The sequence below is a fragment of the Thunnus maccoyii genome, chromosome 17 (assembly GCF_910596095.1).
Source record: "Thunnus maccoyii chromosome 17, fThuMac1.1, whole genome shotgun sequence".
NCBI classification, from domain to species: Eukaryota; Metazoa; Chordata; class Actinopteri; order Scombriformes; family Scombridae; genus Thunnus; species Thunnus maccoyii.
The window spans coordinates 12,772,583-13,056,957 of NC_056549.1; the positions used below are offsets into that span (position 1 = coordinate 12,772,583).

Genomic DNA, 284,375 nt, shown 5'->3' on the forward strand with positions numbered 1-284,375 from the left:
AAAAAAAAAAGACTGAGCGAGAGGAAAAAATGGCATGGCTTTGTTTGTGACATTTTGGAATCGACTCAAACAGACTCCAGTTCTGAGCTATAATGATCCTGAATGATTAGAAGACGATGTCATCCACATTAGTGTGTGAAATACTGCCACAAAAAGCACACTGTGAGACAGGAAGGGGACTTCTCGCTTTGACTTTGGCTGATTCAAGCCAGAGTCAGCACTATGGGACTGCAGACGATGGTCTGCTGCCACACACGACTTATTTACACTTTTTCATTTTGGCTGTGACATACTGCACCACTTTTCCACTGCAAGCCTTGCAAATCCTGCTCACGTATCACAAATCAATGACGGACATTATGATGATGGAAAATGATGGACATTAGTTTCCAGAGTTTCTATGTTTGAATCTCCATTGGCAGATTGGCTTATAATACTATTCTAGTTTTTTTGGGGTTTTTTTTTTTTTTTTTTTTTAAGTATTACTGCAGCAAACAGATTTATATACAATTAATAAACAAACTATCAATCTTTTTGTCATGCCAGCTCTCCAGGGGACATGCATTGCTTGAATTAAGTCAAAATACACAGCGCCATCCATGCACTTAATTGAATTTGTCCTCGGAGAAATACCCTAAACTCCACAGAATCCCTCAAGCTATGTGCAGAATAAAGATCTGTGCAGTACATGGTTTGAGAGGCACAGATAAGAATGCTGCAAAACAAGATCCCACATGCAGGACAAGAGATAAGTAGAGTGTCCGTACGCTGTGTGGGACTGTAACAGAACAGATAATAAGGAAAGTACCCTGACACTGATCTATGATCAATCAGATAGAAATGACATAGTGAGCCTCATATGAGACGCAGTGTGCAAGTTGGTGCAGGATGGCAGCTGTGATGTTGAAACTGCGGCTGGAAGAAGGAAGAAACAGGGAAAAAAGGTGTGGAGTGACGCAAAGATGGGAGCTTGTAATGATAAATGTGTGTGGGTCTACCTAACTGAGATGATCACTTTGTCTCATAACACGTAATTATTGTTAATTTATTCACATTTATCATACATTCACTGATATTCCATAATGATTTTCCCTTCTATAAAAGCTATGAATGAATGTTGTTTTCTCCAATAGATCATAATAAAAATGGAAGTCAGGGTAGTTTTATTTTCCTATATCATAAATTCAAAAGAGAGAGTTCCAAAGTCAAAAAATGTTGGGATTAAATTTGAATTTAATCTAATTTAAAGGATTACAATGACAAACTGCACACTGGCACACACGTGTTACAAGGACAAAGCACCTTTTATTCAGTGTCCAGAGTTCCTGTTTCCTGTATAAAAACACAATGTATTTCTGTATAAAAAGTTGAATAGTGCATAATGAAAATATATGGAGCTTCTGAGCCTCAGCTTTATCTTGATTTTGATCTATTGAGGAAAGAAATACATAGACGTTCAAGTTAAAGCAAGGCTTAAGAATTTAATTTATTTTCAAAGATTAATATCCACATAAAAAAAAAAGCAGTGTAAGTCTGTGGAGTTCAAATGACATCACCTCTCCATTGAAACCCTCCAGCTCATTTCTAAGGAAACTGCACTTCAGTGACATTCATCACACAACCCCCGGTGGTTACAGGTTTGTTTGATCTCCCCTGATACAATTCCCATTCATTTGAGTCACCGAGTTACCCATGAACATGAGGCGTGTAGGTCTCAACAGCTCCAAAAGTTTTGGCTCCTCTTAAACGTTTCCCAGAACACTCAAGGAAACGCGCGTTTACCTCTGCATACATAACTCTGACATCATGAAACTGGCAAAGTATTTCTCACACAGCTGGATCATTTTTGAGATAAGTGAGCAACTTAATCAGCAAATACAGCTAACCCACTAAGGTACAGACAGAAACAAGGCCGAAGACTGACGTGCCATTCATCTACATGGGCCAATAATCATCACATTTTCATGTATTTCCTTTAGTGTTAGAGATGATGTGTCTTCATCTTCTGCAGGCAAGCTGAATAAATTTATTGCTCATTTGTCCCCACTACAGTATACATCATTGTTTTAAACATACAACATTATGACTTCAATTCCTGAGTGACATGAGGTGAATTGGATATAATTGACGTTTGCCTTGCCCAGATGGCTGTGTGTGTGTGACTGGGTGTGTATGAGAGGCCATGTGTTCCACTGTATGATGTAGGGACTGTGTTTCTCCCACCAAATCAAACTCTGGCCAATGTCACTCTTCTGCCTCGGGGAGTAAATATCCTTGGGAACCGAGCCCCCGATGAGAAAACCTCCACAGCCGAACCCACATATGTATAAACACCTCCAAATCCCTGCACCGAATGTCACAGAAGACAATAACAACTGGGTTAGGAGATCAATCGGAGGAGGTCCAATCCTCGCCTCGTCTGAAATTAAGACAATACAAAGCATCAGATGTAGAGGTGAATGCTTAAAAGCCAGGGTAACCATCTTGACTCCTAATCAGCTTGCATTGAAACCTGATCCAGAAACATCTCTATGAGCACAATTAGCAGTCACTGTGACATTTGTTGTTGTCCCAGTTGGGTATACTGCCCAGCTTGAAATTAGACTTATTTTTAACTTAGGCCCTCTCAGGATCTGAAGATCACTTGGGACTTGAGAGAAAGGGGGAGGGTTCATTCACAGAGAGACCATTAAGGGCACATGCCATTTACCAAACAAATGGCATCAAACCGTTGCCCATTAAAAAGGAAATTGCTCGAAAATTACCCCTAAGTCAATTAGGCTCATTATTTTTTCTTCAGCTTTGGGGGGGGGGGTTACCATAAGGGACCAAGCCACCTTTAACAGTTACTTGTTTCAGATGGTGTCACAGGAGGTCAAAGAAGGAGGAGGTGGGGGGTTTCAAACACCTGCTAGATAACAACATGGATGCCGCTGTGGAAAATGCCAGAAAACAGGCCAGTTTACAAGAAAGAGGCAACCTGCTTGTTGTCGTGCACGACATCCGTGTTGTTGATGAGAAACAGAAAGCAACATGGCCAATTCAAGCGACGTTTCTGATTGTTGACAAAGCTCAGGGCTGCTGTGATTGCAGTGGGAGATTTTCTGAGTCTTCGTTACAAACCAGACTTTAGTGACAACATCAGAATCTATCTAGATGTGATAAGGCTCTGCTCGGGCTCTGCTCTAAACATGCAGTACTGTCATGTCTGTTATCTACTACAACAGGCTGTCTGGGGACAGTATTATAATACTGCATTATATTCATGTACATGTACAGTACCTGTATTGTACATGTGATAAATGCCCTTTCATTTTTAAAAGGCTGGGAATCTCTCAAGTCTAGATTGCACAACTTCAGTGAAAGGAAAAATGAAGATTGAGTTGCACAGTTGCACTGTAAATAATGGATTAGTTTGACATTTTGGCAGGGGAAATCAGCTCGCTTGGTTTTGTCAGTTTTCTTGACCAAAAAAGGGTATTTCCAAAATGTTGAACGATTCCTTTAAACTGAAACCATTCTGTGCAAATATATGATACAATTTAAGAAATGTGGTTTCTAAAATGCAATGGTGCAATGTAATGTGTAATTACAGTACTTTTAGCTGTGTGGACACAATATTATAAGCTGTTATATGTTATAAGCTATATGAAGATTCCTTCATATAGCTTACAACTTACTGTTTACTTAGCTTTGAGCTAAATTACTACATAAATGTGTTACATATTCTCATATGGAGCAAAATGCATTTACATACATGAAAATATATATTGAAAATATATTAACATTTAAAAATATAAATATTTCAACATCTATTTTGCAATATGTGCCAATATATTATTTATAATGTATTGTTAATTCTCCTTCAAGGATTGATTTAAAAACAAATCTGTTCACTTATCACCTACATCACTGTAAATCACTGTAAATCACTGAATTCAGATTGACAATATATGGTAAATATTTAAAAAAAAAAAAAAAAAAAAAAAAAATTAATTAGTATGCTTGCAACATACACTACACTATGTTTTCAAGTTGTTGATGTAAGATGTAAAAATATTGTTTGGTTTATAATGTACAGGGTATCCTGGTGGCTGAAGGGGTCTAAGATGCTGACTGTATAATCTAAATGTCCCCGGTCCAGCTGGGTATCCCTGTTATATGTTGTCTCACCCCTACCTGCCCTGATTTCTAGTCACCACCTTACTATCTTGCTGTAAAATAAAGGCTGAAATGCTCAAAAAGTACTTACTAGGACTAGACGTCTACAGCCATATTAGTGCATCAGTGAGGCTGCACTATATATCAGTATATACATTTTGCATATGTGTATAAATTCAGTATATTTCTGCTGCATCAACCATTATCGGTTGGCAATTTCAATGAGTGATATCCTTGTCAACAAAGCCTTGAGTCACACGTGCTGCAACTAATTCACTTCAAGTCTTATACTTATAAGGGTAATATAAACATAGAAAATGTGCCAGTATTTGATCAATACACACAAGAAATTAACATTCACACATCGTTAAAGGGAGAGACAAGGTTGAAGGCACTTTAGACTATTGAAAAGCACTCTGCAGTTCCCAAATATAGATCCTGCTGTCTTCCTTAAGTGCAATGACAGAGTGCTATTCAGACTGCATTCTTTACAGGCACCATACCATTAGACTGACTGAAAAAAAAGGGAGAGGGCACGCTGTGTCACACACAAAAGTAATTGAATCACTTCCTTTAAGCCATATTCGATTACTGCCACTCATAAATTCACTTAGGTTAGCTGCCCTTTGGGTCCATTTATCAAGTCAGAGCAGCAGTCAGGATGCTCTTAAGGAATAACAGTTGGAATAATTTAGCAATGTGGGATTGTCACTGAACAGTTATTGTCAAAATACAGTGTCACAGTGGCTTTTTATACATTGCTAGTTGGTGAAGGGGGAGGTATTTGTCCTTGCCTGGACAAGGACAGTGAAGAAAAAAGTGCTTTTTCAACCAAATTATTATTACTGTCTGCTTCCTCACATCTGCACCTCTCTCCTCTGACCTTGACGTTAACACGGTGTCTGTTTCAAGCTACAGAGCCTGCTTGGAAAGTATGCATCACAAAGGGCCTGAAGCTCTTTGAACAACTCAAATGTAAGAGAACATGAAGGCAGAGGTTACTGTGTAAAGTAAACAGCTGATGTAGCCACTGTAGAATTCAGTTTTTTAAGTTTGTTCCACAAAAGAAACTTCAGTACCTGCAACCGATTGCTCTCCAAGGAAAAGGAGTGAGTTTGCAGTCATTTGCATAATTTAAGTGTTCTCGAGCAACTACAAGGAAGTGTTAACTGTACTCTTTGCCCAAACGAACAAAAGTAAAAGGATCCTCATAATGAAAGAGAATTTCATTATGAGGATCAATAATGTATGGCATTGCTAAGCAGACAATCCTCCTGTTTCTGCAGGAAACACCAGCAAACAAGTACCTAATTGTGTCTGATGGTTGGAGGTTGGAAGGAGGAGGAAAGGGTAAGTTGGAGGAGGTCTTCTGTTTGCTGTTTCTGTGCTCCCGCCATCATTTAATTCCCCAAATGATCTGTGCAGTAACCCAGCTGTTCTGGTCCTGGGCTTGGATCAGAGAATACAGTAGGCCGCCTTTGAAGGGATCAAGGAAAAGACTCCTGCTGGTGAACAAACAGAGTTCAAAACCTTGCTGGCTGGAGGTTAAAAAACAGGGTAAGTTTGCTGTAAGCAGAACTAATTTAAAGAACTGTGGTGGCTTTCATGGCGGGACCGATACAATGACAAGACAGAGACACAGACAGAAAGAAAGAATAGAGAAAAGAGGCTGAGAAACAGCGCACATGGTGAATGACACAACAGATTTACAAGAAAGAGTGTGAAGGAAAGATTGCACTCACTCGCTTCATCAGAGACATGCTTACAACTGCATTTGCAATTTTAGAAATTTGTTTCAAACGAAAAGAAACAAGAAAAATTCTTGTTAGATGGTCCAGAAGACTTTCAAAAATCATTACATGGCCTATGGGAAACGATTCTCCACAGGATCAGAAAGGCATAATAACAAGCCAGCGGGATAGACCTCAAGGGTAATCAACAGACGGATGGGAAGAGGAGATGAGTGTCCTGTTTACCAGGTGAAGACAGGACAGACTTTGATGGAGGTTGTAAAGATTCAGCGACTCAAGGGTCAAGGAAGTCTCTGCTGTGTCTTAAGTGGGTTTTAAAGTGACTGTAGTGGGAGAAAATTTATATTCTTGTCATACAGTTTGCCTAAGATCATCATAAGAAACACAAATTCAGAAAATATGGGCATATGTGGGGACCAGTAATTTATAAAATTGTGTATATTATATCAGTTTAATGTAGAAATCAATTGTATATTCAAACCATTTTGTTGAATTTGTTTTCAAACAATAAAAAATTCTGGGTTTAGCTTATGTAACAGTTTCAAATTTTTTGAAGGATGAATGAAAAAAAGCCTCTGGGCTGTAACATTGGGCCTTGGAAGAAGTGTGAGGGAGGCAACAAACCTCTAAAGATCAATGAACACCAGCAAAGGAACAGGAGGAGCTAACATCAACCAATCCCAGCAGGCCTTGGGGAGCAGCATCTGACGCAAACCAGGAAGCCACCTGATGTGAGAGGGGTCAGATAAACGCAACAGAACTGACGGTCACACGGGACAGGTGCTTCCTTAATGATACACATCACACTCGCACATACACAAATACACAAACCCACACACACACAGTTGCAAACTATATTAGGCCTGTTGCTCATCTCCTCAGCTGTGTCAGAGGCTTTCCCAGACATCCAGCCCACGCACACACACACACACACACACACACACACACACACACACACGCATCCTCAGACAGGAGGGGAGGGGGAGGACAAGCAGGCCAAGGAGGACGGAGGACAGGGCACGCACGCAGACAAGCCTGACAACAGGCAGGAAACTCTAGAGAGCAGCCGTGGCTATTTTCTCTCCTCCTCAATACTCTCAGTTTCCATTTTGAACAAAACAGGTAGGAAAAAAAACACAGTCATGAAAAAAAAAACCAAAAGGTAAACAGGGAGCATGTTAAAAAAAAAAAAAAAGTCAAATAAACCTTCAAGAATGGATTAAAAGGAAACTGAGCACCAAAATAGGAATGCCTCCTGTTTTACGCATGAGAGGGATTTGGATGGCTCATCCTTCCTATCATGTTTCCTCCTTGGAGTCTGCAGGAAAGAATACATCGAATACAGTGTTAGGGACTCCTGCCAGTATCAGCCCCATACAGTGAATGAAGTATGATAAGGTAGGGAAGAATGTGACTCATGAGGTGTCCATACGTGCAGATCACATAGGAGAATAAAACAATGGGACCATCACAGCTCTCGAGGGGGTCGTGAGACGGGACGGCTGGGGTTAGGGATGAGAATAGAGAGGAGGGGGGTTACTTTGACTCAGTGCCGAGAGGTGCACGTATGCAAGGCTGCGTCCCCTATTAAATACACAGAGCACATATGCACACCCAGACACACATTTGGAACTTATTAAACTTCTGACCTGAGGAGGTTTGCAACCAAAGACGGGGCAACTGCTCATTCCGACCTAAACTGTGCTAGACGTCTCACTGGCTTCGCTAAAACTCTGGGGAAGCCTGAAAAAAGAAACCCGATGCTGCAATGTACCAAATCATAGGAAATAACTAATTATATATGTTAACAGAAATGCATCCTTTTGTCAGTGTATCATCCCCAACAATTTTAATAGTAGCTTTGCTGTTGACAGAAATAGGGCTCATGGGTTATGGTAATGTCTCTAAGATATGATTACAACCACTAGTTTGGCTCTCACGGGACTATTTATGGTAAAATGAGGCAAAAATGGGTTTGGTCACAAGTCAAAGGGGCCAGCACCAAAAATATGAAGATGCTCTGGAAAGCTTCATTTATATATGCTTTTACACACTCCCATGCATGCACAAACTCTCTAAACTTAATAAAAAATGTACCCAAAGGAACAATTTGAATAGACACAGATGAATTTTTATGAGAATGTGGGTGACAGGAAAAATGAAAAACTCATGATGAAGGGAGCAGCAACCATTTTTTTATGACAAGAATGTTTCATTGTTTTTATAACAAAACAGATTATGCTGAGACCCAGGCGGGCAGGCTAACAGCAGGCTGTTCAGGCCCACTTAGAGTGATATAATGTCAGCCCGGCGTTTGTTTGAGTGAGTGTCAGTTGGGCACAGTGGGATCTTTTTTTTTTCCCCCTTTGTTTGTTTTCAATGGCCCATAAACAGTCTGGATAAACCAACAGAACAGAAAAAAAAGGGCCCTCTTTCTCCTCCTCTTTTAATTTAATTTTTCTGCATCTCCCGCTCCCTCTGTTTCGCTTGTTCTCTGGCCTGCGTTGCTGTACCTCGTACCCACAAACACTCTGGGATTGTTTTGAGCTGTCTGGCGGAGGAAGGAAAGCGGTGTGAGAAAGTGGCTGTTTTTTTGGAGCGAACAGGAATTGGCCTCACGGCGCACGGTTCCTCTCCTCGCAGCGGGAACAATGCCGTGGCGTCACACCCCTGCGCTGACCCTCGCTGTTTCACATGGAAAAATGTTCCCAGAATTCCGCTCCCAGGCTTGGTGGTATAAGGCCGAGAGCAGGGAGGGAGAGAGAGAGAGAGAGAGAGGGAGAGAGAGAGAGAGAGAGAGAGGGATGTCAGGGAAGGTAAGAGGGGAGAGGAAACCTATGCTACTAGGAGCTTTTGCAGCCATGGCGACCTACAGTAAGCTACAACTCTTGAAGCTGATTAGTTAGACGGAGGAGGAGGCGTGCCTTCAAAATCAGGCGTCCCAACAGCCAGTCACATCAACCAGCTGGGAGTAAAGACAGGGCACTCAGTCTGCCAGGTGAACTGTAGTAAACTACAGCTTCGACTTCTTGCATTGTCACAGGGCCGCCCCCCTAACTGCCGTCCACAGTCCGTTTCACTTCATTCCCCTGCTCATTACTACATTGTTGCCCCTTCCCGCTCTTTGTATACAAATTAATCAGACTAATCAGCTGTTGTAATAGAAGATGTGGTATTGGCACGCAATGCTTTACTTCCCTAAAGCGACCTTAAAAGAGCAATAGCAAAGTCGTCAGCTGCTGTTCTACTGGTTGGCAGAAATCAGCAAACCCCAGCAGGGAGGGACCAGGGCGGCCTCCAGGAAAACTGTTGGCTACTGACGTTCAAACAGTAAGGATTTGAAAATGAGTGATTAAAATAGGTTTTGATACTGATTTCTTCTCTTTTAAGCTTATTTGGAAGAGAAAAACAAAGGCGAACAATAAAGTCATTGGCCAAACTCTACACAACATCCATCATAGTTAAAAGACACTTGATGTGATCACATTTGGTTTTAGTAATCATTAAGATGATCTGACTAAACTCTTGGCTTTCGCTGATTGTCTGACCCAGTGTTTTTCATGCCCTGTCAGACTTTATTAGAGCAGTCTTGCCATATTCCCAGATCTCAGCAATAATGGTAGAATTGGTGAGTACAATCACAAGTTGTGATAAACCATCATTGTTAAGTGACTCAAAATTAAATTAACTGACTAATTGGTCTGATAGATTTTACAATACCATATTTGGTGTTTCTTTGGAAACTTTAAGAATACCAGTGACTATACAAGCAATACTAAATATGTTGTATATTATGCAAAAATGATTAGATCAGTAAGAGCAGGTTCATTGCAGGTTTTACTTTAATGTTAGATTGCGTTTAATCATGTATGCATTCCATTATTTTATAGAAACTATACAAGAAGCCACATCACCTTATGGTCCAACATTTCAGAAGGCACTTGAGGCCAATGTTATCTGAATTTATTGACCCCTTATCTCCGGTTAAGCTAATTCATTTTAATAAAGATCTGGTGAAACCCAGCAACTGAACCACGTCAAACCACAGAGTAGGATGGTAAAAAGCATTAGGCAATAAGCAATATGCTATTGTACTGCTTTAATAGCCTTGCCAGTAACATTATACCTCTAGTGTAGCATATGCTGCTTGCTTCACACAATAGCCATTTTATATGCCCTTGTGTACCTGGAGTGTTTGCATAAAACAACAGTACAATCTGTGGTGATCTTGTAGAAAGATCATAAAGAATACAAAGAAACCGTGGCGCTGTGGGTTCATGGCTCTCTCAGGGAGGATTTGGCACCCTAACATGCATTGGAGACATAGATATAAATGATGATCTGATGACATTTGGAGTGATTTACTTTTCCACAGTGAGAGTGACCTGAACAACAGGCAGAGAACAGGCTCTGTGAGTTTGGCGGCCATCGCATGAAAGCTACGCTTCAGGGGCAGACAACGAAACATGCTGATTAGGACAATAATATGGGTAATGAGGGTGGCACGGTCAAGAAATGCGAGAGGGTGACATGATATTTTGATTTGTTGAACATTAAATCTTTAAATTCAAGGATGACTGATATTAAAAGGGCAGCTCTGCTGAGGTAATAAAACAGCATTAGCCCATCACCGCATAAAAATATAACCACATTCTCATCCAGAACAAATCTTCCAAAGATCAATTAGCCAGCTAAAGAGGGATTTGTTGTTCCTCCTCGCACATTACACACAGACGTCAGGGTGAACAGTAGAGGTGGATGGGATCAGGACGAGGCAAGAGATGAAAGAGGAGGCTGGCTGCGATCTTAAAGGAAATGGGGTGAGGAATGAAAGCAGGACATCGAAGGAGGAACAGGAGGAGGAGGAGGATAATAGGGGGCTGCCTGCACCCCACTCCTCTGTTTTGTTTTAACAGGAGTTGGCAGCACATTGCCCGACCTGATTGGCACTGAAGCAGCAAACGGTCTCCACCCTGCACTGTGACTCACTCTGCTGGAGCCTCAGAATTAACGCTGCCCTGCCAAACTTTCTCTCATTACTGTCTCTTTTCTCTCCCGCACTCCACTGTCATCCTATATTCAGCTGTGTTGGCTTTCCTTTCTATTTGCAATCAAACATTTTGTCTTTTTTTTATCTAATCATTTAACTGCTGATTCAGTATTATCGCATATCAGAGACCGATTTATCTGCCATGTTTTGAAGAACAGTTCAAAATTTCTTGCTGAGAGCTTGATGATAAAATCGATACTATTTCCACATCTGCACAATAAATATGACGTTATGACCAGCAGCTGGTTAGCTTAGCTTAGCACAAACACTGGGAACAGGGGAACAGTGGGCTCAGATCTATCCAAAGGTAACAAAATCCACCCACCAGCTCCTCTCAAGCTCACTAATTAACCGATTATATCTTCTTTGTTTAAACAGTACAAAACCTAAACTGTAAAAACAGCATGTTGTGGTTTTACTGGGGGTTTTGTGCTGCATTGCTGCCAAGCAGCCATCAATGATTCCAAGAAGTTAATGCACCCAGCCAAGAAATAGTCCAGCACATATCCCCCCATAAAACCACAAAATGTTGTTAAAACGAGATATAACATGTTAATTGGTGAGCTTGGGTGGATTTTGTTACCTATGGACTTTTTTCTATTCTTTGTGCTAAGCTATGAGCTGGCAGTAGCTTCATATTTACCATACAGGCATGAGAGTGGTGTCAACCTTCTCATCTGACTCAGCAAGAAAAGAATAAATGCATTTCCCACAGTTTCACTATTCCTTTAAGTTGGTTAATTGCACTAAAAATTCAACATGACAGTTTAAATGATCAATTATATTTCTCTTTGGATGGGCAGCTAGTTGTAGACGTACATGTATGTTTGTGTCCTGACACACTTGAGCTGTAAAATTGCTTCCACCTCCCTCTGCATTTTTGAAGAACACTTACACAGATTCCAGGGTCTGAAGTGACCGACCCCTATCAAAATACTATTTACAAGCTGGGTTTTACAGTGACTAGTGGGCTTCTTATGCAAAGTGTCAGCTTTCAACTTTATAACTTATGTAGCTTTCAATTTTAGAGCTGTAGATACGATAGAAAATTAGATATGATAGAAAATATAGTAAATATGTCATCACCTAATGTGGTCAAAAGGTCTATAAACTACTTAAGTGTGCTAAGTAGGCAAGCTAATTGTTTATATGTTGCACTTAAGTTTACGAGCGGGTTGCAGACACCAGACAGAGACATTGTCTGAACAGGATTCAGACATGTAAAATATGTTGCTCTGGGACATTTTCGTAAAATTTACTATGTTCCCGAAATTCAACAGATTGACATGCCGTCACTTGGCTGCAAGTTGAAGAAAGGCATGAATGAATAAACGGAACAAACTATTTGTTTTAGTCATTGTTTTCTGATCCAAAGAGAAACAGGTTAAAGGCCGACAAGTGTTTAAATCTACTGCTACTGTATGCTGGGATGAGGAGTGCACTCATAAAAACATATCCGCTGAATATATGCTTTTCCTCTCCCACAGCCCCCATTCAATATAAAAAAATACTACAGTTGACTTTTATAAGGTCAGAGGTTAAGAGATGGCTTCACACTCCTGGTAAATATAGCTTACCTTGGTTCCCACACCGTAAACAACCTTGTGATGTCAGTGATGATCCCGGGGCCAGGATGAGGGCAATAAACAGGAAGTGGCTCAGCAGCAAGCTGCATCCCATAATAATCAAGACAAAAACACAGACAAACAATCCGAAATCACAGCAAGACACAAAGTGACAGATAACACGGACGAGCGACCCTGCACCGCAGCACAAACTTGCAACAACCCAAGTACACGCACAACCTCGCAGCTTGAAAAACAGAATGTCAAATGCACCAATTTACCAAATCAAAGACATGCAAACCCAAACAACCCAGCAAACAGAGAGACAGACATGTAGAAATAACTGGAGATGTATGCAGAGAAGGATACACAAAGGCATAAACACAGGAGAGTGTGACAAACATGGTAGAACCAATTTGATAACATCATGTCTTTCACACATTGGACTTGTGTTCCTTTACGTATTAGATCAGAACCCAACAAATCACACTGGAGCATCGCATTTCTATACTGGCAGCAGTGAGGACAGCTGTTTCTCCTTCATTTCAACAGCAGAACTCCCTCTCTGGCCACCCGATCTGTCTTAAGGCCCATAAATCCATTTTGAACCTCTCGCTCTGCCTGTAAACAGCTGGAGTCGATGTTTTAATGCACTACAAGCACACACAGATAGTCGAGTCGAGTCAAAATTTATTTATAAAGCACATTTAAAAACAACAACAGCTGACCAAAGTGCTGTACAATCAAAATAGCAAACGCCATAAAACAACAAAATAAAAACTCAAAAACCAGTTTAACAGACAAAAAAGACAAAGAAAAGCATCTCTCATACTGAGATAAAAGCCGAGGAATAAAGATGTGTTTTAAGACGCGACTTAAAAACAGGCATCATGGGGGCCAGCCTAATATGCAGAGGCACCTCATTCAGAGTTTGCAGGCTACAACTGCAAAGGCACGGTCTCCCGTCTGCTTCAAAAGGATAGGAAAATACTGCAGGAATTCCCTGGTTTGCTTCGCCCCTTGTGTCGAAAGCATGCTGGAGGTGCACTGAAACTAATGGACTGTAGATTATGCCAAGTCTGACTGTACTGTATACAGCCAAAAACAGCCTTTTTATATGGTTACTTAATCGCCTGCTGTGTAGGGGCAATTAGCATTTATTTGCAAAGTCTACTGCCAGATATTAAGTAAATGAGAACTTTTCCAGCTCAAAAGACAGAAAACAGACACCAAATATGAAGCCAGAGCTGAGAAACAGTTAGCGTAGCTTAGCATACAGACCGCAAACAGGGGGAAATGGTTGGCCTGATACTGTCCAAAGGCAACAAACCTCTAAAACTCACTTGATATTGAGCTAAGCTAATCATGCGCCTCTTGTGGCTTATTGAACAGACCAATTTAGTTGAGGTATCATTGTTCCCAACTAACTCTTGACAAGAAAGTGAAGCATATTTGGCAAAAAAGTCAAACTAAAAAACACGTCTATATTCCTCAAGGCAATGTATTTAAGAAATGTCTGCTTTGGTATCTGTAGCAAAATTCAGATATCGCTTTGGTAATTGTAGAATTCAAACAATTTTCAGGGCACATTTTGTGTCTTTATCAGACAGCGGACAGTAGAGAGAGGTGGCAGGAAATGAGGGGACAGAGATGGGGAATGATTTGCAACAAAAGGTCCTCGGCTGGAAGCGGACCGTGTATTTTGCTGTTCCTGACGTACGACTTAATCTCTTAGGTTCCCAGTCGTCCAAAATTGAAAGATTTCTAATGATACTCTGGCATATAAGTCACATGAGACCCAAATGAGATAAGTACATTCAAGGAGGAAGACAAAATACACTAAGAGCCATGAAACATCATTAAGGATTTCATTTAGAAATGCTTGTCTTGGATCTTTCTAATATATGATCAAGTCTTCAAGGCCCAATGATGATTCTTTATGGTCAGTTCTTTCATTTTTCTCCAAAATGACATCATTCAGGACTCTTCTGCTTCAGCAGACAAAGTCCTAGGATGAACTCTGGTTATGATACGGTTCACCGGAGTAGACGTTTGTCTGGAGCAGCTCATAGTCCTTCCTTCATCTGAGGCCGACAGACTCACCGGGCCTGTGCAGCTGTTAATCCTGTCCCCTCCCAACTCAGACTACTGACCACAGTCACAGGAGGAAGGAGAACTTGAAAGGCAACCTCGGTGACTGTACTTCACACCTATTTCTCTGCCTTACACACAAGAGCGCTTACACACATGGATGCACACACACACACACTCCTTCTGTCTCCCCTCTCTCTCTCTCTCACTCACACACACACACACACACACACACACATACAGACAAACACGCAGCTGCCTGGACGCTGAAGATAAGGAGCTGGAGCTGTGAGAGAGAAGGAGGGGGGTCGCTGGGATGAAGTATGTGTGCATGTTTGTGTCTGTTTGTGTGTGTTTTTCTTTTTCGGAGGAGGGGGAAGGGGAGGCTACTCTACAGGACGTCCTGAGAATGGTGAGCTTCTGAAACGGGGGGGGGGGGGGGACGAGCTGTGCACCACGTCAAGTCATATACATACAGAAACAGAGAAAACAACAGCTCACATACAATACAAATGATCATAAAACCCCCAAAGGCTAACATAACAGCATGACAGCTGATGAGAAAATGAAAGGGAAAATGTCCCATCTATCAAAAAAGACATTAAATATCAATAAGGTAACGACCAGGGAGTTGTTACAGTTAAATCTCCATCTGGCAGCTTTTCAAAAAGCAGCTGTTTATGTTAATGAGGGGGAAATATATCTATATACTGCAGTTGATGCTTTAGCCATGATCACTGGTTGGGAAAGCAGCAGCTAAACAGTGTCGGAGGGCCTAGCAGCAGGAGTACGCAGATGGAACTGCCTCTCCATTTCCCTAACGACTGCACCATAGGAAGAGAAACAAGGTCTTCAGCATTGATTTTCCTCCTGGGTCCATGGTGTGTGTGTGTGTGTGTGTGTGCTCACCAGAGTGTGTTTGTGTGTAAGAAGTCTCAGCAGCAGTAGCCTTTCTAATGGGATGTGTTGTATACGGAGGGGGGGGGGGTATCTGGGAAACAACAGTGTAACCAAAGGGAAGAGCAGAAGGAAAACAAGGACCCCTCCCTGTCCGAGTATGGGACAAACATGTTTGACACACACACATTAACACACATGCTTCCTCACTCTCCTTTCAGGCAGATCTGGAGGGGAGCCAAGTTCCTTTTGGACACCTTTCTCTTAGTGTGCTTAGTTGGCTAAGTCTCATATTTGAAGAATATGTTTTGATGTCACATCAGACACGCGGTGCAGCTCAGCTCGTGCGTCCTGAGCCTCTAGTTTCAGATTAAGAGGAGTATGAGGGCCACGTCTATCTCTGTGTACACTTGCTTTTCATCTTGTTTATTGGCCAACATGCCCTGTGGTCCTGAGAACTGCCAGCCAATGACAGGCCCGGGATGGGAGCTGGCACGGTGCCCCACTGGAGCAGGTGCAGCCAGAATAGGAGATAAGGAGAATATGCTGACAGATCTGCCGATCAACTTAAAACACTGATTGAGATGGCTGATGCAAGGCTACTTTTGGCTGAGGGGACACTGCTGTATTACACCCATGTGGGTGTGGGTGGCCCTGTTTGTGTGGGATTAGAGGTAGGATGGGGGTGGGGAAGGAGTAAATTAATGTGTGTGTGTGTGTGTGTGTGCGTGCGTGTGTGTGTTCTAGTGCCAGGGCTCCTGTGCGACATCGTGGAAAATCCTCCTCAGCGGTTTCCTGTGGGTCTCCATTATCAGGCCTCGTTGATAGACCAGCTTTTCCCCCCTACTTCCTGCCTCTCTTCCTCCCCTTCCACCCCACTTCCCCTCCCACACTCTTCTCAATCACATGAATCACCGCTGCCACAGAGAGGGCGAGGGGCTGGCAGCAGCTATAAACTACACTCCTAACTCACATATGGTCAAATTACTCAGTATGGTTTCCACTGAACAATGAGCTAATTTCTCCCCCTTGATTCTATGTAAAGCAATGTTAATCACATGCATCACCGCATCATTCGGGGACATTATTTCATAGTGTATTGCTTGAGACAAAATGTTGAGTCATTTCAGCGTGAGGTCATTTCTCCTCAAGATGCCAGTCAGCATGGAGCTTGTCCTGCTCGTACAACGTTGGCAAAGCCCTCGCGGTTTGCGTCTCACACAGAATCTGCCAGAATTTCAAAAAAGACAGCTCATGGATAATCTGCCATTTGAGCTTGAGTGATGACAAAGTTCATTTTAGCCTTGGCCTGTGCAACCTCGAAAATCATGCACCAAAATATTGCAAGTCGAGTGTTGCTTCAGTTTCTTCAAATTATAGGGAGTTTGGATACTTTCTGTGTCAAATCTTCTATGATAACACAAATTGTTTTAGAGTTGTGGGCGTTTTAAAACACAAAACTTTGTGGGTCTTGCTCTTTGTCAGCAGCGGTCAGACCACTCTTGGCAACCCGTGTTGTTACCAAGACAACATCGACGAACACAGTCCTACCTGATGATGATGAGGGCTGAAAGATGGCTGCTGGTCAATAAACACATAGATTGAGTTGGAATGAGAGTGAGCTTCAAATGCTTCAAATCTATACAACAATTTCGTCCAGGGCTCGTGGGGGGATGGGAAAGCAGGAAAGAAAGAATGTGTCTGTATGTCTGAACGACAGAGAAAAAGGTGGAGAGTGAGCCAGCGCATGAAGATGGAGGGGGGGGGGGGGGGGGGGGGGGGTTAAAACATGACGAATCTTGCTGTCTTCCAAAAAACGTCCACAGTAAATCTTTCTCCAAGTTTCCCATCAGTGCTGTACACATGTAGAGGATTGATCTATGGCAGCGATCACCGTGCCTTCCAGGGAAGGTATAGGGGTGTTGTTCGCTACAGGACGTGACACAGAGCATGTGTGGGGGGCCTGATAGAGAGGCAGAGGCCGATGAGAAAAGGAAAGAAAATAAAGAGAGGGAGGAAAGGGAAGCACTTAGGTGTGCTTGATATCCTATCAGCACCCAATACCCATCTCAGGCATGGAAAAACACCATGAGTAGTATGAATGGGATTCGCTATTCAGTTAAAAATGAGAGAGCTTGGACTGTGGATGGGAGCGGAGATCAAATGGTGGATGGATAAAAGCTTGGAAACAATACGCAGTTCCCCGTGTGTCTGAGAGCCAAATATGCAGCGGCAATATGAGTTCCTTTTTGTTCTTGAAAATGCTTCTCAGATGTTTGACGCAAGACCAAGAGTCGGGGGGGGAGGGAGACAAAACAAACAGCAATTAAGGTGGTTTGTGAATCTGTTTGAAACGCTTCATGATCCATCCTTTAGGAAATATCTGCCACATTGATGTATGAGTCCAGGAAGAGACAAATTCCTTCTATCCCTGTAAAACAAACCTTAGATGTAGTGAGTTGCCTAATTATCCTCGCCTAACCTGACAGTGTCACTCTGGCCTTCATGCACATTTACATACATTAAAGCGTACACAAACACACACGTACACAAGGTCTGTTTTTTGCAACACTCCGAAATATATCCCTCATAAACATTTGTAGTCTAAACACAGATAACACCACCCCTATCACTATGCTTTCAGCTGCAAATTCCAGACAACCGTCCGATAGGGAAAAAGGATAAGAATACATCATTTGAAGCAGAAAATTCTTGCCTGTCTAGGGAAGAAACATTTTTCATAATCCCCAGAAAATGCTACAGTGTCTATCTCCCGTCTAGATATAACTGGAATGAGAAAGAATTCAAGCGTCTCTGCTGTCGGTCCAAATATCCCTGAAAAGTCCCTGAGAGGAAGCAGACAAAGCAAATATAAGAGTTACAGTGCGAGATATATGGGAAAGATACAAACAATAGTTTTACAAATTCACCGTACCCTTTCCTGTACAGGAAAGCCAAATGATCATAAAAAGCAGAGGTGGGGAAACACCACTGTACTGTTTATCAGACATACAACAACACTAGTCTTCAGGGAAATCATCCTTTCTGGAAGTGCTGGAAAGATTCATCAAACTATAAATCCGATAAATACACATAAAACACTCAGTGCAGTTTAGAGAGATAAGAAAAATAAATGGAATACCCCTGCAAGAGACACAACCCTAACAGAGTAGCTCCACACACACCTTGTGTGAGTGTGCTCATGTGCATGTCTGTACATTTACATCCTATGAAACAACTAAACGTGGTTATTACACTAAAAACTGCAGACAGAGGAAAAATCCAATATGGCGGTGGTTTAGGTGACTTGTTGTGCAATAAACAGAGGAGCAAGCTGCAGTGTGCCTCTGTTTTTATATCAACACTGAGCTGTTCATCCAGAGGACCAAAGGACACACACACACACACACACACACGACTTTCTGTCTTTCCCCTTTGACCTACTACGTAACCTACTCCAAAAGCGGTTCACGCGAGTAGAAATTATTTCATTTTAAATGTGATGAAGCTTATAAAACCTACTAATCATAAAATAGAAAACTTGGATTTGAAAGAACAAAAGATAAAGCACAGCATGACTGAGCTCACACAAACAATCGCAGATTAACAAAAATTAATTCGTTCTGACTACAAGTTCGATTGTGGAATGAATGCGCCTACATGTCAGATTTATGTCCCTGAAACTCAGATAAAAATCACTTGTACTTTGTCCTGCGTTACGTACAATATGAGTCATGTATGGTTAAGCTGTGCGATGGGAGAAATACTTGTTTATTGTTCTTTCTGGACTGATACTGAAGAATCCCCAACAAGCCAACAGCTGTGGACCAGAAATGTGTTTCTGCGAACAACTTTGACAGATCTTTTTAAGTGTTTACAACACTGAGCAATCAAGATCCAAGGTCACACAGCAATGACTGTATGAGCTATAGAAATTAGATGTGTAAAAATGTTCAATTTTTTGGTTCTTTAATCTTACAGCCAAATATATTCACCTTCCTTTTTTTTCTCCTTGGGCCTTCCTCTCCAAGAGTGCAGAGTTTATAAGCTAATAAAAAGCATGAAATGAAGACATCAGCTGATAAGACGCGAGTCCAACAACCTTGTTTCGAAATGTCAAATGAAATGCTTGACAAAGATTAATGTTGCATCAGCACGTGTGATTGCATGGCAACCGAATAGCAACAAAACCAATGCAGCATGTTGTTTATGTGATGTTCGCTGCTTCCCATGCAACCACATGAAATATGTGCAAAGCAAATATCAGGGTGCTTAAATGCAGTTCCAGAAAATTTACTTTGATAATATATAACTCTTGCAGCTCTCTGCTCGTTAAGATAAAAGTGAGTTAATTTACAGGGAAAGATGCAGAGTAATTTGGCCTGCAGCAGGACCGTACAGTTAGATCAGCAGCCAGACTCAGACAAACACTGGCCAAAGCAAAGATCCATCTGTCTGTTCCGTGCTGAGAGGAGCGTGTAGGGCATAGAGTGCACCACACACACACACGCGCGCACACACTCACAACACACACACACCTCCCATCGCCAGCTGGATCGGAGAAAGCAGCACTTGGGGAACAGTTGACACGCTGATCTCTTTAATGGTTACATCCTCCACACCCAACACCCGAAACACTCAAACACACAAGCTTTCATTACTTTAAACCGAGTGACAGAAAAAATACATATTGCAACATTCCTTCCTCCAGATTCTCAGCGCACACGCACAAGCTCCCTCCTGCTCTCACACACATATACACACACATACGCTATCCTGTTAACCACCCCCACCTCCATGCAATCAGAGGCTCAGAATAGGAAGGAGGGAGAGGAAGCGGTGCTGCATTCACAGGCTGGGAACAAGGAGAAGGAAAAACAGCCGGAACCTGGAATTTACGGAGGAAAAAACAGCGGCCATCCAAAAATACCTCAGGACCATCTCCGCAGATAAACAGAAATATCATTACTCTCATCCTCTAACTCAAGACAGTTTTCCTTACATACTTCCTTCATATCATCCTCTCCTCCTCAACCCTGCTGTTAGTTACTCAACATCGAGGAAACTTTTTTTTTTTTTTTTAACATTTGCCCACTGTGATTTTTCCTCAGATCTTTCTCTCCAGTCTTCCTCAGTCAGGAAAGTAATGCAGAAGGTCTAACTATGAACTTCATCAGGCCCTGAGCTAATCAGCGCTAAGCAGGGCTGCTGAGTCCTTCAACAGCAGACCAGTCACCCCAGCCCCTGCCAGTGGGGGAACACTTACATGTTTTACCCTTTTTTCCATTCTACTATAAGGGTTCGCATTGCACCATGGTCACACTAGCAGGCAGCTCAAGGTTGAGAGCCACAATCTGATGCTCCTTCTGTGTGTCAGCATGCAAGTAATGTATTTATGGAAAAAAGAGTGATATGTGGGTTGTTAGGATTCATTAGGAAGGCTGGGCCATCTTTTATCCTCTAAATGAAAGTTAATATGAGCTTTTCATTAAGATCCGCTTCTTTCAGCTGATATAAGTTAACAAGATTGTCTGATCCAGTGGACACCACCATGACAGAGTCCTTCCTGTGGCTAGAGGTCACTGACCCTGAGGTCATTTCCTCTGACCTCTTCTTCCTAATTGATTCAATTTTCCGAGCCATTGGTCTCCTATTAGGATGTTCTAATAGATGCAAATACAATATCCCCCTTCCTTTGAAAAAAGGGACACATTTTCATGCTCTCCACTTGGGAGAACTCGTTTAGCTTTGTCATCCTGTCCACATGTGATGTCAGTAACGCACAACTCTAAAAATGCCCGTAACCTTTAAATGACATAATTAACCTTTCAATGATGTCATGTGTTGAGCTCAAGCAGAACGCAGTAGATGTGGGACAGCAAATGGAAACAAGTGATGATTGCGTCATCTCCAGTTTACCTGAGCTTAATGACAACACACAATAACAGCGGTTGTGTTCACATCTGAAAGTGTTGATTTCCACAGTAAAATTCACACCAAAGAACAAGAGCAGCCACAGCCAACGTGTTTGTTTACATCATATATATCTTACTAGTGGTGGTCATTGTCAGGAGTGTAATACTAAAATATTTGTCTGCTATTCTGCTCATAATCTGCCACTTAATTGTGACTGTTAAACCTCCTTGAGTCTAAATTAATTATAGAGAAGATAGAAGTTAAATAGGTAATTTACTTCATTTATAGACTTGTATTAGTTGTGATATCAAAAACATGTTTTTGAATCATTAAGAAGTTAAATGATCTTATTTTTTCCAGTATGTAATGGATTCCATCAGAGATTTCTTATGCGATTAGATTACTGTAAATTTACATTTGATCATTTACCCACCAAACCCGTGTCATAGGTTGCAGTAAGTTCAGTGACAGGCCCCATGTCACCACTATTTTGCCTTCAGGCGATGCCTGTCTGCGGCTCCAGGCTGACTGCCGCACAAAACAGGCACCGGGTAAATAACAGCACTGTCTCTTCAGTCACATGTATACGTGGTTACTGTTCAACACTGTTCACATATCTCATTAATGATACTTCATTTCCTGATTGTGAAAAACTTGTGAACATGCGTGTTTTCATTATTCAATATGCTGAGACAGGCATGCACGTTATCCTTTCAGTCATTGGTTTTCATGTCCTGCAGTGGATCAGTTTCCATGATGAAGATCAACAATACAGTATATAAAGGAAACATGTCAGATGGGTTTCAACATCCATCAACAGCTCAACCCATGTCAGACCCGTTTCTGTGTGCATGTAAACACAATATGACATCAGGGTAATTAAACTAGTTATGGGGACTCCAGATTGGGCTCCTTCTGGTTATTCTTATGTCTGTTTACTCATTCTTTTACTTTGTACATTTGTTTTTGTGCAGCCACTGATAGAATTTGATGAAACCTTTGATGGGAATAATAACATCTCAGCACTGCACCGCAGACTTTCACCAAATGGCCTGAAGGCATTTTGCATTTACAAGTTGTTGTGACTGAAACAACATGTATTGATTGGTCACAGCAGAAGTTATCTCAGGGAACTTTTCACACAAAGCAGGTCTAGACCATAATATTTAATTTACAGAAACCCAACAATCCCCTATGAGCAAGCACTTGGCAACAGCGGCAAGGGAAAACTCCCTTTTAACGGGAAGAAACCTTAAGCAGAACCAGGCCCTAGGTGGGCGGCCATCTGCCTTGACCGGTTGGGTTAAGAGAGAAGGAGGGAGGAGAGGGGGAGAGGGGAGAGAGAGACACAGAGAAGCACAATAACAACAAGAAGAAGAATAATAACAATAAAAATAATAATAATAGAAATATGTCTAATAATAACAATAGCAGGCGTAGGTGTGTAGCGTGGTAGCAGGCGGTCCGTGACCATGATTCATAGAAACCTTCGAGATGGGAAAGCATTAATAAAAGACTGCAGATAGTCCCCATGATAATTGCAGAGAAAAGGCCTCATCAGAAAAATATGTCCATTGTGCAACTGTTTGACAAAAACTGCCGACCACACTGTTGCCAAAAATAAACAAGAACTTTAATTTGCTTGTTCTTTCTTTCTCTTACATTATTTGGCGCTCAGCCTAAGGTGGAAAAATAATTTCTGGGTTTTGTGGCAATTAAAGTTCAGAGGTTGTTTCATAAAAAAAACGAAAGTCTCATGTTTGCCTAGATAAACGGTACAAATATTTATAGGATTGTCGAAGAAAAAAAAAATCTGTAATATCAAGTAAGCCACGACCAGTTGCTGATGCAGCGATTCCTCTGATTGTGCTGTCCCACTCTTGTTCTCACTATGTGGCGTCTTCATCCGCAGCAGTTTCTGTTTATTAGTTTTAGTGTTTGACATTTTCCCAACACAACGTCTTATTTAAACAAGCCTGCTCCGAGCACGCTGCTTTAATCACAAACTCCTCTTTTAAGATAAATACAACTGGATAGCCTGTCACATAGGCATTTCACAAAACTAGGTTTGTGGTTGTTAGGTATGGCATTTCAGATGTATATGTGCACATGCGACGTGCATATGTTCATACGATTGTGTGTGTGTGTATGTGTGTGTGTGTGTTAGCCCCACCGAGAGCGTTATTACAAAGAGCCAATAGGAGCGAAGGACCACACTCTAGCACATCCTGTTTGACTTGACCTCAGAGGATATTCTCCTTTCCCAAGCAAACAAACCGCTGGGCTTTTGGATCGTACCAACGTCGGAGGGGAAGGGAGGGGACAGGAGCCAGGGGATGTCTCTGGTGGGGAATCAGTGGGTAGAGCAGAGATTTTTGCAACACAGAGAGGCAAAAGAGCAGTGCACTTTTAATCTCTGAAAAAAAAAAAACAGATAGGTGTGTTTCCAAGTTGTGGGTCACCAACGCTGGCTGAAGCTGAAAGCATTTTTCATGAGCAGAAAATCTAGAAACGATCCAATAATAATATACAGTATTATATAATAAAGTTACAAAGAGACGGAGCAGATGACAGAGATCAATATAAAGGGAAAATGATGTAATCGTATGGACAAAATCTTTTAAAAAACATCTCGACACCATCATTTCTGGGTGTTCACTGTGTTTGTGTCAAGGGGATTCGCTAAGCCTATTTTAAGGTCGTACCCCTAAAAACTGGACCTAATTAAAAACCAGCACTTTACCAGACCTTCCTCCCTGATATCATCTGACATTATTGTATCAGTGACATCCCCACATTTGTTTTGCTTTACATATTATGCAAAAAGACATCTCCTCCTCTAGCTGTATCTGATTAATCCATTATTAAATCGCTACAGCCCATTCCCTTCAGTCTCCCTGTGGTGTTTTACTCGGCCTACGGTGGGCCCTGTGCTGCTGGGAGACTATTGGGATTAATGCTGCCGACTGACACTAATCTCATTGTGGTTAAGGCTTTGGAGAGACTGTGGACACCCACTTCACTCTCACTCCCAAACACTCGTATTTGTGGCACCAATCCACTGGGACATTTATGCCCGAGGAGGGATTTGTGTAGTGGATTCTCTCACTGCTCATCTTATGGGTGGTTTGATTTGGTTTTTCAATGTCTGTGATGCGTGTACTCTTGAAAGACTACCATGTGAGCTAAACACTATACAAATAAACACACATGAATTTGCTTTAGACATGCCGAAATGAATCATATCACTGCCTAATGATGTTATTTTTTATCACTTCCAGAAAGGATGATTTCCTTGAAGACCAGTGTAGTTTCCAACAAACTATGGTTGAGTTTGGTATTGACGTAGGTAACCTATTATTTTATTTTATTTTCTCTCACTAATCCATGGTTTTGATGCTGGACATGTTTTATAAATTCATTCTAAAGCGTTCATTATCAGAGAGTGGTGTGAGTCCTTCCACTCATCTGAATGAATAACGAAGGCTCTCTGTTCACAGTGAATGATAGTCAATGCTTTTACTAACTTCGGGGAGCTGCTGTCACTATATTTAGCCTATATAGCCTGTGTTTCCATGGCTACAACAGTCAAAGTGTGGTGAAGGCAGCAAATGTATACAATCTATATACTCTGAGATCATGTCAGTAAATAACAGTATGAGACATGAATCTTTTCAACCTGGGTTTCGTAATACATTCCCACCCAAATACCATTAACTTGCCCACATACTGCATTCAATTTGAAGGGGTTTTCCAACTCACTCACTCAGCCCACTTCGACCAATTTTCAGAGAAGTCTTTTTTTCTTTTTTTTTTAGTTTTTTTCCATGTAGTTTTAAGTCTTATTTAAAATCCCCAAATGGGGAAAGTCAATTTAATATTCTCTAAAATCATAAGTGCTGAGTTTTTGGTTTGATTTTCACTAAGAGTGGACTGAATGAGTTCTGCAAAGCCCCTCTTTAGTTACACTCAAATCCAATCCATTATAGTCAGCCAAAACTAAGCCTCAACTAAGACAGATTTAATTCTTACCTAACCCTTATGATGCTTTATATGATCAAACTACAAGATAACTTCAATATTTAAAAAAAATAATTTGCAACCCTCATGAATAAAGTTGACCCTGACCCCCTGCTACAGATCACGGTGTTCTCAGAAAAGGTGAGGTTTGATGACGATGACGACGACAACAACACCACCACCTTCCCCTGCAGTTTGTAGGACAGCACAACAGCCTCATTGGTTCATGTTGCCAGTGTACTCGTCAAAAGGCCAGGTCAGTACTGGTACACTGCTGTTTGTAGTAAACATCAAAAAGTCAGAGAAAGGAAAAGAAGTTCCAAAACAGAACATGAGGGAAAACATGATCGAGGCAGACAGATGAGATTTAAGGGGCGTTATGCTCCGGTGAAGCCGAAATGTCATAAAGAAATGAATAAACTTGTAAATTCTTCTACGCTATTGTATGTAGGACGTCATTTTACTCATGCATTAGTGGTTATAATTGTTTGGCAGCATGTATTGAAATTAAAATATTTACTTTTGTATCTGTATTTTCATTAATTTGTGGATTTGTATACACTATATTCCAGTTTCTTAAATTCAAAGGGTCGTATTTTTGTTCACTTTGGTCCCAATGACAGAAAACTAGAAACATGTTTTTCAAAGATCAAACACAGAATGAAGGACTTAAGATTTTGGAATGCTTTACAATATTTAACTTACACATACATTCATTCTTTCATCAAAGAGACCGACAAATTTTAACTGCTTGACCTCTTTGGGTCATTTCCTTCACCTGCAACTGGAACAAATGAGAAACGCAGAGAGACTCAAATCTGATGACTGATTTTCCCCTGACTTTCTTTTATGTAAGTCACTTCCTTGAGGGAGCTCTTTCAGGTGTGGCTCCGAGGGATCCAGCGTACAGCCGGGAACTGAACCTGTAGCTCTGAAGAGCGGGTCGTAAATCTACTTTCCTCCTCTGGTCTTACTGCCGACGTCACTGTCAATCTGCTGCAACATATTGGCCTCCCTCCTTAAATCAAGCTTTATAATACTTTTACGATAAAGTCCAGCTGGACTTCAAACACAAGCTGCATTGAGCAGTGACAGAGGAGAGCAAATATGGCCGGGGCCTCCTGATCAATATAACAGGTGGCCCATCAGTCAGCTTAACGGGATCAGATAAATGTGACTGACCGCAAAGACATATATTATATAGCACCAACAAAATCTGCTGTCATATATGCACAATGTGAAGTCTAAATCTGTTTCACCTGATGTACTCCTGTAACTGTTACTTTTCTCTAACATGCATCCCAGTCATATCCGCAGTTAAGACATGTGAAAAGTGTCAAAGCTTTAAATGAATCCATGTGTTATCTGTTCTTTTCTTTTCCTCACTGTCTGCAGTCTGAAAGCCTTAAAACCGATTTGGCTTTGTGAAAAAGAGTTTGATTATGTCTGGAGAAATAAATTTGGATTATGTATGTATCATCAACAAAGAGTTATACAAACATTTGCTTAAATGAATATACTAAAACTTTTTGACAAATAAGCTCTTTGATTTCATTTTGCTATGAGGACACTAGATGTAGTTTGATCTCTTTGTAATGAAGTGTTTCGTGTCACATTGCTGATAAAGATACAAACAAAGTCATGTTTACGTTCACTGGCTCTCACCAAAATGCACTGTATGAATCTTTGAGACCTGACAGATGTGCTCAATGTATTTCCTTCCTCCTAACATTTGTAAAGCTGATTTTTGAAGTGGGAACGCGCTGTAAGTTTAAATTAGTTGAACTTTGACCCAAGCTGCCCTGACCTTGTGAGCCAAGCCGTAGGCTGAAGCTTGCACTGCATTTAAAGATGAAAGGCATTATTATATTGAGACTGAACCAAAAATGTTGCTGGTTGAAAAATCCTCCTTCAGATTTGTTACAAGGTGTGTTAAAAAAAACACAGTTTGGGTTTGTATCGTGATCTAACTACTGTTAACAATCTTTATATTGTAGCCAGCAGGTCTTTGAAAAGGTCAGCTGGTAATCAGAACAGATCAGGAGAAATTGCAAAGTAGATGGACCAGAGTTGAGATTGATATTGACGAGATTATGAGAAAGCATACTTGTCTACAAGTTGTCTAAAATGTTATAAATTTGAAGTTACAATTTAGTTGTGTTAATTCATACAGAAGCTCTTTGTTTTCAAGTAACTCATAAAAAACAGGTGATAAAAGAAGAAGCTGACGTCATGGCGGCATTCTTGCTTCATATTTAATACAGCAGCATTCTCCACATTCCATCGACAACAATAGATATTCTCGCGTCCGCTCTCTGACCAATCAACCTGTTTACACTTCCTTGTCAGAAGATCACAGTTTATTCATGTGAACTGGCCAGAATGGTGAGAACAGGAACTGTGGGACACAGCGTCCCTCAAAGCCACAAACAACTGGAAAAGCATCTGTCAAACAGACAGAACAATCTAAAGTGGACCTGCGAACCCATGGGTTTGCTCTCTGAAGAGCAGAAGTCGACGGGGGGAAGCAGAGGAGATATGAGGATAGATGCTTTCTTCGTCTTCCATGACACCCACATACATAGCTTGTACTCACACACACATGCAAACATCAAAGCTTTTAGATGAAGGCTCGAGCATGAACTTAAGTCTGGTCAGTCAGACCCTGCTGTGTTGCTGGAAAGCAGAGACCTTTGATGCAACATCTTAATGTATGCAGGGTCCCAGCTTGTGGTTTAGTGAATGGGTCCAAATAGCCTCGGTATGAGCTGTACCAGAGCAGTTGGTTTGTTGTAGGCTCCAGTTGCTGCCTGGCATTGCATAAGAGTGTAATAATACAATGCGTTTTCAGTGAGGGATGTTATAAATAAAACCACAGAAAGCATTCGTTGACAGCAGCTCAGCTCTCCCTCAGCTCCTCTATTGGACATGTTTGAGACTATAGACATCATGCGACATGGGTTTAAATTTTTATAAATTGTGCTTTTATTGCTTTTGATTCTCATCTACTCAACCCTAAACCATCTATATTTATTTTTGACAGAGCACACAGTTTACAAAGAACAAGCGGTTAAGTCAATATGCAGTATAATAAAAGCCCATCTGACATTGACAGCATTATGATGAATTATAGCCAGCATGTATGGTCGGTTTCAGCTGCATGGAACAGAACATACAGCTCACATGTTGTTCACTTTCACTTCGTAGCGGAGAGACTTTTGTGTATTATCAGCTGCGTTCAACCTACTATAAACTGCACTTGTCACACTTTTTATGGCAGTTTCATGTTAGCAGGACTGGGGACATATGGCTATAAAGGGAGATAAGACGGGTAATATTCACCATTAGATACCATTATTGGCAAGAACGGCAATACAATAATCAGGACAAACTTGGAATCGCAGCTTAGTTCAACCATCCAGAAAAAAAACCAAACAGATTAAGTGCAGATGAATAAAACACATGTGAGCACATAAAACAGCTATTACTACTAGGTTGTCGATGATCCCATCTTCGTAATGCACTTTTAACAACACCCGAAGATTGTTTTATAATTTTGCAAGGAATCATCAACACTTTAATGTCAACGAGTAACAGAATTAGCAGCTGAGAGTGTATAGACAGGAAAAAAAAGGGCCACATGGCATACAGCCTCACTGAGCCAGAGCCATTGTGTCTCTGTGGACTCACTGGAGACACAACAGGTGTGTCAATATGACAAGCATTCAACCAATCCACCATGTCTGCCTCATATAAACACTGAATAAATATAGATGCTCTCCATTTTCACTCTCAGCAACGCACAGCTACCATAGAAAAACAGAAGATGAAATGCAAACATTGAGAGATCATGTAGAGTTCAAGTGACAAAAAAGGCGTAATAACCTGTTGTCCCTTCAGAAACAATAATTTATAGCTTTATAAGCATGAAGTCATCTATTAATTTATGGCTCGCCATGAGTGGGGAAAGAGTTTGTAATCTTGTTGAAACCTCTGGTTTCTGTTAGGAGCACTTTTTTTATTCTAAGGAAAGCCATGTGAGCTGACAAACTCAATTTCACTCTAATCACAATGTAGCTATCAAAATTGAAACCGCAAATTAGTCAATGACACAATAACAATGTAAGTGGCAAATAAAATAAATGGTTGTTTTCATTCTTTCACTTGGATGGAATAGTGATGTTTGTGTGTATGATGAAAATTTAATCTCCCTAGGAGGATAGCTTCAAATCATTTTATGCTACTTTACTCTCATTGGAAATATAAATTAGATTCACATTTGCCCAGTTCAACAGCTGCAAACTAATAAAAATTACAGTAATATTCGCTTCATTCGCTTCATTATATTTTATGATGCTGTGTCCTGCGGCGTAAAGGGCAACTGTTTTTGTGATACTGCCATAGTGTCTACAACATGGGAAATAACACACCCCTCTAAATGTTATTACAGCATTACTGTAGTTCCCTTTCACAAATGCACAACCGATGCCAGACAGAATTTAGATGAACAGGTTGGAGAAAATTGGCCAGTCCTTTCCATGAACAGACGACAGAAAACGGTGCGTCGGGCTGCCAGTCTCCCACCAGATGGTAAATGAGAGACACAGGGATGGAATAACAAATACAACCAATCAGATGATCAAAAACAACCCAAGTATACTAGAAAACACAGAGGAAATGCAATTCTTTGCCAGATATTCATGCAATTCAACAGTTATTTAATTTGGCTATGTGAATTTCTGTAATTGTGTTCACTTTATTTGCTTTATGAACTATTTACTTTTGGGCTATACAGATATTCATTGTGAGTAAGCTAAAAATCAATTTATTCAAGAAGGTATCATATATAGAGGGACTTAATTTAGGCTATTAATCATTTTTGTATATAGTAGCTGCAACAACAGCATCCTCTTGTTATTAGAGTGTGTAAAGTTATTTTTCAGAGAGGGAGAAGTGATCAGTTTATTAGTCTCGCGCATCATCACTGTCATTAATTAAATCTTTTATCCCGATCCTGGGAACCTCGCTGAGCACGGGTCCTGTGTCATTCCTATTAGCTGTTAAAGGCCACGAGGAAGAATAAACCAATTTTACGGATGCAGGTGATAATGCACGCGTCTCTCTCTCACACACACACACTCATACACACACACACACACACACAGAGAGAGAGAGAGAGAGAGAGAGAGAGAGAGAGAGAGAGAGAGAGAGAGAGAGAGAGAGAGAGAGAGAAGGAGAGGGAGAGCTCATTTGCATACAGCTGAATAGTTATGTCTCCCGTCCCGCACATTACACCCGCATGAGGGCGAGAGAGGGACACGCGCCTCAACAATAGGAGGCACGCTGCCACTAAACCGTAAAACGCATGGGTGGGCATGAAGGAGCACACGCCACCAACCAGATGAAACACACCCAAAATAACACGTTTAGTGGGGAAAAAACGGAAAGGGAGTAGCTCTGTGTATGTATGCATGACTACAAGTAAATGCATGTATTTATATGAGTGTTAAGAATTTAATAAGATATAAATGTAGAATATAATGTATTTTATAATGTAAAAATACATATTCTGTTGGTATATTTGCTCTGTAGATTAGGTAGGTGGTGGTAAATGCTCTGGATCCGTTTTGCTTCTAAATGCTTTTTTTAATAATAAAAAAAAAAGAAAAAAAAGAAAAGAAACAGCGAGGAAAAAGGAAATCCAGCATTAACAGCAATAAAACAAATATTCGTCATTTATCCTTTAATTCTAATTTCACTGTTTGTGATACAACCCGAGGGAGAGACACATCTGACCTCACAGAGAGTGAGGGGGTCTGAAAGGAAATAGTGCGCCCCGCTCCAAGCTGTAGGGCTAATTAAGCGAGCAATTGAGCGGAAACAAGGGCAAAAGGGGTGCATGGAGTAAGACAGTAATTGAATTCTATCTTTCTATTCTCAAACTTTCGGCTCTCCTTCATTGTCCTTACCCAATGTCCACAATGTGTAAATGTGCGTCCGGCGTATTGTGCGCTAAAAATAAGTCAACAGATGTTGGGGCTTGTTAATAATCGCCCAGTATCCATGGTGGTCAGTTCGCACAGTGCCAGTGGGTATTAAATCTGGATAATTGTTGTTGGGCTGGAAGGGAAGGGGGTTGAATATGTAAAGTGGGCGGTGTCAGTGGAGTGATTGGCAGTTTATGTAATGAGCAGCGCAGTGCAAGTCTATATATCTGGGAGGAGACACACTACGGTTCATTCACTAGTAATAAGACGAGTGATGAACATCCGAGGCGCACTGACGCACCAAGTTCAGCACCAAAACAAGCTCTGAGCCGCGCACACACAGCGAAGTGACCATTGTGGAGTACAGTACCTTGCAAGGAGGGGACGCCTGCTGACAGAAAGAAGCAGGGCTTGGATATTGGTCTTCCCTCGCCTTTGGATAACTTGGGAGATTGGGAACGCTTTCTCTGGACGCTTTTTTGACGCACACCTACAAGGAGCTACGGAGAACTCCCTGGGAGTGAAGAAGGATTTATACATGTTTTAGAGATTTTTTTCTCTCTCTCTCTCTCTCACTCTCTGTGTCTCTCCATTTGTTTACCTTGGTGTAAATACTTTGGAATAGCAAGGCTTTGCTGCTTTATTGGCTGGTGACGCGGCTGCCCTGGAGAAGCGAGAAGGATGGCAGCCTGGTTCACCTTTACCATCGCATTCAGCACCACGTTGATAACACAGGTATGAAGGAGGATATTACATCTGCCCCGGTGGTCCTGAGACAAATGGAAAGCCACTTGTTTCATGTTTTTTTTTTTCTTTTTAAGAATAACCTATATGTAACCACAGCGACGTTTTCTTAAATCATATTTCCTTCTCTTTTAGGTATTTGGATCCGGTGTTTTTGAGCTTGATCTCCACGAATTTAAAAATCACAAGGGTTTGCTGGCAAATGGGAACGCGTGCAAACCCAACTGTAGGACTTATTTCAGAATTTGCTTGAAGAACTATCAGGCTGTGGTCTCGCCAGGTGACTGCATCTTTGGAACTACAATGACACCAGTGCTGGGGACAAACTCTTTCAGCGCCAAGGACAGTGGCACTTTACCTAGACCGATTCAAATACCGTTCAACTTTGGATGGCCGGTAAGAGCGTGGAGCACCACATCCACTTTATTTGTTTTTATTACAGCGACCCGCTATTATGTTGTTTTCACAGAGGTGCTATGCATTTTGGGAGCGCACCGGTTATTGGTCAGCTCATCTAATCCATATCATTAGGTAATACCCTGGCGTCAAACAGATTGGACTGCTACAACGTCGTTCATTTCAAAATCCAGAGGGCCACGCAGTGATCACTTTATATTTCTTCATGAAGCATTTAGTGTAATTGCAGTAGCTGTTTACCACAGTAGTCAGCAGCCTATCAAATACAGCAGAGAAAAGAAAATAGCTATGTTTTACACATTAAATGATGAGCTCTGTAAAAAAAAAAAAAAAAGTCTTCTGGATGTTAATTAAATGCATGTGTCTTCTCTTTAGGGGTCGTTTTCTTTAATAATTGAAGCCTGGCATTCACCTTATGGAAATCTACCTGTAGGTAAGTGCAACATTTCTTTACCACAGGAGGGAGCTCTGCCTGTACATTTAACACATGAGGCTCTCCTACTAGTTTACCATTTTGCACAATTACATGCAGAAAACAGCAAAGATTGAGCTATCAAATGCAGCTTAGTCACGCAACATGTTCCTTTCCACCTCTTGTTAATTGTTCATAATTTCACACATTTTCACGCCTATTCACCTCTTTGTTATGAACTTCAGAACACCTTTTTCATTCTTATACCCAATACAATTGAACTTCCTCTGGTTTATTTTTGGCGTGGGAAAGAGCTGTGGGCTTTGGTGAGAATACACAGTGCCTGCCAAAAACCCCTGACTACATCTTCCTGTATTTTACACCTTACTCTGTTCCGCCCTTTGGAAGAGGGGACTGGGCCTGGGAATGTTTTTGCTGACGGAAAGAAAGAGGAAATTTCAACCTGAGTTTATCTTTCATCTAAGCTGTATGGGATTTGATAAGGGATGCAGCTTGTTACTGGGCAGATTATTAAAGTGAAAGCAGATGACTTTTGAACCTGCAACCATTCATGACACAGTTCTTGACATAAAACCTTAATAATCCTAGAGTACAAATAGGTTGTAAGCTTACATATCCCACATTAATTCTGACTTCTTCCTCCTTCTGTCCCCCTCTTTTCCTCTTTCAGATACCAACAACTCAGAACTTTTGATTAGCTTTTTTGCCATCCAAAGACAGCTGGGTGTAGGGACTGATTGGTCTCAGGATACACAGTCCGGGAAGCAGACGGAGCTTAAGTATTCTTACCGGTTCATCTGCAATGAAAGTTACTACGGAGAAAGTTGTTCCAAAAAATGCACGCCCAGGGACGACCGTTTTGGCCACTACACCTGCACTCGAGAAGGGCAGTTGTCCTGTCTGCCTGGATGGAAGGGGAAATACTGCGAAGAACGTAAGCAATCAATCCTCCACTATTCACACCTGGCTGATTCAATGTCTATCAGTAGTTCCTGCTCTTTATAGCATGTTGGCCTCAATGTCTGTCTGTTGAAACTGGAGTTTTGTTGTACTGTGGTTCCTATGAGCGTATGGTTGTGTGTTTTTTTGAACATGAGAGGGTGATACAGATTATTGGTGCGATAACAATCCTTGGTAGGATTTGGTGACCAGTGCTTACTTATCAGAGGCTCTGATGATTCTGTCTCCTCATGGTGTGTGACCTTTGCCCTTCATCATTATGATTTATTGCTAAAAACAGAAAACATTTGTGAGCATTAACTAGTTACAGATATCAGTAATATGTCAAATCTAATCTGAAAGCCACAAGATGTTAAGCATGATAACCAGACATGATGTAATGATATCTGGGGATATGCAATTTTGGTGCAGAATGAATTTTCCGGGACATTTTCGTTATTGGATTTAATCATATAATTCTGGTGCGTAATTGGTTGTGGGTTGGTGAACCATCATTGCATATTGGTTGAGGGACAGACGTCTTAGCATGACAACAGGCACATTATACTTGTGCAAATCCACTTGGCCAAAATCGTAGACCAACACTCCCATGTTTTGGAAAGCTCTGAATGGGCCTATGAGGAGGCCCGATGCCATTTGGCTCCACAATACCAAAGGGCCCTTTTCACCAAAACAAATTAATCAAAGAGTAGATTGGAATGAGGCACCATGAGAGTAATAGTTACCATGTGCTGAATATGTGACCACATGGGTGACAACGGATCTGTCATCCATGTCACACGGTGGTGAAAGAGAAATTGGCATGTGCTATTTTGACAGTGGCGCCAAATTCTAACCAGATGGGCTCACGTGTTGCAATTACAGAAGCATCAATCGACAGTGACTACAGAAAATATACACAAGAAAGATAGATTGGGCATCTTTCACACACCATAATTACCCCCCTCTCTCTCACGCTCCCATACATCAGTTTAAACAAGCCTGGTCATATGGGCCTTACATTTAAGAAGGTTGTAGGAAGCACATTGCAGCCACACATTGTACATTTCTGATAAACATAGTCTTGTAATAGTAAAATGAATATTAAAGTGGGAATGGCTCAGCTGTAAAGGATGAATGACGAATGCCTTTAGCTTGTCAATATTCAAATTAGTTCACACAGGTGTGCATGCACCTGGTATTTTTGTCCTATTTGTGTCCAAATGGAGTCACAATATATAATGTTCATTTGACAAAACCATATTTTTATACCTTCAGAAAGTACTGTACCGCGCGTGCTCGGTATCATAATCTGCAGGCGTGGAGAGGGGGGGTGGGGGGGGTGCGCGTGCACTCATAGGAGGAGCCCGAGCGACTGCACGCGCCAAGGTTAATCGCGGCATTATTATCCGCCACGCGCCACCGATGTTTAGTCCCTTCCATTGTTGGGCGCGCGGTAGTAGCAGCTGCAAATATGGTTCTGGCAGACCATAAACAACAATAGTGACAGCTGTCTGCTATTGAGAGCAAGCATCTGTTCTGGACTAAACCGGCCGCTTACCGTCAGCCGCCTGATATGTTGTTCTGCGAATCAGAGACATGCAAGACCGGTACACTTAAAACAGGACAAACAAACCCTCAACCGATCCCCCCACCACCCTCCCTCGCGTGGCAGCTGGGGGTGTGGTGGACAGGTTTAGATCAGATGAAGGCTTCTGAGGAAAGTTGAGACAGATTGAGGGTTCAGTTACCTCAACCTATAGGTCCACAGTTTCTGTACCTATGATTCTGCTGTTGCTCATCCAGTATTATTTATAGACTTAATTTTTAACAGACTTAATTAGGCCTATATGTTGCATGTGGCTCTGAAATGTTCTTTTTGTAACACTTTCAAGGTTGTGAAACTGTAACTTATTAATATTCAGTGTCAGTCATGCTGAAACACCTGTGAGGGAGCACCAGCAAAAGAGCAGCGCACTTATATTTGTGTTTTCTATTCTTATTTTAGCTATCTGTCTGGAGGGTTGCAGCGAGAGGAACGGAAACTGCTCCAAACCTGGCGAGTGTGTGTAAGTATTCAAATTTATGAAGTGAAATAGTTCATTGTTGGTTTAACATCACCAAATGATGATGTGTGTATACAGCTAATCAGAGGGCGATATTTCATCATTAGAAGATTCACATCAGCTATTCTTGCATCCATATCATTCATTAAGAGAGGGTGAAGTTCACAAAATCAACAAAAGTCTCATTCCGTTCCCTTTTCTCGTCTCCCTGCGTCACTCTCTGGCTTCTCTGCTTCCCATGTCCCCTTCTTGTCACTAGCCTGTCTCATTCTCCTTCACTCACTCACTCACTCACCAGAGAGGATCATTCACATACACACACACACACACACGCTCGCTGGGAGAAATTCCTCCTGAATCCTATTTTGCCCTCTTTTTCAGACACAAATCCATCATTCCCACCACTAGAAATGACCCAAATTGAGGTTAAACCCTTCAGATACCCAACACTAACGCTGCTCCCATGTCTCTGCTCACTCAGCAAAAAAAAAAAAATGTTGGAACCTTAAAAGTACATCTTAAGTCCAACAATCTCACGGATTGACAAGGTTGCTGCACACTGCGCTGAGAAATGGATATTCATGGGAAGCATAAGAAAAGAAAAAAAGTCTCAGCAGTTGGTTTGCTGCCAAAACATCTTTAAAGCAATATTTCACATTTGTATTATTATATTATCATTATTTATATTTATATTGTGCATACGGCCTTGTACATAAATCCCTTTCTGTAAAAACTGCATTCTCATTATTTGTAATGTAGGCAGTGCCATTATTTAACATGGTTTTCTGCAATAACGAACATGTAATGATGTAATAAGTTTGGGGGAAAACACATAATTGACAGTGTTTGCATGATTTTACATTGCATGTATCATATGTGCCCTTTTTCAAAATAAATTACCATCGTGACATATAATTCTTAGCCCCACATGTAGCCGACTTTGTAATTCTTCAGATTTCTGTGATGGATTTATATGAGCATTTAATTATCGCATCCCACTGTGAGGCCACTATTAATGTCTAGTTGGATGATTGATGACTGATTTCTTTATATAGTAGCCAGCAAATCCCTGACGGGGCTACAAAGCATATTTGTCTTCCATGTCAGTACTGATTGCATGTTTAATAGAAATGAAACTGAACTGGAAATAAAACAGCTTTTGGTGCAAGTTCAATATGTGATATGTAATGGAAATTACAAGACGTACAATATGAGGAGTAAGTGATTAATCAAAGAATATATTTTGTCACTTTTCTAGGTGCAGAGACGGCTGGCAGGGCACATTCTGTGATGAGTGTAAGAAGTACCCGGCCTGCAAGCACGGTACCTGCCAGCTGCCATGGCAGTGTAACTGTCAAGAGGGCTGGGGAGGCCTATTATGTGACCAAGGTACACCAGACAACTTGGACCACTGCTGCTGTTCCTTTTTAAATGACGTTCTCGTATTACTTGTACAGTGTTTTCATTTGAATTAACTTGAAAGCATTAGTAAATTAGGTTTCCTCTGAAGTGTTCCATTCATAGCTTTATACACATCCGGGACAGATAGCTTTTTTTTTCCCCTGCAGACTCCTTGTAAACAAACACTCTTCTCTCCCCCCCCAGACCTGAACTTCTGCACCCATCACCATCCCTGCGTGAATGGCGCCACCTGTATGAACACAGGCCAGGGCAGTTATACGTGTACATGCCTGCCAGGTTTCACAGGGGTCAACTGTGAGCTGGAGATGCAGGAGTGTGACAGCAATCCCTGCAGGAATGGCGGGATATGCACAGTAAGTTGGAAATAGGTTATTATAGGTGTTATATTTAAATATTCTTAGGTTATGACTGTACAACTAACTTCCTCTCTATCCATTTCCCCCAGAATCTAGAGAGCGGCTACACGTGCTCATGTCCCCAGGGTTTCGAGGGTTCCCACTGTGAGCACAGCCTGCTGACGTGTGCCGATTCCCCCTGCTTCCACAAAGGCAAATGCTGGGAGAAGGACAATGGCCGCAGCTACATGTGCGAGTGTCCCCGCGGCTACACTGGACTCAACTGCGAGAAGAGAGTGGACAAGTGCACGTCGCTTCCCTGTGCTAATGGTACAGTCTTCCTCCCCTCTTTGCCCCCCTTTCTGAACTTCCCCCCTCAAATTCCTGCAACTGGAAGCAGTGTGGAACAACAGGAATTGGTGGGAACTTGGTGTCTATTGTCCTCCATATAAACACTCGGCAGCTCAGAGCAGCGGCTTGTAAATGTCACCACAGCTCACTGCGGTTGTTGATGAAAGGGGACAAATATCCAGCGTAGCTCGATTTCTGTCTTCTTGTAAACATTCAGGGCTCTGGGATTGTTCTATGTTGAGAGAACAATACACAGTGTTGTGGTCACACTCGATTTGATGGAGATGTGTGAACTGAGGGGGGCCTCATGGGAACGTCTATCGAGATCATGTTCGTTCTGATATTGAAATGCCTTGATTGTTGAAATGCCTCATTCTGGATGCTAACGTTAGCTTTTCTGCTTATGCTGATACTAACTGTCCTCATCTCTTCTTCTGTAGGTGGTCTGTGCCTGATCCATGGCGGCATGCGTGTGTGCAGCTGCCGCGCAGGATTTACCGGCCAGCGCTGCGAGATCAACATCAATGAGTGCGCCGGCAACCCGTGCATCAACGGAGGCACCTGCCTAGACCGAATCAACGACTACACCTGCGCCTGTCCCACAGGCTACGGTGGACGCAACTGCGACAGAGTCCTGGACGAGTGCTCCCTGCATCCCTGCCTCAATGGAGGTCTTTGCTCTGGTGGCGGTGGGCCAGGCAATCCCCCAGCCACCTGTATCTGCCCTTCTGGCTTCGCCGGGCAGAACTGCGAGTTCTTCGCCGCCGTGACTTCACCAGTGGGAGAGATTCAAGATGGCTTCCAGTGGGCGGCAGTTTCTCTGGCTGTGGGGCTGGTGGCGTTGCTCATGCTGCTGTGTATGGTGGGCTTGGCTTTGAGGCACATCCACAGGCAGGCCCAGAGAGAGAGGGGAGACACAGAGACTATGAACAACTTGTCCAACGTTCAGAGGGATAACCTGATCCCAGCGTCCCAGCTGAAAAACACCAATCAGAAAATTGGCCTGGAGGTAGACTGTGATTCAGAGAAATCAAACTTTATCCATAAAAACTATCACTTGGACTCTTACAACTCTAAATCAAAGGAGTTCAAGGATGAGAAGTCACAAGAAGACAAAAGTCTTATTTACGACAAGTGTTTAGAAGACAAAATGCCCTTGAGTAGAGTGTACAGGTAAGACGAACCATATTCACAATGTATTTCAGTTTACTTTGGATCATGCTAATCTAACCCCCTGCTTATGCTACTAAAATATAATTTGAATATAATGTTTGTTAAAATTACTAGGACATTTTCATAGTTCACTATTTATTGTGCTCATACAGTAGTGTATATGGAGCCCTGCTGAGTGGAAATCACTATTAATGGATGTCCTCAATCACGCACTGCCTCAGTTGAGTTGTTTTAACCAAACGATGAGCCCCATTTGTTTTTTCAACCTTGGAAACCAGACATTGTTCTTCACTAATGCAGAGTTTACATATATTTGACAATTGCTTTGCTACACCCCCCCCCCCCCCCCCCCCCCCATCCTCTCTGCTGCCTCAATGTATACTGCGTGCAATGCATAGCTCTGCCATGTGCTTCTAGTTTGTGTTAACACAAAGTGTGATTTGTGTTTGCAGTGAAAAGCCAGAGTGTAGGATATCAACGATATGTTCCTCAAGAGACTCCATGTACCAGTCGGTATTTGTTATAGGGGAGGAGAGGAGGGAATGCGTCATAGCGACTGAGGTAAGCCAAAAAAAAATCACATCTTCATCAGCATTTCCATAGATCCCCTCTTTTTAAATGCATCATGCCGTCCCAAGCGTGCAATCCCTCACCACTGCACCAACATTTATGACAGGGAATAGTGCTATTTGTAGAAAGACTGCATTCTGGTATTTGGACTTGAGCTGGGGATAGCCCAATCAAGTGCATTATTGGTTTCTGTAAATTACGCTGGCTATTCTTTATCTTGGCCATGTGATGACCTAAAGACTGAACTTGTACTGATTCCTCACACATGTTTGGCTCAGTTTGGTCTCAGAGGTGCTATGTTTTACTGCTGTGGCATTTAGTGGAATTTCTCAGATGTTTATTTCCAAGCAAAATATGATGGTGATACTGTAGCATATGAGGTGTAACACATCAAGCAGCACTGCAGAAACACTTAAGAGAGTTTTTAGCCTCGGGGTAATTGTGTTATTTTAATTTGTTTTGTTTTTTAATTCCAATTTTTCCTCTCCTGTTCCCACAGGTATAAACTGTGAGGGGTCTGAAAGTGATGGAACGAGGAAAAAGACACAATCGAGGCAGAATATAATATTCTGGATTGTTTACAAATACTGAGAAGAGACTGGAGATTGTTTTAGATGTCCACTGCTGCTCTGGAACACTTGAGAACTGGAGAGGGCAGAACTTCTGCTCTGCAAAAAGAACAGAACTGAGAAACTTTATGTTGACCGAGTGTTTGTATGCAAAACATGTACAGTGAAGGACCTCTCTCAGTTGTGACAATGGTTAAACGGACTGGCGAAAAGACTGACTACACAAGGTGTGGAGACTGACAGAGCATCGGCAAAATATTAATTTGTAATCTCAGCCATCCTGGACAGTAAAAGGAGGTGAAGGTGGATCATTGCCCCTCGTTTCTGACCTGGCCTTGTGTGATAATCATGATGACTTTGACAGCCAACCAATCACTAAAAAAGGTGCCTAAGATTTGACCCCCTCCAAATCCCCCTTACACTCACTCCTGCCAGCTTCGCCTGCTATGCAAGACTCAGGGTCGAGACGAGTGAACTCACCCACCGTCAAAATCCAACCTCACAAACACTGAGAGTTATGAATGTCTAAAAAATAATCTTCAACTGTCAATCACGTGAAAATGACTGGTTGGACTTTTCCATGCAACGGTGAAGATTGTATGCAGCCCAAATTCACTAGAAGCCTTAAAAGTGGGGGTTTTGAATGCTAAATTTGTGCCCTTGTCTGTTCTTGGATCATTTGCACTACAAAAAAAAAAAAAAAAAACAGCGGGGAAAATACTTTTTAATCAACTGGGATTTGAAGAGAAAACCACAGGAGCGCAATAGTCAGTGCTGTGCCAGCAAGATCCAAGAGAAAGGAAAAGTGTGCATAGAAAAGTGTTTTTATGCAACCCAACTGAGGAAAACAAAGAGACTCGAGACAAGGAGGAAAGACTGTCATACCACTGCCTGCCTATAATAAATTTCAAAACTACAGAACCAATAATGTAATTTTTTTAAAATGATTATTTCCAGAGTTTAATTTAAATATGACACATTGTTCTTTATATGTTTTATAATATTATTTTGTATATAATGCATATTTATAAGGACCAAACTTCTGAAGAATAAAACTTCCTTGAAAACAGTTTTTACTTTGCTGTCAGTGAATGGGAAAGGAAATTATTTTTTAGGTGTTTTAAAAAGTCTGTGTAAAGCAATAATAAATATTTGTTCTGAATTTTTCACACCACAGAAAAATTTGTTATTAACCACCCGGCCAAATTTGACTGATTAAAAAACATTGCCAGGTATATAAAGTTAGGTTTCAAAGTCGTAGAAAAACAAGCAATATTCTGAGCCCTGAAATGCTGGGGGCATGTCCGCTGAAACCGTGCCCCCAACTGAACAGCCTCTGAGCCTCTCAACTTAACAATGCTCATGCCAGACTCCCTTAAAAAAATATACAATTTAAAATAGGCCTTGTTTGTAGGTGTAAGACAAGCAACATTGATGATATTTCAGAAATACAGTAACACTAGGAGCTACTGTTTAATTTGGCACCTATTTTGAAGGTAAATGTGGACTTTTTTCAGTAAAAATGTAACTTAAATGAGTAGTTAACAAGCAATCCATCACCAATCATGTTATGTTAAATTGTCATTTTTTTCAATGGAGTTCGGTGTCAACATTACTTGCTCTACTCTTTGAAAAGTGCTGGCGAGGGGCTGGATGTAGTAGCCGCAGGAGTATGTCTGTAGTAACAGTGAAGGCACCTGAGGAGCATCCACAACACAGCCTGAGGCAGCGAGAGTCGCTACACAGGTGCGGCTCCCACAGCAGTGCTGCACGAGCAGCGTGATATGGAGATATCCTCTTGGTGGACCGGAGCCTTAACACCGACTCTACCTGTAGACGGATGCTTCAGCTGGGTTTGAAATAACTCCTTGAGCGCTACCGTTGACCGAAAACGGCCCCATTCACCAGTTACAGTTAATACTATGACATCGGTGTCTAAGCTGAGGCTAACTCCTCAACGGCTATCTCAATCTAGTATTTTCCTCGCCAACGCATGGTCTCTGGTGGACAATATAGATGAACTGCAACTGCAGATCACCACTCATGAAGGGATTATGGACTACATCTTCATGATTTTTACAAAAACATGGCTTAACAGCAGCGTCCCCGATAGTGCCATCAAGCTACCGGGGTGCTACATACTCAGGGCAGATACCAGAGGGGCGTGGGAGACTGTGCATTTATATTTGCAAAGCTTGGTGCATGGGCAGTGCCGTTATCAAGAGACACGTTAGTCACCTCTCTACGTCATGGTGCAGCCGTTTTAGCCACGCCCAGCAAATCCTGAACACAAAAATGGTGAAAAACAGTTTGACAGTCTAACTCCCCAATTCAGTACTTCATAGTTCACAGTCTTCTCACATGTTTTCAGCAATTTTCCAACACGTATAATGTGTTTCAAAAGAAATCTCTGATTTTCCTTTACACAGACTTTAAACAATGAAACTGAGTACAAATGATGATCAGATGTGTCTTGTATTCATTTGTTTATTTGTTTTAAAATCTAGGCTCAATTTAAAAGTGAGTGTTGAGGCTTAAACTGTAAACCCATATTGCATAAATAGATCAATTAAATTGTGACCAAGCTTCTGAATATGAAATCCAGCTGCTCTCCTACATTCACACATCACATGTAATGTTTTGGACATTAGGTAGAAATATAAAGCCCCTCGACTACAGCATCACTACTTTGAGTAATTCCTGGAAACGCCTTTGGCTCCCACCCCACTCACCCGCCCCTCGCTCTCTCTCTCTCTCTGGCCCTAAATTGGCTTGAAATTCAAATCCGTTTCCACAGATACCACCCCCTCAAGCTGGAAATGGCGAAACAAAGCCAGGCACAGGGCAAAGGGGAACGCCCCCCCCCAACCACCACCACCACCCCTCATAATGCTCGCACACACCCGACCACGCACACACACAGCCCAACCAAACAGATGCCGTGGGGGAGCAAGGAGTGAGTCTGTAGTGCCATAAAAACAACAGCATATGCCAGGCCTCTCACCCGTGTGCATGACACAGAGTGCACAGACCTCCTCCCATAAAAACACACATGCACACTCGAGCACTTACAGGCTCCCCAACTGCCTGCCTCCCCTTCAGGGTTAAGAGCAATATTTCAATGCCCAGTTCTGTACCACCCACTCCTGCAAACAAAGCTAGGGAGAGGGCCTGGCACCGGAGGGGAGGGGAAACCAGATGGGAGCCAGCGGATCTGCTATGAATCCACATAAATAAAAAGATGTCTATTTTACAAAAGTTGACTTGTCAGAGCAATCTGGTCAGTCTTACTGCCCTTTGCCCTTCTTGTCTTTTGGAAATTGTTCCATACAGTTTCCTCCTAATACACTCTGATCAGTCTTAGACTTTGCAATTGTGTGTTTGCAAATCCATTTTTTTTTTTCATCTAGCCAATGTGTCATCCACATTATCAAAACCTCTCCTGACTCCAATTAACAGAAATCCTGCAACAGTCAACACCCCCTAATCAGCAGCAATCAACACTCAGCAGAGAATCTGGATGGCTTTTCCCTCACACACATCCTGTTAGCCTGTTGACCTAGGCATCCTCATCTAAGGGCTAGTATGTGTGTGTGTGTGGGTGCGTGCGTGTACGTAAAATACGTTGGCCCTAGGAGCAGCACAGCTTCCGGTCTGGCTCAAGAAAAACATACTTGTTATGACAACAGTTAATCATCAAGTTAAAGCCCCCCCCCCTCAGCTTTGGTCTGTTACCTGACCCTCCCTGATAGCACTTGAAGTTTCTTCCCACCATGATCATACTCACACCTATAAGCAGACACACACCCTCATTCACACTTGATCACACATGCTAAGGGCTCCGCTCTTTGGCCTCTGGGTCCCCATAGCATGGCCAGGCATTTTCATTGTGTTATAATCACAGCATCCTGTTTGTGACCCAGTGACATCAGTTCCTGTTTCCTCTCTGATTAAAAAATTCAGAACATGCCGGCGCAGGCCAACTGGTTTTCTCACACATCGTTTTCTTCTGTCTGCACTTGCTCACGCAGATGACTTTGAGTTTTCAGGAAACCACCTCAAAACACGTGAGAGAGCAGACAAACACTCCAATCAGCACCATTTATTGTCAAGTAGGAAAAGGAAAAATCTGTGAAATGATGTCATAAGAAGAGAATCAAGAAGCAGATTTGAAATTCCAATCTTTTTATCACTTTATGCAAATGAGGAGTTCCTCGACAAAACAAGAGTCTAAAACTGCTACTTTGCTCTGGCTCCGGCTTTCTTTCACGTCTTCATACATATTTTGTAAAGCTTAATTTGGCTCTTGACCACGCATGATTTTGGACATATATGTGTATTCAGGTTATACTGATACATGGTGTGATGCTGTTATGCAGTGTTGTGTAAGCTTGCCTCCTCCTGGGCTTTTAGCCGTCTCATTAATTAACACTAGGTGTCAGTAAGAAACCCACACACAGGACATAAGTGGCCAGTACATGCCAAAATTACACCTCAGGCACACTCAAGTCTAGAGCTACATAATTAGACAACTTTATTGAGATTTAAAATATGCAAACATGCTTATTCTGATTAATATGATGTTGCATTCATCCATAAATTTTAAAAAATCATTAAACATCCAATTATTCAGACAAACCTACTGGAACAATTTGAGACATTTCTAAAAGATCTGTGTGCAGTTGTATTCTGTAGGATCTTAATGTTTATTTCGTCATCATACTTATAGGACAACCCCCACCCCTCACTGCTGCAGGAATGTTACAGTAAACATGCCAGTATCTTGTTTTTCTGGATATACTTCATGTCTTCTGAGCTGGAACACTGGGAATGCACTGTAGGGTAAATTCCACACAAGTGAAGGTTGTGGCCTTGAAATGACCTATTTCGAATACATCTGTTAGACTGCAAAGACAAATAGACAGGTGGGTCATTCATAAATTCACAAGTGAAGAAGCAGTGCACTAGCTAACAGGCAGTGCTGGCAGTGAGGCCTTTAGTGGCCCTGTGATACTGTAGCTGCAGGCTTGAGGAATGGATGGACATCAAAGGCCAAAGCATGATGGGATGGGAGCTTGTGCATGACACGGGGTTGCCCGAAAGGCCAGCATTGTATGGTGCTTTAGCTTTATGAAGAGCTGATACAGTTGTCTGCCCTCTTATCAAGGCAGATAATGCCAGCTATTTATAGATAATCTATTAATTGAGCACAGATGAGCCTCTGCTATCATATCGGATCCACCAATCTTGATCATCTTCCTGTGTGTTTGTTGGGTCTCCACTGCGGTTAGCGTTTTGGCGGTTTTGATTCACAAATGCACGTGGGTTGTTCACGATCTAAACCTGGTGTCGAGGCTCCAGGGGCCTTGAAAGCTCCGTGCTTATCTGTCAACGGGCTTGTGGTAAAACAATAAACCTTGTTGGAGATACGCACTACTAAAGCACCATATCAACCTCTGTCTTAAAACAATAGTCACGTGTCCAAATGACAGTGACACATGTTTTTTCTTGCTGTAATCATTCCTCCTGGCCAATGAAAGATCCCTTCATGATGCACTTACAACGAAAGTGATCAGGGCCAAAATCCACAAGCCTCCTTCTGTGTAAAATATGTATTTAAAAGTTTATCTGAAGCTTCATATTAGCTTCAGATAAACTTTAAAACGCCATCCAAATTAGTCAAATCAAATAGATATCTTTAAGCGTTACAGTGCGCTCCTTGATCTTGAGGCCCTGTCATGAAGAGGGGAGTATCGGACCTTCAAGAATGTAAGAATGCTATACACATTGCGCGAGGGAGTGGAAGGAACAGGGACCAGCAGACCACGTCTGCCCCGTGCTATCCCGAGAGAAAGACAGAAATCCTGCGTTCCTTTTATTAACCTTGATTTGGCTGTCCAAGTAGGATGCTTGTTGAGTACAGTATATAAAAAGGCACTGCCATGTGTGGTTACAAAGGTGGATTTAGTTTTAGATTTGAAATGATAGCTGACCCAGTGGTGACCATCATATGTGGCCTGTCAAAGTTACCCTTCCTGCTGTAGGTATAAAAACATTACAATGTCCAACCTGTATTTGTACATTATAAAGAATAAATTTGACAGTAAAAATAACTGGAGGAAATGATTTAGGAGTGAAGTGAGGGATCCTCAGTGGTAGGTGACCTTTGTCTTGGTATTTGATCTTTGAGCTACGTCACTAGATTAAAGCCCTCTCAATCCCTGGCTCATGTAAACATCCATGTAGGGTGCTAATCAACAGACTCACATTTCATGACTGTGTTTGGTCATTTAATTTATTTTGAGTTTAACTTAAATATAATTTTGACACATATTATACACACACATCTGACACCGTCCTATTTAGGACCCTGCCCTGTATCCCATCTGATGCAACGTCTTGGTTTGTTGCCCTGTTGCAGCTGCTCTGTAATGCTGTGGGAAGTTGCATCAGCCAGAACAGTGAACCACATTGAAATATCTTCGGAGAATGACAACACGGGCGACCAATCATAAATTGAGTCAATTGAAGTGACAGTTCATCGGCCAATCCTGTTAGGGTAGGAGTGTGCGGCTCACATAAAATTTTAGCCAATAGTGTAACGAGTTTGGCTTGAAAGTCCTGCCTTATTCAGCGCACCAACATCTTATTGGGTAAAAAAACGTACCTTAATTCCTATTGGTCAAAAATACAGAAGTGGATACGCCCAATTGCCCTGGCTGTATAAATAGATGAGCACAGCTTCGCCATGTTATCGAGGAAACACTTCAAATCACTGCCGCTTGAGGACAAAGGCCGGGCTAACAGTAAGGTGTTTGAAACGCTAAAATTATCTGATCAGGCCTCGATCGTTTCATTCGTTAGTCTTAAAGTCGAGTTTTCACTGGCTGGCGGAGCAGCTGGCCAAAGCGGTTTTTGACATTTTTAATTGATCTGAAAGCCAAGGCGGCTGCCATGGATTTTTAAGGCATAATGCGGCACCACTAATGCAATGGCAATGCATCGTGCACAGAAAAATCAACCGCGAAACTCCATCTTCGCAACTGCCAAGCAGTTGGGCTCCAATACCGTCCGCGGTATACCGGCGAGCCAACCGGTGCCTCTACTACTGGACCGGAGGAAGCTGACGCTAGCTAGCTAGTCGCCTTAGCTCAACAGTGGTTGAAAGAGAGAGAGAGGGAAAAAAGTGATCCATAAATTCATCTCAACGTCGTCAAACACTACCGAACAAAATGAAGTCTGACATAATCCCCGAGAAGAGAAGCCTGTGGATCTTCGGGTACGGGTCACTGGTGTGGAAACCTGACTTCGAGTACAAGAGGAGCAAAGTCGGTTACATTCAAGGCTACAAGAGACGCTTCTGGCACGGAGATAACTTCCACCGCGGAAACGACGAGACGGTAAGATTCAGAGTGTATTTGCTTACTTTGGCACATGATGATTTGCTTGTGTTGTTGGCAAACCAGCCGCTGTGATGCTGCTGGTTGTGGCCTGACTACCAGGCGTTGTCCATGACGCAAGACTTATTTCTCTTCTTCTTCTCTCTGCAGCCCGGAAGAGTGGTGACTCTAATCAAGGATGATGACGTAAGTGGAAAGCCCTACTTCCTATTGGTTTACTGGAGTTTCCAAGCTTCAAGGGTTCATTGTTATCTCTCCCCTCTGAATCATATGTCTTAACAAGTTTTTTTTTATTTTTTCTTGTCACAGGCCAGCACTTGGGGTGTGGCGTTCGAGGTGACGGGCGCTCAAGTGGAGAAGTCCCTGCAGTACCTGAATGTGCGTGAGACGGTCTGCGGTGGCTACATCACCGAGATGGTTGATTTCTTCCCCGAGGGGGAGGATCAGTCTCCAGTTCAGGCGCTGGTGTACATCGCCACCGCTGACAACGCTCTCTACCTGGGGAAGGCCAGCCCAGCGGAGATTGCTGCCCAGATCGTTATGTGCAGAGGGAAGACGGGCCACAACCTGGAGTACCTGCTCCGGCTGGCAGAGTTCATGAGGAGCAGCTGCCCACAGGTGGAGGACCATCACCTGTTCTCCATCGAGGCAGCAGCCATGACCATGGTGGTCTATCTGTTTCTGTTGGTAGCCCAGTGGCTTGTACCCTTTGTCTCACTAGCTAATAGTGGATACATGCGCAAAACACACAAACACACACCCACAACACTGAAGCTTTTCATCAGTCATGCGGTCCAACTCTACATTATGATGTTAAAAATATATTCATAACTACCATGCAGTGTTATAATGCTACTGAAGTAGGGGTGTAACGGTACGTGAATTCGTCCCAAATGATCACGGTTCGGTAAGCAGCATGTTACTGTTGTAGCTGCTGGAGGTGGAGCTAGTTTCAACTACTTCAGATACAATTGGACCATAAATCGGCATATAGCAGGTTTCCTGACTCCTTGCAAGAAACAGGTCATTTTCCTTTTTACACTGCAGCAAAACTAAACTGTCAGTAAAAGTTACAATCAATGAGTCATTGTTGGATCTTTACATTTGTCAAAATGTAAGACCAAAATGTTACATCCCCACCCCCCCGCTGTGCCGAACTGTGAACCCAGTGTACCGTTATACCCCTATACTGAAGTGATAACAAAAGGGAAGTGTGACACTTAAGTGGAGTTAGTTTTGTTTTTTTTCCTGAAGCATGACCTCATGTTTACATTGTAATGTAAAGCCTGGTGCTTTTTTTTACATGAGTTGCAATATCAATGAATTGTTGCCTGTAAACATCTGTGCAGTTCTGTTTCATAAAATGCACATTGACCTTTTTTTTTTTTTTTTTTTTAATTTGCACAGTTCAAATTCCGTCCAGTCCATTCAGACGGTATAGAAATTAATTGTAGCAGTTCAACCTATTCGCAATTCACCAAACGGCTGCTGTGATGATTTTTATGGTGCAGACCTGTTCTTTTTAAAAAGTTGCTTGTAGTAACTTTTCCATTCACTGTAAAGGCAAATAAAAGATAAAAATCACTTTTGTTGTTTGTCTTAACTCATGTGAGTAAGTGGGATGTGTCCTCCTTTTCTGTAATCTAATGCCAGCCAACATCTTGTGCTGATTGTATCAACGCTTGGATATGGCTTGTTAAATTACACGCCTTGAATCTCTGAAGATGCATGCAGTATAAAACCTTTTTTTTTTCATCTGGAAGATGGGGGAGTATTGTGTATTCACATCCATCTGTGGAAAAGCTGTAATGGCAGACTTACAAAATCGCATGGCCAAAATCATCCTGTTAACAATCAAGATATATCTGAAGTGTCACAAGATTAAGGGGGCGGGGCGGGGGGGGGGGTAAAACTGAACATTTTGACCTCTATATCTTTAAAAATGCTTGAAATTAAACAATCTGAGAAGGAAACAACAACACAAACTTATATAACTTGCAGTGAAAGGAGACACTGTTTTCTTTTGACGGGTCACAAAGTAAAACACAGTTCTACATAAAATATCAGTGGAGATGTGGATATGTCAGCTGTGTACACATGCCACATTTGATAGCCATACTGTACATGCCTGGGGCTTGTTCCAAGAAACAGGCTTACAGAGTTACACGTACCTAGATTACCTTCCTTTTCCCATCAGTTCCACTTTAACTGGGTTTTATTCAGCAGTATTATCCAGATAACTCAATAAACCAGCTTTTTGGAACAGGTCCCTGGACTACATATATACAAACATACATTGGACACTCCCAAACATTGGCCGGAGCAGCTTGTACCTTGGATGGGATTCAAGTCAAGAGTCTATCTAGGTGCACAGGCTTATATAACTGCTGGCCGGGAACAAGCCCAGACCTGGAAGTCCTGTGTTTACAGTCTGCTCCGTGGTCATGTCAGAGTGCACCAGGAAGAACACGCTGAGGCACTCATCTAGATGAAATCTCACTGGCCCTGCACCAATCCATGTGAAAATATACTGCTGTCAATTCAGGTGCACTTCAAAATATTGATGTCTCAGACCTTTGCCACCCAGAAAATTTGAAATAGATTACCTCGGTTGGGTTGTGTGTGGGGTGCAAAGGTTTAGATGTACAATGTATCTGTTAAAGGGTCAGTTCACCTAAAATTTAAAAGAAAAAAAAAACTTCCCTATCCCTACGGCTGTTTACAGTGCCAGGAATTTTAATGTCTTCCTCTAAAATTTCTGCTTTCATTACAATATAATGCAGCTGAATAAAGGACTGAAAAATTACATCTGGAAAACTCGACAGCAACATGTTTTCCAAGAACAATGTCCCAGTTCCTGAGACCTCACTGTCAACAATTTTCCTAGGGACTATTTTTAAGTAGAAAGTAGTTCCAATAAAAACTGTCCACAGTGAGGTCTGTGGATTATCCACAGTAGCCAAATCATTTTTTTCTGGAAAAACATTTAATTTTTGAATGTTGGAGCACCATAAATGAAATTAGGACTGGACAGGGAGGTATTCCAAATAGGATTATGTTTTTGAATGTTGCCTAAAATAGAAAACCACAGGTGGTGGAAGAAGTATGCAGATCCTTTACTTAAGTAAACATCTCAATGTAATAATGTGAAAATACTCCATTGTAAGTAAAAGTCCTACATGAAAATCCTACTTAAGTAAAAGTACATAAGTATCAGAAGCAAAATGTAGTTAAAGTATTGCAGTGAAAGTAGTGGTTTGGTCCCTCTGATTGATATATTATTATATATGACATCATTACATTATTAATAGTGAAGCATCAGTGTTAGAGCAGCATGTTACTGTTGTAGCTGCTGGAGGTGGAGCTAGTTTCAACTACTTTATGTACAGTTAGCTAGTTTGGTTCAGTGGTTCCCAACCTAGTGGTTGGACCCCACCAAAGGGTCACCAGATAAATCTGGGGGGTCTTGAGATGATTAATGGGAGAGGAAAGAAGAAAGAACAAAGTTCAAATACCCAAATCTATTTTCAGTTTTTGGACTTTTTCCCTAATCTATTTTTAGTGAAATACTGGATCATTTGAACATTTATTGAAATGAAACCTTGTGAGAAGTTTAGAGGGAAAAATCAAGATTTGGAGGAGCTGTTAAAAACTCATAGATATCTGAAATGTGACCCCGACTACACACTGCTTTTGGTAAGATGTCAAAAGCCAAAAAGGTTGGAAACCACTGGTTTAATCTTTAACAATGTGTTGTATTTTAAAAACTTGTTATATTATCCATTGTGTCAAATCTTCATCTGAAAAGTAACTAAAGCTGTCGAATAAAAGTACCTCATAATTGACTTAAGTACAGTACTTGACTAAATGTACTTAGTTACTTTCCACCACTGTAACTGTGTGTAGTGTTTTGCAAAAACTGAGTGCGAAGCAAAATATGTGGTTGTAGTTGGCATATTCGGTGAAGGGATTCAGTATGGCCTTCAGGTTTCAGTGACTGTTGAGTCTCAACAAGCATGTTTCTAAAACTCTGTGATTGCAGGTGTCAGAGGGGAGACGTCTGAGACTTGAATCTCGCCAACAAGGATAAGCAGTCTTTACAGGATAGTTGCCAAAGACAGCAAAGTTATGGTTTTAAAAAAAAAGCCAAAGTTGATTCAATACCTCTGTGATAGTCTCAACAAAAACAGTTTTTGAGCTTTATAGAGGTGATATTTATAGCAGGGCCATTTCTGAAGCCACCGCACAAAGTTACATAACTTGTGGTAAGAACCCCTGAGCAATAGAGGAAAGTGATATGGTCTGATAAACTGTTTCTTACCCTTGCACTGCATGCTGAAGGGTGCTCTTCAGCTGGCAGATATCATTTTCTCCTGTGATATATGAGCATCCATCTTGTTATTACCTCTGGTGACTGCTCTATAGAGCCAAGGAATAAGAAGCCGTTTTACAGGACTGGTCACCACAGCTTCATGAATATCAGGACTATGTCAAACTCATGATATGGCCTCTAAAATCTCCATCAACCCATTTTCAGAAGTAATCAGTTCTTTAAAAGTGCAGTGTGTAGAATTTAGAGACATCTAGAGGAGCGGACTTGGGAGAAATGTAATATAATATTCATAAATATGTTTTAATTAGTGTATAATCACCTGAAAATAAGAATCATTGTGTTTTTATTATGTTAGAATGAGCCCTTTATATCTACATAGGGAGCGGGTCCTCTTCCACGGAGGCTGCCATGTTGCATCACTATGTTTGTACAGTAGCCCAGAACGGACAAACCAAACACTGGCTCTAGAGAGGGCCTTTTGCATTTTTTAGCGAGTTTTGCAGCCTCTGTAGGTTCTCCTACATGCCTGGAGGGGGAGAATGAGGGGAGGTGTATTCAGTTTGTTGTAATCTGCAACCTCACCGCTAGATGCCACTAAATCCTACACACTGGTCCTTTAAGTTAAACCGTAGCCAAGTGTGGCCTTGCTCATTATTAAGTTCTTTATAATCACATATTGTTTATGTTTCCATTATTTTACCCATCCTTTGTTGATTAATATGATTGCACCAAGTTTACTTATCCCCTAGCATACTACTGTGCTGAACAACAATGCAGATTTAAAGCAAGACTATGTAACTTTTCCTGAATATTGGCCACTGTGGCTACAAGTAACATTTACGGGATAATGGCAAATTTTGAAACTCAGAGTAACAGTGTCACAAGTAGAGAAAAGTCATAGTCAGCAAACTGAATCTGGACTGTCTGTAACAGCAATGTCTATCATAAGTTTGCTAACATTGGCCACCATAAGCTACTGGTCATACCAGACCACGCAAGACTGTAGCAGCAAAAGTCCTGATGAATTGAGGGTTTCTTTTATTTTATAAATATATATATATATTTTATATATATATATATAAAAATAAGAATTCAACACTAAATTTGTAGGAAGAATGTGTTATTTTGTCTGTCAAATGTTACGTACTGTCGCTTTAAGTGAGCAAAAATCATTACAAACAAACAGGACAGCTGATTTAGCACTCATTTATTTTCAGTTGGCTCCTCCTGTTAGTAAAATGGCAGATGCATTTATTCATATGTACACACAACCTATAAAAATAGACAGGCAAATGGGGGGAAAAGCCAGAGGAAATGTTGCTCTCATCATTATGTACATCAATATAGAACATCATATTTTAATCACACTATAAACACAAAACAAACAAACCTATAACAGATGTAGTGCTCAACTCAGGACACCGATGCAAACCTTTTCTAAAACATCAATGACATCAAAGAGAACCACAGACTCCTCAGCACGAAAACGGTTTCTGAAAAATAGAAATGGCTTCAGTACAATTTACACTGTTTTACAGGTGAATATCCCATTCACAATTATGATGAATTGCCTTTTTTTTTTAAAAAAAACTGAAATAACTTAAATATTAGACAACCAAATCATGAATGAATTCATAAATTTAATTTAGCAGCATTGCCGTATCAGCCAGTAACCCTCATTTTGGAATATAATTTTTTACATCATCCATTCGTTTTCCCATTAGACAAAATATATATAATCAATTTTCATTTCCTGCTGTACTGGAATACATTTTTTTCAAAAAATGTTAAGACCTGCCATGTTGGTACGGGTACTCACATCTTTTTATTATAAAAATAAGAGCTTTAGTACAAAAGCTGTAGACGTATTGTTTGGTAAAGTATGGGTTGGTATGGTAAGGTTCACATTTAAGCTCTGTGAAATGCAGAATCATCCACCAGTTTGCACTGAGCATATCTACAGAACAATTAAATAACCTAATGTACATGTATGACAATAACACACACGCAAAGAAAAAAAAAAACAAACAAAAAAAAAAAAACAAAAGACGTGGCTCAGTGCATTTGACAGAAACTTCTTTGCCTCACTACCCCGGCAAACACAAGGATTTCAAAGCCCTTTAAGCTACACGTGTTGGTTCACGTCTTTGTTGTAGCTAGGTAGCAAATCAAAAGAGTTTCCTGTCATGAGTAGAAAAGTAGTTTGTCTTCTCAAAAAGCACTTGGAAATACTCGTCACGATGCAAATAAAAATACTCAAGGCAGATTTTGTCCACCGACTTGGACATATTAAAATAAAAAAACTAACACGAAAAATATGGAGGCTGGTAGGGGCTGTACCTTAAAATGACTGTGTGTGTGTGTGTGTGTGTGTGTGTGTGTGTGTGTGTGTGTGTGTGTGTGTAGGTGTGAAAAGGGTCCTTTTAGTTGCTGAGTCAGCAGGCAAGAGCATGGTCCTCCAGGTAGTGAGCCTCACTTACTATAAATACTGTACTCCCTACTTATTAGTTTAGGCTTAGGACATCTGTGGGGATCACAGTGAGAGTAGGTCAGTTATCTGTGTGTGTATGTGTGTGTGTGTGTGTGTGTGTGTGTGTTCTATAGTGAGACAGTTGTGCGTGTGTGAGTGCACATTCATGCGTGTTCAGAATGTATGAGTGCGTCATCGAGCCCCAGGACCGCCAGGGCCCTTCCCCTTCCTGACTGCACCGTGGCTGCTGTGGTGGTGGCTGTGGGTCAGCTGTTTGTGGGGGCTCGGGGTGGAGGTGCCTCCTTTGGCCTGAGGAGACGAGCTTCTGCTGGGGTTGAAGGCGGGGCTGGTACCAGACCGGCCCAGGGAAGGCTGCAGGGGGCTGGATGCAGAGAGGCCAGCTGGACAAAGAGACAGACATGAAGATGGTTAAACTGTGACACTGGGCAATACATTCCTTATCAAGACTATAAAAATGTTTTACATCAGTGTGAAATTTTGAAAATATTTCACTTGAATTTGGAGCCATTAGCCAGAGCAACACAATCACTGCAGAAGAAACTTTGAGAATCATTTCCATTTCCTTAAAGTATCAAGTATCAAGTGAGTTTATCGGAAAATGTTTTCCCAAATATGTGAACCAACTAGAGAAGGGAACTTCAATTTAGAGATGTACCAATCTGACTTTTTCTCACCTGATCCTGACTCCGAAACCTAAACTTTAGGTATATAATCGCTCTTTTTTTCCTGATCCAATATGACGCCTCTTTTCCCAAAATTTAAAATATGTATACCTCACTCTTTTGAATATTTTTTTGTAAAGTAATGCTAGGCAAGAGTTCCTGTGGTACTAAAAACCGTGACTGATAGTGAAGGCAATTAAATTTATAATGCCACGAAACTTTACTTAATTGTTGATCTGTCACATCTGGCTGATAGCTGATCTGCTTAATTAGATCAGTATCAGCTCTGATAATCCAGATGTTTGCATCAGTGTATCCCTACTTGCTTTTAAAGATGAAACCATGCCAAAGAGGAAGTGTGACAACTTGTAAATAAAGGGCATGAAACAACACAACAGTACAGACATGGACCACCATGTCTGTGCATGCATGCATTAGTTGGAGATCAGTATTTACTAACCTTTAGAAACACTGTAGCCATAAGCAGCATATGCTGCTGCTGATGCAGCTGCTGCACCAGCCATTGCTCCTGCCATAGCTGCCGCACTACCCGCTGTTGACTTGCGCCCACGTCCTTTCCCTCCTGACTTGGCTCCACCTCCTGATCCTTTAGGGCGTCCTCGACTCCGCCCGGACCTGCCTCTGCCGGGACTGATTGTGTCCGAGGCTGAGACGCCTGATGAAGGAAGGAAAAACAAAAGTCAGACAAATGCTTTTCTTTTTATATTTTTTTTGTTATAATTGCCTTTGTATTGGCTCTTCTTTGAATGCGTACATGAACATATTACATACAGACAGGATAGAAATTAAGTTAGGAAGGAATAAACAGTACTAATAAAAAGTTCTGGCAGAGAGATATTCTGTCTGGCTTGGTCTTAACCCCAGTCCTCAAAAGATACTGATGTGGTTATTTTTACTGTAATCTAGAAGAATTATTACACATTCATCATTACCCATCATTAGCCTAAGTACAGACTCAAGCAAAAACAGAAACAGTGCTCCCATTTTCCATAACGCTTGCAGAATTAGAGCTTGTGTCTGCCTCGCTGATAATGTGCTTAAGTCTCTCCACTGGTCTGCGTTTTCTTAGCATGTTTCCATCCAAACACTGTGGTACACAAGCCCTCTCTGTGGGGGGTATGAGCCTAGCCTATCATTAACACCCAGCCACAGATAAAAACCCTCCATAAATCTCTGACTCCTACCCTCGCCTCTTTAATGTCACTCTTCCTCCCCTTTCACTCGTTTGTCTAAGTTTCACCAATCGCTCCCTCACTCCAACCTTCACTCCATCATCTAAACTTCTCATTAAAGCATCTCTGAAACTTCCTCCCAGCTCACTGGGCCTGGTTAGCAGAGGCCATTCATAATCTCTCTGGCAGGCGCCTCTTAGCATGGCAGCCAAAATCCCAAATGGGTTTCAATGAATTGCGATGCATCCAAAGTACAGATATACCGTAGAAGTAATATGAACTATATATTCACTATCTGGATCCAGAACATTACAGCCAATAAAATCCTCATGAATCTAAATAATCAGCTGCATGATACATATGAGGTAACAGACAACTTATCTTAATGGACACAAGCCTATTAAAACACATGTCCTGAAGAGAACAGCCAGACTTCCGTGTACAGCGATGACCCTCATGTAAATCACACTTATTTCCTTTTCCAACATCGCTGTAATGTGATAATACTGTCTCATAGAGAACGCACATAGGTTTTGTTTGGCACGTTTGGAGCTTTAAGAACGGAGGGCAGCTGCACAGATTGAATGTACCGAGATTACACTCAGCTAAGAAAACATCAAAAATGAACATTTTGACAGTGTACATCATAAGGTAGCAGGGTGGGCTGATGAGCAGAACACATTTTACACACTGATTACATCTATATTTAAAATTATTATTTTAAAATAGTGTAATCAAACTGGAATTAGACAATGGGACACACAATCTTGGTGCTGTTTAGCAGCTTCTTAAAGCAGATTAGTTAAGTTTTACAAAGTAGCTGTAGTAAAGTTGGCTGAGTAAAACCTTTAGCTCTTACATATCATCAGAAGATACTTTCAAGGCAATATTTGATTTTTTAATTAAAGTCCATAATGATCCTAATATAATGTAATGGTAAACCTAAATACATATAATGGTCCACTGATGCCAGTCTGAGAACTCCCATGCTACTTTGAGAAGCATGTTAAAATGGTGAGCAAGGTTGCAAAAGGTAATTTACATGCATTTAGACTCATTAGAGACCGTTTACTGTTTTATGCTGCAAATAGTTTTACTGATCTTTTCACATTTATTCATCACAGTATTGTGTTACTTTTTGGTCACAAGCAGCATCTACAAAAATCAAGCCTCTTATGATGATATATAATCGAGCGATTAACACTTCTATAACTAATCTATAAAAGCCTAAATGACCAGGTTCCTCAGGTGCTCAGTGACCTGGTGATACCTCTCAGTGTTTCTATCTCTAACGTGAGGCCCGTTTACTGGGAATTGTATGGTGCCCTTTTGTAAATCCTCACTTGGAGAGATGTTTTTTTTGGTTTTTTGTTTGTTTGGATCAATATGTGGAACTCTTTACCCACAGAACCCAAAATGGATGATTAACGGGATCATTTTAAACTCAAATTAAAACAGTTTTTAAAGAGGGATCAGTAATGTGGTCATGAGTGATTTGGTGCTTGTCCATTTATGATGTTTTGTGTTTTAATGTGTGTATATTGATGAGTTTTTCTGCAGTTCTTTATGCATTTCATTGAAGAGTTTTATGTATTTTTAAAGGCCAATCTAGGGACGGGCATTGCAAACTAGCTTAGGTTATAAATTCTGTAGTATGTGGTGTTAGTTCATGCTATAAACTTGACCCTATACAAATAAGCATTAAATAAATAAATAATCACACAAAGGGCAATGACCAGCTAAAACTCGTTTGATCTCTCACCGTTCATGTTGTCAGAGACCGATCCGGACACAGAAGCGGGGGAGTTGGTGGCACGGGACTGCGGCGCAGACGAAACCGGGTCATCCACAATGACCAGCATGTCGCTGCTGCTCTCGTCCGCGTCAGCGTCCGGCGGCAATGAGCCGGGCTGGAGTTCGCTGCTCAGGGAGATCTGGCCGTGTACAGGAGCACACACAGACACACACACAGGCTGGGAGTCAGCACCACAGGGAAACAAGGGAACCAGGCCGGTAAAATAGAGGGGAACCGTAGAGGGAAAGTGAAAGGAACAAAAAAGGAGAAGGAAAGCAAGGAGGATGGGAGGTAGAGGAAGAGAAGGATTGAATAGATAAGGAGGGAAAAAAAGTGAGAGATGAGGTAAGTAAAGAAGAAACCGGAGAGACAGAAGGATAGAAAGAAAGAAGAAAGGAACACATGGAAAGAGGATAATCAATAAACAAAACAAAGGAACAGATATTAAGAAGGGACAAAGGATGAGAAAAGGAAGGTGGGGAAAGGCGACAGAATTTCAAAGCAAAAGATGCAGAATAAGAGAGTGAGTTGGTGGATGCAGGTCAAAGTGACATAATGGAGCAGTCACTAACTATCCTGCCATCATAAATCACACACACACTCTTCCACTTCCATTTCTCTTCTCCTTCACTTCCATAAAAAAGGACAAATCTTGTTCTTTGATTCCCCTCACCTCACTAAAGGGACTGGGCATGGCCGAGTCCATCTCCACGCTGATGAAGGAGTCATCTCCGTCCGCAGACAGGTTGGAGTTGTCGGCTGAAGGCGCGTGAGAGATGACCAAGTTCACCTCCTTTCTCCTCTTGTTCTCCGACTCCTCGTTCTTCTTCTGCGGGTTAGAAGCAGAAACATGGTAAAGGAGACGGTAAGCGGACAGTGATTAATATATTCCCATTCCTTTCCTAGGTTGTAGTTATATCTCACATCCTGCCCGACGCTTGAGTCCAGAGGAAGATAACTCAACAACTACTGGCCAGATTGCCATGAAATCTGGTATGGATATGATCCCCCAGAGGATGATTTCTAATGATTCCAGTCAACCTTTGACCTTACAGCTAACACTATTTAGTCCCTGACAAGATATCTCAAACGGATGGTCAGATTCCCATGAAACTTGCTGTGGATAATTATGATCCCTTAAGAATAAATCTAAATGTCTTTAGTGACCCTGTGACCTTTTCTATAGCTTCCACCATCAGCAGCACAAAATCTCCACTTATGCACAAGACAGTCCTTTAGCTTTCTGCTGATCATACCTTCTCGGCGTACTTCTCCCTCTTTCTCTTGCGCTCTTTCACCTTGCTGCTCTCCTCCTGCTGCCTCTTCTCCTCCTGTCTCTGACGCACTGCGGGAGAACACACAATGATTTTTAAAATGTTCCTTCATACTTACTTCTTGTAATAGGTGCACTGATCTAAATCATGCCTTTGTTTTCAAATACTCACATTTCTTCTCCAGCTCGTCATCGTCCAATAGCAGGCTGACCACCTCTTTGGGTTTGAGTGTGTCTGGTTTGAAGTTGCCTCCAGAGATCACCACCCGTTGGATCTTATTACACAGGAACAACACAGAATTAATCAACTCTGTCGTCAATTCATATTTCTATTCCTGCTTGTGTTTTGTTTATGTATTGATTTTGTGGAATAGAAGCTTTTTAAAAACTCTCAAATTGAGTTCAGATTAATGGGAGTATAATAGTGTGTCTGTGATGTGTTCAGGTGCCAAATAACTTCAAAAAATGAGTTAATGCTGTTAATATATTTTTTAAAAGCAACATTTAAAAAAAGAGACCCTCATTGGGGGGATATATTTCAAAGGAAAACTCCTCAGGAATCTAGAGCTATACTTTAAATTGATTAATACTAATTTCTTGATTTAATCAAAACTGTGGGAGGGCTGTATTTGTTGGGGTATTTAGTTCAAATATCAACAACCTTTTTGAATGATCGACTCTATGACTCTACCTTAAATCGATATATATTTTACTTCTCTGTAGTTCTTTTAGACTTATTTTGTCATATTTCATGTGTTGTACGTGTGAGTGATTGAATTTCAGACCTCGCTCTTCTCTTTGGCCCGCTGCAGGATCCTCTCCTCGATGGTGCCCTGGCAGATGAGGCGATAGACGGTGACCTGCTTGGTCTGACCCAGTCTGTGAGCCCTGTCCATGGCCTGCTGGTCCACCGTGGGGTTCCAGTCGCTGTCATAGAAGATAACCTGGAGGAAGAGAGAGAAAAGAGTATGAAGACAAAAATGATTTTTTCTAAAATAAAGTACGATCCACACGAGATCAAGATCACCTTTGGTCCAGTTGCAACTTTTAATCCTGCTGTATTATTATTGGTGATGATGTGATGACAGCACATACATGAAGCAACACTCTTTTCTCTCTAAATATGGCGATGTGTTATCCCAAGTGAACCCCCCCTTTGACATGACAGATGTCCTGTGTTGACCATCTCTATAGAATCATTGTCATTAAAGCTAATCCCACTTGAACTATAGGGTTAGGGTTAAGGCTGTAGGGACACAGAGGGAGATTATGCTGAAAGATGTCTACCCCCCCCTTCAAAAACACATGCAACCATACAATAGTATCATAATGTCAACATAGTAATGCTCTTACATCATCTATACCCTTTTCTGAAACACACACAGAGCAAGTTCAGTATGATACATTTAAAAATATTAGTGTTTCTTATACTTGATATAGTCAATCAATTAAGTGTTTTTCCTTCAGTGTGTTGGTGACTCACAGTGTCAGCAGCAGTCAGGTTAATGCCCAGACCTCCGGCCCTCGTGCTCAGCAGAAAGACAAAGATATCCGTCCTATGGATAGAAGAGGGGGAAGAGGGGGAAGAGGAGGAGGAGGGGGAGCGATGCACAAAATAAGAAAGAAAGATATCATTTACAACTGCAGTGCAAATACTCAAATATCATGGCACAAAATTAAGTTACAATGTAAATTAAGAACCATTCTTAACAATGTCAAACTGAAACCAATCCTGAAAACAGCCTGGCAGCAAAACTGGGCCTGTGTGCTACAGACTGTTAAAACCTCACAAGAAGAGAGGCATGGAAATTGAACCAAGTACTTGATAGCAGAGTTCCATACAATAAAGCACTTTCAATAAACCAAAAGACGCTCTTACCTACACCCCCCCCCCCCCCCCCACAACAAGAACCAGAGAAATACCGGCGCCACAGAGCTGTGCACTAATGTAAACCAGAGCATGTGGACTCACGAGGAAACGCACACACACATACACAAAACCATTCGTTTTGTACATGCCCATGTTAAGATTAAACTGTTCACTGATTGAGGCAATATACAAAAAGGGCAGATTTATAGTCAGTTATTGGCAAAACACACTCACGCACACTTGAGATCATCCTTACTCACCGGCTCTGGAAGTCAGCCACCATGTCTCTGCGTTCAGAAATCTTGGAGGATCCGTCGAGTCGCATATAGGTGTGCTTGCGGTAAACCATGTACTCCTGGAAAACGGGACCCAAAAAAAAAAAGATGGATGCCAAAAGTACAGAACAGTAATTTCACAATGTGGGTTTTAGTTACATTATCCTCCTCATCTCCTCATTTATTTTGGTCTGTGCCAGAGCTAGCCTTAGTACACCATCAGTTAAGTGCATTTGCTCAAAAAACATAAACATTTCCTTCGACAAAGCTGTCACATAGAATCAGGGAAGTAATAAGTGCGAACAGTTGCTAAATACCAAAGGAATTGCGATTGTTACTTTTCAAGATGCTTGAACAAAAAGTGAACCGGATCCAGCCCCGCATGGAATTCGTGAATGTAGCTTTTTGAATCAATGAATTTCTGCTGCTGAACCTTCCCGGGTCAGTTTTACCACTGATTTTGAAATGTGCAGACTCTTGTCATCTTAATCTGAGGAAATCGGAATGTGGGACTGTTTTCCTGCCTCTTTAGGGAATAGTCATCAGCAACTATATACTGAATTTAATAAGTTCTCAAATATGCAATGCTGAGTAAGTCTTTCTCTAAGGATCAGATAAGCCCTGCAGGTTTTTAAAATTCCAAGGGTCAACAAATACTAATCTTAAATTAAAGAATTTCTGTCTGGCTGCAACTTTGTGTCCAATATAGAAAAATCTCACATTTCTTAAGTTCATTTTGTGAAGTTGAAACTTCAATCCTAAGCCCAGAGAGACACTGAGAAATGCAGAAATTAATATTCTATCCCCCCCATCCCCTAAACTGTTCTCTGTGAGTGTGTGTGTGTGTGTATGTGTGTGTGTGGAGGGGGGGTGTTAGGTCTGATGGGAGGGGCCCCTAAGGTGCAGGTGTCAGAGCAACAGCAGTGATGAGGTGACATGTTGATCTCTCTTTATCCCTGCCCTGAACCCCTGAACCAATGAGCCACTTACAATTGCTGTTACACATCAAAACTCACCTCACACAATCATTACCAATGATACTAATGATCTGACACTATGTTTTCTGTGACCCCTCAAAGCCCAGTCATGACACCCGGGGCCTCTGTCCCGGCAGGGCCTGCCCTCCTCTCAGTACGTCTGGCTCTGTTCCCAACCGCCCCATCTGTTCTGAGTGAACACTACATTAGGGACCATTAGCCCGGTGCTCGCCAAAATGCTGCTAACCTTGTTGAATTGGGGTTTGATATCTTGCCAACAGGATGTTGCAGATACTGTTACGGGAAAGCCTTATTCAGCCTTCCTTAATGATAAAAATTAATCTACGTCTAAAGTTATCTGAAGAGAGTTTAAGAAAAAGATCACCTGAGATCGCTAACTGTCATGTTGCTTGTTGAGCCCTTTCTGGTCCTGCTATGTAATACTGGATGTTACAGTATGGACTTTCTCCAACACTGAAATCTATACGTCAACAGCTGTCAATTTTCTATTTTTTTTTTTGTATGAGCTTGTGTTAATCATAAGTGACACTGTTATATTTCTGCAGTTTTTCACAGATTTTGTAATATTTTTCACTGCTAATGTTATAAATACGAGTGAACTTTTCACTGGACAAAAAGTTCATCTTGTTCAACCAACTGTCAGCAGCCTATTAGGAATCATATTTAGTAAGAAAATTCTTTGTGGTTGTGATATCCGAGTGAACTAAAAGCATAATCTGTTTAAAAGCATGATGACATTTCTTGTTTCCTGTCTAATATTTCTGTCTCGCCTCAAACTACGTTTGTACTCTGGAGTTGGCACATTGATGTGCCCAAAAGCATTTCTTACAAAAACACAGCCAGTGGCAGCCAGGTTGTTCTGAACTTCCCAAACAATAACAAGTCCCCGCAGTCAAGAAAAAAAAGAACTCTCAGAAGTGCACGAATACATTGTGTATTTATTGCAGTGCTCAATTGGGAACACGCTGTGCAAGGTCACAGCCTGTTCCCGACTGCAATGCTTACTACTAACAGAAAAGAACATCAAGTAGAGGAACTAAAAATACTTTTCGACTGGCTAACAGCAAAGATTGCCAGCCTTGTGACAGAAATCTGAGTTGGAAGTCACACCAGTATGTTACAAGTGCTTCAAGTGTCACGAAACATAGAGTACCAACATATCCAAAACTTGCAACACTATCCATCCATCCATCCATCTATCTATCCATCCATCCATCCATCTATCCATCAAAGCCTCAAAGTTAATGAGCTTGACTTTTCAGAATGATGTATGTGCAGAGTTTGACACTAGAAGGCTGTTTTCACATTCATCTACTGAAAGTGGAAAGTTTCTCAGCGCTCATTGAAAATGAGTTTAAGGGGCGTATCCATGAGCATGATTTGTGACATCACAACTAGTTTAGAGCCAGTCGCGTTCCAGTATGCAGCTTACACGAGTGTGATGTGGAAACTTGAAGCCTCCAGCTCACAAACACTGAGAATGGTCGTCCTTTTGAGATGAAAAATATTTGCATATTCATAGATTCTAGAGTTTTAATGAGGGAGAAGGATTTTCATGAGCTTTTTTTGTGGAAAAACCATATAAGACACAAATTATTATTCAAAGTAGAGTGTTTTATATACATCTTAAAACATGTCTGGAAGGGATCTTTAAGTCACTTCTATTGTATTTACAATCACAGTGTGGCAGAAATGTATAATAAAACAGTCAGTTTGCATCATAAACTGGATCCAAAATCTAAACTGAATCCATGTTTTGTATTGAGTAATGGGTCACTGTATCCCACATTATGTCGGTTAATAATATGAAAGAGGAACTGACAGGAAAATTTAGCCAGAGCTGTATATCTGTAGTCTTTATTCCTCGATACAATCTTCTCTTGATTTCTGGCTGCGTTACCAAAGACTCAGCTCGGGCATTCCTGCCAACTCGAAGCCACAGACTTCCAAGTTCAGCTAAGTGCCGTCTGAGCAGCCACAGACACACAACTCATGTAGAGGGGCAGTGTCTTGGCGGTCCCGCTCCAATCTCGGCTGCTGCCACAAAAAGCCAACAATGTTATTTTTCTTCAGGCCACCCGGACCTCAACGATCCATCACCCAACAGCGTGATGTCACCAGGAGAACCGGCAGCCGACTGGCGACGAAAACAATGACGCTAATGACACAGATTAGCATCAGCTTCTCCTTCGCTCTTTCTGTTAGTCTGTGTTCAGGAAATCAACTCCATCTGCAGAGTTTTCATCTCGGACCAATGAGAAAGATAATGCGGTGAAGGAAAACTGAAGTCAGAGTGGGTGAGTGTATGATTTCAATCATTTCGCCCATTAGCGGAGGAGATGCTGTCACAGCCACCCATAACTGTATGAGGTCACTTATAAACACGCACTTCTGCAATACACATGGCACTGCAGTGCAAGCACTCTCGCCAGCGCTGTTTTTTCTACGGCCTCTGACACAAGGCATTCCCACTGTTTCCAGACACACAGGAAGACAGTCCTTAACCACCTGGGTTGGGTCCATCTGCCATCAAAAGATTTGGCTGTGGAAACAACACTGCGCTGTGTGAACAGGGAAGGAATTCCCAGTGACATCATGCCAGAGGCTTTTGGCTCCATAGTGATGTTTGCAACAAATATGGAGGCAACAATAGAGTATTGCACTGAGGCTGTCGGCACATGATCGCCGGCAGAATGGCTTTGCAACATTGTTTTCCTATGGAGAGCGCGGTGACGCAGATTTTATCATTTGAACTTTAACTCTGATTGCTGCTGAACGTGGAATAGATTACAGCTAGCCGATAAGCTTAAAACACAGATTAAGTGTCTGAGTTGGGTGCGATGGTTTTCTTCAGTATGAACCTTAACAGTTCTTGTTATAAATTACCTAAATTATATGATGATAAAGCTGCGTTGACTCAGTGCCCAAACCAAGCAGCTTAGAGCATTTATCCTGTATAGATAAGAGTAATAAGAGTCTTGCTGTTGACCATCGCCTGCTAAAAATGACCTGTCAGTTCTCATTCCTGGCTTTAAGCTCCAAGCAGAAAAATAAGTTTTACGTTAACCTTTCTTTTCTTGTCCCTTCAACTACCTTTGTCTTTGATTTCCTGCAGAATTTCTTTCTCCTCTAACCCCAAGGCCCTTGCCACTCCCAATCTCCCCCTCTTCCCCTCCACCTCTCCTCTCTCCTCACTTCTTCTAGTCGTCCCTCCCATCTGGCTGCCTCCCCTACAGATGAGACCCCACTAATTAGCCCTGACCTGTTAATTAGCTGTCTAATGAGTGCACTAACGAGGGACAGGCAGGCTGATTAGAGGTACAGGAGCTCAATACTTCACCGTTGGAAGCCTATCGGTTAAACCGCTGGCTTGGAAGCACTGACATATATCCAACTGACGGAATAAAGGTGTGTTTTCAAGATCAGGATCAAGGTTTTACAATATGAATGAGAATGTCCTCTGTGTGTGTGTGTGTGTGTGTGTGTGTTTGTGTGTGTGTATTTATACCTCGAGCAGGTCTATCATGCGAGTCATTTGGGAGTAGATGAGGACTCTGTGTCCCTGGGCCTTTAGACGACTCAACAGGATATCCAAGGTGTGGAGCTTGCCACTTTCCGTGATCAGGCTCTCCTTATCTGAGAGAGAGGAAGACAAAGAGTGAAAACCCAAACTACCTGGACAGCTAGAGATCAATTATTCACCCATTTTACACAGTCAGTATACGATTTAAATATATTTTCTCGGTAGTTGTATCCAAATATGTAAACTTACACAATAATGACTTTTTCTCAAGTGAAGACAACAATCAAAGCCTTTTCATGCAACTAGCAGCCCACTTCACTAATCAATATAAGTCTTCGATAAGACTCTGTATTCTCTTGGATAACAGATCACCTTGGGGATCAATCCTCCTAAATCTGTCCCTGATCTGGTGATTGTTTAAATAAAGTATGTGCCCTTATTGACTGGACAGCTGATGAGAGCAGAGAGAGAGAGAATGAACAGGGGAGGGGGAGAACAAAACACAGAAAGTGTGAGAAAAAGTGATTTACGCAATGGCACAAAAGACGAACAAACAGGCCTGCCAGTTGGTCTTGGTCACATTGCTGCCAACACCACATCAGGTGCTCTGCGGCCCTGAGATGATTGACCGCACGGAGCAAATGGGGAGCAATCTGACCCTGGGTCTGCTGTTGAAGTGCTACTCTCCACGTCCAGCTGATGAGGAATTAACGTCATCTGGCACAATGGCAGAATGAGAAAAAGGCCATGGCTGCCATCGATCCGAGTGACAGGCACACTATGGTGTTTGACCAAAGGGTCGTGACCCTTAGTGGGGGAACCTAAGGCCAGGTCCAGGGTCAGGTGACAGGGTCAGTCCAGGGTTACAAGAGAGTCCCTATGGGAGAGTCGGGCTCAGCCGTCTTGCACTCGAGTTGGACACTTGTTCCCAAGGCCTTTTGTACAAGCGAAAACCTGGGCTTATAAATATTTCCAAGTCTTATTTCCTTGCTTTGTCAATGTAATGTAACCAACTGCGTTAAAATCACACTCCAATAATCCAAAACACAAGATCAGAAACTTTAAACTAAAGCTGTAATAATACATGCATACAACAGTGTCCTACCACGATATCTGTAAAACACTGATATGAAATCATTTCTGGAAGCGCTCCATACGCTCCATAATCCAACAAAACCAACTGGATCCTTCTCGACTTTTTAAACCAGTAGCATTTTATGCTAATGTGTACTCAGGCTGAACCCTGACCTGTGACCCTCTAGTATAGCCCCCCAAACAAGGTCAGGCCCTGTCGAGGTGTTAAAGAGGAACTAATAGAACAGATGAACAGAGGAAACACTCTGGGGAGGTTTTGGAGAGCTCACGTACAGGTCACTGTGGAGTGGTGTCAGCCTGCCAGATACATTTGGTCTTGATCACACACAGGCCGAGATCTTGACAAGGGTGGGCTCTGAATTTGAAGTTATGATTCATTTTCCCCTCCAGACAACTGTTGTATTGTGGGAAGAATATCAGTGTTTTCCACTTTTGTTGTCATTCCTTATTTTACTGTCCCAGTTATGAAATATAACTGAGATAAATTGGGCTAATACATACATAAGGTGATAATAGAGGATATTGATGATACACTAAAAGCAAGAGACAGTGAACTAAATCTGAAGCAGGCCAGTGCACCCGAAGCCCTCAGACATACAAACACTGTATCCCTTTAATTGCCAGTGGCGTCGAGAAAGTGGATGGATTGAAAAGTAAAAGGAAGAGAGAGTGAGACACGCAGAGGATTAGACACAGACAGAAAAGAAAAAAGGTCCAGACAGAGGGGGACAGCGGAAGATTGAAGGGGGTCTGTGGTGGCTCCGGCTACAGTGAGGCAGTATTAGCCCGGTGGCGGCGGCGGTGATGTTGTGGTTTAGATCAGACGGGGGCCTCCTCACCGCAGGTGCCAGTCTAACCAGGGCGCTGCTCAGTCAAGGGCACCAACCAGTGCTGCGGGCCACACTGCCAACCACCCAGATGCAAACCACCACTTGGCAAAGTTGCAGATGCTCATATAAGGCAACATTGCTCAACCTCTGCCACCAATCTGTTTCTGTTTAGCAGATTATATTTAAGCCTCCAGACTCCGATGTCATGCTTGAAGATGGGTTAAAGCCCCCATCTGAAGATTTTTTGCTGCCCAACAGGCTTAAATGTTGCATTTATTTAAACTAATTCTTGAAAGGTATAATCTGTAAATCTGAAAAATCCCATATTAAGCAGTTGGATATTATATTTTGCTTTGTGTTCTAGCTGAGGGCACCATATGATCACTAATATAGCTGAGGCTCAGTGGCAGGGACATTATCTGTACGAAATAGATGCTAAATAATCAAAGATAAGCGGGGAAACAGATGTCCAACAGAAATGACGAGATTGCGAGGAAAAAAAAAAAATTCCCACCCCTGCAAATATCCAAACTCCCTAAAGCCCAGCGATGTGGCTTACAGAGAGAGGTGGCCGAGTTCAAAACATTTAGTGCTGCATACAGAAAATCCCTATTTCTAAATATCACTGCCATACCCTATAAAGCTGAGCCAAGAAAATGAATAATTGCGATTTGGGAGGGCTTTGGTGGTCTGTCTCATTCCAACATGACACTTATGGCTTACATTATAAGCTACATGTGGCTGCAGTGAAATGCATGACCACTGGTCATAAACATGAGCAAACTGGATGCAGTAACCATGCATGTAACATGAGTTATGAAAGGCTAAGAGGATTAAAACGGATATGTCTATACATCTAACTCATGTGGCGCTTTACATCAACTGGCCTTCAAGATCCTTTTACTATTACCTAGCTGATGGCAATACAAAAAGGAACCTCCTGGCATACATGCAAAATAGAAATTTAGATTAAAATACGGTGAAATGGATATAAAACAACTTTGTAATTGTGGACTGACGAGGACAAGGACTGTGTTAAGACCACACCCCAAAACACAGGCAAATCCCATGTGGTGTCACACCACTCTACCGTTGCTATGGATACACATATCAAGCTTCACCACCTGCCCTGCCCCCCTTTCACAGCAACACCCCCTCCTGCCTCAAACCAATCCAGTCTAACAGCGGTATTCACCAAGCCAGCCAGCCCTCCCCATCTCCTCCTATCCTTACCTCCTGCTGGCAGATTAGGCTACACTCCCCTGTCCCTCCTCACTCCCCCCCCCCCTCTCTCCCACATCCACCGCACCCTCCAGCTCCCTCTCGATCCATCCCTCCTTCACTACTACAAAACTCTCCCTCCCGCTCCCCCGTGCACACACACACCCTTTTTCTCCCTCCCCCCTACTGTCTGTCCCCTGACGGTGTAATCCAATCCCTGTAGGGCCAGAGCCAGGGGCCTGACACGGTCCTGACCCAATTAGAGGCCTGCTGCCAGCTAATTAACCCCGGCCCAGCCCTGGTGCCTGGCGCCTGATACTCCCAAACCAACTACGGCGCTAATTTCATTAATACGCCACTACAATCTTCTGTCCTGTCCTGTCCCCCTTCCTCTCTGCTGCTGAAGCCAAGAGCGGAGCCGCCCTCGACGGGGAGGGAAGCGGGCCAGATGCGATCGAACAGAAAGGGAATGAAGAAGAGCGAGATAGCAGACTGGTAGAGAAAAAAAAAAAAATCAAAAGCTGATGAAAGAAGATGGATGGATGGTTATGTGAGAAAGAGAGACAGATGGGGGGCCACAGAACAGGTCGACTCAACGATCGAACCGAGCGCCGGCCCCTCACTGTATAATGATACATTACACTGTGCAATCAATAAGTCAATGGGCAACACTTGTTCAGCACTGCTGATGATGGAAATATTAGCCTGACACTACTTTGCTTCTCCTGCATGTATTGACAAAATCAGACTTAAACTTAATTTTCCTCGCCACGACAGCATCAGGATAGCTAAGAGCCAGATGCCAGCAGGAGGTTTTGGAAGCTGGAGAGCGAGAGGTAGCTGACAGAAAACGGGGAGATTTCAGCTTCTTGTTAGGGCCTGCTGAGTTTTTACAGATGATGCCCCAAAATCTGTCTGCATCCATAATACAGTATCCTCAACTCCGGAGCTCTGGACAAGATCATCCGAAAGCCCGTGTAACTATGTGTAAGTCTGTGTAACTATGTGTAACGAGGAGTGAGTGATGGACTGTGTGTATATATGGAACATGTTTGCACATACATCACTGTCTCCCCTCAAACATGCAAGAAGAGCACTTTCTCTTGATTCCCTAGGAGTCGTTAGACAAGAGCAGAGACAGACAGTCTGATGAGGACTCTTGAGTTTCGCGGGGGGAACTCACCACATCACCGCGGCCCACTGTGAACTCTGTCATTAAGATAGATTACTGCTAGTTACCCTTGGCCAGCAATGACTTGACATACACCACAGATGAAAGCTAGATGGCTAGGAACATAGAGAGCTAGATATTACTTGGCTTCCATGTTCAAAGATCTCATAATCATGTGGCTAATGTCTCCCCCTTCAGTCTACTTTGTGATTCTGAGTTTCTTAAGCATCAGTGAAGCGTTCTTTCTTCTGTACACATTAATAGCCATAAATTGGACAAGGAAATCAAAACATCTCCGTCCCTTTACACACTTGGCTGAATGCTATGTTTTGTTTTTTCTCTGCTCAAAAAAAAAAAGCTGAATTCCGCAGACGGTTACCGGTGCCAGTTTAATGCAGATTGAGAGGGGCAGAGTCAGACGGTGATGTGGTGAGGTTGGCCGTCTGTGTTGTTTTGTGCCTGTCTATCAGAGGGCCGGGGGAAGCTTCCTGCCATTTTGCTGGAGAGCAGAGTTTCTTTGAAGGGACAGGAAGGCAGAACTGCATTTCCCACAGCCTTATGTGGGCTGTTGGGCCAGACCAGACTGGGCTCTTTCTCTTATAGTCTGATTGATACACAGACACACACACACGCATTCAAATACAGTCATTAAGAAACATGATGCACACCGCACATATGTAAATACATATTCTTTTACCCCTAGTCACATCTTTTCACCGTTTCCTCACATACACATTCACACACACATACATAGGCACTCCTGCCGCAGTGGGTTCCCAACTCACAATAAAGCCAGAAAAAGAGTCAAGAGTCGGCGCTGTAGTGAGAAGGCCGTCATTTTGCAGAACGGTTCCTTCTAATTACTGTGAGCAACACAGGGGCCACACAGACAGCGAGGATGGTTATTTCCATGTCACACTGGAATGTTCCACAAATAATCCTCCGGCATGCGAGTTCAAAACTATTCTTTTCGTACTGATTTTTAACCTGACACAAAAATCCCTCGGCATGAAATTCTTTTCCCATTTTTGAATACAAAGTGACCAAAATGTAGCTTTATGAGAAATTTCCGGAGAGTGGCAGAGAGGTGACCACAGAGCTGCGGCAATTTAGCGAACAAACAAGACTGGAATGTCTCCCTAATTATAGACAAAACCTTCTTCTCTTGCTGCGTCCTTGTGGCTCAGTCAATTCCTTTTCTGATACTAGCCAGCGTGCATCTTGCTTTCTCTGATTGTTGCTGACCCTGCACTCTGATCCCTGGAGCGTGAGGATGAGTTTTCTTTTGTGATGGGAACCACATCATCAGCGATATTGATATTATTAATGTGGAAAGGGTAGATGGCAAATTTTGAATGAAAAATGTCTATTCTTCAACATCACAATGACATCAACAACTAAAAAAATCTTAGGCCTGAGACGCTACTGCCTCAATTGTTTTTTCCTCCTCTATGGGCTGATTCCTAATAAGCCCTCTGATTAGATTCCTCTGTCGATATCAGTGGGCAGCCGTACTCACGCCATGGTGCTCAAAACAAACAGTTATTCAGCTCTGCCATTTGTTCTAAAGGTGTGGGGCTGGGAGCGCAGAGGAGAGGGAGGGTGGGAAACTTCAGCTGGGCTACTGTACATATCTGGGCCTTGATGTGGCAACAATGTGTTCAGCGGAGGACGGGTGCCGGAGTGTTGGGTCACTTCCTTCCTACCGAGGCTGAGAAAGAAGTGGGAGACCAGACGGGCTGAGAGGCCGAAGCCAGATACTGATTTCAGATCAGTGTACGGTCCCGTCTGTCAGTGGGAGAGACAGAGTCCAAGCTTGCCCCCGGTCTGTGTGCGAGGAAAGGCAATGCCGGCGAGCGTGGGAGAGTGTGTGGGGAGAGGTGAGAGACACCTCGGGCCCCGTGTGAGCGCTGCGCAGTTCCCTGAATGGCTTCGCTGGTGTACACACACACACACACACACACACACACACACACACACAGACGGACCATCTATTAGTGTTACCTAACTAAGCACTTGAACAATGAGCAGTAGCTAAACTTCCTCGCTTTGTCTGCCTCCGTATAACTTCACAAGAGCTTTCAGACTGTTCTCACACAGACACACAAATACTTGTTTTGTTTCTCACTTTTCCACAAACACACTCAAGCACATGCATTCACGGATGGGTAGAAGAAAATAATCAAGGAGTACAATATGGCGGCCTTTGAGAGAGTGTCTATGTGATTTAAAGAATTATATATTATGTTTAAGGATATTGTTTTAGTAAAAGAGGGGGTAGTTAATACAATATCAATTAACAATGTGTCTTTTTAAGCGCTCAAAACTGCAACATTAATGCACTGCAGGCTTATCAACAACAAGCATACACACACACACACACAGGTTCATTTTCTGTGCCAAGAAACCTCTTTTGTCACACAAAACAAAAAAAGAGCAGTCATCATAATCCATGACAGAGACAGTTTATCAGAGGTGGAGGGGCTGAGCGGGTCAGTGAGAAGGGAAGTGTTGTCTGTAAAACTGTAATGGCCTCTCTCACCCTGGCCATCCATCAGTCAGCTAAATCCTGGCAGCGAATCAGCTCCCACTCTGCTTTAGCTGACCCTTAACTCAACGAGCCGAGCTCTTCTGATAAAGCGCTTGCGAGCACACGTAGGCCCACAAACACACAATCACGTATTCACACCTTAAACAGAGATTTCTGGTATGAAGGTGAACTCCTGCAGAAGTCCTTCCTCTCAGCGGTTCCACTAGATTGTGATTCTACCTGGCAGACAGACAGAGGTGGAAGAGGGCGATGTGCCCGGTTCTGCACCTCTGACCCTGGTCTGGCCTCTGTATATTCTCCCACGGGCCCTTAGTACATGTCAGTACATGTAAGAACAAATCTTTAATACTGAATCTTTAAACTTAACTGATTATACTGAACCATCATCGTCAGTGACCGAATCGGTAGCTTTTAGGAAAATGTATTTTCCATTTATGACGACAAAATCCACAAGGAAAGCTAAAAAAAAACACATAAACCACGGTGTGAACTGAATTCAAAGTATAGCAACAGCAAACAGGAATACAACACACACACACGCCCTTACCAGGTATCCGAATGTAGGACCATCCATGGCGAGGGTAGAGGGCCATCACACCCCCAGGGCATTGTGGGTAGAAGGCATTGGCCCTCTCACGCCAGTCTGAGGCAAGATCAGGGGAGCCGTAGAGGAAACACTGTTTAAAGACTGCACCCCCTCCGCTGCGCGTCACCCGCCACTCGTACTCGGCGCTGCGGTCGTCACAATAACGCTCCATGGGAACTGCTGTCACCTAGGAAACCGAAAAAGAAAGATAAGGTTTTCTACATTTGGAACAAAAGATGATATTGTGTGGAGGAGTAGTTTAGGATAACATGTTACAAATACATTGACAAGGGTTTTTTTTTTATTAAGTAATACATTTTTGAGCCATTTATTCTATTTATTAAAAACTGCACAAAAATGGACAACTTCCCCATGTAGATTTATATACTGTGGATAGAGTGAGTCTCTGCGTGAGGGCTGGTTTCACTGAATCAGCAGGTTCTGTGTGTTTATGTGTATATAGGAGGAGGGCAAAAGGAAGCTGAACAACTGGTGGACAACCAGTTGTTCGAGAAGCGAGAAGCCCTTTTTTTGAGGCTCTATTTGTTTTAAATGCAGCTGGAAGCCACTGTAGTCACCCCCACTCCCCAACCACACACACACACACACACACACACACACACACACACACACACACACACACACACACACACAGATAAGAGTTGCTCATTGTTGCAAGCCTACAAAGGCAATGTGCACAGAGCTTCCCTCTCTTCCCTTTCCACGACCACCCAAACGCTTGTCTGTCTTACACAAGCCACTGCATGCACACACACACACACACACACACACACACACACACACACACACACACACACACACACACACACAGACTCTCCACGCAAACACACAGAGGAATTGCAAGACTGCCTTGCTCGAACCACTTGCTACTGACACACACACACACACACACACACACACACACACATACACATACACATACACATACACATACACATACACATACCCTGGGTGTGGCGGTGAGTAGGAACTTGGGTGGCAGTGTGGGCTGGCAGGGCCGCAGTGTGGAGGTGGCAGAACTTCTACTGTGGATCGTCACGTCTGTGTGTCCCATCATGCCGGGTCTGAGGGCTGTGAAAACCAGATCCTGAAGCACACACAAACACACACACACACACACCAAATAATTACTGTGTTGTTTCATAAAGCCCAAACTTCACAAACACAGTGATTAGAACTGAGTGGTAAAATGCGTTCAATTGCTTGTTATTTCAAAAACAACACAATCGGAGTTACACCTCCTGCTGCAAAAACAAGAGGTAAACAAACTGAAACCTACAGAGGTACTGAGTGTAGCACTCATGGTTTTTATAAACAGCTCTGTATATTTACATTTCAGTGGCTGCATGCTTCAAATGTTATGTAAAATTTTAGCTAAATGCTTAAAATGTTATGTAAAATGTATGATTACTGGAGCTTATAGGATCTGAACACTGCATGTCACAGGATAAACTGGATCTCTGATCATGTGATCGTTTCTGCCGAGAACTTTTGGACGAGATATAGTGCAGATCAAATGCTGATACTGATCACTGATGAGATATTGATGAATAATGCAAGTACAAAGATCTGGTAGGTGGTAAAGGAAAATATTAACATGACGTTTTGTAACTGTGTCTGTGCTATATGAGACACCAAAGAAATGGTGGATACACAGTGCCATCTCATGGCAGAGTTAAAAAATGACATCACCACCGATTAGCGGGTACTCATGTCTTTCTATCATTGGATTTGATGGGCTGTAACATAGGCGTTGACAACAGCAATGCACCAGTGGAATCAGAATATTTTAAAAAGTAAAACACTGAAATGGATAAATGGATGGATATGGATAAATAAGAGGATACAATAAACAAAATTCAGACAAGAGACATACATATTGTATGGCATACATCCCATATATAAAGCATACACAGTAACGATTATCTTCTTAAAATGCATCAAAATTTCAGATTCCACAACATATGATTTCTAGATTTGTTTCATACTGGAATTAACACATGTATAGACTGATAGACAGGCTGAGGAGGTTTACAACGTTTCCTGGTTCTCTCTATTCCTCAAAACAGGGGCAGAGGGAAAGCTGAAAGCAATACTGACCACACTGTCACGACCACCAGCCAGAGAAGAGATGAGCCAAGCAGAGAGAAGAGGCGCTGTGTGCCAGCAACACACAGCTTCAAAAGAAAAATGAAGAGTTGAAAGAAGTTGGCATAAACTGTGGGGGTGAGTAATTTCTAGACGCTCAAGTGGGAGTCTGGGGTCAGCCTGGTCATACAGCACACATATTAGCTCTCCAGGTGTCTGTAAGTTTCTCTCGCCTTCTGTCTCATACTTGAACTTCTTATATTTTTCTGCTCTTTCGTTCCTTAAGCCGCTCTAGGGGGGAACCTAACACGCTAGTCAACTTCCTGACTCAGTGTGATGAGGCCAGGAGAGGAAGTGGAGGATGGAATTATCCTGATGGCAGATTTAATCCTAAGTATTTTCCATCCAACAAGTTAAGTTAAGAACTGGTGAAAGATGATGATATCTGATGATAATATCTAATGATATATATTGCCCATTGGTACTGGGTGAAAGATCTGAGTAGAATGACTAAAACACTCTTGCAGCACTAGAGTATCATCAGGCTGCAGCTGTTCCATTTTCTTCCCCCGGCTGGACTGCATATTTGAACAGGCATATTTTTGCTTTGTATTGTGTCTCCCCCATTAACAATTAGGTTTCTATTTTGCCAAATAATACAATAATAAGAGGAAATACTGTATGTGCTCTCTTAATGTAACCCTATGAGTCTGAGCTGCAGAATCCTGCACATATGAAAGCATTTGAGTTCAGTTAGAAAGAACTGAGCGCTGCTACATTTACCCGCTGAGATACATAACTTCACAGACAACACACACTTCTAAGCTGGGAAAAAATGGTTGATGGACCAAAAAAATATATTAATAAAAATGTACCACTCAGTATTTCACAAAAAGCCAGAAGGGAGAAGTGCTACCGAAAGCCTCTGTTCATCTAATCCACACCAACTGTGAACCAGCAGTCCTTACAGCATTACAGCCTATAAAGTGCTGAAAGCCCAGTGGCCAAAAACTGTGTGATTTGAATGGCTGCCTTTGAGGATTATGCTTCACTGGGCATGCAAGATTTTTTTTTCTAAAAATGAGACCTAGAATTTTAATAAATAAAAGCAAGAGGGGGGGTTCCATATTGATGTGACAGAGTTGGTGTGACTTGACAAAATTTGTAGAAACAGAAGCGTAGCTGTTCTGATAAACAAAAAGTCTTGAAACTTATCTTTAAAATATGTTAAACGATAGTATATCCTCCCAGAACTTTCCTCTACAGTAAAGTGGAGATGGATGGCGGTCTGCATGGACCGACAAACAGAGGGAGGTAGTCAGACAGTGTTTCTGGGTCACAGGGCTACGGGGGGGATTAAGTTCCACATCGGATCCCGTAGGAGGGTGAGGAAACCTGGGGCAGAGAGCACGCTGTGTGGTCAAACACTGACTGATGCTCTGGGGACGATTTCAGCATCGTCAGCAGCACATGCCTCCCTACTGGAGTTTCACCATTACTGTCTGTTGCACGCCCACAAGTACTGCAGATGGCTACTCAAGAGCCTCTTGCTCGTACTGTATATCTTAGTCTGTGTGTGTGTGTGTGTGTGCTCACATCTTCCTTACCTGTAGGACAGGGCTGGTGTGTGTGTTGGGGAAGGCGGTAGGCCTGTTCAGCCACAGGATCAGGTCTTTGTGAGACAGACATTTACTCCTGGGCTGTAACTTCCCGCTGTCTCCCTTCTCTTCCCTGGCTTCCTCTTGCCCTTCTTCTTCAAGGCCAAACAGGCGTTGACAGTGGAGCCGGTATGCAGCTTTCAGGGAAAGAAAAAGGGCTAACCATCTGTGAAAGGGAAGGGAGAGGAAAAACGGATCGTTATGAATACTTCATAAAGATTTCTGCTATGATCAGAATTACTGTGTAAACTTGGCTTTTATTAATTATTAAACTTCCCCTTCTCTACAGGGAGAACAGAGTACAGATTCAACTACAGTATAGCACCTCAATAGCTGTTGAACATTCAGTGTCTCACTTCTTTGGAACGGAAACAAAGAGAGTAACAGATCTGAGAATGAAGCCCACCTGACTAAGGTGCCTTGTAGCATGAGATTGGACATCTCGGCTGGTGAGACATCGATGAAGCGCAGGAAGGAGAAACAGCTTCCTTTGTCATCACCTGGAACAAAAAAACAGAATATCAGAATGAAGAATGTGAGAATAAACCGAAGCAGAAAGAAAAACAAAATATCAGACAGGAAGAATGATGGAAACATTGAAGTACGAAGAGAGAAACTGGGGTGAAACTGAGGTTTGAATGTCAAATGAAAAACATTATCTCAAGCTCTTTGTGTAATAGCTTGATATGTGCTAACCTTTCCTATGAAACAGAGACTGCTGGATGTGGTTTGGAGAGAAGGGAGACAACAGCACTTGAAGTAATCTGTGGAGAGAGATTGAGTTAAACCACTGAACATGTGCGAGTGAAACAGAGCAAAAGATCATCTGATCCCCACAAAAGGAAAGATTTGCTGGGAAGAAAGGTAATTTCACATGTTTAAAACAATACTTGTAGCTACTGTTGTGCTGGTGTAGATACTGTATCTGTGTGGTACGACTTACTTGTTCTTGGCCTGGTTGTGTGCGTGGATGAGGCCGTGACGGTAGAGGAACTTAGACATGATGTAGGGCTTGAGGGACATGTGGAAAGGAGAGCGCGTCTCCTGGCGCTCAAACAAGTCGGGGTGATTACACACCTACACGCAGACAGTGTAGTTAGGAAATATGCAAAGAAACCAACTCATGTTAATGTTTGCTATAGGACTGTCTAATCAAACATCTTGATTTTTCTTCTTATCAATAAAATGCAGTGTAAATGTATTGACAGAATTAACAAAACTAAAAAACACCGTCTTCTTCTAGTTGTATTTCATTCTATTTTTTGCGCTAGAAACCGAAGGTAGAATTCAGCTTAAGCAGCAGATCCTACCTTCCTGAACTGCATGACCAGGTTCATGAGGGAGGAAGTGGTGCTGTGAGACTGCTGGGCTGTTCCCATGGAGGACTGCAGCAGATCCTCAATAGAGATCTTGTTCCTAAGAGCCTGGTAGAGCAACCTCTGCCGGGAGGTCAGCTGGCAGTAGGTCAGGATCTCGATCTGCGGAGGGAGAGAACAGCGAGTGTGTATAAATCTGTGCTAATAAAAACTCCACCGAAACCATCATCTTGCTTCTCTTGGCTGGGTAAATATGAAAAAAAGAACAGATTTACAGTGAGGTTCATGTATGTGCAGCTGGAGTTCAGATCTCTACAAATTTTTACTTTTTCATTTCTTCCAAACAGAATTATTAGAATTTAAACAAAAACATTTCAGTGGGCTAATGATATAGTAAATTGTTTAATTTATTTTAAAATGAAGTTTAGGGCTCAAAGATTGAACATTAAATTAAAATAAAAAACAAATATACACTATATAAAATAGTTGATAACACTATATAAAAAAGTTGACATACATAACATGAGCCAACAGTGAGAACAAAAATATTTAGATTCTCAATTTAGCTTTACTATGATGGTATGCCTCCTTTAGAACACATAGTGTTTACACATGGGCTATGGGACCAAAAATGAGCATGAATTTATGGGTGCAGGCTTCATACCCAATACTCTTTAAACATACATTCAAATCTGTGGTTTCTATCTAGTGTCATGCTTTGATGAAAGCAGTGAAACTGCAACAACAACAAACCATAAAATCCGACCATGAACCATGAGTGAACTTCACCAGTCACTATTGGCTTTCAGTATGCTGACAAAACAAGAGAAAAGAAGAGAAGGAAGTGGGCTGGCAGAACTGCATGTGGGTACGAACTAGGAAAGTGAAAAAGACAGATGTGGGGGAGTGGTGAACTCTGCCATTCCTCTGACTCTGACTGTGTTTCGAGACTCCCACAGCGTATGAGTGAGTATGTGTGCACCGGGTGTGACAGCAAGAGACCCTGAGTCCAACATCTGTCAAGAGGATCTGCCAGCACAAGCATCACTCACAGGCTTATTACAACACTTAAGGTGTCAGTGAGCTGGGAGACAGATGGAGGAAGGGTGCAGGTTTAACCAGAAAAGGAAAGAAGTACAGCTATATAATAATGATAAAATACGATATTGCATTTTTAGTACAGTACATGAGCTGATACAGGCTTTTTTTTTTTACATGTAGTTTTCCCTTTTTTGAACACCCAATATAATTCATTTCTAATGTGTACACACTAACTAATGGAATTTCCCTGTTTGAAGACATACTCTGGGGAACCTTTCCCTCAAATTACAAAAAAAGTATATATACTGTATATAAATATATATATCTGTCTTTTGGAAAATTTCATTTGGAAATTGACGATTGCTATTACTTCTATTTCAAATCTTGTTCCATGTAAATGTGCTGCTCTGGAGCCAGTTGCAACAGTTGTTCGTAAATTCAAACTTAGCCTTGTTATAACAAAGTTCTTACTATGTAAAGATTTACGAATCACTAAATTAAAACCGTTGTACCACACAAACTACTTCTTGTATAGAAATTAGTTGGTATGTTGGATCTGTTGTGTTAGCTAGCTGAGTGAACCGACCAACAAAGCTCACGTTAGCTTGCTGATATGATAAATTGAAGAATAAAAGAGGTAATATGGAATATGGTCAACATATCTGACTTGACACTTTACATTTCACAGAAAAATCATACTAAACCTCGAATTACAAAAGTTTATGCTGATAACGTTAGATTGAATGATGAAATAACGACCATTAGCTCAGCAGAAGTGGATATTTCCCTCCCACTGTAAACTGTATGAATACTACTTACTCTAACACATATATTTCTCCAGGTATGCAGATGGAAATTAAAATTAAATTAAACTAAATTAAAGTCGAGCCACATTCCCAAAAGATTAGCAGTTAAGTTTATTTGATCCTTTAGCCCCTAAAACTGTTATTTTTGGATGTTGTTTTATAGCTTGTGATGCTACAGTGACTTCCTGTTTACATAGTGGGTTGCTTGTTATTGGACAGTGCTACAGATGTTTCCTGGCAACAGATTTACACGTTACTTAAGTCTTTAAGAAATGTCTAGCTTAGACATTTCAACCTGATATAGTAAATCAGTAGATTGAAACTAGCTAGTAGTTACTAAGAACTTAGGAAGGACTTTACGCACAAACTTAGTGATGTATATACGAACAGCTACTGCAATCCAGTCCTGGACAAGAAACTTGGTTTGCGCAACTACAAAAAGTATTAATAATAAGTAAAATGTTCTCGCTTGTACCTTGTCCGAGAGCTCATTTTCCACATCCTTCTTTATCCTTCGCAGCATGAAAGGCTTAAGGATCATATGCAGTCTGGAAAGTTGATCTGAAACACAAACATTAAACAATTGTGTTTAGCTACAAAACACATCACATGCAACAGTGAGCAGGAATAAAAGGTCAATGTTGGCACATAAATGATATAATTTCCTTCCAAATGAGCTAAAAAACATATGTTGTTGGCTGGAAAAGTAGGAAAAAAACGTAGCTGAGTGGTGCATTTTTTCCTCAAGACCTAAGAGTTGTACTCACTCTCGTCGATGGCAGACTTGTTTTCAGCATGGCTCTCAATGTCCTTGGAGAACCACTCGTTAAACTCTTCATGGGAATCAAACAATGTAGGCATGATGAAGTGGAGCAGGGCCCAGAGCTGAGAGACAGTAATAACATATAGTCGTCAACGGTTCGGTTCTTGCACATACTATTATGTACATACACGTACAATTGCGCATGCACACACGCACACGCACACACATGCACGCACGCATGCACACACACCTCACCTCAGCCATCGTGTTCTGAATGGGCGTCCCAGTGAGCAGCAGTCTGTTTCGACACTGGAACTGCAGGAGGATTTTCCACCGAACACTAAAAACATGACGGGAAATGACTGGAGATCAAGTGTAAAAACTATATGAGTTTATTATTTGTATTTAATACTTACCTAACTGTAATCATGCCAATGATTAATTTCAAGATACCAAGTTTTTGAAAACATTACGTGACCAGATTTGTACATTTTGGCCAGCGTCCATGAAATGAGGCATTCTTATATTGTTGGACAGATGAACAACTATATTTTCCCACAGTTTTCCACTTTTTGTTGATTTCCAAAATGTTTCAAAGAACAGTTTCTCTGTTCTGCCTGTATAAAATCAGTTACAAATTCGGCGCACTTAAAGGCGCAGTGTGTAGAATTTAGTGGCATCTAGGGGAACGGACTTGGCAGAAATGGAATATAATATTAACAAGTATGTTTTAATTAGTGGATAATCACCTGAAAATAATGATAAAATGAGCCCTTTATATCTACATGGCGAGTGGGTCCTCTTCCACGGAGCCCACCATGTTGCACCGCCATGTTTCTAAAGTAGCCCGGAACAGACAAACCAAACACTGGATCTAGAGAGGGCCTTTCACGTGTTCAGCGAGTTTTACAGCCACAGTTGGTTCTCCTAAACGCTTGGAAGAGGGGTTGAGGCGAGCTGTTTTCATTTGGTTGCAATATGCAACCTCACCACTAGATGCCACTAAATCCTACATACTGGTCCTTTAACATTTCTGATGGCAATTACATATTACATCATAATTTACCAAACACATTTAAAATGAACTTGTTTTTCTAACCTCCCAGCAGCTAAGATGATCTGTTCATGTTAGCACTACAGTATAGATATCAACTTTCAAAGACTTGAAAACTAATTGTGATTACTCTGTTTTTCGTCAATCAATTAAGAAAAGTCTTGTCAATGGTTTGTTTATCTGCTGAAACTAGTAATGGTGAATTGGCAGTAGGAAAAATGCAATTATCAATCTACAAAACTTTGGAAAAATTAGAAAATAAATAGATTAGAGTCCATTCATAGTGAGGGTGCTGATACATGCGAAAAACAAAACTAAGGTTGTCTACACTCTGAAAAAGTATCAGCATGATTAGCAAGTATTGTCAAGTATTGTGTATCAACATTTTAACACACAGGACCCCTGCAATGTGTTTGGGAATACAGAACTACATAATGAAACAGCCACCCTGTTAATACTTTACCTGGTGCTGCTTTTCAGTGCCTGGGCCTCATCCAGAACCATGTACTGCCACTTGACCCTCTGGAAGTACTTGACATCCTGGACCACTAGCTGGTAGCTTGTGATCACCACATGGAATGGTGCATTTTGAGTGTAAAGGGTTTTCTAAACATGCGTAGACAAACGGCGGGAGAGAAAGAGTTACAGACCGGAAGAGGAACAGAACTGAGTACAACATTGACTGAATAAACAACACACTGCTGTATTTTCATGCCAATGTATCCTCAGCTTTGTCGTCATCTCTTCCTTACCTGGCTCCAAAATTTCCGAATCACTTTGCGATCATGAGGGTTTCCCCAGTATGGCAACACCTGATGGACAAAACAGTAAAGTTAAAAACAAGGAGAAAAAAGTGGCTCTATCAAGAAAATCAGTAATATCGATATGACCACTTGTGTGAATCTATTTCCCCTAATCTACACTAAGCTCCTCCAAATTGCTTACATTCACGCAGAGCTACCACTGATGTTCCCAGAGGAAATATTTAGGCATAGTATCACGTATGAATCACTGCTTCAGTTCTTAAGCTGTTGATGTAGAGTGTGATGTGAAAAGATTTACACATCATTACATCGCTCATCACAAGCTGGTATTTCATTGTTTTCAGTCAGTCTTGCTTTGAATGTGCAGGAAACTTATCTTAAAATTGTATAATAAGGTCTTTTCACACCTCATTAGCAAAACAGACTGGAATAAATTTTTTTTCAGAAAGTGGGCATACTTGAGCATTGAGCACAACAAGAAGTTATGCATATTATAGTGCGTGTGTGCGTATTTGTGTGCACGTAGGCGTAGTTGATGTGTTTGATAAATGGTCTTTAGCTTAAAAGAATGCACACAGCCTGCAAAAAGATTTTTTCAAAGCCTCTAAAACAGGCAATGCTACAAACGTCCTAATGCAATACTGCCCTCTAATGAGCAGTTCTAGAAATGTTTGCATCTCTGGACACTTTATCCAGAGTGTGCTTGCTCTCAGATGTTTGTCAACTGGGTTCATTAGAGGAGTGAAACAGACTACAGAGAACAGTAGAAATGAGGATGCTAGTATTCCTGCAGACATGTTTTTCGCAGGTGTTTCCACTGGCGTGCTCACTCAGCGGCGTCATGGATCCTCACCTTGAATTTGGGCACAAAGCGGGTGAACTCCTGGTGCCAGTTGTTGAGCGTGGATGCAGGAGAGATGATCAAAAATGGACCCCAGATGTTGTCTCTCTGCACAGGGAGACAGAAAAAGAGAACACATCGTCAGGCACCGCAACAGGTGGTCTTTGTGTGAGCACCCAATAACAGGAAGCCCTGGAGGAACACAGCATGCATCTTCCTGTCAGCGATACTTCAACACTGAAAAGCTCCCATTTCCCCTGAATTCAACTTTTTCTCCCTTCGGAGCGATGAGAGCGAGAGATCTAAAGAGCCGACGAATCAACTATTCACAACAATGAAATAAGTCAAATGACTCATTCAGTGAATTATTCCAACACCTGCAAAAAAACATGAACTAGGGACTATTTTAAAGGATGCAGGTGCACAAAGAATCTGGAGTTTAGATGTTTTCGTTCGTTAGAAACAACAGCAAAAACAATTGGACATTCCACAGAGCTTTTTGGAAGTGAAACCCTTTGGCCCGGTGCTCTTTCTCTCACCTCTGCTAGGTGGGCCAACAGGGCGATACTCTGGACTGTCTTCCCAAGTCCCATCTCATCTGCCAGGATTCCATTGATTCCCTACAGAAAAGAGAGAGAAACAAGGAGAGAATAAATCAGTCAATGTTCACATTATATGTAATGTGGAATCACTTGAATGCCAAAAAAAACACCCTGAAGTAACTGTAGAAACTAAAAGGAACTCCAGGTTATTGTAATACCGTAATATTAATATTACTGAATTCTCTCTTAAACCTCTAGCCACAAAATAAGTGGAACTTTTATATATAAACATGCAACAACTAAGAGAAACATTAAGGATTTCAGATTTTTTTTAAATTCCCCATGGGAAGCCAGATGGACCCCTAATTTCAGAGATGGACACTGGTACCTGTTCATAGAGGTTGGCCAGCCAGTTCATGCCTTTGAGTTGGTAACCCTTGAGTTTCCCGTTGAAGATGGTGGGCTGAGGAATGTCTTCACCTGCATGGATGGATGGGTTGGAAAGGCTGTAGCTCTCTCCGAACCCGGAGCCGGCGCCTGAGAATGACGCACCAGCTGCACTGAGAGATGCGCTGCGGCTGTCCTTTGCCTCCTCGTCGAACATTCGCGTCTGCAGGGAGAGATTTGACAGTTAGCACGCAGATGGTATAGACCGTAGCAGTTTGTGTGTATATGGAAGTGCAGTCTGGCCTGAATTATCTACTTACTCTTTCTTGATGAATCTTGTAGGCCTCTTTAGCGTTCCTCAATGCCTGGGACTTGTAGTATTCACTATCTGAAATCGCATACAATCAGTATAAAAAACATTGAATCCAGTTTAATTTCACACACACAAAGGCATATCAGCAAAAAACATTGGAATTCTATGAGAATACTGCCATTTATTCTATAATAATTATCAGAAAATGAATTATAGATAATCATCATGAGCAAATGTAAAGTTGTAATTGAAAGCGATGAGTGATTTGTTTTACAGAGAGTGGCCCCAAACGACCTGCTTTATATTTTCCAGACTTAGTTCACTGCACAAATATTTCTACTGCTTAACAGTGCATTAAAACACCCGATAGGACAAAAAGTGAAATAGTAATTCAGTGATAGAGGGGAAGCTAAAAGAAACAATAAATATAAGGACAACTTGGTCAGCAGTCCCTAATTCAAAACTTGGACTGAACGTGAGTAGAGCCATAAAAATCTCAGCTATCACTACCATAAATTTTCAAGTTATTAACTGACTCTGCTCCATTTACATAATACACTTGAGTGAGCGGTTCTTACCGTACTCCTCCTGTCCCATGTTGACCATTACGCCTCCTCCAATGTCAATCTGTCTCTGCGCACCAGTGTCTTCAAGCTTTTTCAGTATTTCCTCCTGAGCTGTATCTCCTCCTGGACCCCCCATGCTCGCTTTACCGCTCATGAAATGTGCATACAGCTCCGTCTGGGTGATGAGGAAATTCAGTTTACGCTGCTGACGTTTGGCCTGCAAGAGACAGAGACACATGGATTTAAAAAAAATGCTTTTATATCATTGGTAAAGATGATCAATATATCCTACATTTCAATCATTTAAAGCTTGTGTTTTTATGTAAACACACTCAAATATTGCCATAGAATAATTTGCTGCCAAATGAGGTGGCTCCAAAGACAACACCTTCCTCCCCACCTACCTCTCTCATCTCCTCATCCAGTTTACGTTGTTCCAGGGCTTCCTTCTCTGCCCTCTTCCTGTGCTCCTTCTCCACTTTGTCATATTTCTTCCAGTAAAGCATCATCTCCTTAGTGAGACGGCGAGCCCGAGGTAACGTCTCTTTACAGTTCTTCTGGGCTTGGATAGCTGCACGCCGGACCTCTCGCATGCACTGGTGAGCCAACTGGGCAAAAAAAACCCAAACAACAGCTAAAATGTTGTACTGAAGCTACAATTTAGTCTCATAATAAAGCAATAAAGAGAGTTTCAACTTATCAACTGTCAATATAAAGTTACACAATTAAACATCTTAAATGTAATAGCAGTGTATAAGCTTTACTTACCTTTTTAGCATTGGTCAAGACAAGGTTCTTAGCAGAGGTCTTCTGCTTAAAAGACTGCAAAATAAGTATAAACAGGACAATTTAGCCTAATAAACCTTGGGAAAATGGTCCTGAACAATGGTACTGAGTCGTGACATACGTACTAACCTTGGGGATCTCCTTTTTGGCGATGGTGAGCCAGACCTTGCGTCTCCGTGCATTCAGCTGCTCAATGGTAAGATGTTTCTTCTTCACCATGGGCAGCGGAGCATCATGGGAAAACTTTGCAAAGATCTTGGAGACATAAGGACGTCCCTCTTCCAGAAAATCTCCCTCTCCCCGCTTCTTCTTCTTCTTTACTTTTTTCAGTTTGGCTAAAAGAAAAAGGAACAACGAATTTTAAATCTTGCCAGCTATTCTAGTAATTACCCGATTCTTTTTGCTTTGCTGCACTGCCATGATCATGACTGCATTCCTAAACATGTCTTTTTTTGTCTTTACCCTTGAATTTCTTCTCATCTTTGATTTTCTTCTTCTTTGGACCCAATAGGTGGCGCTGTTGCTCATAGAAGGGATCATGAGTAGAGAGAAGTCCAGTGCTGTAGAACTGGTACTGGTGAAGCTGTAGGAGAGACAGACAAAAATTGACAATATAATGATTGCAGGGGGGTTTTATATATCACTGGTTACTGTATTTAACTGTGTGTGAATGTGTACCTCACGGTCACTGTGAAATTTGCTCTGATGCTGCCTGGTGTAGCGGTGTAGTCTCAGCATGTCGTGAAGCTCCTCCCGGGACAAAGTGAAGTCAGAGTCATCAGAGTCCGTGTCCGAGTCTGTGGTGTCGTCACTCAACAGGATACTCTGCAGGAGACAGAGGAGGAATGTAGCTAAAAGAAGCTGAGGATGTGTAATGGTGCGTAAGGAAGAGGGCGAACAGAACAGTGAAATGTTCCATACCTTCAGCCATTTCCTGTTCTTCTTTAGCTTGGAGAAATTGTAGAGGCTTGTTTTATCTGCCTTTTGGTCTACGGCGTTCAAAGAGAAGGTACATCACATGTACAGACTGATAAAGACTATCTTTCAACAGGGGAATGGCAGCAACAAGGGTGTACTTGTGTAGTAACATGTAAATAACATAAATAAGTGTTTCTGTAGAACATGACACGGGCTCGGTGACAAAAAGAGCACTGATCAGAAAGAAGTACGAGGAGAGATGTGGATATATCTTACCTTTACCTTGCAGAAGAACTCCATTGAGGGGCTTGCCCTCTGCCATCCCGTCCCCTTGCTCACATGACTCACTTTTCACTGTCAAAGCTGTATGTTGAGCGGAGGGGTCCAGGGAAAGCCCTGTCCCCAGTGCACCATCGCTGTCATCACTTTCATCACTGTCATCACTAGAACATGAGAAATATTTAGCTGTAAGCCCAGTATTCTTCTTTGGTGATGAGTGTGATTGTATAAATACTACTGCATGACAGAGGGACATAATGTGATTAAATTTTGGCTTCTTCACATCCAAACAAGTGCCATCTTTAAACTGCAGTGCCCAATGTGCCCAGAAATAAATCTGTGTCTTAGAGCGAGAAGTGTGCGCCCACCCCCAACCCTCTCCGCATGTACCTGGTTATGTCTCTGTTGAAGATGGCGGCCGTGTGGCGCAGGAAACTGTCCAGCCTCAGGGATCTTTCCAAGCGCTGCAGGTAGAGAGGTTTGGCCAGGCCAGAGCTCCCTGATGCTCCAGCGTCCAGCCGGCCACCCTGCCCTGACGCCATACAGCACGGATACCTCTGCCCTGTTGGGCAGGAACTTTTACTGAAGGGAGAGAAGTGGAGGGGAAGAGGAGACAGAAAGAAAAGGACAGGCAGATGGTTCAAGGTCAGATAAAGCAGTAAACTATGAGACAAGTAAGAGCTCTGCTGTTTTATTGCAATTCACCTTAATCTTAGCCAGAATTTTAAGTGTGAGGGTTCATGCCACTTAAAAAGATTTGTAAATTGCTAACAGGAAGCTCAGAATCAGATTCTTAATTTTGTATCCATCTTCCCAATCATAATTTTCCAAGCTAGCCTGGTATGACAGTGATACTCTCCTCTTTCCGTGGTTCTAGACCTCTCTATCACCATCCACGTCTAAGATTCTCTTATGGTAGCAAAATAGCCATTTAATCAGAATATCAAGCTACTCTCCTCCAACGGCTGTGCATCAGGTATGATGCCAGCACGGGTCATTGTGCAACGTATGATATATGTATATTGTGGACCTACCTTCTCAGTAAGGAATGTCATTATTCTTGATTCCAAGATTAGTGGTCAGACAAAGGTCAAAAACCCTACAAAAGAAGAAATCCCCAGTCACAAACAGATGTCCAAAAGACAATAAAGTTTTTCTGTGGGCGTGTTGTGGGTTCTGTTTATTTGGAGTTTGTCACATCATGCAGTACTGACAAAGTGAGGAGTGTTCATGATTTTTAAAGAAACCAGCTTTTGTCTTTAACAAATACATATATTAATCACACATGTCAAAAAAAGCACACTACTACTAAGAATTTAAATTGTACAAAATTTCCTTTTGCCTTTATGATGCAAGTACTTTATTAAGAAAATTGTAATGGCTGGCTTTAAGTCTATTTTTTAAAAACATGTCAGCTTCGGTTTGTTCTAATCTTGTTTGTATCATAAACAATGAAGATGTAAGTTTGGCCATTACACTGCATACTATTTTCATACCACTTCAGTTTATTAAGAGGTCAGACTGGATGTATTTAAATGTAAATAGTATAATTTCAGCAAATTATAAAAATTTTGAGCTAAAATGACATTTCTGGGCGCGCAGGTGATTGTTCTGACAGTTTCATGATAAACTTGAGTCAGATGTCCTCTGTACTTACCGGTACTACTAATCACGTTACATATTCACTTGACTTTCTTTTAAGTTCACTGCCTCGCGTGTGTGATGACAAGAACTAAAGCCAAACAAGAGCCTTATCTTTTTTTTTAATGAGGAAAAAAGTGAGAGCTGTGCCATCCTACAACATATTTTTGTCGCTATCACGTCGTTATGTTATGGTTAACTAGCTAGTTAGCAAGTCCAAGCTAGCGTTAGCCAGGGTTTGCTTGCTAGCTAACCTTGGATGATGCATTGGGTTGTAGCCGTTGTAGCTTGCAAGCTAACGACCGTTAGTTTACCATCAATGATAGTCAAGGGTCACGGGGCTGCTGTACATACACATTGACAGCTTACTGATTCAAGTAAACCGAATTTAAGATATCACATGAGCGATGGTAGTTATTTTCCTAATCTTTTAGCCTTTGTTACAGGGCGACTGCTTCCTTGCTAACTTGCCTAACGTTAATGTAGCTTTTCATCATTATCGTTAGCGTATGAAACACTGAGGAGCTTTGACACAGACGTCCTCTCACACCATTAATATGAAGTATTCAAATCGGCCCTGTCTCTTTAAGGCCACCACCTCCCTGCCTAAACAATCTATTAAGATATATTGGTTTTAATAGCGTTTCTTTAGCTGGCTAGTCGCGATGCGTCGGCAGCAAGGCCCTCTGCCCGCGCCTCTAGTACCCTCGCTGCGGACACGAGCGGGGACTCGGTCGCCAAGTGAACGAATGATCCCCATGTTTTAATTCTTTCTCCCTCCCGGCCATCTTCCCCCGTTGCTCCTTCGCCATAACAACCACCAAGGAGTATCTCACCTCGGCCCCGTGTCCCCCCTTTTCCGTCTCTCGTCGCCGCTGCCGACTCTCGGTTCTCTGACTCCAAAATGGCGGTTTGAGGCGCCGAGCGAGTCTGTGAGCTTTGAGTCGGCAGCAGCAGCAGAGAGGCGGCCACTTTCTGTTACTGAGAGAGCAGAGACACGACGCCATGGCGAGGGTACAGCAAGGAGCAGGCGTTTTAATCAATCCCAGAGAGAGGGACGCTCGCCCTTTGACGTCTCCGGAGACAAGACTCTGTCGAGAAATGCCAACTGTATCTTTCTTTCGTGCAATGAGCTACACTGTCAAAATTTATCGCCTACTGGGGTGTATATGCTCAACTATTACAAATGTATCGATGAATTTCCGAAGTCGATTAATAGCGTCTGCTCACTGCGAAGATTACCGAGCGACGTCTTACGTCACCAGAAGGGAACTCCGTTTTAGGTAAGGTGCCATACATCCATGGTAAGGTGAGGCAGTGGACACCCACGGACAAATGTGACAGTAATAAAAGAAAATATTATCTTATTTCAGGTGTTGACAATAAAGTCCATAAAATTAGAAAAGTACGGGCATATCTATATGTTTACATGTATTGACATCCACACTGGTAATGATTATATGAAACCATTTTCTTCAGACTCATGCAGCTGGTAGGGATCCAAACAATGAATCTTGCTGTCACAGTGGCCTAAACCAGATTTTCTTGTTAAAGCACAGCTTACACCCAAACCACCCACCTTGCTAAACCTCTATATTGCACAGAATACACCCTTCAGGCACATCACTTTCTCCTGTGCTGTTTGAGTATGGTCTTGTATGTAGCTATCATGTTTTGCCTACCCAGTCTCCTGTTTCATCTCCCAGATGCACTGGTTGTTCTCCTCCAGGGAGCTACAGATGCCCTCCTGAGAAACTGATGAAGTGCATTGTTTTTCTTAGTACAACTGATTAAAAAACACTGACATTTCTTTGTTAAATATTTATTACACTTTTAACAACCAGAGTGATCAGAACTGACAGGCTTTAATATGACAGAACTGAATTGCAAAACAGTGAATACATGTAATCATTTGTTAATCTTCTCCAGTTTGATTTTTAGATAAACACAGAGCTGTAGAGTGGAGATACTGAACTGAGCTAGAGAGAGCAGATATTGTCTTAGAGCAGGTTATGTTTTTGGACCAAACAAGTGCATAACCTAATGCAGTTAATAGATGTATAGTGCAGTTATAACCAATTTGAACTTTAAAGTAATTTTCTACCATTATAATCAGAGGTTCAGGCACGTGTTTGCACTGTGCAACCCTGGCATCACTTTACTTTACCATATTGTCTTGTATCATTGCCCACAATGTCAATTCATGTGCATCTTTCACTTGATGCTCCCGTACGAAGTGCAAAGATCTTTAAATCAGCTTCAAATACTGTCAACAAAATAAGTGTACTCTGTAGAGAACAACTGAAGCTGATACAGTTTATAGTAGTAGACACTACCAACAGGCAATCAGGTGAATGTCTGTATCCACTAAATGGGTCTGTCCTACGGATGGTACAGTTTCACTGACATATGGATGGTTGGCTGTCACGTCTTTTCACAGTGAGAGGAAGGGAGACTTCATTCATAGCCAGCTGGATTTCTCCTCCTCAAATTTCAGTGGATCAATGAAAGGCTTGTCGATGGACTTGATCATCAGTTCGCCGCAGTACACGCATTCTGACGCAATGATGTCATCGATGTCAGATTTTATCTGCTCGCGGCTTGTGCCCGCGTTGCCCTTTCCCAGGCTGGAAGTGTCTCCGTCCTCTCTGGGCGCCTGGCGGTGGCGAGACTTGGATGACTGCGTGGATGTGGCCAGCTTCTTCTGCAGCTCTTCCAGACGACTCTGCTTATAAGTTGATAGTTGAGGGGTCACTTCCTAGATGGTGGAGAAAAAATAGGCATATGAGAATTATTACCACACTGAAGTTGTTATAAGATCTTTGAAATTTCCCATTTGAATAAAGTTTCAAACAGAGGTTGATATGTTTTAAATAAAAAAAAAATAGGCATCTTGCAGTGGCATATATTGATATTTCAATACTACCATTTTAAATTGGTATCAGTGAAAAAGCTGAACTGAAGCAGCCTCAGACAGTTACCTGGAACAGGCAGTCATAATGGAACATGTGTCCACACAGGAACAGATAGAAGGGCCTGTTGAGCAGTGGAAAGTCACAAGCAGCACACTTTTCTTGGGAATCCACCACACCATACTTGTTCCTCATTTCCTGGATGTCTTCTCTTATGCGTTTAGCACTCTCTGTGGCCTCCTCCATTTCCTGCTTCAGCTCTTCAATGTGCTGGTTGTACTCCTCCAGGGAGCTGCAAATAGCCTCCTGAAAACCAAAACAGATGACAAGGTAAGTTGATTTGAATGTTGACTGTACACTAAGCATACTTTAAATCTATCATTACTGAATGAAATGGAATTTGGTACCTGAACTTACCTGATCGGTCAATTAAATGGAAAAAAAAGTAGAACAATATTTTATTTATTTGATGTGTGTATTTCCGTTATTAATGTAATTAGAGAGGAAACCTTAAAGTGGTCAATGGTGACAAAGTCTGGGAAGAATGGCAGGATGTCTTCAATTTTGAGCAGGTTGCAGCTGGATAGACAGTTCATGGCTTTCTTCACATCTTTCTCCTCCTGTACCACATGCCGGGCGATCTTCAGCCAAAGCTTTTTTCTCATCTCCTCGTCATCTTCAGGCAGGTCTGCACATGACTTGGCCAAGTCTACATCTACCTATGGTCAGTAAACACATTACAAGTTAGTGGCACTTGTCAGCTTTTGTCAATGACTATAATTAGTTTAAAAAAAAAAAAAAAGATTATTTTCACAAATAAATCCATACAGATTTCATGGCTGCTTGTTTTGAATATGTTTTACAATTAAACTATATTGAGTCAAATATAACACTGACCCAATTACATACATCACTTACTTGCAAAGCAAGATCCACTGCCTCTTCATACAGTTCCATAATCCTATAAACCAGGACACAGGCCCGGAGGTAGCCATTTTCTGCACACAGCCTGAGAGCGTACTTCAGGTCATAGTGGATCTCTGAGGCGTGTGTACCTGCCTGCTCTAGATACCACAGCAGAGATTCCGACTTGTACTTGGCATAGAGAGACAATAGGTAGTTATGGATCGCCTCCTCAGTCACATTCAGCTCGTACACACAGAACTCCATGTAGCGGATGGTTTCACTGATCTGCTGGGTGCTGCCCATTTGGCTGTAGTTCATCAGAGCTGGGATGAGCTTCTTTGGGTCCAGCCGCTTGCCCATCTGAATCCAGGCATCTACTACTTTTTTGGGAATATGCTGCATGAGCACTGGGGAGAACTTGTAAAAAAGCTTTTCATCACAGTGCTTGGAGAGCACATCCAGAGCAGCACTGTAGTCGTCATGTTGACAGTAATGAGATATCACTCTCTCATAGTCCTGCATGACGACTGAGAAGTAAACCATGTCGTCCACGTTGCCATGGCTGGCCAGCAGGTCATATATGGTGGTGCGGTTGTTGAACAGGCACTCCTTGTGCTTGGAGGTGCTCAGGAAGCGGCGGAACTCATCACGGGTCTCCTGGAAGATGATGGTGTTCCCATCGCTCTCCAAGTGACCGAGCCGGTTCAGGTACAGCTCTGCTAGCCAAGTGACCAGCAACGTGATCTGCGTTCTCTCACTCTGTTTGAGATTATTCAGTTTCTTCAGCAAGAACTCCTTCAAGGCCTCCTCTTGTTTGGCTTCAATGAACTTGAGTGCTATCTCTTCAAAGTAGTTCTGTGTCAGCGCGTAGCACTTGGCACTCTCAAGGTATCGTTTGTTCTGGAAGCAGTGCTCGGCCTCCTTAGCCAGTACCATGTCCATGCATTCAGGCCGGTCGCGACAGTACTCCTTGGCCAGATCAAATTTATTCATGCTCATGTACATCTGCCAGACGTCCCTGGCCTCACGCTGGATGTGGTACCGAAACACTGCCCGCTCAGTGTAGATCCAGACCAACCCACCAACCGGATCCTTGATCATCTTCTTAAGGGAGCCAAACTTATCTGGGAACACGTCCTCATATACCACCTGTCCATTCAGAGTGCAGATGGCCTTAACTCGGTCGTGAAGCAGGAGCAAGAAGTGGAACTGTGTCAGCACAATGGAGATGGGCTTGTTGACACTAAGGTCAATGTCCGGGGTGTACTCCCATACCTGTTTGAATGTGACAGACAGCAGGGAAAGAAACACAGAAAATATGGGAAACATAAAGATAAAGAGAACAAAGGTGAGTGCGGTGAGGGTAGAACTACACATTATTGTCTCACTTCTTTGACACACACACATATTATATATTTACCTGAACGTCACTAAGCAGGGAGTCAGGCCTGACATAGTCCAGCTGCCCATAAAGAACTCCGTTACCCATCATCCAGGCAAACGCCTTAGGGGAGGTGCGAAGCTTTGAGGTGTAGAAGGTGATCTCACTGTAGCCCATGTTGGCTGGGAACTCCTGGAAACTGGGCAGCAGGTCCTGGTTCTGGCTGAAGATGGAGCTGAAGCCTTGCTGCTCTGACCCTTCAGCCACCTTACCCACGAACTGGAACAAGCGTTTACGTGTGGTGGCAATGATGAAGTACTTGTTCTCCAGGCCCCGTTCAACCTCCAGGCAACAGACTGGTGCTGGCTTCCCATCCTCCTCCAGGGAATGGACCTGCCTCAGGAGAAGAATACGGTGTTGTTTAGATTGCATGCAAAGAGGAAGAAATAAAACATGTAGGTCACTGTTTTTGAATACGGTTGTATGGATGAGCCTGAAATTATCACCAGAAATAGCATGTAGAGACAAAACTGACATTCTTATGGCCAAAGTTTTACACTTTCAGATGACTGGGGAATATTGTTACAATTAGAACAGTTAAAAACACAGTTATGAACATGACCGACTGAGTACTGACACTGGTTAAATCAAATCAATCCACAGATGTCACAATAAAGTGAATTGTTGCATTGGTGAACATAGTAAACACTGATTGTTAAGGATAATCACACATGCTCTGACCTGTCTGAAGTATTGGTCTGGATTGGTGTTGAACAGACTTCCCTCAGTTGCAGAGATCTCAGCCTCAAAGATGATGCCTTGACTGGTGCCAACCAGGATGGGTCCTGTATTGGTCTCATTGCCAAGCAGCTTGTTCCAGCCCACGCTCTCAATGAGATGGCCTCTCCACCGGGACAGACTGCGCACCTTCTGGGTGTTCCTGTTGAGGTACAGACACTCACTGGTGCTCAGGCTGATCAGCAGATGGGAGCCTGCAGTGGGAAAATATGGAGGAGGATGTAGCTGCTGTGGTTAATAAGTCATAACATGATACTGCCAGAGTAATCTTATAAATCTTGCAGATGCATCAGGCGGATAATTGAGGGCCTATGGCACTGGTGTTACTGCTCACTCTCATTTATGTTTTAATTAAATAAAAACGATGGCTTGAAAACAATTTTATAATTATCCAAGCTGAGACACAGTAGAATGAATGTATGTTATATACGATGTACTAGTAAAAGAGAAATAAGCCCATTTACTTGGATGTAAAATGAATATCAAGAGTTTATAAATGCAGACCACAAGAGAATGAATATTAGCACCAGTCCTTATGCATTCAAAAAGCAGTTACTATTTAAATACAAATTACAAACAGCAAACTTGTGGATAATAATATGACAAAGGGCAGACCAGGGCACCAAATTAGCACCAGCAACCAGCCAAATGCTGATAAAATATGCAAGTGGCTGGTAGATTTGCTTCACTCACCAGCCAAAAAAAACAACGGTAATCTCTTGAGTAGCTGGTAAGATTTGAACATTCATTTGCCATTTGGCCGGTGGACAAAAAAGTTAGTTTTGCACCTTGGGGCAGGGCCTACAGGGAGCCTGTGGACAATGCTTTCTGAGCTAAATCTGAAGCAACTGACACACTAACATTGTGGCTTCACTCACCTGTGGGGTCCAGGAACAGTCTGTGCACTTTACTGTCATCTTTTCTTCCTAATTCAGTCTGATTAGGTTGATCTGGCTTGGCCAAATCAATCCTGGATGGGACAGAACATGAAAACATTTGTATCAGCATCTTGTTTCCACCATAACAACTCTTTACAAGGTTTCAATACACAGCAATAGTTAACGGTGGATGAGTACTAATCACAGTGAATGGCAGTCATTAACTACAACGAATCCAATCAAAAACGGACAAAACACTCTGACTCATCGACACAATGTTTCAGTGTTTGTGACAGTGTTATTTGCCTCAGCAGGGTGTCCTTCCCCAGACTCATGCATAGCTGATTGTTGCAGACTGCCAAGTGGTTTATCCTCTCGGGCGGTGTAAAATCGATCCTCTGCTTGTTGAATATCGGTTTCTCCTCCTCAAGTCTCACATTCACAAAGCCTAACGTTAGGGAACAAGTAAACAAAATGGCTGCATTATGCATTACGCTTTAGCATTTAATACACATTAATAATAATGGTAAGAATCGTTGCATGCAGCTGATCAGACAGAGCATCTTCTGAGAGGAGAGCCAACCGAGCCCCCCCGGTCTCACCTGAATGTGTTATCCCGATGTTGGCAGTTGACAGGCGGCTGTGCTGCTGCGCACTTTGCCTGGTGTTTTGCGAGTCCTCGTACTCATCGAGAATTGAAGCCATAGTTTAATGTATCTTACTTTACCTTATTTCAAAACCCGAAAATGAATTGTCTCTCCAGAACACTGGTGGGTCCTAAGACGACATGGCTAAACGGCTAGCTAGCTAGCTAGCTATCACAGCTTGCACCCGTAAAAGGGCTAACCAGCGTCTTTCCTCTCTCCACCTGCGTCTGTACTGATAAGAAAGGTGTAGAAATACGCTGCGGCATAAACAAAGTAATATATGAAATTTCAATCATTCATAGTAACAGCTAGCATAGCTTCCGAGTGCACAGCGCAGGGTGGACCAAGATAATCAGGTGACACATGAATCATGTGATCACATTTGATATAGTGCTCATGTGTGGCACTGGGGGGCGCAGTTTGCCCAAATTTAGAGTGAGTGGCGTTATGAAATGATGAAGTATAAATGTTGGATAAACAGTGGTGGGATGTAACTGAGTGCATTTACTCCTGTGCGACACTTATGCTCAAATTTATATATGAACTACCCATATAGCCTATAAAGTTGTTAAAATTAGCTGCACCTCGACAATACTGTTTATACACATTAAAGAATTGGTTCATTATTTTTCAAGTCTGTCTTAAAACAACAGTCAGGTGCCCAAATGAACACAGAAAGAGGTTTTTCTTCGCTGTAATCATCCCTCCTGTTCATAATGGCTATTAAAGGATCCCCTTCAAATGTGCTTTCAATTCAGTGATGGAGGCCAAAATCCACGGTGTGTCCACACAGTCATTTTGTGCAAAAATGCATTTAAAAGTTGATCTGAAGCAGTCTGAGTTAGTCATATCAAGTGGATATTTGTCACATTTACAGTCTTTTTTAGCATCGAATTCCCTCTTTGTGTTTCCCTGATGAGCTGTGGTGGAAGTATAGTAACAAAAAGAGGGACTTTGCCACTAAAAAGACTGTAATGTTGAAAGATAGTTAACTTGATTTGACTAATTTGGATGGCTGAAGCATATATCATAAGTGCATGATGAGGGGATCTTCTAATGGTCAGTATGAACAGGAAGAGTGTTTATGGCAAGAAAAACCTATTTCAATGTTCATTTTGGCACTATTGATTTAAGACATACCTGAAAAATTGTGAACCCATCCTTTAATGCATCGGCAGCATCAAATAACATGATAGACATAAATATTGTGACATTTTATATATTGAGTATATATCTATCTACCTTTCTTGCCCTGCAGTAACCTGTCTTATAGTCTTTTCTCGGTGGGTGTGTCTATGCAAATCACAACCTGCATGCCCTAAAACGTCCCACCCCGCACATGTCGACCATCAGTCAGAACAGGACAGGCAACCCGTCAGCAGGTTGTAAAAGACCGACTACTCAGCTCACTCAGTATCTAGTCTCGCAGAGGTCGGACAGTAGGGCCAGTCTGCATTCAGAAGTTTAATGCGCGGCTCGACATGCCACCTCACATGGATTACTTTTACCACGAGTCCCGAGTCCCCTCCGCTTGCGGGTTGACCCGGGAGGACGAGCTGGAGCCCGGTGTCATCAGCTGTATGCTGATCGGAGACGGAGCCGTCGGGAAGACTAGTATGATTGTGAGCTACACTTCAAATGGATACCCAACAGAGTACAAACAAACAGGCTTTGATGTCTTCTCCGGTGAGTGATCATATACTAGTACCTGAATGTACATTTTGCCTTTATGATATATTAAGAAGTAAAGAGAGGAAATTGCATAAAGTTGCATGAAAGATTATGTGTTTACTTTCAGTGTGAGGATAATACAGGTTGTATTATGGGCTTATAAGTAATCATGGTTAAAAGATTAGCTATACAAGTCTGAATATGCTTCTCTGAAAATATTCAATGAATAAAATGTGTATTACTGTCATTTGATATCAGGACTTAACTCTAAAAGTATATGTATGTTTTTGATTTGATATATGTGTGTATGTCATTTTGCTGTTGTTAAAAAAATATGTCTGAAACTTAGTGGACTGAAACTGAATGGTTACTGGATTCTTACAGGTCAGGTACAAGTAGAGGGATCTCCAGTCAAAGTTCAGCTTCTGGACACTGCTGGACAGGTAAGACAATTTGTTTGTTTGTTTGTTTGTTTGTTTGTTTGTTTGTTTTCCTCAAGATATCATGTAGGCAATTATTGCAGTTTTGTTTTAACAGGCTGTTCATATCATTTATATCTGTTTTCAGTGGTGATTCATTCTGTCAGATGACTCATCAATTATTTTTTACCAAAGTTATTAGACAAAATTATAATGAATTGCCATTATTAATATAATATGGGATGGTTTTCTGGTTTTAAAAATGTTATAAGGGATGAACTATGAAGGTACAAACCCTCACGTCCTTACTTTATCCTATCGGTGACTCAGTAACAATATGTCACCCTGAACGGTAATTGATGATCTTATCCTGACATTTCAGTTAGTCAGTCTCTTTCACTCATTACTTGATCATGTCTGGTTACAGATTGAGTGACACTAACTTGTATTTTCTTGTCTTCGTGTTCCATTCAGGAAGAATTTGATGAATTCAGGGCACTCTCCTACGCCCACACAGACGTCTTTCTCCTGTGCTTTAGCATGGTCAACCCCAGCTCATTTCACAACATCACCAAGAAGTGGGTTCCAGAGATCCGGGCTTATAACCCGTCCTCGCCCATCATTCTCGTTGGGACTCAGTCGGACCTCTTACTGGACGTGAACGTCCTCATCAACCTGGACCGATCTAATGTCAAGCCAGTTCTGAGCTCCCGGGCGCGGAGCATGGCAGAGAAGATCAGGGCCACAGACTACATAGAGTGTTCGTCACTCACGCAAAAGAACTTGAAGGAGGCGTTTGATGCGGCCATCTTTGCGGCCATCAAGAACAAAACCCGCAAAGCCAAGAAGAGGAGGTCCTCTGACAGACGCACTAAAGCTTTCTCCAGGTGCAGCTGGAAGAAGTTCTTCTGCTTTGTCTGAACTCAAACTGTTAACCCTGTGGGTTGTGGACAGAACTTTAATTTATTTCAAAATCTTACTTTCGCATCCTTCCTTGTTAAGTATTTGGCTTATTTTACTCTCGGATGCCAAATGGTGCAAAGGAAACAAGATATGAGCACAGTGAGCATTGGGAACTAACATCTATGGAGACAGCAGAGAGGATTCTGGGTCAGTCTCAGCCAGGGTCTGGTTTCAGACTCTATCAGACATAACTCAGGACAGCAGTGTTGTTTACATTATATTCAAATGTTTGATTGTTTTAGGTCAGAGAAACATAGCCACCGTTGAGCTAGTGGAGAGGAAAAGGGTGGTGGAGTGAGACATTGTGAGGGAGAGTAGATCAGATGAACACACAGAGAAAAAAAAAACATCATGGCCATCATGTAAATGCTGTGAATTTGCATGCTGTGAGTGTGCTTTGCTGCCAACTGCAGCCTTTAATGTGAGTGAGAGAGAAACAGAAAGTGTCAGGGCAGTTTGAGCAGATGGGCGTTAGCCCCTTCTCTGCTGTATTTTTGCTGTCTGGCTACACCAGCCTATTTATATGCAGCAGCTGCAAGTTCAGGTTGCAGTGTGAGGGGCCACATTCTTACCTGTATGTGAAAGCTCCCCTGGCTGGTTTGGGTTGGTATCTTACAGGTCTTCAAGTTAATCAACTGACAGTCTTATCAGCTCCAACTCTGATTTTAAAGTGGAATTTTATCATCTGACTTAACAATTGTGAAAAAGAAGCACAGCTGGAAGATTTGTTTGTGACAAACCAGAAACGAATGTGTTATCTCCGTCTTAACCAACAGATTGACAGGAACTTGTTTGAAAATCCTCTTGTTAGAGGTGAAAGCTTGCAGGAGAGCAGTAACCTTTGGCTTTTTGTTCCTGTATCTCATCAATCTGCATCTGTAAAAGCAGGCACTGCAGGAGTCTTGACTTCCACCCTGCGGACCCTCCCACTACCACCATCAGTCTTGGCTTTTTTAATTTGCCTTTCTTTGTTTATGTGCTCAATACACTCTTTATTCCCTCAATAGCCCAGTGTGTACAGAGGATGCTTAACAGCCCCTGCTTTATTGAAACTGTAAGGTAATACACTTAAAAAGAAACTTGTTCCTGTGACATTTGTGCAAAAAAAGTCAGATTTTGCACTCCAGTATAATAATATCTGGTGGATATACATGTGTATATAGGGTGAAGTCAGGTAATTTGGGACACTTTTTGATATATTATCAAGAAAACCTAAAATTCTGCAGACTACCTTAGGTGTTACTTTTAGAACTTGTCATGGATCTCTGCTATATTTCCATAAAGAAAATATGTTGCCAAGTAAAAAACAAACACATCAAGAACCCCTACCTCACTCCAATTACATGTTCAAGGAAAATGGGACACCTAGTAAGGTAAAATGGGACAGTTACTGATGGTTGTTTTCTAATAGGGTGATGTGAAAATTGGCAGATTGAAAATTGGAGGCTAATTTCCTTACAAGCCTAATTACCCTACAATTTTCAATCTCTTTTAATGAATAGTTAGGTTACATTAATGATTTAACAAATTGATGACTGAACTGATAAATGGATTTAACCATTTAAAAACAAACAAACATGAAATACAATTGTTCTGTAAGCTGTGGCACACAAAAGCATAGTAACTCATGATTTTATGACACCTGGTAGCCAAACATACCAGTTTCACTTCAGAAAAATGTTCCATTTTAGCTTAATTTTTTGTCCCATTTTTTGTGACTGTCCAATTTTTACTAAATGCATTCAGCTATAATGGGACAGTCACTCAAAACCCTTTCCCATAAAAAGCAGAGGGTATTGTGAAAATATTTTGATTATAAGTCAAACTCATTATAAGTCAGTTAATAAATAGCAACATCCTACAACCATGTTTGGTGTTATACCCTTATTGTTTTAGCTTTACCAAAAAGAGAAAATCAACATTGCAAGTTCTGGGACCAGTGATTTTTTTTTTTTTTTTGCTCCGTCTATCCTAGTTATCTCAGACCAATTAAAATGATTGTTTCATGTAAAGGACATTTGTAGCAACAATGCAATAACATGTTTGGTGATTTGCTACTAATATTTAAAGAGCCCAAAATGTAAAACTTGTTTGTCCCATTTTACCTGATGTGTCAAATTACCTGACTTCACCAGACCAGAAGGTTTTACTATGCTTCTTGTGGAAGTTATCCCAATGTATATGCTATTCTGTTTGTTTAAACAGTTCATTTGTCATGTTTATGTCATTTGAAATATTACATAAAACATGGATTTTAAATGCATTATGCTCCACAAACTATTTTTTCGTCATATTTTGTATCGCTGTCACTTATCTCAAAATGACCACCTTCTGCTTTAACCTGTGTGACTTTTTTACATGTCGGAGTGATGTGATGCAAATAAATGAAGTGCAAATTATAGCCTCTGTGTTATGTATATTTTTAGAACAGCATGTTTCACAATGTTATGACTGCCCAATTCACAACCAATCACTTATCACGTCTGATAGCAGAGGCTACTTTACATTCAGGGAAGAGTTTTTGAAAAGAGTCACCAGAAGCGCTGAGGCAGCGAGCACTGGTCTCTACAGGGAGTCTGGATAATCCTCATCCTCACTCCAGGTACTTTTCCTGAACCATCACTCGGTCCAAGGATATGATAAATAACCTCTGACCTCCAGCTGTGCCTTAGGCCGACCTATTCTAATGCAATCCACATGACCACTGATGGGGTTTAGTAGTGCTGAGCCATGACTGATTGATGTGTCTGATTGTGTCTTTCTAAAAGGCCTGAAGACATGGCAGAGTGGTGGAGAGTGATTGAGTCAGATTCACTGATTGAGAATAAACAATAGCAATGTACTGGTGTATAACAACAATGGATAAGGCACATTGTTTATGAAACTCAACAATATCATTGACATTGGGGTGACATGTGACTTTGAAAACTCAATGAAAAAGGGCTATAATGGTTCATTTTAACCTGAGTTTGGAGAAAATTGAACACAGAGGATTCTTTGTATGACAAACTCAAATCAACATGACGGAGAGACATAAAGACAGAGCGGAGAGGGATTATAAATCACTTGAGGACTTGACAGAACAGGGTGTGTAAGTCACAGATGAGCAAATGGATAAAAAAGCACACAGTCACCCCGATATATCAGCAGTCTGTTTGCCATTAGTCAGTGTGTGCCGTCCATCACGCAGTCATGTGTCAGGGTTCTGTTTGAACGGCTGTTATCAATAGGGTAAAGCAGGACATCCTACGTCTCGGGCTAATGACCTCATAAGCAGAGGTCACAGAGAAAGGCTAGTGTTTTGTCATCTGACACCGCTGACACGAGTGGACCCATGTTGAACTTTGATTTCAGGGACCAATTGGTGTTAGCCAGGACTCGTCCAGACGTTAGATGAACTGCAATCCTAAGAGGAAAATCAAAATTATATGTCAGGATTTAAAGTGGTCTAATCAATATTTTCATATAAACAATGGATCAAATGACTCAATGTAATGTGAGAGGTGTTTCTCGTAATGATGAACCAACAGAAAATAATCACCCGCCTCTGCAGTGCCCCTCAGCTCTGCAGTGTTTTCTTGTCTTTTAGCTCATTGTTTTGGTTTTAGGGCATGAAACTTTACTGTTCTGATTCACTCTCATGGTTCTCATCAGCGTACTTTTCAAAAACAACAAGCAGCTGCTTCAGTAAAAAACAAAGCTGAAAGCTAATGCCAGTTTAAGAAGTCATTGGGTTTATTAGTACTTTATTTTTGTAGTTTTGGCCATTATTCCTATCAGTAATAACTTTGGTTAATTGCTGAGATCTGAAAATGCAGCTAAAAAGAAGTCAACAAAAGAAGAAACATCGGCAGGCACATGATCATACAGGTTTTGTGGTTCTTGCCGTCAGACTTAACTGTAGCAATGTTGCCATGTTCCCAGATTTCAGCAATTAATCTGGGAGTACAATGTTGTCCTGACTGATAGAACTTATGTGCCAAACTAAGTCCAAAGTTGAAATATCCTCTAAATGTAAACAGATGCATCCTTAAGCCCTCTGTTGTTTCAACGGCTCAGAAGGAGTCAAAGGTGCAATTTGACTTTGTTGGCGTAGCTTTAAACCATGTGTGTATGTGTTTTGCAGAAAGTTGAGGGATGTTCAGGTTTGCGTGAGGGCAGGTGAAGGTCAGCAGTGCAATGGTTATTAACATCTTGAAAGGCAGCAGCCCTGGGTCAAGGCAGGCCATGAGACTCCTTTGAGCAACACACTTGAATGTCACATCTTATTTATGACTCTTTCCCACAGAAACAAAACACAGATGCTTTGCAAATCTTTTTTATTCTGATACGAGAGAGAAAAATCTTGAAAAAAAAAGTTCCTAAATCCATGTGGTTGTACACTCACTCATGATGCAAACACAGACACTTGAACAGTTTGTGCAGTCAGTGCTCCCATTGAGCAATCATGAAGGCCATGTTGGACAGGTTTTAGGTTCCCAGGTGTTAAGAGAGGTGAACTGCTCCTTCTCTTCCTCCTCCTACTCTTTCTCTTCTCATGGTTAGTCATCCTTTTTTCTCATCTCCACACCGAGGGCTGGTCCTCCTCCCAGGATCCCCTGCTTTTTAGTGATTGTGTCAGGAGTAGTCAACCAGCTCTTCCTCTGGCTCTGGGCCAGTTTCACTCTCTCTGGGTTTCACTGTAGTTCGAAGATTGGCAAGGAGGCCTGGGAATCAGCAGGTGCACAGACAGGTCTGCCTGGACGAGGACAAAAGCCTATTGGCTCACTACTGCTGCTCCTCGGTCAACCAAATTGGCAGTTTGAGTAGTTATGCTCTCATGAAGACTTGGCACCACTCACAATGTCTGTTTCACACAGTAAAAAAAAAAAAAAAACCCAGTTGTGATTTTTGTTGTTGTTATTGTTTTATTTCCCACCCTGTGCTGGCTGATTGAAAATCTATGGCAGGTGCGTATGATTGAGATTAGGTGGTAGTGTCAAAATCTAAAGTTGAAGGCAGATTGTAGTGTGAAATAACCAAACCTAAAAATGAAAAATGTTTCTTATTTTGCAGTTTATATCTGGCAACTTATTACTTAATTAAGTGTTTACGTTGCATAATAAAGTACATTATTTCTTACAATATGTCATTATCTTACCATTTCCCATGTAATTCACCTCATCTGCAGTATAACAAAAGCCAACTTGTCAGTCACATTTACCTTACAAGGCTGTTTATAAAAAAAACCCTCCCATTATTTCTGTCAAAACATAAACTGTCAGTTTCGATGTCAAACAGAGCCAGTGAGAATCGCCCCAGTTCCTGACTACTGTGACTGTGCCTGGAGGCAACAACGATTATTTCTGTCCCACAGTCAACAGCTTTAGTTCGCCTCCACGAATCTGCTTGGCTTGTCATTTATGCAGTTGAGTAATACACAGGAGGTAAATATGCAAACAACATCAAACACTTGCAAATGACAGAAGTGAATAATAACAAGCCTTTGCTGCTTCAGCATTTGGATTCTTCAATGTCATTTGCAAGGGTTTGAAATACACCTGAGCCTTTCAAAGCATTATCACATGCACTTTTTTTCTACCGTATGTTGTCTGTTTTAACCTTTATCTTAATCTGCAGTCATCAAGAGGCAAATAATGACTTCAGAATGACTGTCAATGAGCGCACATGATCAAAGTATAGTGTATAGCTGAAGTACATGCAGCTTTTGAGATGAGGCAACTGAAGAGCGCTTTTAGCATTCAGGGAACGATGAGGTGATTAACACTTCAAACAGGCCGTCTCAGGCCTCATTATGTTACTGACGACCTGTAGACTTTCAGACAACTATCAGCTCTACACAACTCAGGACACAATTGGATGTTCAGGCTGTGAAATGCTGTGTTTTGTGGTGCAAAAGTAGAGGATTGGTGTGTATTGTATGCGTATTTTCATGTGCATTCAGCGGCTTTACAATCATTTTGTGACTCATATTAGTTAATGAAGTTTACTATCCTGAGGGGATTGGCAGTGTAGATACAAAAAAGCACATATGTAATAAAAAACAAGCCACATACATAATGCACATAGCAACAAATAGCTGCAACAACATGTAGCATGTGACCTGCATTAAGTACAAGATATAAGAACTAAAACTAGAATAAGTGCAGAAAAAACAATATAGCATTAAGCAGTAAACAATACAGAAATTCTCAGTTCTAAGAATTCATTTGTAAAAACTAAATTTGGCAAAAATGTGTGTGGGCACCAGTGCTAACACTCATGCATGTGTGTTAGGCAAATTTAATCTCATACAGTTGCTGTAACAGCTACTTGTTAACTGCTGGGATGAAAAAACAGATTTCGTTGTTGCACATTAATAGTAAATTAATAAATTATTTTTTATTTTTTATTTAGATATGTTACAATATATATGTATATTTAAATATTACATAAAAAAGTACAATTTTGTAATTCTCCTATCAAATTCTATTACAAATTCTTCACTGTAGCTACGTTTTGTGAAACCATCAAGTCCAGCCCCACTGTATGTCCGAGCTCGCTCCCATGATGATAAAACAGATCCTGACAAAATCTGACAAAAGTCTGAGTGATGTTTTACTCGCTGAAGGTGTCACGATCTTATCAACACACTGTCCTCTCTGCAGGACACATCTGCCGACCCATTCTCTTGAAGATCGCCAGTCAACGACTGTATTATCTTCCCAGAATAGAGAGTAGGAGTGATCTATGCCAGAAATCTGATTTGAATTAAAAGAGTGAGCGTGAGAAACACTGAATGTGTTGTGTTGGGGGGTTGTGGGGACTGACACAACAAGTCATCATAATGAAGTGTGAGATACACATTGGTTGTGGATTAAAACAGCTGAAAAGCGTATTTGCTTTTGCGACAAAGCGTTCTTTTCCTGACCAGTTCCTTTGTGACTGGACAGGCTGTTTTAGCGGATTTGCTGATCTTTGCTGATTCAAAATTGTCTACACTAAAGATTTATCTAACCAGAACAAGACCAGAAAAAATCTAAATTAATAATATAATAATTACATTTAAATAGAAACAGTTACTTTGGTTGGGTAAGATAAAGGGAAAGATCTAATATTAGATTAGATTAAAAAGTATTCAGGTTAGATTAAATCTTGTAATTTGATCTTGTAAATTTTGGTTCTCTGTTGTCCCATAGATGTAAACAATATGCTGTAATATCAAAGATATGATAGACATAATAAATATAGCGCCCTATCAGCGATACTGATTTTGGTTTCATGCTCTTTATCAAGCTGCATCTTAATCCATAGCCAAGCCAAGAGACAGAGTGTGGAGATAAGCTGAGGACAGTTACAATGTGACTACTGTTTTTGATTCATGTTTTTTGAAAAGTGACAGTTAACCATGTTTAGGAGGGAATAGTGCAGTTTAATTTGCATATGGAAAGTGTGTGATTTGATTGGCTGTGAGTGTGTTCATTGGGTGTGACCACGTCTGGGAATCAAGGGGGTGAGGTGTTCTCACAGTGGTGTAAGGAGGTGAGGCAGGGGGTGTTGTGACATCTACACAACACACATGGTGGCAGTGAAGCAAGTGAGGGCATGATGCAAGTCAACACAACAATTATTGTCCCACGTACCCTCTGCTACACACATGTAGGTACACACGCACGTACACACACACACGCACACACACACACACACACACACACACTCACAGGTAGAAACATACAGAAGTACACAGTTAAATGATATATGAAAATAGGAATACGGTATGAGCGTACATACATGTAAAAGGTACAAACATACATCCACATACATATATTCTCTCCAACATTTGGACAGGCGGACATAGACGAGTATTTGCCAACACATGATGTAGTGTAATGGTTTCATGACAATAGATATTGTTTGTTTCCTAACCTGCTAAGAGCGATGAGGTGTGTCTGGACTTGTTCTATAGAGAGTGACTGGTTGCTGTCCGGTTACTCACAGCACAATAAATCGGCTTACTCAGCCTGTTTGAGTCACCATCAGAGGAGTGTGTCTATGCTGGGACGGGGGAGGGGGAGCAATTTTATCGAAGATTGAAGGTTTACTTTCATATGAATCAGTGTTTTTGAACATTACCAGACGTCTCAATGTCAGGAAACAATGAAGAAATCTAATTATGAAATCAGACTAATAGGATATGATGGGATGTTAGGTTTTGTTTTTACATCCAAACCTTTACTGGCTAGCAGGGGCGGAAGAAGTATTCAGATCCTTTAAACAAAAGTAGTAATGCAACAGTGTAAAAATACTTCACTACAAGTGAAAGCCATGCATTCAAAATCTTGCTCAAGGAAAAGTACTGAAGTATTATCAGCAAAGTGTACTCAAAGTAGTGTTTATATTCTGTGATTATTAAAGATGATATATTAATGTCTGAGCAACATTTTCATTGTAGTTGGTTGAGGGAGAGCTGATTTTCACTACTTTATAAAATGTTGAACAGCTGGATGTTGGACAAAAAGATCAATCTTATAAAGACATTTTTGTCTATAATTGAGTCCTAGAAGACGTATTTTGTAGCAGAGTGAAAGTATTTTGACCTTTTTGTAATTTGAATCGAAATTTTTTATCTTTTTATCTTGAAAGACGAACAGAATGACTCACATTGAAAACATGTTGAAATATTCCAACTAATCTAAGGACTCAATTCCAGAGAAAAAGTGAAATTGTTTGAAGAGAGCAATTTTTTCACTGAACAATGCATCCCATTTTAGAAGCTGATAATGTTTATTTTTAATAATTAGCAAAATATGAAAAGTAACAAATATTTATAGATGTCAGATAAATGTAGTGGAGTACAAAAAAGTACAATATTTGTAAATGTAGTGAGTGAAAGTAGTACTTGAGTAAATGTACTTAATTATTTTTCACCATTGTTGGCTAAAGTCATACAAAATGATCTGATTCACACATAATCATAACATTTTCAACCCTTTACTCTTCCAGTTGGGATCATACATTTGGGCCATATATGCAACCAAAATAAGAAACAGTAAGTTAGGATGGGTTGTGATTTTCATGTATTTATGTAGCAAAAGTCACTAAAAAGATCTGCGAGTGACTCAAAAGAAGAGGGTATGTCAGAGCTCTACAGAACATGGTGCACATGTTGTGACATTAGACAAACAGTGTTAATTTATTCCATGTCAACATAACAGCAGTGACGTAAAACAGGCCTGTTGACCACAACTGTTTGCCTCTTGAAAACAAGGAGAGGCTAAAGCTGTAGATTATCACTGACACAGAAGTGCAGCAGACTGAAACAGCAATACTCCTCCGCTGGACCAACTCCCTCAGCTGTTAGTTTTATAACTAACCTTATTTTTTTAATCACGCTCAGTAACTGTGTGAGAGGTCCTCGAATATGATTGATTGAGTTTAGATACGTGTTTCCATTCTGTTGAGATACAGTTCTAGGTTATTCTGGATGTGTCATGTAGTCATGATGTAACAGAAACTTGCTTTGGGGCTTCCTAAGAGACAGGACAACGAGACAACCCGGAGGATGAATCACATCATTTTCTAGAGAATGTCGCCTTCACTGTTAACACCAGGTACATTTTAGTGATATAAAGTCACTGTCTGGTTAAATCTTACTTTTCCAAAATCTCAACTTTTTATGATCCATCAGAAAAGTTTCAAGAAAAAAGTGAGATTGTGCTCAATGCATACATGTAGGTGTTAACTGAGAGGGATTTTTTTTTATCCAATAGACAATAAAAGACAACAGAGTTATTGTACAATCGGTGGGTAATTCTTGTGTTGCATTTACCAATGACGGAAGACATTCCCCCGTCCACCCCCTCCCCAAAAAGTTAATCCTATCTTTCATCTTCATCATATCTTAATCCTCACTCATCCTCTCCATTGTCTGCTACATGTGATGTCATTTCACGTGTGTAGCGCACACCATTGGTATGCGGGGGTATTTATGAACGAGTGACATAGCATCTTCAAAATTCACATCTCTGCAACAGCTGATTACAGAGCAGGCATACGTCTCCTTGACACACATTATCTGTGCATGCCTATCTATTAACAGACACAAAGGAAATACTCCTCTACATCAGTAACCATCTGTGGGGAGTTTTTCAGTGCTAGGATGATGCACGATTACAGTTGACACGAAAGCTAAAGATAAGAGACTCAGGCAGGTTTTAGAAAAAGTATTAAAATGGCATCATCAATACCATAAAAGTTGATTGGTTTGTTTGTGGTCTGCATGATTTATTATTTAAAAAGCAATAAAACACTCCATGAATTAGAAAACCCCCTCTAAAGTCAGATTTCTTTATTAAAGGCCTTTTTATTTTATTGCCTTTAAAGTTTTATGCAAACCACATTTCTGACTCAATCAGTGGTCACAGACACTGCAGCACCACTGAGAGTGAAGAAACTTCAGGGGTTGTTATCAAACAGCAATACTATATGAGTGACATGGGAGTTGGAATAGAGCTATTTAATGAGGAGACACACACACACACACACACACAAAGGAGGGACAATCAAATCACAAATTTCCAAAACCAAAAAGCATCGCTGTACCAGCACAGATATGGCCAGAGGATTTGAATATGGCAGTTTAGACCTACTTTTATACACACATAAACACATAATCCCGCATACACACTCACGCCATGGCAGAGCTTTCTTTTTTTTTTCTTTTTTTTTTCCTTTGAGACAAACAGAGAAAACGGATGTGTGTTTGCAGGTAGCTCTCCCTGCTGTCAGCTCTCCTTGACAGACCAGTAGAGCAGGCTTCTCGCTCCCTTATCTGGTGACAGCTGGTCTGACAAGAAGTTCATCTCACTTACCTCACATTTACCAGGTGACGCTGCAAAGGGCGTGGCCTGAGAAGAGTCAGTTTCATTTGTTTCATTGTACTTTTAAAAAAAAATTTGCATCTTAACAAGAAGGAGGGAACTTGGCTGTCATGGTGCCAGAGGTTAAACTCGATCACTACTTCATATTTACAGTATCTTTTAAGGGTTTAAAGCAGGCACACAGGCTGGATGGGTAAATACATTTTGGCAACGTCCACTCTGAAGTTCAACATTGTCTTCTGTGAGAGGACCAAAGGAGGGCAAGCACTGGACTTTCCTGTCCAGGAAGGAAACCGGTCTCTGAGCAAATATGAGCACGTCTTCCCCTGAAGAAAAAAAAAAACAATTAATCACACTGTTTGCAGACGTCTAAAGCCACACAATGTCATTTCCTTTAGTTACAGGGTTGATTGATTACATAAATATTCAAGTCTTTGAACATATTACATTAAATTTATCTGCAAGGTCATTTTCAAAGTCACGGCCTCAGTCGTTTATCAGGGTGGGATCCTGCATCCCGTAGTCATTTGAAATCAATACTACAGAAACATTGAACTACAAAATCTAGGACAAAACCCCACCCAGGTTTAATTTATGGACTCTGCAGTTTAGAAGTTGCATCATTTGGATAGAAGTTGGGGGATTTTTTTGGGGTGCGATTACGTCAGTGAGGATTAGAAACTTGCGCATGCATGGTTTCCTATATTTCCACATTGAGCTGTAGCAGCTTTACCTTCAAGATCATATTACCAAAACAGTTCCAGAGAATTTGATAAGTGATCCTTTCTGCCAAGACCGGTTCTGCAATGCCACCCAAGACTCAGCTCTGCCTTATCTGCACTTCTGTTGTCATTAATAAGGAAACATTCTAGTTTTCTAGTTTAGTGTGGAGGAAGCTGAGCACTGTTGAACATGAATCGATATTGTTCTCTCTAAATGTGCACACGTATCATTGTATTGTAATGCTTCAGTTAGTGAAAATCCATAAATCAATAAATGTGCAGTATAAATGATTTTTGTCACTACCTTTTTGAATTTGATTATTTTAAAAGTACTTAATCTAACTTATTCTTGGCATTTTCACTACAGTTTGCTTTTTCTTGCTTGGGTCTGGCTACATTAGCCTGTCCTCAGTGGATGCGCATAATAAAAGCAAACATCAGTTTGGACAGAGAGGTTATCGGGTACATTTTGAGTGTTGGAGAGAAGAACAATGAGGTTGTTCAGTTGGGGTCCCCAGGGTTTACTCCAGTGACAAACAAGTCAGTGGATCCAGCCTAAAGTGATATGGAAATTCACAGTATTAACTTCCCACATTACAAAGAAATTGCAGCGAACTCTTTCCATAATTTTCCATGACAGACTCCATAGATAAAACTGCTGTCAGGAGAATATGTAAATGCATGTCCTACAGGAAGATACACTTCCATATGAGACCACAACACTGTGCACGTGAGTTCAGCAGTGAGAAAATGACCGGTGATCTCCCTCTGATGTTACCGGGCGTGTAGGGAGGAGGGATTTTTTTGAGATTCAAATCCAAACTGACATCACGTTACACCTGCCTGTATGGCGGGGAGGTGGAGTGGATAAACTGACACATTTAAAACAATAACGTGACTCTTTCTCTCTTCAGCACCTGTCAGCCAGGAACTCAAGAAAAACAAAACAAAGACACAACATTACATTGAATAAAGGCATTCTAGGAAGACACTTCCTGTTGTGCCAACTGCCATTTCTGTTATTTCTGTACGTTTTATCGTTGTTTGCATCTATTTATTGTTAAAACAATTTTGTATAAATGTGTGACTTATCGTAAAAATCTCTGAATGTGTAATGATTGTGTTATGGTGCGTGTGGGTTTGTGTGTGTGCACTGCAGGTGGTAAAGCGGCAACTCCCAGCTCAGTGGGGATCCCAACTAAACCATGAGGTTCTCACACCCAAAACACTAAGCAGATTTCAAATGTCTACTGTTTAAGTAACAGAGACAGATAGAGACAGATAGATGAGACAGATAAAACACAACTTTAATGAAAACTGAGGGGAACATGAAGTGTAGTGGGAGTGTTATCACTATTACTGGAAGAAGGAACATCCACAGGAATACTGTAGGTGAACCAAAAAAGTTAAAGTGCCATTACAGCCCCATTATAAACAGGGGTAATTAACAGTCCACACCTCTGGATGAAGAAAGCCTCACTGTGTTTTTGGCCTGCCAAACCTCTACACAACCTTTGATTTACACTCAGGGGGTGAGTGGGGGTGCTCGTTTATGAGGCCTATTCAACAGCCCTTAGGTGTCACTCCTGGTCACTCCCAGGTTCTCTCCTCTGCTTGGTTCCTGGCTGTTTCGCACCTCCAGGAGGGACTATTATCCTGTCAGAGGGTCACTCTTCACAGCAGCGTAACGCTTCGCCCCGTGAAAGTCACACCCTTCTGCTTGTTTTGTTGGCCTGTGGAGCACCGAGTTCACACACAGGTCTGACTCGGAGCTGCAGATGGTCATCGAGAATAAGAATGGATGGAAAGAACAAGGCCTGGAGGGGAAACACAGGCCAAGCAGTGGTGAAAACAAGGGCTCTGAACTTAAAACTGTGGGCAATGGAGACCCATAAAACTTTCAGTCATATTGTCATATATTAGTTACAACCACAAGGCATTTTGAGCAAGAATGGATTCTTGTCTTGGCAGAAACTGTTTAACACATACTCTGTGTTAATATACAACATAGCAATTTACTTAAAAGGTGCCACAGTAAATACTGAGTGAATGCTCTGCACTCAAAAGCCCTTGCTTCCTTACTTCTGAGTTATTCAAAAGTATTTAGTATCAATATTAATTGTGAGTTCAAAAATAAACTTATTAGACCTCGAGAAATGATCTGAGACAAAATATAGATCTGGCATCATACTTTTTGTAGTCAGCATTTATATTCTTATATTATTAAGAAATCTCATCAGGAGTTAAGGCCAATACTACTGATACTGTTAGTAGTGTCATTCCTCTGCAACAAAAGTCCATTTGAACCTGATTCTACATACACTCATTAATGTCACTTGGCCTGTCAGGTAACCTCGAGTAACATTTCTGAAAACAGGTCTTGCTATCACAAGTTCGGTGACAACTACGCCTAAACATGACCAACTACCTCAGGAAATGAAGGTACACATAGTTATGAGGAAGTGAAAATGTATTTGAGGAAGAAGGCTTGGATGTTTACTTGTAAATATGTACTGTACATACAGCACATCTATCGTTGCATATTCATACATCTGTTTATACCACTTCTAAAACTTTCAGCTTTTATATACTATAATATGTATAATCAAAAGCAGTCTCCTTCTGTCATTAAAAGCAGTTTACATAAGGGGACTATCAAACAGAGCTGAGTCATAACTTCAATTTTCAACCGTTTGGATAAATGAATGAGCTGGAGTCAGTGTGGTGCTGCCCCCTACAGAGGAAGGAAAGTAAAGCTCCTCAAAAACACAAGAACCGCATATAAACTGTCTACCAATGCTGGTAAATAATGGGTGTATCAGCAACAGTAATCAAGACTTTTTAATATTTTGTAACAAAAAAAATGGTTTTCATCCAAAAATAGTGTGGATACAGAATACAGATTCGGACAGAATACAGAAATTGGCATAATAAGTCACTTGAAAACTAAATTCATAAATAAGTTAGAAAGCAAAAATCTTAAATATGGTCTATCATTTAATACAGTGTCAGTTACAAGGTCAGGCTGTTAAGGTTTAAACAGGTGATCTAAGACTAGAGCTATTTTTCATATATTATTCAAGTAACTATACAACAAAGTACATCATAAAGTCATTATAAAACTAATATTTTTCTTTCTAAAATGTGGTAACACTTTCTTTGGTATCTAACAGATTACATTCTCATCTTGTGTGTGTTTCAACATACAGGTGAGAAAAGGAGAAATAGAAAATTACCATGAAAAATACACAATGCATCAAATCACAGTACAGATGTACCAAAATACCCCCCCTCCCCTTTTGCAAGAAAATATTGAAGACATGTTGCATGACCAGAAACATTGTTCAGTGTATGACGTCAGCACTTTGAAAGAATCTCCTGACAGCTTTTGTAAACCTTAACCAAGCAGTTCAGCCTCGGCTTCGAACTCTGAAAGATAAAGAAAGGGACATAAATTAGAAACAAGTTCTTCTTATAATTATTATTAATATTATATTTTATACAGGAGGAAGACAAACACCAAAAGCAAGTTGCCTTTTGAGATATCAGAACACCTTGCATTCATCCTCACCTGAAACAATGGCACCACACTTGACACTGCATTAGGGTCTGAAGAGTCCTTCAACAGTACACAAAGGTAGTAGATGATCTGATGCTGGAATAAAAATGTTAAACATCAACCAACTCATCTTATAAAAGTATAAACTGATATGACTGTAGTGTGAATAATATAGAATAACGATATAACTACTATACATTTGCACACAGGGCTATACGTTTCTTTAATTACCATGTAAATAGCTTCATTGATGACAATGTCCTTGATCTTGCTCATCTCAATGAAACTGGTCGTCTCACGTCCTGAGGCGTAGCTGGAGGACACCTGAATGCCTAAGGAGCCAATGACCAGCAGGGACTCGTGGTCCACCTTCACAAAGTGGATGTGAAGCATCATGCCGACCAAGGTGATGAGTATAGCGCTGGACAGAACAGCAGTGTTCTGTGAGAGAGGGAAGATATTTCAAGATGTGTGTTTATATGAATCATTATATTCAACATACAAACAAAAAGGATTTTCTGAAAACTATTTTACACGTCACATAAACCATCAGTAACAATTAAAACAGCATCAGTCCCGATACTGATACCTGGGCTTTGGGTATCAGCCGATATTGAGTACCAATCCGATACCAGTGTTTAATAAGCTGTATGCCTCAATGTGTGGAAGAGACTGTAATCATTCTTTATGTGTAAGGCAACATCAGACTTGATTTAAACATGCCTAACTTTGTAAAATAAAATGTAACAAATAAATACATAGATATAAATTTACTGAGATATTTTTTTTTATTAAAATAACGGTATCTGACCCATTGTCATAGATACCAGTACAGCTATTTGAGTCAGTATCGGACCAATATCCGGTATCAATATCGGTGGATCTTTAATATCATGGGTAAATTAATAATTGTTATTAGACCTGGACAATACTCACAAAAAAAAAAAATCAAATAATGCAATATTTTTTGTCTGAATGCCTAATGTGACATATCAATTATGTGGCAATATGACCATTGGTGCTTTTATACAGTAAGAAGTATTTCAGTTGAGTTTTTAGTTAAATTATATTTTTATGGGCAGGGGAAACTATCGGACACACGGAAACGTTGTATTTCGATTCTATAATAACAGTTTTACACTAAATCGACGGATTAGTCATACCTGTGTGAAGAAGAACACGGCGTATGCGAAAAGCCACACAGAGCAGGTGTACGCCATCACTTTGCCGATGGACACTTTGGGGGAGCTGACAGTAAACTCCCTGCAAAAGCTGGAGTGACTCTGACAGTCCAGAGATATGGCTTTGCCACTGATGTCGGTGAAGGTTTCGTCCTCCATCATACACGCACACAATACAAACGCGGAGAGTAAAGTAGAAAGGCGAGCATTGATTGAACTCTCCGACCTAACACTGTTGCTAGGTTAGCAATGAGCTAACGTTAGCTATCCGTGAACAGGCAAGGTCAGCGGCGTATGAGGATATAAAGTTGTGCTTTCTTTGCGACGCGAATTAGGAAAACATGACTGCATGCATACAATGCTAAATTACTGCAATTAAATAGAAAATAAGAAAAGAAACAACATCACTAGTGAATACCCGGAATAAATACAACCGAAGTGATGCCAAAATCAAGCCTCACTTTGGGTACACTCGTTATTAACACCGGGTCGTCCGTGCTTATCAATTGAAGTGGCTTAAATAAAGTGCAATAAGCAACGCACAGTAGTAAACTCACAACAACAAGAGGCTTTCAAATATTTAATATATCTAATAATAAACTATATATGACACAGTGCTTGATATTAACACGCTGTGCTAGTATATCAAGTGCTGTCTCCGTCCACCCGGGTTAGCTTCGGTGTACGCTGACGACAAATACAAGCGGACCCAATAGCAGCTGGAAGGTGCGCAGCATTATGGGCAGCCGTCATTACGCTCTCTGTAAGTAGCCGAGTAGCTTTTGTTAAGCTAACTATAGAAACCATTCGGAAAGTAAAAGTTAGTATAGATAATATAAAACAAGAAGACAACGGTTTAAATAGAATAACACGCAGTGGTTTAATGCTTGTCATTTCACGCTACTCCATGGTCCTTCATTTCCCAAAATGCATTGTGTTTGTAATGACTTTTGACCTCTGGATAAAAACAAGCCGATCAGCTGGTGTGAGAGCAACAACATCTACAGGAGTCTGACACAAAACTGCTCAAGCCAGCTGACTTTTTCCACCAACGTTAGCTGTGTGTGTCAGTCGGCGGTGTGTTATTAGATAGTCTACGTGTCCAGTTATAGACTGTGCTGAGGCAGCGTTTTACTTAACGAGTCAGTCGACGTCGGTCGGACTGGCAGCCACTGCTAGGTCAGTTGACTGAAATGAAGGTTGTTTTTTTCAGCAGTGTGTCTCTTTGTTTAGCTAATGGTAGATAAAATTATTAGTTACCGAGTTTCTTAGCGTATTTTTAAGCCAAAGGGATGAGCATACCGGGCTAACGTACCTTCTTAAGGAGCAACTCATCTGATCTGTATAGTATTACTAAATCAAGACAAGGGATGCTGGGTAGATAATGTTGGCTAGCAAACTGTTGTGCCAAAGAACATAAAGTAATAACATACATATCTGGGCATGTGTGTTTGATATTGCTGCCTGGACTTGCTTTACTACAGACTGAATGCCCTTATTGATAGTTAGCAGAAATAATTTGTGCTCATATCATCTGATAATCTCATAGCACATGATTCGACAGTATTGCACATTAGTGAATTGGCTTTTAGGAGAGTTTGATCAAAAAAAGGTTGTATCACATGTGGTTGTAGAGATTTACTTAACAGTGCCATAATCTTGTGTCTTCCACTACATTGTTTTTGCAATCCTAATTACTCTTAGTAAGGGCTGGGCAGTATATCATTATTATATCGATATCGTGATATGAGACTAGATATTGTAATATCGTGATATGGCATAAGTTTAGTCTTTTCCTGGTTTTAAAGGCTGTATTACACTAAAGTGATGTCATTTTCTGAACTTACCAGACTGTTCTAGCTGTTTTATTATTTGCCTTTACCCATTTAGTCATTATATCCACATTGCAGATGATTATTTATCAAAAATCTCATTGTGTAAATACTTTGTGAAAGGACCAATCCCTACAATACTGTCACAATACCAATATTGAGATATTTGGCCAAAAATATTGTGATATTTGATTTTGTCCATATTGCCCAGCTCTACTCTCAGTCATAGTTCCCGTCTGTTATCAACACCGAGGGTATTGTACTGACCTGTGAGGTTTGACATTAGTGGTCAAGGTCCAGCTGTAGATAAAGAAATGAACACAATCCTAGTCTGTCAGGAGAGCTATGCCTGTGGGGGTTCCGATGAGGCTGCGTTTGAATGTGATGAATGCGGCAGCTTGCAGTGTGCCCGTTGTGAACTGGAGCTCCATCGCCAGGAGCGGATGAGGAATCATGACCGGGTCAAGATTGCGCCAGGCCACGTTCCTTTCTGTGATTCATGCAAAGGTGACAGCAGCTGCTCTGCCAACGGTGGACGGCTCAGAGCGGTGGTGCGCTGCCAGGGTTGTAAGATCAACCTGTGTCTGGACTGCCAGAAACGCACCCACAGCGGAGTTAACAAGAGAAAGCACCCGCTGACACCCTACCCTCCAGCCAAAGCTCCCCACGAGAACAATGTGACGGCTGGGGAGTCAGAGATTGAGATCCTGAAAGCCAAGCTGGAGAAAGTGTGCAGCTTCCTTTTGGTGGATGAGAAGGAGGAGATGCGTGTAAGTGCCTGGAAAAAACCTTTAAAACTTTTCATAGCATCTTGTATTAATGTGATGTCATGACAATGGGGTTTATCTTGTGTGGATTCTTAGGTGAAGGATGAGGAGGAGTTTGTGAGCAGACTGGATTGCAGACCAGATGAGCTCCTCAAGGTAGTCTCCATCTTTGGAAACACCGGGGAGGGCAAGTCTCACACCCTGAACCATACATTTTTCCTCGGGAGAGAAGTGTTCAAGACCTCCCCCACCCAAGAGTCCTGCACGGTGGGTGTGTGGGCAGCTATGGACCCTGTACACCAGGTGGTAGTCATCGACACAGAGGGACTACTCGGAGCTGGTATGTGACAAATAATGTGTTTGCTCAGTTGTATAATATAAACAAAGATAGCAGGTTTCTGTTTTCACAATTACCACTTAAGCTTAAACAAATATTTCAGGTATTTACTATTCTCTTTTCACTGGTAATCAGGAGCCAACCAAGGTCAGCGAACCCGGCTGCTCCTCAAGGTCCTGGCTATCTCTGATGTGGTCATCTATCGTACCCACGCTGACCGTCTCCATGACGATCTCTTCAAGTTTCTCGGTGATGCCTCAGATGCCTACCTTAAACATTTCACCAGGGAGCTAAAAGCCACTACCACCCGCTGTGGTCTAGATGTTCCTTTGTCCACTCTGGGCCCTGCTGTCATCATCTTCCATGAGACTGTCCACACAAAGCTGTTAGGATCGGGTAAATCAAATCATGTCATCATTAAAGATGCTTCTTCTCCTTCACGCCCTTTTCGGTCTGTGACATTATTTGTTCTGTGTCTCTAGACAAACCGTCTGAATCGGCAGATCGTCTGCTCCAGGAGCGTTTCAGGAAACTGGGTCTGTTTCCTGAAGCATTTAGCTCCGTCCAGTACCGTGGAACTCGAACCTACAACCCCCCTACAGACTTCAGTGGTCTGCTGCGCAACCTGGAGCAGCAGCTGGACAACAACACCACCCGTTCGCCTCGTTCTGCCAGTGTCATCTACAAGGCTCTGCAAGTAGGAATGCTTGATTGATGCACAGTGTTCCCACGGAAGTCTTAAATTAGACTTTAAGGTCATAAAATGTCTTAAAAAGTCTTATTTTAGTTATGGTAGGTCTTAAATTAAAACTTATTTAAATATGGTTTGGTCTTCAGTCATGACTCAGTCCAGTCCAGCTCCTTCTTTTCGTTTTCCGGTCATGTTTTGATCGGTGCTCCACAGGCCGCCACCTGCTCTGACGAAGGTAACAGGATTAAAGAAGAACACAAACAGTACAGATGATGCTCAGCTAAAGACAGTTAGCCAGGGGGTTCAGAGACGACACAAAGTCCTCTGTTATAGTCCTCTGATAGTTGCTAGAATCTGGATAATGATGTTTTTTGGTGCGGAGCTGCAACGGCAAACATGAAGGAGAACTTGCTGACCGCTTAGCTGGTGTTTACAGATTTAATGGGCTGCTTAAGTGAATGAAAGACTGATATACATGATAAGATATACTGTAATGTATATGTATCTTAATGGAGAGAATTAACTATAGTCGACTCTGTGAGTGCAAGAACGATTCCAAGCAAATTGTAATTAAAATATAATTTTTAAATTAAAATTGTTTCATTTAACACAAAGAGTTTTATCTAATGCCAAGCATAACAGTGGGACACAGTTTAGATTGTTATATGGAGATACAAAAATATCCAGGAAAATATCCCTGTTAATATTGTCAAGTTGATTTCAAACATAAAGCACAGCCCTAATGTGCATTCATTCTGCTGTGGACAGGGTATTAAATTTTCTCTGTCGAGGTCTTAAAAAGCATCAAATTTGATTTCAAAAAGTGTGCAGCAACTCTAAATTAGTAAGTCTGGGTTGTATAGTCACGCATCTGGACATTTTATCATGTGATTTAATGCATTCAGCTGACACTGTAAAGCCATCATGATCTACAGTTAATGTTATTGACTCTTCCTATCCCTTAATCTCTCCCCGTAACTCCTTCCATCAGGCCCTGAGCGAACGTTTCAGTGGGGAGATTCCAGACGAGCACATGACCAGTAACTCCTTCTTTCCAGATGAATATTTCACCTGCTCCAGCCTCTGCCTCAGCTGTGGGTATGTGTCTCTCTCCTTGCTGCAACAATTGCAGTTCATTATCAAAAAGCAGAAATGAGCATTCATTATACTGAAAAAACAAATATGACATTCATTCAAATGAACATTCTCAGATGTTACAGCGGCCTGCTGAGGTATGATGAAGGTTCACATGCTGGCTTCTGGTTTTATGAAGCTACGATTAAATCGATTTAGCTTTTTATACTTTACAAGTATATGGCAGCTAAGTCTGATTTTATCATGAGCAAAACATTATACCTGTTCATTAGTGATTTTATTTAGGGGGATCCATGAGCAACAACATTCACATGAGGTGTAAATGAACAAGTAAATGATCTCATTATTAAATGATAAAGTAATTCAACAGCATTTCATTTGAATCATTTTTTTAAAAAAGCCAGGACCCTCAAAGAACCATCATTATTTTTATCCCTTTAATATTTGCAAGCAAACAAATTCTGGCCTTTGACTCGGTTTGCTCCCATTTTCAGTTCAGGCTGTAAGAAAAGCATGAATCACCTAAAGGAGGGACTCGACCACGAAGCAAAACATCGATGCCGCTACTCTGCGCAGTATGACAACCGCATCTACACTTGCAAGGCAAGTACAAACACACATGCACACAGTGAATTAGCCTGCTTGATGTGGTTCTGAGTGTATGTGTTGAACCTCTCAGGCCTGCTACGAGGGAGGGAAGGAGGTAATAGTGGTTCCTAAAACGACAGCCTCGTCTGACTCACCGTGGTTTGGTTTGGCCATCTACGCCTGGTCTGGGTGAGTCCAGCTGCCACAGAACCATTTGGACAATGACTGGAAATGACTTCCTTGCTAACACAAATGATCGGAGACATAGTCATTCATTAAGGTGAAAAACTGGAAAAAACCTCTAAGCGTGATCAACCCACGTGTAAAATTGGAACATTGTACTCATTGACTTTTAGCTTGTTCAGTTATAACAGGAAATGCTATGACAAATGTATTGTATTTGGTTTTTACATGTAAGCAGGTTATAATACATGTAAAAAGCTCTAAAGCGACATAATCATAATCCATAATACTGGTACTGAGTTTATTTCATCTTTGTCCAGGTATGTAATCGAGTGCCCCAACTGTGCAGTGATTTACAGAAGCAGGCAGTACTGGTATGGAAACCAGGACCCAGTGGAAACAGTGGTCAGAACAGAGATCCAGCACATCTGGCCCGGGGTAAGGCTGCAGCAGAACAGCCTAAATGAGATTCTGCTTAAACCAATTAAAAAAAGTTGCAAGCCAAGATTTCAGGTTTTAAGTCAAATGAATGTTGTCAAGTCCATTGTGAGCTGCATTTTCAGTTAATTCTTGCCAGTTAGTCATATATAGATGCCCAGAATAACTAGTATCATGTTATAATATTGATCAAAAGGGAGCAAAATGAGTATAAATGTCAAACCTAAATCAACAGTGTCAAATTATTGTATTTCTGTCAAAATACAAGTCTGTGAGAGTGAAGCACACATGTAGTATCATCACTGAAATACTTAACCAACACAATTAATGTTAAATTAACTATATATACAGGGTACAGTATGATATGCACATCAGAAGCTTTGTTATAAGTATGTACTCTTTGCTCTCCTCTTGTCTGCTTTTCAGTCTGATGGTTTTTTGAAAGACAACAACAATGCTGCACAGAGGTTGCTGGATGGAGTGAAATACATTTCTCAGTCCGTGTCTGAACTCAGCGTCAAACCTGCCAAAGCAGTTACCTCCTGGCTCACTGACCAGATCGCTCCCACCTACTGGAAACCCAACTCTCTTATCCTGGTACATAACTAGAATTGAACCAAAACTAGAAAAATATACAAACACAAAGTAAAAAAAAAACTCAATGCCAGAGAAAGCAACAAAACCATGAGTGCATGCAGGTTCTCACACATCCACAACCCTAGAGCCCACTTTGAGAACCACCAGCCTAGAGCAAATGAGGGGCTATAGAGTCCTATGTTGTCATTCATTTCAGTAAAACCCAACTTGATACACAGTTCAGAGTCTGAATGAACTTGGTTTAGCATTTTTACTCAAGTTATTTGACACTTAACAGTTAAATCGGTTTCTACAGAATCGTTAAGCAGTTTGAAACATGCAGTAATTATGCAAAATTTAAAACAAAGATGTGATTTTTTCAAGAGGAACATTTGTTGCTTAGATGCAGCAGTGGTGAGGGTGAAAATGAGGACAGATGGCTTAGAGACAAATCATACTTCCAATAAGAAAAATCAGACATTATGTCCTTTTTTAGAGGTTTTACCCACAAGAGGCTAAAAAACAATTCTTGCACATACCGAAACTTTTTATTATGTCAGTTGTCAAAGTTGTTGTTTTTTTTATCAATTGAAAATAGATTCATGTAATCCCGAATGTGTGTTTTGTAGAAATGCCATAAATGTGGGGAAGAGTTCCAGGCCAATGACACCAAGCACCACTGCCGTGCCTGTGGAGAGGGTTTCTGTGATGCCTGCTCCTCTAAAACCCGGCCGGTCCCCGAGAGGGGCTGGGGCCTTGCTCCCGTTCGTGTCTGCGATGCATGTTTCCACAACAGGGGAATCCCAACTGGTATGCGTTTGGAGCTTTTGAAGTCACTCAGATATGAAAGACAAACTCTATTGTCTTCGATGGGTAAATTGTTTCTGCAGTGTGTGTGCATCAAGTAGATTCATCCGCACAGTACATGCACCCAACATCTACGTACATCCACACATACGTACATATGCATACAAACAAAACTAAACAGCTAACAAAATACATGGGTGTGTCTGCAATGTGTATGACTTGATGTGCATGTTTCTCTGTTGCAGAGTTGCTGGATGCTGCCTTGGAGGAGGAGGGAGGCACCCTGATAGCCAGGAAGGTTGGGGAGGCAGTTCAGAACACTCTAGGAGCTGTAGTCGGTGCTATCGACATACCTCTCGGTGAGCATTATCACAACGATGCAGATAAAGATCACTTCACTCCAGTCAACTATTGTTCAACAGTGAAAACAGTCAGTTAACTCCTATAAAAACAGGTCTGAATGATATTGGAGAAAAAGTTTAATTGCCATTAAAAACATTTCAAGCAGCCTGAGATCCTTTTTCTTTTAAATCACTTTTGAAGACTTATTTTTATCGAAAGCCTTTTCTTATGATTTTTCTTTGATTTTTTTGCTTATTTTTACTCTTGACTGTTGTGTTGTGCTGTGCTTTGTTCTTGGCGTTGTGCTTTGGTTTTGCACTGCTCTATTTTGGGTTTTCAGTTCGCCCGTTGTTTTTGCATTTTGTCCCTGGTGTTTTGTTTGTGGTTTTTAGTCATCCATTGTTTTTGGGTTTTGTTCATTTGTTCCTTGTGCTTGCCTTGTTTGTTCGTACATGACTGTATTTTATTGTTGTTTTGTGTGTTCGTTGTGAAGCACTTTCTAATGCTAGTTTTGACAACGTATTATTATAATTCCCCTAACTGAAGAAGTCATAATTGTTTCATCAGTCAATGGCTGCTGAGACTCATATTAACAGCTGCTGCTTCCTCTCCTGTGTGTCCAGGCCTGGTGAAAGACGCAGCACGCCCGGCCTACTGGGTCCCAGATCAGGACATCCACTCTTGCTGCGAGTGCCAGAGGGAGTTCTCCCCTCGTCTCTCCATCCATCACTGTCGCGCCTGCGGTCAGGGCGTGTGTGAAGACTGCTCCCAGGAGCGACGCGCCGTGCCCTCCCGCGGCTGGGATCATCCGGTGAGGGTCTGCAACGGCTGCAACCAAAAACCTGGGGAGCTCTAGCAGGAAGAGCAGCTGGAGTCAAAGAGAGAACGGTTACACACGCCGGCCTCTATGAAAACTGGAACTGACATTTTTGACTTTTTGACCCCTCGTCTCCGGCTTACAGGCTCCCCTGTTGTTTTTAGTGGCATTTGAGCGGCTGTCACTAGACTGTCTGTGGCAGGTTGGACCTCGTTTTTTTTAACGCTGTCCTCACTTTTCAGTCCTGTGATGCTATTTCACTTTAATATGCCTACATTTTACACTGTGAAGAATACCAGTCAGAGTGAAACTTGAATATCAAGAAGGAAAGAGATGAAACCACTCAGAGAGATATGAAACTGAGTATTGTACATGCTTGCTTGCAATTGAGTTCAGGTAAATTTTCATGTACCCCTTTTGATCTTTTCAGATTTGTAATAATGCACATGAAACACTGACCCCTTTGACAATCCCTCTCAGTGTGACCCACTAGTACAATTAGCACCTTTTTGTAGTCTGGGGATAAACATGTAAACCATTTAGTAATAGCGTTACTGACATAGCATCTTATACTGTTTCCAGCACTTTTATTCTAAGATTGTTTCTGCAGGTATCCTGGATGTAGCATTCGGAAAAATGCACTCTGATCCATGTTTGAGTGGGTCTACTGTATTTTCCTCTGCTTCACCCCTGCACGCTTTAGCTTTCCTGTCACTCTTTGGCTTCGGGAGGATTCAGCGGCCACTGGTGTACTGTAGCACAGAGATGCATTCCAACGTATATAATAACTTAGTAATAACTACTTAATAGTAATAACTACATAATCCCTATATGGTTGTTTGTGCATTTGGATTGGCGGGTTATCATAGAACAGCCTTAATAATGCTGTCCACATTGACTGTTTAAATTTTACATATAATATACATATATGGGGAAAAACGTTTACTTTAATAGGGAAATTTTTAATGGCCTTGTTTTGTTTTTAATTATGTCAAAACTACTTTCTGTTAACAAATCTGACTGATGTGGGATGAAATGCAACAAACTGCTTTTATATAGTGGCTGGCTCACAGTAGGAATATAGTGCGGAAAAAGACTTAAAACTATTTTTGAGGCTGGCCCCTCAATACGGGAGATAATTAGAAGAATAATCCTTTAATCTGTCAACTCAGGCTGTGTAGCTAGTTAGTTAGGAGCATTTAATGAGCAGCAGCAACAAGTTAAGTTACATTCAAGGTTGTCTTTACTGCAAAAAGACACTATCTGACAAATACAACATATGTTACGGTCCGGCTCTCTACTGGACGCCTCTGCATTGTGAGATCTGACTGTAGTGGAGGTTTTTTTTTCAACCGGGAGAGTTGATTATGATGTCAACAAATAAGCTGAAATCACAGACATTATCGCTGTTCTATCTCAGACAGATGTTCAGTGACTACAGATATCACACGGAACAAATCAATACCTTTATGTTCATGTATGCTCATAGAATATGTATTAAACTGCAGAAACTCAACAGTCTGTGTGTGTGTGTGTGTCATTTAGGAACAAATACAATTCAACAGGTCACTGTGTTTAATGATTTTGAGAATATCATTCAACAATTAAAACTGTTCTGAGTTATAGTGTAAACACAGTCTTGTCCTTTTCAAATTTAGATCAGCAACGTCCTAATTTTCCATTAAAAATTTAAGTCGATCATGTAAGTGCACTTCTAAAGGTGACAGTAAGCCAACTGTAGTAGTTGTGTGCACTCTTGAATGCAGCACTTCTGTTTCCTTTTGGCACAAATACGTGTGAAAAATAACATTCCCCTGAGACTACAATGCAACATCAAGGAGGTCTTCCCAATCAGAAGTCCGTTATAACATCTTGAACATTAACTGCATACTGGCTGTTGGGTTAAATAGTCACATCACATCTTTATCCAGCCAAACCCTTCAAATCTTACAATACCTATTAGATATGTAAGTAACAGTTTGTGGCAGAAAGCACTTTCAGTCTTTTCCTAACATCCAGCCTGCAGTTCTCCTCCGTCCTGGTAGTCGGTGTTGTATGGGAAGTAGTACAGGTCGTGTTTGACAGCCATCAGCAGGCCGGGAAGCCCCTTGCATCCGCCCAGATTTGAAGAGAAGACGACGCTTGGAATCAGGTCGTTCGCGGCCGGGTGGGGTGACGGGATGGTCCTCAGAAGGTGGCCGTCCTTCAGGCTCCATAACCTTGTGTAGCAATCCTGACCCACTGCGGAAAGAAAAAATACGTTTTTCCATTTGGAGTTGGAAAGCACCTTGGGAGAGAAGCTGAGGAGAGTTAAGACATCTTTGGCAGGTTTCAATCCTGTCAAACTATCTCTGAAATATGATATATAGATGAGGTGTATCTTTGATAGACTTCATATGTAAGAGCATAGTAGATGTAAACCTGGGTTCTCTTTGACCAAGTCAGTTTAACAGCAAAACTGGGGAAGCTAGAACGTTTTATCCTCTCTTACCTGCCAACAAAAGTCCCTCAGGCTCATTGACATGAATGGGAAGATAGGCATGCTCATTATAGTGTCCTTTGTAGTCCTGCACTGGCTTTGTCACACGCACATCCCACAGCTTGATCTGCACACAAATAAAGAAAACACACAAAGTCAGTGCAGTAATAATAACATTCATGTAGCATAAATGTTATTTTGAATAATCCTGGAATTTGACTTGGATCCCGCACTGAAGTTTGGATTTGGATAATTGTGTTGTGGTAATGGTAAATGGGCTGCATTTATATTGCGCCTCTCTAGACTTCCAACCACTCAAAGCGCATTACACTACATGCCAACATTCACCCATTCACACACACACATTCATACACTGATGGCAGAGGCTGCCATGCAAGATGCCAACGTGCTCATCAGGAGTTTTTTAATGCTCATTCACACACACTCAAACACCAATGGCACAGCCTTCAAGAGCAATTCGGGGTTCAGTATCTTGCCCGACACTTCGACATGCAGACTGGAGGAGCTGGGGATCGAACCGCCGATCTTCCAATTAGTGGACGACCTGCTCTACCTCTGAGCCACAGCCTTGGCTCAAATCTAAAAAAAAATATCTAAAATTCAGAACCCACAATTTATAAGTTTTCTTGTTTTCAAGGCAATAACCTGACCTGGCCCAACATGTCAGCAGCCAGCAGGTAGTTCTCATCCTGCAGGACGCGTACAGACGTGATGGCAGATTCTTGATGGAAGCGACTGGCTTTCCAGCTTTGATCTCTGCGTCCTCGCTGCCGCAGGTCAATGCTGAAGATCTCTCCCGATCGGCAGCCGTTAAACAGCACAGGGACCTGGGGAAAAAAAAGAAGTGTTTTTATTTCTTTGCCCTCATATGTTGTCCTTAGTCATATTTAAATCCAAATCACAACATATTCCAAGTTAACTCGAGCATGCTTTAATCGCTTTAATGTAACAGATGACTCACCCTGAGGGCAAACTGCTGAGCCAAGACGTCGCTGCCAACGCTGTATGTCTGCGTTCGTCCCGTCTCTGCGTCTTTCACTATCACCCTACGAGACAGGCCTGCCAACACATGCAAGAACACATTATTTTAGATTTAGAAATCAAGGGAGAGGAACTGTATGTACAATCATTTATTAGAAGACTGGCCTGTAACCAGCTCTCCTGTCAAGATCAGTTTTTTAATACTGTCATTATTTTAATCATCTACATCAATGATTGGCGATTAGGTTACTCTGTATTCCAAATCAAATTTGAACCCCGAGTTGGACTGATAAATTATACGATTTTGGTTCCAGTATGTGTTGCTTTAGCCTAGTTTCTGCCCAAACAAACATAGTGTTATTTAGGAGATTGTTAAACACCCCATAGCACCAGCCAAGCAAACAATCTTACGTCTTTACAGACGCCAGTGATTATGATTGATTATAGTTGATTTGACTATGAGTTGCAAGAAAAATGATGATGGTCGGACTGACCAGTGCTGAAGGTCTTGTCAAACTGGGGGTTGAGACACCAAGCACAAGACCAGGCTGAGGATATTTTGAAGCTACACAGCATCCCTGGCTGATCTGAGGGAAGGGATGAGAGAAGAGAAATGAGAAAACAGGGAGGTAAACAAAACCAAGCCAACATGAAGTCTTTTTTTAGGGGATCATGGACTAAAAAGGATCATAATTATTCTGAGAAACTGCCACTTCTAAACCAAAGCTTTCTGACAAAATCTTGCCAGTAAAATATAATAGACTGATGTAAAAATACTAATCTAACCTGGGTTGAAGTTACTGAAGAGGGAAGCAGGAAGTAAACTGACACAGCCAGGAGTGTCTGCCACTCCCACCAGACACAGTCTGACAGTTGGCCCAGTCAAGGAAAATACAACACTGAGAGCTGAGAAGATGTTTGTGGAAAACAAAAATGATGACGATCTATGTGAAATATTGCTGTGTGACATTAGAAATCATTCAACAGAGATGAGACACATTTCAACTGGAAAGCCTGTTAAATAAAAGCCCTGTCCTTTCAAAACAAATGGAAATCTTATACAGTCTAAAGCAGTGGTTCTCAAACTTTTTCACATCAAGGACTCCTAAACTGAAACAAATTGGACCACGGACCCCCATATGATAAGATTTTGTCCCAGGGTCCCCCATTACAGAAAGTGTATGAAACCCATGACCAAAACAGTCATATATTCTGTCACTGTGTTACTTATGGATGAAATTATAGTGAAAATAAATGATTCCCCCTTTTGCTTGGGACCACCTGGAACCCCCTAAAGCATCCCTGGGGGTCCCTGGACCCCACTTTGAGAACCACTGTTCTAAAATACACAAATAAATCACGCATATAAGGGATTAGAAAGAACGAATGAGTGTTGCTAATAATCTGAAGCAACACTTTAGGTGGACCAACCATGAGCTTTACTAAAGATAAAGAAGGATACAACACATGGGAGTCTGGGTAGTTGACTGAAGCCCAACAGATGGAATTCACCTGAAACACATTAAGTCAAAGCATAATTGTCAAAATTAACTGCTGTTGAGTTAAAAAGCGTTGTTTTTTTCCCCACCTGCATTCTGCTGAGACCCGATCCTACTCTGCTTCTGATTGGCTTACCCTGATATTCTTACCCTAACCATCTAACTCCTCATGCCTAAACCTAACCAACGAAGGCAACAAGTACTAGCCAATCAGAGGCAGAGTAAGGCTGGTCTTCACAGAATGGAGGTGGGAAACAAATAAGGTGGTTCAAAAAAACGTTTTAGACACCTACAAAACTGATTTCTTGTTATTTCAAGATATACGAAGGGATTTGAAGTGGATTCAACAGTTCTGAAGTCATTTAAACGTCTCAGCTTATGAGATTAATTTACATTTTTTAAAAATAAACATTCAGCTAAATTAGAAAGGTAAAACGGGGATATGGTAGAGTACAACAAATGTGTGCATATTCATAGTCAGTGCTCCAGCTCCAGTGAAATATTTCCACCTTGCGGTTGGTGAAGTAAAGGTTGTCACACATTTCCACTGACAGAGAACCCCGGCTGCTGCTGCTGAAGTTCATGATGCCGTACTTGCAGCCTCCGTGAGACACATCATTGACTGTAAACACTTGCTCACATGCCGAGTCCCCCTGAGAAAGAAAAGGAGGTTGGGGGGGGTAAGATTGAGATTTTAAAAAGTTTTTCTAACTCTAAATTATGTCATGGTGCATCTATTACAAGTGCAGTATTAGTTATAAGAATCACAGTATCACGTTGTATATTAGCCCTAGTGTGTGTGTGTGTGTGTGTGTTATGTGTGTTCTCACCACTATGAGTCTGAAGTTGTCAGTGTTGGGGTTGCTGTTGTCCGTGCTCTGGATCTCTAGTTTGTGGCGTCTCATTCCACTGACCTTCACCTCATGGACCAGCCTGGAGACACACACACACACACACACACACACACACACACACACACACACACACACACACACAGTAACCATGGTAACACTGACTAGTCCTATCTGCAGATAGTCAACTAAACCAGAAGTATTTACACTCTTTCTCTGACCTATCTGACAATGCGTGTCTGCATATTTATTTACAGCAATGTTTGCCAAAAAAAATTAATAGAAACCATTTGGGTTATTATTGCATTTGTTGTTCACAAAAAAATATTTTGACAGTGTTTTATGACTATTTTTGAAACACAAATCATACTTTATTAGCATCATTATTAGGGGGCAGCAATGCTCCAAAGAAAATTCACTCTGCACATGCAGAACTGATTAGCATTACAGTTACACTTTGTTTTCTGTAATGTATTGCAGCTGTGGCACAGAAATGTATAACTTACTGTGGGGACTTGAGAATATAAAGAAAACAATTGTGTGTCTATGTATATATACCTGCAATAGGAGTTTTGAGGTAAAAGGCCAAGATGTCTTTTCTGCAGCAGCAGTGAAGTGTTCAGTCCTGCTCTTGGTGCTTTCTATAGAGAAGATGATACAACATGTCCCATCATTAAATAGCAATGAAACTCACCCAGGCTGACAGAATGTGTGTGTGTGTGCACATTTAGGACCATTCCCAGCTGTGTAATGCCAAATCTCTGATGTTTAGTTATGATTTATCTCTTATTTTGTTATGATATAAAATGTGCATTTCTTCTAATGAAATAAACCAGAAGATATGGGGCCCACTTGCCTCTGCTGAAATCAACAAACAGTGAACTCTAGTGTGCAATATGCAATCAGGCCAAAGTATCAGGCCAGTTCCTCTTGTCGTGGCCAAAATGCTTTTTCTCAGTTTACAAGAATACAGTTTTCAATTGGACTCATATGATTATATGACACAGATTGCTCCACCCCTTTTGAAGGATATGAAATTGACGTTATAATGCTAAAAGCAGAAAGACGGAAATGATTATCCCCACAACAGACTTACTTTTCTGGGCTTTTCATCCTCTACGAGCATCTTATTCCTTTGTTTCTCCCTTTCTTTCTCCTGCAGCTGCTCTCTGGTCAGAGGGTTACAGTTGTTGTGCCCCGGCAGCAGGCGGAAATAACGATTTTTCTCCGGGTCAAAGTAGAAACCTGGCAGATCTGGTGAAAGAACAGGAGGTCAACTGATGCTTATCTTTTTTTCTAGCTATTTAATTTACATCTGCCTGTTACTCAGTTTATAGTGGGAATACTAGGGGCGACTTCAGCTCAAGTTGGACACTGCTCCTGTCAAGGAGTCCGTGAACAAGAAGACACTGAACCCCAAACTGTTCCCTATAATTTTGTGTATGTTGTATATGGGAAAAAATGTAACTTGCTTTTGATATGAATGTAATGTAATATTTACAATCATGTTAAATATTGGGATTTTTTTCAAGGGTTTCAAACATAATCATCCGTTCAAGTTTATTTTTCTGTGTTTCTAACAGTGTCTTCAAGTGACACTATGAGTCTATATAAACCACTGTTGAAGAATTAGTTACTGTGACAGTTCGGAGCAACTACCAAATACACTGTGCACGTTACTTGTCATGGCTTAGATCTCAGTTTTGTTTCTGACATGACACCAGAGAAGATGATACTAACACTTCCAATTGCACCTTTCTATTGAGGAAGGCTTTTTCATCTTACTTCTTTTTTCATCCTAACTCTTATTATTATTGTTTTCTATTTGTTGTGTGTTCTATGTTATTAATGCTGTAGCACTTTGAGTTTAACCATGAATGAAAAGTGTGGTACAAATTAAATTTATTATTATTAATAAACCAGCCATTGAACAAGCAAGGGTGAGGGGCTGATGTCTGGTACTGACCTGGTGCAGCACTGCTGGTCTTAGAGGAGGAAGATGAGGATGATGAAGAAGAGGAGGAGGAGGAGGAAGAAGAGGCAGACTGGTTTTCATCTCTTCTCTGAGATGTTCTATATGATGGCCCTGCATCATTATGCCCATACCTGTGAACAGGTGTAAAACACATAATTGTCCTTGATATTAACCAAAAGAATGAATGTCGGTTACTGAGGTTTTTGACTATGACACATATCACATTTCTGAAACTCAGCACCACACAAATGTGACAGTATTTCGTTAAACACACCACTGTTCGTCCTGTGTTGATCTCTGCCGGTTGCCTCTGTACCATCCGTGGCGTTGGGAGCCGCCTCGTCGCCTGTGCGGTCGCTGCCCTTCTCGCCACTTCTTCATCCTTAGTGTTTGTGGCCCCTAGAGGTAACTTAAAGCACCCTCACGCCACGTTGTCTTTCATTCACTTGCGTGTGTTTGTGTGTTACGCCAGCGTGAAGCAGCGTGTTTACTTGTTAGCCAAGTTAGCACGTTGTTGTCATTCCTCAGCTAACGTTAGCTACACATCTTCCCCGACACTTTTTGTATTAATGCCCGATATTAAATGTTAGTAAGATGCAAATAATGTTTTAATAGGTCTATAAATACGAGTTCCGTCAAAGGTAAACAATCCTCCTCCTCAAAGCATTACAGTTTCATATCTCATGAGCTAACTGCTGTACAGTAAGTTCCTGCCATGTTGTCCCGCCTCCAAATGCCACTCATTGGCCGGTTGCTGACAATCGTTGTCTGACGTTACAGGTGTTCATTGGTTGTTTTCTTTCTGAATGTATGAGCCACGCATCAGAATAATAAATGTAGGAATTTGTTTTATTTCATTCAAAATACTTTAAAGTACCAGCTCAGAAACGTGTACTCCGAAAACCTAGCTGCATTTAATTTTAGCCCCTTATTAATATTGATAAAATAAAAATAAAGGGCGGTCTTAATCTTTCTATTCAGGAAGGCTTTTTCATCTTAATACTTCTTATTATTATTTTCTTTATGTTGTGTGTTCTATGTTATTAATACTGTAGCAGTTTCAGTTTCACTATAAATCAAAAGTGCGGTACAAATCGAATGTATTATTGTTATTATTATTTATTGTTATTATATGCTGGCGAACCAACTATAAAAAGGAGAAAGCTCGTGATATATGATATTCTTATTTCAAAATGTGTTATTTTCACACACACACACTCACACACACAAAATAAAGCCAAATAAACTATATTTCATAAGGTTACTATTACTACTCTGAGGAATGGGACGTTGATTTTGACAGTTTTCTCAGAAGCCACGCCTAATGTCTCGATGCTGGTGTTGTATTGGTGGGAGCACAGTGATCAGGACCGCATTGGCTGTTGTGTTTTTTCCATAAGGGTCCCAAACTACACCGAGATTTGGAATATTACGTTACAGTCCTGCAGGAAAATGGCGACTGTCATTCATAATCCTCTAAAATCGTAAGTACATTTTCAATATGTAAATAAATTATTGCATAGTTTGCATGTAGTGATTGCGCACATGATGCAAAGGCTGTAGGGTTAAACGTGCGTTTAAATAAGAATCACAAATTGAACTCTTTGCCATGTACTTGGCCAATCTCCGTGTGTTTGTTGTCTGCAGGTACTGTATCCCTCTTGCTGGGTTGTGTAATACAAATTTAAAAACATGCATCCATGCACAATCTGCAGGGAAAAAACAACTCGCGCGCATACAGTATGTCTGCTCTCTCACTCACATGCACTTTCACTTAGGCAGAAAGTTGCCTTTGTCCACATTGTGCTTTATAAACATGGTTGACAGAAGTTTGCATGCAGGGCTCTTTGTCAGTGCCAGACGGTTGTATTTGCATAGATAATTTCATGCACTTCATGTCACAAAGCGCACATTGAAAGGGAGACTCTCTCTCTCTCGCTCTCTCTCGCGCTCACTGCTCGGCTCGTGCTTTTAAATGCATGCAAATATGTTGTTATACACTATCAACGTCATAGAAAACCTGCAATGTAATACAGATTTACAGGTCGTGCAGTTTCCCTGAAGTTTTTAGGTTTAAAACGGATTACTTTTAACTGCGGAAGTCCTGATGTTGAAAGTGGGCGCACGAGCAATTTATGATTTGTAGAAACATCAACCATAGTTGTGTTTTGGGGGAAATATTCGAAAGTGGTCAAAAAATCCAAAAGCTTTTTATTATTATTATTATTATTTTTTAAACCTGAATACAATCTAGTAACCGGAATATTAATGGAGTCACCATGAAGGGAATGAGCCCTGATTTATCCATTTGAGCTATTTAGATATATATTATTTATTTCTACCCTGCATGAACTGTATAAGCTTAGTCTATATTACCGAGTGTAAGTCTGTCTTCCTGCTGGCTGACAGCAGATGTTTACCACTGGTCATGGGGAATGTGTGGAGAGTTACACAGTTATAACATCTATTGTGCAAGAGGACACATAAATGTTTTAACACAGCATGTTTTGACAGGAATTTGCTATTAAAAGCTTTACATAATTTGATCTAATGGTCTGTGAGTCATCTATCTGCTTTCACCCCAGGCAGTTTTATAATACTGTGTCAACTTATCAATTTTTGATACAAGTGTAAAACAAGTATATAGAATTAATAAATATCAATCTTAATGTTGTGTTAATGTTATTTTGTTTCATTGATTCTTGATGCTTTGGCAATATTGTTGCTGTGACATTTGTGCCAATAAAGCAAATTCAAATTTGTAAATTTTACAGAGTGATTAATGTGAAAATAATATTTTTCTGAATTAATATTCAGTGGAAAGAGAAGGAGGTTGAAATGTCCCATTTGGTGAAGTAAAAACTCATGAAGCTCTTACTGTCTGGCACGAATGGCTTTAAGCTGTTGTATTCTAGCAAAACAGATTAGGCTGTAGGGAATGTAGGTATATGTGCGTTTGTTTTTGTGTGTCTTCAGTTGTGCATGCAGAGCAGCAGATTAGGAGCGTCCCAGTATTCTCCTGGGTCCATCTGTTGAGGGAGAGAGAGAGAGAGAGAGAGAGAGAGAGAGAGAGAGAGAGAGAGAGAGAGAGAGGGGTACACGGAAAGAAAGACAGACTGATTCTGGGGCATCCGCAGAGATGGAGGGAGGGAGCCCCATCTGCCCTTCATATATGACTTTCTCAGACAGACCCCTCACCCCCATCCTACCGCTCTTAGCAAAAATATGGAAAACAATGTGTGTGATTGTGTGTAAGTCAGATGCAAGACTCCACCTACCAAAAGAGACCAACTGTCCCAAAATGTATGTGAAATGATTGTGTAAGAACCAATATTAAGGCACATATGAGTTGCTGTGGTTTACGTTTCAGCCCCACTGTCTGTTCGAAACAATAGGGCCGACTTGTCATCTGTCCTCAGGATGTGGCTGGTAAATCATATGCAGTCAATAAGAACGTGGTAATAATCTAGCCAGCTCTCCTGCCAGTGTTTAGCTCTGAGAGATGAATTACAACCATCAGCAGCTGGCAGTAAATATGTCTGGCTTTCTACACTCACCCAGTCTTGTTTAACCGGGCATATTTAGTTTGATTTATTTAAACTCTCTCACTCTTTTTTTTTTTTTTTTTTACAAAGACCTCTTTGTGATTGAAACCTGGGAGGCCGTGTGGGATGGGACCTAATGAGGAGCTGACATGAGAAATATTCAAATGAGCTGTTGGCTTCATGTGCAGAGATGTGTTTATATGCATATTTGTGTCCTCTTACCTTCTTTCTTATCACTGGATTGGATTTTGAATGAACGACAGAGCTCAGGTGGAAAGTCGTCCGGCTGTGTTTGCTTAAGGATTGAAAGGATGTGGGCAAAGATTTGGGGGGGGGGGAAATGTGAAGGAGATGGTGTGGTGGATTGGATGGGGGGGTCGGTTATAGCGTTTGGGGTTGTGTGTTTTTATTGTGTGTGTTTGTTGCATGCGTGGGAGGTTGTGTAGCCACGCGCCCCTCCCCCAATTTGCGTGAGAGGGAGCATGAGTGAGTGATGGAGGTCGGGTGTGTTTGGGGGTTGGTGGGGGGGGGGGGATTGGATTGTCTGTCTGGCTGCATTTACTGCATATATTTATACTACACCCTCAACACAGGGGCGAACCCTGGCCTTTGTCTCTCCGAGCCCAGGGAATGGGAATGTCCGGGAATGGTTTCCAGGCACAGGGAATTAAGTGGCCAGGAACATTTTTTTAATAGAAAGCTCCATGCAGTGATCCCCCCCCACCACCACCACCACCCCTTGCCACCCCACCCTCCCCAGTGCTCTGCACATGGAACTGGCACATGTTTCTCTCCTTATGTTTTTTATGTGTGTGTGTGTGTGTGTAAGGAGATATGTAAGGGGAAAAGGGGGTGGGGGGGGGAAGTAGAGAGGCGAGATATGAATGCATGTTATTCTTCACATATGAAATATATTGCTTTCCTCCAGTGACACCATGCTGAGTTGGAGTGAGTTATCGTTCAGCCCACGTCTCCACCTTCCACCCCTTACCTCATCAGGCCTCAGCCTCTCTACCTCCCCTCCAGAGCAAAACAACTGCAGCATCTGAATCAGGGTTTCCCCTCTGCAACACCCTTTCCTCTTTAGCTGCTTGCACTATACCTCTCCCCTGTCCTGTCCCCCCCCCCCCCCCCCCAGCCCTCTTCCGACTGCACTCTGCACCTTTCTCTTTTCTTCCCTTTGTGTGTCTGTTTGCGCACGGACAAGTGTGCGCGCGAGTGTGCGCTCGTGCGTACACGCATCCGTGTGTGTGTTTGAGAGAAAATGAGTGTGACAGGGTTTGAAAGGGAACACGTGTGCCCGGGGACAAATCGGACCCCTCCTCTTCCCTCCCATTCTCTCTCCCTGGCTACTCCTCCTCCTCCTCCTCTTCGTCTCCCTGCTCTCTGCTTCACCCGCTGCTCAGCCTACAAAGTGCCACAAAGGCGCCAATCAGTGCCCACATGCTGTTGCCCTGCCCCACACTTCCTTTTCTGTTCCAGTCCCTCTCTAGTCTTTGGGGCCTCATTTCAGCCAAAAGTGGACTTCATCCTCTTACCATCCTTTTCCCTATTTGCTATAAACCCCCATCATTCCCTGACACTTTTATTTAGATAATATAAATGATTTCTAGTGGGCAGATCATGCAAGCTTTATGAGAAAGATGTGCGTGAAGCAATAGATGTCAGGCTAAAAGCTGAGTTGTGGAAGAATTAGTTGCCTGAGTGATGTTTGAATTAGTCAGTGAGTACAGTACTCCTGCTTTGTACTACAAAAACTGCTACTACTATTATTAATATGAAACTGAAATAATTTGAGTTTGATCAAAATTAAAAAGCATTTATAAATCCATTTATAATCCAATAACATTGATGTGATGTTTTATCCCAAACAGTTCTTTAGAAAGACATATTCAAGCAGGTTTTACTCCTTTTTTATGTTCACATAATGACAATAATGAAAAGATAAATAACTAGTACTAAGTTCTTTTTTCTAATGCATCTACTGTATATCATAGTTGTAATTGAAGGAACAAATCATAGCATCTCCTTCAAATGTGATAACTGCAGAGACAAAGCAATATTTTAATACTACCATGGCTCTTCAAGCACCTGCAAACATGCCAACGCACAGACACACAGTCACTTCTTAGAAAAAGCAGACCGGCTAATCTAATCAGGGGTCTCATTTTGTGTAGGAGAAATTAAATTAATTAAATTAAATTAAGTTTGTGGTTGTTGAAGTGTAATCAAACTTAAAGCCCTTTTGTACATTACCAGAGGCTGATGATAGTGTTTCAATTTTATGTTCCCTCAACCCCTGAAATCAGCCAGTTAAATTATAATAACAAATCATAAATAAAACATATGCATGTGAATTACAAGTCTTTGTCTGTCTGTCGTCTGCTGAATTGATTTCCGGCCTCTTCGTGGCCTGTAGTGTCTTTGCGGATGTAATCTAGACCCTATGATGTACCCTCGATGTAGAGAGTTCATTGATATAGAGAGTGACAAAGGATGATTATGCCAATCTGAGGCACAACACTTCCTGCAGCTTGGCAAAATGGTAATTTATGTAGCTTTAAACCAATACAGACAAACACATTGATTAAGGCTGATTATTTTCTCAGTTATGCTCATTATAATTTCACAGAGCTCAAGGTGATTTAAATTGCTTGTTTAATCAGAGCAACAGCAGAACTCCCAAAGGTATTCAGTTTATTAACATGTTTCACAAAGAAAAGCATCAAATCCTCACAACCGAGAAGCTTGAAACAAAAAAACACGAATACTTTTCACTTTCTCTCAAACTCTCAACTATCAAAATTGTTCGACTAATCTTTCCAGTTCTAAAATAACCACATTAGTACCACATTAGAAGAAACTAATAAGTGTCATGTATCACTTCACAGCTTGTTGAAACAGCAAGGAATGTGTGTAGACCAGTGTAGACAGATGAACACAAATGTGAAGAGAAGTATATGACGGTGATTTATTATGCAACTGATGACTTCTTTCATTGATTAATTATTCTATTTAGTAGAGAGGAAGAGAAGGTGCTTTGAGTAATACATGACTGACAGAAATATGCGACAGATAAGAGTAAGATTGATGGAGAGGAATGACAGCAGACATCTAAACAGAAAGGCTGATTTATAGAGCTTACACCCCCCACCCCCCACCCCCCTCACCGCTCTCCACAGAGAGGCTTAAGTGTAAGTTTGAATATTCATAAAGTCCATAAGCTCTTCTTTGGGATTCAGCTGGCTCTTTGGGAGTGTGTGTTTGTGTGTGTGTGTGTGGGTGATCCTATTGGCTCACCCCCGAAGTTCAGTGCAAATGAAATTAGCACCTCAGCTGTCCGATGTCTCCCTCTGGCTGTGATAAATCATTCATGGGCACCTGTGAGGTGTGATAGACCTTGATGTCTGAACACGGAAGAAAAGAGGGGATTGAAATACTGACAGGGTCCTGCTCGTTTAAGTTCTCCCCCCTCCCCGTCCATCTCTGTGAGCTTATACCTGAAAACGCTGACCTGTAAACGATTAGCATGAGCTGATGAAATGGTGCTCTGCCCATGGCTGCTTCTGCACTTGGCGTTGACTGATCCACACAAAGCTTCTCTGTGTGCTAGTATGGGAGCAATTGAGACAATCACAGTGGTCGCAGGCGCGCGCGCGCGCACACACACACACACACACACACACACACACACACACACACACACACACACACACACACACACACACACAGCAACTGCAGATTCCATCAGTATCCAGGAAGCTGTTGACCAAGAGGAATGTGCGTTCCCAACATGCAAAACTCCACTTACATAAGCACCATAACTAGGATCAGCCATACAGTCCACTAATGGGTACAAACAGTAGCACAGTACAATCTCTGATGGTTGTATCAGGTTGGGGAAGGGTGGGTTGGGGGGGAGGATGTCTCAGGACAGGCAACTCATAGACAGATGGTCTTGGAGGCATATACACACACACACACTGTCTCTTTACTCTCACTTAACCCAACACATGAATGTACCACACAGACAAATGCACATGAAGGCACACAGGCAAACAAGCAGGCACGAACACCCACTTATGTAAGAGTTTATGAAGCCACCCGGGGACGTTATGCAGATGCTTTGTTGTTGGAAATTGGGCAAAAACAAAAATGGCGACATGGGATGACACAAGGAAGGAGGAAAAGAAGGAAGGACAGACAGACAGATGAGGAGAAAGGGCCTGCAGGTCCACACGCACACACGTTTCAATCCAAGCAACAACTACTGACAGCAGAGATAACGCTTCACCTCTGGGAATGTGAGTTATTTGACAGGAAGTATCTTTTGGCAGATTTAGATGTGACCGGATCACTGCGACTGCTGGTTTGTCGTACTGTAAAAACACACGGACGCCACCAAAAACACCAGCTGCAGGCCTTGTATCTGTGTGTCTCTTGACAAGAACCTCAGCTAGCAACCGCCACGTGTTTAAGCCCCTGACATTATACTGTACACACACCGTGGTACTGGAGATGCATGTTAGCTGTGCTGCTGTTTTCTACTGCTGCCTTACCAAAATAAATCCATGGATACGTACATCAATGGGATTTTGATGACCTCTGGTGTACATATTTGATTTGTGACACTGCTGATCAAATTAAATGCCTCTCCTGATAATACACCATGACCGAGGCAGCTGCACTGTCCTGTATAATACCAGGGTTTTGTCTATTAAATGAAACCACATATCTGTTGTATCTCAACATAATTTAGAATAATCTATCTTCAATAAGATGTACTATTGTTTCTTTAGATTAAGTTAAGATCAATCCAGATGGAGTTGTCATGTAACTCTCTATTTCACCAATGTTGGGAAGATGCTGTTTATATTGTGTTGTGTAGGGCTGCAGCTAGCAGTTATTTTCATTATCAATTAATCTGTTGGTTATTTTCTCAGTTAATCAGTTACTTTGGTCTATAAAATGTACAAAAATGATGAAAAATCTCAATCACTGTTTCCCAAAGCCCAAGGTGACATCCTCACATGTCTTGTTTTGTCCAGACCAGCAGTCCCAAAGATGTTTACTATCACAGAAGACTAAATAAACCAGAAAATATTCATATTTGAGAAGCTGGAATCAGAGAATTTGGACATTTCTCCTTTAAAAAAATAACTCAAAACGACTAATTGATTATAGAAAATAGTTGGCAATTCATTTTCAGTTGATTGACTAAGCCATTGATTGAATTATCTTGTTGTTGAACGCTGCTATACAAATAAACTTGCCTTGCCTTTTCTCCTACATGCAATACCTGGTCCGCTCCCTGTTGCTACTCACTCCAACCTCTCACCCCTCTCCCTCCCCCCCTCCATCCTCTTCCTCCATCCACCCTCCGCTCCCTCCACCTCCAAACACTGCACATCTTTGTGAGATTCAGTGTGACCAGAGTGCTGGTCTTTGTCCAGCTTGGCATTCTTTACATATCTGTGTAGAGAGTCAACAGAGCGCCCATCTCTGCTCGCCCAGTCAGGGAGACAGGATGACTGGCAAGCAGATAGACATGTATGCACGTAAACAGACAGACAGATGAGATTCTGCTGCTTTGAGTATATCCTCAACTGTAAATGATCTGAGTGGCACCTTTTTAAAACTACTAACCTTTCCGTCACTGATTACGATGGCTGAAATTTGGAAGAATTCTGGAAAATTTGATGATAGGAAATCTTACACAGGAGATACTAACGGCAAATTCTCCTTTACGACTGTCTCATTTAACAAAAGTAAATAAATAGTAAACTGTTAAGAGACTATTGGCCATTTCAGTTCAGTGTTTCTGCAGCAGAACCATATTTCCTCTGGCTTCCTCTCTGATTTATGTAATTAAATACAGGATCACCTCTGTCATTTTAGTAAAGAAACATGAAAAACATTATAAAAGTGAGTTCCATTTGGTTTATTCCGTCTGACTCCAATGATCTTAGCTGCAAAAATCTTGCCTCTGGACTGAGACTGTGGAGGTTATTGATAGCACACATCCTGATTTATACCGTCTTGCTAGTCGATTGTGTGCGCGTGTGTGTAGTCCATCTGTTGTGTGGACTTCGATCCGGTACTCTCACTCATCTATCAGTTTGACAGGATGAAGCATTTCATCTATTCTCATGGTTCATCATCGTGTCCTCCTTCACAGCCCCTCGTTATGCTTTGCCTGTATAGATATTCCTTTTCAGCCCAGCTGTTTTCATGTTGTTTTTGATTTTAAACAACAAACTGAGCCAAAATGCTGGAGAGAAGTCTTGGTGTGTTACATTAAGCTAGAATAAACCAGGATAGAACAGGCCCCCTAATACTTGATTTGCAGACCGTACCAAATCATCAGCCGCCCAGCACATGTTATTACCATTAACCATCCAAAAAATGTTAGCATTTAGCTGGTAGGACGTCAAAAGTCACTCACATCGCACAGACAGCCGAAATCGAAGCAGCATGCTGGAAATAGCTTGGATCAATGTCAGAAATAAGACTATAATGTTACTTGTGGGTAACTTGAGTTCCACAAAGGAATATTTTTTTCAATGTACTTCAGATGTTGAATGAATGGGGCAGTTGTAGAGGGAAATGACAATGAGCCTGTTGTATTACATTCAATACATTTCAAGTGATTATCTCCTGTCTTTCTGTCCTTCTTGTTTGTCTATCTGACTGTTTACCTGCCGCCTTTTCTGTCTGTCTGTCGATCTGCGTTCAGGCTCGGTGACCAGTTCTACAGGGAGGCCATCGAGCACTGTCGCAGTTACAATGCCCGTCTCTGTGCCGAGCGCAGTGTGCGTATGCCCTTCCTGGACTCGCAAACTGGCGTGGCACAGAACAACTGCTACATCTGGATGGAAAAGCGACACCGCCAGCCAGGTGAGAAGTAACCTACTGATCCGCTGAACTATGTTGTGTTACTGATACTTTCCAAATAAACAAGTCAGAAGTTCTAAATAGTGTGGATCTGTTTTCGTCCATATTGTAAGTTCCCACTTCTACTGATGTGAGAGTAATAGTTTGACATTTTAGAGAATGCGCTGATTCACTTTTTCGCAGAGAATAAGATGAGAAGATTGATATGAGTGGTATCAATCTTCTCATCTAACTGTCCGCAAGAAAGTGAATAAGCGCATTGCCTAAAATGTCAAACTTTTTCTTTCTAAATGTGGATGGATAGAAAGGATGAACCTATAGATACCGTCCCTAAATAAAAAAAAAGCAAGTCATCTCCTCTTTTGTATATTTCATGAGTTACCACTTGCCGATTTATCCTGAGACAAGCAGTCAGAATGCGCTCTGCACATCTGGGTCGCCTGTACAGCCGAAGGGAACAATCTGCTTTTTACTGAGAGCTGGACACAAATAGACTGCTCTCCATCTTGTATGCAAAGCCCTTCAGGCCACACCCTATACTTTGTGGCAGACCTAACACACATTATATGCATTTATTCTGGGTTTATCCCTCCCCCTCCTTTACTTGATTTGTGTTTCTCTGCTCATGTAGACAGGGAAAAAACACTTATTTTCCTCTAACTATGTTTTCTGCCAAGCTAATGATGGAATATTATTGGACACAAGGGCAGAATACACATGACCAAAATCTAAATGATACAAGAGGCCTATTTTGCTGAAATAGTGGTGAAACAAAATTATTTAAATTGGTTATTGGAGTAAAAGTGAAAATAACCAATTTTTAACATTAGATAACTTTTCTACACTGATGTTTTTTGTGCCTCCCACCACTCATCTATATGCAAAGAAGACATTAAAATTCCCAAAACATAGTCAAACAAATTCCAAGTTATGAGTCACAAACAGTCTGGCTGTAAGAGCAGGATTTCTCTGGATTTATGGACCATTAGCCTGAGCCCTGAAATCAGGATATATTAAGTGTCAGGAAAACAACGCCAGTCCACTGTGTGTATTTTTGTGTGTGTGTGTATGTGTGTGTGTGCATGTGTGGAGGGCTCTCAATGCAAGTTTTGTTGAAATGGTAAGCTTGCCAGTGGTTGTTAAAATTCTTCCTGTGAGCCTGTGTCTCTTCATATATATGCTCGTGTGTGTGTGTGTGTGTGTGTGTGTGTGTGTGTGTGTGTGTGTGTGTGTGTGTGTGTGTGTGTGTGTGTGTGTGTGTGTGAGTGCAGGCCAGGCGGCGGGACAGATGTATACCTACCCTGCTCGTTGCTGGAGAAAAAAGAGGCGACTCCACCCTCCCCTCGATCCCCAGCTCCGCCTGTGTGAGCTTCGATTAGGTAAGACAAACAACAACACACACACACACACACACACACACAGTGACATGCATGCACAGTGAAAGCCATTGCCACCGCAGTATCGACCTACATTTATACAATCGAAGTCACTTAAACTGATGCATCCTGTACATACACGTATATGTTGTGTGTGTGTGTGTGTGTGTGTGTTGCTCTTGTGTAGCTGCACTGAGCTTTGAGTGGCGTTAATGCTCGCTATCTGACCATCTGGCTCTGGTTAGCTCGTCTCTCTCGCCAGGTCTCCAAGTTCATTCTCTCCCCTGAATCAATGCCTCCTCTCACTGTTCTCTGGCAGTAGACACACACACACACACACACACACATACATAAGCACACAAACACCCCCACATATGACTCTCCCTCACCATTGCAGCACGGAAGCACCCTAACAGGGCCTCTATAATCATTTGTCCATGAGGCATTAGAATGTAAGTTAGTCTTATGAGGTGGAAGTGTGTGCTTTTTTTGTCTGCGTGTGTGTGTGTGTGTGTGTATGCATCCATACATGCATATGTGTGTGTCATAGGGGATTTTAGCAAAGGAATGTCCCAGGAACCCGATAAGGGGGAGAAATAAAGGCACGTCTTTGTTTCTGCTTTGCCACACCATTGTTTCCCCCTCGCTGTCTTCCAGACGCAATATAATACTCAATGCTGCTTTAAGTCTCCTCTCTCCCCTTCCCTGTTTCTCTCTCAACCCAACCGGTCAAGGCAGATGGTCGCCCACCTATAGCCTGGTTCTGTTCGAGGTTTCTTCCTGTTAAAGGGGAGTTTTTCTTTGCTGCTGTCGTTAAGTGCTTGCTCATGGGGGAATGCCGGGTCTCTATATATTAAAGAGTACAGTCAAGACCCGCTCATATGAAAAGTACCCTGAGATAACTTAAAATGAACTTAAAAAACTTAAAATTGACTTTAAAAAAATGACTAGGACAGTCACAGGACAGTCATTTTCAGAAAAAAAAGGAGAACTCCCCAGAGCAGCAACCCACCAACCGACCACAGGACATAAAGGGAAAGAAAAGCAGAGATGTACTGTAGTTAACAAGAGCAGGAAAGCAATCGTAGCTGAGGGTGAACGAGTAGAAGTTTTGTTTTTCAGAGATCCAGTTCTGCAGTTTGGCTCAGATATCTATCATAACATGACAGAGGAATGCGAGTGCTCCCCTCTCGGGGCTTTTGGAAATGCTTTATGTTTATTTAATGCTTCCTGAGCAGAGAGGTTTGTCTGCGTGTGTGAAGGTACACAGAAGACTCTGTCACAAGATTACTCTTGAAATAGTTTTAAACCGGAATTCAATTCCTTTTTTTATTTTTCTACACCATCTGTATTTGTCTTCATGTCACAGCTCACATCAACAGCTGTGCTTCAGCAGCCATTTTGCTTCCTTCAGTATAAAGTCCCCTTGTTTAATCTGATCAAGGTCTAAAAAAAAAGTGCACACATACGCATGAGGGTAGATGACACTGAGGGCTTTTTATATACATTTGAATTTGAAGATGCGTTAAAAGCAATGAGCTCTCATGTTCAACTTCTTACCCCACTGTTGGTGTCAGGAGAGTCAAAGGAGAGGTGAGGAAGAACAGAGAAAACACAAATAGAAATAGAAACAAAGAAATAGGAGGAGGAAGAGGAGGGAAGAGAGGACACAGAGAGGTACAGCAGCTCTGCATTCAATAAGAGATTCTTACAGCGTCAGTAGCGCAGCTCATGCCCCGTCTGTCTTATCACATCCCCACTTTCATTCTGTTTTCAGCCTGGCATTAAAGTTCAAAGAGGAGTCGATGCTAAAGCCACCGCCTCAAGTTCAACTCCACGGAAATGAAAAGAGAGAGAATAAGAAAGATAAAGTACATTGGAGGAGGCAAGAAATAAAGAGTGAGATATTGGAGACGCAATTTAGGCCTATAAGCAGTTTTTTTTTTTTTTTGGTTCATTATTTCCTTCCTCCCTCACTGTGCCCCTGGTGCACCATAGTTTTTTTTATTGATGTTGAATCTGGCAGCCTGCCTCGTTAGCCGTTGGCCCTCCGTCCAAACTAAAGTGACACTTTGTGCATCCGAAATGTAACGTCTTTTCTCTTACCCTCTACTGCCCCCACCTCCACAGAAGCAGAGCTGGCCCCCAAGCGTGAGGTGCCCCCGGGGGAGGCCACAGCTTTGGAGGCCCTCCTGAGGGGGGAAAACGTACTGGAGAAAAAAAACAACATCAATAAAGAAGAAGAGACCTTGCTGGAAATACAGGTATTTTTGTTACTTTGCATTTTGTCTCAACCATAATTAAAGTTATGTGTATTGTTCTGTATCGTTGGTAAGAAACCTCACACCCAGTAATTGAAGTTAATGTACGATCTTTCCATCTAAATGATCTCTATAGCAGGATTTCACTGTAATTACTTAATTTGATAAGATCTGGAGCAATAAAAGCAGTCTTGTATGATGCGCTTTGGAATGAAATAAGAGCGTGCAACTGAGCATTAACCCACACCTCCATGTTTTACTCCTCATCCTCTTTTCCTCTTCATCATCTAACTTTCTCTCTTTCTGTATGTGTGCATTTGTGCTCTGCAGAGAGTTCTGGAAGCAGATGAAAACGGGGATGGTTTCCATGATGACGAAGACTTTGAACTGGAAACTCCAAAGAGAAAGAACAGAAACAGAGGCAAAGTGAGTGTCAGACACAAAGACAGGATGTGGGAAGTCACACATACTGTATTTGTGTGTGTGTGTGTGTGGTGCAGAAGAGAATAATAACAGTTTTGTCAATACAAAATCCATTAAATGAAAAAAAATCTACAGCATGTTGCTACCATGAAAGCAAGGAAGATTAATGGATTCTGTCTTCGCTAAATACCATTTACCAATCCCTGTTTTTGAGACATATTTGATTAATTTTACAGCAAAATTACGCACAATATGCTGTTTAATATACTGAATTTGCGTTGAAACATTCAAACACCGGATGATTAAGTATGTGTTGGATTTTGTTTCAGAACAGAGGATCAAGTCGCAGGAGGACAGAACCTGTTAACATCGACGACCAGGACAAACCTTACGTCTGTGACAGTAAGAGAGAAGAAAAGTTGCCTCTTTCTTACATCATGTGCCATCATGTTTTTTGTACCATTAAGTTTGTCTTTTACATGTTTGTTGACCTAAATTCAGAAAAAAATCACAATGTTTCTAAAAGCTTGTGACAAAAGACTTACAGTGTCTTCAACCTAAGCCTGGTTCCAAATTATTATGGAAACTTTTCTCCACATGCCTGCTCAAAAGTCTTTGCTTATACATTTGAAATTTAAAATCTAGCAGACAAGTCATTTTCTCTCATCTTTCAATGATAGCCCTCTCTCCTTCTGTTCCTAAGAGCAGTGCTCTGCAGCATGAAGAAAGACTTTGCTGTCAATCCAGACCTGACTAGCATGCAACTTTCGTACTTGGACAGAATCCAGATGGAATGGATTGCCGTGGGGATGTGGATAGAGATAGGCACGCTGAATGAACCCCAAACAAATGAATCTCATCCTCGTTTTGTGTCTTGTTCTGTCTTTCCTTTATTGTTTGCTTTTGTGTCTTCTCTGTTCCAGATAGATACAAACAAAAGCATAACTCAAAAAAGGCTGAAGAAGGTATCTGAATCTGTCGCCATCTTGTCTTTCTAGGGGCTCCATGAACTGTCTTTATGATTGGGCCTTTTTGCTTATGGGCATCTGGTGTGGGAATTGCTGGCTGAATGCTAATCCTTCAGAGATGTCTAATGCTTTACATGCTTTATACTAGTACAGACAACCTTCCTGAATTCAGTGCAAGCATTGCATGACACTAACGCTATGCCATGTGCCTTAACGCTTGCTCATTGCAAGGCATGCGCCAAGTGATGCTTTAGCGCCAGCTCAGCTAATGCCGCACTGAGGGATGCATGTTTCTTAGGCCACTCTAGCTGTGACGTGATCCACAGATGTAGCCATTGTAGAAGTGTTTACACTGAAAGGAATGTCATGGAAAATTAAAATTTTAGTTTGTTTTTAACCATGGTATTGGATGGGGGTAAAATATGCATATTTCGTTACGCTAAAGTTGAGATACATAATAAGAAACTTCTATGATGGCTACAGCTCTAATGTGCTCACTTTGAAGAGTTTTCTATGATTCCCAAGAATAATACTAGACTAGATTGATAGTCTGTGCTAGTTTCATACTTTTGTAGCACACCAAATGCTTCCAACCCAATCCTGTTGTTATATGTACGAGTTGTGACGTCCACGGTGTGGCAGTACAACAACAGCAGGATAAAAAAGATGCTTGTTGAGCTCCAGCCTTGTGTTAGTGTGCTTGTAATAATCAACAACAGCATTATATGTGTAAAGAGTAATAAAAACTACGTAATGTTGTTAGAAGCAGCTGTAGGAAAATGCTTTTGATACACCCCCATTCTATCAGACTTTTCAGTGGACTTTCTTGTGAAGTAATTATCAATAAGATGATGATCTTTGGTTAAATGCCTGATTTCACATTAGCTGCCTGTCCTAAGGGCCTTATTGCCTTTGAAATTTTCCAGATAAAGCTTTTTTTCCAACACTGTCTTAGCAGCAATAATCTATGCTCTCAACACTGTCTTAAACTGAACAAAGTCTTAAAGTAAATGAGGAGTATGTTACAGTTTTAGCCATTTTTTATACTATTTAAGTAACATTTTATAATCGGATATATTGTTACAGTGTTAGTATTGTCAGTATATATATAGTCTAAAACACAGTAAAACTAACAACTTATAATAAAAGCATACAACAGCTTGGGGTGGATGTATTGGTCAGTTTTCTGCTGTATATGATCTGGTTCACATATAAAATAAGTTTGAGGCAAACCATCAAACATGGAAACTGACATTGAAATGAAGTTACTACAAATTGTCTTTGGCATCCTCCACACATTCTGTTTTATTTCCATTTAGGCAGGGACGACAGTTGATTTTGAGCAGACTCTCAGTCTAGTATATTTGGTGCTCTAGGTTGCACCAGGTTTTGTGTGTTTCTAAAGGACCTGTGATGTTTTATCTGTAGTCTGTGGAAAGCGCTACAAGAACCGACCCGGCCTGAGCTACCACTACACCCACACTCACCTGGCAGAGGAGGAGGGAGAGGAGGAAAAGGAAACAGAGATGACCCCGTCTCCTCCACAGAGCTCTGATCACCATAAACGTAAGACGCTACCTAGAATGTAATTGCGTAGAACAGGAATGTAAGTGGTAGCACATAAAAACCAATGTGTATTTTTTTTTTATGATAACCCAGATGCCGTCAAGCTGTCCCATGTATACTGTTCCTTACTTGTGTCTGTTACTGCCGACAGCTCAGAAGGGTCCAGATGGTGTCATCATCCCCAACGACTACTGTGATTTCTGCCTCGGAGACCAGGGCTCCAACAGGAAAACAGGCCAGGCTGAGGAACTGGTGTCCTGCTCTGACTGTGGACGCTCTGGTGAGTCTCCACAACTTTCCATTCCATTCTTGGTTCGCCTCACCATTAAAGGAATAGTTTAAAAGTTTGCTAAATATGCTTTTTCGCTTTCCTCCCAAGAGTTAGATGAAAAGATTGATACCACTTTCATGTCTGTATGGGAAATATGAAGCTACAAACAGCTCGCCAGGCTCTCTGTCCAAAAGCACCTCCCAAAGCTCACTAATTAGCACGTTATATCTTGTTTGTTTAATCTGTACAAAAACCAAAGTGTAAAAAACTGTAGTGTAGAAAAAAAAAAAGTTGTGTTTTTACAGGGAGATACGTGCCTGACTATTTCTTGGCTGGACACTGTAACACCCTGGAGTCTCCGCTAGGCACAGTAGCTTCATATTTAGTGTGCAGATATGAGGATTGTTTTGACCTTCTCATCCAACTCTTGGCAAGAAAAGGGAATAAGCATATTCCTAAAATATTGAACTTTATTGGTGTCTCATTCTGTATAATTTGAGATGATAGCAGTGATTACATTAGCAGTGAGGACAAGAGAATACCATTTCTTATGAAGAAATAATGAAGACTATCAGAAATTAGTTGTCTGCTAGACTCTTACTTCATACTTTAATTTGTGTCTACTATACATCTCATTTTTGTTTCCCTTTGCTTCCTTTTTATTCACAATCTTGTTCATGTGTATTCCTCGCTTCCTTGCGATGTTTAACTTTTTTCTACGTGGACTGAAATGGTGGCCACAAATCTGACGCAGTTTAAGAGTCTGCATCAAAGATGTGGATTAATAATCATATCATTTCTTTGGGTGATCAGCCAATCAGTCATGATACTATTATTACAAAGTCTAGTTAGGCCTTTACAGTTCACAGTAATGTTCATACAGTTCAGTCAAGTTGGTAAAAAAATCACTAAAATACAAAGGACACCTTCATTTCAATAGTTATTCCAAGTCATCTTTGTTCAAACTGACCTGTGTCTTTTTAGCTGATGATATAGATTTCACCAGACATTTATGGTGCGCAGTGAAGTGAGCTTTTATGTTGCTACCGTGTCTTTTCAGTGGGTTGTCAATGAGCCTTGTCGACCATGAGAATCAAGAGCCAACTGCTGAAACTCTTTGCAATTTTCCATTTAAAAATAACATCGATTTATAGGATCCGCTGCTTGCTTCCATCCTGCATGCTTCTCCATGTCAGCCTCGTCCATCAGTAAGGACTTCTGCCTTTAGACGACATGCCTTCACTCTTGTTCCTCAGTTCTCATGCATTACCTTATGGCACATTTGGCTGCATTTTTGTTTCTTTTTTCCCCCCTTTTTTTTCCCACACTAGCCAACTCCACCTCTTCTGGATATCTCAGCAAAACATTTATGGGATCAGCTCAACCGTCCTATGCAATAAGAGAGCAGGGTGTGCATTTCAGCAAGCGAAATGTTTTCTTGCCACAGTAGAGTTTGTTAGGACAGCTGCAAGAGTGTGTGGCCTTTTCTGTGTTGCTCTGACGCTGATGTTTTCATGGTAGCTGGAAGAGGAGGAGTGAAGAAGGATGGGAGGAAGCTGAGTGCTCTAGAAGAATTGTTCGGCAGCACATCAGACAGCGAGGCCTCCACGTTTCATGGCTTTGAAGACGCAGAGCTGGAAGACATTTTGTTTTCAGACGATGAGGCTGCGGATGACAGCTGAGAAGCAGACTTTCTGACTAGTTGGACATTTTTTGCTATATGAATAATTTTCTGAAAAGATGTTTTTTTATTTTAGTCGAACACTGAAAAAGAAGGCGCAGATCGGACTACAGTGGCTCACCTTGAGGGCACTTCTACCAGAAAAGTCACCGGATTTATTTTAAACTCTTGGAAGAGACGCCGGATATATTTATACGCAAAGCCAGCTTTTTCTTGGAAGTTTCATTTCTGATGGATATACAGTATTGCCATTTTTTTATTATGCTCATGTGGATTTTACAGTTTGATATGTTAAGACATTTTTCAATTTTTGATAGACAAAACAAAAAAAATCTCTTACTTTTGACTTTGCTTGCGTCAGATAATCAACATCATAAACTTGACGGCCATGTTCCTGTTAACTCTGGACTGGAAAGGTTGATAGCACACACTGTGGACCAGAGAAAAAAGGAATAAATGACATGAGGTTTTCCATGGCAAAATGAATATGAGTTGCTGCTAATGTGGCAGGGGGAGGGATGAACGTTGGACTCTTGAGTCACTCCATTGGCTAAGAGGACAGGTAGCCGAGAGGTAAGAGCCAATCGGCATCCCATTGCTCCTGTCAGTAGACGCTGAGTAGATGCGCTCATTCTACTGCCTGCTGCTAATCCGTTAAAGTTGATAGGCCATCTATTCAACTGCCACAGCTAATTTCTCCCTGACTGTAATTCCACAGTTTCATTTGGGAGGCAGGTCGCAGCTTCAACTTGACACGTTTTGTCTTTATTCACCCACCAGAGGCTGATAGAGAATGTGTTCAGTGTTTTCTGGCTGCTTTCCCAGTCCAGATGTAAATCAGTTCTTCCTTGATTATGGCTCATTCATGGCTCATTGATACCCCATTGATACTGTGTGCATGACATGCTGACAGAACTGTGACGCTAATGGGGATGCTTTAAAAGTTGGCAGTAGATGTAAAAATGTGTACTTCACATAATATACCAAATAACATTCAGAAGATGTGTTGCAATGACTGTAGAATTATGGGAGGATGATAAAACACTACTTGGCTGGTTGTTTTCCAGACAAATAATCACTTGTCTTTTGTGGTTAGATTCCTTTTGATGCACATTTCATCCAGCTGTATGGACTGTCAACACTACGGGGTGCAATTACAGAAGTCTGAATCACAGACACATTTAACACTTACTGCTGGCTCTTATAAAGACATAGACAAGCTTTTTTTTTTCATCTTTTTTTCATGATGGCAGACATATTGTTTCTAAATTACTTCAGCTTGACATCCCTTTTGATTCACTGATTTCTGCTGTATCTCAAAAATGTGTTTACAAAAGAACATTTTTTGCATCAGATGAGAATTTCCTATTTACTCCATTAAGAAATTACTTAAAATTAAGAAGGCGATGTTGCAGATTCAGCTGCAGATGATGGAAATCAGCTTTTGATGGATGCTCTAAATATATTTAGATGTGCAGTTACATTTGTGTCTGTGTCTTCTGTCTCCTGCACAATTTCAGAGCTTCTGCCACATGTCTTTAAATGATTACCTAGGAAAATGCTTTAGACTTTGGTTTGCAGACACTTCCGGCGATCCACGCTGTAACCCATTCCTTCTTCACTGTTCTCGTCTCTCCTCACCGTCCCTCCACAGGTCACCCCACATGCCTGCAGTTCACTGAGAACATGATGCAGGCAGTGAGGACATACCAGTGGCAGTGCATCGAGTGCAAGTCTTGCAGCATCTGTGGCACCTCAGAGAATGATGTACGTATATCTATGATCCTCTGTGGCTCCGGAAATGTCAGTGTTCAAATGTAATTTCTAGATTTCCCTTTGATTTTGCTTTGAAGCTCACCAAATTTGACTTGTTTTCCTTTTAATGCCTTGACCTTTCCACATCCAACATTCAGCCTGTCATGAACAATACATCACATTGAACTTAATTTACCATATTGGCCAAGCATATACTTGATAAATCACCCTTCCAGGTTCAGCAATAATAATTACATCAGTAATATGTTTTTGTAAGCATGAAGATTATGCTTTTTTGCTTTTTTGCGATAAAAGCTGCAAATGACCACAAACCATAAATAGCACAATTTAAAACAAATGTAGTCCAAAGTGCTTTACAGGGTAATAAAACATTAAAGACCTGCTCCAGACATGTTTTAAGATCCATGGTTAAAATTACATCTACTGTTTCTCCCTCATTGAAAAATCTTGAATCTATGAATGTGCAAATATTTTTCACCTCAGAAGTTTAACTGATGGACACAAGATGTCTCCTACTTCACTATAAAGTCCATTCTCAGTTTATTTGCACTGGAGGCTTCAAGTTTCCCCATTACATTTGTGTAAGTTGCATACTGGACCATGATTGGCTCCAAACTAGCTATGATGTTACGCCTTAAACTGAGATTTCAGGTGAGCATGGAGAAACTTTCTGCAAATAATAATAATATTGTTAACACTTAATAAAAAGGACTAACTTTGAAATAATAAAATCTCCTCCATAGCAAACACTGTAACAAAGGTGGATAATATTACATTGCTGTCAACATTTGAAAATCTTTTTCTTTTTATTGCGTAGTTTCAACAAAGAAGGAGGGCAGAGGATTTGGCCTCTTTCAAGCACTGTTAGCTGTCTCATGATGCTGTGAAAACAGTACAAAGTGCCAGGCATCTTTTGTAGCTGATGTGTGCTGCTAAATGGCATTCAATATAATATAAGCCTATAAACCTTTATATTTGTCTTTCCCCTGTACATATTTCATATAATATCTAAGATGTTCATTGTGTGCTGCCCATGTAGGACCAGCTGCTGTTCTGTGATGACTGTGACAGAGGATACCACATGTACTGCCTGAAGCCTCCGATGACCCAGCCCCCTGAAGGTACAACAGCTAAGAGCCACTCTCATTGGTTTTATTATACATCAGTGGGTTGATACAATATAAGTCTTACTGTACTGTATATTTGAGAGAGGCTACAGGCGAAAGCTATATATGGAAAAGAGCAGGAAGGAGAAAGATTTCAGCCTCTCTTTCTCTCTCTCTTCACAGGGAGCTGGAGCTGTCATTTGTGTCTGGACCTGTTAAAGGACAAAGCCTCAGCTTATGGAGAAGCATAACGCCCTGAACATTCCTCTCAGCACACACAGTATATATATTTGTACATGTACATATGACTGTTTGACATGCCCACACACATAAAGCTTTCTCTCAGATAGAATCCAGCACACACAGATACAGACACTCTCTCTCCTCTCTCTCTCTCTCTCTCTCTGTCTCTCTCCATCCAACACACACACAAACACACACACTCCAGTGCATTAGCAGGCTCAGGGCAGTTTCCTGTGTGAGGCGAACAGATCCTCTACCTCTCATATAGCCAAGCAACACTCCAGATGCAAATGCCATCAACATGCGATCTCGACCGTAAGTCAGCTAACAGCAGGTCTGCCGCTCAGTCATTTCTCTACCTCACCACTCCGCAAACGGCAAGAAGCCAAAGTAAGATTGATGATGGCCAATACTGTGTAGTACATGTATGTGTATGTGAAGCACACTTTCATTAAAACCGAACATCTGAAATCCCTGGATGGCGGCAGATGTTTTCCCCCTGATTTCAATGGATTTGAGTACGATTTGGAAGACGTTTCTCCCAGAGTATTTGCCAAAGCTGTTTCACTTGCTCCCCTCGCTACTCAAGCTCGACAGTGGGGGAACCTGACTAATGTTTGTTTAAATTTCTCTTTCTAGCTCTACTCCTCTCCTTGTGTTTAGACTTTACAGTGACATTCCTATTTTATATCTGGACAGGCTCAGTGTTATGTTATGCCATCTTTCACAGGTTTTGTCAAGCTTGGTGAAATTTATATCCAGTGCTAAGAGGAAATGGGGCTTTGACTATCATTCCTTTTGGACCGCCGTGACATTTATAATCCGCGTCTGTTTTCTGTATCCTTGCAGTTGCTAGGATACCATGGTGCTCAAATGTGACACTTTATAAACGATATTCCTTTACACAGAATGAAACATGGTATTTATACATTGTTGATTATAGTCCAACGTTACTGTCAAGGAGATCATTGTTACTGTAAATCAGTGGTTCCCAAACTTTTTCTGCCATGCCCTCCCTTTGGAAGCCCGTCCACTCCACAATAATAGATCATTTTAAACAAGAGCTCTGTATAAGCGTCTTATATATGAATACAATGGCTATGTACATGATACAGCTGAAACTAAAACACTGAGGCTAAAGTTGCATATCCAAAGTAGGTACAAGTGCAGTAAGACGGAAGTTTTTGTTTAATTTTTTTTTTGGAAGTAGAGTGCTAAAAAAAGTTAAAGGGGCTCATGTGTTGAGGTTTTCACAGTAGATGTCCTAGTATTATAGGACAGATGTTAATATATATGTTGATATAGTAGCATCTTGGCTCCCATTCAGTGGATGCTCAGGTCCTGAACGGGGATTTTTGTAACCCATTAACCCATATCATGATAAAGTTGGAAGTTTGGAAGTAACAACTGTAAGTAGTAAGCTAGCTTTGCCGAGCATGCTAACATTTGCAGTTTAAATTAGAGTTGATTAAAAACAAGTCCTTACAATTTCACTCTGTTTTGGTTATGGAAAGACAGTTCCTTCAAACTCTTTCAAACTTCAAACTTCAGTGTTGCTTCTCACAAATTCCCAATGGGCAGTCTCACAAAACACAAACTATGATTGGACAGTCGCTGTTTGGGAGAGCGGTCAATAGATTCTTTTTATGGCAGATATTTTGACTTGTCAAAGCAGGAAAAACACAGGTGTAAACAATAACATTAAAAATGGCTCCATTCCATTAATTGTCCCAGTAAGCAGCTACGTCAGTCAGTGAGCACGTGCTATACCAGAGCGCTTGAACTGGCTCATCTAAATGGAGTGCAGCCATCGTTAATGTTACTAATTCCACCTGTGTTTTTCCTGCACTGACAAGTCCAAATGTCTGCCATGCAAAGGGGTCTATTAATACTGTTATCAGTTACGCCTGTGTTAGACATTTTAAAATAATCTGCTGTGAAAAAGGTGTATTCAACTTCTGCACTGTGGTTTCACTCATCACCACATTTTACCCCTCACTGATGTGCGCCTCCTGCAGTAGCTCTGCACCCCTCCAGAGGTTTGGGAACCACTGCTGGTGCAATGCAACATATGTGTTGTCAAACCTTCATTCATGACTATTTTGAACAGGCAGTGTTGTGAATCGTATACTTTACATGTCCCGAGGAAGCAGTATTTATGTGTGAGTCCAGTCTGGAAGTTGGCACAGCTTATGTAAAGAAAAAATGGGAACACTTTTTTTTAAAAGCAGTTATAGCCAGAATGTATTCTAGACATTCTGTTTTTGTATGACGACATGAGTGAGGCTGATATGTTAAATTGGCTTAAATGTAATACTGAAACCTCCAATGCCCCATCAATGTAATGTATTTGTACTAAGCAAAATAAGCTCATAAACTTTAAAAAAAAGTACTTCAGTGTGCAAGCATCGACAGGATATTACATTCTGCATTTGTGTTTTGTTTTGTGAGTTTGTATGTCTTGCTTTTCCACAGACAATCATGACCTACTGTAGCTTAGTTACATAATGTCAATAACATGCAGAGGGTTTTATTGTGCTTTTCCATGGCGGATGAAATGGCCCTCTGTGTCTTGCTTTTGAAAATGTCTCGGATGTCATTCTTATTTGATGCCATCACCTACAGTAATTCCAAATGTGTGTTGTATTTTGTTAAGTAAATGTTATGTTTTGTGTTGAAATAAAGACATTTGCATAAATATTGTTTTCCTTGCACATCATATACAAACTGGAGTTATCTTCAGTCCTCTAGTTTGCCATTGAAATATATTATCAGAAATACAATAAAAAAAACTGTGTTTCTGTTCTCTTTCAATAATCCATTGCCAGGAAACCGTAATGCTGTATATACAAATTGCAGATGGGCACTGAGTGTTCAGATGACTCTGGCCATGATGCCTGTGTCTGATGTGAATCAATGATAAACTAATGGACAGATTAGTGTAATTTTACCACAAAGATATCATTTTTCTGTCTGGCAGCAACCCTTTGTGTGGATGCTCTCTCCAGTAGCTACATTGGGGATAATGAAGGTTACAAGCATGTCTCTCACTGTAAAACTTCAAGTGTAACAGTGTTCAGCTAGTGTGTAATGAGTTATTTTTTTCACCAATTTACAGTAAAAAAATGTTTATTGTCGGTATTGTTTTGATTTTCCATAATCTTCACTTATCAAGCCTGGAAATGGTGCATGTTTGTGCTTTATACTTTCAAAGCTGGTGGTAGGTTAGTTACATCATATCGCCACCAGGTAGCGCTATTGGACTGGAGTAGAGCTGAGGATGACATTCAGTACACTGGATGTTTTCATGTGAATTAATAAATGGTGCTAAATTAGGAGTAAGGTTATTGTTTTCAACAGTGTAGTTAGTAGACTGATTATCTTAACAGTCATGAGAAAAAAATCCCATAAATGTTGTCATTTGTCATATTAATAATCTGAGAGCAGCAGTCTGACCTTTGAACCTGCTCACATTGAAATATATTGTAGTCCTGAGATAAAATCTATATGTCCTCAAATAAGATGTTCTCTGCAAAAAAAAAAAAATTGTGTGTGTGAATTCAAACAAGAGTTCAAACAAGAGATTCCAGTGTTTTGTGTTTGTCATTTGCTTTACTGTAACTTTATTTATTTTAATGCAATAAAATGAGTAGGAGTGCCTGTTGATCTCCCAACAATGACAGGACTTACTTTCAGTACTTGAACTACTTTTATGGAAAGGAAATGTTACTTATGTCTATTTGTATTACAAGAGTCTTCTCTTAGTGAAACCTCCCTGTGGGTAATTCAAAAGTAATCCTTACTGTAAAAAGCATATGTCTTCAACTTTCAGATGAGAATACTATTACATGACTGGAGTTGCCATTTCTCTCCGTGTGTCTTTCTCAGCAGCTGGTAGACATTCCAGTGACGATGGACAGGAAAGTGCTTGTGGCGAAGCTGGGATTCAGTAGGAGCTGCTCCAACATCTCCCGGCCTTTCTCTCTTGTGGTCACTGAACACATGGATTTGCGCCACAGACGCACCAATGTTCCACCTGGTAGATGACACAGGATAATGATCATCCTTAAAGGCTTGGTCATTCAATTTAAAAAAAAGCTATATCATAGTATGTGTGTGTATGTGTGTCTTCCCTACCCAGTATATTGTTCATACTGTTCATCCAGGAGAAGACAGACAGTGTGTGGTTCTCATCCTGACTCATATCAGCAATGTTAGGTGCAATGTCGCCCTCCTGTAGGCAAAGATAAGGCAGACAGGACAATAATTAGATAAATACAAAGGTTTTAAGATGTGATAGAAATTAACGAATGGATGGAGTTGTGGGTATGTACCTGTAAAACTCGGCCTGGCAGAGGGAGTATGAACATCACAGATTTTTCCAAATTGGACTGGAAGTGTGCCGCCGATACGTACTCTGCTGAGTTCAGCCAGCTCTTAGCGAAGGACACCTCAGGAGAGGAATAGTAGCTCTGCCTGAGAGAGAGGAGAGGACAGGGGAGGGAGACAGAGATGAGAAAAGTTAAAAGAATACTTGGACACTGGGAACACTTAGAAGAGAAGAACGATACTGGCATGGATCTTCTCATCTAACACTCAGCATGTCAAAAATGTCCACTGACTATTGCTCTAAGATAGATAGATAGATAGATAGATTACTTGGCATTGCATGCTGCAGAGGCATAAGTTGAAGTCATTTGGGCCTCCCAGTAGAGACCGAGGATAGAGTCCTTCTTCTCATTTTCAGGCAGAGGAGACTCAGCAGCAGTCTTGAGACCCTTTAAACACACATTATACAACAGTTTGCACTGGTTCAGTAGTTCTCCCAATGACCAGTGAACTCACATTAATGTGTAAAATCAGTGCAGTGCCCCTTTAAAAACTGTATTTTCTGTATGTGTGTTTGAATTCAAAATGGTTAATACATGACACAGTGTTCACTAATGTATTTCTAACGTATATCAAAACCAGTAAGCCATATGTAGATTTGTGTGTGCGTGTGTGTGTGCATTCGATGTACCGTAAAAAAGGCATCCCACTTAGCCATGGCGTCAGGGTAGCGAGCTGCACAGTCAGCATAGGTGGTACAAAAGTCCTCTGCGCCTGCAGGGGCCTGCATCTGGACCTAATAATAACACAATTGTCCATCATCATCAGAACCACAACTGTTTGCAGGTTACAGATTAAAACAATAGCATCCAAATGTATTCCACGAGTGCAGCTTTTACTCTTTTTTTTTTCTCCAACTATCTCACTGTCAGTTTGAGGTCTCCTGCTGCACACGTACCTGAACTCCTGCTCCCATGAAGCCCTGCTGTGCAGCAGACAGGAAGGGCAGTACAGAGGCAAAGTAGTTCACACCTGGAGGAAGACAGAGGTGTTTTTTTGTTGTTTTTTTTAGCGTTTAGTGGTCTGTGTGTGCATGTGTGTGCCTGGTATACTTACAGCCCCACCAGCTCTGAGGAGAAATACACATAGTATCTCCTGTTTGCAGACCGCAGGTTGTAGCACCGGTTGGGTCAGCGAGACGCCCTACAGAAACAACACATCATACATAACATCATCAGCTTCTGTCTGGATTCTTAGGTAGCTATGGTGTTATGTCCACTGAGTTTGGGGCTACAATGTGATGAGTATGTTTTAATGAATCAAGGAATCAATAAAAAATGGTTATTCGTTTATTCTATAGGTCAAAGGTCATTGCTGAGCGTTTGATGTATCTGCGGGCTTGTATCCTCCGGAACAACTGAAACATACTTATTAGAGACAAATCCTTATTCTTTCCTAAAAGGTTCCAAAGAGATATAATTCATATTCTCAGTCTTTTTGATGAATTTGGCAGTATTCTGTCCTATTAACAGTTTATGTCTGTGCACAGTTTTCCAATTCCTTTCAGAGAATTTAATTCTTTGACTGACGCTATTCCAAATGGATTAATTCAACTTGTGAAAAGCAACTTGGTGATAATAATATAAAACAGCCTTTACTGATGTGGGATGGAATTGAGCTAACAGATATGAAGTGTAACAATAAGCATATCTGCCAAACTTTTCAAAGAAAGAATAAAACTGTACCTAGAGGCAAGTTTCTTCAAGGTCTCAAATTGAGAACATAAGCTGGAGAAGGGCTTGGCTCTTCAAACAAGGCTATATGTATGTCTCAAAATTTTGTATAAAATATACCATACTAATTGTTTTATTGCTTTACAGACATTGATAGTTCTTGCACATTTGGTAAACATAATATAGAAACATTTTCTCGCCTATTTTTTGATTGTGAAATATCTCAAAAATGTTGGACAGATCTAGAGTCTCACTTTTTTGAAGCTGCTAACGCTGTCTAGTTTCTTAATCTTAAAGATATTATTTGTCACTATGATAAACCAGATGATGGTACTCTTGAATATCTGATAAATTTCATTATTCTATATGCAAAGTTTTTTTTTTTATTCACAAACAGAAATTTTCTAAATCACTACCCTAAGATCTCAACTTTACTCCTAGAACTGAATTCTCTACATTCAGTTTATTAAACAACAAAAAAGTATATAAAAGTAAAAGTAATAAGACTTTGAAACATTATGGAGCTTTTTTCCCTGAAACCTCTGACTGAACATGTTTATAGTTGTGTATATGTCTTTTGTAATATATTCATTTTATCTTCTTCATATGTATTTCATATGTATTAAATTTGATTTGAATGTGCTGATATTGTTTACCTGAATGATTATCCTTTTATTAATTAAATTGTAAACTTTTTCACTTGATTAAAAAAATGTTGATTTAAAAAAAAAAAAAGATCATAATTTTCATTTCACCTGAAGTTAGCGTCCATCCAAGCTGCAGTGGCAGTCCCCACATAGGACTGTCTGTGGCATTTGTCCCCATGGATCCCATAAATGGGTCTGTAGCAGCTATCATCAGGCGGTATAGACTCATGCGGTGAAGGTAGTGCCAGGGTTCGGGAGTCAAGATGCCATTCTGTATTGGCAGATCAGTCAGTTGGCCGGCTGTATGAGCCCACAGGATGGGCATGCCATTTTCTATGACTACGGCAGAGCTGCTGAAAGACACTGCACATGCCAAGACGAGGCTGAGGACAGTCGGACGCAGCATGACTGAGGAGCTGGGACTGCAGAGAGGGATGAAGTCAAGAGTGTCTACTCTGGACTGAGAGTCGTTACATAGACAAAAGGCTTATGTACTCTGTTCACATACATGTTCTGACCAACACAAGCAAACACAGATCTTAGTCCAAGTGACACGTAGTTCAATGACAGAAAGATAAGAAAGTGTGTACATAGAGCTTCAAATACTCCAAAAACAGAAAGTCTCTCTCCCCCATATACACACAAACACACACACACATAAAATCGAAGAGAGACAGACAGTGTGAGGTTGAACGAGCATGACAGCATAAAAAAGCAATCAGTCAATTCACGAAGCAGACTTTCACCGTGATTCAATCATTGACATGGAGGGCTTTCATGCCTAACCTCATCAGCAAACAATTTAAGTTGAATGCTCTGCCAAGAGCTCATTGGATTTAAATTTCAAAGCAAATATCAAAAGGTAAACAACAAGATCCCATTATTGTCCTGTTTGGTTCACATCATCTATAGTGAAAGAGGGGTGCAGATTTGTGGCCCCCCAGAGTTCAATAAACAAAGATAACGCCAAGTCTGGACCTTTTTGTGAACCTGAAACTCACAATCATGTATGTTCCATGTGACTTTCATCATCACATGCTGCAAAACAAATAGTCCAAAGAGGACAAGACAACAGATCCATTGATTTGAGGCAATGCACAGACAAGCTGATATGTTTCAGTCCTCCTTTGGTCTGTATGCTCTTTATTTTGCATGACATTCACTCATTTCACTAATCCCCGACTGAAAGCATGCAACAACTGTGATTCTAACAGGGTTTTGATCTGCAAACTAACACTAAATAGAATAAGGTGAAAAGTTGGATTACAAGGAACAGTAGCTGTTTGGTTAACCTATCTGTACCCCCTTTGCTACCACTGTGTTGTGTTTGACTTAAACAGCAGATTGCCCAGTAAAATTATTGATCTGTTACATAAATTGGAATTTTCCAACTTGAAAACTTCTGGATCCAGTTTTCACAGCTTTCTCCACATTGCCTCTCACACACAGGAATAAAACTCTGTTGGAGAAATAGTGAGTCCTTTATTTGTTCATCTTTTCGCCTAAAAGAGTCAATTTTGAATATATTTAGTCCAAAAATACCAGAATCAGCCTATGCTATACCCACCATGTGCAATTTTTAAATTGTACATTATTGGTTTCTAAATCTCCAGAAGACATGGCCTCAGTGTCCTCAATGGCCTTGTTGATATATATTGACATTTTGACATATATTGATATATGTGTTGTCCCAGGGAAGGCACAGAGATGCTTAAAAGACACACAGCCAAAAAGCAGTTAGAAGAATTATTAAGATCCTTAAGTAAAAATACCAATACCACAATTTTAAAATACTCATACCAATAGTGTACTTAAATATTAAAGGCAAAAGAACTTATGTCCTTTAGTGTTAAATCATCATATATACAATGCATCATAGTAGGATTATTATTTGTGATGTATTAACATGTAAGCAGTATTTTAGTTGAGGTTGTGCTAATTTTAAGCACCAGTTTACAGTTTGGTATTTTGATCAATGCTGTAGGAATTCATCATATTTTATAAGAGCACACATTGTGAAATCTTCTATGTAACTTGTAACTAAAGCTGTCAAATAAATGTAGAGGGCTGAAAAGAAAATTTTGTGTTTATAATAATATATAATGTAGTGGAGTAAAAGTATAAAGCAGCATATTGTGGAAATACTCATGTAAAGTGCAAGTACAGCACTTACGTACTGTCTATTTAATGCATAGATCCTTTATGTCCATGAGTTTGACTAAAGCGACTAACTTCAGACCTGGATCTGAATCCTACCAGTATTTTCTATTGTGCATCACATCAGATTGACCTTCAAAAATGGTAAAAAGTTACTGTTATTTACACAGAATATCCATCTCGGTTTAAAATTAAAAGTAGCTCTACCTATATTACCTGAGTATTTCCAATCAAACAAAGACAAGTGTCACATAAAGTTCTTCAGATTCCCTCCATAAAGAGACTAATGCTTTCACAGTGGAGCTATCATGTTGATAAAACTCTCTGTAGATACATTTAAACTTTGTTTTCTAGAGTGACTTGCACCTAAATAAATAAGCACCAAATGATATGTAATGTGACGTGTCCACTGCCTGTTTTTCATTTAACTTTGAATGTTAAACTAACTATTGAATTAACAATCTAGCACTGTTGGTAATATGTTGTACTAGTTCAAACTGTAAAACAGTCTAATGTCAAATTATTTAAATAAATATAAAGTTAACACCCAGTATTTTTACTGTAGGATACTGTAATCACGCCATTAGGGAATGTGTGTTTTCAGTAAAAAGTACTCTTCTCACTTCATCGTCAGTACATTCAGGTAATTTATTCAGCACACAATAGGCAGCTAAATCTTTTTATTAAAAATATACATGTAATCATAGTTTTACATTTGAGTATAATAGTAGAGGCAAACAATTTAGTGTTTGCTTTAACTAACTGCACTTTGGATGTGTAAAAATTTTGGTTTCTTCATATCAAGAATATAGAAAAAGTAGTTTCTCAGGTGCAGAAAAGAGTGACAGCTGACTGTCAGTACTTTTCTATGGGTAAAGTCCACGCAAATGGTAAACCCACACAGGTGTTTTCACTTAGGTTGGCTAATTAGAGGTCTAATCAACCAGAACATGGATACACCAGTGTGGGCATGCAGGGCCTTTAAGTACAGCACACCAAAGCAGGTTAAAACGATCCATAAAAAACAACTATAACTTCACCTGGCCTGTCCTATTTACATGTTATACTTACATTATGTGTGTGTACTCATCTGAAATGTGATATTTAATTTAATGAATAAAGTAATCATAAAAAGGAAACATTCTTGACTTCCAGTCTTCTGGGCTACATAGTTAAAAACAATTTGTGTAGTCAAAGGAAACAACAGCTATTTAACAAAAAGTCTTATCTGGAATGATTGGCTGATAGTGGAGTGTGATATACTGTCATAACCACAGATTTAGGATGGTCATGTCTTGATTAGTGATTGTAATACGACTACATAAATTTGAATAGAAATTAACTAATCATTTTAATGAATTATAACTTAAAGTACAGGAGATACATGATAAAAAAAAGCACCGTCACATAGAGCACTGCCTTACTAACCCATCCATACTTGTCTAGAGGAAGTTACTGCTTCATTAGTCAGTGAGCATCTAAACATTGATAGGGCAGTGGCAACGGTTACTCAGCAACAGTTGTAGGAGCCAACATGGCTGCCAATGAATACAGCAAGCTCCACCTATGATTACACTTCCCTCTGACAATCAGATGAGGACTAAAACTTTTCCTGTCTTCGTAAATCACGCCTAAATCACACACAAATCATTCAATTAAAACTGATAATCACAATCAAGCTACCAGAACTGGTTTAGTTTCACAGTGAAGGCTGTGCAGTCATTTCGATAAAAGACGACAGTATTTTAAAAATATAATCAAATCAAAGACAGACAGACAGTTTCAATGAGGCAAAGGAGGACATCCGTTGTCCAGGCTGATGACTCAACAGGAGAAGAGGAGGAGAGGAAGAGTCTTCATTATTTGACAGCGCCCCAGATGATGAGTCCTATAACAACAGCAGCTATGGCCAACACTACCATCAGGATGCATATCTTCTTACGGGAGCTCCGCTTGGGGGTGGGGGGAAGCACAAAGTGGTTGTTCAAGTCATAAATAAGTAAAAAATATAATCAGTTTATTCCTCTCAGACTAGTTAATGGTTTGAAATGACTCACAACTTGTGATTAGGCTTTTTCTTTTATATTTCTCCTTAACACCTCTGTCTCCAACTCTTATTTACTTTAGCAAACTGACTAAAAACTTGGTTACACAAGCAAGTCCTTGTGAAGGAGGTCGAAGGGTCATATATGCACACATACTGCCACGTCAGAGACGCCTCGAGCAACCAATCTTGTTAAGACTCCTCCACCGGTTCACCAGCTACGAGCTAACTTCTATAACATTTATTCTTTGAACTCCTCTCCCCTCCTGCTGTTCCTTTCTTTTAATCCCTTCTTTGTGTATCTGTCTGTCCTCTCTTTTGTCCATCCTCTTGTCTGTCCAGTTGTGTTTTACCTGGTAGTCTGCAGCACGTGCCAGCTGCTGTGTGCCCCTCTGGACATTCACATCTGCGGTCTCCACGTTGGCTTCTATACTGTCTACAGAGCACATACAGAAAACACACACACTTTTAGTTTTACAAGCAACTGGTGGGCAGAAGAGACAAATCTACACAATTGTATTTGCTCGGTCATTAGATAAGTAGATAGACTGGGTATGTACAGAATTGCTTGATTAAAGTAACTTTATTTAGTTTAATAAACTAGTTTTAGTTTAGTTTATTTAGAATTTGTCAATCAGTTCTTTATGCTGATTCTCCTTTTTTTCCTGTTAAAGTTTTTTTCTTTCTGCATCTATTGAAGAATAGGGGCTGTCATATGTTGTATAGATAATAAAGACCTTTTTTAGGCAAATTTGTATATAATTATATGAACAAAGTAGACTGCAATAAAAAATGTAGCTCACAAAGAACAGGTGCAGTATTTGTTGCAGAGATTAACAGGAGGCAACTAACTAACTGACAATATAGCTAGAAAATGCACTTGAAAAGTTTTTCATTGTATAAATGCATAAATATGAATTATCTCCAATAAGAGAACCACAATTCTTTTAGCAATTTTATCCTTGCACGTCTTTCTTCTCCCTAAATTATATGCCACTGGATTATGTCCTGCCCAGATATTTTGTTTCAACAGGCAAGATGCCTTAAAAATGCTGTTTCATTGTGACTTTGAGGTATTCAGGAATTAATATACTGTATCTTTTCATAACCCACTTTGTGAACATCTAGAATGTCCCTGTACCTACATTAATAATCGCTGCTATTTTCTAGGCAGGTTCTGGGTTAAAATGTGGCATATACTGAGTTGACCCTGCCCACATTCCTGTTATCAGTAAGTGATGTCTCAGTTGTAAGCAGCTGCATTAATAAAGGAACATCTACATGTTAGTGACAGGAGTTTACCTATCATGTCTCCCTGCTCATGGACCATCATCCCCAGGTCCTTGAAGATGTCGTTGATATCTGTGATGTCAGACTGAATTAATAAACATAAAGAAAAGTGATTAATGTATGCTTCTGACTTCACTATATACATTATATATTACTGGCAACACTGGTGTAGACATTTGGTTCTTTTTTGTACCTCCAACTGCCTGATGGACGACTCCCTCTCCTGGATTAGCCTCAGGTCTTCTTCAGTGATGGCCTCAGCCTGAGCCTGCATCTGGGAGTCACTGCAGAAACAAATGTAGACACAATAATAATGATGATAATATTAAAAGAAAAGAAAGTATAATAATAAACAGAAATGTAAGACCTACCTTGGCGAAGGAGGAACATTTCCAAAACTATCCTCCGGCTGGCCTCCCTGTTAAAGTGAATTCAGAGGTTTATGAATACATACATTACCGTAATATCTCATTAAATATAATTAGAGTCAGTATCGGCAGTAAAGTTAATTGTCAAAAACCTCATGTATGGTGACATTATAGGGCAAACAGATTTTTGTCCCAGCCAAGAATTACCAACCAGTCAAAGCAGTAAAGAATTGTTCCTGCTTATCAGTGTGAACACAGCAGATACAGGTACTTTTCTGTGCACTGAGATAAGCGACAAGGGAACAAAGTTGCCAAGCAAGCAGGCAGGCAGGCTCTCCCAAAGGAGTCAGTGTCTAAATGTCTGGCACAGTAATGTGAGAACTACATCTTGTGAAGCTTCTCATGTAAACTCTCAGTTCAACTAAATTTGACAACAAATTCCAGACTACTGACATCCATTGTATTACAAATTTAAAAAACAACAACAAATAAAAGCTCAACAGCACCTTTCTTGACATACTGTTTAAATTATATATTTATAAATTGCAAGTATACTGCAGTGGAATACAGACTTTTTAAAATTAAAAGGATTTTAATTTGATTTTTTGTTTTTGAAAATTGCTTTCAGAATTCAGATAAAAATAGGATTTTAAATCCAAAAGAAGACAGTGTCTGATGGTAGAAATTCTAAGATTATACAGTATAATACTGTATAGTTTAGATACATGAGGCAGCAGATATCTGGGGAAGTATATAAAGCTAATTCTCAAATGTTTGCAGTCCCAAGAGTCCGATATGCTCCATCAAGGACATGGACATAGAGGTTAAATTATTATGAATAATAACTATAAATTGAGAATAATAAGGGTAGAAATGTAGCCTACAAGACATTTATGTGTTGCAATTACTTTTTACTAATATTAAGCTCTTTTATAGAATTGGCTGACAGCAGTGGGAGATGTTGCTAAGAAGGAAATGATCTTGCCTCTTACATATTTACGAAAATCCAAATATTTTCTCAGTAGTTAATGATAATGGGTCTTACATTTGTGTTATTTTATATCATGTAATCCTCTAACTGTAGGTGGAGCTGTATTTTTTTTTGTCTGTATATGCAGTCTGCTTTTTGTTCACACGGCCCGATGAAGACCTTGATGATCGAAACATTGCATCATTAAATTTTAGGGTATTTTACAATTGCAGACTACCTCTCCTTGTCCTTTGTATGCTGCTTTTGTCTTGGGCATGCACCCAGCTGGGGGTTGTATGTCTACATTATCAACTTTCTTTGCCAGGGTCTTACATTTAAATTCATGTCTGTCCCCACTGATCAAGCTCTTGATATTACTAAAGTGCATAAAAACACATTTTTTGTTTAGGAAGTTCACCGGTTTTCTTGCATGGGTGTGGTGACCTTTGTATGATATCGCTCTGCTCAACCTTAACTGTTCTTGTGACATGTTACAGCAGGTTACTCACCGACACCCTGGAGCTGGCTCTGACTCGGGCCACAAACTCTCTCTCTTTGTCGGCTGCCTGGCGTTGCGTCTTCTGGAAGCTGTTCAGGGCGGCGGAGAAGTCATTCAACAGACGCTCTTTCTGTATCTTTCTCTGTCGCTGAAAGACATGTAAAAAAACAAATATCAACAGAGAGGCCACAAGAGTTAGAGCTGGAGCTAATTGTCTGCAACTTTTATTCAGTCTGGTGGCTTTAAACAATAGTGTACAACAAAGTTACTGTAGAGTTCAGTACCTGATCTGCGCCGACAGGAAGTGCACTGAAAGCCTTGATTAGTCGGTCAGTCTCCTTAGCTAGCTGGTTGCCTTGCTGTTGTTTCTGTTGTCTGGTGACCAAAGACAAAAATATGTCAGACACGCAGAATTCATTCTGTTTGAGCACAAAAAGACTTTATAGACTTTATGACAGTCAGATCACTGAGAGGAGAAGTAGCAGAGAGGCTACTTGCAGTGAAAATGATTGATATCAGGTTTAAAAAGCTGTATCTGTATTGATACAGTATGGGTTTTAATGGTTTATAACTTGCCTACTGTATGACAGGCATGGTTGAAAAGTTGATTTGTTTTGTACCAGCATCTGCACTAATCATCTATAAAAGATGCTCATCATAATAGATTAATTATGTAAGCGCATGTCATAATCAAGTCCACTTAACTCACAGCGAGTGTCGTAGCTGGCTGCTGTCCTGCTCCGTTCCCAACAGAGACACTGCCCTCTGCAGCTCAGAGACTGAGGAGGAAAAGAGGGAAGAAGATATTGTTTATTTACTCCATTCACACACTGGAGGCAATAAACTGTCACTACAGATGTTATCTGACTGTTGCAGATGATGAGGATGACTTCTGTATGTGTGTGTGTGTGTGTGTGTGTGTGTGTGTGTGTGTGTGTGTGTGTGTGTGTGTGGGCATTACTCAGCAGTGTCAGCTTTTGGATGTTGGAGCTGATGTTGTTAACCAGAACACTGGGCTCCTCTTGAATCCCAGCCTGGTAGGCCATGATGGAGATCTGTGAGGACACACAACAACAACACTGTCTGTTAATTCATTCATGAGTCAAACAGAGATGTCATTACCTTACTTACTGATGTTATTTTAGTGTGTTGGTGATTTGAGAGAATAACTTTTGTTTTGGATCATTTTTAGTGACTACACTTCCATGTGGGGTAGCTTTAATAGAGGCAATAAAGTTGCTACACATAACAAACATGGTCAATAGTGTGCTGCTGGCATTAAAGTTATAGCAAGTAACCTGATTTCATGTTGGCATAAAAACTATATTCAGCCTACTTTCAAATCCTCTCAACCGTAAAACACCCAAAATATCTACTGTGGTAGTTTCTTTTCCTTCTTAGCCTTGTGCTGAGACTAGAAGCCCCATAACAGTCATGTTAGTCACAAGTTTGAATCCCGTGGACATGTCTTTGAGCTTCACTTTCTGGCCAAAAGTATGTGGACACCTGAACATTCCCATAAGTAATTTTTGAACATTTTATTCCACAATCATGAGCATGACTATGCTGCTAAAACACCTTCAACTTTTCTATGAAGGCTTTCCACATGATTTTGTACACCGGCTGCAACGATTTGTTCCCATTCAGCCACAAGAGCATTAATGAGGTGCACTGTCATGTTGAAACAGGTAAGGGCCCTCCCAAAATTGTTGCCACACAGCACTTTTTGTCTATATCATTGAACAATGTGGCATTAAGATTTCCCTTAACTGGAACTTAAATTCCCCTCTAGATATATTTTAAAACATATCAAAAATACTCTGCTTGGAACACATCCTGGAGTAGAGGGGGATACACTGAAAACAGGGGTGTCCTTATACTTTTGGCCATCTACTCCAGGTCAGGCAAGTTATTACAACATGGTCATTTACAGCAGATGGTAGAACATGGCCTTTCAGTTTCAATCTCTTTCACATGTTATTCTTTATAATCCATTTTCTAAATCAAGCATTTGCTCATTTGTTGCATGTAGCCTTATCTGTGTGTGACAGGACTGTTCACTACAGCCCTGTCATGCAGACTTCCTGTATTGTTGACATAAGAAGACTGAAACTATGACCAGTATGCAAATAACCATCTGTTAGGAAACTCGATCTGAGGCTATATCCGACACTGTCATTGCTATTGGCGGGGTTAATTTTGATCATGATTCATGATTTTACTTAAAAACAAAATTAGACATTTATAACCATGCTTCTTGCATTAATTATACTGTTTTCCCGTGTGTGTAGGCCTACTGTTTGTGTGTTTTTGTCCCAATGCGGAAATCATAGGAGCTTTCCAATGACAACAGTAGGAGTGCGTAAAGGATCACTATTCACGTATGATCCACTTATGTTTATCAGAGTTAAAGATGATTTAAATAAGATTTATTCCTCAAACATGCAGCGCTTTGCAGAAGTCATTAAGTTACAAAGTCGCAGCACAATTTGAAGATTCTCCTTTCTCGTTTTTCGCAGAACAAAATCTTTCAGTTTCTTCGTTCCTAAAATGTGAAACAACGTCAATAAACCCGCGTTAACCATCCTAATGTGTTAGTATTGTTCATTCTTACTAAATGTTGCAGCTCAGTTGTGTAAAAGTTTGGACTCTACCTTTTCTTGAGACTCGCAGCGGCGATGTGTTTCCTGATTTTCTACCACTCCCCCGTCACATGATATGTGGAGCACCGAAGGCGAGATCATTGGTAGAAATCATAAGAGAAAGAAAAGATCATATGAAGCAAGAAATGAACCGAAAACAATCAGCTTATAGAATATCAATTCAGTAAACACTGAAACTGTTTTGAGTAGTTTTACACATAATCAAACTTTGTCACAATATCATACTAATATCATGACAGGGTTAATTCTGTGGTCTTGTTGTAGGCTATAATTAATATAATCTGTGCATTACTGCTTATTAAACAAAAATGAATCATGTTTTCAAAGGGTTTTTTTTAATCATTACATGTTTTCTAACTAGCAGTTTTATCCTGCATAGTCCTGTACCTTATTCCTAGTGGTCCAAAATTACTACAAATACTGAGGAATATGTTGGTTCCTGTGCTGTTTTTAGAGCTATCAAAATCCATGCAGCACTGATTTCCTGCTGTAAATGCTACAATGATGCCTCATTGAAGAAAAATCATCATAGAATTTGGATTAAAATAAGATTTTTAGTGTTTAATGTAACAATACTGTTTGCCTTCCTTCACCCAAGAGGTGTCTAAATGTGGAAATATAAGTTGAAGCCGCAATAGTAATTATATAGCATCCAATCTATGGTTCATATGATTACACTGGATCTAGTGAGCTCTGCATGCCCAGTTTGCTGGTGTGTAAAATGCAGATAAAATACTTCAAGTAGTTTGTCAGCAGCCTGTAGGTTAGTGTGGTGGACAAACTAAATCACCAACATAGGAACATGTTAAAAAAAAAAAATTAGTATTAATTAGTATTGTTCTCCTGTTATTGACTGACAATCCAAACCTTAATCAAGACATTTAACTCAACTGCTTCAGTGTCCACCAGTAGAGGACAGCAAACACCTGGTAGGGGTGATGCTGGAAAACATCAAATGGTAAGTTGACTTTGCCAGGGAAAATTGGGCTCAAATAAGGTTTTCAAAAAGTCATGTTTTATGCTCTGTCAACATTTGGACAAATATAGCCAAAGGCAAATGGTGTGCTGGCTGAACTGTAGCACAAAATAATGACAACTAGCATGATGTTGGCAGGCACTATCATGCATTAACACAGTCATCAATTGTATCTGCCTCTGACGCAAGAGCTTGCCCTAGTTTCTTGAGAACAGCATTAACTCAGCTTTTCATGTACATTAAGACAGCCCAAGTTCTCACAACTAAATCCTATTGGAGCTGAGTGAATGTCCTGTTGTTTATAGGTGCTGAGTCAAACATGGTGCATCTGTATAAAATTAAAAATCTACATTAAACATGTCGCAAACAAAATTTGAAAATTTGAAACACAAAGAAAACTATTATAAAAAAATAATATATTAAAGAGGACCAAAAATAGATCCCTGTGGTACACCTCGTGCCAAATTTGTTGTCTTCAAGAGCGGAAAACCACATTATACGTCATCTTCTTGTTTACGCCATAGACTGGAGGAAATACGTTTCAGGCGATCATGGGAGTGTGATATCAGGGAGCAGACAGGAGTTAGCTTGTATATGCTAGAACAGACACTGTTAGAGTTGGACCGGTATGTGGAAGTAACAGGCTGCTGTGACGCAGAAGGCAAAAAGTTTCCTTGGCAGGGGTAAGATGTGAGGAGGATTTGGACCCAGTGTTGTAAATACATCACTCAGGAAGGTTGAACTGGACGTCAGTAGGACAGGGAATATTTTGGGCTGGTTACACACACGGAAAGTAGCAGGTTGCTGCAAAAAGCTGAGCAGGATTTTCCTTCCAAACAGAAATGTCACAGCTGAGGAGGCTGAGCAAAGTCTGAGTGGGTGCAAAGGTATGGCGAGTGTAGCGAGGGGGTGTTTGGTTAGAGGTGGATAGACACATAGTGATCTATTAGGTTTGTTTTTGTTTTTTTAGTTCACATGTCAATTTAGTTTAATATATTTCCAGAATTTACGGCTTAATTTCTAGCAGACAGGAAGCGAGGCAGAACTTGTAAGTGGCAGTAACCTGTTGATGAGCCTCCCTCGTCATCGTGGCATAACATGTCTGGGGCACAGATGCTGTTTTTGCAAGATGTGGAAAATCACAAATAATGGCTGAACCTGTACTCACTGGAGAGACTGGACATGGAGACTGTCACTCTGCTGTGATGCAGAAATTGGAGAACTCATCTAGGCACACAACACAAAAAGTCTTTCAGGTGCGTCATTAGAAAATGGATGGGAATGAAACACGTTTCTATTAGTTTTTCTTTCCATTAGTAAGATGAGCCTGGCTCCTCTAAATATGTAATTCTAACAGTGAAGGTGACACTTTTTGTGTTTGCTTCTTTTTGCCCAGGTTCTCTTAGAGATGATGCTGCAGAGGGGAAGAGACATGACATTTTCATTAAAGAAACTCTAATATTGGTTATGTGCTATTATATTGTGAACTGCATCTCCTGCCCAGATGGATAAATGTTAGTTATGCAGAGTAATTGTAAATCACAATAGAGAGTCAGTTTCTAATAAACACAAAGTTTAGTCTTGGACTTTGGCAGAACAACAGAGCTTTGAAGAAGTTATGTTTGCTATTAATATAAGAAACCTGTCAAGTTGAAAATAAACAACCTGCATCGAACAAACACACAGGAACAGCAACTGTAATTAAGATGGAGATTGTCAGTGACCACGTCTGTCCTGAGACAAATGTAGCCTCCTTTGCAGGGCTTCATGCTACCTTTAATTAACCTGTGATGAATTTTATTTTGTGCCAGGTGCTTGAATAGCATTACAGTGTCCTCTTTGTAGCTGGATTTCTTTGCTTTGGCTAAAAGGCAATATTGAAAATGTATTTAGTCCAAAGCACATACAAGACATCCAAGTGAAATTATAAAATGGTGAAACTACATCAACAAAACAAAACTGCCCCGTGAACTTGGTGTATCCTCTGCTTGCCTGGCCTTAGCGGACACTCTGACTACATGGAGAATAGCTGAGTTATGTGTGCTTCTCTGTGTCTATGAAATAAACCCAGTCTCACACTGAGACATTAAAACAATGCACAGAGAGAGAAATAAAACAACAAAAATAAGTGACTATGATGTGTGATCACTATTCAATGTCTGGGTTGTAAGATGCTGTGAGGAAGTTCCCTTGCCAAAATAGATAAAGTTAGCATGTATATTTTAGCAAAGTAAAACATGGCCATACTGAGCCTTTTTCTTGAGTGCAGCCTTTTATAGCACTGCGCTATTAGAGAATTCACTCCAGTTAAGGATGTGTTGATGTGCCTTGGTCTCTGGCTACAGTTCAAGACCCAGATTTTGGCTAGAAAATATTTTGCACTATAATGACAAACTGGTTCAGCTCAGGTGTTGACATAAATTTATACACCAAAGACAATCTAGAGTGAATGATGTGACTTATGTAACCTGTTTAGTCTGACATTTCAGCTCTGCCAAAAACAGAGACCCTCCAAGCAATTAAAGATTAATGAGCACATTAGCTGCATTTATTTTGACACTAGTCACAGTAACCCACTCTGACATTTTAAATGTCAATGAAGCCAGAATTGCTCTTATTTCTCACACAAGAGTTTCACCAGGTAATAAAGACTGAAGAACAAGGAGGGAATATAGTGAAAAGAAAAGTAAGAACAATTGGCCAAAATGATCTTGGTCCCATTCCTGCAGTGGGTTTGTACGGCTGGTGATTTCTGTGAGCCTAGTTCTTGGTGTATTTTATGTGTTTTTCTCTCAGTAGTGTTATCATTCATGTGTGCAAAATGCACTGTCCTTCTCCCTCGTGGTGTGTCTCTTAGCTTTAGCAAGGTTACAGCTACCCTTGTAACCTTGTAACCCCCCCCCCCCCCCCCACACACACACACACACACACACATTTATCTTGGTCCCAAGGCCTTGTGATCAGTGCGCCACTCTGGATGAGTTGAGGTATGTACCAGCATCCACCTCAGACATGCCTGCCTCTGAGCTGCCCCCAAACTGAAGATTCGTTTAGGCAGCATGTACTAAGCGCCAAGTACCAAACTGCTGTTTGGTGCCACAGCCATCACAAAGAAACAGTGCTTTGGAGTCCTGTGGGGAAAGGCTGGAGGTTGATGGAAGGAGTCATGGAACCAGTGATGTATGAAAAGGCAGCAGCACCACAAGAAGTGCGAGATCTAACACATCTCCACTGCAGGGACAAACGATGCAGTCAACAGAAGAAATGTCTTCTGTGCCTGTGACTTTCTAGAACAGAATTGTGGATGACGGCATAGTTGCACCCTAGAACTTAAAATGTTGGGTCATATTCTATATCTATACTGTATATAAATGAATATTCATTTAGGATCCAATTTATGATTCATCTTTGATTTTTCCAATTCATTCAGTCAAAATTTTCAGTTAAATCATTTGGAAAATATTGTGTCATGTAGCTTGTTGGCTCATCTTATCATCATCATCATCATATCATCATACAGTATATTGTCAGTGTTATTAAAAGAAAATATTAAAATATATAGAGAGTGTATTTAAAATGATAAAGAAATGTCTGTTGAACCTGTTTGCATTAAATATATATAGTTTTTGGCCTAATCTATGGTTTGTGTTCTGTCCTGTGACCCACCAACTTTTAGGGCCTTAGTTCCTCTATTATAATGGCCCTCTCAGCTGCTCTTCATATAGTCAGTGTCCACTAAGGCCAGGCGAGCAGAGGATACACCAAATGCACAGGAAAACTGACCAGCTGTTAGCCAAAAGTGTAGTTCGTTTTATATACTGTAGGTGAAGGAGCTGGGCTGAACCACCAACTGTGTGTTAACCATCTGCTCCAACTGAATACCAGTGGCAAGCAAATCATCATACAATACAAAGACAGTTGATCAAAACATGATAGGCATGCCATGTTATGATACAAAATGACTTTAAATCTTGCCAATCTCAACTCTCAATTCTACTCTACTGCTATCTTCAACCAATTCCATCAGGGTTGAAAACAATTTCAAGATGAATCATGCTGTGCTGAGAGTGGTCAGCCACGATGATGCTGATAGCAGGGGACACATTAAAGTTAAGAGTTGGCTGGAGCTGGCTGGATAAACCTCCCTTTGATATTAATGAATTATGCTAATTTTGCTGCTGTATTCCATTAGCTAAAGCCCGAGTGAGAGTGTGTGTGTGTGTGCAAGAGCATACTGCAGGTTTGTCTGTGCGCTGCTAGTATTATTTTTTTTATTTATATACTTATTTTTTGTTAATGCAGGTAGATCTGTAAGTGAGAAATACCAATCATTGTATGTATGTTATTGTATATTTCCTAACTGTCACTGTTGTGGAAATTTTGCCTGCAAACACTTTAGATTCTCAAGGAATGAAACACACAAACACATGCAGAACACTTTTGACAGGAATAGAACTATAATTACAAAATGCAATGTACAATATATTTGGAGAGAGCATTTCCTGAGATGACCTTCTCTCTCCCTAGTTACAGGTCCGTTCACAATTTATGCTTTACAGCAAGACACACACCTCTTTCAAACAATTGGCTGTTTTAAGATAGCATAATACTGTCCAACCAAGCTACCAGCCTATCAGGATTATGATACATATTGCAAATACATCATTATATAAGATCATTATATAACCTTATTCCAGCAATATGTTTACAAAATGAACCCATCAGAGGACAGCATGTACCACTAAGTCAAGTTTCTCCGCTCACACCTGACCTTGTCCCAGGTCAATGTTCTCTTATCTACTTACACACGGTAGAGCATGAAACCAACATGCAACACACATGTGCAGTATGCAGTCTGACAGGGGTCATGACATGCCGTCTTAACAGTAAAATCAGAACAGGACATAAATGATAAATCCATAATGCTTCATGCCATGTTAGCATCACCCACTTACTATGACAGCTGAATCCCTTCATGAGTGAAAGTATGTGTGATTGACAGCATAGAGGCTGCAGAAATGGACAGATGAAAGTCAGGTTGTAGACTGACAGCTCATATAAAGACCTGTTTAAGAAGAGACCAGAGAGACCATCAATCCACTGAGCGCTACCCATGAACCACACCAACTAATTATCCACAGTCACAGTAAACAGCAGAAACATGGTTATCATTCAGCTAATATTGGAAAGTTGCTCTGTTCATTATGTGACACATTCAATCCATTACTGTGAAAAAACAACATCACCAGAGTTAGCAGTGATACATCATGTTAGCAAATAATAGTTAATTGTTTGTTATGTAAGCTTTCTGTTAAAAAGATGAAGCCAAATTCAAGATAACCCTTAGGACATTGTCAGGGTTTTTTTTCAGACTTTAGAAAGCTCCTCTTAGACATTATCCAACTCCTTATGACAGGTAACCTGAACTTCATGTGTTAAATTGTTCCTCCTCCAACCTCTTGAAATGTACACTTCCTGAATCATCATGTGAAATGGGTAAAATGCCTGTTTTTGCATGAGATCAAAATAAGTCATTACTGCTACCAGCAGGGGGCAGTGCTGGATTGCTAACCATAACCATTCAGCCCACAACATACCACTATGTAATGCTATTACTGTGCAGTATTTTTCAGTTAAAATGCAATTTACCATGACTATATCAATGTGCATACAACACAATTCCCCACAGTAGGATAAATTTGTTAATAGAATAATACATCTCATATGATATAGTAGTGGAATAAAACCAAGCTCTACTAAACTGTATTAAACATTTATCACAGCCATTTAGGGCTTTGATCTTTCATTGAATGAGATTTTTCAAATCCGGTCCATATTAATTAGCTCGGATCAAAGTCGCGACTGTCCTTCAAAGTAGCTGCTCAACTTCAAGCCCTTCAGCAATCTGCATGCGAAAGTGTCCTTGAGTGAGACAATGATCCCTGTCTTCTCTGGGGAGCAGATCAGCTAACAGTGATCATCATCTGATGAAGCTGTAATAGCCATAAAGTAGTTCATTGTTTTTTTTTATTCTGTTAGCAATAGCCTTCATCATGACTAAATCCATCCTCTCCCCCCTCCTCCTTCCCTTCTCCTCTCTCATGTCCTTTCTTCTCTATTACAGCACATCTACAATGCTGTATGGCTCCAGACGCTGTCACTATTTTTAGATCTAATTAAACCCTACAGGAAGTCATCTTGTTTCCTTAATAGAAAATTATTTTCTATGATAATATAATGTATTTCAAAGGGTTACAAAAACTTGGAGAGTGACACATGTTATATCCTTTAGAGCACAATATGCTGAGCACTCATTTGTCATGGCTAAAGAAGAGGTTGCTAAGTAAGTTATTTAAATAGCAGAGTGTGTGTCTTTAAAATTCAACCCCATTCGCTGACTTACTCAATACTTGTTAATACTAAGCCGACTTATTACATCTGTATCAGGATTTCATCAGACTTTATATGCAGCAGAAAAATCATCAGCTGAGCTAAAAGTTATATAATCAAATCCTGTGTCGATTTAGCCTGTTTTGTTGACATTTCCAAAACTTACCTGTACCTGAGCATCCCAGTCTCCATCCGTGGTCGCTGTTCCCTTGCAATCCTCCTCAGGCCAGGTCCAGGGCCCCAGAGGGCAGCATTCCTCTCAGCAGCCCAGGAATGTAAACTTTACTTTGGAGTCCAGCAGCTACGGTCCAGCAGGAGGAATGCAGAGTGTTTGCTGTTAAAATATCTTCTCTGTGGTGGACTCTCACTGAAAAGGGATATATTTTTTTTTTAAAAAGTCATAAATAAAGATGAGGTACAGCTGGCACTGGTGGGATGTACACAGAGACGATAACTGGCACTAGAACAGAAAAACATGCTAGTGGGTTAGGGGTTTTTAGATTTAGAGGTCTCTCTGTATTTTGGTAAATATTGATATTTTTCTGAAGAGGAAGTAGCTCTCAGGTATGTGACAGGATGTTCTGCGCTGAGAGGAAACCGCTGCGCTCACCTGCCGTTTCAAAGTTAAAATTCCAAGCTCGCACACTGAAGAAACCGAAACAGTACACCTGTGCATAACTATTTCTTCCCCCTGCACTGAAAAACAAATAAATAACTAACATCAAGTAATCATAGATGCTGAGTTTTTTTTTACTTAGCCTCTCATCTTTAAGGCAGCAATGCAACTTAATATGCTGGTGGCTGCTGGTGGGAGAGAGTGGTAAATGCCTTAAAAACTTAAATAACCAGAGACCATCTGATGGGATGTCGGTAAACATGCATACTGTACAGTGTGCTCATATTTACCCAAGTGCCTGGTTTTGGTGAGCGGACTGCTCACTCAATGCTGTTTGAAGGACTGTTTGTTTGTTTTTACGTCCTTTCAGTAAGTCCATACCCCATATCCCATAATTTATTGGTGCAAATGAGCAAATCTATGGTGTCTTTATTATTGGGAATAAGACCTTGTTCTTGTTTGCAGTCCCAATATCAGCCTCTCCTAATGCGATATCTTGATCAGTCAGAGAGACATCAAGGAATTGATAGCAAATAGTTGAAAAGTTGGATTTAACGTAAAATGCTCTCAACTGGGATAGTGCTGGAAGAACTAATCACAGCTTCATCAGCTTAATAAACCTATGAAATCTTAGTTGAATGAACAACAACAGAATTATAGCATGTCAGGATGAGGTTGAGGTGGTGAGGGAAGCTACAAATGACACTGGCATGAGCATATCAGCAGAGTAATAGTTAAAAGTGTCAGGTTATAATTGCTGCGCTTCACACCTGTATCGATATGATTGGACTTTTAGTCAGCTGGTGGCAAAACAGCTGATGTGCGAGCCAGAGATTGTGAAGCATGAATGAAACAAGTAACGCCATTCAGCTAATGCAAGTTCAACCTCATTGCTCTGCCTGGAGTAAACTATGCTTTATTGGTGTATCGCCACGAATCAGAGAGTTTGTCACCTCTGATAAGGTATCTTTGAGTCATCCTCATACATCTTGAAAACTAGAAAGTCTAACTGCATTTGCCTTACCTATATCTATCTCATGACCTTATTGCCTCATGCAGATTGAAATGCGGTACAATCTTACAGCTTGAGATATTATCAGTTGTAGCTGTAGGTGTAGCCTTTCATTCCTGTATCCTAGCCTGCCGTTTATTAAGCTACTAAATGGCTCACACGCTGATGTGTTCACCATCTCTGCATCACAGTGATGTCACTACATTTTTCATGAATCTGGGTGGTTTCCAGATTGAGAAACAGAGTCCTATCCATGCTACAGTCTCTATCTCTAACCTTCCATGGTAACTTGTTCCTTATTGTTTAAACTGGCCTTAAAACTAAGACTCATATCTTATCAGTGCGCTGACACTGGAGGGTGATTTGTGTTAACAATTTCCTGAACTCCTTGCTGCTCATCCTGCAGACATCTGTGATTGCAGCACACATGGACAGTGCACTGATGTATTTATGTGTAACAAAGAAGAATGTAAGAGAGGCTTTCAACAACCTCCCCCCTTTATACCTTGTGTGAACAAAGTTAAATGCCGTCTTGGTTTGCCCACTTCAAATCATCCCCTATATGTGTAGGGCATGTTTGTATAGAGGAATGTAACCAGGAGAAAAAAATGCAGGAAGACAAACTATGGTGACCTTGTGTAGTGCAACAGACGTCATAACCTCTAGCCACCCTGCTGTTGGTGGGAAGGAAGAATGAAAGATGGAGGTAGGGATGGAGGAAGGCAGGGAGGTAATTGAGGAATGGATGTGTGTCTCCTAGGTGGCCATGTTGTTGCTCTGAAAGGATGTGGGCACTGGTCAGACCACACACACATACACACAAAATGAGACACACGGATACACACACGAGTAGCAAGGCCCCGCCAAAATTCTGTTCTTGTTATTGTTGCGTAGCGGTAAGGGTTTAACTCTGGGGCTTCACCATGGTGGGACCATAGGAATTAGAGTCTGGGTTAGTCCGCTGGTAGGTATTTGATTCTCGGTTTCTATAATAGTGGGTAATAAATTGTGGGTGTTTGTCATGAGGGGACTGCAGGAATTTGGCTCTGGGTTAGAGGTTCCTGTTGAACTACAGTTACACTTGGAGGCTCTGGATGAAACAGGAAAAACATGCAAGCAAGCTAGATGGCTTTCCCATCCACACTGCAGAAATTTATTAATGTTTTTATGTATGTTTGTTGTCCTCCATGGGGCTAGCTACATGCACACTAACTTATTTGGATATTTAGGCTAATAAAAAGCTAAAATCTAAAGGAATAAGCAGAAAATAAGGTAACTTGCTGTACACCACAATAGTCCATGTGAATCAAAACGAATAACTTTAGAGTCAGTCACTGACGCCTAGATAAGCAGTCATGTCCAGTAAATGCATCGTTGCGTCATACAGCTGTTTTAAATTTCCTGAGAACCTGGTTTCAATTCTCAAGTATTTCTATATAACATTCAATATAATATATAAATACAACAATCAAAGTTAAAGTTTGGAAAACATTTTTATTATCCTTGTATTACTAAGGGTTTAATGCTCCTCCTTTGATTGACAATACTGAGTCTATAAAGAAAACATCCACACAAATATCAACACATTTTGATTCAAATGTTGCTAATCTGTGATTGGTGCATGGAAATACATGACATCACCTTTTTCCACCTGAGCCCTGCCCACTTAAAACTAATATGAAAAGCAAAAACAAAAACTGAAATAAAGTAATCTCTCATGTGAAACAACCAAAACAAATTTTGGCAGTATGTTTGTGTTCATGTAGGATATCAATGCTCAAAGTAAGAAACTCTTTGAGAAAATAGGGTTTCAGGGCCTTCAAATTTTTCTCCAGATAAAAAATATATAATAAACTGTAAACAGTGTCAGCTATGTGTTCAATGATTGATTCCTTAAAATGTGATTTGTTGGTAGATTTGAATAGATATGTTTGCTTTGTTTGCACAAAGTAATATTTAATTAAGTAGTTTAATTACAATTGAAACACTTGTTGAAATAGATTATTTTTCAATGATCTGTCTCAATGCGGTGGACTTACCGGACAACACCACACGAACAGGAATGCACATCCATTATTTACAAATCCTGGCCCTGAGCCCTGACAGAATTATACCTGTTAATCAGCTGCATTGAAAGGCGTTTGACGTCAGAGGTGGACAAAGCTAACAGAACAAGAGGTGTGAGGAGTGTGTTTGAATAGGCAGGTGGGGCTGTTGGGGTCAAAGGTTAAGAGGGGTTGATGGGTGGGGCAGCGGTGGTGGTTTGGTGAAAGCTGCTCCGCAAACACAGCTTGCTGTCACAAACACAGCAGATATATGAATAGCCACAAGTCTGTGAGAGAGACAGAGGAAGGATAGGTGTGTGAGAGAGGGAGGGGAAGACAGAGGGGTAGATCACGAGAGGGGAAGAGCGAAGGACGGAGGCCCTGGGTTTACTCACAGTTTTGTGATATGTTCGTCATGTTTTCACACTGGGGGGATTCTCAGACAACTTGTTTCCATTTCACTGTCTGGCATTTGCTGTCAAGCTGCATCAATGCAGCTGAGTCTAGTACAGCTGGTTTGTGAGACCAGTTAAGTGAGATGACAGAAAATGAGAAGACATAAGATGAAATGTGATCAGATAAGACAAGATTTTATACTGTATATATGTAACTTATGAGGCGAGATATGATATGATATGATATGATATGATACGAGATGGCAAGATGAGAAGAGAGGTGAGATTAGATGATTTGAAATTAAATAATGAGGAGATGAAATTCACTACACTGATGACACGAAAATGAAACAATTTGACCTTTTCTAATGACATGAAAGACGAGATGAATTTAACTGAGGAGGCAAAACGAGATGAGATGAGACAAAATGACATTTACTAATTAGATGAAAATTAGTTATTGTAACATGAAATTTACTGAGAAGGCAAGATGAAATGTAATAGGGGATGAGACAAAATGAGGGGATGGTAGATGAGATGAAATGAAATTAGCTTTACTGATGAAATTAAATGAGACATGATGACCTTCACCAATGAGATGAGAAAAATTAGTTCACGCGGCAAGATGATATGATACAAGATGGTAAAATGAGAAGGGATGAGATTAGATGAACAATATTGATGAGATAACAAAAGAGGCAAGTTGAAATTGTGGGATACAGAATGACATAACATAAGAAGAGGTGTGATAAGATTAGTTAAAATAAGAAGATAAATCTTATTGATGACATGAGATGAACCACAATGCTGAAATGAAATTGTGATAAAATGAGACAAGATGACTTTTGCTAACGAGGTTATAGTATAAACTTTACTTTGATGATGCAAGATGAGATGATATGATAGGAGATAAGAAGAGTTGAGGTTAGATGAGATGAAATGAAAATAATTTTACATATGAGATGAGACAGGATCAATGTAACTGGTTAGATAAATAAGATAAAGTTTGCTAATAAAATTACATTGAAATGACATTATATAATTGATGAATTGAGATGAGATATGGTTAAAATTTGGTTAGATTAGAGAGATTAGATCTCTCTAATCTAACCAAATTAGGCAAACAAGGTGGGAAGTTCCTCACAATGCATTATATAATCATATTAATCATCACCATCATCCATCCGGCAGGCTTTAACAAGAGGATTAATAATGAAGTTTTGTGAAACTTTGGCAAATCTTACTTTAGATTAATTCTGTGTATTCAGGCAGCATTTGCTCAACCAAAGATACACAACAAGCTAACCAGGCTCAAGAAAGACTTCAGCTAATTCCATCCCCGTGTTTCTGTTCTGTGACCGGTTCAATCCGACCCTCAAAGGCACAAATCTGCCACCACATCAAACACTTTCTTTTTAGATCTCAGTATAGACTTTTACTCTTTGCCTTAATTTATCCTGGGAATATTTGCCAAGCACACATGCTCTCTTTCATCAACACCCTGCTTCACACGTACAAAGTTACACACATTCATACCTGGCAGCTGCCCAGTACAACCACAGTCTTCTACTGTTGGTCCACTGGGCAGCTCCACCAGAGCAATTTGGACGTTAAGAAATGAGCTCAAGGGCATTTGTATGGTATTAGCTGAAGGAGAGGAGAGCAGGTCGCATTCACTTCCCTGAACTACGTTTTTCTTGGCAAATCAGACAAAATCACAATCGCGGCCCACTTGTCTAAACCTAAGGCCTGCACATATTGGAACGAGACCCTTTGTGTAATGACAGACATTCAGATAAAACAATCCAGCATTTATTGAAAGCACTTTGAAAGACCTTTAGATGGCAGTCTATCATTTTATTTATTCCGTAGGCTATGTTAGGGTCCATATTCAGCTTTTCAAAGCAGCTAAATTAGAACATTGGTTTTCAGTGACAATCTTCATTATCATATTATCAGTTTACTCTTAAAATGTAAATAATTTAGTGTTTGGTTTTCCTTATATTGGATTCTGTTAAGAAACAAGAGTCTACAACCATGCTAGTGTCTCTGTGCAGCGCTTTGTGCTTAATGCTAACAGCATGCTAACATATTCATGAATGGGATGCTAACTTGCTGATGCTCAGCAGGTATAAGGTTTATCACGTTCACATCTTGGTTTAGCATGCTAACATTTGCTATTTAGCACATGACACAAATTACAGCACGTAGATTGTCCATAAAAGTATTCGGAAAAAAAAGTAGAGACATGAACGTCTGTACAACATTTCATGGCAGTACATCCATTAGTTGTTTAGTCTGGACCAAAGTGGTGACCAACTGGCAGATCCACATTTCCATCTCCATTACCATAGCCAAAAACAGTTTGTACTGTACATGTCTAAAATGACACTGGTTTTCCAGTAGAATTGACATTATATAATTACAAAATCAAGTGCCAGACAGCTGGTATGGTCATCCTCAATGGTTGGACTGTGGTTCACTGTTCCAAACGACTCAGTGCTCACCTCTGAGGCCTTCATAAGAGCCCTCCCTTCATGCCGCAACATGTTGCTCTGCTCAGACCAGTCTGAACTGCCCCTCGCTAGGACACGAGCGCTCCAGCATCAAACGATATTTTTTAATCAAGTGGTCAAAAGCTATTGCACAAACATTCTAAAGTAGCTTAGGTCAACAGTGTCCCAGAGCCTGTTCTGTTAGCTGGAATGCTCCTGTACGCTGCAAACAGGCCTCTCTTTGTGTTTCAGTCCAGCAGCCTCACGCCACACCGCACAGCTCTGGAATCCAGTTTGTTTTCTTTCAAATTTCTCAACCTAGTTCACTCCGATGTGGAAGCGCAGTGTACTGGTTGTGTGTGTGTGTCTGTGTGTGTGTGTGTGTGTGCTTACTGTGTTTTAAGGTGTGCGCTAAGTGAGCATCTGTGTTTGTACCAATGCAGCAACACTATGGCTCATTGAGTATGTGCTCATATTAAGCCAGTGCCAAAGTTCACAAGCTTTAAAGTGGAACATACAGGAGAGTTTAAAAATTATAAACGTTGAGCCTGTGTAAATCCACCCAGCCCTGGTGTAGGTTGTTAATATGAAGAGTAGCAGATACTGTAGATGCCTATTGGACTCAACTCTGCCCTAAGTAGCCAAAAGGGAGGATTTTCTTTAAACAATAATGAGTTTGTTCTGGTATTTTAATGTTTTTTGTCTGATGGAAATACCAGGATTCCTGAAGACTTGTACTTGGTGAAGTTCCACTTGATGCAGCAGCAAGATAAAAACCTTGAACTTCAGTTTATTGTTTTGCATATCTGGACTCCCTGATGTTCATTTCTAGTAAATCCACTTATCTCACCAGTAACCTGCAATTATCCACAATACACAGGGCTTGTTAACAAACACCTCATGCCTTCCCTCTCTCTCTCTTTTAGTCCTCCTCCCCCTTTCTCCTCATTTCTACTGTTGGCTGACCAAACCAGAGGAATTCATTATCCCGGAAACTTTGCAGAACAGAGTGAGCCAAGCAGGTCAAGGCTATTCTCCTTTCCTGTCCTTCCTGACAATAAAACCATGACATACAAGCCTGTTTTTTATTTCTTTGTTGGATGATCAATGTTCTCTTGCCATATGAACTGTAACCCTCCTGTATCAGGAAGCTCTGTTTTTACCTTGAGCAGCCAGGTTCTGCCTGCAGAGAGGCTTCCTGGATCACTCTGATTTTTTTCTGTGAGAAAACTGTCAGGCATATCATCATCCTGCTTATGTCTCAGTGTGACAGCTTTACAAAAAATGACAGTACTCACAATATTTTTTCATATCTCAGTATAAACAAGGATATTCCTCTATATGTATTTAATTTGTGTTGGAAACAAACTTTTCAAAGGAATTTGGTATGGCAAAATGACGAGAATCTGTTAAAATGATGCTGCAATTTCAACAACTAAGTGGTCAGTTCAGTTTTAGTGATCAAGCATTATTTCTGGAAATACCTATAGTGAAGAAGCAGTATGAGACCCGCTACTGTAGGTTTTCCATCCATCCCTCCATTAACTATACTTGTTTATCCTGTACAGGGTTGCAAGGGGCTGGAGCCTATTTCATCTCATATTGCGCAAGAGGCAGGGTACAACCGGGACAGGTCACCGTCTATGACAAGGCTAACATATAGTAAATAGACAGGCAACCATTCACACTCAAATTCACACCTCTAGGCAATTTAGAGCTGCCAGTTCACCAAACTTGCATGGACAGTGGGAGGAAACCTCCCGGGTTAATTGCTGGTATACCTTCTCAGGTACTGCAACAACTCAGCAGTTAGTTAGAGAAGCAATGAGAAGCAAGAATGATGTCTAGAACATTGTACATTCAAAAAACTAATTTCAACCATACAAGCTTGAAATATACATCATAGTTCTATACAATATACACATACAAGTTCAGAAAATGTGGTGGATGCCCTAATTCATATTAAGCAACTTCATTGATGATTTTATCTCACAATGTATGTTTGAGTATCCATCTTTCGCCCATCATTGAAACGTTTCTATTTCTGATGTGTTTGACTCAAACCCTTCATTGCTCCATTTCCAGTAACCTGAGGAAATGCCTTTTCTGGGCAGTCCCAGTAAATGCCACATATAGGCGGCCCCTTCTAATACTGCAAGGTAGGCTGCCCTGAAAAAGACCCTCCAAAATACTCTGCAGGGCGGTGTGTCCTGAATGTCCTGCACCTGCATAAACACACCAAGCCAGGAGAAACCACATTTCCAAAAGGCAGGAGAATAACATACCTGGGAACAGTTACCGTGAGAAGCAAAGGTAAAGTAGAATACACGTAACCACAATTCCAGTCAAAAGGCAGGCTAGAAAAAGTGCAACTTTATACGTACTTAGTGAAAGTCAGTGTGCAAAGTAAGGTTTAGGTTTTTGAGGTGCAGACAAAATATATCTGGTAACAGAATCCAGAATAATACATATGTGTGATATAAAACAAAGAGTCAGTAAAGGTTCTTTAGAGAGAGAAACCAGATGAGTGGAGGAGACAAGGAAAAGTGTAAAACTGAAATCAGATTATGTGAGGAAAAACAATTTGGAAACTACAGGGATAATTAATTAAAGTGAACATTTAAAGGGTAAAAGGAAAAATGTGTTGCGACCAGAGAGAGTGAGAAATGGGCCTCTGAGACAGCTTGCGTATTGACATGCTTTGACAGAACACCTACATGTCAGACGTGCCCCGTAAAGGTTCTCCTCACTGGGACAAGGCTTCATATTCACACAGCATCACACGACACCTCGTAGTTACGTAACTGTCGCACTTTTCAATCATTGTACCGTAAGTGAGACCTCACAAGGGGCCCTGGTCATATGTGCTGTACTGCTTTTTAGCATGACAGACTCAGCTTTAGCTTAACAAATCATTTAGTCTAGCTTTCTCGATTTAGAAATATGAAGAGTGGGGGATAAATGTCTGTTGACCCAAATCTGGTTTGATACTTGAGGTTTTTTCTAAGACCGGTGCTGAAAATCTGAAAAAGAAAAAGCTGAAACGGCAATTTCATCCAATCTGGCAATGAAAACAATCTCTGGTGATAACTGGTCTTTACGTAGTAATCTCTACAGAATGTATTACATCTACTGTAAAAAATCCACGCTAGCTGCCACTGATTTGACAGATACCGAGTTCGTTCCTGCGTCATCGCCTCCTCCTCCTCCACTGCTCATAGATTTATACACTGACCATGACTGGATATAGCTGGAAAAAAAGCAGTGAGCTCGCAGTTGATAATGCATACGCCACATTTGGGAGTAACACATATGGATGATGACGCTTATAAATGGATTAAGATTCGTAAATATGACAAAATAATAACCCTCGAAGCAGACATCACTGTATGTTGCTAGGTTGCATTTTGGCCTCTGTGTAAGGCTGTTGTCATTGTGCTATTGCTCAAACCAAAGATGTACTGAAGGGTAAATCATGTTTTATTTGAACCCAGTTTGTTCTTAAAGGTAGTAGCTGCATATTTTATTTTCCAGCTAACACGCTACATGAAGTAAATTTATAGAAACTTAAAGGAATAGTTGGACATTTTGGGAAACATGCTTAATTTGGTGTCTTTGCTGGGAGTTAGATGAGAAGATTGATACCACTCTCATATTTGTCTGTTCAATAAGAAGCAGGAGCCAGGAGATGGTTAGGGTTAGCTTAGCTTAGCATGATGTCTGGAAACAGAGGGAAACAGCTAGCCTGCCTGTCCAAAAGTAAAATCCACCTACCAGCATCTCTAAAGCTCACTAATTAATAAGTTATATCTCATTTGTTTAATACAAAATCCAAAGTGTAAATACAGCAAGTTGCAGTTTTCCTGGCCAGGCGGTGTGACTTCCTGGAGTACTGTCTTGCTAAGCTTAGCTAATCATATCCTGGCTTCAGCTTCATATTGAACTGACAGATATAACAGTGATATCAATCTACTCTTCTAACTATTGGGAAAAAAGGCAAAAAAGCTATTTTTTTTAAGCTAATGTATGTAACACAGCATGATGATTTTCAAGCTAAAAATTTGATATCATGTTATTATGAAAGAAATAATTCATTTTATTACACTGGCAGTTGTTCAGATTGTAACAATCCCCAAATGGACAGCATGGTTTACTCACTTATTCACCACTGCAATACTATTTTAAAACTTTTGTGTTTGCGCTCTGATTCACTCCTGCTGAGAGTGGAAAACATGTTTCTTGCAGCCTATGCTGAGGTAGGAAAAACATGTGAAACTTGGGTTGTCTGCTGCTGGTTTGACAGCTAACTGAACGATGACTCCTTCCTGCGTCATCACTTCCTACTCACTTTGCTGAGGAATCCACCTTTCCCTGCTCCAGCTGGGGAATATTCCATGTTGTTGTGAAGAGGATGCATAATATTTTCCACTGTCAGTCTGGAGTGGGCAGGTACTGTATTCTGCAAAGTACAGAACACTCTGTCACCATAAGCTACAGTTATATTTTTAAATTTATTTTGTGGGGATGTTGACAGAGGATACTGTCCTTTATTCATTGGTGCATTACCTCAGAAGCTGAACTTATTCTTACCCACTTTTTAAACTTGCATCTTGTACAACAAATCAACATTGTCCTTTCATTGCTTTACTGGATTATTGAATTTATGTAAAATGCAATGCTTCATCTCTCCTGGTCTCTTTTTGGGATCCGCAGAAACCGTGACACTGAGGGGGCTACTTTTAGCAAAGGAAAGAGAAAACAGTGAGTAACAACAGACCAGCTGTGACCTTCCAGTTTGCAGACACGCAGACAAGACGATCAGATTGCCACCAGACAGACAGACAAACAGACAGACAGAAACGGGGCAAGGGTGTAGGCTACAGTCTGACCTTGCAGCTCACAGACAGATGGGGAGAGGCCTTCGTTCCAGACGCACAGACAGGGAGGGGTCGTTTTAGCCACTGTGCAGAAACGGCAGATCTGGAAACAATTAGAGCAGATGGGAACCCTGGCCAGGCTGTTGCTATAAGGCACAGCACAATACTATTGAACATTTATTGAGAACAGTTTGCTCCCCTAATGGTTCACCAGTCACAAAAGCACAGTTCATTATTCCATCAGCATCTTGTGAAGCAACAGTTCACTTTTCTCACAGCTAAGGATATGCTTTTTTAATCATTTATTTAGTTTATAACAAATTTGTGTTTACATTGACAGCCTTGCAAAAAGGGAAAGCCCTCAAAGAGCAATATTTTCACAGCCGTTTAACGCAGGAACGGTCTTCCTCTTTCTAATCTTTCACCTTTTGTTCATTCCCATTAGTCATCTGAAAACTGTGTTCCCTTTTGCAGCATTCAGCACTAATAACTCCCATCAAAGGACAGATCTATTGTTGACTTTGAATGTTCTTTCGGTCCAGACATCACACAGACGCTGGTTTTCGTCGTGGATGCCAAAGAGTCCGACCGGGTTTCACTGGTAAAGCCAAAACTCCAGCAGTGATGAGAGGCACTTATTGCTCACTTCACTAATAGGAGCTTTTGTGGCTTGAACATTCTTCTTTCGGATCACAATGTTTTTTCCTTCATGTTGACGTTAGTGCCAGTATGCAAAGCTGAAGCTCAGGGCTGGTTTTATGTTTAAACCACATGCAAAATACAAGTTTTAACATTATGTATTGAAGCTATGAATCATACAGTTGCTACAGTCACACAGTGTTACAATTACATTTGATTACATAAGTAGACACAGTAAACAGTATACAGACACACTTTTTGACCTGATTAACCCGAATTTGATATTTGCTATTAATTATTAACACATAACTATGGACAGAATAATGCACTCTGTGCTTCTTCGGCCTCTGATTTTGTCAGCAAAACAACAAATTCAACACCTCACCTTTATCAGTATTGACAAAAAAGTCTTATCGGATTGCCAGGTGCCCAAATTAACACTGACAGATGTTTTTCTTGCTGTGATCATTCCTCCTGTTCATACTGGCCACTGGATCGGGGACAAATTCCACAGCCCTCCTTTCATACAAAAATGTATGTAAAAGTTTATTTGAAGCTAATATGAGGATTCAGCCATCCAAAGTAGTCAAATCAAGTTCAGACTGTCTTTTTAGTGCCAAATTCCCTTTTTTTTGTTACGATACTTCCATTGCTACTGAACCATCAAGACACAAAGAGGAAATGCTTTACTAAAAAGGCTGAAACTGTGGAAAATATCCATGTTATTTGAATAACTCAGGCTGCTGAAGCCTCATATTATCTTCTGATAGACTTTTAAATACATTTTTGCACAAAACAATGGCTGTGGATTTTGTCCCCCATCACTTACATTGTAAGCACATTTGGCGGGAATCTTCTAATGGTCAGTATGAACAGAAGGAATGATGAAACCAATTGTTTTAAGACAGACTTTTTTGTGAACCTATCCTTTAAGTCTTTTTATGAGCTTTTCTGGAGCTTCATCAGCAGACATGGACAAAAGATTGTTAATATGCTGCTCAAATTTTTCAGTAAGTAATTATTCAGTTTCAATAGTGAGTTAAGTAAAGAAATTGTTAAAATAACACATTAAAATCTCCTCGTTACTTATTTGTATCTGCAAATGTCATAACCTTTTCCTATAAGAAGGTGTAGGTCTATTCATATAAGCAGCTGAAAACTGGTAAACAGCTTGTAAATAATTAGTATGTTCAATTGAGGTCCAGTAAATGGATATTTGTTACTGGCAGGCAGCTGCTAAATAATCAGAAACTAGTCAACAAGTGCTGTAGCAGGTACACTCTGTTTCTGACAGTCGACAAACATACTGTAAAAGCAGCCACTAAGCTTTATATGAACCTGAAACTGTATGAGAGCACAGTTCTCCTGCTGACAGCCAGTAAATAACCATCCAATAAAACAGACAGTAAACACACACTCTCACCAGTTTGACATCTCAGGCAACCTCGGTAGAAGAGAAAAAAAAAGGCGCACGAATTCAAATGAAAGCCTTTTAAAAGTCTAATGATAGAAAAACAGTCTGAGTTTATTTGATGTTGGGGAATGTTAAGGTGAAATCTTGACCTGGATCGCTGCACATCACGGCTTGAAACACCTGTCTGGGAAGCAGAAACCCACAAAGCAAAATGTCCGTTTTTTTCTCTGCTTGAAGCAACATTTACCTTGGCAATGAATGAGACAAAGCAGCAGCGTGTGATTAAAGCTGATGTTTTTATTCAAGGCTTTTACAGGAAGCTAATTAGCTGAGGTATGCAGTCGTGTGCCAAGCTAATAGGGGGAAGCTGACATTCCTGCAGGGAAGCGGTGGCCTCACAAAGCTACAGAATATGTATTTACATTCACAACCTCCTCTGTGTGAGCCACAAGACTTTCAATTTAAACTGTTCACAACATGTTAGGATGTGGTCTTGCTCACTGCACCGCAAGGTGAGCAAATTTGAAAACACCGAAAACCTGCCCGTGTTATTTATCCTGTTGTAACTGGACGATTAAAGTCATTTTGTGACATGAAAAGAAGTAACTACACAAACTAACAGTGATACGTGTCCACTTCAAAAATGTGAAGGTTGGACTCATTGGGCCAAACATTTTGCTGCTATCTGGCTTCACCACGAAAATGCGAAGTATGTCATAAGAGGGGAAGCTTTTGAAAACAATGGTTTGCATTATCAGCAATCTGTCTCTTTTGGGGTCGGTAATCTCCAGTGGAATTCAAATTTAGCATGTTCACACATACAAGATGGCAGGTTTATGGCAAAAGGAATGGCTTCTCTTGCCACAATGAGTGCTTGTACAACTCTACTTAATGCAACACTCTTAGTGAACAAGATTGAATTTGCGAGGCTCACACATGCAAAACCACAAGAATGTAACCAAAAAGGAGCTCTGCATTTAATTACAGTTGCTATAGTATGCACAGCTGACTTTGTCCAAATTAGTTCACCAGCCTTCTTTACACCTTCACCTTCAATTATTGCCATGTAATTTGTTGCGGACCACTAATTTCTGGTTTCTTCCATTGGGTTATGTCAGTTTTTATGTAATTCCCTTCTTGTGTCGAGATACTTGAAAGTACTTTCTGTTTCCACTGCAACTTACAGGGTCCCCAGTGTGTATTAGATGCCATGGAAGGAATAGTTTGGTATTTTGGGAGTTGGATTTGGGAGGAACAGTTAGATGAGAAGATTGATACCATTCTTACTGTCCAATAAATATGGAGCTGGAGCCAGGAGGCAGTTAGCCTAGCTTAGTATAAATATTGGAAGCAGATGGGAAGTCTGGCTTCATCCAAAATGTAAAAACACGCCTACCTCTGAGGCTCACTAATTAACACGCTGTATCTTGTTTGGTTAGTTCACACAAAAACCAAAATGTAATGACAATTGGTGGTTTTAGAGTTTCAAGTCTTTATGCTAAGCTAAGCTAATCACCTCCTGGCTGTAGCTCTATAGTTAACACAGAGACATTAGAGTGGTATCGATCTTCTCATCTAACTCCTGGCAAGAAGCAAATAACCATATTTCCTGTTCTGTCAAGCTTAGCCACTCTGAATGAGCTCCAGTCCAGTTAAATGCCTCCATTGTAATTGTAGTAATGTGTGTGGGCAGATTCCACACTATATTTAGAAACCATCACCTGTAAAGGGCAGACCTTCCTTAGGGTCATGGACATTATATGACCCTAAGAGTTCACAGTGCGATTAAGCACCAGGCATCTTTACATTGGAAAGTTGGTCTCACTGGTTATGGCTGCATGAAGCTGGAGAACTGGGTCAGTGGGCATGATTTTAAGTTTTTACCACAAGACTTTGTCTGTTTTCATCTAACCATCATGAGGTCATGTATGAGGTCCAGAAGGGGAAGTACTCAGTGAGAACCAAGTAGCGTGTTGGGCTTTGTGTCTATGATTAGAAACCCCTTCAACCTCCTACTGAAAGGTCACCAAAACAGAACAGAGTCCATCCTGGACCCACATGGAGCTGTGTTTAAGTTAAGACCACCTGACTTCCATTTCCATGTGTGTGGCAGTAAATCTACAGCTGAGATGAGTTTCTGCTGTTTGTTGAAAGAGTTACAGCCCAAATTCTCATCAGTGTCTCTAGTCTAAACACTTTCCAGGACACAGGTTTTTAAATAGGAAGTTTCCACTCTCTCTGCCTCTGACTGTCCTGCCACCCATCAGTCCCCCTTTGTTATATCTGTGCAAATGTTACCATGCCCTCAATCTATTGCTAGCTTCCACCTGTGGGCTTCTTTTATTGCCAGTTAAAAATGCTTTGTTCAAGGGAGATGTAAGTGATATCTTTTCCCTTGTTAACACAGACTGGCAAAAACATTCCCCTAGATTTTTCTAACTAAATGATTTATGAGAAAATTTGACCAAAAAATGCAGTCCATCTACCAAATGTGCCCCTCTGGCATCAAACAGTCAGTATATTATACCTCGGCCCATTACCCGAAGTAATCCAAAACCCAACTATTTCATGCAGGCTGTGCCTGAAAAAGATTGAGTCTCATGCATGTTTCCAGTCTGAACATTTTCTACCACTCTAGGCTTTAAATAGACACTGTTTCCATCTTGACAGTTCATCTGCCCACCAACCCCATTGTTAAATCTCAGCAAATCATCTGAGGCTCCTGATGCATTATAAGTTTCCATCGCTTGTCTTTTCATAGGCAAGCTTCAAAATGTTTCCGTTAGTTGCCAACTCTTTCATCTGTCAGTAATTGACCTGTCCCTCCTCCATTGTTAAATGTCGACAGATCACCATTCAAACTATTTGAGTGTTTTTGCAGACAGACTCCAAATTGTGAAGGAAAGCAGAATTTTTTTTTCCCAGCACGTCTTCATTAGCCAACTTTACTCACTGATGAAACACACATATTGCATATGACACAGGAGTTTTATGCAGTTATTCTGCTTTCTTGCCAGGGTTAGTCCCTTTGTTACCTACAACTGATATTTTTAAAAACTGCATTTTCTCTACCGTGTGCAACTAGGCTGTTTTCAACTATTCTACCCTCACTGACTGCAGGCAGCCCAAGAGTTCAAAGAAGCAGAAATATGCAGGCAGGGAAATCATTTTGAGATTTTGGTTTCATGTTCAGTTTACACAGTGGTATATAGATGGTTGGTTTGAAGGCTAAAGCCAGGGAACATTCCTCAAATAGCCTGCCAGCTACCACTAATGGAATACAGTTTAATAGACAGCTGAGTGCAGATAACAACCAAAGTCTTGAATATGGATCCAGTTTGGGAAAAACACTCTGGGTTTCCATACACACTACTGGATACTGTACATATACATATACATATAAGCCTCCAAAATAATCATAGAGTTGAATCAACAAAAACTGAACAGTATAATCTTCATGAATAAAGGGACTTATTGCTGGAATAAAGTGGAAAGTATACAAACATACAGCAAATGAAAGACAGATGATTTTAGAAGTACTATTAAAAAATGTTCTCTGTGAAATTAGAGTCATTATCTGGCCCACTGTGGAACAAAAATGCAACCTCAGAACAGACTGGCCTTTCTAACTTTTGATGCTTAGTTTCCTGTTTAGTTTTGAAGGCATGGGGAAGGTATGAGCACCGCTGCTGCTGTACTGAATATGAGCAGTGTGTGGGAACCATGCAAACAGTCAGAAGATATCCCAGTGGACACAGGGCTGCTCTGTGACATCAGCAACAGGTATGATGCCATCAGCCATGAAGTGATGGAACTGCACACACACGAGGTGTTCAAGAAAACCAAGAATAATTTCCACTTTCCATGCCTGAAGGGAGAGACTAAACAAGGACAGTGTCGTCACCAGGACCCGATGTGGGGGGAAATAAAAATGTTGCCTGGTCAGACAGCGAGTCTGTCATCTCAACAGATACCAAAGTCGGAAACTTCCCAGCTGACACGGTTCTGCTGCCTCATGATGTCACACAGTAACTATGAAACAAGCAGTGAGGTAATGAGGCTATAACCGGTGGGCAGCGGCGTGTGTAAATCCAGACGAGGATAGAAGGCAGGCCTTGACCTGGGATTACTACGCAAGTCACATGACCTTAAATATAAGAATGACTTAAACGCTAAATTAGGAACATCACTTCATCCGTTTATTCACTTGGGACTATTTTTCATTTGGAAAAAATAACAAACTAACAGTGAAACAATTCATCAGCATGACGTTATCTTTGTTACTTATACTGGTGTCAGCTGTTTTACCTTGACTCAATCCAGCACTCAGTGTTAGTGTATACAGCGTGTCAACTCTTGGACTTGTTGCTGCTATGTTTGTATAACTAACACAAGAAACTATTTCTTACTGATACAGGCTGACAATCTCCACATCTATCACGTAGTTTTCCTACTTTTACACTTTTACAATGTTTAGAAAAGTGTTCAGGACCTATGATGGTACTGCAAAGCAATTTCAAGTGAATTTTAGGCATTAAGGAGTGACTTTTACTTTGACATAATTTGTCTAGAAACACAACCTTAAGGTGGTGAGACCCTGTAGGATGTCTTTAAAGTGGCTGCAATCAATATTTTTAGATTAAAAATTGATCACATGACTGTTATGTTGTGTTTTTCCAGCCCACAAGTTTTTGGTTCACTTTCATTGCTCTCATCAGCGTCAGTAACCTACCTACATTCATTAGGTAGATACAAAAACAACTCCAAATGAACGCTGTAAACCTCCAATAACTGCAGACCATTTTTATGAGAGTTGAAGACACCTTATATTGTGGTGGTTTTGTTGGTGTTTTATTGGTTGGAGTTTTTATTTCTGACTACTTACAGACAAAGCATCCAAAAGTTTCATGTGATACAAGAAATGAAAAGTCGCACATATTTTGGCCTTTACTGTTAAATATTTTATTCTAACATGTAACCATATCCAACAAAGTAATGACCACTGGTCAGCCAAAAGAGTAGCAGACAGTATTACTAATTCCCATCATGGCAAGTCTACATAGACTCAGCACACAGTACAACAATACATTTTCCAACGTGTGAAAGTGTAGAAGATGGAAAGGCTAGACAGCCAGCACACAGCTATGACTAACAACAAAGGTGCCAACAAGTACAGACCTCCTCGACATTGTTTCACCACCGCAGTTCCATTACTGACTTTAACCCACAGCTACACTCTTAGATAAATACCTCGGTCTATACTTAGCCTCGACATATCTGGCCCTACCACACACGGAGCCATATGTTTCCATTGGCCACAACATTCGGCTCATCCACATATGCAGATCTGCAGAACAGTGAGTGCGCAGCCAGTCATGTGGCACAAGAAACTGACAACAGAGCAACAACCAAAACAACCAACCATTATCATAAAGTCACAACATCAAAGAATAAAAAGTATCAGTTTCCGAACAGCTGTCAATTACAACAGGAAGGAGACTATCCAGGACATAACAATCATCATCAATACTCTACTAATGAGTCAAATTGGTGCCATCAGATAAAACTTAATATATTGCAGACATCAAAATTAGTTATTTAAAGTATTCGACTTTATCTTCAAATGAAAGTCCTTAAAAACAGCCACTGACTCAATAAACAGCCTGATTGAAACTAGATTACTCTGCATTCAAGATAAAAATGTCAGCTAAGTGTCAGTGTTGTTTTGCAGCGTGGCCGGAGCACGTTCCTCCATCAAGCTGTTTCCTTTAGATATCATGGAGTTGAAGTTTGGGCCCTGAGGCTGTAATGACTGTCAACACACGCACACACACGCTCACACATACACTTTCTCTGGTCTGTTTTGAGAAGCAGAATACTCCACACACACACACACAAACACACCACACTTTCACTCACGGCTGTGTTTTTTTTCTCGGTCAGATGGTCTAATAGGAGTCCCTACTGTACTGAGCCAGCATAGAGAGAGAACATATCCATATTAGGAAAAGAGCAGGCGTCCTTATATGGGGAAGCTTCCTCTGTAGTAACAGCCCAGTCTGCTGGCTTTTCTTGTGCATTCCTGCAGCTCCAGGTTTCTCTGGGAGTTTTTCATTTCCGATTCGCTGGCTGGAGAAGGAGCAGGGCCGCCTTTCATAAGAGTCTGGCCTGGTGTGTGATCCCTTTTTCAAAAAAATACACAAACCTCCGTCTAGCCTCTTTCCTGCAATCCTCCACTCTGGGGTTTGATGTAGTAAAATAAGCCTGGCCGGGGACAGGGCACACCTGGCCTTTTAAGTTCGTCATAGACTAAACCTCATTAGGCAGGTGAGAAGCGAGAGAACATGTAGCCTTTGTGCCCCTAATATCTACCCTGCATGCCTTCATGGGCCGGGCTGCGCTTTCACTTAAGTCAACTCAAGATGTTTAATAATCATTTGTCCAGTAGAATCAAGACGTCCAGCTCAGGTAACTCAGAAAACACACAATCAGCACCATCTTGTACCCGACAGTGTTCATACTGTACATGACAAAAACACACAAAACACCTAAGCACGTTTCAGAAATATTGACAACTGGAGTTTCACTTGACATCACAAATAAGGAATTCTAAATGAAGTTGGCATATGTAATGCAAAAGTTATTTGCAAACAAGCATCCGACCTTATATGCAGTCGTGAGTAATGGATTCCAGTCTTTAAAGGGCTAATCCACAAGTTTTACTCATGGAGGTTAGGATTAGTCATTCTCAGCCTATGAAAACAGTTGTGTAATGTCTTTTGCGGCTCTGGAAGAAGCTTTCAAAGTTTGAAAAAATAACTCGATGATGATATCATCAGGGTTATTTTGTCATCAGGGGTTGAATTTCTTTAAAAGAATGCCTATGTTTCAAACTGGGGGTGTGGAGTTTGAAAGATGTGGGAATTGATCAGTCAGGGAGGGTTTAACGAAGGATGCTACTGTGTTGCATTATGGGAAATGTAGGATCCAGCATTTCAAGAGCCATTTTAGGGACTAAAAGTCACGTTATCTCATAATTCTGACCATTGTTTTTAAAATTTGTCCCCACAACTTTAAGGAAATGCAATGCAAAATAGCCAGAGTGCCCCTTTAATGAGTCATACAGAACCACAGAGCCATGAGGAAATAAGTAAGCATGGCAAAAAATCCACTGACCCACAATAATTAAGTGTATCATACAAAATGATTGGAAAAAGTATTTGTCATTAAAATGCTTCATTCATGCATTAGAGATCATAATATATTTGAGTGGTTTTTACTGAAAGCTGCAGTTCAGCCACTGATGTCAGAGCAGAAAAATGCCACTGCAGTGTCCCAGACATAACCGCACGAGTACAGAAGACAAAGTTACAAGACTGCGGCAGTTGCCAAGTCTCTGTGCTGGAACAAGCACCTTGATAGATAACCAGCTCAAGCTAATGATTCAAATGAGTTTCCTTTTTCCGAACTGCTCACTGTTAATTTACTAAAGTACAGGCTGTCTATGCGCCTTTGAAGCCAAAGCTGAGGAATGCTGTTGTGGGCTTAAAGTCTTAACCGCCCGTTACACATCAATCAGTTTATTTAATCGTTGTGTGTTCATACATTTTTATTAGTTTCTACCTGTTGATTTTTAACTGCTCTTCCTTCATGTAAAGTTCTTTGTAGATTCACTTTTGAACAGTGTTAAGAGTTTTTTTTCTTTTCTTCTTTTTTTAAAATTAATATTTATAGGTACCGGCTGTCTGTTTGTGAAGTCAGTCTTCAGGAATTCCCAGTGTGGGGTCCCAGGCCTCTAACCAGACTTAACCTCCCATTCCAGATGAAAGCTGCTCTGAGAGAGACAGTGTTGTTTGGCCCGAGCAGCAGAGCCTTGCCTTCAGACAGCAGGAATGTGGGATGTCTGGAGTGGGGGTCAGGAAGCGAGGAAAGAATGCCAAGTATGTCCATGTTTGTCCAGGGCTGGCTCTCCATTCAGCCCCCAGTGACGTGCTGCGAGGGCCAGTGAGTATAAAGGGAGCTCAGCTTTCCAGTCAGAACTCAGATCAACTCCTCTACTGAAGCTAAACTCTAGCTTTCACCAAGAAAGAAAGAAAGAAAGACTGTGACCGGAGCAGCGGAGAAACGCTAAACGACAAACGAGACAAGAGATCAACTTGATCAGAAAAGGTTTCTCGAGCTCAAACTCTGAGACTAAAGGAAGACTTTCTCAACGAGGCTTAAGGAAGAATCTAAATCTATTTCTAAGAAGATGTCTGCTGGAATGAAGAAAATGATTTTGCTGCCTTTCCTGTGCATCATGCTCTCATACATGGTAAGCCAAAAAATATTAAAATAGACTTTTCACTGCTGTTGTTGTGTTAGGCTTTAGACTTGAATTATATGGGCGATGTGATGCTAAGAACTCCACTCTTGTCAAAACATGACATAAGCTCCGACTCTAAAAGACATTGTGTTCTCTTTGAGCTGGATGAATGTCTACAATGTACCTTGGGGAGATTATATTTAACCGAGCATGTGCCTGTGTGTGTTCTGTGCTCAGGCTGCAGGTCAGGAGTGCAGCGGCCAGTGTTCGTGCCCCTCCACTCCCCCTCAGTGTCCCCCAGGAGTGAGCCTGGTGCTGGACGGCTGCGGCTGCTGCAGGGTGTGCGCCAAACAGATGGGGGAGCTCTGCACTGAGAGAGATGCCTGTGACACACACAAAGGTCTCTATTGTGACTTTGGAGCCCCCATCAACAGACGCATAGGAGTGTGCACAGGTGAGCCAGTGATCATTGAAATAATTGCTGTAACCTGTCATGTTGAATATTCCGATGTGCTAAGAAGTGTCCTTCATGTATGAGCTGAATCATGACCTCTCCTTTTTTGTCATTCCTCCCTTACAGCAAGAGAAGGAGCCACCTGTGTGTTCGGTGGCATGGTGTACAAGAGTGGAGAGACTTTCCAGAGCAGCTGCAAGTACCAGTGTACCTGTCTGGATGGAGCTGTGGGCTGTGTTCCTCTCTGCTCCATGGACGTGAGGCTGCCCAGCCCTGACTGCCCCATGCCCAGACGCGTCAAGGTGCCAGGGAAGTGCTGCGAGGAGTGGGTGTGCGACTCTCCCTACACAAACAGCTTCATGGGCTCTGTTTTGGCTGGTAAGTTACTTTTCTGCATTCTTAAGAGCAAATTTCCTGTGCATAAGACTTTCTTTGTAGGTATTTATAGTCATAAAAATAATCCTATGGTAATGCTTTAATCCTGCGGAAATGAGCTGTAATCAGGATGCTCTTTCTAATCCAGTGTTTCCTCATGTGTTTACAGCATACAGAGAGGAGGAGACCTATGGTCCAGATCCCTCCATGATGAGGGAGAACTGCCTGGTTCAGACTACTGAATGGAGCGCCTGCTCTAAGACCTGTGGCCTTGGGATCTCCACAAGGGTTACCAATGATAACCGCGAATGCCGCCTGGAGAAACAGACCCGGCTGTGCATGGTGCGACCCTGCGAGTCCCAGCTGGAGCAAAGCATTAGGGTGAGTTCCTGTTTAAACTGCACTGCTCTCATGAACTCTACAGATGCAATATGCAAACTTAAATTTCAAAAGAATGCCTGCTGAAGTTGTTTTTCTCTTTATTTCTCTTCCTGCAGAAAGGGAAAAAATGCATCCGTACTCCCAGACTCTCCAAGCCCATGAAGTTTGAGATCTCTGGCTGCACCACCACCAAGTCCTACAGGCCAAAGTTCTGCGGTGTCTGCCTGGATGGTCGCTGCTGCACCCCCCACAGGACCACCACCCTGCCCATGGAGTTCAAATGCCCTGACGGACAGGTCATGAAGAAGCACATGATGTTCATCAAGTCCTGCGCCTGCCACCACAACTGCCCCGGGGAGAACGACATCTTCGAGTCCATGTATTACAAGAAGATGATGGGAGACATGGCATGAGCCGCTGAAGGACGACCAGAGCTTATGACTTGAAAAACAAACAGAACTCCATCTCATTTTGCAGCTCAGTATATATGTTCTTTTCTTATTTTATTTCGTCATTTTCTCATTGTAAAAGTAGTCCAGACACTTGTCTTAGTGTCTGTGTGTTTTGTACGGCTGGTGCACATCAGCCACTAGAGCTCAGACAGAGGGTTGCATAGCAGCTCCAAGAGATTCCTGCACTATAACTTCTATTTTGACAAACCTACTGTCAGGTTTCCACCCATTCCCCCTGAAATCCCTTTTACAAACCCGTCCATTTTACTGTACGCATTTTTATACCTTATCTAAACCTTGACCTCCTCTCTAAATGAGGTGTGTAATAACTCCCCCACCCTTTGAGCCCAGACCAGACCTGCAAACTCTAAGCAGCTGTAGAGGGAGCACGCAGACCACAGCAGACCAGTGTTCCCCTGTCCAAACAGGTCTGAATGTATCCTTGTATGTGTGTGTGTATGAGTGTGTGTGTGAGTGTGTGTGTGTGTGTGTGTGTGCTAGTGCAGGCCTGAATGTCGGCCTTGTCTCTGAGGTCTATGCTGTTCACTCTGCTCCCAGAGTGGAGGAAAGGTCAGAGTTTCCGCCCAGCATGTGGATGAGAGAGAAGCAGCGTGCTGAGTTTAGGGTTAGATATGGAACACAGTGGGCTTTGCCATGGCACTGAGAAAAGAAAAAAAAAAGAAGACATGTTGACTATTACTGATTCAGGTCGGAAGGAGGAAACCAAGTGTCTATAGGAACAAAAGTGTCTATTTTGTACAAAAATAGAAAAGAAGACTGGAAGAATTGTAATTTCATTCCTTTTATATTGTTGATGTGTAAATTCTGTATATATTTGTACAGTTTAAGTTAATTTAAAAGCCAAATGTGTTCTGTGCTTCAAAATGTATCAATAGTGTATTTTTTGTCGACAGTATTTTTTACTATTTTATTGAGAAGTGTGACAAAAATGTTACATGTTTCACTTTGTAGCTGGAAATAAAATGTTATATTTTTTTATACAAACAGTTGTTCTTTGTTGCTCTTTCTTTCATTTTGGTAAACTGATTAATTAATTGTTGAATTTTGGTGTAAAAAACCCACTAAAACTCAAAACTGTTCAGTCAATTAGCTGATGCCTCAAAGCATATTTAACAGGAACATGACTCACATGTTAGCTACCTGCAGAACTACAGTGGAATATCATTACTTGCTCACTATTACTATTACTACTTGCTATCATTACTGGGATCTCAGACAGTGTTAGTAATAATTTATTATGAACATCAAGTTCACAGAGTTCGATTGCAGGAAAACTGCCTCACTCGTGTTAGATCTGCACGTGAAGGGAATAAACCTGGAGCTCACCATCACAGATTTTTTTTGTGAAATCTGTGATTAATTTCTGGTTAAAAACTGAAAACATCACAAAAATTCATCTCTGAATAAGATACAGACTAATATATAATAAGCTGATAGCAATCATCCATTTATTGTAAAGTAAGAACCTCAAGCTGACATCCATATCTGATGCTCAATAGTTTGTGTATTTTGTGTATGTTTGAGAATATTGACTGCTGTGTCCCACAACTGGAGTGACACATGAACTCTTCACTTGAGCATTATTTTTATGTAATGATCATTTATATATTGGTTGGTTCTGCTGCTTTATCCTCAGGGTTAATGAAACATCATTTTATAACCCTATTTCTTTGGTAAACAGAAAAACTTCATTCTTAAACTTGGAAACAGTAGTTGATAAAACAACCTCACCACGTGGTCCATTCAGTAGTTGCTCTACAGCTTTCAATCATATCGCAAAATTGTCCTCAGCGGGTAGACTTGCATATTTGTCATGGAAGTACAGATGATTTTCATACAGAATAATGCACAAAATTGACTTTTTTTGTTTTTTACGTAATCACTAATTGCTCCCTATTAATTTGGCTAAACTGAAATTGTATAATCTAGTAGTATATCCAGTGATGTAAAGCATTATTGGTTGTTCTTTCTTTTTCTTTTTCGATAAATTAAGATGGGAAAAACCTTGAAACCTTGGTTTTCGAAGAACAAAAAAGAAATTTGGCAACGTGACTGCATTTAAAGGTCCAGTGTGTAGAATTTAGTGTCATCTAGCAGAACTGACTTGGCAGAAATGGAATATAATATTCACAAGTATGTTTTAATCCTTTCATGGAGCCCGCCATGTTGCACCGCCATGTTTCTACAGTAGCCCAGAACGGACAAACCAAACACTGGCTCTAGAGAGGGTCTTTCGTGTTTTTTGTGAGTTTTTTGGCCACCCTAGGTTCTCCTACTCTTGAAAGGGGAGGGTGGGGTGGGGGGATATTCAGTTGGTTGCAATCCGCAAACTCACCACTAGATGCCACTAAATCTTACACGCTGGTCCTTTAAATGCTCCTCTCATAGAACTCACCTTAGGAAAACACAGTCTAATGTCGCCATCTGGTGCCCTTTTCATTTTGTTATCATGAATTTTTTATGACATTTCCAGCTCGTTTTAGCTTCCATAAACATAAATCATCTCCTCTGAAATCCCTCAGAACCTTATGATAGCAACAATATTATCTTGTAAGTTCATCCAAAATATAAACTTGTCACAATTGTCTAAAAAACTAAAGTAAGAGACCTTCACAACCTTAAACACATCTGTCTGATCAATAGTTATAATAGTTGTTCAAATAGTTCAGTTCTGCCTCACAAAGTAAGCATTGTTTGAGTTATGAGTCATGCAGATCTCAATAGTGAACTACGATCATCTTTGAATATGGTGAAACTTGGCCATAATCTACTGAACAGTATGTCTTCTTCTTCCTTATCTTTGTCTACTCTAAATCATAAATCAACCATTTTCATATTCTGTTGAACTTGCCGTTCATAATGAATATTTAATAAAAAATCACCTTCACATAGTTGGCTTTTTACACTCTCTGCATTGCATGTGTTGGTATGTAAAGACACAAAAGTTTACTTAACAGTTTAAGTTTCTATCTGTGTCTACAGTAGGTGTATCTAAAAAAAAAAAAAACAGAGAAAGAAGAAAAAGTACTTTTTTCAGTTTCTCCTCTGCCCACATTCTATTTTCGTCTCCTCTCAATCATTTTTTTAATGCTGTACAGTGCAAATACAGCAAACATTGTTAAAAGTGCACAGTATGATTCAGATCCACTCCTCCTTCATAGTAACAACCACAAAAATGATGTAATGTTGATGCCAAAAGCAAGAGTTAAAATGTCTTGGAATTAGATATACTGTATAAAAAGCTTATGTGTCAGAGTGATGATTCATGTTCTCAGATTCACCGCCCACAAACACAGTGCAGACTACACCTCTTTTACAGTAACAAGCCAGGTTCACTATTGACTGTGTGAATGGAGATACAGTATGTACAGTATGAATATTTTATACAGTAGAGAATTAACCTTCACTGTGATCATTTTTCAATTCAAGCCAACTTCTTTAAATGTTGTGTGATGAAAGTGGTGCAAAAATAATGAGATTGTAGTAGTTGAACAATCCATTAAGATACCTACACAGTTGTAAATGTGTTAGTATGCTGAGTTTATTGCATTAATTCTATTATGCAAATATTTATTTGATTTTAGAGGCATTAAAAGGATTTATCAAACAGAGATTTCCAGATAAGCTATTCAATCTATTTATCTTCTTACAGAAATTCAGTACAGTTTTACAATCCAGCCATTTATCCGCTAAAAATATTCACTTATTGCCTTAGCTTGATCAGAGTCCACTGTGTCTATAATAATAAATAAGCATCTATGTCCTCTTCCTCATCTTTGTCAGTAAGTAAGCACTCCAGAAAAAGCTTTGTACATGTATACATGCCGTTACTGTACAACCTCACCTTGTCGGTGTGTGTATACCTGGATCTGCCTCAGCATTTCACATGAATCAATGTGCAGTGTTAAAATAATTTGAAAAGCAGGCGAGATACATTTATAGAAAGAGAGAGATGATTGTCAGAGAAAATGAAGGAAAACAAGTTGTCATCCTTCACTGACGGAGAAATATTCCTTTAAGAGCGTTTGCTGTGAGTTTCTGTGTATTGTATTTGTATGTTTTCAGTGTCTAGCTGCAATGTGCATCTACCGTATGCTAATCTATGTGAGCGACAGAGTGTCACAAGGGAGGCTGCAGCAGTGTGGTGCAAGTGGACATCCTCAAGAAAAATAGCGAAAGATAAAATCTTGTCACATATTCACACACTCTATCTGTGGAAACCAGGCAGCTGGTAAAGCGGAGGAGGACGAGGAGGCAGAGGAGGTTGCGGCGTCAACCCTGTACCGATCTCTCTCTCTCTCTCTCTCTCTCTTTCTCTCTCTCTCTCTCAGCCTCGCCGCAGCTCATGGAGTTTCTGGGCAACATTTTCAAGCTCTGACTCGATGGCTGCCAGGCTTTCAATCTCCGGCTCCTGCAGATAATAATGAGAGGAGAGGAAGTGAGGAAAAAAGGCTGAGACACAGAAATGAGGAGAATGCAAACAAAGATATACTGTATACGTGCAAACGTTTCCTGCACACAACAGCTTTAAAAAATATCCTGACATTATCAGTTTCCATTCATTGCTGCTCTGGCAGTGAGCCTCTTTTAGCCTCATTGTTGCAATAAATGTGTAACATTTTGCAGCCATGAAGCCTATGACAGTCTAAATAGCTTCCTTTGAACTTCTTACCAAACAGCAGCTGTGCTATTTTGTATCTTAAAAGGATTTGAGCTGTAGGAGGGAATCTGCTTTGTTTTTTTAACAGTAAAACATAGAAACCTAACTCAGTTTTTTTTGGCATTGAGCTGGAAAAGCAGTCAACTCAGCACTACAAGAAGTAAAAGTTAACATTGCACTATAGAAAATAAGGTAATACATACAGTTAACAGGCAAAGTCATTATTTAAAGGAATAATTATTATTATATTATAATGAAATGCTTTCTTTCCAAAAGTTAGATGAGAAGATTGATTCCACTCTCAGGCATGAGAGTAGGATCGATTTTCTCATCTAAATCTTGGCATGAAAATGAATAAGCCCATTCTCCAAAATGCTAAACTATTCCCTTCGGCTGTCAGCTTATTGTTGGAAGATAAAGAGATGGGCAGCACACCTCTGACTTTCGGCTGGCGCTGCCCTCCTCCTCCGACCCCCTCCTCTCCTCTGGTGCCCTTCGAGCGATCATCTGCAGCTCCTTCTCCTCCGGACTCTTTTTCTTCCTGACCACGTCTTCCTCTGTGACCTCCTTCGAATGATGAGGCACTTCCCGCTGACTGTTGAGCTCCTGCACCTCCTTCCCGACCGCTTTCTTCTTCAACGTCAGTCCCTTGGCCCTCTTGGTCCATCGCTTCAGGCTCTCCCTGCTCCCTCTCTTCATTTCCCTTTCATCCTCTTCCTCCTCCGGCTCCTCTTCTTTGTCCTCTAATTTGTGTGAGAAGAGTGCAGATCTCTCGTCTTTCTCCTCCTTGTCTTCGTCATCAAATTTCTTCTCTTTTGAAGTGTTTCTGGTTACATCTCTCTTTTCATCAGATCCTGCACCTGAGAATATGAAACAGAAAGAGTTTTCTCACTGAGACACCTCCAGACCACCAGCAAGATTACTCTCCACCATCAGCAAGATTCCACTCCTTGTAATGAAATATTTCTTGCCAGCTGGCAGCTTTTCCTCCAGCACTGCTAGCTGTGCTTTATGGGAATTAACAGTCGCAATCAGATGACTTGGCTGAAGCTTCAAGAATAGATATGAGTATTTCATTGTATTTTATCATATAAAAAAATATTTTTGTTGATCTATTGAAAGGTCTGGAGGTAGAAAAAGCTAAATCTTGATTGCAGTATTGATCTATGCACTTGCAAGGAAGATTTTAGCGATTATACCGAATGATTCCAGTTGTGCACAACATCTCATTTGAATTCTAGGACATGGAGATGTTTAATCATTTCTGCTAGTGTGCTGTCTGTCAGTATGCCAGCCATGTTGGCCCCGCTCCTCTGCAGGGGGCTGAATTTCATCATGTAGATGGAAGCACTTCCATCAATCAGGCAGTACTGTGGTGGCAGGAGGTTTCATTTATAAGGCAGTTTATTTTGCACTGTGTTTATCTTAAGATTCTGCTACAGTATCTGCCTTTGCTCGACTTCAGTGAATCTTTTAATTTCCTCGGATGTCCTTGAATAAAAATAAATCTGTTGATTCCTGTCATCTTTTTTAGTGTCTTTCTGTTTTTACCTCCCCTTTTTTGTGTGTGTGTTTTTTTTTAAATTGTCACTAAGATGAATCTTGCAAAAGTCAAGCATGCATAAAGGAAGAAATATTCACTTGCCTTTCTTATCCTCGGTCATATTTTCCTCCTCTGAATTCTCCTCTGAGTTTTCTCGTTTCTCTTCATATTCGTCTTCTTCTTCCTCCTTCTTTTCAGCCGTGCCCTCACTCCAGTCATCCACAGAATCCGAGACGTGACTTCTCGGGTTCTCGTCATTCTCCCTCTTTGCTTGCAACTCTCCTCCGGTGTCATTGTCTTCCTGTGACTCTCCGTCTCCCAGGCTCTCATCCTTTTCTTCCTCTCTATCCCCATTTCCTGTCTTCCTCTTCTGGGACAGGATAGATCTTTCACCAGGGCCTCCTAAAGCCTCCAACATGGATCGATCTGAGAAAGGGGAGGGGTGGGAATTTAATTTACTAGGAGAAATTGATTTTCCAGTGATGCTAACAGAGGGTGCCTACATTAAAAGCACTATGTTTTATTACAGGGGTTGTTTTGTGCCCTAACTGTCAAATGTGTGTGTTTTTCCTTAATGGAGAATTAAAATCATGGATCATGTGATGCTTAAGCGTGTCAGCCTTTGTAATTTTATCAGCAAAACATCACAACAACATGCCATAAAACATATTTTGCTGCTCCTCAACAATAATGTAATACTAGTATTAGAGCTGAAACGAACGGCAGATTAATAGATTAGTGGATGATGGAAAATTAATGGAAATTATTTGTATAATGTATCAAATGTTATGTCTTTTTTTAATAAAAAATACCAAATATTTGATGGTTTCAGCTTCTAAAACATAAATGTTTGCTACTTTTCTCTATTTTTTTGGTTGAATATCTTTGGGTTTTTGTACTGTTGGTCAGACAAAACAAGGAAACTCAAAGATCTCACCTTGGGTTCTAAAAAACTGTAATATTGAAACACTTTTTTTTAGACCAAACAATTAATCAACTCATCATCATCAGATTAATCAAGAATAGAAATAATTGTTAGTTGTTTTTTATAATTAGCAGTCGATGGCATCTGAGATTGTGTAAATTTATAAGTGTTATGAATGCATTATAATGCAGTACAATGTCATATAATCATTTTTATACAATACTTACATCATAAAACAATTTAACAATTGAAATATCACAAATTTAAATCATTGTATATTGGTTTCCTTGCATCTCTTCTCTGTGTTCATCTTATTTCTGCTTTTCTACTTCTGGCTCAGATGAAAAAAATAATATTTTGCCACGTGTCCACTATGTGCACTACAGGGACTCTGGCACTGACTTCAAAAGGCCAGGTGAGCTGTCAGGTGTATGTCCTGATTCTGTCCACAGAAAGCATCAATTTAAATTTAAATTCACCTCAGCACTTCTCTTGTGTTTGCCAGCCCTGCTTTGCTAACAGCGTAAAATGGGAAATAATGGAAGTAACACATCATTTTGACAGCTGCTGCATTTTAATATGCTGATTAGATATTAACTCAAAATGGAACAGACTGTGATAACAGTGAGGGTAAGAGACCTAATCTTAAATGTACAAGCTTTAGTGTGGTTTGCAGAGGTCCACGGGTGTGGAATGAGCTTGATAAATGTCATTACCTGTGTCTGTCTTAAAAAAAAAAGCTACTAAAATATGTTTAAGCTAGAATACCTTGAACGGCTGGGGACTTTTCTTCTTGTTATATGTCTCTATTTGTTGTATCTTACTAATTTAATCAATATTTAGACTGATGGAATAAATGTCTTGGGACCATTTAGTAGTACTTTTTAGGGTCTTAAGTTAGTATTAGGTGTTTCGTAGATTGTAAATGTTACTGTATAATAAATACACTTTTTTAAATTTAGAGATCATGTCAGTAAATATAAATATATTAAATATATCAGTAAACATATTTTAAACATTTAAGAGTCTGGGCCCCTATTCTCAAGCTTTTGATAGCTGATCAGGGTGTCCCATTTTACATATCTATATTATGCCTCATATGATTGTACTTGTATTTTAACTGATTTGTGAATAAACTGAAACTGAACTGAACTAACAGATAAAACAGCTTAACAATGCAGCAGAGTATGGCCTCACTTGACTCTTTGTTCAGGACAGTGAAGGTCTTTCCAGGAATCAGAGCTCTTAAAAGGAACTCACCAACTGCATCATCTGTGGTCTGAGGAGTTTCTGTCACATGGTCCAGTATGCCAGCGTCTCGTGGGAGCTGAGCTCTCTCTTGACTACCTAGAATTCAAATTTAAGGCATTCAGGCCTTCTGTCTGTACTAGTTTTCTTTATAAACAGCAGAGAATAGCACACAAACACCAGCTTTTCACAATCTGCGACTCACCTTGAACGGCAATCTCCTGCAGCTCCTTCAGAAAGTTATGATGACGAAGGATAGTAACAAGCCTGTCATCTGCATAACACACACATACATATAAAAAAACACATTAAAATCCATGCAAATAAGTGGTTAAACAGCTTGCTCAAAAAAAAAGGAAAGAACAGACAAAAGGCAATAAAATAATCCTGCAGGAGTCAAACACAGGTATATGTCTTTCCCCCTTTTCTTTTTCATAGGACTCAGCAATTTGCCTCAGTGGTTTGCCAGAGTTAACTGCCCTGAAATTTACTGCTTTCAAAGCAAGAGGACAATTAATCATTTGGCCCACAGAGACTCCCTCAAGTGAATTACAGCAGCAGTGAGTACTGGACTTTCTGCTGACCCACAAACGGCACTGCATACTGTACGCAGCAAGCACAAAAAGACAACTACTGGGTTGTGCTGTGCTCTAATATCAGCCTGTGATCTTCCTTTTTACTTCCCCCATCTTTCTTTTCTTTTTTTTCTATTTCTTGACTGCCCTTTTCTCCCTCTTACTCTCTTTCCGTCCCTTTGGTGGTGTTCAGTTTCCCTCAGTAACAAACACTCGGTGAGTAATGCTCCGATTGATTTTTTTTACAACAAGGACGGCATCAAGGTAATACACCAACCATGTAACTGAATAGTCTTTACTGAGTGCTAGTGACCTTGCTGTATATAACACTCTGCAGCGGGATTTTACCCAGCAGCCACTGCATCAATCCATTAACCTTATGATATGGGAATCATGATCTCAGGATGAAAGAGAGTGATGCTCTGGTGTTAGATATGTGTCAGTTAACACACACACACACACACAGGTAGGCAAATTGCTGAATCCTACTTAGCACCACGATGAAACTGACTAACTGAAAACCTTTTTTTTGTTCTATATAAAACACTGTGAAGAAGTGAAACTGACTGAAAACTTTTTAGGGTTGCATGCTTTTAGAAATCATTGAACAGCATGGCTTTATTGACTGTTTAAATGGAAAATACCCTCTTAAATGGGATGTGCTAAAAGTTTCAGGGCAGAAAATACCCTCATAATTAACTTGAGGAATTTACTAATTGAGTAAAATCTCAAACACTGTGTGTCTGGTAATTGTATCTATTCATTATCATTGTCATTCATAGATTAAATTTTTTAATGTTCTTTTAATAGTCTCAAATACAGCCTCACAGACAAGTGATCCATTTTAATATCAAACTGTGGCTGTGTTAAATGAACAAAGAATGGACCGTCATAAACTCTACAGCTGAAACAATTAATCTTAGTCTATTGACAAAATCTTAATTGTCAGCTATTTGGATAACATATTAATCGTTTCAGGCATTTTTAAGTTAAAGTGACAAAAATTCTCTTCACCAGCTTCTTAAATGCTGTTTTTCTTTGTTATACATGACAGTAAATTGAATATATATTTGGATTTTGGGCTGGTTCAGTCATAACAAGCAGTTTGAATATTTCTCCTTGGGCTCTGGGAAATTATAGTGGGCAGTTTTCAAAATTTTCATAGTAATAATCCATGAAATAACTGACAGATTAATTGATAATGAAAAAAAAGTCAGTTGCAGCTTGAAAAATATCCACATTACTAAAATGTTCATAGGTAAATACAATCAAAAACCATATAGTCAGTATATATAATATCTTTTGGGAGTGGCTCACCTGTCTTCAGTGTCACCAGACACTCCTGACTGACAGGCATGGGGTGGGGCCTTGATAGCACATCTGCCAGCGCCTCCACAATGCATTTCATCACCTGCAGACACAGGTAGCACCCAGAATGTCTCAAAACCTGAACTTTGATATTTGTGCCTAAATTATCAGCAATGTAATTGTTTTAATTGTCAGCACTGGGAAATTATTAGGATCAAAATGAATAAAGTTGCAGTACTTCACTTTATGAGGGCTATATGGGAACTTGGTTTTATATATTTAATTTCTTCTGCTTGAAGCTCTTGTGTTCGCTCCCCCTACCGTAATTCAAAAGATGTGAAGCTCTCAGATGAGAGATCAAAATCATTTTCATCTCCCATTGTGCTTTCAATGTCAAGCCAATCCCACACGCCTGAGGATTTTTCACACAGTTTTTCAAAGCGCTCTGCTTCTCCCTCCCAGATCTTTGAACGTTACTCAGTCCCATTTCACGACTCTCAGCCCCTCTTTCACACATTGTCCACATCTTCCCTTTTTATCTTCACCTCTCCGAAACCCAATTCTAGAAACTGCTTCTCTCTCTCTCTCTCTCTCTCTCTCTCTCTCTCTCTCTCTCTCTCTCTCTCCCCCACAATGTGATCTAGCAATACCAAATCATCGGGGTCAAGGCTCATTGCTCTCAAAATGGTATCTATTGATTTGAACAAGGTTATACTGTGATTGCCCAGTGGAAGAGGCACTTAAATGAGCTAAATTGTGTGGATTAATTATTTTAATCACTGCCTGCCTTTTGAGTGTGACAAGCCAGAAAGGAGTAGTATATTTTGCCAGTGCATAGACATTTGTTAGATGTGGTAAATGGCTTATATTCAATGATATAGTAGCAGGTTACTCTATGCTATTGCTATCTCTACTAGTACAATGACTAATATTAATACAATTAACACTTCTAATGAGCACAATCCTTACCCTTACGTCTTCATTCTCCAGCTGACTTGAAGTCACTGGCAATGACAGAACTGCAAGAGAAGCAAGAAAAGAATATCACGCCATCATTATCTGCTATTTTCATAATCCTTCAGTGTTTTTTATTTATCACTATCTGCCTTAGTAACAGGGGACTAAATGTGCCAAAGGTGCAGGTGAAATTCACTCCCATCTTTTGCCCGATTGGCTTTACTGCAATTAAAGATGTTTGACGCTGTCCTTGGTGCTGAACACCGGCAGTCACATCTCTTCATTGCAGATTTCTCTCAACAAACCGAGTAAAATATCAATTAACTTAAATAAGGTTGATCATTTTCTCACCGCAGTTTGACAGTATCGTCAAGATGAACAATCCTCTCCCGATCATGTTTTGGAAACGAGGCGCATTAAAGCTCTCCAGGAATAGAAAAATAGCGAAGCTTATTTCAGAAGGTTAGATTTCCTCCCCTTTTGAAGAAGAAAGTCGGTGGATTACGGACGCATTCTGAACAAAACTTAGCCGCTTTTTTGGTATTTCTGGAGAGCTAAATTTCCCTGCAGCACCGGTGACCCGGCAGCCTCCGTCCTCTCCGGTCTCTCCACCAGCAGCTCACCGCAACAGCGCCCGCTTTTATAGGTAGATGCGGAGGAAGGAAATGACATCATCCTGGGACAAATGATTACTGTTGTACCTGATGATACCTCGTTGGTTGTCAGGGCGTATACAGTTTGAAGTAGCTCATGTATATGGAAGCAAAGTGGCTGATATTCCTGTGTAGGAGATTTTGAGATTTCAGCATTTTGATGTATTGTAATTATATGCGGGGTTTGGCCTGAAAAACGTGTTTACATGATTTCAAAAGGCTCTGCTCTATGAGTGACCTTTTGTATGAACATAAAAATACAAGAATCACAGGCAGGTGTGTTTTATTTAATGAAGCAGGCTTGTGAATAGACGCACAGATTGCGTCTCTGTCTCCCTCATGTTGTGTTCCCACACAGGACAAAGCTGTACTGTATTTGCTGATCATGTCTCTTGACTATCTTAATGTGTTGCTAGGTGACAGTTTATTGAAACTGTATTGCTGTCATTGCTGTAACAGTCCCCACTGGTGCTGGGATTAAACAAACAAAACATTCTTTTTTTCATATTTCATAACTAATAACCCAAGAAAAAACACAATTTATCCAATATACAGCAGGTTAATAACTATAAGTTAATACGTAATAATCTGTATAAAAGGTCTTACAACACTGAATGGAAGTAGATTTAATATGTTTTTTCACACCGATCAACAGAGAGAAGTGATCTAAATTAATTACAAATATAAAATTCACCCCCTTTTAAAAGTAAACACCTAAATCATCACTGGTGCAGCCAATTGGCTTTAGAAGTCACATAATTAGCTAAATGGAGATCACCTGTGTGTATTATATAAACATAAACCTGCATCTGGATGGTTAAACTTCCGGTGAGTAAGTATCATAGCAAAAGCTACACCATGAAGACAAAATAACACCCTAAGCAGTTCTGTAAAAAAGTGATTGAAAAGCTTAAGTCGGGGGAAGAAAATTTCCAAGTCACTGAACATCCCATGGAGGACAGCTAAATCAATCGTGGATATAGTTTGGAACGGCTGCAAATCTTCCTAGAGCAGACTGTCCTCTAAAACCAAGTGCCTGTGCAAGAAGGAGCGTAGTCACCAAGAGACCTGTGATAAGTCTGAAGATGCTTTAGAGGCTGAGACAGTTGGACAGGTGCTTAACAGTCGCAGCTTTATGGGAGAATGGCAAAGAGAAAGCCACTCTTTAAAAAAAAAAGCAATCCCTGACTTTTGGCTCTATGATCCAATGAGATCAAAACTGAGCTTGTTGGCCATCAGATGAAATGCGATGCATTACACGGTCCCCACCGTGAAGCATGTCAGTGGCAGCAGCAGCAGCTACATGCTGTGTGGATGCTTCTCTGCCTCTCTTGTGAGGGTAGAGGATAAAATGACTGCAGCAAGATACAGGAAAATCCTGGAGGAAAACCTTATGCAGTCTGCAAGAAACTTGCAACCTGGGAGAAGATTTTTTATTTTTTTCCCAGCAAGACAATGAGCTCAGGCATGAAGCCAAAGCTACACAGAGAGTCAGAATCCAGATCTTAAACCCCCTGAGAATTTATGGCTGGACTTCAAAGAGACTGTTCACTCATGGTACCCCGTGCAACCTGACAAAACTTGAGCAGTTTTGCAAAGAAGAACATATAAGAGACGTATGCCTACAGACTCAAGGCTGCACTTGCTGCAAAGATGCATAGTAAATACTGACTTGGAGAAAGTGAATATTGATTAATATTGATCACTTTGTTGTTTTCATTTTGACAGAAAGGGTCTTTTTCGGTTGATCAGTGTCAGAAAAGCCACATTAAATATACTTTGATTCAATGTCGCAAAATTGAATTTCATCAGGTGAATATAATTTGTAGGCACTGTATCTGATCATCATTTTCAAAGTGGTGAATAATAGGTGGATTCCTCCTCGAGAGTCCTTTGTTAGTACTTAAACAAAACAAATAATAATGTAAAATTGAATCCTGTTCTTCACAGTCTCATTACATAAAGGTCTGCCTAGTTATAAATAGGAAGACATATTGTACATACACTACAACCAACTTATGGAACATCCTCTAATTGTTTGCCCTCTTTTACCTCACAGGCGCTGAGTGCCAGATGTAGGTAGGCTTACGAGTTCATTTTCTCTTTTGTTACTGACACATTCATTAAAGAAAAAAACAAAACAACAACAGATAAAGAGGTTACCGAGGTGTGGGCCGGACTGTTTGCTGTTTCAAATTTCCTTCGGCACCGTCCACACAGATCCCAAAGATCTCATTACACTTTCAGAGAAAACAATAAAAGCCAATTTGCGTCAGAGACAGATCCATATTTGTCCAGGTATGAACCGGCGATGGCTTTGTTTAAACATGAAGAAGGTTGCCTTTGAATCCAATAATACAGCTATTATGTAACCCAACAACAGAGAGGGACCGACTGAAATTCAGTTTACTGCAATATACAAGAGAATGGAAGAAAATAGGGACACCATGAATTACATATTTTAGATCCCTAAAGTTGATTTAAAAAAATAAAACATCCTCCATCTATACTCACATTTTAAATGTCTTCATTAGGCTTTAAAAATGCACCCCTCCCATTTAAAGCCAATGCCCGAAATGTGCATTATCACTTGTAGGACATGTTTACCTTGAAACAGGTTTTAGAAAAACTACCTCATTCTGCTCTATACAATTCAACTCCACCATACTGTGTGGTTTTCATTTTCATTCAAAAGCTAAATGAACATTTCTAAGCAAGTAACCTGAGATTAGCTTAATATAGCTTCCACCTGCCCTTCCCTCTTTGTTTAATTATACTCATTAAACAGAGTCAATATGCTCTGTTTAACAAGACAACAGATGAATAGAAGAGTAGTAGATGATCCAATATCACAGCTCCTCATGTTGAACATGATTTTTGTGTGTATAAACAGCATTTACTACATTGTACGGCTGCGGTGACTTACTTTCCCTCCTCTTCTTGTGATCAGTGCGTTATAATGCAGGTACTAGAGGACAGACAAGCAGCCGAATGAAAGTGGGCCAGCAGCAGCCCGGAGATCTGAGGAGCAGACGTGTGACTAAATCGTCTCCGGTTTAAAGAGTCACAGCTTTCTGGGGAAAATCTACGATGGGTAATATGGATGACAAATTCTTTCTCATCTATTAATCATTTCATCGAGCTGATCAGGGCCTTCTGGCAGCAGAATGCGGTTGCACTGGGCAGCAGTGAGATGTAAGAATGAATATAAAGCAGGTAAGTTTGATCAGATCGCTCAGGTAAATTAATTTTGATGAGGTCATTGATGCAATTTGTAATTTTGTCTGTAAAAGCTGATCTGAAATATTAAAATAGTTCAGGATTCTGTCGAGATACTGACAGGCTGATCAACCATTAAAAGAAAACACTCTCACAGATTTAACAAACATTCACTTAGCTTTTTGGGCAAAGGCTAATTAGTTTAATGTTTTATGTATGAATGTATAAATATCACATAAAGAATTCAAAAATTGTTACATCTTCATTCACTAATTTACAATATCTGCAATTCAGATTAAATAATACAGTATTATTAAAGCTGCACAAGGCAAGACTCTTCATTAAAAATACACCTAGCCTGGATCATAACTGTGAGAGACATCCCATCCCCTCAGTGACAGTGTAATCAGAAGTGTTAAATCTTCTTGGTGCAGAAATGATGAATTGAAACTCAAAAAGAAAAAATATATATATAAAACGTTCAGAAAATGAGCAGCAATCGTTGCAGAGAAAGCTGCTCGCTAAAAACAGCCAGAATTATTCTCCTCTATTTCCAGCTGTCTTTAAAAAAATGAATATATTTAGGTGGCAGGATTCTGCAGTTCACTGTCTGTCTGCAGTTATTTTCTCGTTGCTGCTATTTGGCACCGTCGAAATGGAAAGTTGCAAAGAGTGGCTCACAAACTCTCTGTATCACCTGCCTCAACAATAACTAATACAGTCCTTGTAAAATAGTTCTGCAAAGTGAAAGCTACATAAATCCAAGACCCACAAGGAGCGAGAGCAGCAGGAAGATGGCCGCCTGTGACGGAGCTTCACACTGAAGTTCAGACTGGCCCGACTTGGCTGCGATCGGCCGGGTGAAGATATATGGGTGTTCCTACAGAGACGATACAGAGGATGAGTTTGAGTTGTGCATCTCAAAGCAGATAAAGGATCGCACTAGTGGATTTGCATGTTTCACCCAGACAGCCACTGGCTTCCATTTATTTTACAGCTGTATGAGAGTCTGCTAGAAGACTTGTAGCTTACATTTAACATTTCATTACGTTAATTTATTCATCTTTTTTTTTTTTTACTTCATTCAAAATTTTGTTCACTGTGGCACAGCAAAGCAGCTGCAAAGAGGGACTGTTTGGTGCATTAAAAAATCCAACATTTGACAGAAAAATACAACATTCATGAGGTATGTTTAAAGTCAAACCCAAAAGATACAAATGGATGTACTGAAACTGATCATGTCTAGCATTGAAAGTTTGCTGTACAGCAACTAATTCTAAAATCTCTGAGGTCTGAGCTTTCGTGAACAAACTAACAGAAAAAGCTTTTAAAATAGTCATGGCTTGCAGTTGCATTGGCATGGACACACAAATAAACTTTGTCCTAAAAAACATGGCAATAAGTGCTATAAAGATTTGAATCCACTGGTCTCCTCACAGGAAAAAGAAACACACTAAAACCTTACAACATACTTTAGAAAATGGATTCAGCTACAATAGTTGTGGTCTGTTTTCATTCACATATCACCTTGTTAAGAATGAAACTGAGCTGTTTCATTAAAACCTTTCATTTACAGGTAAAATACACAGGTACTATGCTGCCCTGGTGTTCATGTTGAGACGTGTCTTACCATCGGTGGACAGATCAGACTGATGGGGTTGGAGAAACTGCTTACGATCATCTTTCCGCCTTCAGGTTGAAACTGTGAGGAGGAGACAGAGAGATTTGTGGCATCACTGAGTCTTCGGTGTAATTAAAAAAAATGTTTTTTTGTCATGAAAAAAATAGTAATTTCCTGTACAAATCAAAAAGAATATCATATCATATCATGTCATATTATATCTGTGTCCTTCATTTTCTAATATTTGTGATCTACCTTTTTATATCATATTATTCATCCATCCTTTTATGAGCACAGACATTTCTTCACACAATATTAATAATAATCCTTCTGAGTGGCAATGGGGTGATTGTGGACCTTTAAGCTCTTGTGCCTTTCAATGAAATGAAGTAGTATAACTTAGTGTTCACCATGTTGTTCCACAGTCCCTTGGCCAGCTCCTCGTGCCCCTTTATGGTGAAGTGGAAGCAGTCGTGAGTGAAGAAGGTCATATCGATCTTCCCATTCTGCTCAGAGAGACAACACATAAACTAGTGTTGATGGAGTGTGTTGTCGCTGAAACTTGAATTTGTCTCGCATTCTCAGCCTCATGTTAACAACACTAAAGCTACAGCCGTCACACTCCTGATCCTAATGACTCAACCATTACTGTGTTATGTTTCACACTGATTCATCTCCTGAAAGCAGACACTTATGCCACAGTAATGAGTTGTTGAGGCCTTTGGAGTGAGGATAGATAGATACCGGGAGGCGGGGAGGGTCAGCTTGTTTCAGAAAGGGCTGAAGCACAACAGCAAAGTCATCCCTGAAGAAATGATCACTGTACAGCAGCTCCTCAAGTCTTTTCTGTGAATAGGAGACATATGAAAATCAATTAAACTGCCATTTTTCTCACTTATAGTATATCAATAAAAGCAAGCATGCAAGTTACTTGTAGATATTTAAGACCAGATTGCAAATTATGGTGCTTAACAGATGCATTTTCAAAAAGAATGACTCAATTTGATGAGGTGAGAGGTGTAAACTGCACCTGGAACTCCAGATTGACTTCCACAAGCTCCCGCAGCTCAGGAGACCTGGGTAATGGCTCAATCAGGCACGAGCAGAAAGACCTAAATCAGTTTAAAATTTTTAAAAAAGGAGGGGCGAGATCCGACTACAAGGGACAAAATAAAGTTTTAAACTTGATTTGACAGAGAAATCAGGTGCTTAATTATATAAAATCAGAGCCAAAATATAAGATATGAAAAAGATTCCTGGGGTGACTTTCTAATACTTAACATAGCAAGTTAATGAACACAAATACCAACAAGGCCACATGCATACTGCACATACAGCAAGCCAACTGCATATATCCGCTGCAGGATTTGGCTACTTATTGAAGGCTTATATAAAAATCACGTTAAGATGTGGCTCACCGCTGGAGCAGGCACCCTGGTGTGGGCTTCTGCACCTCCCTCAGAGTATGCATGGGCAGGATCTGAACAACATTAACGATCATACGAGGAACCTGAAGCGAAACATTCAGAAACAAGCACGGTATAAATGCAACACTTGCATCCCAGAAGATAATAAAACCAATACAGTATTTCCTTTTCTTTGATTTTACCTCATTCATAAGCATTTCCAAGGAGACGGTCATATAGTGAATGAAGTTATCCACTGAAAAGAGAGCCTAGAGAGAACACGGAGACTCTGCAGAGATTAATGAGCTTTTTTTTTTTTAATTTTAGGTAAACTCAGCATTCAATGAGAGAAAAGGACAAACCTTATCTTTGCAGTAATCACAGATGTCATTCATGCCCATGAGAATAGTCAAAAGCTTCCAGTCCTCCTCGAAGTTCAGACCCTTGAAGAAGAGCACAGTGAGTCATGCCAGAGAGAAAAACACAAGAACAGATTGATATTTCAGGATATTTTTAGGATATTTCAGACTATCTTTAATAACCAAACTATTTTTTCTTAGTCTAAAACATGGCATTACTGTACCTCATAACGTCTCAGTGTGTCAATCAAATGTCTCGTCTGCCCGGGAAGATTGCTTGAAAGAAACAAGAACATTTTTCTGAGCTTCATTAATACATAAAACATTTTAGTATAAAAATACACTCTCTTAGTAGAAATAGGCTGAAGCACAAACAGAGCTGTGTTAGTTTGTTCAGATACAATTCTATGGGGTGATTTCTAGAGAAATGTTGCATAATAACATGACAAATCAGGCTAAAAGGTTATGATATTACTGGTTGGAAAGGAAGCCAAGGTTTTAGTGTTTCAAATAGTTTTCAGTTTGACATGAAACTGAAAGGATCCCTCTGATTCAGAGTGAGGGATGATTTCATTACTTCAGAGCACTGGCGAGGCCTTACAAGGTGTTGTGTCCAGTCACAGCCAGGTTGAAGCCTGTTTCACTGATGTGAGCCTGCATCCCGTGGACCGTCTTGCCGGGAGCTGCGCCAAGCAGATTGGGATTGAACAACTTGATGATATCTAAAACACGCAATTAGAGATAAGTAAAGAAAATGTTCTCTTTGGTGGCCTGTGCTTTAGGCAAAGCAAGGCAAGGTACGTTTACTTGTATAGCACATAAGAACAACAAGGCAATTCAAAGTACTTTATATAAAACATAAAAGGCATCAAGACAGAATGTAAAAGCAACACAAGACTATATAAAAAGGAGAGTAAAAGTTACAGTGTAGTGTAAGATATTAATCAGAGGCCTCAAATTTGTTTAAAAAAAGGCAGCCTTGATTTAAAAGAACTGAGAGTTGAAGCAGACCTTTCTGTTCCAGATATGTGGAGCATAAAAACTGAATGCTGCTTCTCCATGTTTAGTTTTGACTCTGGGGACAGAAAGCAGACCTGTCCCAGACGACCTGAGGGGTCTGGATGATTCATAATGTAGCAGAAGATAAGAAATGCATTTTGTGCCTGAACCATTCAGTATTTTGAAATCAGTTCTTTGACAGACTGGCGACCAGTGTAAAGATCTGAGAACTGCAGTGATATGATCCACTTTCTTGGTCTTAATGAGGACTCGAGCAGCAGCGCTCTGAATCAACCGCAGCTGTCTGATCGAGACCTGTAAAGACGCCATTACAGTAGTCGAGTCTACTGAAGATAAATGCCTGGATGAGTTTTTCCAAATCCTGCTGAAACATAAGTCCTTTATTCCTTGATATATTCTTCAGGTGATAGTAGGATGACTTTGTAATTGTCTTAATGTGGTTGTTGAAATTCAGGTCTGAGTCTATGACTACACCAAGATTTCTGGCTTGGTTTATGATTTTTAACATTATCAATTGAAGCTGAGTGCTGACTTTTAATCGTTCTTCCTTGGCTCCAAAATCAATTACTTCAATTTTTATCTTTGTTTAATTGAAGAAAATCCTGGCACATCCAATCATTGACTTGTTCAATGCACTTACTCAGCACAAGTAATGGACCATAGTCCCCTGGTGATATAGTTATGTAAATTTGTGTGTCATCTGCGTAATCATGGTAACATATTTTGTTGTTTTCCATAATGTGAGCTTGTGGGAGCATGTAAATGTTGAACAGAAGAGGCCCCAGAATGGAGCCTTGGGGAACTCTGCATGTCAGTTTTGTCCACTCAGATGTGTAATTACCTATGGACACAAAGTCCTTTAAGTAGGATTCAAACCAGTTTAGTACTGTGCCAGAAAGTCCCATCCAGTTTTCCAGTCGGTCTAGTAATATCGAGTGGTCGACTGTCAAATGCAGCAATAATACCCAGACTGAAATTCTTGCCACTGTCTGTGTTTAAGTGGATGTCATTGAAAGCTTTAACAAGAGCAGTCTCAGTACTGTGGTGTGGTCGAAATCCTGACTGGAAGACATCGAAACAGTTGTTTAGTGCCAAGAAGTTGTTCAGCTGTTGAAAAACAGCTTTTCAACGATTTTACTTGAAAACGGGAGGTTTGATATGGACCAATAATTGTTCATGAGTGACATGTTTAGATTGTTCTTTTTTAAGAGTGGCTTGATGACTGCAGTTTTCAGGACCTGTGGGAAGAAACCTGAGAGAAGAGATGTGTTGACAATTTGAAGAAGATCTGAGGCCATGCAGTTAGAAACATTCTTGGAAAAGCCTGTTGGTAGAATATCAAGGCAGCAGGAGGAGGATTTCAGATGTTGTATAATGTCCTCCAAGTTTTATGGTTGATAGGATCATATGTCATACTACTTGAATTGATTTTAAGTGGACACAGGGACAACTCATACCCTGTCCCTGATATGGAGGCTCTGACTGCTTGTCTAATTTTCTGTTTTTTGTCAGGGAAGAATGAGGCAAATTCATTGCAGGTTGATTAAAGTTCAGGGGTACTGACACAGGAGGGTTTGTTAGCCCATCAACAGTAGCAAGAAAGGTTTATATGCAACAATAATGTTAAGAGAAGGCTGAGATATCATCTGATTAACACGTCTTACTTGCCAAAGTAATGACATCTTGAAATGATCCGTAGCCCCCGATGCTGCAAGATAGAGATGTGCTGATGAAGACAATTATAAATGTACAGTGAATGTAATGTAAAGTATGTAAAAATCTGTTGTTTTTAAGCTGAAAACACAAAGTCACAGTGTACAACTGGCATATTGAAACATTTTTATGTATCTAAAGTACACCTCATCATCACAAAAGGTTAAGAAGCTTAAGTATCAATTTTATTATAAGCTGTCAACATGAAGGAGAGGTCCTTCATGTAGACAGCCTGTAATATAATTGATACTCATGCCTCACTCAGCAGAGTCCACCATATGTCAGTCATTATCTGTCCCAGAGCCCTATTACAGGTTTTACACATGAAATTCGTCACCTCCATGAAACATAACGAAACTCAATAGGAATCCCAAGGACAGTGGTGGCGTTGGCACCTATGGCCGTCTGAAAGGGAAGGACACATCACATCACAGAAAAAAAGTGAGCAGGACCTAATGACAATAAAGAAAACCTAACTGTGTCTGTGTGTGTCATTTTTTTTTAAGCCAAAAAGGTTGGGAACAACTGGTCTATTGCATTTTGTTTTGTATCATAAGGTGTACATTTTATAACAGACGATTGACAGTTCCAGCTACTGTAGATATGTGGTCAAGTGTACACTATTTAACAACTGTAGCAGAGAGAAAAAAACAACAACACCTAGCACCTACTGTTAGAGAATCCCCCAAGGCAGCGATGACTTTGATATCAGCCGCCTTCACAAATTCAACTGTACGATAAGGTAAAAGGAAAGATAGAGAGAAAGACAAAGCAGAGATAGAAAGAGAGAGAGAAACAATCAATTGAATCTAGTGTTTCAACTCCTGGATAACAGATTGATTTTAAGGGGTGAAGGGGGGGGTGTCACAGATGTGACCTTGACAGACCTGAGGAGGGGACAGAGGGAGAGGGGCTCATGTCTGGACACTGGAACAAGGGGTGTTTGAAGTTAACTGGTCGAGTTTTCTCTGGAAACTCCTGAGAAAGCAACGAGAGAGTAACTAATTCAATCCTGTATTATCTGATACAGATCACACACTTAAATCACTGTCCGTTGTCTTTAGTGTGTCACAGCCGTGCTTGTTCTGCACATACTCATCGCTCAGGCACATGCCTGCTGATCCATGTGGTGTGTTTGGTCACCTTCTGACAATCTGGCATTAAAAGTTGTTTTTGATGAGTTCTTATTTTGTCCAATAATCTACTGATTTTCTGTGCGTTTTTACTAAATCTGTCCAAACCTGCTTGTTTACATGATGAACAAAAACAATGTTCTGCCAGATTTTTGGTCTTTTCCTGTGTGTAACAGTAACAACACTCTTATTTCCATGTCCAGTGATAAAAGCAGGTGTAAACAGTACCTTATTGAGGGCCTCCTTGCTGTAGTGTCGTATCCCCTCTTCATACTCCAACCACCAGTCGTCGCCTTAGAGAGAAGGATTATTTCCAAACTGTCCATTTGAAACTGGTCAAAAAAAATGTCATTTACAGCACAGATAGGTCTAAATTCGATTTAGTTTTAGTAAGCTACATCAATCTTTACTTTAGCTCCTGCCATCTGTACTTGTACACTGTTTTTGTGCCCAGATTATAACATTATGTGAACTAGAAACAGTCTGCCTGGGGGAAAAAAAAGGCCCTGTTTCAGAGGCTGCTGTAACAATAAATGCAGGCACGCCGCCTCACATGTGCTCTGCCCTCCTGCTTGTTCCAGCACTTACCTTTGACAGAGCAGGACGTGAGCACACATGTTGCCACGGCGATCCAAAGCCACTCCATAGTAGTGTGTACGGGCCAGTCAATGGGTCACCCCTACAGACTGCACAATGTGATGCTCAGTTTTACAGCTCTGTCACTTTGTCGCGCCCGCCCTCAACAGCTCAGTGACAACCTGCATTCCAATGAGAGCCTCGCTTGTGTTTTTTTTGACTGTTTATTCAACACAATACCTCGTGCTATGTTTGATTGTTAAAGCAAATCAATCATGTTGTATTGATAGCCATACGTTTCCTGGCTTCCAAATTAACACTCACTATAAACATTTAAGACAAAAAAATTAAAAACTGACAACCATTAAATATCCATATATCATTTATTAATTTCTTTATAAACTTTATGTAATAAACGTAATTGTGATGGTAAAAATGCAGTCTTCTAGACAATCTTGACCAGTGTTTCATTTTAGAGAAATGGTGAACTGTGTGGATTTCAATGTGTGAATGCATCAATGTCATTTAGACTGTTTGGAATAATTTCTTATCATCCTGCACATAACATTTTTTCCTTTTTGACCTTTGTACACTTCATGCAGATGTATTGCCCAATAAACTTAATATTTTTTATCAACAAGCACATGTTTGAGGAACTGAAAAAAAAGGACTTATGAGGATAAATCGCATGTGGCAAAGTTACGTTTTTAATCTTGTTTTGTTAAATACTGTTCGGCCTAAACGTGGCGTCATTTGTTTCCCATTTCAGGCACAGATTTAGGTCCATCTGAGCTGAACAGTGTAGGCAGAGCACAAGGGCTCCGACTTGGACTTTTGGTGAGGGGGTGGAAATTCTCACAACAGCTGAAGTTGTGTAACCAAACACACAAAATAACTTTGTCCACTTCACTAATGTAGAAACAATCCAGAGTTTGAGGCGCTGCTATCTTTAAGGCTGTTCCAAATTCATCTAACAAGAGGCTTAATAAACTAAAAAAAAAGAGGATGTGGGATTAGAGGAACTATTGAGCCACCTTCCAAAAATATCAACAGCTAGAATGAAATCAAAGCCTGTTGACGGACAAATATCACACCATTGTAGAGTACACCTTCAAAAACTGTTCACCGCCTCCTTTCACTGAACTGTACACATCAGCTTTTCTGACATTTGCAATTTAAAATGAATGTCTAAAGGCCTGTGAACTCTGCTTTCACTATGCCCGGAGTGTGAAAGACATTTCTGTATGAATTTGCAAAAACAGGATCTGCATCAAGGATTTTGGTGACAGCTCAGTTTTGACCGACTTTAGCAGCTTCTCGTTCATTCTAGGTGTTTCTACCATGTTAAAAAAACATAAACATCAACCGGTGTGCTTAAAATTAAATAATTTATCAAAAAAGCATGAAGCATTGGGTTCAGCTTTCCTATAAATTTAACAGTTTATAACAGGCTTTTTCTTCTCATACTGATGACATAACATAGCTTTAGTACATTTTAGCACAGTTACTAATGTTGAATGATCAAAAACTGTCTTTCTCTGAGAATCTCCTCTATTGTCCTAACAATAAGTCTACTGAACAAATAACTAAAGAATGCAAAAATGAATGAAACATTTGTTCACTCATAATTATCCCAGAAAAAAGTGCCTAAAATGAAAGTCTGCAAAGACATGCAAAAACATGACTTCCTTTACCAGCGGGGCTTACAAATAAAATTAATTCACATTTTCTTGCTTGATTTTTTTTTTTTTCTAAATACTGCGCAAAATTAGGATTGAAGCAGTTGAACTGAGTATTTTCTCAAAAAAAGGGACAGTGAGAAGAAACTAATGCACATATCAGATTCCATTATATTGACTCGCTGATTAGTCAAGTCCAAGATGCCTCTGATCTGGCAACCACAAGGCTATTTCCATAGTGAGGACACTGGTGCATCTGGCAGTATCCTGAGTCACAGACTAACAAGCCCCCAGTCTGTGTTATCCTCTCAACACTCTTCTGTAGCATTGTCCATAAACAGCCCCACAGTCTTGCTTCACCACAGGACCAGCACATTGTAATGGAGAAAGGGATTTGTGAGACTGAACAGTTCAGTAACCATCTTAATCTTTTTTTTAGCATGAGGAAGGGAGCAGGCAGATTGGGCGTGGTGCTTGAACTAGTAGGTATTCAGCTCGTTAGCACTAGCTGCTCCATGGGGCAGGCTGGCAGAGCCTCTGTCTGTCTTTTTTGGCCCTCACTTCATCGGGCTTCCTCTCACTGCTGCTCCTCTTCCTCCTGGGCCGGGCCCTGGCCTTGTGTTTCTCCTTGAGCCTGGGGCTCGGCCTGGGCTTGTGGTTGTTCCTGAGGTGGTCTGGGAGGGGGCGCGGGGGCTGGGGCAGGCGGGCGAGGGGGCACTATGATTTGGTGTTGGCGCTGTCGGTAGGCAATGACTGTGCCCAACAGCAGGGCGATGACTGTCATGAGGTAGAGGTCCCACTCTGGGCCCAGAAGCTGGTCCAGGTCCACCTGAGAAATCACCTCCTTCAGCTGACAGAAGCCACAAATGGGGGAGAAAATATGGGCAAAGAAGCACAGAAATTAATTAATAAAATGAGTAAAAATAAATTAGTTCCCTCAGATAAGATAGCTTTTAATTAGCTTGAAATTTTACAATTCAGAGTTCCAATTTTGAAGCCAAATTGTCACAGCTCCAGCTAGAGAATTTAAAAGGAAGTACTCACATTAAGATCCTGCAGGTACTGCAGAGTGTAAACCAGGCCCAGCTTGCACAGAGCCAGGAACACTGGGACCTGGGCATCAGGACTGGCTTCAGCAGCCATGTCATAGAAACGCTTGGCTAGATGGATGTCCTGCAGAAAACACATGAAACAATTCAGGCACACATGTCCATCTCACTTTAAACTTCAAAGCAAAGATTTTGGCAGCATTAAACTAAAGTGTTTTATTGATCCAAGTAAATGCGTTTGGGTGAGTGTTGAGAGTAAGCTGATGTCTAACAGTCACCAGTGAAACTCAATGCCTACCTGTTTGATGCCCAGGCCTTTCTCATGCATGTAACCCAGGTTGAACATGGCCTGCGCACTGTGCTGCTGCTCTGATGCCAGTCTGTAGTGGATGACAGCTGTCTCATAGTCCACATCAGTCCCGTAGCCGTAGAAGTGGTAGTCCCCGAGTTTTATCCTTGCCACTGTGTAACCTGGGAAAAGTGTGTAAGCTTTACATTACACTCAGGATTTGGTTATCAACAGGTGTTCTTAAATGTGTATAAATCTTTATGTGGAATCCTGATGACTCTCAATGTTTTATAAACTTTATGCTGTGTATCAATCACTCTTATAAATGTGGGACAGAAGGTGCATGAACGAACCCTGAGCTGCAGCTCTTGTCCAGTGGAGCAAAGCACGAGGGTACGTCTCATTCTCACTGAAGATCTTTGCCCCTTCTGCTTGTAACACAACATACAAAGACAAACAAACATTCAGAAGATAAGATGTTACTTTTTGAAAAGGTCATGTATTATAATTTTTGGTAATTTTACATAATACACACAAACATTTGTTCACTAAATAAATTTTGAAATTGAAAACAGGAAGAGAACAGTTTGATCAATATGGCGAGGGCACACTGCCCTTTGATTTAAGGCAAATAAAGTGATGACATGGACATTTACATTAAGCATTTGTTGTTAGACCTGCTGGTAATACAACAGAATACGGAAACTGGCACTCATACAGGTAGATCTCTTCCAAAGATGTGAGTAATAAGGCTACAAAGGTATAATGTGTTTAACAGTGTGTAACTGTTTAATGGGCTTGAACTTGATGTCTTTAAAGCCAGATGCTGTTTCACTCTACTGGCATCCAAACTATTTGTTTGCAATTAACTATTTTAATGGGATTCCCACAAACATGGATCTAGTATTCCAAAGCAGGACTTCTAATCACCAGTAAATACTGGCACATATCCACTGAAACGCTGACTTCAAAATGAATGTCATACAGTTCCTAGATGATGGTTTTTCTTACTCTGGTCCAGAATGAAGGCCACGTTGCTCTGAGCCACCTCGTAGCCCTGCTCAGCCAGCAGCAGGTACTGCACCAGCGCTGCATCAGTCTCTCCCTCCTTAAAGCTGCCGTAAGCTGTCATCAGACGCTCTGACCACCGGCCGCGCTCACACACGTTCTTGAAGAGCTGTGAACAAGATACAGGTACACACTGTCATACACTGAAAGATGGCCTGTTACACAGTGACACACAATTCTGTCAGTGTAGATTTTTCCATAAAAAGCAGTTTCTAATATTACTACATTAACAGTTTTGTGACATGGAAATATCACTTTCTGACTGGCAATAACGTACAAGCACATGAGCTTTAACGTATGAGTAACTGCTGAATAAAAACTGACAAGTTCTCTCAATTCTCTTGATTTTAACAGGATGCAATGGAAGGAGCAGCAGGGTGGCTCACCTCCACAGCAGTGTGGCAGGAGCGCATCACCCCAGTACCAGTGGCATGCATCTGGGCCAAGTTGTAGAAGGCAAGGATGTGGCCCGCCTGTGAGGCCAGGTTGAAGAATTTAAGCGCCTGCTTGTAATCACGCTTCACCCCAATGCCATCTGGGAAACAAGAAAGAAACAAGAAAGGGGGGGGATAAAGAGAAAGACAGTCAATCAAACAGAATAGAAAGACTTCCACTTAACAGAAATGAAAATGTCAGGAAGAGAACAGAAGATTCAGACAAGTGAGAAAAACAAAGACAACAAACAGGAAGAATAAGCCATGACTGGAGGCAATGAGATAAGAGAAGTGGTGTCTGTGGTCATAAGAACATACCATACATGGATATACACACACTCACACACACACACACTCTAAGCCCTTAACACTCACTGTAATACATGGTGCCCAGCTGGAGCTGTCCGTCCACCCAGCCCTGTTCTGCTGCCTTCTGGAAGTATTTCAGTGCCAGCTCATAATTCTGAAGACACAAACACACAACTTTCAAACAGCTGCTCTGTTATCAGCATGAGTGACGTTCATAAAAATGAGAGCGTCATACACAAACCCTTCAGCTGAGGTTTATATTTCACCTTGTTTTTATTCCAACTTATTTCTATTTCTTGGTTGCAAGAAAGAATAAACTGAAATATAAAATGGGTTTGAACGGGTGTATCTTAACTTAGACATGATTTTTAAAAGAATTATAACACATTAAAAGATTCCTTACCACTGTAACGCCTCTTCCATATAGGTAGGCCATGCCGAGGCCACTCTGTCCCACTGGGTTACCCTGGATGAAAAAAAGCAAATGATAACAGTGTATAAGGTAACAGAAACATATTCCTCTCCAAAGGTAATCGGAGTGCAGTTTTTTAAACTGCTTTTAATCGCAGTGACAAACGCTAATACAAACACTGTATGAATGAAGGGTAGATGACATACAGATAAAAATATTAGTCTACAGCGTCACTCTTACCAAGTCAGAAGCCTTCTTGAAGTACTGCAGGGCTGTCTCGTTGTTCTGAGGGAGAAACTCGCTGCCTTCCGAGTACATCTGAGGGACATAAGGAATCACAGCTCTTAGTAAGAAAAAAAACTTGATGAAGAGCCTCAAAAACAAATGCGCTGCACCACCCTCTGTTAAAGCAACAGAGCCAAATTATTGGCTTTATTTATTTTGGATTCAATTTCAACCATCTCCTCTCCCTGCTTTCCAACTAACTGACAGCTTCGCCTGATTTCTCACAACACAGCCAAGGCTACATATTTATCATGTTTGTAAACACAGAAGTGAAATAGCTGAGTAAAAAAACAAAGTCAACTCTTAAAGACCCTTTCTGAATATGCTCGAGTACTTATTTTTATCAGTTAAGTGACAATGCAAAGCAAGTTTGTTAGTACAAAAAGAACAAATAGGACTGAGTATTAATAATAAAGACAGGTCATATCAATAAAAGACTATTCCTCACATTTAAAGGAAAGACAAAGGGCATGAAAGACACGCCACCCACCTTGCCGAGAAAAGCCATTGCATGTGTGTTGCCTGCATTTGCAGCCTGGGTGAAGTAGTCATACGCCCTCTGTTTGATAGGAAGCATCAGAAATTATTTACTGGTGCAAATAACAACCACAGGAATACTTAAAAATAATCTTTGACAGGTAGTTACCTGGTGATTCTGTTCTACTCCACGTCCTCCATGCAGGTGAAGCTGACCTAGTCCCACCTAATGACGGAACAAAAGATCTAGTTTACTTCAATGACTGACTGATCTGTAAGACGGTGAAAGTTTATTGAACCATTTACCTGAACTTGTACACTGAACCATTTACCTGAGCTTGTACATCTCCTTTCTCAGCTAGGAACTGGTAGTACTGGATCAAGTCCTCCTCCAACATGCCGCTGGTGGATCCTGGATTCTCCACTTCATCCAGCAGCCTGATCCTCTGCACCGCTGAGCCTCCTGTCAGGGAGACGTCACTGGCCACTGGAGGTGGTGATGGAGAGTAAATTGAAGAGAAAGCAGATAGAAGAGAAATACTTAAGATCTGGTTATGTGTCAAAAAAAGAATCAGACCAAGAGTTCTGATCTTATATTCAACAGTTAATTAATTGCAGTTAATTCTTACCCTGATTTGCCACAAGCCTATAGTGTGTTAGTGCTGACTCACAGCTTTGGGGGACACCCACACCTCCCCAGTATCTGTATCCCTGAGAAGGCCATAAGAGGAAAAATATTATATTTTTTATACTTAAGAGATAACATGACTGCATCATTGTTCCACTGACAGACAAATCAACTCACCAGAATCATATGTGCAACCAAGTTTCCACCCAGTGCACCGAAGGTATAGTAAACCAAGGCCTGAAAACAGAGAATGTAGAGAATATGTGAACAGTTGTTCAGAAAAGAGACAGACATTAAGTTTCATCAATTTGACATATTTGTCTAAAGCAACTTACAATAAGTGCATTCAACTTCCACCAGGAACAAGAGCTATATCAAAAACTGTACGCTTTAGCCACACAGAATAAAAAAGTACCTTAGCTTGACTGGAATTAACTCCAAGCCCTGCAGCATAAAGAAAGCCAAGAGCCTGTGGAAAAAAGTGAAGCAGAGTTACACAAGTGTCTACGCAGAAGTAACACGCATTTTCAATAAGGTGTTAGGTCAAAATGGCATTTAATCCATTACTCAAGTGACATATTTGCACTTAAATGAGGGATGTACCATCTGAGCTTTGGGTGAGCCCTCCACGGCGAGCTTCTCAAACATTTCTTTGGCTCTGGTGACGTTCTGGTTCATGTAATCTCCAAACAGCATGGCATACGCCACCTTCTCCATGGCTTTTTGATGGCCTTTCTCTGCTACTTTCATTAGCTTCTCATATAATCTGAGAGTGGATGGATAAGCAGAGGTGGCACAGGTGAAGTCAGACTTACACAAGCATAATAAAAATAATGTGTACACAACAAACAGCGTTGTGACACCTACAGCAAACAAGGATGTGCTGAGCAAAGTCTCATAGTAATAAAGCACACATAGATAAAAATAGATAGAGCTCAACCAAATTTACTATCAGATCAGATACTATTGTCTGCTGGGCAAACAAGAAGCTTTAGGCTACATGGTAAATTGACTGTTCATACACAGAAGGCTTGGGTGGTTCTGGGTGAGTTTTAAATTGTGTGAGCTACAACCCTACAGAATTTATAAAAAAAAAACCTTAATATTAAAACTAAAATAAATCAAAATTTAGTTAATATTTTTCTTCCATGGAAAACACAATCACATCATCTACAAATCCAAAAGCTTCTTACAACAATAAAGATATTATTGTTGTTATATGAGAGATTCAGAAGCAAATTACAAAGACTCAAGGGAATAAACCATAGGGAATAAACTCACTCTTTTTTCTGGGTTTTCCTGGTTGTGGCATTGAGCATGCGCAAGACGGTCTGATACTGCTCCTCAGCCTCCTCTGCCTGCAGTCTCTGCTGTGCCTGCTCCTCCGCTAAGGGAGAGAGGGGAGAAGCCAATAAGAACATACAGATGGGAAAAAAAAATTCCTTAATGAAAGTCAAGGTATTGAGTTGAAGACTTACTCTCGCAGAAACCCCACATTTTCTCCTGGTCATAGTCGTAGGTTGTGGAACACCACAGTCGTCCATCCCCCCGCCCATCAGTGGTGCAGTCTGAATACTCCCTCCCCTGGAAGAGGAAGGGGAAGATGCAGGACTCTCCGTGGGCTGTACCTCCGTTCACCACAGGAACTGTATCAAAAAATATATTAGTTTCAATAATGATTAATTAATTAATTAATTAATAGATAAAACAACAACAACAATAACAATAAGATAAAATAATGCATTTAGTATAAAAACATAAAACTTATGTTACCATGTTGATTACAGTCTGTCTTTTTTTCCTATGAAACAACACCTCACGGATTTTCAGCTTTATATTTTATACAGAAACTGTTAAAATTCGATGAGTCTCAATAAATTACACAAGAAGCCTGCAGGAAATGAACTAACAATCCCCAAGTAAAATGATGTAACTGACAGCAAGAGGAGCCACAGGTGCAAGGCGCATTTAATTTCTCATGGGGTTTAACCGTTTATCCAATCTGGCGATGCCCTGAAACCACAGGCGCCTTTGCTCAGAGTCAGCGAAACGAAAAACAGGTCAATGTGTGTCAAGAAAGTTCACAGAATGAGACAAGACAGTCCTCATTCTCAGTCCTCATTTAATGGTTTCAGACAAGGTGAAAACGTGAAGACAATGAGGAGGGCAGTAAATAAAGCACTAACATGACTATGCAACAGCACAGAGCACGTGAGCTTGACACATTTGCTGGAAATGCCCATAAAGTATGTAGGTTTAGACTAGATGCAAGGGAAGATTACCACACCAACTCCTAACACCGTCTTTTTTTGAATACTAAAACATTTAAATAAGGTTTACAATAGTAAGCTGTTTCTTGTCATAACTGTTATATTTAAAATTGCAAACCTAAACCTTCAGTGCCACTGAAATTCCCAGTTATACCTAGATGTCCTGTGGCTCACCAAACCCTTGTTAAGCACAGCTCTGTGAAACCTTACAGATGTCAAAAACAACCGAAAGAATCATTACACAATCATGAAAGCTGGTGTTCTACCAGGCCATCACATGCAACTGTATTTTCTGAAGCACAACACAAGTATAAGCAGAAGTAAGTACAGCTGCATTTTATTTTATCTCACATGCAGGAAAAAATTTAATTCCCATTGCTAAGGTGGCTGGAACCACATTTTCCAGTGTGATGCCTCAGATCGTGTCAGCTGGCGTTAATAGGGCAGACAAAACACTGCACTGAAAAGTCAACCTGCTGCCAGTGACAGAAAATATGCCAGCTGATGATCTCTATCTCACAGAGACATTTTGAGGTTGACACATACACACAGTAAGCCAAGAAAACAAACCAAAGAAGCAGTGCATTTGGACATCAAAACAGATGAAAAAAGCTCATTTGATAACATTGAGAACATTAAAATCTACTATGCTTAAGGATTTCAAGAACCTGATTTAAAGTTGACAGTCCTCCAAGTCCCCAGTTTTTATCACCACTTTCTTTTTCCTGGTTGCACAATCTGAAAAAATGTCGTGTTGAACTTAAATATTTGCCCTTACCCTCTTTAGGTTTCTCCTCTACCGGAGGAGGCTGTTCCGGCAGGTCCTCCTTCTCTTCTCCCTCCAATCCCTCCCCAGATGGCTGCTTCCCTTCTTCTGGCTGGGAGACCTCATGACCAGAGGTCACAGAAGCGCCTGCCACAATTGCTGACCCCAGACGGACATCCTCCTCTTCAGAGTCTGGATCATGGTAAGACTAGAAACAAAAACCAAAAAAAGATAATTGTGAAGAAACAGATGCAAGGAAGGAAACAACAATAACTGTGCAAAATTTGGGATGAAGTGCTTTCTCCTAAAAAATATACCAAAGCTCCTGGTTAACACAGTATAATTATTATAGATTTAGCCAATAGCTTCAGTAGGTTTAATTAACCCATGTCTGTTGCAGTGTCAACATATCATGTAGACAATTAACACACTGTACATTATCACAACTGTGGGATAACACACAGGGGAAGACAGTGAACTAATGTATGCGATTCAAGCCATAAATGACACTGGCTAACAGAAAACAAACCATGCAATAACACCAAAAGCCCTGGGCATAGAAGTCTACTTTGTCACAAATCCCCATCACATATCAAACTTTCAAAACAAGTCATGCATGTTCAGGGTTTGAAGATACTTATCAAATAGCTAATGACGTACCTTTAGCTCTGGTCCATCATTCCCGTGTTGCTCTTCATCTGAAAAAGTATTAACAATGTAAAGCAGTTCAGTTTATTGTTGTCTTGAGATGGTCTTAAGCTGCTAAAGCTGCTAAATATAAACAGCTGCTTGCAACAGTTCATGGTACGTCAGCTTCATCTAACAGAAGCGCAGCTATTAGCAGTAATGCAACGAAACTGTTTTGTTATACTTACCAGCTAATATTCTTGTGACGAAGACTATGAGGAGAATGGACAAAAAATAAAATGTTCTTGTCGTCTTTAAACGTCCCTTTAAGTCCATTGTTGTTGTTGTCGACAAGCTAACACTCTGCTAGCTGTAGCTGCTGCTGTTTCTATCAGCAAACATTCAGGTACAGTTGAGTCACACAGATGATAAGTAGCACAAATGAACTCACACATACGCTCACTAAAATGGGACGTAATTCGCTTTAGATAACCACTTTGCAAATTTTAGCTACTGTAGCTGTCAAACAAGCTAAATAAAGAATGCAAAGCTAAGCTAGCAGAGTAGTTAACTGGCTGAAATGACGTTTGGCTAACAAACTAACGTTAGTGTTACATAGCCACACAAAGACGTTGCTAAACAGCGCAATATTTGCAATACACGTAACTGCTCGGTCTAAAATTTGGCTGCCGGGTGCCTCTTGATACTTCAAAACATCCGAGTTTAAAGGCGAGCTGCAAAAGCTCTGTTCTTTGATTTGTATGAACCAGATACCAGTTAGCTACCCATGCTAAGCCCCCTAATACTACCAGAGACGGTTTGATACTACTGATCGACACTTCCTATTCTCACAATTCGACCAATCAGAGCACGTCCAGGTTGACAGTAGCCAATGAGAGGAGGCCAGCGATGTGGCAGCGAATCAGGTGCGTACACAATTATGTTTCTAGTTGATGAGTTTGTCCACGACACCAAAACACACTCTGCACGAACATGTTCATTGTGAATACAAATTTCAGAGGAATAAAAAGAAATACATTAAAAAATACATGCAAGCCTGAATATTAATAGTTTTTCAAAAAAGGATGCTAAGAAATTAATGTGTCTAGCCGGGATACCACTGAATTACACAATTAATGTTTTATAATGCACTTTTTTGCACAATTGGAGCTTGACACGTTTACTTTATTCATTATGTATTTGGTTATGTAAATTGCCCAAAACAGGATATGTGACATTTTCTACATAAAAAATGTCACGTACGTTTTTACAGATATTTTACATATCATTTTATTAATATAAATCAGATACTAAAATGAATATTAATATATAAATACAATACAATGATTAAGCTAATAAAGTTATTCTCCAACATATGTTTAAACCATCACAAAATGATTATATTTTAATCAACTTATGTACTTACAGCCAGCCATTTCACTGTGACATCAGAGCTCACAGAACCCTATAATGATCCATACAATAATAGCTTCATTACATACTGAGGTTAAAAGACTCCTGTCGGTTGAGGTTGGAGAAACACCTGAAAAATAACTTTTAACTTTAACTTTTTTTTTTTAGTTTAACAGTAAGTCACAAAATATTTTAGCTCTTACAGTACTTCCTGTTATGGAATTTTCCATCTTTAGAGGTTACAAATTGGGTTACATTGGGTCAAGCTTGGCTTTGAGGTCACACTGTAATTCTTAATCAGAGATTAAGATATCTTCTTCTTGAGACTTCAGCTGTCTGTGATGTTTTGGGGAAGGTAGAAACCTCTCTGATAGAGGGTATTTCAGCATTTCCATGGTTACCAAGGTCAGAGAAGGCTTCCCTAAACAACACAGATGGGTGGATGACACAGTCAGACGCTCAAACCAAAACCGCTGAAATTACAAACTAGTGAACCAATCAGACTAATTTTTCATATTGTAGGCTGATAAAGACTAGCACTCGGACCTTCAGAGGCAGAACAGAAAGAGACGGCATTGGAGCAAAACACTCTGGTGTTTACTGTTTTTGGTTCTCCACTTGGCCAAGTGCTTTGAATAAACATTTTCAGCATTAAGACATCAAAAGTCTTGTGTAAGCCTTTCTCCACTGCTGACCATCGCTCAAAATATCCACAACAGTTCCAAAGTCTGAATCTGTATAAGGGTGGCAGCAGTGGCAATAACAATAGTTGCATTACTAATAATTACAATAATCTGATGATCATGAATTTATTAATTTGCTTTAATTCAGTCAAAGAGAGCAAAGGGGCAGCGGCAAAAGCAACCTACTGGGGGATGTACACCTATTTGGAAAACATGTACAGGGCTTTAAAGAGCTTTAAGGACATATACAGCTCCTCGATCTCTGGAAGTTTGAGGCTATAAAGCTAGATTGGCTTTGATTGTGATACTGCTTTCTAATAAGATATAACTTTATTGCCCATCATAGTGGAAAATGATCTTTAGCCCATCTGGCAGTTCATTAAAACATTAAAACATACACACACAGCACAGTGCTCATAATTTGATACCTTAATGATGAATCACTTATAAAGGCATTAGGCCATTAACAACTTTTGTGTTGGCATGTTGTAAAAAATCCATTTGTCTGTTGAATACCATCTTCTAGAAAAACTTGAATCACTGCAAACTTGATGACAGTAAGTGAGAGAGCCTTATTGTCTTTTTTAGTGATTTACTAACATTTATAGCTACAGACTTGATGGCTATCATTTCAAGGATAAGGTCAAGTAAATGTAGAGTAAAAGGGTATTACAACATGTATGATTACCAGTCAATTTAACTAACTCTTTTAATTGGTATATTACAAAACAGTCAATTACATGGAAAGCATCCCATAAGTTTATTCTAATACATTTTGTCCCTTCTGATTCAGTTGTAATAGTGCTGTAATAGTGTTGCATGATTGACTTCAACAGTTATCATATGGAGATGTTTCTATGCTGAGTTAACTTTGGTGTCTGACCCATAGTGAACCAGGGCACTCTGGCTCAAGCCTATAACCCAAGCCATTAGCGCTCTGATCATTTGACTAACTGGGGCCATTAATTCCCATTAAAGGAATTAGCTGAATGAAACAGCACATGGTATGAACCGTATATTTAACAGTGGAGGGGCAGGAGGTGGGGAGGAGATGATTTGGGGTAATCTGAAATACAAATACACACAAGGCCAGACAGAAACAGGACAACAATCCCTGTTTTTTGAAACTGACACTCAAAAACTAGTTATATTAAAACAAAAAACACAATTTTACAACCTCTCAGAGCTCCCCAAAACTCTAAGACTGGTGATTACAGAGCTAACCACTATAATGTCACTCTATTCGGTCATTTGCACACAAAAGCATCAAACCAGCAGATGCGGTAATTAATAACTACATGTTTATTTACAGGCAGGTTTAGTGGTCATTTTAGAGACAGAAATAAGACAAAGACATCATCATTTGGAGAAAAAAACCCATTCACAGTAAACAAGATGATACAAGGCAGGGAATGACAGAGACTTAGTTCAAAAATTGTTTGAAATGCGGCACATTATTTGTTGTTAACACTCCGCAGCTTTCCACAAAAGAAACCGTGATGTGTGACTTTGTGGTGCAGATATGATCCTCAACCGGCTGTGAGAAAGCACACAGAATCAGATTTTATTGAAAGCCAAGAGAAGCAAAGAGCATGTGCCAAAAGAGATAAAATGGGGATTTTCTATTATGGGCAAAATGCAACTTTTGCCAATGTTTAACAGTATATCCACTGATCTCCAGACAGTGAAGACTTATAGAGCCAAAAATCAAAATATAAAAGTTTTAGTGTCCAAATACTTGTGGAACACACCATGTGAGTGTGTATCATTTAACAAGGCCATTTAGTGCACACAGTCAGCAATTTATATCTTCAAAATTAACACTTAAGAGTCCACCAAATTTTTAATTCAATCAAGTCTTTGGTACAAAACTTGTAAGGCAACTAACTTATACGTGAGCTTGCACACAGGCTACATATTAAAATGTGGAAATGTTTTTTGTTCACATTTGTCCACTGGTGTGCAGCAGTTTTTCAAAGATGGATTCACACATTAACACACTCAAACATCCACGGTTTAAAAAGTTATAGTGTACAGAGATATTCATATACCATTAAAACAGTGATGTTCTCATTGCGTGTCTCGGTTAGTTGTCAATGACGACATTAGTGGAGTCATTCTGACCAGTTTTTGATGGCTGACGCTCACTTTTGAGGTCCTCTCTCTCCTTCACTCCCTCATATGTAACTCACAATTCTGCGTCATTGCCTCACACCTCTGGAGGGCACCATGCAACTTTGGACCTCCTAAAAATCCTACCATCCCACCTTCCATTCATTTTTCCTTTTTTTCTGATGGACCTTACACTTTTAAAACTTATTTTATGTAAATGATTCATGATTAATATGAATTTGATATTTAATTGCCCCAAACTGTATTATTATGCTTATTTGAGCTTATTACTGCGGACACAACTAAGTCATTAGTGGCAATAAATCACAGTATACAAGTGCAATACGTAAAAGTATCACAGGATATTAGGAATCACAATATTGAGGCTCAAGTGCTGTGACAAACTGGGAGAAATGCCTTATGTAGTTCCACCAGTTCCACCAGTGGTCTTACAGGAGAGCAGAGATGACAAAGTCTTGTGAAACAAGTGGTTTTCTTTTCACCTGCACAACAGGTACTTCAGAGTAGTGGTACGTCAATCCCAAAATTCAAATAAGTAGCATAAGAAAGGGTGAAAAATATCTGAATAACTATAAAGCTAAGGCTATTTTTGCACATAACCCTGTAATTTCCTGGCTCGTTTAAAAAAATGCAACCAGTATTACCACACACACAGTTCAATGGTTTTCATTGATTTTGTCATTGGGATATTTGGAATTTTTTTGGTGGACATTGCCAGCCAAGTGTGTGAGACCATACATCACCACCTTTGTTAAAAGATCTGTATGCTACAAGTGAAGAGTCTAAATCTGTCCAAAACTGGCAAAAACCAGAGGAAAACAGGTGACTTCTCTTCTCAGTAGGACACTGTGGTGAAAATGTGGAGCAGTCCAGCATCCAGCAGGGCATTTTAATGAGAATGAGTTCATCGCTGCACAGCTTTGATGACCCACTCTGCTGTAGGGTTCAGCTGGATGAGGTCTTTCATATACGTTTCCCCATCTAGACATCTCTCCTCTGAGGAAGGTGCAGAAGAGGAGGAAGAGAGAAAGACAAAGACATGATGTAGTTACTGAAAATATGATAGTTTGAGGCATGTTATCTACCAGCAGGATTTGTGACATCACGACTAGTTCGGAGCCAATCGTGGTCCAGTAAGCAACTTATACAACTGTGATATGGAAACTTGAAGCCAAGATTTCTCCTACTTTTCAGAAAAGTAGGACACATCTTGAATCCAGCAGTTAAATTTTCGAAACAAATAACATTTGCATATTTATAGATATTATATTTTAAAGAGGTAACTGAACTTTTTTTTGTGGAAAAAAACAGACACTTTATTATTCCAAGTAGAGTATATTTATGTATCTGGTGGGGGGTCTAAACATTGTAGTTGATCTGTTTTTAATGAGAGCAAGACTTACTGATGTTTCCACCAATCTCATAGAGACACAAATCTTCTTGTTTCACTGCCACTGAGCTAAGAGGACAAAGAGAGAAAGAAAAGAAGGAAAGAAAGTAAGAAAAAGAGTTAAGAGTTAACCAATAATGAATGTGTTTTTGTGTGATAGTATAAACAATGCTGTATGTATATTCACATTACCTTTCTTGGCTGAGGAAACGTGCTAATACATCAGCAGCCTGTAACTCTGCAGTTAGCTCAACTGCCATAGAGCGTTTACTGAAGTGTGGTGCCTGAATGCGGATAAAACCCTGTGAACTCTCCTGGTTGTAAACACAGACAAACAGAGCGAGAGAGAGAGAAACATACAGTCAATCTGTAAACACTGAGATCACCATCCTCTTGAAAGCATCCAAAACACTTTCCTCATCAACACACAAACACTCACTCAACAAATCCACCTCAGGCAACAAAAGAATGTGGACTTGGATAAAATCTTACTCTTCTGTTTAATAAACTCCAGTCACCGTCCAGACCCCGCAGCACTTAGCTGAGCATGCAGGATCAACTGGTGAGGTACGTCCAAGTTACTCATCTGCCAAAATATTGTCAATACGAGCAGATCCACTCTTACATGCTGCTATACTTCACCGGGTTAGCTGTCTTTCAGTATTATAATCATAGTCACATGTCTTCCAGAGAGCTGATTAGTTGTGACAATGCAATCTAGAAAATGCATACTTTCTATTGGTGATTGTTCGTTCTTGTCACCGGCGCTTCCAAGAGGAGATGAGATGAGACTGATTGCTAATCTGATGCTCATCTTTTTTGACACGAGGAATGAAGTGAGGTTGTAGGAAATTGTCAAACTATGTTAAACGTTCATAATAGCTGAGTGGTTGCTAATTAGATACTGCAAAATGAATTCAATTAGAGATGTCTCGAGTGATTGCTTATTACATCACGCCAATTTTAGGATCTGCATTCTTCAGTTTCATTTATTATGTATATGGTATTACTATGGAAGCAGGAACTTCAGTATTTGGATTAAGTAGCTTGTGAAAAATGTGTGCCGAAGTCAGACGGCTGCACTTGTTATTTCAATGTCAACATTGCACATATTCTGTCTGCTATGTAAATATAAGTATCGGATCTGACTAGGTATAAGCAGATACCCAATATTAAAAGAACTCAGATCAGGATTTGGGACAGAAAAACTTGATTGGGATATCCCTATTAATGAACAATGAATATTTATATGGAATAGTAAAAATCTCTTAGTGCACTGCTACAATGGGGTTAAATATCTTATAACTGATCAACTGAAAAAAACTGTATCTCCTCATAGGAACATCATTCTTATACACCACCACTAGATGTCCCCATTACTCAAGAGACTATATATACAATCAGTTTAAAGCTGTACTGTATATATTACGACCTCAATGAGACAACCTTGCGATAGCAGACAATCAGAGATCTCTGCCTACCGAATTCTGGGGATCTCTAAATGCATGGTAGTTGCTTGAACGGTGGCGAGAACGGCCGCTAACAAACCTACACCCTTTACATTTTGTCAAGGACACGCCTTACCGGAAATGATGCTCTCCCCTCATTCTCCTCCATAGTGAACTGCATATCAATATGAAGGGCTGCCCTAAAGGCTTGGACCTCTGCAATGCAGGGTTTTTTTGTTTTTTTCAAAAAATTTGTTTCTACCCAGTTTTAATAACGAAACCTGGGAGACTGTCCTCAGTCTCTATGAGAAAGACTGACCTGTGAGTCAAACTGTGGGAAGATCAGTTGGTATCAAATTACAGGGAAATCTCTGTTATGGCCTTGACCCTGAGTAGACCTATCTTTTATTACTAGAACCATAAAAAAACTCCCCTAACATATCTTAATCTATATTCAAATCCTTTTATATCATATACAGTATATTACTACATTCCAGACCTTTAATTCATCAAAACACCTGCAGATTACATAAAATGAGATGACATAAAATCATGATTACACCATCACGCACTATTCACCCTGAAAGAATGCTGACTGTGATATAAAGTGAGTCACTGCATAGCTATCACATTTATAAAATGTAATCTCCTACCTCAGGAACAGCTTTGTCAGGTGGTTTTTCAGTGGTCATCTTCTTCAGCAGCTTTCTTACAGCTCTCTCTTTATTCTGTTTCCGCTGACTTTCCATGTTTTGTTGTCTGACCTGGGTCAGAATGAACTTGGGGATCTAGATGAGACATACAGAATGGGGATTTGACACACCTAACGAGTACACGGTGACCCATCTTCCATTCATTGTGGAAAAACAAATGCTAGATGTGAGTAACTATATATAAACAGACTGCACTGACAAACACCACCTTCCATTGATTTCATTGAACTGACACAAAGTCTGCTAATAATGGTGATTTGAATGGCAGAGCACTTCAAGCTAATGGGCTCTTTTTGATCCTTACTGTCCATAGAAGATTCTGGTATCTAATCAGCAGCCGCACGATGTTGGCTGTGCTTGTTGCCATGGAGAACTCCTGTTGTTCTGTAACCTTGGAGCGGAAACCCTTAAACATGAAGATGTTGGGTGCTATGACAACAGACACATTGTTGAGAGTCATTTTATTCTTGGCCTGATGGTCAATCACACGCTGGAAAAATTCCACCAATGCCTGGTGAAGAAAACAGAAAATAAATTTAAAATAGAAAATGAGGTAATGCTTTATTGGTGGAAATCCTACATGTACAGTAGCACCTTTAAAAAGTGTGTGTACCTTTAAAGTATCCCGATTGGCCTCAGGTAACAAAAGCACCAGCAGGTTCAAAGCCTGCAGCTGTTGCTTCTTTGTGGGGAGCTCTGTAAAGACACACACGTTCAACACACACACACACACAAACACACACAGGGAAATGCTTAATACATGTTTTAAACAAATCATTTTCCATGAATGTGGCTGTAAAGCTCTTGTTATCAAAGTCAACCTCATGGATGGGTAGTATACATACTGTTGACAGCAATAAATGCGTTGAGGTACTCCACAGTCAGTATTGGATGCGGTAACTCCCTGATAAACAGCTTCAAAAGGCTAGCAGCATCATGCTGTTTCAACTGTTGCCATGGAAATATGCCGTCATAGAAAGAGGACTCTAGCTCCTGACACAGTGACTGGATTAAGGACAGAGACAGATACACACAGGCAAGCATGTTACACAACGTGTACAACAACTTAAACAACAAGTCAGGTGACTAATGCAAACAATCATGATGACACATTGGTGAATGTTGTTCGATTAATGAGATGGAGCTTTAAGTTTGTGAAATTAAACTGTTAGGACTATTTCCCACCTTGACTCTAGTGGCTGCTCCAGGGATTCGAAGCAGCCCCTCTGTGTCTAATCCTTCCTCCTCGATATGATTGATAAGCTATGGATAAAAGAGAGAATGAGTTAGGATAAGATAAGACTTTATCTATAAAGTTGGACACACTGGTAATAATGATTATGGGACAATGTGACTAGCTGGTGTGCTCACCCTCTGCAGTATGAATGGCACTTTGGTCCCAGGAGATCTCTTCTGGTCCTGATCCAATAAAGTAACAAGAGGAACACCGAATAGACCGCTTTCTACACAAACAAAAAGAAGTTAAGTCTCTAATCTGTCTATGGAATGTACAACTATAGTTGTTTACCCACACAAAACAGTAATTTATTCTCATTTAATTCATTTTGACATTATAATGACTTTGTGTATGTGTGTCAGTGTTCGCTTATCCTGTTAGTGTGCGTGTAAATGCTTTCATTTGTTGTTTTTACTTTTAATCTCTTCATCACTGTGTGTGTTTAAGTGTTCGATTCTGTTCGTGTGGGAAGAGAAAACATAATTAACTTAAGTTTTTTTAACCTTCAGGACTATCCCCGTTCCATGTCGTGTGTGTTGTGTTTACCTTTAGTCTTAACTTTGACAGCTTTGTGCGCCTTAAGGTCTATCCCAGCTGTATCAAACAGAGCAGTCATCTCCACAAGCGCAAGCCTACGCACCTGATACGAGCATGAAGAACAGAGATGTTTGTATGTTTTGGATATCAGATAGAAACAACAAAGGGATGTTTGTCTTGCAAAGGCTTATCAAAAGATAAACGGACATGCACATACATGCATCCACAGATCATAATATCCTGTCATGTCACATTACCTTTTTCATATCCAGAGGAGACAGATCTCCTATTCTGGTCTGACCTGTTTTATCTCGGAGCAACTTAAAGTTCTAGAGAGGAAAAAAAAAAGAGAGAGAGAGGGAGAAGGTTGGCATCAATTACTGTGGGAGAAAACACTGGGAGTACGCATTGCACCAAATTCATTTCTGTCTGTATTGAATTTTACATTTGCATGATGATTGTGGATTGTGTAGTGCTGAATTGACTGAATTGTATAAGAGTCTTTTTTGAACACAGGAAGGTGGAATTGGTCTGTTAAACCAGCTTTAACCACCAGATGTCACTTCAGACTGGAGAGCTTCACCTCTCTCACACACACACACACACACAGTGCTTTCTACTATAATGCAACACAACCCTGCCAGTGTAAAATCCAACAGTACATACTCTATTCTGTATGTTTTATGATGTTGGATTGCAAACTTTATGTTTGTCATTTATAAATGGATGACATTTATATTGTATTTGCTTCTCATTCACACACACACACCCAAACACACTCACGCTAATGGCATCAAACTACCATACACTGGCCTAACTGTATAATAAGATTATAAGGCCAAATTGTTCATGATACAAGGTCTGTGAATAAATAAAACAACACAATACATCCTGACTAAAGTATAACCTCAAATCACCATCTGTTAACACAAGCTGTAGCCCTTAAAAAACTGCTGAGCACAATGTGCCATTTTTAAAAACCGTAGTTATAAAGTTAATCATTTCTTGAATATGAAGCTTCAAGACAAAGATCCAATTCCAGCTAATAACAAGCCTACCTTTTTTCACAATTAATCTGATTATATTACATTCAGACGCAACAAAGGCAAACATTTTGTCACCATGGAAACCTAAAAAAATACACAGTGAACAGTAAATAATCAGTGAGCAATCTTGTCTTAAGTGTCATCTATTTCTGGTGTCAGATCTCTATGTGTTTAACTCTCTGGTAAACGTTGCTCTAAGACAACTGATAAGTTATCAATACACGCCTTAATAAAAACTTGCCCTACAGGACACTTACATCAAGACAGCAATTCAAAGTGGCTTTATATGGTAATGTATCAAGCTGCAACACTGGTTACCTGCATGGATCAATCGTGATTACACTGTAGGAGTGAGGAAACATGCTGCACAAATGAGGAAGTGTGTACAGGTTAGTGACTCACCGGCAGTTTGTCATCAGGCGAGTTCATGCTAGTGGTGACCTTTAACCTTTGATTGTTGTCCCTGTAACTGAGTGCCTGCTCTGAAAACGCCACTTCAACGTTCATTACAGTCTCCGTTTCTGTTGAGACGCAAGCAGAGAGAAGAAAATTAAAGCTGCGACCACACAAGTAGTTTAGTGCAAGTGTGTTTATGTAGGTGAAGTGCTGCTGTATATACAGTACACAGAGACATACAATCAAATGTGTTTTACTTCGATTTAATCTCACAGAGTTTGAGTCACTTTAGCAGAAAGAGGAAGACAGAGAGGCCTGCTAAAACTACTCTGTTGGTGAATAAATGCACACTTTTGGCTTTAGTTGACATTTTACCCATTTTACAGTGATGTACTACATACACAAATTCATAATAAATGAATCATTCTAATGCTGTGTAGAAAAAATAACATTTATTTGTATTGTTGCAGCATATATATTTACACTTCATGTGAGATTTAATCTGTTCTATTTCTAAAATGTGTCTCAGAGTCACTAGGCAGAAGTTTATTTGGGCCTCAGTTTGTCATTCACCACGCTGACTCACACTGTGCGTATGTAGAAATATGTTGTACGTACCAGCTGATGTGACATCTTTTTGTCCATTCTCACTTCCCCCTTTGCCAGGCTCCTCATCCTGCAGCAGACCATACAACACAGGGACATATTATACACTGTACAGCACACAGTGTAATGTTCAACCACTAACATATTCACACAGAATTCCCCCTCCTCATAGCATCTTTCCATGTTACATATTATCTTGTTAGTTAATTAGTGGACAAACTGTGTGTCTAAGTTAAAGAGGATGAGAGACTCCTGGTTTATAGCTGCTTATTCTGCTGACTAGAGTAGTTTGGAGTAGCAGTGACACACTTAATCCTGCATGAATCAATACCTATATTACTGTATATACATATTATATAAGAATCCCAGCATCATGTATTAAAGGAACTTAATTTTGCAGTAGTGGAGTGGGATTTGGTGGTATAACAAAAAACGCTTGGTAATTGGTTAGTAAGTACCACAAAACTGGAGAAGTAACAACAAAAGCAAAGTTGGCAAAGTTGTGACCACTTCCTTTGTGGTAAAAAAAAAAGGAAATGCCTACTTTGTGTGTTGTGGTAGGATGTTCAATTCATGTAATTGATTTTTTTTCACGTCATTTATTATTCAGTGTGATTTTGTTACCCTCATAATCATTGCTTACTGAGATTCTCTGATGGTCTTACAGTAATTAAAACAGTTCTGAAGGGAAAACAGTACTCAAATGCTTTAATAAGGATTGAATTTTAAGTTGGTTTTTTTTTTACAGTAAACGAAACAAAGCAGCTAACACCTCTAAATGTAGTTGTTTCACATGTATACTCACACATTTTTATCTCAATTAAAGTGTGTGTTTATGTGCATGTCTTAACCTTTTCCGGAGGTCGGAATATATCCCTAACATCGGGAACGTGTTGTCGGTTGCGTCGCCGTAGCAATGTCTGCTGTAGTGTAGTCACACGCCGTTGTACGGCCGCCGCCTGAGTTCTGGTCAGCGTTGACAGAAACACAGCATTGTCCTCTTCCTGTCAAATATCAGCATAAGATATTAGTCAGTAGGTGTAATATCTATTTTCAGTCACATTGTTTTGTTTATTACTTATGTAACAGGTTCTAAATCACTGCACATGTAAAAATCTTGAGTCATTAATATGAACTGTAAATATGAAGCTGATAAACTATGACTGGTATCTGGTATCAGGTGTAACTCATTCAATAACGGATAGATAATTGACACCTGATCCTGGTCAGCTGCCAATGAATCATCGAACAACCGCGCTAGCCCCGCCTCTGTAAGCCACGCCTCCTCCTGCTCCCCCTCTGAAAGAGAAGATAAGAGGAGAAAATAAATAAGTGAAGATGAAGGACTTTTTTAAAAATGTGGTTGCTAAGCTGGTACATAACTTTCTCGCAAAAAAAAAAGAAAAAGAAAGTTGAGGGACAGAAGCCTTCATTTATCTCCATGTAAGACACAGAGACAATTCTACAGGTGCAGGAAAAGGAAATTAGTGACCACATGCAGTGCAGGACACACATACTATTCAGGAAGTGTATGTTTGCTCCAGAGAACAATAGTCCTCATAAACAGGCTAAATAAGACTGACAGAAATACACACTAGAATCACATACCACATGTGCAAAAGCCAGTCTGTACAAGTCTGAGATGGGTGAGTTGATTCTCAGCAGTAAACAACTCAAAGAAATCTTTCAAGATCTGATTCTGGCACAAAAAATATGGCACTAACATTTTTTTTTTTGGTTGAAGTCCTGTAGACAATGAAAACACTGCATTATGTAGTCATTCTTTTCCATTTAATTTCATTTCTTTCAATTTCTGTGTCGATTGAATGCAACTTTTATGAAATTGCTGGTTTAATTTTGAATAATCTGATATTTACCAGAAACAAAGTTGTTGAGTTGCTAAATTTCCATGTCTAGAATGACACACATGTCCCAACAAGTCTAATCAACGTTGCTACTGTGATATCTTTTATCTAAAGTAGAAAGTTCTCAATGTAAGACACACTAAATGTGGAAGGACTGTCTGTACACACAAGCAAATGCAGGAAAAGAAAAGGCTCATTTATCTCTCTTTCAGGTCTGTCCATGGACACAATGTTTCCTACCCTCAGGAATTTTCTGCTGCTCCTCCTCTTGCACTTCCCCTTCTCCTCCACCTTCTCCCCTCCCTGCTTCTCCTCCCGATCGAGTGATGTTCTCTACCTCCTTCCAATAGTCATCCATTTCCAGCTCGTCCAGAGAGTCCTGCAAGACGTGCAGACGCACAAAGACTAATACATTCAGAGGGGGATTTTATCATTTACAGTTTCAAGTTCCCTTTCCTGTTTCATATCATGTTTCTGTTCTGCACAGCAGTGGATTAATTTTGAAAAAAAAAAAAAAGAAAAGACAATCGCTCCTATGTGCCAGATATGATGCATCGAAAAATCACAGCCAGTCTGAACAAGTCTCAAAAGGGGCCGGCTGAGCACACTTAACACCTATGTTACATAAACCACCTAGAATTTAAACAGACCCCTGAGCCGTCCTCTCTGCCTTTCCAAAAGAAAAGGGCATTTAACTTGAGTTAATTTGTTGGTTTACTACCAAGTCTCCATGCTGTTGCTGAGCCTAAACTCATTCTCAGGGCACTCAGCATACATATTCTCCCGGAGTGCTAAGAATTGTTTGCCTGCCAACCAAACCACCTGTAAAATTTTAACAGTTACAATTTAGCCGTTTATAGCAGACATTGTTATTCAGAGTCGGTACAACGGCAGAAAAGGTCGTAGCCTGTGAATCCCACTGAGGCAAAAATCACAGGAGACGACAATAACTTGCTGACCACTATAAACCTAATACAAAGGCGTTATTATTATGGAAGGTCTGAAATGTAAAACCATAAAATAGTTTGATAATGGAACTATTTTAATTGAAGAAATTGCATTCTTTCCTGAATGGTAAATGTCACCTTTTGTTGCTTTTAATTTCTGTTTGGCAGGCTGTAAGCTAACAAATGAAAGGAAAAACTGTCCTGATGATGAATTCATTTTAATTTAGTTGGCATCTCTTTTTCATGTATTTCCCATAAAGGCAAGACTACAGGAAATGTACGAATCTGTCACTTTAAATGATACGCAGCAACAGCATTTTTGGAAGAAACAGAAGAAGAACGTGCTATTGTTAGATTAACGAGTTGAATTCACTGCCTACCTGAGAGTTGAAGCGCTCACATGTGGGTCGGGGCCTGAGCCTGGAATTGGGACTATGCCGGGGGCTGGAGCCAGGCTTTGGGCTGGAGGAATGCTGAGACCTGGAGCCCGGTGCCGCACTCGGATTGGGGAGGGACGACGGGTCGGTGCTGGTGGGTTTTGTACTGCTGGTGGTACTGGCAGGCCCGGATCTGTCTCCATGATGTGTGTTCTGGTTCTGTTGAACAGTGTAGTGTCCTGTTCTGCGGCTATGAGAGAGACAGGTACGTCAGACAGTTAGAAAGACACAAAATCTGGTGATCATCTGGTTATTTGGCATGATCCTGACTAACACAGGTCAAAACTCAGCCAACATGCTCATAAGCTCTTGACCGAAAGTCACACCCAAACATAAATGTGCACTTTGCACCTCGTTTACCAAAGATATTATAATTGTTGCCTCATGCCAGCACCTGTCATAAAAATATTTCTGGCTTACAAATGTTTAATTGTCTGAGATCTGATTGTGTTTGTTTTTTCAGTCAAGAGGTCCAATGAAGGGATGTGTAGGCTGCCTGTTTCAAAAGACTGATTTCCGGATGCTAGTACGCCTTTAACGTTGTGTCAAGAAGGCAGAGATAGCTGCTGACATGGAAAGTGAGTCAGACAGACAGAAGTCAGCCAAAGACTCCTAGTAAAGTTGAGCCAGCACTATGTTGAATTCCCAGCCGCACAGCTAATGAGGACAACATCTGCAGGGACTAAGAATAGCAGCATGGACTTCCCTTTGCTAGCTTAACACAGCTAATACGGCATATGAGCACATGTTAGCCTAGCTAAGACAGAGTGGCTCCTTATGGTTCAGTATGGTTACTTCATAAAATGTAACCTGTAATGTTTGTCATTCTGTATTTTTTGTTTATTACACACACACACCCACACATATAATGATGATCAAATGCAAACCTAGTGAGCTCCAGTCACCTCTCACCAACATTTCATGACTATTTGTTAACCAGTGAGGCCTCCACTGTTTTATAGTTTTTTTTTTAAAGACATATTCAAAAAGGTCTTTGAATCTTTGAATCTTCTAAGGCACAGATTAACACTATAGAGCTACTAAATCTACGTTCAAGTTTTCTGTGGCTTTTAGGAGGAAAAAACCTTTTTTTTTTTTTTTTTTTTTTTAAAGTGGAGTGCTCCTCCACCCACCAATTTTACACTTAAAGGTCAGTTTACTTGTCATGGGGAATATTCATCTAGTGAAAACTTATGTCTGTGACTCTGGAGCTTCATCAAGTCAAAACAAAATATCCTCTGATGATCAGGGTTATCTTTGTTTGGGCTTGGAGACTAAATTAGTATCAGAAACCGGACACATGGAGTTTGCATCATGGGAAATTCAGGATCCAGACATTTTTGGATTGTGACCAATTTTAGGGACTAAAAGTCAGGACATCTCAGCCTCAGCCATTCTTTAACCTTAAGAAGCACACAAAATGCTTATTGTTATGTCAAAACCAACATTTAATGTTAAGTCTGAAGCTGTATCTAATGGATGACACAAACTTCAAAGCTTTAATATTTGCCAGAGGTAAGACAATTGTTCCATAGAAGATCATTTGCTCAACAAGTAGCATGCAAATGTATTTTCCCTCTGAAAAATTGCCCTGCCTGGATGCCTTTACAATTGCCTTCAACATCTTTTCTAATTCATTCACTCTGCAACGTGTCCACAAACATGCAACCAGGGCAACACTACTGCTGCTAATACAACCATTAGCACTGCTACCACTAGTTTTAGTATCATTTTAACTTCTGAAAAATAAGCAACAAAAAAACTGGTAAAGATGATATAATATCATCTCATTAAAATGTATGACCCCATGGGATTTGGTGGAGTTGTACACAATAATAATAATAACAATAATAATAATGATGATGATGATAATGACAGAAGTACAAGAATGTTTCTGAAACATATAGTGATGGTATTTCTTATTTTGTCAATTAATTTGCAGATTATTTTCTCTTAATTGATTCATAGTTTGGCCTATTGAATGTTAAAAAACAATGAAAAAATGTCATTCACAATTTCTTAGAGCCCACAGTGGTGTCTTCAGTTTTGTCAGACCAACCGTTCGGAACCTAAAGATATCCAATTATCAACGTTATCAAGCTATATATTGTGTGTCAAAGAAAAACAGCAAATTCTCATATTTAAGAAGCTGGAACCAGAGAATATTTGAAAAACTACTTCTCATTTATCAAAATAGTTGCCCGTTAATTTTCTCTCCATTGACATATCGACTTATCGTTGCAGAAATAAAGGAAACACAGTAAATTAACCTGTAAGATTAACTGGAAAGTCAGACTCACAGCATCAAGTTAATGTGCTGTTGTATTAATTAATTTGGAATTATCAGCAGTATTACACTAAGGATTCGTGCTGAGCCAAGGCCACATACCACAGCGGACTTCCTGCCGCACACACATGCTGAGCACACACTTATGAAGCGATAACAACACTGGTAAATATACCACACACACACACCTTGGTCTCAATTTCAAAAAGAACATCAGTTATTTAACCAACAATTGAAACCACAGCAATGACCTCTTGCTCTCCTTCCTTCCCTCTACCATTCTTTTATTTCCTCCTTCTCTCGTAAACTTCTGTGTTCTATATTCTGTGTCGACTTCTTGTCTCCTTTTCTATTTGGTTCTCTTTATTTTCACCCTTTCTTCCATTTCCTCCCTTTATTGCTCTCATCTCTTCTCCTATCCCCTTCCATTGAGACTTAGTCAAAGCTCTGTAACATAAAACATGCAGAAACATGCTCTCTGACTCCTCTCTGTCCGTTTATGTTTTGATAATAGTAAAGCTCAAGGTCATCCTCTCTTTCAGTAATGTTTTCATTTGCAAGGAATGGCAAAAATGTTCTTGTATTCAGATAAACTTGAGGAGATGTGTTTACCTTGGAAGCAGAGTTAAACCCGGCAGAAGCAAAGAAGACCTAACAGAGGAAGTTAATGATTTACCTTCACCCAGAGCTACAGTGTAAAGAACGGCTGACTGAAGCATAAATCAGAGATCAGCAATCACATGCATACAAACATATTAGCACACATGTTAGTTTGTCAGTGCAAATTATTGAGGACATTTAGCTGTAAAGTTTTCACTCAGCTCCTGTATGTTTACATGTATACTTGCTTAAGCCTGCAGTGTGATACTTGGTTACCAATTTGTTCACACTGACCGATATTTGTACCATTTTCAGCCATGCTGGTGGCGCAGATCTAAGGATGATGATGCCAAGTCTGTCAGTTGGTCGACTAGTTTGCTCCAGAGTGAAACATCTCAAACACATGCATGGACTGCCTTGAAAATTTGGAAAGATATTCATGTTCACCAGAGGACGACTCTAAAGCTACAAAGATTAGTCAAGAATAATAATTAACTGTTTTGAGTAATTTTTTTAAGAAGAAAATGCTAAAATTCTCTGATTTCCAACTTCTTAATTTCAATACTTTCTGGTTTCTTCAGTCTTCTTTGGGTTGTGGACTGTTGGTTGTTGGTAAAGACAACAAAAACAACCTCCTGATCACATTCTTCATATGTGTTATAAATCCACTACAATTTCGTCGTCCTGTTTTCCATGTAGTATTTCTGTAATTTGCCTTTCTTGGTCTATTCTGTACACACAACATCTACTTCATGTCTGTCCATCCTAGAAGAAGGATCACTTCTGTTTTTCTTAATGAGGTTTCCTCCATTTTTTCCCTGTAAAAGGTTTTATTTGTTTTGTTTAAACTTAGATAGTGAACATTGCCTCACAGAGCAGCCAGCATGTTTACAGACTTTAAGTGTGGTTCATGTCAACAGATGGATTAATAAATACTGTACTGTTGTGGCAGTTTGCAGGTATTTTTTTTAGTGTGTGAGTCCAAATCTGTCTGATACACAACAAAAATCCAGAGCTGACTAAAGAGAGAAGTAGTTGCAACCTGTTTTAAATTATCTGATTGGCTAACACAACCATGCCTCATTTTCCATTTAACCATGTTAAAAATTAAGCTTTGCAGTTTCCAGTAATCGTTGTGGACAACTGTCACTCATTTGCCAACCTGTGAAATCAGTCAAAAACAAGACGGGTGTGTTTCCTCTGTGTGAGGAGATCATCATACTGCAGCTCTCCTAGTTCGTAAGCTGTGAAAGTCAGCATCTGTGTGCTAAAACACAAGTACAAAAATGCAAAATATTCAATCTTTTCACACAATGGTACAGATGACTTTGCTCTCTTTCACAACACCCTTGTGCCCTTGTGAGTAAAACAAACACATTTTTTCTCTGGCACACTTTCACACGTGGATACACAAATGACCTTACAGAGCCACAGCTGTGTGTGATTATTGTACTCTTTGTACCTTTATCCACACACCTTTTTTTATCAGCTGCTTAGAGCTGCCAGTACAGATGAAGTGTATGTGTGTGTGTGTGTGTGTGGGGAAAGATGTGCCCTTTAAGGTGCATAGAAGGAAACTTTATCACCCAGCAAAGAGCGAGTTCAGCACAGATGAGTAGAATATGAGTCAAGACCTGAGGAAGTGAAGATTATTTAAACCCACATGACCTGTACATGTTTCCATGGAAGCACTCTAGTGACACATCTCCCGACTACAGTGAGACATTTTCACACCAGGACACATGAGATGAGGCTTGGGATTCACATAAAAATGTAAAAACAGGTTTTAATATTAAGAGAGCGACAGTGGTGGAAAGTAAACATTTACTCCAGTACTGCACAAATCTGAACTTTTCCTTTGAATATTTCCATTTATGCCACTTTATACTTTCTCTTTTTAATCCAAAACTTACTTTACAGATGTAGATTTTGTATGCAAAACACATAATTAATAAAATATAATGTTTTAACATGAGTTCAACCAACTGCAACATTAATATACTGCTTAAATTGCTAAAATACTCCACTAATATATAAGTTAATATGCAATAATTTCACATTTTGTCCTGTACTTTTCTTTTTGATACATTTTGCTGATAATACTTCCCTAATTTTACAGTATTTAAGTGGATTTTTGAATGCAGCACATGTAACTGTAACAATATTTGTACACTGTGGTATCACTACTTTCACTTAAAGCAATAGTTCAGTGTTTTTGCATAGACCCTTATGACTTTATTGCTTAGAGTTATAGGAGAAGATCCATACCACTCTCACGTCTGTAAGCTAAATATAAAGCTATAATCAGCAGCTGGTTAGCCTAGCTTTGCATAAAGATTGGAAATAGCTCTGTCCAAAGGTTACGAAACCTGCCAACAGTACCAGCACCGGTAAAGCTCACTAATTATTGCACAGCCATGAGAGTGGTATTGATATTCTCATCTAACTCTCAGCAAGAAAGCAAATAAACATACTACCCAAATTGATGAACTGTTCCTTTTAAAGGATGTGAGTACTGGAGATAGATGTGGTTAGCCATAAAGTGAACAATGGACAGCTGAGGAGTTTTAGCGGGCAACTAAGAGAGGGAAAGAGGATGAGAAGTGTGTGTTATTCCCGTTCAGATCAACAGGTGCCAGCTGCCCTCTGTGAGAGACAGAGGCTGGCTCTGTTCAGTCATACACACACACACACACACACACTTACTGATCTCAGCAATGACCTAATGGTTGAATAAATAATCTGAATCTACACTGCGTACTCTGCTTGATCCTCCATCCCGAAAGTCTGAATCAGCTGGATGCCTCTCAAGCCATCTGTGTCTGATTATTCTTCTGCTCACAGTGGTTTTGAGTCCTGTTCATCCGGACAGGTGCCCCCATTCAATCCTACAGTACAGAGCGGAGCAGTGTGCAAACTAAATTCCACTTTATGAGTTTATGTCTGATGTCATGTATGTAGTGATGCTTTTCACAGCTCCTCTTCCTCTCTGCAGATGTCATTTCCTGCGCAGTATTGTATTGCTGCTGCAGGGGTTTGTGGCTTTATTAAGTAAATATATCTGAAGCATGTGTGTCCGCTTTTTTTTTTTTAGATCTCACATTACATACGGATGTTTGGGGAAGTGCTGGTTCCAACATGACTGTAGAAAAAACAGAAACACACTGCCCTTTAGCTAAAAGCTGAACCTCTGAGACCTCTTCTCAGAATTCCTCCCAGCTCCCTGAAATAACAAAAAAAAAAAAGGCCTCCTTGTCCAAGACTCCCAGCAGACATAACCTGAGGCTCCTTTAGGTCAGACGTCCACTGCTGAAGCAAGGTCAGCAGCTTTCTGTCTGTCTGTCTGTCTGTCTCTCATTTCCTGACTAGGGGAAACAATGACCACAACACTAAGCCTTCACAATACAACCTAGACAGTACACACACACACACACACACACACACACACACATACACACTGCTGTGGGAGGTGAGACAAAGGCAGGCTGTAATATGATGCTGTTTTTTTTTTTTCTAGCTTGCCGGACAGGCCATCTGGAACACACACACACACACACACACACACACACACACATATAAACTGTACATACACACACATATACACTCAGAGACAGGTGTGTCTCTACTGTACGTCAGCTGGACTGTTGCTGGACCGCAAGTTGTTTACTTTTCCCAAACCACGGTTGTTGACGGCAGTTGTTGACCGATCTAAACATGCAGAGGAGATGGACACACACACACACACACGGCCACCTCAGCCTGGACGAATTTATAAATAAAAGAGTGTAACTGTACTGTTGTTTCCATATGAGCTTAGTTCCCCCTCAGTGGCTCCTCTGCGACTGCACCTTGTAAACTATGGCTCCAGACTCAATGGGTATTTCCCTCGTTATAAGAAGCTGGCAATCATGTCATGCAAACAACGAGCCATAAACAAAAGCAGCAATAACACACTAAGTTTCACTCCGACAACAAAATCCAGACACGACTCTTTCGGTATTATAGATGCGTATTGTCACATGCAGAGAAGTAACAAATAAAAGAACCTGAATGAATGAATGGATGGAGGAACATAACAAATACAGATGCTTCCATACATGTCACAAAGGCTCGCTGAACACCTGTGGGAGATTTTGGAGAGGCATGTCAGACGGCACTCTCATCAAAACCCCACATGAGGTGTTTTGCTGTTTCATCCTGCCAGTAGAGACTTGTATTATCAATGCAAAGGGGGCACTAAAGCTGTTCTGGTGTCTTGTGGTGGCCCAGTACCTTATAAGACACTTGTGTTGTTGTTTTTTCTTTTAGTTTTATTCCCTTTAAACTCCCTGTGGCGCTCTAACCTGCTGCTATACGCTACACAATAACAGAATGTGACCCACTCTTGGTTTTAAATGTTCCTTTATGTAAAAAGTTGAGCTTCCCATATTTTCTTATTGGTTTCCTGAATCCTGACAGTTGTTTTTTTTCCCCCATAAATTTAGTTCTGCAACTAAGGATTATTTTCATTATTGATTTATCAGTTGATCATTTCCTCGCTTGACCAAGACATTCTGGTTGTTATTTTGGTCTTTAAAATGTATAAATATATGTAACAAAACCCAAGGTGGCATCTCCAAGTCTCTTGTTTTGTCTGACTAACAGTCTAAAACAAAATATATGCAATTTACTATTACACAAAAGAGAGAAAAGTAGCAAATCCTCACATCTGATAAGCTTGGACCATCAAATGTTTGACATTCTTGATTGAAAAATGACTTAAATGATTCATTATCAAATAGTTGCAGATTAATTTTCTGTCGATTGACTGATAAATGAAGCTCTACATACATTATAACCACAGTCCAACAAAACAAGGACTATTTTATACTGCAAACACTGAACTGAACACTGAGTCAGACAGAATAGGCTGCATATTTTTTTTAAGGAAAATATTATCCTTAGACTTGCAGACTACAGAATAGTCCTGAATTCAGCCTGAGCCAATATAACACAGTCAAGGTTAAAATGCTGAGCAGCTGATTAGGAAGGTGGTAAAGGAGAAACATAAGAGGCCAAGGGTGGAGTTTACAACAACTGCTTACTATAGGTGCAGCTAACCAGGTAACATGTTTCCCTACAGCTTTCAAGTTCAAGAAATGAGGTAAATAACACTTTAACTGTGACCTTTGCCCTCTCTCCCTCCCTCCCTCTCTCTTTCTCTCTCTCTCACACACACACATATACACCCCTCACCTGGGCTCGTGGTCCTGGGCTGCGGGACAGGGAGCACACGTTCCAGTTTTCGGCAACATTTCGGCGTTGCTGTGGTAACCCGTTAAAACCACTCCCTGTGTTTGCTGCTGTTGCCGACTCATGTTTCTCCTCCTTTTCTCCTTCCTTCTATTTTACACACAGCTGACATCCAATCGATGACTGATAGGTGATCGATCTGCCTACCTATAGATCTCTTCACCGGTCTGTCTATCTATCTGTGCTTTCCATCGTTGGGTTGTTGTGTTGGAGACTCATTCTGACATCAAACTCTCCTCTTTCTTCTCGCCTTTCTCTTCACAACTTGTGTGACTGACGGTCTGAGCTGAGGGCAACAGGCAGGGCAGGACGGGGGGCTGGACTACAGATGGAGGACTGCACTGGGATTGGCTGACACCGCAGGGGCAAAGTTTGATAGGTGGTAGCGCCCCCTTCTGCTTAAAGTGTATCTATCACTGCTGCATTGTGTTATCTTTCATAGTATCCATTGTTTTTCCATTTTTGGGAGAGTGTTTTCATGAATGAACTTGATGCATTTCTTTATTGAGTTCACATCCACTTCATGAGCTGCTAAATACTGTACAGAGCAGCCAAGCAGCTACAACACACATTTTTTGTTGTTTTGGCTCTTTATTACTGTACATTTGGGTTGAATGATGGAGATATATGAGGTTAAAGTGTGGACATGCTATTTTAAAGTTGTTTGGGAGTTTGCGTCCATATTTGGTGTAAACAAAGTCCCCCACATTTTCTCTTCAAGATGCAGCCAAAGAACTTAATGTCCAAAACAATGTGTTTCACTTGCTTAAGTCCTACATGTCTATATTTGACATGTACGACTGTATGTAGGTTATTTGCAATAAAATGCTCCTCCTTCTGAAGAATGGTTTCTTTCAGTGTCTTAACCCTTAGCTACATACTGTTTATATTGGGCCCTTCACAGTATCTTCCATAATTAATCTCTATACCAAATTTCTGAACCACAAACCTATTTTTCATTCATAAATACTTCATCAGTCTTTAATAAATGGGTGATTATCCCTTGATTAAGCTTTCAGAGAGCAGAGAGTGTATTCTTTAGGTTGTATGTAGAAAAAAACACTCACAATCACACTATATTATGGTATGATGTACTTGAAACAGCCATGATTTTATTGAATGTGAAGCAAGCAAAAGGTTGTTGAATGAATGTTGAATTTTGAATAAGTGTGGGTCAAATTTAACCCAGAACACCCTCTACATATAAAAAAAAAGTGTATCAGCTGCACAAAAATAAATAAAAGTTGAAATATTTCCATTTCTGTGTAGTCTGAGTCACTATAGGAAAAGTCATAATATGATCAGACTAAACAAGAACAGTGTTCAGGGTGTTTTTACTGCTCTCAAGTGTAAAAATGGGTTAAATTTGACCTGAACAGTGTGAAAGGGTTAAATGAGTGATGTAAAAAAACGGAAGCATCTTTAAAAAGACTGATAAGGAGGATGTGCAGTGTAACTACTTCACATACTATTGGCCTGTTTAAACTGTTGCCATGCATCATATTATTATCATCAGTTTATCATATATTCTGCAGGTCCTGCACAGGAAATGGTAAAAACCGTCAGATAAATGTTACAGAGAAAAACAGCACAGTAATCAACCTAAAGAGCAGAGTACAAGTACCTCAAACCTTGAAAAAGCAGCAACTCAAAACTACTCTTAAGAACTTCCATAATATAGATATTATGTCATAGAAAACAAAACCAAATCTCTGGATCATGTCAACCCCTGAAAGACACATGTAGTGGCACCTGAATGTGGTCTTGATGTATTTTTAAAATAATCCTAGAAATCTGAGCACACACACTCAAACAACATACAAAGGTCAAGGGGAGTGAAACGCATTTGAACAAGTAATATGGTTGCACACACACATCTGCAGTTTTCAAGCACAAATATGCGTCCTAACTCTCTTATTCCTCACCTGAGATGAAGATAGCAGGCGAGTCTGGAGACCATTGTGTCCGTCTGTGTCCAGTCAAACTGTCTTAACACAGAGCCATGACCTACTGGCCATGTGCTTGCAGAAGACATAAAAACACTCACACACTGCGCCAAGTAGATTAGCCAGAGAGGTCAATCAGATTGTCCTGCTTCTCCATCTGCCCCTCCCCACTTCTGATCCCTGGTCACCCCACCTTCCCTCCCCTCTCTTCTTTCCAATTACGCAGTCGCTCTTACCTTCCTCCTGCTGTCACACCCTGCCTCCTTCTGACCACTTTAACACTGCAGACATCTGTGTGCTTCGCAGCAGTAGTCGCACAACATGGCAGCCTGTTGTGGTGCATGTTATGAGTGTAGATATTAAGAGAACAGCAGAACTGTTGCAATTGATGAGATGGTAAAATCATGACCGGACCCAATTTAAACAGAGAATAAGAATATTATCAAGCAAATACTTAATTTATGGGTATCTGCATATTCTAATACTTATTTTGATGGACCAGTATCTCACATTCTAGCTGTATTTGGAGTTTTTCTACTGCAGCCCGGCTTTATAATTCAACAACTCAAATGTCATACTTTCTTAAATTGCATCCTGTAACTAAGCAGCTTTCTGTTCTTGAGGCTTGCTCGTGTGTTCCCTCTGGCGTTGTTACTTGGTACGATGACTAGTGGCTGTTTGGAATAAAATGCGAATGATCACTGAGTATTTCGACACACACCGTCCCCCCAGTCCCCCTCCCCATATGCTGTTAATCAGATTAAAATTTGTGTTGTCTGTACTGTTCAGACAAACTCAATCAGCAGCAAAACAAGGTCTCAGTCTTTGTATCCTCACCCCCCTTACCTGAATACAGAGGGTGCATGAATATAGTCTCTGAAAATATAAACGCCAAAGCGTTTAATGCATAATCTGTAAAGAACACTGCCAAAACTGATGTACTTTGGTGATCACACATCTTCCAAAATTCAGTCACTCTTTAAAAATAGATACGAAATTATTTATCTGACATAAACTCAACACAAAAAATGACAGTAGTTCATCCAAAATTATGCAGGAGCAGTAATCTTCTAATGTGAATGAAACAGTAGCTTGTGTCAATATTAAGGAGAATAGTAAGCCGAGCACAGCATGTGTTCAAAATCTTCAAATCTATCTACAACAAAGACGAGGTGTCTTAGAAGTGAATGTTTTTTATTTTATTTTTATCACCTCAAGAGTGATCAAACCCCATGATAATATCTAAACACTCCAGTGGAAACAGTATTTATTTAAGGGCATTAAAGGAGGGGTGGCAAATTTTTGTAAAAATGTTCTTCCATCTGTAATAATGATCAATGTGAGGTGAGCACATCTTCAAACAGAAAACTATTGAGCGACATTATTAACAAATATTTGACATTAACATTTCAACGTGGCAAGAATTTTATAGAAAAAGGAAATTAACTGTACACCAGTGCAACATTAGTCCCTTTATAACACCAGCAAAAAAACACAAAAGGCTTAACTATCAGAATTTGCAGAGCTGGAGAGAAATTGTACTGCTGAACCTTGAAATCCCCCTCGTCATCTGCAACACAAGATTGTTTTTATTCATGTGGTCAGTTAATCTGGGTTTTTCTGTTCACATTTAAAGTAAAATAAATATCTACTTTTGTACTGGACAGTTTATCCAACTTAAAATAATCATTGAAACGTCAAGTTTCAATTGTGTCTACGGCTAAGAATCATGGGAGCTGTAACTGTGGAATGCTGACAATAATCATTGTCTTATATTTAAAATAATGAGGTGCTTCTAGTATTGAGCTAACCCACATGTGGGACAAGACAAGTAGAAATAAAACCCAGGAGGAATCAGTCAACAGGACTTCTTACCTTTTTTTTTTTCATGTCATCTTTACATCTTCACAGGTCCCTTCAAACCTTTGAACATCTTTGAGTACATGTCTTTCTGTTTGTCCAAGCTGTCTTTATAGCATCTGGAACATGTAAATGATTCACACACACATTAAATATATCTTTAGATTAGCTTGTGGCTAAAGGTAGCACTGTCTCACAACAAATCTGCCACACAAAAATAATAAAAATCAAGGCCATTATTCTAAAACCAAAAATATAAATGACAAGGCATGCCTAATATATCAATTTGTAGGCTTGTGTGTATGTATGTGCATGTAAAAAGAAAAGTAAAGTTGGAATTATTCTCTTTGCAAGGATGTGATGATTTTTGTAATGGTCACAGATGAATCCTCAGAACCAGACATCCTGACTATTTATTTGAGTATTTATGTGTCAATAAAGGTTCATCTTACATTGCCACTTTCCTCAGAAGGTTGTTAATGTCACTGTCAAAGGGCTTCTTTGCTTGAGCAGTTATGAGGCAGCCCTGGGCACTCTCGTACTCATGCAGCTCCAGATACGCCTGACAGGGACGAAATCGGTCTTGAATAATGGACTAATCTTTATTTATAGTTCTGAGAACATGGAAACATATTGATTCTGAAGAAGGCAATGCTGCCCATGGATTTCGAGATGCGTTTAGGCTCATATGGAGGTTTAAAGTTCAGAACAGTTAAGTTAAATGTTAAACAGAATTCATCCTTAAAAATACATTGTTTAAATAAATCTGTAAGTGCACAAATGTTTAGTTAATTAAAGCTGATATCTGGCTGACATGTAGCATTTTGAACTATCGGGAGAGTGTCTCAGCTCCTGTTGTGGATTGATGATTTGCAAAGGTGAAATTATGGTTTAAGCTCTTAACATAAACTTGAAAATGCTCCAGGGTTTGAACATCTGCGTCTACTCCTACCTGTGTTCATCATCCTATATTTTTAAACTCCTTGGCAACTTTTGTTTAGAAAGAAAAAAACAAACCACTTAATCCCAGATACTTCAGAGCCTGTAAGAATTCTTATCTTCCTTTATGAAAAACAAACAAACCAAGGCCCCGTCTGACCTGTCCACAGCGGAAAAGAGCCTTTGTGTTGGCAGCGTCTATCTCCAAGGCTTTGTTGCCGTATTTAAGGGCTTTGTGTGGGCTGTCCAGACGGAGCTCGGTGAGTGAAAGATTCAGATAAAGAGGAAGAAGAGCTATCTTGATCTTCTCCTTTTCTGCATCACTTGGTGTTTCTCTGTTCCCCAGCAACATCAACGCCTGTTGGCCAAGCAAACATTTAATTATGAAATACGGTTTCAAGTTTTCCAGTTTAAAATCTAGTTTTGCTCCAAGTAGATTCAGACAAAAAAATGGCATCTGTGTGGCTGGTAAAACTGACTCAAATATAATGAAAAATAAAGGTAATAACAGAGAATACCAGCTTACCTGTTTATAGCGATCTTTGGCGTTGTCATAACGGCTCTGGTTGAAGCAACGGTTGCCAAAGCTGCGTAGTGTGTTGACAACTTCAAGAAGAGTGGACAGAGAAACAGTGTTCTGCTCCTCCTGAACAAAAAGCAGTACATTAGTAAACACTTGCTGTCAAGTGGGAGAACAATTATTTACGTGATCTGTGACCCCCTCAGCGCTCTGTGACAATAACAGGAAACGTACTTTACCGCCTACTTACCGGACTCATCGTGATAAAGTCGTCCACTTGGCCCGAGTCGAGGAAGTCGATGATCTGAACCTCATACAGAACCACAGCAGATGAGGGAATGAATGGAGGACAACCCATTTCCCCGTACGCATACTGGGGCTGGAGGAGAAAACGTGAGAACTCTCCTTTCTGCATGGTCAACAGACCCAGCTCCAGTCCAGCCAGAGTCACGTCTGTTTAAATGATCATATCAAGAATGAGACAATCAATCATCAATCAATCAACCTACTATTATCCACCCAGAATGCCACAATTTTCATAAAGCTAACATACAAATTACTGCTCAGTGAATGTGCAAATGTTATTTCTGACCTCTCCCTAACTTCATCATCCGGGGGTACTTGAAGTTAGTGGTGGTTTCAAAAGGGCGGTCTGAATATTCGAGGAAACCTGAGTAATGGACTGTGTAAGAAAAAAGAACAAGGAAGGGTTACGCCTGAACAAAGTAATTAGGGAAATAATAACTGCATCAGGGAGCTTTACAAAGAAACACTTATAACTACTCAATACTGAAGCGTTCTGGGGTACAGGTGGGCCTTCTCCAGGCTGGACCACCTCTTTCAGGATCCCACCATCTCCCAAGACATCATTCATCTGTTGGCGTAGCTGTTCAAACGGACTCTACAACGGCAGGAAAAACCTTAGCATTACCCAAAACTAGGTGACTTATAAGCATTTTCCAGTCCATTAGGTATTAGTGTTTCCATAGCCATTCTCAAGACATGTAGATTAAACTGTATGTACAAAGGAAATGTAGTTTCACATTCGCATAACTACTTATTCTGCTGAAAGATTTGAACTGAAACTAAGACAAAGCTACAGTAGTTACAAAAGAGGTGATGAGAAAAGTGCTATAATGTAGTCTCAAAAATGCTTTTGCATCACAAGATTGATGTTAATGTGATACATGAATTATTGCTTAACTTTCCAATATTTATTTGTCACACATGCTGTAACCTGAGTAGCTTCATGAGACAGTATGTTATTAATCTCAACTCCTGATGACTTTGACACTCAAGTTTAAAGAGATAATGTTGTTGTACTGAGTTGTAAAATCAATATCAGTTACCAATTAATACTGATTTACACCAAATTTAACTTCATCTAGATCTGTAATTTACAATGTTAACAGGTATGATTCAACTTAAGCCTCACTTAAGTAAACAGGAAGAGGGCTATTACCCATTGACATTGAGTCAGTCGACATTAGTCGATCAACAGAAAATGAATTGACAACTATTTTGATAATTAATCGTTTTGAGCTACTTTTTTTTAAAGAAAAAATACTAAATTTCTCTTGTTCCAGCTTCTTCAATGTTAGAATAATTACTATGTTTGCACAAAACAAAATATTTCAGGTTTCATCTTGGCATTTTGGACATGTAGATCGCCAATTTTTAACCATTTTCTGACATTTCATAGATCAAACGACTAACCGGAACCTATTAATCGAGAAAATTATCGTCAGTTTTAGCCATACAATGTCAGCAAGGCTCAGTGTCTAGCTTTATAAATACTGATGCTGATTTATTAAATAAAAAGTTATTTACTGGAGGAACTTTACTGAATATCTATAAATAGCTAACTTAGCATTTCCCTTTAACTGGCAAACTCGCCTCTGTGTAATACCTGTAAGAACAAAAGCTTTTATTTAAATGAGAAACACATCTGAGGCTGAATATAAAGGGCGGTGTGTTTTCTGGACTCATGACTAAGTTAAAATGCAATTAACCAACACAAACATCAGGAACCTTTCTCCAGATTTAGCTAGCTGAGCTAACGTTAGCCTCATGTGAACTGACCGGAGTGTTCCTCCTCAGCCGCTCTTCAGTGTGTATCAGCCTCCGGATACTGGATATTAATCCGTTTCCTGACATTTAGCTGGTGGATACGTTTACTACAACTTTCAGGAATTGTTATTTTAGCGTGGGGAAAAAAAGACGAAAAGTAACTAGTTACTCAGTTTGTTTTGGCGCTCAAGGTTGGGCTGCTTAATTGGGAGTCACGTGACCTTGACCGTAAATTAGACGCAACTGTCGCAGCTCAGAAGTCCACAAATCCGTTTTACAACTGCCATATAGCAACGCAATCAGGAATTCCCCTAATTATTCTTCATAACTCAGTAAACAAAACAGCCATTTTACATATATACTGCATCAAACACTCACACATACTTTCCTACTGTTTTCATATCTCCTTGTCAAGACTTTGAGCTTAGGCTATATGACTTTTGTGGAAAAGAGCTAAATGGTTGTTTGGATCTGATATCAAAAAAATTCTCGCCGCTGATATTTCAGCTTATCTGTCTTAGGTTCCACTTTGTCCAGTTTCCTTATAGTTTCAATCAGGGAATCAACACAGTGGCACATACATGCATGCATGAAGAGAGGCAAACACACAAAACAATCATTTTGCAGTATTTAATGTGAATCAAGTTTTTATATAATATATACAACCAGAGTTAAAATCATTATGCATTTGTGTTGTAGATCTGATCATCTCATATAGCACCTACAGATTGAATCCAGTATGAGGATGAGGAGATCAGCTTTGAAGGTTTAGACTCTTCGGAGGAAATGATTTTCTGACCTAATGTAGCACAGATTTCAGACTTCTACTTGCTGTCTGAAAAGGTTATGATTTTCTCTGTCAGACCACTACACTATAAACTCTACAAAAGTATGTGACACATTCAAAATATTACCCTGACATTACAAATGAAAAATAGATGATTTAACTCACCGATGAAGAAATATCAGTCATTAGATTTGTTTTATGTTAGTAGTATTTTACAGAATGCTACAGGTGTCATCTCTTCCTACATTTAGCTTACAGTATGAGTAATGTGCCAAGAAACAATACAAAACAATATTTAACTGTACAGAATATGTTAAAAAAAACACGGTTGTTCAATAAACAAAGTTGGGCCATTTGTACAAGGAGGGATCAGACTATTAGTTATTTTACAAAGTTATCTAGTAGACAAAGTGTGTCTTGTGGTTGCTTCAGAGGAAAAATAAATCTTGATAGATATGCTGTGTCATACCCGTGTTAACATGACCTAGCAGTAATATTTTGCAACGTTAATCCACTGGGATGTATCTGGATTTGAGGTTTAAGCCAGTTAAAAGCTTTCTTTGTTGTGTTCATTAAAAGTTCTGCAGTTCAGCCGGGTAGACAAAGTTGCTTCTGAAGAGTTTATAGGCCAAGAGTTGTCCTCCAAATATCATCATCACAAGGCCTGAACCTACAGAGAGAGAGAGAGAGAGAGAGATTACATAAATGAGAAAAAGGAATCAATCAAAGGAAGGTTTGGAGGACAGCAGCGGTTGTCCTCATGAAACCTGAATCTGACGGGATGTAGGAATGAGTTGTAGTGAGTCTGGGAACAGGAAGAAGTGAGATCTTGGCCAGATAAAGTGAGAAATGGGGAGAAGTTGAGAGTGGAGTGTTCATCTTCAGCAAACGGAATTGGACACAGATGATGAAGAAAGATGAACAAGAAGAAATAACAAATCTTACCCAGAGCCATCCACCAGTGCTCAGCTGACGGGAAATCTGACATCACTGTAGAAATAACAGGAAACTGTGGTTAAAATATTTAAAAAAAACAAAACACCAGCACTTTTCACGGAATTCATAGACTAGATTAATCCATATAAAATCAAGAGGGAAAGATGAATGTCTGGAAGTCGTTTGGGTCCTCGTTTAGCTGTGCTAGCGCCATCATCAGGCCAAGGTCAGGTGAATGTGGTAAATATTAAATGTGCTCAACAGTTGCATGTTAGTATTGTCATTGTGAGCGTGTTAGCATGCCAACACTAGGAATTAGCCTTAGGACAATCTCACAGCTGTTAGCTTGGCTGTAGACTCTTGGTCTTGTGTCTTTATTGTGTTGGTTTCAATTTGGTCAGTAGGCTGTGAGAAATTTATATTGGTCCCCTGAATTTAAAAAAAATAGAGATACAAATGGATAAAGAGTGTGTCTATACATCTTTGAACTACAGTCACTATATCCAATTACATAACCAGGCGTCCAATCCTATCAGCTGTTCCGCTCCATTGATCCACTTTGTGTGTGTGTATGTGTTTACCTGCTACAGTCATGGCGACATGCAGCAGTGTGACTGTAATGGCGTAATCCCAAACCCACTCCTCTACAATCCAGGCGAATATCAGCCCTCCCAAAATATAAGTCACTTCTGTGGAAATCACACCAACTAAAGAGAGACAGAGAAAACATAAAACATATAATTATCATATCACCAAAGATGAAGGTTTTTCTTCATATTTTGGTCCATGTGAGGACATCAGATGTTGTTACAGGTAAGTGTGGAAAAAAACACCATTTTCATCTCTCAGTTTTCCACAGGTCTATAGGTCACAAAACTAAAAAACTATATATCATTGTGCTATAGCAGCTGATTGTTGATTATTTACTGGGGTAGTAGTAGTTGCAGACATTTTTCCACAGTAGAGGAACAGAGTTTTAAAAGCACAGGTGAAAGTAATAAAATTTATGATGGTTCCAGTAAGTCATGCCAGTGAGAGAGCATGCATTATATCACAGCTCTGGAACTGAAACACTGGCTGTAAAAGGACTGCAGTCATCATTTAAGTTATTAGTTACATCTGTATTTTCTCACTATGACATGTTGAAATGCTGTCCTTCAAAAGGCACCTAACAGGTGGACATGAGGGTTTTTAAGTGGGGTGATATGAAGGACAGTCTGTATCAAGGTGGGAACGAACCTAAAAATCACATATTTAATGACTCTTCTCTATTATAAAATCATCAATATTATATAATTTAATTATTAATACACATGTTTTGTACTTGAGAAAACTTGAATCTGCAAAGTAACTAGTCACTTTAACTGTCAAATTAATGTAGTGGAGTAAAAAGTATAAAGCATTAAACTGAAATATTGAGGTAACTACAAGCACCTTAAAGTTTTACTCAATTATATGTACATGTACTTGGTTACATGCAACCACTGCTACTCACCAAGGTATTTGGGGTTCTGCCATGATGGTTGTGTTGTGTAGTCAAATGGCGTCAACAAACTGTTGATCTCATGAACCCTAAAGAAACACCAAAAGATGCTACAGATGTACTCAAACAATAATTTCAATTTCAACACACTCAGTGTCTTTCCAGAAAGTCTCATGTTATGTTTGAGTGTGAGTGTACCTGAGCAGTCCGATGCAAACGCTGACCACAATGTAGTAGAGAGAGTAGAAGCAGATCATGCACATCAACAGATTCTGGAGGACGACCTGAGGATACGGAGACAGAGAAAATGAAACTGTTATATTATACATGCTTACTGATAATTCCCCGTGAGTGTGAGCGCTTTAACTGAAACCTGCTGTGTTTTTAAAAGCTGCATGTTTCCTGTAGTTAAAAGATTTTCTTCCTGAGGGATAATGAGGAATAGATCCCGTCTGACCTTAGACGCACATCAAAGCCCTTAAAAGCCAGTAAGTGGACATTTGAGCTTAGTTTATTTTGGTACACCCAAAAAGGACAAGAGTGAATATCCATACTCAAATTGTGACAATAATTGATCTCAATTTTACTATATACTGCATCTTACTGCCAGAATGTACACATTTTATTTTTCCATCATTTGACTGCTGAAAGAAAAGCTAAAATTACAACCTACTTGTGTTAAAACACCAAAATCCAAAATCAAGAGCCACTAATCAATGGGTGGTTGAAATTCTACACCTTTTGGCATTTGAAACATCTTCCATCAATCATCTGCAGATGTTCGAACACAATAAACAAGGCAATAACAGAGTAACAGAGAAAACAAAACCATAAATACCAAGCCTAAACATAAGCCTTTATGTCACTGATTTGAATCTGCGTTGACTAGAGGACTCTATATTTGGAGATATTTTCTTTTTTCCTTTGTGAGGCCGAAAGAAAAAAACTCTTACGACAGCAGACATCAGCAGTCAGCCTGCATCACTTACTAAAGTCTCCTTTCATATATGAGTAACTGCAGCCTTCACAGGAAATGAATTACAAGACACACCGGGAAGAGAGATAAAAGACCTTTCTCACCGCTGATATTTTGGCTTGTCAAACACAGGTGTAACTAATAATGGGACACATTCCAGTGAGGTGTGCTGGTGTCGAGGCCGTGCACGCTGACTCACTGGCACACATCAGAGGAACGGAGTCATCGTTAATCTTATTGTGATTTTCCTGCTGTGACAAGTCAAACATCTGCCGTGATACCGCTTTCACTACACTGTCTAAATATACATTTTCCAAAAACTGTTGCACTGGAGTTGATCTTGTTACATGTTTATAATGATACATAGATTGTTAGGGCTGCAATTAATGATTCTTTTCTTCATTGAAATTTTAATAGATTTTTATGATTCCCTTTTTAACCTTTTTTTACACAATAAAATGTCATAAAATAGTGAGAAATGCTCATCAGAATTGGGGTGATGTCTTCAGTTTTCCCTTTTTGTCTGACCAACAGCCCAAAGCCAAATATATTTAATTTACAAGCTGTAAGATTGAAAAAAAGAAGCAAACTCTCACATCTGAGAGGTAGGAACAAACAGTGTTTGGTATTTTTGCTTGATAAATTACTTACAAACGAAACAAAAGAAAAATCGTTGTCAGTTAATTTCCTCTTCCCGGACTAATCGACTGAATATTTCAGGGCTAATTAAAAGGATCTCTCGGCATTAAATCACCATTAGAGGACATTTTATTTATGATACAGAGGTATAATTGTCTCAGTTTCCTCTTCCTGTGCTTCTTCATTCCTTCTATATCATCATTTCCAGGTTACTTCCATATCAGACATGAATAGCAGTGAGAAATGGAAAGAAAAAAAAGCAAAACAACAAAAAAGTATAGGAATTCACACCTATATGAGGCTTTGAATAGACTAATTTCATTGTGGTCGAACTACATGGGAACACTGTGGGATTTATTTTAGCCCTATTCACATAGCCATGAGGATGTGTGTCTGAAAGCTAAAACGTTCAGCTCAAGCTCACACTAATACCCTAAGAGACAGCTAAACAACTCTGCTAACACACCAATTTGTTTGTGTTCTCCAGACTAGCCGGTGCTTTAAAAACTCTCTAGAAATAAGCGTTGAGACTTTAAATTCAACCCTAAACAGTGAGGGTGAGTTTAGGCTGTTCACTCAAAAGCTTGCTTGAAAAGACACAAAACAACAGTCTAATTGTGACATTATGAGAACACAAACATCACTTAAATGTTGATTATGACTGTAATAAGGGTGCACATCCATAAACTGCAATAAACTGTCTCTTGTAACATAAATATGTGCATAATTAAGCAAAGTAATACTTGAAAAAAAAACAAGTACAACAAGTTTATACTGTATTGTGTTCATTTAATCCAATATATTATATTATGCTAATATTGTTTAAGAAATACATTATATAAAGTACTCAACTTGCTACCTAACGCTGCCTTCTGTATTATCAATAAAGCTTCAAATAAAAATGTAATCTATAAAAAGTGAAAGTACAATTAGCTCTCTCAGAGGTATCGATAAACACCTTGCTGTGAACTGAGCCTGTTAACTTACAAACATGCCTTAACTCTCTACCATAGTACAGTTTTCTACATCCTACAGGGCTTCCTTACCCAGGTATCACTGGGTGTAGTCTTGAGGGATAAGGGTCCATGGCGTTTTATGAGTGTGAATCCACAACAACGACAGCAGTAGTCCAACAACATGAATGGCTGCTGGTCTAAATGAGCGAATGTAGGCTACATGTGTGTATTAGTGTGTGAGAGAGCATGTTGGGTGGTGTGATGGAGGAGGAGGAGGAGAAGGGGGAGAAGGAGGGCTGGATTAGAAGAAATGGGATTACTACTAAGAAGTCTGAGTAAATCCCAAAAGGGATAAAGGTGAAAATACTAGTGTGCACTTTTACATATAAACCAAGAGAAGGAAGTTAGTTTGGCTTAATCGTAAATCCGTTACTTCCCTCTACTCTTTATTCCTTTTTTTCCTTTTCTTACATTGTCTCTTCCTTTCTTTCTGCCATGCTTCTTTTTCCTTCTTCCTGTTCTCGTTGTATTTGAGAAAAAATAGAGCACAGAAGAAGAGTACAGAGCAGAAGAAGAATATACAGCAACAGTGGAATTAACTGACTGAGCTTAGCATAATTATACGGCAGTTATACAACACCTTTATGATTCATCCTGAAAGTCCAGTTTTGGAGAAACCTGCAACAAAACAACAAGAAAGACACAATTACAGTCTGTCTGTCAGTTCCTAATATGAACATTAGGTGGCAGCATAGTCTCACAAGCACAGACAGAACAGCTCCACCAATGAAGATCCAGCACAAGATCAAGAGATGATTACAGCAGCTTGCACAGGACTGGCAGCAGCAGATAAGATACTTCCTGTTGCTCCATTCATATGTATAGCTTCATAATAATGCTGTCTGTCATAAATCATTCTTCTCTATGCTCTGTTTGACTCAGACATTGTGAGTAAAAACAGAACAAAGAGGGAGAATCGGAAGAGGACAAAGAAACATGAGCAAGAAAGGGGGCAAAATAGAAAAACCAGGTAGTGATGGAGGAATGACGAAGGCTCAAAGTCCCCGTCTCCCTCCTGAAATAGCTAAAGAAACTCTTCATTCACACTGGTCAGCGTCACAGCCTGCGTATGTCTTTGTGTGTGCGGTGAAGCACAGGCACGTGCGCCTTTGTGTGTCAGTGGGGTTGACTTGGCTGCCACGGTAACCTGCATCAGTGTAACCATAGTGATGGAGAGCAGGGGAGTAAGGGGGAGAGAGCAAGGTAGGCGTCATAACTATTCATTCCCCTGTGTGTGTGTGTGTGTGTGTGTGTGTGTGTGTGTGTGTGTGTATATTCTGGTACATTTTATTACTCTAAAGCTCACAGAAAACTAATCACACTCACAGTGAACACTATTTTTTATATCTATGGATGTTTCTGCAAATGACTCAAAAACAATAAAAATAGAAATTGCATGTATGCATATTTTTGTTGCTAAAACTTCTGATGATCCAACATTTTTTCCGTCTCACTGTCGTTACTTGCTCAGTGTTACTGCAGTAATGAAGACACACACACACACAAAATGATCTTGCATACATTCAATAGCTCAGATTACCAGTTGGCATGTGCACTTAATGCAGGTACTGCATGAGTGTGTATGTGTAAAGACATCTAAATTGTTACTGGCAGTTAAAATTAGAGGAAATTATGGTAAAACCATGTTCAATAAGTCTGTCTTGACCTATAATACCTCAAAAAAAAAATCAGGACAGTGAAAGTAATACATTTGACAATTTAGAAACCACAGCTTAAAATCATTTCAGGTGGATTTCATCACACTCATAATTTATTAAAGTCCCCCTCCTCTCAAAAATGTGTCATATTGTTAAATATTGTTCCTTCAGTTGGATGTTTGACCTTCACTTTGCACAGTTTGAAACTAGAAAGCTGTTTTCACATTAGCTGCTGAAGGGGGGGGGGGGGGTTTCTCTGTGTGCGAGGAAAATCTGAGCTTAAGGCGTGTGCCTATGACATCATAAATAGTTTGGAGCCAATGGTGGTCCAATATGCATCTTACACAAGTGTAATGTGGAAACTTGAAGCCTCTTGTGGACATAGACTTTACAGTGAAGTCAGAGACATCTTATGTCCAGCAGTTAAGATTTTAAAATGAAAAATATTTGCATATTCAATATGGTGGAAGGAGCAGACGTCGTTTTAAGAGTTTCTATTGAGGTACTTGAAGGTTTTTGTGTTAAAACCATATCAGACAAAAATGATCTTGAAGTCTTTTTATATGTCTTAAAACATGTCTGGATGTGAACAACAGGCATTTTTATACTATAATACTGGTAACCTAATTCATCAAGTTAAAATGAAACAGTTGCAGGACATTTAGATATCAGTTACCCGTTTTAGGCCTGATATGGCGAGTATGAAAAATAGGACTGATAGAGATAATAAAACAGAGCACTCTTGTATCTGAAGGGAGTGTTTACACCACCAGGAGTGAGATTAAACAAACTGTGTTGTATCCACAGCAGCGGAGAAATGAACACACTGTATCTCCCCTGTTGTCCTGATCTGTTTTGAATTCTTTGAAAATCAAATCAATATGCAGGGAGGCAGAGACACTGATGAGAACACTGAGACTCATTGACCTACATGTCAACAAGGCAGAGAGGCTGTAATGAGCATTTATTGTGTGTGTATTTGACGTCACATAAACATACACTCACAGTATGATACTTTATAATTAATTCAAGATATACACAAGGCAATAACAAGAGGGAAAAGAAGGAAGAAGAAAGATGAAAATGATTAAGCTCCAACTATCTTGATAATCAACTGAGTAAGTTTTCAAGCAAAAATGCCAAATATTATCCGGTTCCAGCTTCTCAAATGTGAAGATTTGCTGCTTTTCTCTATTTTATACAATTGTAAATTGAATATCTTGGAGTTTTGAATGGTTGCTCACACAAAACAAGACATTTGATGACATCACCTTGAGTTTCAGGGTTACTATGAAGGTTATTTGTCACTATTATCGGATATTTTATACAACAAATGATTACTCGCGAAAATGATCATGAAAATATTCGTTAGCTGCAGCCTTGAACCATTTCTCCATATTAGGGCTGCAACTAATTGTTATTTTAATTTTCAATTAATCTGTCGATTATTTTCTTGATTAATCAGTCGTTTAGTCAGTAGGTCTATGAAATGTCAGAAAATGGTGAAAAATGTTGATCACTGTTTTCCGAAGCCCAATGTGCCCGAACCAACAGTTCACAAGCCAAAGATGTTCAGTTTACTATCATTAAATACTAAAGAAACCAGAATTTTCTCACATTTAAGAAGCTTGAATCAGGGAATTTTAGTTTTTTTCTTGAAAAATGACTCAAAACGATATATTGATTATCAAAAATAGTTGGTGATTAATATTGACTAATTGATTCATCGACTAAACGTTGCAGCTCTGTTCCAGCCGATTGATTCCCCATTCACTGAGCCTGAGATAACCATTACGTGTCTCCATTTCACCAGTCCTCCTGCTTGTCAGTCATGTTTTGATCCATTAAGATATTCTTATTTAAATTATTTTTAAAAAAATGACAAATTCTCTGCTCTCCTGTCTCCTCCCTGTACCCCTTATTTGTTTTTACCTCCCCCACTCTACTTCTTCATCTTGTCTCCCTCTGTCCACTATCTCCCTCATTTCCTCTCCTTCTCCTCGCTCTCCAAATTGCCTCTCAATTACAGTTTCCCTTCAATTACCAAACTTTCCACAGCTGCTTAAAATAAAAGAAAAAGTCAACACAATTTGGAGAACCCATGATCCCAAGGGGACCTGTAAACAAGAAATGCAACAGTCAACAATGTAAGGCTTTGTTTTTTTCTCTCTCCTTTTCTTACAGACTCTCAGTTCTCACTCTCGTCCTCCTGTTCAGTTATCCTCCACGTCCCTCTATGTTTTCATTTCGATAGCTTAGGGAATGTAAATACAGCAACGGACCGACCACCGCACTACAGTATGACTACAGCATGACTCTCAGCTAGCTGTCGATAGCCTACTTTAGTTTTAGAGCAAGCGTGGGTTTGTGTGTCGACAAGATGAGGGGTTTTTATGGTCTTACAGGCTCCAGATGGCTCCACAAGAGCAGAAAAAGCTGGAAAGTTTATTTATTTAATTGTTAAATTGGATCCCCATGAGTTGCTACCAGGTTAGCAATTATTCTTCCTGGGGTCTATGAAAATGGTGACGTTGGAGGAGTCCAAAGGGTTATATGCAGGGGGAGGGTGTTATATTAAGGTCAGACGTGTCATGGTCAGGTTTGAGGTCAAGAACGGCATCTAAAGAATGTCTTAATGATTGTTTATAAGTATGCATGCAATGTGTGTTTGTGCACAATTTCAGCTGTGTTTTTCTGCCCTCAGGGTGTTTGATTTCTCTCCAACATAATCTCAGCCATCTGAACAAATAAGTCTTTCTCTCTCTCTCTCTCTCTCTCTCTCTCTCTCACACACACACACATATATACATAGTTTAGTGTTCAAAATATCTGTCCAAATGTCTGTCTTACATTCTCTTCAACTCACCCCAGCTGCTGTATTTTCATTGAACCACTTCCAGCATGTAAATACAGGAAATGACACACATGCCAACATCTGCAACGTTTTTGCTGCCCTCTCTTACAGTTTGGAAACAGAAAAGCTGAAAACTTCCAACAATCCAGAGTTAAGTGTGTAACCTTCACCTCTGAGCATCTAATGACTATCTATATTACAGCTGGCTGACACACAAATGCACTTTCTCTGCTTGCTTTTATGGCAGCAGGAATGTTGTATTTTCTAGGCTTTGTGTGCTGATCCTGTATTCAGACTCCCGCTGCTTATCGCTCAGAAAGGGATACATTATTTAAATAGAAGCGTTTTAACATCACAAGCTGGGTTGCGCATCAACAAGGCTTCTTCCTCTGTCTTTCTTCAGAGCCAATCATCCCCATGTCATCTGCGCTCTACACAGGCAGGCAAAGCATGGCACAGTGCCTTGTTCCCCTCTATAAACACACACACACACACACACAACTATCCTCCCAGTGCACGTACAAACCATTCACCCTCATCTCTCTCTCTCCATCTCACTCTCTCTCACACACACACACACTCACACACCTCTGAGAAAGCCTCTCGCATTCCCACAAGCGTAGAAGCGCTTTGGAAGAATTGGACGCAGCTGCTGTTTCTCTCTCCGGCTCAGAGGAATAAAAACACGCTTTACTCGCTGGTTTAAAACATTAACTGTTTTTCTTGAAACTCGTAAGATTCTCCGCTGTGCTTTAGTTATTTTTTTGGCTCTTTTTTTTGACGTGAAATCAAGTTTTTTTGTCGATGCGAAAACCGGGATAGCGAGAGTTTTACGCATCGAGTCTGCCAGGAAGGACATCACATCAGCGGCTTTTGTGGTATTTTTATTCTTTCCAAGGAAACAAGGAATATTTTTTTCCCCATTTGGGAATTACAAGCAGCGAGTTTACGACTTTAAATAGCCGGAATCTGTTTTAAGGATTTTCCTGTTTTCAGTCGTAATTAGGAGCGTGTTTCACCGCCCTCGTTGTCCTGAGCGCACGTACTCTCCATATGGCACGAAACGTGTTCCGTGCTGAATAAAGTAACCAAATTAGACACTTCGCCCCGATTTGATCCGGACAAATTGTATTGACCTTGGATGTAGTAAAGACTGTGTCCCTGCATGGGAGCTTAACTGTCTCCTGTCATCTTCATTTTCTCCGACATGGCATTTAATTGGAAGTAGCCTTTAAAGTGGAAGATGGCTTTTTACTTTCCCCCAGGTTGCAGCCTGATCCACCTTCACGCCTAATGGCACACTGACAGTGAAAACTCGGCTTTTGTAAAGGTAAGAACTGAGCTGTGTTTGACCTCTCCAACTCTAAACACTCCCCATGAAACTAATTCGAGTTGACAGCTCTACAGTCTATCTTTTTATTATCATCCATGTTTAATGACGTTTGGTTAAATATTGGATGAAAAGGGAAGTTTTTTAACAAGAACCATCAGCTCCTCACAGACTGATAGTCTGAAACCTATTAGTGGCTACATCTATCTATCAGTTTCCCGCACAGTAATCCATGATGTGTTATTGGATAGGATGAGCTTCAGTATACCTGAGGCAGTCCAGCATATATAATGATGTGTGTCTCTGTTTTATTTATTGAATGGTTTATTGGGGAGGGAGTCCACCATCAGTTCATTGATCATTGTGTCTTTTGTTTCTCTGTTCATGCCAGCCTTCTGTCTTTTAATCAACTTTATAGTACCATAAGATGGCATGATGTGTATATTTATGACTTCAAAGTGGGGTCAAAGGTCACCATTAAAGAGTCACTTGCAGTGTGCCTTCAGTCATAACCTTTCAAGCTATATTTAAAGATCTAAACAATTGCATTGAAAAAATGTGTTTGATGGGGTTTTTCTATAAAAAAAAAAAAAAAGCTCAATCGCCTTGTTAACAATTCTTAAAGTTACATCTATACCTTCTCCCTCATTAAAATATCCAGAATCTATACACATGCAAATGTTTTTCATTTCAAAAATTTAACTGCTGAACACAAGATGTCTCCTACTTCACTGAAAAGACCATTCTCAGTGTATGTGCACTGAAGGCTTCACGTCTCCACGTCACACTTGTGTCGGTTGCATACTGGACCACAATTGGCTAGTTGTGATGTCACAAATCATGCACATATAGTAGGTACATGTCTTAAACTGAGATTTAAGGCGAGCACAGAGAAACTTTCCCCCTTGTGAAACCATCCCTCTAGCGTCAAACTCTGCTCATGCAGCACAGTGAAGCTCAAACGTCAAAATAACATGGGGGTGAGGGGCACTTTCACAACACAAGCTCTGTCACTGCTTTTATTATGTTTAGTGTGATTCAAAAGATGACTTAAGAGCAACTCTCACCTTAAGAGCTGTTTCAAAAAGAAGAGTTACTCATTGAGCCAAATGGCTAAAGGTAAGACATCTTTTGCTGCCAAACACATTGCAGAGAGAGTTTAATTTGAGAACCATTAAGAAGTCAGGCGACATCTCGGCTAATCCTCCTTCACAGATATCACTAACTGGATAATCCTGTTTAAATATCCCTCTGGTAGGTCAATAGTTCCTTCATATTTTCACCCCGAAGACCTCCATAGAGAGATAATGTAAGTGCAAGCCCACAGAAAACCACTTGATAATAACATTTCATCCTAAAGACCCCCATCTGAGGAAAATAATGTGGTTTATCTGATTTAGGATTTAATTCCTATTACCACAAAGTTTTTTTTAAAGGCAGAATCAAATTAGAGCTGTTATGGGAATCAAAATATTGCTGTAATCAATAAAAAGAGTAGGGCCTCTAAAGTTACAGCATAGACCCCACAAGGACCCAGGAATCCAGTCTGGGAACCACTGCTGCAGGGCAGGGCTTGTGCCTCAGGATGAGTGTGGGTGACTGACTGACAATCACAGACTGTGAGGAAGACAGAATGAGTCATTTTTGCTCAAATCAACAGGGGACACACACCGGTACACACACACACGCACACACACACAGGCACAGGTTTGTGCAGCTATCCTTGTTAGGACCTTGCATTGACTTCCATTCATTGTGGACAGCTTAACCAAAACCCCAACTCTAACCTTAACCATAACCAATTAAAGTCTAACGCTAACCTTAAAGCTGGAGTGTGGGACTTTTATCTCCCCGTTTTGACAGTAATTACAAAAACACCGTCAACGTGCTTACGTCCGTCCTCTGTCGCATGCTCTGTTGCTACTGATATGGCTGTAAAATGGTGGGTAAATCACACAACCCCCACAAAATGAATCGTTTCACTATCAGAATTTGATCCATTTGGTCCAATAGCATTAAGATAGCATTAAGAAAGTCTAGAAGAGCCACACGATCAAATTATCTTATCCCCTTTCAAGGTAACAGAGAGCTAACTGGAAGTTAGCCTGCTCGGTCAGCAGAAGTCTGCATTTATCTGCATGCAAATGTAAAAATGTAAAGTCTGCATGTATGTCTAAACGCTCTCTTATAGAGACTGAGGACAATCTCACAGGTTTTGTTGTTAATACTGGGTGGAAACAATTAGAAGTTAAAAAAAAACAACCCTGCTTTGCAGAACCAATCCAAGGTCTTTAGGGTGGCGACATGCAGTGAATGGGAGCGAGAGCATTATTTCCAGTAAGCATGTCCTTGACAAAATTTAAGGAGTATAGGTTTGTTAGCGGCCGTTCTCGTCACCGTTCAAGCAACTACCATGCATTTAGAAATCCTGAGACTTTGGGAGGTGGAGATCTCCGATTGTCTGGTATCACAAGACTAGCATTCATGCATTCATCCGGCTAATGCAAGAATGTCAAACCTGACACCAGATTAAAAACTCTGGTATACTGTGAAATACAGAGAGATTTATCTGGCGGTGATAGGCTTAATCAGCATTGTGTGAGCTCGTTTGGCAAGGCCTTGAATGTAACAGACGTTCATTTAGGTGAAATAGTTCCGCACTGCTCAACCAGGACCTCAGAAATGACGTTTTGCCTCATTAGGACTGGGCTTTGGTCCCCATGAGGACTACTTGTCCCGACAAGGTCGCTGTTTAAACCAGAAAAGATCCCGATGAGGTAACAAAAACACACGCGCACACACACACACACGCCTGGCATTAGCATCTGGTGATTCAATTCAAAACTTAATTCAATTGAGTAGAGCTGAATTTATCACATGAGGCAATGACATTGATTCAGCGTGAAGGATGCAAGACATTTTTAAAAGAAATGCAGTATGTATCATCAAAATAATGAGAGGAAAAAACACAAACAAGATGGTGAAGAGGGTGCTTTATTTGACACTTGAGAGCTTGCATCTGAAAATGTGCTGCTGAAAGGTCAGCGGGAAAACACAAAGTGACATACTCTCCAGACAGATGACTCACCCTTGACCGTAAGTCTGTAGGCGTAAAGCAGTGCAAAAACACACGCTGACTATCTGTTTACCCTTTGCTCATCCCCCCCCCTCCTCCTCTATCTGCTCAGTGTTCTCAGCGTTCGTTTCATCCCTCCTGCCTGCTCTATTGTCACTGATAGGAAGTGATATTTAAGTCCCAACAAAAAATTTGCTGGCATTTTGCGTGTCCCTTCCAGTTTCTGTCATGGCCTTTGAGCCGGGTTATGACAAATGATACACAATTTCCATTGGAATTTAGGAACTCGTTCAATAAAAATAATATGAAAATGCTTTTTTAAACCTCAAAAACCAAATGGAAGTCTGCTTCTATGAGGAATGACAAGCCAGAGAAGGACATGCAGTCAAAGCAGAGACTCCAGTCATGTATTAGCCTCATGTAGAGGTCTGATTACTCAAGAACTGGAGTCAGCCAGCTCTAAACTTGGAGCGATCATATTTCATTTTGGTTGATTCTATGACTCAATTCTGATAAGTGTTATTACAGAAAACAAGATGTTGAATGTTGTGAACCAACCGAACTCTGAAAAATCAGATAACTGCTACATTACAGATTTTTTGCTTGTTTCCCATGCAGACCCAAAGACCCACAGGTGTTTTCACTGATGAGATTTTGTGCAGCTTTTATCTATGTATGTACCTCGAGTGGCAAAGAAAAAAAAACAACCCACTTAGATAGAGTGCATGCGGCATTGTAGGCAGATGGTATGACATTAAATCTCTGATTACACACATACACACACACACAGTACCAGTCAAAATTTGGACACACCTTCCTATTCCCTTGAATGAGAAAGTGCGTCCAAACTTTGACTGGTACTGTATATATATTCAAAGTATCTAAAGCATTTTTGCCTTTAATCAATAGCATACCGTATAGAGTTGACAGGAAATGAGGGTAAGAAAGAGAAAGGTCCCTGGTCAGACTCAAACGGGGATGTTGTGATTACATGGCCGGCGTCTTAAATCCCCGAGGGTTTTGGAACACAACCAGTCTTAATAATACATGGAAACTCCCACCACAGATTTACCACCTCCAACCATGACCAGAGGTCTAATCAGCCAGAGTAACTGAAAACACCTGTGTGTCTGTGCAGAAAAGGGAACATCTTAGTCAAACTTTAATGACTTTTGGCTCAAACAACACAGTAGATATTGTATGCTTGTACAAAGTTTTCAGTTAGGGTTACTGACAACTTTAAGACTGTAGTTTCCAAAATATCATGTTTCTCTTACACATGCACGGAGAAAAGCAGATGCCATACTGTAGCTAGATTGCATGGTGGGAATCTACTGTAGCATCATCTTTCATTTGGCAATAACAAGAAGTAAGGACTAGTCTCATCATTCCTTCATTTAAATTTCTTAATTTTTCCAAACAAACAAAAAAATTCAAAGAAAATAGCTTATTACCAAACATTTGGATGGTTCTGAAATAACATAAATCAGTTGTGAAATGCTGATCAAAAATATGAATTCACTACTTAGAGGCAAATACTTACCCACCACTGCAGACAACAAGGTTCGACATGGTGATTCCTCCTCAAGCCAGTTTGTTCATGGTGGTCCAGGTTCACATCCTTGCTGCACATGTATGGAGAGATTTGACTGTGGAGGGATCTTTGGGATGGTCGTGTCTAGATGGTAACCCTAGATTTGCGTAACTCCTGCAAGATTTGTAACTAACTTGCAAAAAGTGGACTTAGTAGGCTTTGCTCCAGGAGACCACTGTTCGCTTCCAACTGTGAGTCAGAACAGTTGGAAGAAAAAAACGTAACTACGATTGTCATGGTGTTCACTGTTGCTATGATGATGAAGGTTGCTTAACTTTAAGGAGGTAGTAACTTTAACCCACACCACGTCCACAGCGAGGGTGATTGAGATCGCCTCGTTTGATCAAGCAGCTGCGGGATGCTCCTCTGCTCCTGACCTTTCTGGAAAAGCAAAGAGAGATTTCCTCTTCAAGGATCAACAATGTAAATTAGCGAGACGTGTGGCTTTGTGTGTTCTAACCCTAATCATGTAATTTTCTCTCGTCCACCTTTCTGTCACATACTACATGGAGAAGCAGATCAATAATCTTAAAAGGGATCATATTAATGGTGGTCTTGCATGTGTGAGCCCATTAATTACAATTCCTTTTTAACTTTATGTTGCTGTTGACCATTTTCCAAAGCAAACAACACAAATTTTAATTTGACTTCCTTCCTTCCTTCGAGGTTGCTGTTGGTTTGAGTTCATATTTGCATAGAAGCATGTGATGAAAATCAACTTGTACAAAAATAACAAATCCTGAGATTAAACCCGAACAGGAAACATGTATTTGGCCAAAGTTACTCTATAATTACATAGCAAACATGGACATAATGTGTTTCTGGCATTATAGTTTGCTGCTCAATAACAGCTTTTTGGAAGGAACCAACAAGAGAGTTCTTAAAACCGTACCTGATTGTAATTGCGTTTCAAACCAATGATAATGTGATGGACTGATCACTTATTAGTTAAATTCTAAAACATGCAAAACCACCAGTGTGATCCTCAAACACAGACATTAAAAAAGCTTTCCCTAGTTAATCCACTTTACCATACAACAGTACACTACAGTACATGACCTGACTTTAAATGGCAGAGTTATGACAGCTGTCTCACTGAATAAGTTGAATGTGTTGAGATTTTACTTGAATAGCAAGAAAAATAGCATTCTTATCGAATGAAAGTGTGTAAACACTCTTTTCCACTAACCTGAGAGCCATTTGTGATATTGCGCCATCTCCTTTTGTATGATGCTCAACAGCGGCGTAGGTGTACTTTGAAACGAAGCACTTAAGTTTGACAGGGCCATTAAAAAAACCTTGACAGCCTCTTTATTTCAGTATTTTTAGTTAAAATAAAGAACATTTTGTGCAAAGATCACATTTTGTTCACTACAGTTTTGCCTTTGACTCTTGTGGTAATTCTCCATCACTCTTTACAGGAGAGGAGACAGAGAAAGTAAACTGGCCTCTGATATTCCGCTTTTTTTTTTTTTGGAAAGTAGTGTCGGACTGGTCTTGTTTTGAAGGTATTCCTGCATGTTTGACCCCCAGCTCGTTGTATCATATTATTCAGTGGTGGAATGTAACCAATTACATTTACTCGAGTACTGTACTGAAGTACAAATTCAAGGTACTTGTACTTTACTTGAGTATTTCCATTTTATGCAACTTCATACTTCCACTCCACTACATCTCAGAGGCAGATACTGTACTTTTTACTCCACTACATTTGTCTGACAGCTGTAGTTACTTGTTACTTTTCAGATTACAATTCGTCATACCCTTCCTGTCCAGTGAAAACCATGTATTTCCAAATTTGGTGATTGTGAACAATGTTTGTGATAAACTGATGGATTAAGTGTTCCTTTATGGGTTGAGAAAATTCTCCTACGTCTTAAACTAAATAAACAATCTAAAAACCCTTTTGGATTAGATGGAAAATGCATTGACACAAGTGTGAAAACAGGGCTGTTTTCCTGAGCTCATGAAGAGTTGACTTTTTTTTAGAGATACATGGTTCTCAGGACAGCAACGTTAGAAACATATAATGATCTTATAGAATATGATGCATTACTGTAGATCAAAGTCGTTAAATTAGCTCAACCTGCCACGACTATAGCAGTAACATGC

The 284,375-nt window shown here is 40.4% G+C and overlaps 19 protein-coding genes across 28 annotated transcripts in view; 7 read left to right on the plus strand and 12 right to left on the minus strand.

Annotated features, from left to right (window-relative positions):
- Positions 1 to 31,712: 31,712 nt before the first annotated feature.
- On the plus strand, positions 31,713 to 41,594 carry dll4 (delta-like 4 (Drosophila)). Its single transcript, XM_042391515.1, has 11 exons — positions 31,713 to 32,173; positions 32,318 to 32,578; positions 32,975 to 33,032; positions 33,703 to 33,966; positions 35,980 to 36,040; positions 37,296 to 37,426; positions 37,643 to 37,812; positions 37,905 to 38,124; positions 38,586 to 39,318; positions 39,771 to 39,879; positions 40,388 to 41,594. The coding sequence occupies exons 1-11, from the start codon at positions 32,120 to 32,122 to the stop codon at positions 40,391 to 40,393; spliced, it is 2,067 nt and encodes a 688-aa protein (XP_042247449.1). The 5' UTR covers positions 31,713 to 32,119; the 3' UTR covers positions 40,394 to 41,594.
- A 5,601-nt stretch (positions 41,595 to 47,195) lies between these two features.
- Positions 47,196 to 49,441, plus strand: chac1 (ChaC, cation transport regulator homolog 1 (E. coli)). Its single transcript, XM_042390634.1, has 3 exons — positions 47,196 to 47,857; positions 48,008 to 48,043; positions 48,167 to 49,441. The coding sequence occupies exons 1-3, from the start codon at positions 47,690 to 47,692 to the stop codon at positions 48,686 to 48,688; spliced, it is 726 nt and encodes a 241-aa protein (XP_042246568.1). The 5' UTR covers positions 47,196 to 47,689; the 3' UTR covers positions 48,689 to 49,441.
- Positions 49,442 to 53,382: 3,941 nt separating this feature from the next.
- On the minus strand, positions 53,383 to 88,422 carry ino80 (INO80 complex ATPase subunit). Its single transcript, XM_042390070.1, has 35 exons — positions 88,258 to 88,422; positions 87,865 to 88,031; positions 87,592 to 87,659; positions 87,349 to 87,495; positions 87,133 to 87,253; positions 86,800 to 87,005; positions 86,653 to 86,706; positions 86,289 to 86,492; positions 85,897 to 86,101; positions 85,326 to 85,393; positions 85,007 to 85,228; positions 84,616 to 84,696; positions 84,089 to 84,184; positions 83,224 to 83,283; positions 82,935 to 83,077; positions 81,673 to 81,757; positions 81,422 to 81,539; positions 81,130 to 81,215; positions 78,802 to 78,969; positions 78,435 to 78,568; positions 78,188 to 78,255; positions 77,898 to 77,991; positions 77,441 to 77,657; positions 74,692 to 74,832; positions 73,686 to 73,911; positions 66,256 to 66,383; positions 61,735 to 61,829; positions 61,088 to 61,160; positions 60,390 to 60,548; positions 59,777 to 59,879; positions 59,588 to 59,676; positions 59,005 to 59,160; positions 58,299 to 58,470; positions 55,804 to 56,019; positions 53,383 to 55,061 (listed from the first exon to the last, which is right to left on the minus strand). Exons 1-35 carry the CDS (start codon positions 88,407 to 88,409, stop codon positions 54,853 to 54,855), a joined length of 4,731 nt encoding a protein of 1,576 aa, XP_042246004.1. The 5' UTR covers positions 88,410 to 88,422; the 3' UTR covers positions 53,383 to 54,852.
- A 2,525-nt stretch (positions 88,423 to 90,947) lies between these two features.
- On the minus strand, positions 90,948 to 97,632 carry vps18 (VPS18 core subunit of CORVET and HOPS complexes). The gene is made up of 9 exons (XM_042390071.1): positions 96,986 to 97,632; positions 96,690 to 96,831; positions 96,384 to 96,475; positions 95,449 to 95,699; positions 94,747 to 95,100; positions 93,339 to 94,601; positions 92,930 to 93,139; positions 92,490 to 92,726; positions 90,948 to 92,266 (listed from the first exon to the last, which is right to left on the minus strand). The coding sequence occupies exons 1-9, from the start codon at positions 97,086 to 97,088 to the stop codon at positions 91,970 to 91,972; spliced, it is 2,949 nt and encodes a 982-aa protein (XP_042246005.1). The 5' UTR covers positions 97,089 to 97,632; the 3' UTR covers positions 90,948 to 91,969.
- A 553-nt stretch (positions 97,633 to 98,185) lies between these two features.
- Positions 98,186 to 102,471, plus strand: rhov (ras homolog family member V). Its single transcript, XM_042390630.1, has 3 exons — positions 98,186 to 98,716; positions 99,086 to 99,144; positions 99,595 to 102,471. The coding sequence occupies exons 1-3, from the start codon at positions 98,512 to 98,514 to the stop codon at positions 100,039 to 100,041; spliced, it is 711 nt and encodes a 236-aa protein (XP_042246564.1). The 5' UTR covers positions 98,186 to 98,511; the 3' UTR covers positions 100,042 to 102,471.
- A 12,016-nt stretch (positions 102,472 to 114,487) lies between these two features.
- pigh (phosphatidylinositol glycan anchor biosynthesis, class H) lies at positions 114,488 to 116,847 on the minus strand. The gene is made up of 4 exons (XM_042390000.1): positions 116,387 to 116,847; positions 115,455 to 115,664; positions 115,236 to 115,319; positions 114,488 to 115,093 (listed from the first exon to the last, which is right to left on the minus strand). The coding sequence occupies exons 1-4, from the start codon at positions 116,564 to 116,566 to the stop codon at positions 115,022 to 115,024; spliced, it is 546 nt and encodes a 181-aa protein (XP_042245934.1). The 5' UTR covers positions 116,567 to 116,847; the 3' UTR covers positions 114,488 to 115,021.
- Positions 116,848 to 117,129: 282 nt separating this feature from the next.
- zfyve1 (zinc finger, FYVE domain containing 1) lies at positions 117,130 to 126,393 on the plus strand. Of its 3 annotated transcripts, none has more exons than XM_042389993.1 (13): positions 117,130 to 117,167; positions 118,634 to 119,006; positions 119,100 to 119,343; positions 119,476 to 119,736; positions 119,823 to 120,037; positions 121,023 to 121,129; positions 121,621 to 121,729; positions 121,806 to 121,903; positions 122,218 to 122,335; positions 122,762 to 122,932; positions 123,541 to 123,721; positions 123,964 to 124,077; positions 124,684 to 126,393. In XM_042389993.1, exons 2-13 carry the CDS (start codon positions 118,680 to 118,682, stop codon positions 124,914 to 124,916), a joined length of 2,178 nt encoding a protein of 725 aa, XP_042245927.1. In that variant the 5' UTR covers positions 117,130 to 117,167; positions 118,634 to 118,679; the 3' UTR covers positions 124,917 to 126,393. The 3 variants fall into 3 exon arrangements, with proteins under 3 accessions (XP_042245927.1, XP_042245926.1, XP_042245925.1); XM_042389992.1 differs by lacking the exon at positions 117,130 to 117,167 and adding an exon at positions 117,176 to 117,583; XM_042389991.1 differs by lacking the exon at positions 117,130 to 117,167 and having other exon boundaries at positions 118,273 to 119,006.
- Positions 126,394 to 126,434: 41 nt separating this feature from the next.
- Positions 126,435 to 133,430, minus strand: wdr21 (WD repeat domain 21). The gene is made up of 13 exons (XM_042389994.1): positions 132,958 to 133,430; positions 132,675 to 132,814; positions 131,805 to 131,962; positions 131,267 to 131,349; positions 130,688 to 130,790; positions 130,367 to 130,510; positions 129,821 to 129,870; positions 129,145 to 129,224; positions 128,853 to 128,945; positions 128,339 to 128,436; positions 128,028 to 128,204; positions 127,369 to 127,483; positions 126,435 to 127,118 (listed from the first exon to the last, which is right to left on the minus strand). The coding sequence occupies exons 1-13, from the start codon at positions 133,062 to 133,064 to the stop codon at positions 126,886 to 126,888; spliced, it is 1,581 nt and encodes a 526-aa protein (XP_042245928.1). The 5' UTR covers positions 133,065 to 133,430; the 3' UTR covers positions 126,435 to 126,885.
- Positions 133,431 to 133,688: 258 nt separating this feature from the next.
- Positions 133,689 to 157,466, plus strand: dpf3 (D4, zinc and double PHD fingers, family 3). 4 transcript variants are annotated; one of them, XM_042389995.1, is made up of 12 exons: positions 134,050 to 134,167; positions 142,965 to 143,125; positions 144,394 to 144,501; positions 146,629 to 146,762; positions 147,090 to 147,185; positions 147,512 to 147,584; positions 148,106 to 148,147; positions 149,579 to 149,716; positions 149,868 to 149,996; positions 153,323 to 153,435; positions 154,484 to 154,565; positions 154,734 to 157,466. In XM_042389995.1, exons 1-12 carry the CDS (start codon positions 134,136 to 134,138, stop codon positions 154,799 to 154,801), a joined length of 1,176 nt encoding a protein of 391 aa, XP_042245929.1. In that variant the 5' UTR covers positions 134,050 to 134,135; the 3' UTR covers positions 154,802 to 157,466. The 4 variants fall into 4 exon arrangements, with proteins under 4 accessions (XP_042245932.1, XP_042245933.1, XP_042245929.1 ...); XM_042389996.1 differs by lacking the exon at positions 148,106 to 148,147 and having other exon boundaries at positions 134,053 to 134,167; XM_042389998.1 differs by lacking the exons at positions 153,323 to 153,435; positions 154,484 to 154,565; positions 154,734 to 157,466 and adding an exon at positions 151,509 to 153,307 and having other exon boundaries at positions 133,689 to 134,167.
- A 943-nt stretch (positions 157,467 to 158,409) lies between these two features.
- LOC121882706 (protein LEG1 homolog) lies at positions 158,410 to 161,908 on the minus strand. Its single transcript, XM_042391123.1, has 8 exons — positions 161,611 to 161,908; positions 160,239 to 160,325; positions 160,075 to 160,154; positions 159,814 to 159,912; positions 159,453 to 159,571; positions 159,128 to 159,269; positions 158,931 to 159,027; positions 158,410 to 158,829 (listed from the first exon to the last, which is right to left on the minus strand). The coding sequence occupies exons 1-8, from the start codon at positions 161,906 to 161,908 to the stop codon at positions 158,678 to 158,680; spliced, it is 1,074 nt and encodes a 357-aa protein (XP_042247057.1). The 3' UTR covers positions 158,410 to 158,677.
- A 2,381-nt stretch (positions 161,909 to 164,289) lies between these two features.
- Positions 164,290 to 172,846, minus strand: stx7l (syntaxin 7-like). Its single transcript, XM_042390609.1, has 10 exons — positions 171,485 to 172,846; positions 169,792 to 169,885; positions 169,540 to 169,609; positions 169,115 to 169,205; positions 168,841 to 168,978; positions 167,365 to 167,411; positions 167,187 to 167,277; positions 167,006 to 167,078; positions 166,057 to 166,139; positions 164,290 to 165,611 (listed from the first exon to the last, which is right to left on the minus strand). The coding sequence occupies exons 1-10, from the start codon at positions 171,572 to 171,574 to the stop codon at positions 165,519 to 165,521; spliced, it is 870 nt and encodes a 289-aa protein (XP_042246543.1). The 5' UTR covers positions 171,575 to 172,846; the 3' UTR covers positions 164,290 to 165,518.
- Positions 172,847 to 200,243: 27,397 nt separating this feature from the next.
- On the plus strand, positions 200,244 to 203,326 carry ccn2a (cellular communication network factor 2a). The gene is made up of 5 exons (XM_042390608.1): positions 200,244 to 200,666; positions 200,895 to 201,111; positions 201,238 to 201,489; positions 201,656 to 201,867; positions 201,984 to 203,326. The coding sequence occupies exons 1-5, from the start codon at positions 200,604 to 200,606 to the stop codon at positions 202,278 to 202,280; spliced, it is 1,041 nt and encodes a 346-aa protein (XP_042246542.1). The 5' UTR covers positions 200,244 to 200,603; the 3' UTR covers positions 202,281 to 203,326.
- A 2,523-nt stretch (positions 203,327 to 205,849) lies between these two features.
- On the minus strand, positions 205,850 to 214,153 carry chga (chromogranin A). Its single transcript, XM_042390931.1, has 8 exons — positions 213,908 to 214,153; positions 213,569 to 213,618; positions 212,609 to 212,702; positions 210,922 to 210,990; positions 210,729 to 210,815; positions 208,646 to 208,969; positions 207,436 to 207,860; positions 205,850 to 206,751 (listed from the first exon to the last, which is right to left on the minus strand). The coding sequence occupies exons 1-8, from the start codon at positions 213,951 to 213,953 to the stop codon at positions 206,668 to 206,670; spliced, it is 1,179 nt and encodes a 392-aa protein (XP_042246865.1). The 5' UTR covers positions 213,954 to 214,153; the 3' UTR covers positions 205,850 to 206,667.
- A 3,550-nt stretch (positions 214,154 to 217,703) lies between these two features.
- On the minus strand, positions 217,704 to 225,332 carry LOC121882733 (phospholipase B1, membrane-associated-like). Its single transcript, XM_042391171.1, has 16 exons — positions 225,269 to 225,332; positions 224,909 to 224,973; positions 224,435 to 224,525; positions 224,219 to 224,277; positions 223,885 to 223,952; positions 223,499 to 223,542; positions 221,416 to 221,497; positions 221,039 to 221,090; positions 220,818 to 220,898; positions 220,659 to 220,724; positions 220,468 to 220,559; positions 220,080 to 220,161; positions 219,794 to 219,895; positions 219,460 to 219,555; positions 219,059 to 219,130; positions 217,704 to 218,308 (listed from the first exon to the last, which is right to left on the minus strand). Exons 1-16 carry the CDS (start codon positions 225,324 to 225,326, stop codon positions 218,180 to 218,182), a joined length of 1,239 nt encoding a protein of 412 aa, XP_042247105.1. The 5' UTR covers positions 225,327 to 225,332; the 3' UTR covers positions 217,704 to 218,179.
- Positions 225,333 to 225,620: 288 nt separating this feature from the next.
- On the minus strand, positions 225,621 to 236,383 carry sel1l (SEL1L adaptor subunit of ERAD E3 ubiquitin ligase). Of its 2 annotated transcripts, none has more exons than XM_042391007.1 (21): positions 235,798 to 236,383; positions 235,583 to 235,620; positions 234,935 to 235,130; positions 233,365 to 233,532; positions 233,168 to 233,273; positions 232,490 to 232,652; positions 232,302 to 232,355; positions 232,064 to 232,123; positions 231,888 to 231,969; positions 231,591 to 231,745; positions 231,428 to 231,484; positions 231,272 to 231,340; positions 230,737 to 230,814; positions 230,488 to 230,550; positions 230,151 to 230,238; positions 229,728 to 229,876; positions 229,285 to 229,450; positions 228,627 to 228,701; positions 228,283 to 228,455; positions 227,980 to 228,108; positions 225,621 to 227,785 (listed from the first exon to the last, which is right to left on the minus strand). In XM_042391007.1, the coding sequence occupies exons 1-21, from the start codon at positions 235,883 to 235,885 to the stop codon at positions 227,513 to 227,515; spliced, it is 2,430 nt and encodes an 809-aa protein (XP_042246941.1). In that variant the 5' UTR covers positions 235,886 to 236,383; the 3' UTR covers positions 225,621 to 227,512. The 2 variants fall into 2 exon arrangements, with proteins under 2 accessions (XP_042246941.1, XP_042246940.1); XM_042391006.1 differs by having other exon boundaries at positions 228,627 to 228,704.
- A 2,541-nt stretch (positions 236,384 to 238,924) lies between these two features.
- arhgap18 (Rho GTPase activating protein 18) lies at positions 238,925 to 260,554 on the minus strand. 2 transcript variants are annotated; one of them, XM_042390983.1, is made up of 18 exons: positions 260,505 to 260,554; positions 250,344 to 250,590; positions 249,257 to 249,395; positions 248,368 to 248,450; positions 248,003 to 248,155; positions 247,164 to 247,221; positions 246,552 to 246,670; positions 245,361 to 245,432; positions 245,113 to 245,206; positions 244,701 to 244,792; positions 244,515 to 244,592; positions 244,175 to 244,334; positions 243,943 to 244,025; positions 243,634 to 243,840; positions 243,270 to 243,404; positions 241,361 to 241,482; positions 241,182 to 241,237; positions 238,925 to 240,774 (listed from the first exon to the last, which is right to left on the minus strand). In XM_042390983.1, the coding sequence occupies exons 1-18, from the start codon at positions 260,537 to 260,539 to the stop codon at positions 240,683 to 240,685; spliced, it is 2,025 nt and encodes a 674-aa protein (XP_042246917.1). In that variant the 5' UTR covers positions 260,540 to 260,554; the 3' UTR covers positions 238,925 to 240,682. The 2 variants fall into 2 exon arrangements, with proteins under 2 accessions (XP_042246917.1, XP_042246916.1); XM_042390982.1 differs by lacking the exon at positions 260,505 to 260,554 and adding an exon at positions 258,523 to 258,898.
- Positions 260,555 to 261,702: 1,148 nt separating this feature from the next.
- Positions 261,703 to 266,160, minus strand: fkbp6 (FKBP prolyl isomerase 6). Of its 3 annotated transcripts, none has more exons than XM_042390601.1 (9): positions 265,927 to 266,159; positions 264,628 to 264,745; positions 264,437 to 264,526; positions 264,095 to 264,297; positions 263,851 to 263,970; positions 263,485 to 263,682; positions 262,838 to 262,947; positions 262,406 to 262,504; positions 261,703 to 262,097 (listed from the first exon to the last, which is right to left on the minus strand). In XM_042390601.1, exons 1-8 carry the CDS (start codon positions 265,999 to 266,001, stop codon positions 262,423 to 262,425), a joined length of 996 nt encoding a protein of 331 aa, XP_042246535.1. In that variant the 5' UTR covers positions 266,002 to 266,159; the 3' UTR covers positions 261,703 to 262,097; positions 262,406 to 262,422. The 3 variants fall into 3 exon arrangements, with proteins under 3 accessions (XP_042246535.1, XP_042246534.1, XP_042246536.1); XM_042390600.1 differs by having other exon boundaries at positions 261,703 to 262,095; positions 262,401 to 262,504; XM_042390602.1 differs by lacking the exons at positions 261,703 to 262,097; positions 262,838 to 262,947 and having other exon boundaries at positions 262,474 to 262,504; positions 265,927 to 266,160.
- Positions 266,161 to 266,543: 383 nt separating this feature from the next.
- On the minus strand, positions 266,544 to 272,147 carry tmem244 (transmembrane protein 244). Its single transcript, XM_042390010.1, has 6 exons — positions 271,782 to 272,147; positions 269,319 to 269,404; positions 269,133 to 269,209; positions 268,219 to 268,344; positions 267,647 to 267,691; positions 266,544 to 267,371 (listed from the first exon to the last, which is right to left on the minus strand). Exons 1-6 carry the CDS (start codon positions 271,872 to 271,874, stop codon positions 267,274 to 267,276), a joined length of 525 nt encoding a protein of 174 aa, XP_042245944.1. The 5' UTR covers positions 271,875 to 272,147; the 3' UTR covers positions 266,544 to 267,273.
- Positions 272,148 to 276,867: 4,720 nt separating this feature from the next.
- tmem200a (transmembrane protein 200A) overlaps positions 276,868 to 284,375 on the plus strand; it is a 17,195-nt gene continuing 9,687 nt past the window's right edge. Inside the window, exon 1 of the mRNA XM_042390009.1 lies at positions 276,868 to 277,593. The gene's annotated coding sequence lies outside the window, so the exon portion shown is untranslated. The remainder of the gene's footprint in view (positions 277,594 to 284,375) is intronic.

What these genes read in the sequence shown, in the direction of transcription:
- LOC121882706 (XM_042391123.1), bottom strand. Translation starts at nt 161,908, where the DNA reads ATGCTGCGTCCGACTGTCCTCAGCCTCGTCTTGGCATGTGCAGTGTCT. An exon ending in GAGCAGGAGTTCAGGTACGT is followed by an intron (nt 159,913 to 160,074) that starts GTGCAGCAGGAG and finishes TATTAGGTCCAG; the next exon opens with ATGCAGGCCCCTGCAGGCGC. An exon ending in TGCCAGGCCGAGTTTTACAG is followed by an intron (nt 159,028 to 159,127) that starts GTACATACCCAC and finishes CTTTGCCTACAG; the next exon opens with GAGGGCGACATTGCACCTAA.
- dpf3 (XM_042389998.1), top strand. Translation starts at nt 134,016, where the DNA reads ATGCTGGTGTTGTATTGGTGGGAGCACAGTGATCAGGACCGCATTGGC. An exon ending in CTCAAAAAAGGCTGAAGAAG is followed by an intron (nt 148,148 to 149,578) that starts GTATCTGAATCT and finishes TTTTATCTGTAG; the next exon opens with TCTGTGGAAAGCGCTACAAG. An exon ending in GAGCTCTGATCACCATAAAC is followed by an intron (nt 149,717 to 149,867) that starts GTAAGACGCTAC and finishes TACTGCCGACAG; the next exon opens with CTCAGAAGGGTCCAGATGGT.
- pigh (XM_042390000.1), bottom strand. Translation starts at nt 116,566, where the DNA reads ATGATGGAGGACGAAACCTTCACCGACATCAGTGGCAAAGCCATATCT. An exon ending in CCGTGTTCTTCTTCACACAG is followed by an intron (nt 115,665 to 116,386) that starts GTATGACTAATC and finishes CCTCTCTCACAG; the next exon opens with AACACTGCTGTTCTGTCCAG. An exon ending in TCAATGAAGCTATTTACATG is followed by an intron (nt 115,320 to 115,454) that starts GTAATTAAAGAA and finishes TTTTTATTCCAG; the next exon opens with CATCAGATCATCTACTACCT.
- chga (XM_042390931.1), bottom strand. Translation starts at nt 213,953, where the DNA reads ATGATCGGGAGAGGATTGTTCATCTTGACGATACTGTCAAACTGCG. An exon ending in GACGATACTGTCAAACTGCG is followed by an intron (nt 213,619 to 213,907) that starts GTGAGAAAATGA and finishes CTTCTCTTGCAG; the next exon opens with TTCTGTCATTGCCAGTGACT. An exon ending in TCTGGTGACACTGAAGACAG is followed by an intron (nt 210,991 to 212,608) that starts GTGAGCCACTCC and finishes TGTGTTATGCAG; the next exon opens with ATGACAGGCTTGTTACTATC.
- rhov (XM_042390630.1), top strand. Translation starts at nt 98,512, where the DNA reads ATGCCACCTCACATGGATTACTTTTACCACGAGTCCCGAGTCCCCTCC. An exon ending in AGGCTTTGATGTCTTCTCCG is followed by an intron (nt 98,717 to 99,085) that starts GTGAGTGATCAT and finishes GGATTCTTACAG; the next exon opens with GTCAGGTACAAGTAGAGGGA. An exon ending in TTCTGGACACTGCTGGACAG is followed by an intron (nt 99,145 to 99,594) that starts GTAAGACAATTT and finishes TGTTCCATTCAG; the next exon opens with GAAGAATTTGATGAATTCAG.
- sel1l (XM_042391006.1), bottom strand. Translation starts at nt 235,885, where the DNA reads ATGGACTTAAAGGGACGTTTAAAGACGACAAGAACATTTTATTTTTTG. An exon ending in GCTCACCCAAAGCTCAGATG is followed by an intron (nt 232,356 to 232,489) that starts GTACATCCCTCA and finishes TTTTTTCCACAG; the next exon opens with GCTCTTGGCTTTCTTTATGC. An exon ending in TGGTTGCACATATGATTCTG is followed by an intron (nt 231,970 to 232,063) that starts GTGAGTTGATTT and finishes TGGCCTTCTCAG; the next exon opens with GGATACAGATACTGGGGAGG.
- wdr21 (XM_042389994.1), bottom strand. Translation starts at nt 133,064, where the DNA reads ATGAAGAAGTGGCGAGAAGGGCAGCGACCGCACAGGCGACGAGGCGGC. An exon ending in CCTCAAAACTCCTATTGCAG is followed by an intron (nt 130,791 to 131,266) that starts GTATATATACAT and finishes GTGTGTCTCCAG; the next exon opens with GCTGGTCCATGAGGTGAAGG. An exon ending in TACCCAGACTCCCATGTGTT is followed by an intron (nt 129,225 to 129,820) that starts GTATCCTTCTTT and finishes GCCAACTGTCAG; the next exon opens with ACTGTGTCTGGTGGGAGTGG.
- chac1 (XM_042390634.1), top strand. Translation starts at nt 47,690, where the DNA reads ATGAAGTCTGACATAATCCCCGAGAAGAGAAGCCTGTGGATCTTCGGG. An exon ending in ACCGCGGAAACGACGAGACG is followed by an intron (nt 47,858 to 48,007) that starts GTAAGATTCAGA and finishes TTCTCTCTGCAG; the next exon opens with CCCGGAAGAGTGGTGACTCT. An exon ending in CTCTAATCAAGGATGATGAC is followed by an intron (nt 48,044 to 48,166) that starts GTAAGTGGAAAG and finishes TTCTTGTCACAG; the next exon opens with GCCAGCACTTGGGGTGTGGC.
- stx7l (XM_042390609.1), bottom strand. Translation starts at nt 171,574, where the DNA reads ATGATCTCGCCTTCGGTGCTCCACATATCATGTGACGGGGGAGTGGTA. An exon ending in TGAGCAGGGAGACATGATAG is followed by an intron (nt 166,140 to 167,005) that starts GTAAACTCCTGT and finishes TGTGCTCTGTAG; the next exon opens with ACAGTATAGAAGCCAACGTG. An exon ending in CACGTGCTGCAGACTACCAG is followed by an intron (nt 165,612 to 166,056) that starts GTAAAACACAAC and finishes CCCACCCCCAAG; the next exon opens with CGGAGCTCCCGTAAGAAGAT.
- dll4 (XM_042391515.1), top strand. Translation starts at nt 32,120, where the DNA reads ATGGCAGCCTGGTTCACCTTTACCATCGCATTCAGCACCACGTTGATA. An exon ending in TTATGGAAATCTACCTGTAG is followed by an intron (nt 33,033 to 33,702) that starts GTAAGTGCAACA and finishes TTCCTCTTTCAG; the next exon opens with ATACCAACAACTCAGAACTT. An exon ending in GGAATGGCGGGATATGCACA is followed by an intron (nt 37,813 to 37,904) that starts GTAAGTTGGAAA and finishes CATTTCCCCCAG; the next exon opens with AATCTAGAGAGCGGCTACAC.
- arhgap18 (XM_042390982.1), bottom strand. Translation starts at nt 258,644, where the DNA reads ATGAGTCGGCAACAGCAGCAAACACAGGGAGTGGTTTTAACGGGTTAC. An exon ending in CTCCTCTGGATATGAAAAAG is followed by an intron (nt 245,207 to 245,360) that starts GTAATGTGACAT and finishes TGCTCGTATCAG; the next exon opens with GTGCGTAGGCTTGCGCTTGT. An exon ending in ACCAGAATCTTCTATGGACA is followed by an intron (nt 243,405 to 243,633) that starts GTAAGGATCAAA and finishes TGTCTCATCTAG; the next exon opens with ATCCCCAAGTTCATTCTGAC.
- LOC121882733 (XM_042391171.1), bottom strand. Translation starts at nt 225,326, where the DNA reads ATGGAGTGGCTTTGGATCGCCGTGGCAACATGTGTGCTCACGTCCTGC. An exon ending in TCCCTCTGTCCCCTCCTCAG is followed by an intron (nt 224,278 to 224,434) that starts GTCTGTCAAGGT and finishes CTTATCGTACAG; the next exon opens with TTGAATTTGTGAAGGCGGCT. An exon ending in GTGACTGGACACAACACCTT is followed by an intron (nt 221,091 to 221,415) that starts GTAAGGCCTCGC and finishes GTTTCTTTCAAG; the next exon opens with CAATCTTCCCGGGCAGACGA.
- ccn2a (XM_042390608.1), top strand. Translation starts at nt 200,604, where the DNA reads ATGTCTGCTGGAATGAAGAAAATGATTTTGCTGCCTTTCCTGTGCATC. An exon ending in ACGCATAGGAGTGTGCACAG is followed by an intron (nt 201,112 to 201,237) that starts GTGAGCCAGTGA and finishes CCTCCCTTACAG; the next exon opens with CAAGAGAAGGAGCCACCTGT. An exon ending in CATGGGCTCTGTTTTGGCTG is followed by an intron (nt 201,490 to 201,655) that starts GTAAGTTACTTT and finishes ATGTGTTTACAG; the next exon opens with CATACAGAGAGGAGGAGACC.
- fkbp6 (XM_042390601.1), bottom strand. Translation starts at nt 266,001, where the DNA reads ATGTCAGGAAACGGATTAATATCCAGTATCCGGAGGCTGATACACACT. An exon ending in CTCTTTTCCGCTGTGGACAG is followed by an intron (nt 262,948 to 263,484) that starts GTCAGACGGGGC and finishes CGTCCCTGTCAG; the next exon opens with GCGTATCTGGAGCTGCATGA. An exon ending in CTTCTGAGGAAAGTGGCAAT is followed by an intron (nt 262,505 to 262,837) that starts GTAAGATGAACC and finishes TACATGTTCCAG; the next exon opens with ATGCTATAAAGACAGCTTGG.
- tmem244 (XM_042390010.1), bottom strand. Translation starts at nt 271,874, where the DNA reads ATGTTGTTGGACTACTGCTGTCGTTGTTGTGGATTCACACTCATAAAA. An exon ending in GCAGAACCCCAAATACCTTG is followed by an intron (nt 268,345 to 269,132) that starts GTGAGTAGCAGT and finishes GTCTCTCTTTAG; the next exon opens with TTGGTGTGATTTCCACAGAA. An exon ending in GCACTGGTGGATGGCTCTGG is followed by an intron (nt 267,372 to 267,646) that starts GTAAGATTTGTT and finishes CTCTCTCTGTAG; the next exon opens with GTTCAGGCCTTGTGATGATG.
- vps18 (XM_042390071.1), bottom strand. Translation starts at nt 97,088, where the DNA reads ATGGCTTCAATTCTCGATGAGTACGAGGACTCGCAAAACACCAGGCAA. An exon ending in GGGAAGGACACCCTGCTGAG is followed by an intron (nt 96,476 to 96,689) that starts GCAAATAACACT and finishes TGTCCCATCCAG; the next exon opens with GATTGATTTGGCCAAGCCAG. An exon ending in TCACCATTGACCACTTTAAG is followed by an intron (nt 92,727 to 92,929) that starts GTTTCCTCTCTA and finishes TTTGGTTTTCAG; the next exon opens with GAGGCTATTTGCAGCTCCCT.
- zfyve1 (XM_042389991.1), top strand. Translation starts at nt 118,551, where the DNA reads ATGAACACAATCCTAGTCTGTCAGGAGAGCTATGCCTGTGGGGGTTCC. An exon ending in AGCCTCTGCCTCAGCTGTGG is followed by an intron (nt 121,130 to 121,620) that starts GTATGTGTCTCT and finishes TCCCATTTTCAG; the next exon opens with TTCAGGCTGTAAGAAAAGCA. An exon ending in TCCAGCACATCTGGCCCGGG is followed by an intron (nt 122,336 to 122,761) that starts GTAAGGCTGCAG and finishes TCTGCTTTTCAG; the next exon opens with TCTGATGGTTTTTTGAAAGA.
- ino80 (XM_042390070.1), bottom strand. Translation starts at nt 88,409, where the DNA reads ATGGCGTCAGGGCAGGGTGGCCGGCTGGACGCTGGAGCATCAGGGAGC. An exon ending in CAAGTCTGCCATCGACGAGA is followed by an intron (nt 81,216 to 81,421) that starts GTGAGTACAACT and finishes TTTGTGTTTCAG; the next exon opens with ATCAACTTTCCAGACTGCAT. An exon ending in TGGTCATGCAGTTCAGGAAG is followed by an intron (nt 78,569 to 78,801) that starts GTAGGATCTGCT and finishes GTCTGCGTGTAG; the next exon opens with GTGTGTAATCACCCCGACTT.